The 288,358-nt window shown below is 41.1% G+C and overlaps 15 protein-coding genes, 2 long non-coding RNA genes and 2 other non-coding genes across 32 annotated transcripts in view; 6 read left to right on the plus strand and 13 right to left on the minus strand.

The window, feature by feature from the left end:
• Positions 1–53,217: 53,217 nt before the first annotated feature.
• On the minus strand, positions 53,218–63,740 carry LOC122786823 (NUAK family SNF1-like kinase 1). The gene is made up of 6 exons (XM_044053320.1): positions 63,596–63,740; positions 59,793–59,944; positions 58,618–58,683; positions 58,403–58,522; positions 56,723–56,855; positions 53,218–56,376 (listed from the first exon to the last, which is right to left on the minus strand). Exons 1-6 carry the CDS (start codon positions 63,738–63,740, stop codon positions 55,292–55,294), a joined length of 1,701 nt encoding a protein of 566 aa, XP_043909255.1. The 3' UTR covers positions 53,218–55,291.
• A 7,671-nt stretch (positions 63,741–71,411) lies between these two features.
• On the minus strand, positions 71,412–99,804 carry LOC122786054. Of its 3 annotated transcripts, XR_006362397.1 has the most exons (7): positions 99,778–99,804; positions 99,170–99,249; positions 98,631–98,789; positions 97,952–98,085; positions 96,258–96,302; positions 96,114–96,164; positions 71,412–71,454 (listed from the first exon to the last, which is right to left on the minus strand). It is a non-coding gene; the product is annotated as an uncharacterized LOC122786054 (long non-coding RNA). The 3 variants fall into 3 exon arrangements; XR_006362398.1 differs by lacking the exons at positions 71,412–71,454; positions 96,114–96,164; positions 96,258–96,302 and adding an exon at positions 97,469–97,711 and having other exon boundaries at positions 97,820–98,085; XR_006362396.1 differs by lacking the exons at positions 71,412–71,454; positions 96,114–96,164; positions 96,258–96,302 and having other exon boundaries at positions 97,469–98,085.
• Positions 99,805–110,376: 10,572 nt separating this feature from the next.
• Positions 110,377–136,100, minus strand: trim71 (tripartite motif containing 71, E3 ubiquitin protein ligase). Its single transcript, XM_044053078.1, has 7 exons — positions 134,266–136,100; positions 117,877–118,044; positions 114,832–114,966; positions 111,966–112,208; positions 111,376–111,873; positions 111,059–111,199; positions 110,377–110,950 (listed from the first exon to the last, which is right to left on the minus strand). The coding sequence occupies exons 1-7, from the start codon at positions 135,010–135,012 to the stop codon at positions 110,378–110,380; spliced, it is 2,505 nt and encodes an 834-aa protein (XP_043909013.1). The 5' UTR covers positions 135,013–136,100; the 3' UTR covers position 110,377.
• Positions 136,101–139,181: 3,081 nt separating this feature from the next.
• Positions 139,182–144,965, minus strand: LOC122786824 (protein TOPAZ1-like). Its single transcript, XM_044053321.1, has 13 exons — positions 144,898–144,965; positions 144,742–144,799; positions 144,479–144,630; positions 144,286–144,378; positions 144,089–144,204; positions 143,923–143,974; positions 143,664–143,835; positions 143,473–143,573; positions 143,120–143,285; positions 141,961–142,113; positions 141,659–141,862; positions 140,198–140,384; positions 139,182–140,115 (listed from the first exon to the last, which is right to left on the minus strand). Exons 1-13 carry the CDS (start codon positions 144,937–144,939, stop codon positions 139,917–139,919), a joined length of 1,695 nt encoding a protein of 564 aa, XP_043909256.1. The 5' UTR covers positions 144,940–144,965; the 3' UTR covers positions 139,182–139,916.
• Positions 144,966–145,255: 290 nt separating this feature from the next.
• LOC122786967 lies at positions 145,256–145,374 on the plus strand. Its single transcript, XR_006362516.1, has one exon. It is a non-coding gene; the product is annotated as a 5S ribosomal RNA (ribosomal RNA).
• Positions 145,375–145,965: 591 nt separating this feature from the next.
• LOC122786016 lies at positions 145,966–151,671 on the minus strand. The gene is made up of 2 exons (XM_044052009.1): positions 150,592–151,671; positions 145,966–146,637 (listed from the first exon to the last, which is right to left on the minus strand). The coding sequence occupies exons 1-2, from the start codon at positions 151,614–151,616 to the stop codon at positions 146,625–146,627; spliced, it is 1,038 nt and encodes a 345-aa protein (XP_043907944.1). The 5' UTR covers positions 151,617–151,671; the 3' UTR covers positions 145,966–146,624.
• Positions 151,672–153,180: 1,509 nt separating this feature from the next.
• On the plus strand, positions 153,181–153,299 carry LOC122786956. Its single transcript, XR_006362506.1, has one exon. It is a non-coding gene; the product is annotated as a 5S ribosomal RNA (ribosomal RNA).
• A 133-nt stretch (positions 153,300–153,432) lies between these two features.
• On the minus strand, positions 153,433–161,043 carry si:dkey-81h8.1 (uncharacterized protein LOC100034657 homolog). 4 transcript variants are annotated; one of them, XM_044052166.1, is made up of 9 exons: positions 160,971–161,043; positions 159,257–159,356; positions 159,036–159,149; positions 158,455–158,511; positions 157,468–157,605; positions 156,077–156,124; positions 155,792–155,905; positions 155,604–155,693; positions 153,433–154,656 (listed from the first exon to the last, which is right to left on the minus strand). In XM_044052166.1, the coding sequence occupies exons 2-9, from the start codon at positions 159,350–159,352 to the stop codon at positions 154,546–154,548; spliced, it is 768 nt and encodes a 255-aa protein (XP_043908101.1). In that variant the 5' UTR covers positions 159,353–159,356; positions 160,971–161,043; the 3' UTR covers positions 153,433–154,545. The 4 variants fall into 4 exon arrangements, with proteins under 4 accessions (XP_043908101.1, XP_043908102.1, XP_043908100.1 ...); XM_044052167.1 differs by having other exon boundaries at positions 153,433–154,653; positions 159,257–159,359; XM_044052165.1 differs by having other exon boundaries at positions 159,257–159,359.
• Positions 161,044–163,221: 2,178 nt separating this feature from the next.
• sema4ab (sema domain, immunoglobulin domain (Ig), transmembrane domain (TM) and short cytoplasmic domain, (semaphorin) 4Ab) lies at positions 163,222–176,059 on the minus strand. 3 transcript variants are annotated; one of them, XM_044053132.1, is made up of 16 exons: positions 175,772–176,059; positions 174,458–174,661; positions 172,794–173,021; positions 171,968–172,128; positions 171,508–171,567; positions 171,180–171,278; positions 170,990–171,083; positions 170,550–170,672; positions 170,305–170,432; positions 169,443–169,624; positions 169,050–169,194; positions 168,736–168,925; positions 168,138–168,253; positions 167,845–168,008; positions 167,223–167,317; positions 163,222–166,058 (listed from the first exon to the last, which is right to left on the minus strand). In XM_044053132.1, exons 3-16 carry the CDS (start codon positions 172,888–172,890, stop codon positions 165,223–165,225), a joined length of 2,490 nt encoding a protein of 829 aa, XP_043909067.1. In that variant the 5' UTR covers positions 172,891–173,021; positions 174,458–174,661; positions 175,772–176,059; the 3' UTR covers positions 163,222–165,222. The 3 variants fall into 3 exon arrangements, with proteins under 3 accessions (XP_043909067.1, XP_043909068.1, XP_043909066.1); XM_044053133.1 differs by lacking the exon at positions 175,772–176,059 and having other exon boundaries at positions 163,222–166,043; positions 174,458–175,760; XM_044053131.1 differs by lacking the exon at positions 175,772–176,059 and having other exon boundaries at positions 174,458–175,760.
• Positions 176,060–179,455: 3,396 nt separating this feature from the next.
• Positions 179,456–187,095, minus strand: s100v2 (S100 calcium binding protein V2). Its single transcript, XM_044053345.1, has 3 exons — positions 187,008–187,095; positions 182,481–182,612; positions 179,456–181,169 (listed from the first exon to the last, which is right to left on the minus strand). The coding sequence occupies exons 1-3, from the start codon at positions 187,014–187,016 to the stop codon at positions 180,999–181,001; spliced, it is 312 nt and encodes a 103-aa protein (XP_043909280.1). The 5' UTR covers positions 187,017–187,095; the 3' UTR covers positions 179,456–180,998.
• A 5,722-nt stretch (positions 187,096–192,817) lies between these two features.
• Positions 192,818–198,659, minus strand: thap7 (THAP domain containing 7). Its single transcript, XM_044052032.1, has 5 exons — positions 198,577–198,659; positions 196,272–196,351; positions 195,660–195,797; positions 195,458–195,568; positions 192,818–194,921 (listed from the first exon to the last, which is right to left on the minus strand). Exons 2-5 carry the CDS (start codon positions 196,349–196,351, stop codon positions 193,682–193,684), a joined length of 1,569 nt encoding a protein of 522 aa, XP_043907967.1. The 5' UTR covers positions 198,577–198,659; the 3' UTR covers positions 192,818–193,681.
• Positions 198,660–200,192: 1,533 nt separating this feature from the next.
• On the plus strand, positions 200,193–206,673 carry LOC122786126 (protein TMEPAI-like). Of its 2 annotated transcripts, XM_044052170.1 has the most exons (3): positions 200,193–200,522; positions 204,871–205,022; positions 205,836–206,673. In XM_044052170.1, exons 1-3 carry the CDS (start codon positions 200,513–200,515, stop codon positions 206,304–206,306), a joined length of 633 nt encoding a protein of 210 aa, XP_043908105.1. In that variant the 5' UTR covers positions 200,193–200,512; the 3' UTR covers positions 206,307–206,673. The 2 variants fall into 2 exon arrangements, with proteins under 2 accessions (XP_043908105.1, XP_043908104.1); XM_044052169.1 differs by lacking the exon at positions 200,193–200,522 and having other exon boundaries at positions 204,568–205,022.
• Positions 206,674–211,118: 4,445 nt separating this feature from the next.
• On the plus strand, positions 211,119–235,022 carry arhgef1a (Rho guanine nucleotide exchange factor (GEF) 1a). Of its 3 annotated transcripts, none has more exons than XM_044052724.1 (23): positions 211,119–211,440; positions 216,620–216,782; positions 217,766–217,833; positions 217,924–217,987; positions 218,097–218,229; positions 219,188–219,297; positions 219,394–219,537; positions 220,170–220,420; positions 221,337–221,462; positions 221,653–221,770; positions 222,070–222,146; positions 222,940–223,111; positions 223,875–223,951; positions 224,052–224,224; positions 224,991–225,058; positions 225,896–226,084; positions 227,099–227,185; positions 227,954–228,003; positions 228,557–228,616; positions 229,911–229,961; positions 230,855–231,199; positions 231,290–231,458; positions 232,352–235,022. In XM_044052724.1, the coding sequence occupies exons 1-23, from the start codon at positions 211,378–211,380 to the stop codon at positions 232,378–232,380; spliced, it is 2,787 nt and encodes a 928-aa protein (XP_043908659.1). In that variant the 5' UTR covers positions 211,119–211,377; the 3' UTR covers positions 232,381–235,022. The 3 variants fall into 3 exon arrangements, with proteins under 3 accessions (XP_043908659.1, XP_043908660.1, XP_043908661.1); XM_044052725.1 differs by having other exon boundaries at positions 228,557–228,592; XM_044052726.1 differs by having other exon boundaries at positions 217,924–217,957.
• Positions 235,023–239,300: 4,278 nt separating this feature from the next.
• Positions 239,301–248,289, plus strand: tpm3 (tropomyosin 3). The gene is made up of 10 exons (XM_044052727.1): positions 239,301–239,551; positions 240,901–241,026; positions 242,123–242,256; positions 243,049–243,166; positions 243,715–243,785; positions 244,252–244,327; positions 246,746–246,808; positions 247,176–247,245; positions 247,676–247,754; positions 248,021–248,289. Exons 1-10 carry the CDS (start codon positions 239,438–239,440, stop codon positions 248,022–248,024), a joined length of 855 nt encoding a protein of 284 aa, XP_043908662.1. The 5' UTR covers positions 239,301–239,437; the 3' UTR covers positions 248,025–248,289.
• Positions 248,290–252,047: 3,758 nt separating this feature from the next.
• Positions 252,048–266,500, minus strand: si:dkey-240h12.4 (death-associated protein kinase 2). Of its 3 annotated transcripts, none has more exons than XM_044053202.1 (12): positions 266,229–266,500; positions 259,649–259,805; positions 259,270–259,491; positions 259,005–259,143; positions 257,864–257,993; positions 257,338–257,386; positions 257,033–257,059; positions 256,339–256,491; positions 254,980–255,025; positions 254,792–254,881; positions 253,764–253,850; positions 252,048–253,675 (listed from the first exon to the last, which is right to left on the minus strand). In XM_044053202.1, exons 2-12 carry the CDS (start codon positions 259,708–259,710, stop codon positions 253,595–253,597), a joined length of 1,086 nt encoding a protein of 361 aa, XP_043909137.1. In that variant the 5' UTR covers positions 259,711–259,805; positions 266,229–266,500; the 3' UTR covers positions 252,048–253,594. The 3 variants fall into 3 exon arrangements, with proteins under 3 accessions (XP_043909137.1, XP_043909136.1, XP_043909138.1); XM_044053201.1 differs by having other exon boundaries at positions 266,219–266,500; XM_044053203.1 differs by lacking the exon at positions 266,229–266,500 and adding an exon at positions 260,560–261,159.
• Positions 266,501–270,198: 3,698 nt separating this feature from the next.
• ssr2 (signal sequence receptor, beta) lies at positions 270,199–273,796 on the minus strand. Its single transcript, XM_044052058.1, has 6 exons — positions 273,739–273,796; positions 272,485–272,645; positions 272,058–272,156; positions 271,627–271,735; positions 271,428–271,505; positions 270,199–270,709 (listed from the first exon to the last, which is right to left on the minus strand). The coding sequence occupies exons 2-6, from the start codon at positions 272,640–272,642 to the stop codon at positions 270,599–270,601; spliced, it is 555 nt and encodes a 184-aa protein (XP_043907993.1). The 5' UTR covers positions 272,643–272,645; positions 273,739–273,796; the 3' UTR covers positions 270,199–270,598.
• A 1,725-nt stretch (positions 273,797–275,521) lies between these two features.
• On the plus strand, positions 275,522–277,895 carry sostdc1b (sclerostin domain containing 1b). Its single transcript, XM_044052995.1, has 2 exons — positions 275,522–275,793; positions 277,135–277,895. Exons 1-2 carry the CDS (start codon positions 275,541–275,543, stop codon positions 277,566–277,568), a joined length of 687 nt encoding a protein of 228 aa, XP_043908930.1. The 5' UTR covers positions 275,522–275,540; the 3' UTR covers positions 277,569–277,895.
• LOC122786592 lies at positions 277,309–282,463 on the minus strand. Its single transcript, XR_006362461.1, has 3 exons — positions 282,366–282,463; positions 279,680–279,765; positions 277,309–277,588 (listed from the first exon to the last, which is right to left on the minus strand). It is a non-coding gene; the product is annotated as an uncharacterized LOC122786592 (long non-coding RNA).
• Positions 282,464–286,480: 4,017 nt separating this feature from the next.
• Positions 286,481–288,358, minus strand: part of LOC122786545 (ankyrin repeat and MYND domain-containing protein 2-like) — a 7,302-nt gene continuing 5,424 nt past the window's right edge. For both annotated transcript variants that reach the window (XM_044052926.1, XM_044052924.1), the window contains exon 10: positions 286,481–287,895. In XM_044052926.1, the coding sequence (XP_043908861.1) occupies positions 287,738–287,895 (158 nt within the window). In that variant the 3' untranslated portion in view covers positions 286,481–287,737. The remainder of the gene's footprint in view (positions 287,896–288,358) is intronic.

The following is a 288,358-nucleotide window of genomic DNA, read 5'->3' on the forward strand; positions in this document are numbered from 1 at the left end:
AGTTGTAAAAAGTGGCCAACAGCGGGAATATGAATATCTTCAGCTCTGGACTGAGTTAAATGTTAATTTTTGTGTGTTTTCTACAGTATTTGTTTTTTTTAATGGTTTATTATCTTAACGTGACATCTGTAGCAGATTTCATCAGCTCTGCAGCTCTGGCGTAAAAATACCCGACATGTGATTCTTCTAGACTTATACTGTGCAAGAACTGGACATAACTAGTACTTAGAGCACAATAAAAAAGAAGCAACAATTGGTCATTCAAGATGTAAGAAGAAATTAACTATACAGTTAGTTTTCTTAATGACCACCTATGGTGTGTTTATTGTTTTAATGACTGAGTATCTACAGGAGAATATAAACTTAAGGACACAAAGTATATTGTACATGCAAGTACCTTTGTGAGGAAAAGCCAAATAAGATATTTTACCATGTAAAAACTTTTCCCCTTAGACCGTACTCCTCTCACAAAAAGAGTAATATCTAAAGCTTTCATTCAAAAATGTAGGCATGAATTTATTCAGCTTGAAATCACAGATGATTTATTCATCAAAAGAGTATCTGATGCACGGCCTCTTCAGTGTCGTCAGGCAGAAAATTACAACTCAACTGACCATGAGATGTGATACTTTACACACATATATATATTTTATTTAAACACATTAGGTTCAACCCAGATATTATGATGATGGACTGAGCTAAGCGAGGCAGCAGACGCGCTTATCCAAAGCGACTCATACAGCACAATTTGATCTCAAGTGGGCCGGACCAGTAAAAATAGTAAAATAATAGCATAATAACCCATGAACAAGAAGAACTCCTTGCTTTTTTTCTCCTTTGTTTTACATTTAATGAAGGATATTTTTACAAAACATGAAGGTTCTTGAGAAATATAAGTGCAATTTCAACAATATCGTGCCTAAATGTGCTATTTACACATCACACTGGCTCTATAAAGGCACAAACATTTAGTCACAGGTATCTGGAAGAGATTTAGATTGTAATCGTAGTGTGAAATTTTAACAAATTCATCCTGTGGGCCGGATTGGACCCTCTGAAGGGCCGGTTCTGGCCCCCGGGCCGTATGTTTGACACCCCTGGGCTACGTAGAAGTATAGTCTTGGAAAGAACTCCACTCGATGGGAACAGTGGACTGACAGAGGCTGAGAGTAAAGTGACAGAAGACAGAAGATGATCTTGGAAGAGCTGGGTTTTTAAGAGCTCCTCAAGAGCTTCCACCAGCGTGGAACGACACATGACGAGTCCGGATTGTCTTGTGCGGGGTGTTGGCACTGCCAGACTCCAACCCTTTGATGAACGGAGTAGTCGAGGGGTAACATGAGCTTTTATGAGAACATTTAAGTGGGAGGGAGCATGTTTGGCATTGTCTCAGTTTCCACTAAAGCTTTTCAACTCAGCTCATCACTGAAACTCCAGAAACTCTGCAACACAATACAAAACATGTATCCAGAGACGGAGAGAAAAATAAGGTGAGACTTGCACAGGCGCCAACTTTTTCCTCGAATGACCCTTCCTTCCTTCCTTCCTTCCTTCCTTCCTTCCTAATTGCCAGCTCCAGCCGGAAAAGGTCAACTGACCGCAGCAGAGCGAGCAAACAAGGAAAAGGTTGTATAGACTGATAGCGTGATGTTCAGTGAAATGAAAGTTGCCTCGTTTTACAACAGTAGAATCCATTTAAACGTCGTTGTATGCCGTGTAATTGAATGCTGCAGTGCTGCTGCTGCTGCTGCTGCTGCTGGGATGGGTCGGCATAGGCATAGAATCTGATTAAAAGGGAAGTGAAGGCGTTTGTAGCGCTGTGAGCAGCACAGCAGCTTCCTGTGGGAGACAGATCAGAGAAACACTCATGTGTTAAAAATCCCACTGCTGCGTGTCGCCAACCTCCCCATCATCCCACTGTTTTAGTCAAATCACAGCAATGCAGCATCACCTCCACACTGCAGAGTAAATAATATGAGTGAGCATCACTTCTTCAGGTTTTTTCGGCTACTTTTTACAGGATTTTTTTTTTGGGAGGGGGAGAAGAAATTCTGCACAGGCTGTGAAGAATCTTCAATAATGCATAAGCAGCAGCAGCAGGTCTGGGCACCCTCTCTCTCCCTCTCATACCAAACATACTGCAGTATTTTTTTTCCCCTTCTTCTCTCACAGATTTGGCTCCCTGACACGTGTTGATATCGCCACTGTCAAAAAAAAAAAAAAAAATTCTACACCAGTGTCAGAGCAATGTTGAGCTAATAGGCTTTATGAGGAGATGAGCACTAAGTGTGCCGAGCAGCCTGTCACGCAGTGCAGCTCATCTCACCTCTCACATCCTCCCTGTGTGGCTGAGGAGGAGGAGGAGTGGAGCTGCTGAACGGCACACAGGAGCTGAGTCAGAGGAGGACACACTCACACTCACACCCATCAACTTTTTCCCCCTCACTTAGGTTTTAATACGCTCTGTGGCGACTCGGTGGGTGTGGTTGACTCCCGCTGCGGGGCGAGATCGTCGTCGCGAGAACGACCAGTCACGCTTGGCAGAGTTGCGGACTTTGGCGAAAACAAAAAAAAAACCGACTTCTGCATCGTCTTCTAGCCTCCGCTTTAAACCGCAGAGAATATCTGGGCTGTGACTTTTAGCGATGGGAAGTCCGGCTCTTTGTAAAGAGTTGGTTCTTTTGGCTCGGCTCCTTTAGAAAAGCCGATTCTTACGGCGCCCAAATGGCTCTTCACTTGGTCTCACTCAGAACCTTCTATTTTAGCCTCATTCAGCAATTATGAGGGTTTGTGTGTTTGGTAAGCAGTTTTTTTTTCCATGAACGAACATAGAAATACACTTACAATTTTAACATCTAATCAAACCAACTGTAAACAACCAACCAAGCCTGCATTTTAATCTGGATCCCCCATCTCGCTGTCACTCTGTGTGTACAGTACCTGGCCTGTACCACCACACCGGCTGTCTTCGGAGCATCTGCCCTCCTTCCTTCTGTTACATAATGGTATGATCCTAGTCTGTCATTGACCACATGGTGTGTCCATCTAAAATAAAATTTCCACCCCTGCCTGCACGGATTCTCAGCAGAGCTCGGCAGGAGCGGCAGACGATTCGGGAGTCGGCCCTTCGCGAAACGAGTCTTGCCTTGCTTGCAATTGCAGAGCTATACTCTCAGAGTGAAGAGGGTAAGCAGTCCCAATATCCCAACGATATTGGGAAGGTGAAATAAAAGAGAAGACCTTTAAAAAGTGTAGTAAAATGAGAGTGAAATTTTCCTGCTCAAAAAACCAGCGACCTTGATCTTGCCCACACCTGCCTTTGCACTGCTGCTGTATTCACACAAACGCTCCCTCAGTCAGGTCTGATAGTTTTGCTTGACAGAGCCTGTATTCAGATGAAGGAAGCAGCAGACAAGCGATGTTACAAAAACAAAAAAGAAAGTTACCCAACGTTAGGCACTCCAGGCTTTAACTTTGTGTATGAAATAGGAATGAACTCCACGCCTGTTAATCCACGATGATGAAAAAGGGATGAAAGTGGTCAGTGCTGGAATTGTTATGCTGGACATGATTACAAGTATTCATCCAGTCCGGTCTCTGAAGGATTATGTAATGCTGGAGAACAATCCAGAAAAATCCTTCTCCTCAGTGGAACGCTGGCTTTTCCACTATCAACTCGACACTTCATCTTTATAATCGTGTCCGTGACACTGCTGCAAAATTCAGATGGAGCCTAGAAGTGATGCTACAACTCTGAGTGTAAAAAAACAACAACAAACTGACAGTTCAAACAGCCTGAAGGAAAGAGAACAAATCAGTCGCAGAGTGTTAGAGCCGTGCAGATGCTCAAAGACGTGCACACCCTACACCAGCACCACAGTCAAAACTAAAATGTATGCACATGATTCTAAAACACCCACAGTGTGCATATGCATAACATGTGAAAGAAATATCTGACTCTGTAAAATATGGATTGTGACATGTAAACAGCACCAAGATTAAAACTAGTTTGGCAAAAGAGACGTTGCGGTGCCTCTATCGCCCTCTGATGATTAATGAGTTATTATCGAAAACCAGTGGCGGTTGCTGGACTTTGACCTTGTTTTCTCTCCCTGACCTCTACTCATTTTCACACACAAACAGTGTGTTTACGAGCATGTATGCAAGTCCGATAATCTGGTATGTCACATAAAACACTTGAGCTAATCTTAGTCGGACTAACATACCTAGATAATGCGATTCATAGTCCGATTACTCCAACTACATGTACAGCAGGTACGAAAACATACAGAACTACAGCATAATCCGTCTCACTGTTGGTCGTTTGTTTTTCTGTGACGTTAAAGGTCAACAGGAACCTGATTCAATACACACTAGCTTAGAGAGAGATACAGCGCCACCTATGGAGGTGGACTCTGCAAGTTGTTCGACTGCCCGTCTTAGTCAGACTATGGCCTTAGCTCAATTTAACTGTGCTGTAAATGTACCGAGTTAGAGAAGAGAAAAAAGTGTTGATGTCTTCTACAGTAATCTGGTAAATTTTGGGTTACTTGTCCTGACTTCATCCAAGAAACTTAATTGGAGCCGCGTGGTGAAGGAAACAGCAGCAGCTGTGAGTGAACGTGCAGGCATGTAGTTAGGCAGCTGTTCAGGGAAGCATGTGTTTTATATATTAAAAAACTTTTCATGGGCCATGTGTGCAGAAACAAAGAGTCGTGGAGCTGATTGCTTACTCGCCGTTATGTAAACTCTTGGTTTGAAACACATTTGTTTACATTTAACAGTTACAAACTACAGCTTTTGTTTTTTTTGACTCCCTGGAGCATCAGTGGACTTTGCTCCAAAAATGTGCTGCACTGAAACTACCAAGACTCATTTAGGCTGGTTTCCACCCATGCTGTCATTGCAGTCTTGTGTTTATAGTTGATAGGAGATTTTATTTGTCATTATTGTGGACTAATCACCCACTCTCTGGGGGCCTTTCCCCCTCTCTTTTAGCTGGGGGCCTTGGGGCCACTGCCAGCTGTGCTTGATTTGTCGAAATGGCCCAGCACAGACCTTCAGAGTTTACAAATGCAAATCATTTTTACACATCACTTGTGCTTACAAAAAAAAAGTCATAGCGATTTACAGGCCACAAGAAAGAGTGGATGCTCCTTGACCAAGAATATTATGCTAATGAGTGAGTGTTAAAGGGCCAGTTTGGGGTATTTATGGAGTTATTTATACAGTGTTTTTACATACAGACAACTCCTTGTGCAAAGTGTCAGACAAGAAAAGAAGGCTGCAACCTTAGTGAAAACATGGCTGCAACTGGGGCAACAGAAAAAAAGAAGAGGATTTTAGCCATTTAGCACAAAAACTCTGCAAATTAAATAAAAATATTTTCACAAACCCCAAATTTAATTGTGTTACTTTGGTGTTAAAATCTTTTATTCCACTTTATATAAGTGAAGCAAACTTAACGACGGAGACGTGCAGTATAGACCAGCAGTGTCTCGTGAGTGTCTCATAAATTGTTGTGTTTAACGCAGAGTCAGTTATCGTGATTACATTAAAGCACCTCATATAACCCCATTTAAACATTCCAAGCTACAGCATGAAGCACTTACACTTTAATTTCACTCGGATGCTTTTATCTGCCATTACGTTCCCACCATTGCCCTCTGACGGGAACAATGATGCTGGTATTTTGGGCTGAAATGTTCCTCGTCTTAGGTCTCGATTGGATGGTTTTTCATGTTTCATGTGCTCAGTCAAAAACACAACAAAAGAAACAGCTACTTTGATGACATTAAGGAGCAAAAGTGGGACCATGGGAATTGTTTTCTTGTATCCTTTGGTTTCCCTGTGCATTTGCTCTTTATGGGAATGAGGAGGCGTAATCTACCAGTGACAAATACATACAATAATAATGGGGCCAAATCGTAGAACTGACTATTTCCTTCCCTTAATTGTCCATTTTCTAGATTAGAAATATGTATATCTGTGGATTTTTTGTCTTTAACCTCCTTTAAAGACATTTATCCATCTTGGATTTTTACTTAGTCTTCTGACGCCACTAGATGGCAGTCTATGTGGACATCGGACCCCGTGTTATAAGCATAATCATGTATTATGGTAGAGACAACCCAAAATGTGATGTCCACGCATGTGGTTGCCAGGTCTGAGGAGGTTAAATCTAGTCGTGACATTGCGAGAGAATCATTTACAGCTGCACAGGGAAAATTAAAATGTCTTTATTAGCTTATTGTTGGAAGTCTTTATTTTTATATAAATGTATTTGTTGGTCACACGAGCGCATAGAAAAAACATATTTTGACGGATAAATCAATGCAGGTGTGCACACAACTCAATCTTCCCCTTGCAGATTTCTGTGAGTTTGATCAGAATTGCATCACAGGTTCAACAAGGCTGTGACCACCTTTTTTTCCCCACCCTCCTTCCTTTCAGCCATTTTTGTCTGAGGTCACACTCAAGGTCAAATGCTATTAAGATGATTGGACTGGAGCACAGCAAGCATACACACTCAGACCCATGTAGTGTGGAGTACACACACACACACACAGTGGTGCACTCAGACCCTCAGAGGAAATGGATGCTGAGCTTCATCCACATCCTTCTACCTTTTTATGACAAAGAAAAACATCTCTGCGCAGCTGTTTGCCCAAGAATAATAGAATTAATCCTTGTACAAGCGATAGAACACACGACACATGTGATGAACTCATTTATTCCACACGCACATCGAGGACATTAACGCTGCTCTCACTTACTCCTTCCCAAAGACCGTTGAGTGCCATTAAGTCATTTAGCTTTGGGCAGCTGAAGCAGATGTGCTATAATCTGACAGAGTGCTACATCGACAAATCCAGCGTGTGTGAGTGCAAACACACACTGAGCTGACAGGCAGTTACTCACCAACCTCTGTTAGTGACATTAACCTGACTGTGCACACTTGAGCTCACGTCACATATGTGCAGGTCGTGCAGACGTCAGGACAAAAGCTCACACTGGAGCCAAGGAGAATCGAATCGGTCATGTTTTTAATTCTTAAATTATAATTAACCCACCATGAGTTCACCCAGTGGTGTGTAAACGCTTGTTCTGTGAGCCTCAAACTTAGCATTTCGTCCAGTACCATGTTTTTATTTTAACATCCTAGAATCTAGGATATTCAAATAGCGGCGTGTGGGCCACATGCGGCACATGAGCAACTTCTTTGTGAATTTTCACTGCCAGTGAACTTCTAGTCTGGCCAGTAGAGGTCCGGTCGTGTAAAAAATGGCTAAAAGTTTATTGGGAAAAAAACAAAATCAACTGTTCATGATAATATTTCACACCATTTCAAAATAAAAGTCTTTGTTATGATATGGAACATTTTGGAGTTCACAAAAAATATCTATAAAAAAGGACTACATAATCTATAAATATACTGAAAAAAAAATTAAACTCTAGACCGCTCATCTAAAATAATGATGAATGTAACACGTTGCATATTGAATAATGTGATATGTGACCTGCCACGGCAAAAGTAGAAACAAGTCGTGTATATATCCTAATGTAATATTATAAAAACTTGCCAGTTTTCATTATGGTTAGTGGAGGGCCACATTAAATTAACTGGGGGGCCACACGTGGTAGTTAAAGGCACTTTGAGATGTTTGTGGCTCGTATATGACATAATGTTTGTTGTATTTCAAAAAGAAACAAATGCTAATGTTGTGCACCGGTACACCGGTAATACACTTTGAGGTGTATGGACAGGTACGACCAAAATAATGACATTTTTTATGCACTTTTTTAAGTTTGTCCTCACCTGCTGCTCAGTGGCTGCAGGAAATGTTTGGCCCCAGCACTAGGTGCAATAACTCAGTTTCTAATTGAATAGTCCGTTGTAGATGTAACCATATTTGAAAGAGTGGGGGGTGGAGCTTGTCTTTACCTGCAACCAGGCATTTGTTAGACAAAGCTGAAAACTACTGATGGAAACCATCCATTTCTCAGGAAAATGCTTATTATGGACATGAAAAGATCAAGTAAGAAATGAACCAATCCTTTCACAGACCTGCATACAAATAAGTGGAGTCGCCCACTGATGGCCTTTCAATATAATACAGGTTATTTCCACATTACTTTGACTAACGTCAAATAATCCAGCCACTTGCTTTTGGGTCGATTATCTCACAAAAACCATGAATCTTCCCCAGAAAACAAACAAAACTAAAGATAAGGGATTATCAGATTGTGAAACCAACAACACACTCACTGCAACAAATTGTTTTTTCCAACAAGAAAAAAGGCAGTTGAAATAAAAGCTCCCCCCACAGGCACTCACTAATTCTATCAAAATGATAGATAAATTTCACAAGTGGACTAAAACCTTTAGGTGAAACAGGAGTCATTGGACACAGGGGGGAAAACAAAATAAACAACCAAAAGAAGACAACACAGAAAGTCAACTGAAGGTGTTGACTCTCTGGAGACGAGAGGACCAAATGAGCCGTGAGTCTCCTGCCTGTATATGTAGGCTGACAGACAGACTGACTGATGAGCCTCAGCTGTGGAGGAACAAGACAGGTGCAGTCAATATCTCCTGATTAACAAAGAAAGAGTGGATCTCTGCTCCTTATTCTAATGTGTCCCTGTGCTGAATAATGTGAGGAGAAGGACGATGTTGTCAAAACAAGGTTATGTTCATGAAGTTAAGTTCAGCTGTGGATAAAGTTGATCTGTTTTTAAAAAAGAAAAAAGAAAATAACATGGATTCTTTTTTTTTTTTTCTCACAAACATTGACTGGGTGTAACCAGAGGTGGAAAGTAATGAATTACATGTACTTGCCTTACAGCAATTGAGCAGGTTTTGTGTGTACTTGTAGTTTTTATAGTAATTTTAAAAATGTGTAATTTTACATTTACTTCTTTACTTTTTCCTCATCATTCACCTGTCCTTATCTGTCATTCACCTGTCCTCACCTGTCCAGGTGAATGATGAGGACAGGTGAATTGTCTAATTAAAGTAAACCTTTGACCCATGTTGACTGATACATTATGTGTTTACATATACTTTAATTTGAAAGGATTTTGCCTTTAATTAAAACAATTCATGTGAGACTTGTGTCTCCTTGTCCTTTTTGCAAGACACAAGAAAGAACCTTGTTAAAAAACTAACCAAGTAACTTTTACGCTGAGTAAATTAAAAGTACTACTTTTTTACTTTTAGTTGAGAACATTTGTAGACCTGTACTTGTACTTGTGCTTAAGGAAAATGTGATCAAAATAGTGGTACATTTACTTGAGTAGAATATTTCAGTACTCTTTCCACCTCTGGGTGTAATAAACTTTTTATGAATGTATCTAAAAGACAGGGTTTCTCAATCCTGTTCCTGGGGACAGTCCACGGCCCTGCATGTTTTAGATGTTTCACCTGATTCAGACACTACGTGATCAGGCTTCTGCAGAGCTTGCTGATGAGCTGACCATTTGAATCAGGTGCGTTCAAACCACTTCAACTTCTTGTGCATCCAAATTCACATACATTTCAATTGTATTTCATGGTAGTTTTACTTTTTATTTTGGTTGCCAGGTGTGAACAATATAAAAGTTATTTTTCCACACTAGTTTTGTGCACTTTTGTTTAAAATATTGAGAGAGAAAGTACAATGAAAATAAGAATTTTAGACTGTTTCTGAACAAAAACCTTTTACGAAAATGTCTGTGCAGATTTATGTATATAAGAAAAAAAAACTTTTTGCCTGAAATCACATAATCATGCAGTAGTTGAGACAATATAACCAGATTTATAGAGCATATTGATGTTTTATTTACCTAATGACAGACTGCTCTTCTCAACGATAAAGAGTATAAGCTGCGTTAATAAATAAAAAACATCAGTATAATAATAGGTATCAGTGATACAGACTATTTGATTGATACCAAATTTTGCAGGACGAATGTTAAAATCAGGACAAGTTAATCTGTCTGTAATGGATTTTTGTTTTTGCTTTATTCAACATTCAATTCTGCCTAAAATGAAATTTAGCCAAACCAAAACTCAGTTTGATGTTATTAAAAATTCATGAAACAACTTTATTTGAGCAAAGATCAGTCAATCAATAAGACAGCAGAGGAATTTACTTTTCTCCAGTTTGAACAAGGCGAAAATCATGTCGAGGGAGGAAACAGGAGCAGCATACATACACACACACACACACACACACAGGCGTGCGCACACACGCTTCGGTTGACAAGTGAAGGCAAACTCAGGATGACTGCAGCTGTGCTGCTCCCAGCAGCAGAATAATCAAGACAACAGGGAGTTTTTTCACACGTTACCCTTTATCCTTTGTTTTTTGGGGGAAAACAAATACATTTATTCTTCCTACAAAAATTCTTATCGGCTGTCAATTCCGAGCTCAATATGAATTAATAAAGCACTGTATTAGATAGATTAGATAAATAGATAAGTACTTTATCAAAACCAACATGTAACAACAACTGCCCAATGATCTAACCCACATGTGTACATAAACCCACATAGATACTCAAAAAACACACAGGTAGTACTCACATAATAATGCAGGAAACCCGTGGCCCCCCAGTGGATGTCCTGTGGCCCTACACTTGTTCTAAAACTAGAACATTTGCGGGCAACATTTTGGCCGTGCCTGCTTTTTGGTGCCAATGTCATGAGGTGCAGGACTTGAGCTGGTTAATGGATCACTGGAGTAACATTTTGGGTGGATTGAACCTTTAAAACTGCAGCTGGTTGCACAAACCCCTCCCCTTTCCTGGTCCGCCCCTCCCCCTTCCAAACACCTGTTTCCAACTGTCAAAAACCAAGTGAAAAATGTTTTCAAGTTGTCACATTTCAAGAACGATCTGTGAGCTTCAGGAGGCTTTCAGGAGCTCCCACGTTTAAATTGGTGAAAAACGGGTGTGAATTAACAGAGAAATTGCAGATTTAAAATCACCCTTGTTTTCATTTTTTTCCGAAAATTAGCTGATTTTGAAGTGAAAAAAAACACGTGGTTAGACAACAACCAGAGTAAAGTTTTTGTGTAAAAATTGTCTGTGTTGGTTGGAAATTGTGTTTGAGTTTGTTTAGAGATTTTTGTGATTAATTTGATGGACCTCAGCTAGTGTGATGGACCTGTGGCGCAATACACACTCATTATAAAATCTGAAAATGTCCCCAAAAAAAGTACAAAACTTAAACTGCGATTGTGTAAAAACTCTGATTTAGGTGAAGAAAGGCTCAGGCTCGTTTAAAGTTTCAACCACGTCTCTACGTTAAAGTTTTTGACCACACGGTGAGGCTCCAAAATGGGCTGCATTTCCCATTCATGTGTATGTGGAAATTCTTTGCAGTTTTTTTAAAAAATGTAGTGAGGATGTCGCTGTGATGTATACAAAATCCACTTATTAGACATTACACCTGTGGCTACTAATTAAAGTAAAGTATTATATGGCTACCTCTCCGGGAACCATCACCTTACCGTGGTGGAGAGGTTTGAGTGTCCCTGTGATCCTGAGAGCTGTGTTGTCTGGAGCCTAGTGCTCCTGGTAGGGTCTCCCAAGGCAAATTGGTCTCAGGGGAGGGGCCTGACGAAGAATGGTTCAAAGACCTCATGAAAAAACGACAGAGGAAGAGAGTGACCCTGCCCGGAGGAAGCCCGGGGCCCCCGCCTGGAGCCAGGCCCAGACGGAGGGCCCATGAGCGAACGCCTGGTGGATGGGTCTACCACGGGGCCCGGCCGGGCACAGCCCGAACAAGTCCTGTGGCCTCTTCATCGTCCTCCTGTGGACCCACCACCCGCAGGGAGATCGACTGGGGTCCGGTGCGCTGCCATATGGGTGGCAGTGAAGGTCGGGGTTCTCGACGTACTGGACCTGGGCGGCAGAAGCTGGTTCTGGGGACGTGGAACGTCATCTCGCTGTGGGGGAGATTTGGTAGGGCTTACCTCCACGCACAGCCTTGGCCCTGGAAACACATTCCTGGATAGGGGTTGGAAGTTACTCTTCTCTGGAGTTGCCCAGGGTGTAAGGCGCCGGGCGGGTGTGGGGATGTATGGGGTGAGGGGGGGCCCTACTTAGGGGCCATCCAATCCCTATACGCCCAAAGTATGAGCTGTGTTAGGGTTCTCGGCACTAAATCAGGCCTGTTTCCTGTGGGTGTTGGCCTTCGCCAGGGCTGCGCTTTATCACCAATCCTGTTTGTGATTTTCATGGACAGGATATCGAGGCGTAGTCGTGGGGGAGAGGGGTTGTGGTTTGGCGGGCTTGAGATCACGTCGCTGCTTTTTGCAGATGATGTGGTCCTCATGGCTTCGTCGGCCTGCGACCTTCAGCGCTCACTGGATCGGTTCGTGGCCGAGTGTGAAGCGGTCGGGATGAAGATCAGCACCTCTAAGTCTGAGGCCATGGCTCTTAGCAGGAAACCGGTGGATTGCCTTCTCCGGGTAGGGAGTGACTCCTTGCCCCAGGTGAAGGAGTTCAAGTATCTCGGGGTCTTGTTCACGAGTGAGGGGACGAGGGAGCGGGAGATGGACCGGAGAATCGGAGCGGCTGGTGCGGTACTGCATTCGCTTTACCACACGGTTGTGACGAAAAGGGAGCTGAGCCGGAAGGCAAAGCTCTCGATCTACCGGTCAATCTTCATTCCTATCCTCACCTATGGTCATGAAGGTTGGGTCATGACCGAAAGAACGAGATCGCGGGTACAATCGGCCGAAATGGGATTCCTCAGGAGGGTGGCTGGCTTTTCCCTTAGAGATAGGGTGAGAAGCTCGGTCATCCGGGGGGAGCTTGGAGTAGAACCGCTGCTCCTTCACGTTGAAAGGAGCCAGTTGAGGTGGTTCGGGCATCTGGTGAGGATGCCTCCTGGGCGCCTCCCAAGGGAGGTGTATCAGGCACGTCCAGCTGGGAGGAGGCCTCAGGGTAGACCGAGGACCAGGTGGAGAGATTACATCTCCACTCTGGCCTGGGAACGCCTTGGGATCCCTCAGTCGGAGCTGGTCAATGCAGCTCAGGAAAAGGAAGTTTGGGGTCCCTTGCTGAAACTGCTGCCCCCGTGACCCGGCCCCGGATAAGCGGCGGATGATGATGATGATGATAATGATGATTATATGGCTAGTACAGCCAGTATAGCAATATACCAATTTATATCCTTTATATAGTGTTATAACAACATTATATAGCCCTTTTAAATGTTTCAAAGTGATTTACAATGGAATTTTATACGGTAACTGGTAAATACCAGAATGCCCATATACCATTAAGTCAGATTAAGACATTGAAATAAAAATACAATGACTTATTAAAGCTTCAATCTTTAATTTGGCACTTATTTGTTGAAAAGTGTGTCTTTAGCAAAACTGTAACAAACACAACCAATTATTTTGTTCAGACCGAACAGATTTCTTCACTGCCAAACAAACTTGTCAAACTGTCATATGATATTGTTTCCCCTCTGCTCGGCTTCTAGCAGCAAAAAACCCCCAAAGCAAAGGTCTTTTGGACAAAATATAAAATATTACACAAAAAACCCCGCAAATAATACCATCCTCCAAGTCTCTCAAAACAGTTCAACCCAGACTTCAAGAACACACACACACACACACACACATTGCATGGACTTACATTAATTTCCTGGAGACTAACTCTAACCTTAACCACAATTACTGCTGGCCTAACCCTAACCCTAACCTTACCCTAACCTCAACCTAACCTTAAAACATATCTTCACCTTAAAATTTAGTCATTTACATTGTGGGGACTTGATTTTTGTCCCCACAAGGAAGACAATCCCCATAATGTGACTGTGTAAACAGTTTTAGGTCCCCACAACATTAGTAATACCTGCACACATGCACCCGCACACACACACACATGCACAGATGCCCCTCTGGTGTTTTCACTCTGACTCTGACAGAGCTTTATAATTGTTGCCTCTGTGCAGGTGAAAAACACACTCGGTGGGAATAAGACTGAGCTCGACCTCCTGCCGCCGCTGACAGCAGATTCAGGCAGTTGAGCCGCCGCGTTTCCAGTGGGCTCGGTGGCTGACTGTGTGTCAGAATGTGTTAGCAGGCAGACAGGAGCGAAAACTCAAGGTCAGATGACGGCAGTCTGGCAGGAAGAATCGGGCCACAGTCAGTCACAACAGCACAGAATCACAATCAGATCAACACAGATAAAAAGCATGGGCTTTCTGCAACAGTTACATGGAAGCTGATGGATGATAAAACTGATTGCACAGAGTAACGGTGATAGAAAGATAGAAATGCGTTTATATTTGTCCCATATAAGACTTGTTTCGGAAATGCGAGTGCGTAACGTTCAAGAGCTTTAAAAACAAACAGTAATGGCTTTCTTTTAAATTATAAAAAATTATATTGTGAATATTTTTGACTTTCTGCCATTTTTCAGCTTAATAAATGTGAATATTTTCCACTTTCTGTCATTGTTCAGCATCTTAAGTAAAAGTGGATGAATCATTCACATTTTTTTACCCAATCAACAATAAAGGAATTAATGATCTTGAAATGTCAAAGTTTATTTCCACCCTGGAACTCATGTCTCACAGTATTATCTCTCAATTTCCCACTGGAAATCGCGGCGGTCATGTAGGAACATGTCTGTCTGTCCTCCACATGAGGGTCGCTGGTGCCAATCTCAGCTGACATAAAGGGAAAGTTTGCCAGTCCATCACAGGGCCTATGGTCAATTTAGAGTGACCAATTTACCTAATCCCCAAATCTAAATGTTTTTGGACTGTGGGAGGAAGCATGAGAAACAGAACGCGCGCACACGGCCAGAACATACAAACTCCATGACTACACAAACACGCAATGGGGACTGGATGCCAACCCTACATCTGTCCTACATTGGGATTTAAACCAACAACAAGCCCAATTCCTTTCCTCTTGCCCAATCCCCATTGCTCCTCCATCAAAATCATCTCAGAAATGACACGGTGATGGAGCGCCACAGTGTAAAAGCTACTGCGTGACGTGAGAATGAACGGTGCAGCTGAATGTACAGATTTTCTTTGAGTGTTTACTGTATTCTTACTCATGCACACTCAGAATGTGGGTGAGAGCCTCTGCTCTGGGGTGATAATAGCAAATGTTTGAAGCTAATCTGCTCAGCATTTGTCACAGTTGTGACACGTCGTGTGCTTTCCTGACTCATCGCTCTCGCGGGGAGCCGAGTGGGAACCGTGGCGTTAACGACTTCTGTCACTGTGTCACATTTTGTTCCTTTATCGCCGCCGTTTTGAGAGCAGCATTCCAACAGTTGTCCCCTCAATGCGTCAGATGTTGTAACGTTTTCCATCTACTTACGTGGCCTCTCTCTCGCTGTCCCTCGTCTCGCTGTCCCTCGTCTCTCTGTCCCTCGTCTCTCTCTCTGCTCCTGCAGTGAGCGAGTTGAACAGCTGCTGCACTAATGTCCCGAGCTTCATGCTGCGTCCTCCTCACACTCGAGCTGCTTGTGAACGCTCACCAAACGTCGGCTCACTGTCAGATTTGTTTTACCGAATGACTAAAGAAGACCTCGTATCCCAGTTAGCATCATATGCTAATTCATTTGAAACTTTGGGGCGTAACCTTTAAATATAAACATTGTCTAATGAGTTCACACAATGTTGATTAAAGCTTGTCATACTTTTCTCTGTGTGTTTCTCAGCGGGGTTTAGACCTCATGTCGCCCCGCAGCATTCCCACACTGCACACAGGAAGTGATTTGGTTTATGTCAAGACGGACAGAGACATTGTTGCTATAATTTGACCCCTTCATTAGCACGGGTAAGTTCATACATGATAAAAAAAGTAGGAAACGGTCCAGAGCATAAATACTGCACTTACCCGTCGTCTCACGTGTCTCTTTACAGCCAATCAATGCACAACGTACACACACACACACACACACACACACACACACACACACACAGGTAAAGGCGTCAGAATGCAAATTGGATGCGTACGATTATTTTCCTTAAAAATATGATTATTCTAAGACTGCTCTAAAATGAGTTGTATTTACATTTCAATACTAAACGCCACAGAAGATATTCGATTTTTCTGCATTACAGCTGTTACATTTGCTACAAAAACAAGACAGAACAACTGAAAACACAAAGAAGTGTCCGTGATTCATGAATCAGAGCTGGTCCAAGGCATAAATAAGCAAACTGCTGCTTGCCCCCCCCCCCAAATTAATACTAGGCTCCTTTTGTCACTGCCCTCAAAGGTCAAAGAAAAACTAGCGTGTCACTGGTTTGGTGTAAATAACACAACTGTAATTAATACAATTTATAGTGTTACATTTGTATCAATAATAGTCAAGCACTGGCTACTCGTAAATGGTGTCAAATTCAGCTTTGGGCCCCATAAAGGCTTGTGCCGGCCCTGGCGTGAATCATCCAGTACATTATGCGAGTGTTGTGTTCTCAGTGTCTTTACTTTGATCACGGCACAGACGGAGACAGCAGAATGAAATAGAAAATGAAATTGTGTTTACGCAGCTGAAGATCTTAAAATGCAATTAATTCAAAAAAGATGTTGGCGTTTCATGTCGTGACAGAGCGAAGAGTCCGTGATCTGGAGGAGGGGTCACAAAAATCCACCACGCACACTTTTCCATCTGGTCCAGAGTCCCACAGAAACCTCTGGGCTCGGACAAGCTGAGGACAGAGCGCCGAGGACATTTGTCACTCAAATCTCATTTTTTTTTTCTCTGTTTTTTTGGTTTGTCCTCCAAAATATGTCCCCCAGTACAGCCCTAACAAAAAAAAGGCCCAATTAATTACAGGCCAACAGCAACAACACACTGTATGTGCTACATAAATGCATCGATGCACTTATTCCCTGACCAAAATTTATAATGAGCACATCCCCCCGTTTGCTTTGAGCCCATTTTTGACCCGATTCCCGTATTTTAAGATTTGTTTCCTTTATAAACCATACATCCTCTTACATTTATTGATGTAAATAATGTGCCATGCCTGCGTCTCCTCATTAAAATTAACAACAGACCTTTGCGTCCATCATTGGCAGGTGTGCGCCGCTCTTTCACTGGATTACACTTTAACGTTAACGCAGCGCATACAGTTTGATTGGTTTTTGATTTCGGCTGAATCCAAAAACACTGAAAAAAAGAAACAAAACTAAATTGACAGAAAAGACTGAAACCAAGCGTTCATCCCGACCAGAGATAATACAACACTTCATCCAAGCTTATTTATATCCATTTATATTCATTCCATACAGAGGGGGGTGATGAAGAGGAAGCAGGAAAATGCAGAATCACAAAATAAAAAAAATAAATAAAAAATAATGATGATCCCAGAGAGAGAGATAGGCAACAAATAAGATAAATGAACGGGGTGGAAAAAGGTGAAGAGAGACTGGAGCAAAACAACCTTACTGGCATGAGCAGAGGAGACATTTGAAACATTCTGACAATAATTCTGAAAGACGAGTGCCTGGAGCCCAACGGGATCCCCGCCAGTCCTCCCACCCCATAAAAACCAGAGGACCATACCACAGTGACACACCATGGAGCCACAAATGTCCATTTTTACTCCCATGGAGGTGAATCATTAGATGCTTTGTTGACAGAATAGGGTCATCTGACTCGGAAATCTTTAGACTGTAGCATGACATGGAGAATAGAACGTCTCAAACATGCAGCAGGAGCTGAAGGTAGGACTACGGTGGCCTGGAAGTGAACAAAAGTCACAATATGACGGAAAGGGAATGTACATTTTCTTACAATTCATGAAACAAATGTGACCAATACTGTTCGGCTATAGAATAGAATAGAGTAGAATAAAACACAATAGAACATTATTGTCCACCAAGGTGGAAATTAGCCTAAACATAAAATCTTAAAAGGAGACGTTTTTATGACAGAAAGTCATAAAAACCGTGCTTAGTTAAAATAATATAAGATTTAGTCATAAAAGAGACTAAAGACTAAAGAGACACAAACTAGTTGACCAGCTGACCATGTGATATAGCACCACTTCCTTTCAACCCGACTTTCAAAATAAGAGCCAATGACTTGGCTTTTGACCACTTTATATCAAACCTTTGCCATAACGTTCACTGTATTAGTTGTATAAACTGTATACAATTAGAATAAATTTGAATTTTAATGTCATTCCACAAGCCTTACCATGGCAGTTTGTATGTTAAATAGTATTAAATATGACACATTATGTGTCTTACGGTCCCATTGCATTTCATGTCTTGGAATAATAGTTTTTGCACTTCCAGGCCACCATACAGAAAATAATAACTATTGTTTAAATAGCCTTGAATTCCATTTTCTTCATTTGATTTAAGTCCTTGACTCCACACAGTGTGGATATTGACGCAATGACAAAGCTACTTCAATATCTATAAATTAATTGTAATATCTAATCGTAATCAGATAATTAATTGCAATCTACATTATAATGCATCTTAAACATCATGATGATGCTGCGGACATGTACATGATGACATCTTCTCTACAACTGGTATAGAACATCTACTCCTGGTGTGAAACAGAGCCAGAGGAGGAGGACGGAACAATGCTGGCCTCTAACTCTTCAGATGTGACACGATCATGTGGGCAAACCCTGAATAGCCATTTAGGAAAGGACATAAATTACAGAGGGGATATAATATTTGTTATTAAAAATATTTAAACTTCCAAACAGCCTGGGGTCGTTCCTGTTCAGAAACATGCAGTTATTTCCAACCAGAGGGCTGCAAAGCTCTATACGTGATCGTTTTTTAAAATGTAGACGACTCAGCATTTAATTCATTTTTGTACAGCCTGCCATAGAAAGTAAAAAAGCTGGTAGTGAAGCGTCAGAGAGGAGAAATTACTGAATTGACTGCTCAGGGAATTCAGTCTCAGACCTTTCATTAACAGTCGTCAGATTTATGTATCGCAGTAAGATTAAAAACTTATAAAAAAAAATTATATTCCAGAGAGAAATTGCTCTTTAAAAAAACCCAAAAAAACCCCACATGTGATATACTGCAACGTCCACAGAAAATAATCTGTTCTGAACTGTGTTCACTTTGGTTCACTGAACAGTTAAATGTTCCATGCTGCTATTGTTATTGCTATTAAAGGTTATTACACATAATTCAGATTGACTAGATTCCTCTGAGTTTATTTCTAAAGGTGCTGTAAGGATTGTAAGGCTCGGTTGGGAGTCCTTAATGTATACAATTGTAAAAATATATATAGGGCTCTCAAGAATAAAATTGACATTCTGACCCTTTTTTTGACCCTATTTTTGAGAACCAGTGATGTGGATGTGTTATAGCAGCAGAAATACTTGAACCAATACTTGTTACCAGACCTAAAAAGCCTCACTAACCCTCTCAAAAACGCCTTGACCAGAGAATATGGAGGGTTAATAATAGAGGGTTGAGAGAGTGCGACAATGGACCAACCTGACCGTGAATGTGTCATGTTTTTGATGGTGGGAGGAAACCCACACAGACACAGGGGGGAACATGCAGAGAACTTTTTTAACTCCACACCGGGAATTGAACTCAGTACTTTCTTGCTGTGAGGTTCCAGGGCTACCTCCATAGAAGTTCACGTTGATATCACGTCAGGGTCGCTTAGCAAAGGTTAGTTTCCACCTGCGACATTTGCAGCACAGGCTATAGTGAGATTATTCTGCCAGTATGAGCGCAATAATACAAGTTCACACACTTCACTTAGCGTTAAAGACTTTTTGACAGTTTGATGCTTTCATGTGACGACACACAGAGTAAAATACTTTTCGGGTGCATCTTCCCCCCCCAAAGCTCCCAGAGGAGCTGGAACTCTGACTCATTGAGGGTTTAAAGATTTCAAAGGCTTGGTTTCTTTTTTTTTTCTTTTCAGACTAGCTGTGTAGTCCTGCCCGGCGCGCCGTTATTAAACCGAGCCGGTTCTCAGAAGAACAGATGGAAGACCGGAGTGACCCGACGCTTGTAATGAAAGGAGACAGATGGTCGAGTTGTCCTTTAGAGGGAGCAGAGCTGCACGCGGGACATGGAGGAGTCCATCCAGATGTTTGTGGCAGCGCTTCTGTCAGCTCTGCCGTCCAAACCTTCAATCACATGCACCTGTAAGCTTTAAGCTGCCATTTTTTAGCAAAAGGAAGAAGAAGACACTGCTGGGGTTTGACGACATACGTATATAACTCAACCTGACGAGACGAAAAAGATGCAAACTGTTATGAGCAGTAAGCTCTCACAGCCGGGAGCCTGAGCTCATATTAGAGATTACAATTAAGAGTATTTCAGTCCACTGAAATATGCCCTAGATTGATTAGAGCAGGAGGGAAGTCAGTGCAGCTGATGACGATTATACATTATATATTATGCCACAGCTGCCCTAAATTAACAGCATTGGTAATTATAAAAATCATGTTTTATGTTTCTGTAATGGTTAATACACCGGTATGTAGAAGCTCTTTAACCAAAAATGCTATAATATAATCATTATTGTTATCCATGAATTTAAATCAAATGCACTGTTTCACAAAAAATAGTAAAGCACATGATCATTTCTTGATTAAGATGTCAAAATATAGTTATTTCAATTTGTTTTATTGGCTGAATGTTATGCTTCATTTATTTTTTGAGAAACCCAGTGAGCCGACTCAAGTTTGGGAATAAAAATGTGAATTTAGTTTATATGTATATTATATCAAAGAAATAACAATAATAAATAAACAAGCAGAAAGTGAGACGCTGAATTTAATTTAACATGATAAAAAAAAAACAAGGTAAATGATAAATGAAATGGACTGAAATGGTGTTTTTCCACTATACTGCATGGCTAGACTAATTCTAAAGCTAAACTAGTCTAGTCTAGGGTAGTCTAGGCTTGACTCTACTCGTTTGGTTTTTTGCTTTTCCATTAGCAACAGTACCTGGTACTATTTTTAATACCTGCTCTGGTGAGGGTCAAAGCGAGCCGAGCAGATACTGCCGTCACTGGAGGAGTCATGAGTGCGACGTCCGACACAAGAATCAAACCGAACAATGCCGAAGTGTGGATCAGTTAAAAAGACTTCAAAATCCTGAAAACTTTAATTCATCTCCAACATTTAGCAAAGAAAATGTCTAAAATCTCAATATTTAACCGAAGAATCTGGTGTATTCAGCGACAGCACTGCTGAAAGCCCCAAATCACGACCTGATCAGCTGTATTTCAGTTCAGTGACGGTCATGCAGGAAGTACTGAACTCATCTTTTTGATTCACTGATTCTAACGATTCAGTTAATTCAGTTCCACCGAAAACAACTGCTTTGCTCGTCACTCGTTTGTGTGTGTGTGTGTGTCGCAGCTATGGCGACCCCGCCCACGTCGAGGAGGAGGTACAATCGTAATGGAAAACGTCGTACCACGTCGAATAGAGTCGAGTAGTGCTAGAAATGTATAATGGAAATGGAATCATGTAAAAAAAAAACCATCAAAACCAAAAAGCATTTGCAAAGACCCATTTTAATTCACCAGTCAGTTATTTATTACTTCTTGTCGAGCAGGTCTTTGCTTTGACAATTAACTTAATAACCTCTTGAAACGATTGCATCAGTGCTGCAGGGCGGCTGGTAAACAGGCAGCTGATTTATTGCATCTTTGGCTGTTTCATTTCATTTCCCCGAGGACTTTGAACACACACACACACACGCGCGCGCGGATCGCCTTTCATTTCTAAACGCCACAAGCGGAGTTCTTAATACGACTAAATACAAGCGTGTTTTGTCAGGGAAGCGTGTGACATTTGGCTCACGTGACTGTCTGTAATTTCCACATTCAACTAACTCATCACCGAAGAGCAGAGTGGGTTATGTGAATTATGACAGGATGAGGAATTAGGATTTTCATAAAACATGTCAAACGAAAGACTTGACTAAAAGCCTCACTGGCAGCTCCGGAGGCTATTTGTTGGACAGAACAAATTACCATCCGCAATACTGTTTTTGTTACAGCTTCAACAAAGGAGGAAAAAAAATATATAATATATAAACACAGAGTCATGTTTATTCAGGAACTTGGAAAATTAAATGAAAGTGACCCACAATAGTGATCGCCTCATCACTACCTCGCTGCACGGAACAGCGCATGCGTGAACTGAATTTCCACCCGTCCAGTAGGTGGCGTATTAAGCGCCGCTCAACAAGCAGAAGAAAAAACATTTAGACAAAAGACGTGTCCGAGGGAGCTGTAGCATCGTTCTCTTCTTCCTCTTTGCTCGGAATGCGTCCTATTCCCGGCGTCCAGACTTGTACCGCCACCCGATGGTGAAGTCAGATACTACAGGATCCTGGCACGCGAGTATACCAGGGACTTGAAATTGACACATCTCGTAGCTCTGGGGGATTTCAAGACAATTATAAAAGACAGAGAAATAAGCTCATTAGATTCTTGTGATTGCACTGTGTAATCATGTAATCATGTAATCATGTTATCCCACTCTTGTGTGATGGTATTTTACTTGTGTCTTGTGCGTTTGGTGTAACATTCTGCGTTTGTGCTGCCGTCTTGGTCACGCTTGAAAAAGAGGTTTTAAATCTCAGTGACTTTTTTTTTTACCTGGTAAATTTAGTGCTGACGCGGCACAGATCTGTGCCACAGGTGCACCTATGGTAATGATACACAACTCCTTATATGGACATCCTGGGGGTGAGGTAGGTCACATATTCAGGCTCTTAAAAAAACACTTTTTTTTGCCGTCTTCTTATGTGTTTGTTGACTCAAAGTTATGATCCAGTGATACAAAGTAGCAATAATTGTGCAGAAGCCACAAAATAGACTGTGACGTACTTGTGACTTAATCCCATTTCTAACACTTTGAGTACTTTTTTCTCAGGTGTGTTTACGTATTTCATCAGATTGCCTCGGTTGTGTTGAAAAAAAGGGACATAAGACATAGTTTTAACATAGTAATGGAAAAATAAACAGCATAAATGCTCTGTGTCCTGAGGCTCTTTATCGAGACGATTTTCCTTATCAGCACTTTGTTCTCATACCAGCCGTCTGTGTTATTCTCATGACCTCAATGTAGATGTCTGCCTCCTTTCTGCTGTGTTTTTGTTACCTCCGCCCGCCTGTGTAATGAACCCGTATCGTCTGTAATCATCTTGTCTCCTGTAATTTAAGTCAATTTCCTGAAACAGTTATTACTAAATATCCACCACAAAAAAAGGAAGCTTCAAGATCATATCAAGGTGAATATGCATGTAAGTAATTTTACTTGCTGACCAAAATGACCCAACATTCTTTTATTTCTTTGTAATAATAGACATGTGAGCCTGTATTCACAAATATGTATTCATATAAGTTTTACATAAGCTGAAACGACAAAATAAATACATTTCCTATACACGAAATAAAATATAAACCATAGTAAAATAATAATAATTACAGAAATGTAAAAATAAAATAAAATGCAGGGCATTCAATCATTAAACTACGTCCAGGTGGTACCTGGACTGTAGTTTGAGATTATTGTACCCTTTTAAGGATTACTGAAAGATTATTGGATTAAAAACAAACCTGTAACATTACAATCTGTGTTTGCCGCTACGAGAGAGCCTCACACATTGTGTGACAGATGCACAACATTTGGTAATGATTAAAAAAGGAATCATTCACACAGCGCACATTTACAACCCAAGCAAAGTAGAAATGTGTGTTTTTCTTCCACAAACTCTGCTCGAAGTCTCCGAATCGTTTTGTGTGCAAAGATTATTCGAACTGTATATATTTAAAATGAAACTACAGTCACGACTGCATTACGACCACTTAAATGAAAGGATCTGAATACTGTGATTAAATTTTAATGATAATGCAGCACGGTGACAGCTGTGAGAAAGGAGCGGGTACACAATTCACCAGAGAGTTGAAATGAATCTTTGGAGCTCTGAGCATCCAGGCGGAACTCAGAGAACCACAACAAGACCTAAACTCTTGCCGTGCAGTTTGTGGACACTGGCTAAGTCACTCATTATTTATGAGCACTGTTGTTCTTCTGTTTCTTTTTTTTTTTTAAAAAAACATGAACTTCCACCACGAAACGTCGTGTCAGGCTCCGCTTGCATCATGAGATCTGCAGTTGCCAGAGTGTGTCCGGCCACTGATAAAAATACATACTGCAAACGCTGCGTTATCAAAGTGGGGATGCGGCGCTGACAATCTGTTCCACTGCACTGCCAATGGGCAGAGAGGAAATAAAAGCACCGGGTGGCAGGCACGCGTACACTGCACACACACAACCGCGCCATCTCAGCTCTTCCGCCCAGCAAAGACTCAAAAAGGCATGCGATCATTTAATGAAACCAGTGAGTTGAGGATGAGTTCACACACGTTCACCATGTTGAGCGTTGCATTTTCCTTCTCTGGTGTCAGAGTCAGTTGGAGGTCCAGAGATGAGCTCAGATCTTATCTCCTCTTGTCTTCCAGCTGCAGCAAACCCAGTGAGATGACTGCATATTTCATTTTGCTGCAGGTCAGTTTGGGCTCATGTCAGCTGAGATTGGCATAGCCGACCCTCATGTGGAGGATAAAGCGTTAGAAAATGGACAGACGGATGGATTTTATCAGATAGTGGAGAAAAAATGACTTTTAAAATACACATCTTGAAAACTAAATATCAAACATGTGTGGGCAGTTCAGGATGTTCTGTTCAATTCATTTGTCTTCAGCTGATCCGGGTCCAGGTCGATTGGGCAGCAGCATTAGCAAGGAAGTCCAGACCGCCTTCTCATCAGCTACTTCTGCCGGCTCCTCCGTGAGGATCCCAAGGTGTTCCAAGGTCAGTGAGGAGATATAATCCCTTCAGTGTGTCCTGGGTCGGACCCCAACTGGAAGGACCTGCCTGAAACATCCAGGAGACATCGTAACCAGATGCCAGAACCACCTCCACTGGTTCTACTCTGTTGCGATCTCATTCTTTTGGTCATTACCCAAAGATCATGACCACAGGTGAGGGTTGGAACGTAGATTAACCTGTAAATTTGCGGCTTAGCTCCCTTTTCACCAAAGCAGTCCGCCTGTCAATCTCCCACTCATGAACAAGACACCAAGATACTTAAACTCCTCCTCTTGACCTGGAGTGGGTCATCCACCCTTTTTCCAGCTGAGAACCATGGCCTCAGACTTGGAGGTGCTGATCTTCATCCCAACCTCCCCAGCAAGAGCAACTCAGGATGCTAAAGAGTTAATCTGACAGCACTCATGCTGTACTTCAATACCAACCAAGCGTCAAGACCACATTTGTCCTGATTATGGAGTTAAATCAGTCCTTTAAACCTGAGCCCAACTTAAATCTGTCTCTTTTCTCCACTTTGGGGGAAATGTGGCATCATCTACTGAGCAAACAGGTGTAGACTGGGACTTTATATTTTTAGGCTTTACAGACTCAGACATAAAAGATGTGGAAACAAATCTAAGGTGCCAGCGTGTGTGCGCGAGCATTTAAAAGCAATGACCAGCACACAACTCGAGTCAACAATTCATGTGCCAGTAGCAGCAGAGTTTGGGCCGCGGCCAGCTGTGGGAGGAGGAACACAGGGCGATAACGTTGGAGCTCGGAGCTGCGCAATTATTTGTGGGAGACAGAGACGCTCCCGATGGCGAATTAATCGCTTTGGTTTCAGCTAAATCTCAGTGAACGAGGCCAAAAAAGCAAGAGGGAATTTGTCAAACTGATAAACTATCAGAAGCAGCCAGATTTCATCCATTCATCTAATGTACACCTGTGTATGATAACAAAGACCATATACTGTATATATATGTATATATGTAAAAAAAGATTTAACACCTGGGCAAAAACAATTCATTGATCCTCTCCCACTTCCATCAGTGAGTTCAAAAGTGTTTTTTTTTTTTTTTTACAAATTCCAAATGAGGCAGCAAAAGACCGGCAGCTCCTGTGTGTAGTGCTGATTTTCAGATTGTAAATCAGAGAAAAAGCTGCAAACTTTTCCTCTTGCATTGTGTGTGTGTGTGTGTGGGGAGTCAGAATAAGTTAGAAAAAGGAATATCAAATAAAGACATCACTTTGGTAAAGTGCTGTGAAAGTAGTAATAAAACATTGGAATATACTAGAAGAGAACAGAGAACATCTGCGTTATCAGTGTAATGAAATTAATGCCATCCAATAGTTAACAAATAAAGAAAAACAAGACAAAAAGACAAACGCACAACCTGTCAAATGTATATACCGTATGTTTAGTGGAAAAGTACAGGGTTTCTTCCCGTTTGATTGTGTTTACTGGTACTTTTACTGTATAATTACTGCATTAACAGCTGCTGTGCCACATGTGCATCATCTCACACATCACACATCCAAATAGCTCCAAGCGACAAATAACAGCAACTGAGTGGGAATGGAGGAAAAAATGCGTCCACGGTGGAAAAGAGATGCATTTTTACTGAGGAGACAACAGCGATCGCCCTGAAGCACCAGCTAGAAAATAATCTATTTTATTGATCGCAAGGTAATTACACTTTTTCTTAAGCCAATATGAGTGTCTCTTAATTTGATGCAAATCTGATTAATTACACTGATGTTGGTTTCCTGTTCATAACTACATAATTGTGTACCGCCACATACTGGATATATATACATATGTATATGTATATATATATATATATATATCTGATCTTGGACCATATACCACAGTGATATCATGTGATTGTGTCTCAGATCATTTGCTATACAGTACACTATGCTAAAAGGTTAAGCTTCACTCATCCCCGTAGGAGTATTTAGTCGACCAGTCGCTCACAAAATAGACCAAAAAGTAGATAAAACAAATAAAAAATAAAGTGCAGTGCAATCAGTAAATAAAAGTAAATAACATAGTTGTGCAGGCAACAAGATAATGATAAAACAGAAAAAGTAAAGAGTGAAAAGAGGTCACACGAGATTCAAAGAGTTTTTACATAAATATGAAATATATATGTATATATATACATACATATACATATATTTATGTGTGTGTATATATACATATATATATATATATATACATAAAATAGAGAAAGTAGACACTGTTGAAGTAGTATAGAATGATTTTGTGATTTATTTTACATCGCGGTGTACAGAAAGGGGCGGATTCATAACAGCTGTGCGAGCAAACTTTAAGTTAAAGCGTTAACCCTGGTTCTCTGAAACACGAGTCAGGAGGTAGCGAGATAGTGGAACATAAGTTGATTCAAGCAGGATTTTACTCAGACGAGGGTTTTTATGGCATTGAATCTGCGCTTTTGTGTCTGTTTTTATGTCACTTATTTTACTGTAAAGCACCTCATACCTACTGAATTACTGACTTCAAGAGACCCTTGGAATATGGACGGAGAGTCCTGAGGAGTGGGTGGACACAGTAGCAGTGATTTTGGCGCCAAAAGTTACACACTAGAGCTTTAAAAAAAAAAAAAGAAATACTGTTCCACTCTGAGATAATGAAGCCATGTTCAGAGTCTCGCTGCACTGTGGAAGGACAGCTGGTGTCTGAACAAGCTGAAACATATGATGTCACATATGGGCATCGTGTGGTGCTCTGCTGTTGCTGAAATGTTTCCTTTGCATATTCCTGATTGAATGAGTGGGTTCTCCCTCACCCACCCACCCCCGAGCTCACTGATAACTCCCACGTTGCCGTTTCCTCTGGTAAAAGCCAGACCGTGACAGCAGAGGATGACACAGCCAACGTATCTGCGGGGCGGGTTTGGTTAATGATGCACAAGAGACAAACGGGTCATGAGGACGGTGGGCTTCATTTGTTCCAGAGCGGCGCTGCTGTGACAGTCGGCGCCGGGGGCAGAGCTCCGGAGCAACACAGTGGGAGTGGCCGAGGCTCTTTCTCTGTATCATCTGTTCATGTTTTATTTGGTGCTGTGCGTCGTTTAGGATTTTGTGTTTCTGTTGCTTGTGTTTTTACAGTTGTATTTCTTTTGGTTCTGTAATTGTTGTATTCTTTGTTCTGGTATATTTGCTTGTTAATTGATTTTTTATATACATATATATATATATATACATATATCTATATATATATATATATATATAGATATATATACATATACATATATATGTAGGGTTATATGGGCTTAACACATTTATTAGACCACCTTTAGACAACAAACCTTTTTAGAACTCTTTAAAACTGAAAATTCATCTCTTTATGTCCACATTTGAGTCGACTCACTGCGCTTCTCTCTCTGAGAAGTGAGAAATGAATCAAGCATAAACCGTTCAACCACTAAAACTCATCTAATTCTGTTCAGGAATGCAAGTAATTAACTATAATTTGACATCTTAATGGAGAAGGAATCATGTGCGTGACTATTTTTTCCTGTCACAACAATAACATTCATATTTTAGCATTAAAAACATCACAAGCTTCTACATACTGGTGCATTAACCATTACGGGAACGTAGGAAATGATGTTAATTTAGGGCAGCTGTGGTCAAATAAATGTCTTAGGCGTTGTATTATTACTGCAGCTTAATGGGGGAGAATGTTCTCATGGCAGCAATCACTGAGCTTTATAGTAGTTGTCACTGCAGGACGGTGCAGCCGTGGTCTATCACAGAGACAAACCCTAAAGCTCCAAGGAATATGTCAATCCTAATCACAGCAGCAGCAGCAGCAGCAGGAGGAGGAGGAGGAGGAGGAGGAGCTGGAGAACATGTGGAAACAAGGGAGGACAAGACAAGGACACAGAGTGTTAGAGGAGGAAAATGTTGGACAACAGCAGCAGAGGTCCACACAGCCTCTGGAACCCTGACCTCTGAAAACAACAGGGGGCAGATGTGCAGAATAACAAACGTGCCGCGGTCCAGACTTTTATTTTAATGAATCACTCATAAGCGCTTCAATTTGTCATTCTTCATTTCCCCCGGAGCCATCGTTTAAGTAAAAATTACGCCTTTTTTTCCTCGTTTTATCGTCAGTTGTAAATCACTGTGTCAAGCCCGTTTCTGGGTGAGCACCAGTATTTAATAATTGGTCATCATCGTCATCATCTTTCAATTACATATTACACATCAATGTCAAAGAAGCAAATGATTCATTAATTGTGTGGCTGCTTAAAAACCCTTAGAATCATGATTATTATTGACAGTATTATTTATCTTTATGTGTCCAGTGGTAGTTTTCTGAACTGAACGATCGTCACAAAAGCAGAATGATTAATTTAACTGTTTTGATGCACGACTCACAAAGAAGTTTACTTTTACTGTTTATAGGACTCGACAAATCCAAGCTTTTAGTCAGTCATTCACCCTGACGTGGGAGAAAATAAGAGATTAATCATATTAACGACATCCACAGTGGAGAGAGCAGCTGGATGGAGAGTGAGATTATTACTCAGAGGGAATCCGTCTTCACACGGTGTCTCACGGTAAATTAGAATCAAAGTCTAGTCTCGAAATTAAAAGGTAAAACAACAATTAAATCATCGGGGTCAAGCGTTTCATCTTAACTCAGACACTCTTATGTTTCTGAAGATCTGTATCATGACATTAAACAGCCGGAATAATGCAAACAAAACACTAATTATTTTCTTTAGCATCATTTCCCTGAGCATTACTGCAGAAAAATAGCGACGTGGCAATCAAAAGTTTATGACACACGTGGGTTTTTCCTCTTTTCTTTAATGGCGAGCTAATCCCTGGAAAGAGACAAAAAAACACTTTTACGACTGCGTGAAGTCTAAATTCAGTGGGCAGGGAGTGAAAAGTGGATTTTACTGCATGACTTCATTGTCCCTCGCTCTTGGAAAGTTAGGTGTGGGGAGCAAAACAGAGCAGTCAGCAAATTGGTTTTTCATGTGCAGAAAGATACCCGTATTTTTTTTTTTTTTGCCTTAAACTTGCCATTATAAAACTTAAGGGGAAAAAAAACCCAACACAACACCAATACAGTCCATGTTTATTTCAGCCCTACTTTCACTATCTTATTCTCTGAGGGGTGAGGTTTCTGTGGAAAAAAGACCATCTGTGGAGGTATACTCTCACAGGGGGGAGTAAAAACACAACATATTTGCAAGCAATCAAAGCAAAAAAAGGAAAGGGAAGCTTCAAGCTCCAGAGAAGGGACGGTGGCAGCAGAAGCAGCAAAATGTGGCTTTGAACTGTTGCCCAGTGCACCTTTCTCACCCGACCTGGCACTCTCCAAAGTCAGTCTGTTTTCTCTACTGAATTCCACGTGTGGGTTTGCCATTTTCAGAGCGACGACGGAGTGTTGTGATCCATGCCGTTCAAAAACATCTGGCGACTCAAAGTGTGACCTTCAACCTAAACTCTAAAGCCTGTGCAAAACAAGTAAGTCCCGTTTTGAGAAGAGAAATGGAGGATCACTCTGCTTAATCTGCTCCTTGAGCACCTGTTAGGAAACAGGTGTCACACTTGGCTTTTCTTCTGTCTCGGTTTGGAAAGTTGCCTTTGAGACACAAGAACGCACTGAACCAGATTGTCAAACGGTCCGGTTGGCTGATCGGGGAGTCACAGCTCTATCCAGAGTCTATTTGTAATGATGACTTCCTTCCTTCCTTCCACCCCCTTATTGAGTGAATTTCAGCACCGTCCTTCTGTTTGGAGATTTAAAATCCAGGAAAGAGTCCAGGAACAGCTTCATCCCTGCAGCAATAATCCTTATAAATAAGACCTGAACAGATCTGTTATTGTGGCTCTCTGCTGGCTTCTTTACGGTCTTTTTTTTTAATCTTCTTTTATTCTGTTTTCAATTCTTTGTGAGTCGGATCATTTGTGAGTACTTATCTGTCCCCATATGTCTAGTGCGCTTTTGTCTTTATCTGTGTGAAATATGGACGCCCCTGTTCACGGCAAACAGAAGTCAACTGAACTGAACTGGGTTTTTTTACTACTGCTGTATATTTACAACACTGACCAAAAGCAAAACATGTCTGTTGCCTTTTTAATATTCCCAATAAAACCCTGCAATCTAATCTCAGAGGGTATAACATGAAAAAGTATTGAGCTTAAAATGTTTAAATCCCAAATCTCATTTTCTCTGTGTCTTTATCCAGAATCCAATTCAAAAAGCCCAGAGTGCTGACTCACTGAGCTGACTGAATGCTCAGGCTACTACAGTGAGCGCAGTTACCAAGAGAGCTGCAGTAAATGACAGCACTGACAGAAACAAAGCATAATAGTTGGAGACATGTTCTCACAAACCACCTCTAAATATGATTGTTGTCATCTGAGGACATTCAGAGGCCATTGGGAGCATTGAGACCTCGAATTAGTGTAATGTGCACGTGATCAGGTCACTCCAGATGTGGACAATGTGAGTGTGAATGGTTGGTTGTCTCTGGACGATGGTCCTGTGATATAGAGGCTGGTGACCTGTCCAAGGTTTATCCTGCTTCTCCACCCATGTGACCCATAAGAATCGGAACTCCAGACATTTTGAAGCCTCCAGAATCACCAAGTTCAGAGGCGTCAGTCACACTGGTGTCCACTCATATGTTCCTCTTAATGGGAACATAAACTGACGTCATATTCTATTGAAAAAAAACAGAAACAAGTCATTGAGACCATTAACTCCTCTGGAAAATGGGTAGTGGATTCAATTTCCCAAAGGCTTTCATACAAATTGAGTTATTTTTAACCCCCTCTAGTGGCTATTCAATGCATTTTAATTTCCTGCTTGGCTTCAGAACAGATCCAGATGTCTACTGAGTGGTAAAAGTGTATAATTGCACTGCACCTTTTTCTTGTGCGACTGTTGCATAAAGACGCTGAAACACACTCTGTAGCCTAAACTCTAGCCCCTGGTGTACGTACATGTTTTAGTTGCCTCATTAAAGTCAGACAGGACAGGTCTGTGGAGGTGTTGCAGGCTATTTCCATTATACCACTATTACCACCTCGATTAGCTCATGTGGGAGTCGGTGCCTCGGGCTCCGTTGGCTGCCCGTCAACATCCTGACGGATCACAAGGCGCGTTGCATCGAGGCTTTTCTGGAAATCAACAAATGCAAGGAGGGTTTGCCCAATTACTCACAAATGCCACGCGCTGTGGTACTGTAGAGGACATATTTTATTTAGTGAATGACAAGAGCTGATGAGTTGTGGTTTGTTTCAACAAAACATTTTGTCAGCGTCAGCCCCTTGTCAGCAGAGGCCCCCGATCTCCAGCCTCTGCTCACAGTTCCCAGGCCATGGTAAGTGTCAAACCGCTGTTTTCAGAGTGATATTCTGCAGGAACAAAAAAACAGGCTGAAGCTGGTGTGTGCTTGAGTCCTGGGCGGAACACTCGGGCAATGAGAGTCTGAAGAGACTTTCCATAATAGTACAGTTTAGTTTGGTTAAGTCCTGGGTCAGGCTTGTGTTTCGAATGAGAACAGTACCTTTACTGTTCTACTGTTCTGCTAACAACGGAGGACATCCAGCAGCTCGTTTGTGGCTGTCCGTCTCAACGAGACGTCAAGGTTTGCGCGAGAATAAGCTGCAGGCGTTGACAAAACACCGGTCGCCAGGGAGTGACGCTTTTCTCTCGCCCAATCGGCTGATGTCGTGGGTCTAGCCATACCATAACGTACCATTACTCTGGTACAATTAAGGGAACGGTTGGGGACATTTATTTTGGTACAATTCACGCCATATGTCGATCCTTTAGTCAGTGTACACTTAAAGAGCTCTTCCCATTAGCTCCTGTTTTACCAAACTGGTCATCAACCATTTCATTTCACTCTGTGTTTAATTATCCAGCGTCAGTTTAAGACAACATTTACAGAACCATGATTTCAGTAAAGGTGGTGACTTAATGCCATCGTCATCATCATCATCATCATCATCCCTTAATTAGAAACAGCGAAAAGCCCATTTAGTTAAATTTGCGCCATCAAATTAATCTAAAACAATAATAACAATGACTTAGATTTATAAAGCGCCTTTCATGAAACCCAAGACATTATTGAATTTTACCTAGTTCATTAGTATAATTGTTAAGCTATTATTAGGATATGACTGATTATGTGTAACTGGAACTGTTCCGGATCGAGTTACAGATTCGGCATCAGTTACCATGGTGATTAACCTCGCTAAGAAGTGAGCCTTCTTCATAGGATTGAAAACCTGGTGTTAAACAAGACCATTATTCAATAACAACTTATCCTGCTTCACAGTACAGACCATGATCTCTGCTCACCGGCAGCTACTTTATATTTACTTTATACTTTATATTCTTTAATGTGGTTTTAAAATACATAAAACTCCACACCATGTGGCTACATTTGAACGGTCCTGTCGGTCTTGATGTATTATTTTGCATCACTTTGTGGACATCATCTGTCGGCTCTAATTGGCTCTTATAAGCACACAATGGCTTTTTAAGCCACTTTGGATGAAACCACAGTGAAACCCATCCTGTCCATTAACTGTGTCCCCTCTTACACTCTCACTGTGCTCGTCTGCCCGTGTGTTTGTGTGCGCATTGTTCTGCAGCCCGTGGGAAATAAAAGGTTTATGGCTACTGACTGTGGAAATGTCGGACCGTTTGCATGTGGGGATTATTGTTCATTTTTACTACACTTGAACACAACAGTTGTTCTGAAAACCTATAATAGGTCTCTATTGTTTTTCTTCATAACACATTTTATAACTAGAGGGTAACTTATGATACAATACACAATACATGAGCCGTGACATCACTATGCATATTTTATATTGTTCCATATATGTGAAAAACACATTTAGTTTTTACATTATGATAAGAGATAGGGATTTCTTTCTTTCTGTAATGTCATCAGTGGGTGGATTCTTACCAAACTTTTATGAGAACATACTTGGGTAATCACCAGCCCATTATGAAAGATAGAGATTGATTTGGCAAAAACTGTAGACAGGAAGTAACTAACAGAGGGCCAAATTAGGGTTATGGAGATGTTAGGAGATGGCAGGTTGAAACTTGGTATCTTGGTAGAGTGTCTGATCATATAAACTCACACCAAATTTTTTTTTTTTTTACAATTTTGACCATTATAAGAGAAGAGTTTATTGACAATATGATCATTTCTTTGTGACATCATCAGGGAGTAGACTTCTTACTAAAAGTTCTAGAGAACATACTATAAGTATAACACATACACCTGATCATTGAAAAGATTCAGATTGATTTGTCAAAAACTGCAGACAGGCAGTTACCAACAGAGGACCAAATGTACATAATTAGGGTTAGGGTTATGGAGATGTTAGGAGATGGCAGATTGGAACTTAGTCTCTTGGTAGAGTGTCTCATCCTGATGGATTTTGAAAATGTGATCATTTCTTTGTGACGTCATCAGTGATTAGACTATTACTAAAATGTATTAAGAAGATAATTGGGTGATTACCTACCCATTATGAAAGATTCAGATTCAAATTCAAATTGATTTGTCAGAAACTATAGTCAGGCAGTTACTGGGGCCAAATGTACAGAATTAGGGTTAGGGTTATGGAGGTAGGAGGGAATGGCAGGGTGAAACTTGGTCTGTTGGTGGAGTGTCTGATCCTATATTGAATCACCAAATTTCATTCAAATCTGAGATTTTGTTTTTGTTTTTACAGTGTGGTCCTTTATAAGACATATGGATTTCTAGAAAATTTGATTATTTTTATGTGACGTCATCAGTCAAATACTTGGGGTGATTTCCAGCACATAACAAAAAAAGATCCATCAAAAAGTGTGGACAGGAAGTCACTAACAGAAGGCCAAACATACAGGATTAGGATTATAGATATAGTAGGGGATGACAGGGTGAAACTTGATCTTTTTTACATTTGTGGCCATTATAAGAGATAGGATTTCTTGAAAATGTGATTATTTTTGTTGTGACGTCATCAGTGGGTAGATTTTTACCAAAGTTTTATGAGAATTCATTCATCAAATGAGTAACAGGGTTAGAGTTATGGAGACGGTACAGTAGGGGAGGGCAGTCACCAAATTCCATTCAAATTCGATGCATTTTAACAGAGACGTGCAGCGATGAGCAATAACACAGAATCACATTATGGAGAACAATGTAATTACCTGTTCATTAAATCACAGACACTGAAATTCAACAATTAAATTGATTATACGGTTGGCTAAGTGATGTATAAAGTGCATGCAAATTGTTATTGCATTACGTTATTCTAAATGCCTTTGTAAAATGAGACAGCAGGGGCAAGAACGAGTGTCGTATGAGGAGTAAACGTGTGGGCGACATTCAGATTGTTTAAAAATAGAGTAACTGATAAATATGAGTGACTTGAGGATTGATATAAGAACCGTAAGGTGGTGATCTGTAATCATTAATGGGACTGTGCGGGATTTATAAGTCTGGAGGAGTTAGAGTGAGGATGGTGATAAAGGTGGGCGTTATCAGCTCAGCCTCAGCCGACACCATTATCACTCCTTTTGTTTTTGGGTATCTTTGCATTTCTCTTTTCTGTTTGTTGTTGTCCCTTCCGAATGCCTATGTCGCAAAAAACAATCATGCATCACAATATCCGTGTGAGTGAATATAAAGTGTCTCTAAAGTGTTTGGCGCACGATTTGGGATGAGTCATTTTCTTTTCACCATGCACTGTCTGCCATTATCCCTCTGACAGCGTCTTCTTCAGCCAGTTCGTGCTCCCTTTATCTGTAAAATAACTGCCATCGTGAGGAGGCAAGAGGCAGTAATGCTATAATCTGTTCTGAGTGCCTCATTTTAAAAAACGAAAACATAGATAGTTAGCCTTAGCTCTTGTATCCAGCAACTTAACAATGAAGATAAATTGCTGTTATTTTGTCCCACGGAAAAGTTTGAGTGCTGTAATAGGACTATATTTGTGCATTCAAACCAATACGTACTGTTTTGCATGCTACATATGTTCCCAGTATATCCCTGCAGTGTATGCCTGTTTTTACCATGCTAGTTTCTGTATTTTTTGTTAGAAATTGAAGGAAGTCAACAGCTGTCCAAAGTTATCTTAATTGCTGTAGCTTCCCAAAGTGACAAAACAAACATCCAAATGTAATGAGTGCAATCAGGGTGTGTTGTGAAGTTAACGAAAACTGGTCACTGTACTCTTAAGTGACATTTTTTACAGTGTAATCTTGCCCACTGAAGCCTAAAAGAGTCACTGGGGGAGCGAAACAATTGGACTCATAAGATTACCTCAAATGAGGAAATGAAATATAGTCTAGACGTGAAATTGCTGTGGGGCAGACCAGTTCTTATACACATCAATATTTCATGATCAGTCACCCGTCTCTGCTGCCTTTTGCTGTTTCCCTTTCGACGTTGGAAATGCTTAATATAATAATGTGAAATTAGAATTATGTTCCTTTATCATCTCGACTCAATGTGGTCTCATGCACAAGTGTCAGGAAAACAGTGTTTTTTGCAGGAAGACAGCAGTGTCTCAGCGACAGCTGCTTTCCCAACAAAGCTTTTAAAATTAACCAGAGTGCTAAAAAATCCATTTAGCACATGCCACAGTCGTTTCCACTAATCATGCACTTAATGTATACCCAATGTTTTTATTTCATCAAATTTAGTTTTGTTGATATTCTCATTAAAAAATAAGTATTTGTGCACTTTGAAATCTTCGGGGTGAACTTGGGTCATAAAAACTAACAAGAGCAAAAAATATAAAATTAAAAACTAATAAAATACAACCCTAAAAGCATCAAAACAAGGGGAAATGGCAGCGATTAACCTCAGAAACACAACGTTGCACAACACACAATATAGTCAGTTTAGAGACCGAAAAACTAGAACAAATGCGATGCTGCTCTTTTGACTATCAGCTGATTTGTAATGGACCCAACCAGCCAACAACAGTTGCTCAGGCCCCGCCCCTTAAATCCAGACCAGAGGGAGACCTAGAAAGAACCAGCATTAGAGTCCCCACTAATGAACACACAATGAAATAAAAAAAAAAAGCCAGGGCCGTAACCATACAAATACTATTTTTGCAACAGTTTACAATGTGTGGTAGATTTAATAAAGAATTAAAGACATAGTTCAGGGTTGTTTTTTTTGTGGGAATCACCTACAGTATATGCTGGTTGTGAAAGGAATTCAATTTAAATGGAAGTGTAAGGAGAAATGAGTCTTCTTCATTTTCCAGAAGAGTTAATATATTAGGTCTTCTTCAGTTGAACATAATGCCAATTTTATAAATGATGTTCCCATGTAGAGTTAAACTAATATCTCAGTATCATCCAGTAGGTGCCTGGTTGCAACATTGTGCCAAATCTCGGGGCTTCAAATGGAAGTTCACACTCCAGTGACAGCATGAACTGTTGCCACTTGAGTGAACTGGTGCAGTTTCTATCAACAATAACTTTAGCAGGGAGTGTGGCTGTATGAGGCATGGGCACATTGTCAGCACTGTCTTTGAGACACGGACGCTCACTCTCACTGCAAATATGGTCCACACTGGGGACACAAGGAAAAGTAACCCATGATTAAAAAGTACTGCCTGTGCAGTGGCTGTATATGTAATATGCAGGTATACAAGGTATACTCACAACAAAAGAGCCTGTATTTATGTATAACTACTTTAAAATTCCCAATGACACATACCAACACTGTTCTTTGACAGAACTTGCATGCAAAGCATTTTTTTTTACCAATAAGAAGTGAGGGGATTGGTAATTTTCATTTGAAAAGTAGTTAAATACAATACAATTCATTATGTGTGAACTGTTTTTGTAGACAGTTGTGCTGGTGGTCTGTCAACCCATGCTGCTTTTTTTGTGACGGGGTCAGAGTGGATTGAACTCGACCTGCTCAAGCACAACTGAAGTGGAAGAAAGCATCACATCTGAGTGCATTTAACAAACTGCTCCCAAATCTACAGCAAGATGACAGTATACGCACTTCACTACAGTAGACCACACTACACTACAGTACACCACACTACATTACAGTAGACTACACCACACTACATTACAGATCACACCACACTACACTACACCACAGTAGACCACACTGCATTACAGTAGACCACACCACACTACACTACAGTAGACCACACTACATTACAGTAGACCACACTACATTACAGTAGACCACACCACACTACACTAAAGTAGACCACACCACACTACACTACAGTAGACCACACCACACTACACTACAGCAGACCACACTACACTTCTGTGCCTGTGTACTTACTTTTCTTAAAGCAGATGTGTCAAATTGGCCGCCTCAATGTGTCCATGTTAGATTTAGTTTTCTGTTTCTTTGTATGAGCAGATTCATTTTGCATCACCAATATGCTAATATTGTGAAGTATACATCATTTTGTATCAAAACAAGCACTTTTACTTTGAAATATCATCATTAATGTCTTTATTGCGATATCATGATGGAATATTGTGGTATTATTTTATACAACGGCATTTCTCTAGTCCAGCCCCCTTTTGACCCGACTAGAAGCTCATTGGCCCGCAGGTCATTTGAGTGTCTGATTCAGCTAAATTGTCTAGACTGTGTTAGAGATGTGCATTGAGAAGTAAACAGGAACTTCCTCATGAGAGAGTTGACTTTGCATTACCTACAATCTGGGTACAACAGAAGTCTGTATGCCAGACCTGAAAACAATGCTTGTAAAAGAAGCGCAGATGCTTCCTGAGTTGACTGAATGGCACCGATGTCAAAACCTGAGCACTCTAAGATGTACGATCGTGAGAATGTATAGAATGAGCTGACACAACTTGTTTCCCAGGAAAAGGGGGAACCGTCAAATGTGGGGTTTAAGATAAGGATGTTAGAGAAACCCTTAAAAGTATGAACCTGCTCCTAAGCAGGCAGAATTGTTCAGAGATTTCGGCAAGAACATTCTCCCGAGATGCTGCAGAGCTCGGTCTGAGGCTTGACTTAACCAAATAAAATCCCTTTTGTTCGGTATGAGTCTTGTGTCAGAGGGGTTCTTTCTACACCATCAATGCATCACCTATCATTCGTAAGAAGAAGGAAGCCTGACAAAAACGACATGAGTTTAGTCTTAAAAAGGAGAACCAGCCAGTAAACAGCAACAAGTCTGAACTCTAGAACAAAAGGTAATTGAACCTTCTCATTTTTACAGATTCTACATTGAAGAATTGCCTTCAAATAATCATGAGTTTAAGGACATTGACCTACAGTATGTAAGATATCCCACTTGACCTTTTAATGACCCATAGATGTTTTGATTATTCTTCTTGATACCAGTCACATTAGAAGAAAACGTTCAGGCAGTTTGACTGGTATCTTTAAAAGCCTGAATAAGACATTTTGTTGTGGTTGTAGTCGACCGGGATGTTGCAGATGACTACACGAATAAAGACATTGGGGGAAAGAAAGCTTGAAAGGAGAAAAAGCTGAAATGATCATTGTGATTTCATGGATGGCTGGAGCCACATATGGTGCACCAGCTGCCTTTAAAAATAATAATCACTTCCTTTGCTGAATATGAGTTTGAAGCCATGTGCATAGCTTTACTGCAGCCCTCTGCTCTGGATGTAAACTTGAACGTGACATGAATTATTGACTTAAAGTGGCACAGCGCTGCATGTGAGTGGATTTTGCATTATTCTGCTTGTGTGTATGTGTGTTCAGTTTGGCAAGAAAGAAGCCAAAATGCACGATTAAGCACAAAAAGGGAGTCTTGAACAAGAAAACACTTTACTAATCAGGTGAGAAACAAAAGGAACGACACACACGGGACATGATGTGACAAGCTTTCACTATAAATGCAGAAACACAGGGATTTAAGACGGGAACTAAACCAAGTTGGTTGTAAAGTTTGTTTATTAGGCCCTTGAGATGAACTATCTCATGTTGTAGGACGTCCTAACACAAAATCCACATTATACAGAAAAGAACAAAAACAATGACCCGCTTATGTGTGTAATAATAATAATATAAACTTCGTATACACACACATACACACACACACGCACGCACAACACACACACACACACACACACCAAATTGTGGCCTTGTACAGTATATGGACTGTTTTTGTATTTGAAACAGTCACATTTACAAAATTGACATCATCTGCTATTGAAGAAGACCTGAACCTAGTGTCCATTAGAGACTATTAACTCTTCAGGGTAATGGTCTAATTGTGCCATAGATCTCCAGCCTCCTATAGTGGCTATTCAATATCTTCTTATTTCCAGGTTGGCTTCAGGAGCAACTGAGTGGCCAAACCTCTTTGAGGGGTTTGGATTAAGAATCTTGAATACTTCTGCACTTTACTTTATTATATCTCTCTTTTTTTGTGAGTTGTATATCTGAAATTGTCTAGTTTCTGCAACTATTTGTAGCATCTATGCTGCTGATCTTGACCAGGACTCCCTGGAAGAAGAGATCTTGTATCTCAGTGGGACACTTCCTGGCTAAGTCAAGGATAAATATCATAAATGTGTCTCTGAATATTCCAGATATTTTCCTGCTGTTGTGACTCTTCCTCACCCAAACATTCTCCCACTACGTTCTTCACACATGAAAGACAAAGAAGTCCATGATCATTGATCAGCCCTCAATGACAAAGCAGTAAAGTGACTGCCTGAGACACGCCGACTGCTTTTGGGATGCGAACGTCCACCGCGTCTGAAAGTACAGTTTGAAGATTCTGCAAAAACTTTGGCGCGCAGAAAAGCTAATTTCTCACTTCATCAATTTTAATGAGATCAGAGTGAACGGCCCTTTCAGCTGAGAAATAAACACACAGAGAGGAGAAGAAACAAAGCACTTTGTCTCTCTGCGTTCGTGTTAATGAGCTCTGTGTAACCATTTGTGTAGATAAAACTTATCGACTGTCACGTCGAGTCAACAGGTCTGATTTATCTGACGTGCTTTACTTCCCCTGCACTCAGTCAAACTGCTCTGCAGTTTAGTGGGGTTCTCACTGAGGCTCTCTACCTTGTTATTAAAGTATTGATGTGCTTATAATAAAGCATCAGAATAAGCTCTTATTTTCTTAGATTGCCATAAAAGACAATGAATATCAGAGTTTGAAGTCAATGTTTTTACAGCTTGGTTTGCTGCTCATGTCACACTGGGTGACCACACACTGAACTGCAACTATAATTTAGTTTTCTTTTCGATTTTTCTTTGAGCACACAAAGAGAACAATTGCCAGAATGTGATTCAACTTGTTTGTGTTCTTTACCACAAGCCCAAACTTGTGATATTTTACCTTCCACAGACACTTATACGTTTCACTGAATGTACTTAATGTCATCGATGAAGATACATAAAGATTTGCTAAAAGTTTTAAATCATGTAAAATTCTTTTGACATGCTGGAGGAGCCATGCACACATCTTAGTGGGGACCAAAGCAGGTGAACGTTGGTGTTTGTACAGGAAATAAACCACTTGTTCAACAAACATGTAGAGAAGTGACATTTCCACCATTTTGGCCGCAGTTTAATGACATACTGCTGCTCTCTATCGCCCCCTGTCTCTGTCGGTGAGCGTGTTTCTATTACAGGTTTTCGCAAAGGTACAATTGCTACTCTCATACAAGCGCAAAGTCTCGTCTCAGGACATCCAATTTTTCTCGTGAAATCTCGTCCCGCGAGACTTCGGTGTTGAGGGCGACGGCCGAAAACATTTTGCGTCTGAATACTTTGGTGCTTTTTTTCTTTTTTTTTTTCTTTTTTTGCATATAGTGTATTTAACGTGTGAAGAGGGAAACAGTCTGCGTTACACACACTTTAAAAATAACAGTGCATAATGGCTCCTCTGTTGCTTTTGGTTTGGTCAGATTTATTATGCAATCTTTTTTTACAGAGATGAATATCAGACTCAGTTCTTTTGGTTTTAATACCCTATTCTAAGATTTTGATCTCAGGAAAAATCCCAGGGCTGAACTAAACCTCCTAAACTCAGAATGCTCCTCCAGTCGAGGTTAATCATGAGCAGAATGTGAAAGCGAGCTGAATGAGCTGAACATCCATCTGGCCTCACTGAAGGGTTAGTGATTCTTTACTCTGCTGAATACTAATGTCACTCAGGACAGCTACAGAAAATGGACAAAAAGCTATAACCATGCAAACAACCATCCTATCTCCCTAAACCCCCAAACATCCCTCAACAATTCGATTCACATCAGAATCTTTTAAGGATTCTTTAATTGAGCTTTTGGCCGAATGTCAGTGTAGTGACAGATCGTGATAGTGACAATAATGTGCTGTAATGAGGTTACTGGAACATAAAAGCAGGAAATCGTTAAGCCATCCTGTGCGGCTGCTGCACATGAACATCTTGAAGCTCATTATTCCCTTTTCTTTTACTTTAATACTGAATATACGCGGTATCTGTTCATGCGCGCGTCCATGTGACCGACGTGTATTTATTCTGTCTCGGTCTGAACCTGGTGAAAGTGATATTTTCCTGGTTTAATTCAATTTACTCCCTTGCTCTCCACACATGAAAATACGAGGTTATCTGTCCTCCGTTTGGCCTTGGAAGACTTCCCCCAGAAATTATTAGCATCACTTTATAAGCTATTCAAGGACAGAATAACATCACGCCGCATCACAATGCAATTTCAGCGTCTGACACAGGATTCAAGACGATCCAGCTGTCTGATCACTGCGACGTACTTTAAATATTTTAATGCAACTCTCGACACAACTTTTCCAATCATGACAGACTGTGGCTATTTCCAGTTAATAGATATAATGGTTGTTTGATGGTTGATACCCACCTGAAAACACTGCAGTGAGAAAGGGTGAAACATTATGTGCTTAAAACCGTTACAATCCACATTTACATGATTTTTTTTTGAGAAACACTGAATGCATTTCGTTCTTTTTCACGGGTCGGTGACAGGTGGGGATTTAAGGTGAATGTGTTTCTCCTTTTTAGAGATTTATCACATGAGAGGAGACAACAAGGCAACAGTAACAGAACATAAAGCTATTAAATATGTTTAATATCCACCGACAGTGAAAGAAGCTTTTTAGGTTCAGCAGCTAGATAAGAAATAAATACAGCAGTTCTAAGTTAGGGTGGTATCATGTGCATGTGTTTTTGACTTTCCTCTCTTTGAGTTGCTGGCCTAGCAATTTCTGTCAGATTGCACCTTAAACTCTATAAACAGATTCTTTATATAAACGTACATCATCCGTAGGAAACAAGAAGGATGTTTAAGGCTTTGGCACCTTTGACCCCTCATGTTTGCTCACAGGTAAACATGGTAAAACATGGAGAGCAAAAGAAGTGGAACATCTTGACCACGTCGGCTTTTAGCTTTTCATCTCAACTTCTCACTAAACTCACTATTTGGGGGGGAAAAGAGAAAATCTATTCATAGATAGATCTCAGCTGCAACTCCAATTTCCTGTCTCATGTTGCTCAGACTGTTAACATTAATAGAAAACAGAGAGCTATCTGCAGTCTCCACTGGAAGCCCTAAAATAATGGCCACTGCCCCCAGAGGCTAATTGGTCACTAGATGTGTTCGGAGACTGGTTTCTCCTCAGCCGACCTGAATGATTATTACAGAAGGAAACAATGAAACCATAATTAAAAAGACAATGTCTACATTTGTTTTCTTTTCTGTGTGTGGTGCTCTTTTATTACATGTCTTCTTGTGACAGTAAAACAAGGGTTTCACATTCAACAACTGTGAAATGTTGGCTTGCATGTGTCCAACAAGAGAAGGGAGAGCCACAGTGAATACAACAGCATGGAACTCTAACATTTTTGGACGACTGTACAAAATGTCATGGTCTAAAGAAGCGTTGCATATAAGAATAATAATGGACAAAACATGTTAATTACATGTGTCATAAAAAGTGTCTGGAATGAGCAGTGTGTATCAAGCAGGAGGGTGAATCTGGACACATTTGTCATCTAAATACACCTGTGAGCTGATTCTTAGACTAAAACAGGTTAACATGATAGTTTGAAAATGATGTTACACATGTATTAAACACATAAAACATTAAAAGAAACATTTCTGTAAAGAACTACGGTTCATTAATTTGAGCAGTGCCGTGCAGTCAGGTGTTCTTAAGGTACAGGGGTTCCACAAGGTTATATCCTGGGCCCTCTAGCATTAATATGTATAAAAATAACATCACCATCTTTCACTCCACATTAAAATGTACTTTTATGCAGATAATAAGATACTATTATGCCACTGTTCTAACTAAAAAACAACATATGAATTCCCCAAAGACCAACACCACGAATTAAAAAAGCAGAGCTGAGGTTGTTTGTGTTCGTCGGTTTAACCCATGATATCCACACGGGTGTGAAATGTGAAATCTTAATTGTGTGCACATTCCTGAGGTAAGTTATCATCAAAATTGATTATTATTAATAAATCATTTTACTTATCGCAAAATACAAAAACTGTTCTGAGACCATTTATCTGGACAGGTTATTAAAATATAGGTTGAGTTTACAACTATTGCTCATGATTTTCATTGTGTGGGGTCATTCTTTGCATTCAGGAAGACCTCAGTAAACTGTTTACTTGTAAACATCAGCGAAATAGAATCAATGTAAACAGACACTTATTCCAGCATTATCAATTGGAATATTACATCCCAAATGTATCTGAACCTTGGATTTTTATCTTTTTAAAGTATTTTGTCTGATTTTTTTATAAAGCAATATAAAACAACCCCCATTTTATCATTATTGAACAGCACTGTTCAAATATACTAAACGTGGGTCAGCTGCATGAGCTTTGTTATAATACTGATGTTTTCTGACGTCATAATGTTCCCAGATCTGATCATATTACTTTAGTTGTATAGAGTCTGGCATTATTTCATTTAGATTAAGAAAGATTTCTTAATGGACTAGTATTTCCTCTGCACTTTAATGTAACCTCTGGTGTTTTGGATGCCAAACATCACAAACACAATTATAGAATCCCATTTGAAAGCATCATCAGACCCATTTTTAAACGTGGAATTCCCCTTGAAGCATGAGCAAAAAAACCTTAAGTTCACTTGATTGCACTACATTAGAAACTGGTGTCATTAATGAGCGTAATGACATGATACACATTAATTACAAGTACTGCCTCCGTCCGATTGTCATGAAATCACAATAGCCACTTGAATCCCCCTCTGGCCGATAGCACACTGCCCATGTAGTAGAAAAGTAGAAAGTCAAACTTGATGCAGAAACACTGTAGATGCTGATATCAGTGAGTATAAATGACTAAAACTGTATGTGGTGACCGGAACGCTTGGTACAAAAAGCTTGAGGCTACATACGACTGTGCTGATGAGTATTATCTAAAATGCAAAAACACACAAAAAGAAGACAGGGGATGGGAATAAATATAGAAAAGATCATTTCATTACACTGCTGTCTCCTTAGTCCTGATTAAGCCCTGTTCTAGTGACACAAGCACTACAACAATAACAACAACTAAAACAATCAAAAAGATGTCAAAATTACTCCACACATGATCAGGTCAGAGCTTTAAATATGGTGAAAGGAGTAGTTGCCCCCCCGCCCCGGTTTGGTAAAATCAATCTTCTTTTTTTTTTTATACATGAATTGAAAAAATATTTTTTTCACATTGAGAGGGAAAATAAATATTTTCTGTACAAGAAATGACACCAAACTCGTGCTCAAATTCGAGAGGGATCCTCATCAACTCGTAAATTGTGTACAATCCCAAGAAAGATCACCCACAATCCCTTTTTGCTGACGCTTTTTTTTTTCTGGAACACGGTTTATAAAACACTTCACTTCCAGGTTGTCGGAAACCAATTCTGATGGTAAGAAAAAGTGTAGAAAAATAAAGTACCAGTAATCTCAAGATTAAAAGACCAAATGCCCATGAAAATTTGCTTAAAATCTCCAGACAAAACGGAGAGGGAAAAGTCCACAAATGCTGTACTTTACTTTCTTTTTCCTCTTTAAAAAAGATTTTTTTTTGTCAGTCCAGTGGTTGAACTTTTGGCAGTGAGTGGAACAAGTTGGGGATTGTGGGGAATACTGCGATTGGTTCTTGGGAATTTTCTGTCTCCTTCAGGCCGAACTCCATACTTGTGGAGCTTAAAAGTTCTTCGTTCATCGCTGACGCTCGTTCCCTCTGATGTCGTCTGGAGCTTCACGTCGGAAAGGCAGTGCATTTGGGTGCAATGGCTTGTGTGTGGGGGGGGAGGGGTGCTGAGGTAACACGGTGTGATGGAGACACAAGGAAAGGGGGGGTGGGAGAAAGGGGGGCAGGTGAGAGGTCTGAAGGGTGGAAAGAGATTTGGACAGAGAAGGGGGAACAAAAGAGAAAGTTAAAGTTTTAACAGCCAAACTTGGACAAAACTTCAGATAAAAAAAACCACACACACATGGGAATAGAACCCACTGATCCATCCAGCTTCTACCACTACCAATTTACAGTGTTCGATATGCCTAATCCCCTAATCTGCATGTTTTTGGACTCCAAACTTCATGCAGAAAGGCCAGAAAACAACCCACACACCACAAATTAAATAAGAAACATTATTACACAGCTTTATTCTGATTGGTAAGCCGTAGCCCAACAAGGATGTGTCCTACGAGGATAAAATGCACTTTTCTTCCCAATGGACTCACTGGTGTGAGGTGATTCTAACCGTGTTTCCATCATGGCACAGTTAGGTTTGGAATGGTAAAGCCCCTCGATCAGCCAGGCAACAGTACTGGCAGGGTGTGCACTGTGTATGTAAGCAAGATTACGTAGCGTGACGTTGTACCGGTGTGACGACAATGAACAACAACATCGAACTTTGTATGAGTTGAGTAAGGGAGTGGCGCTTTTCTGTCGCCCAATCAGCTGGCTGTCCTGGATCTAGCTCCACCTGTACCATACCGCACCATTACTTTGGTACTCCAAGGGAAGGGTACCAAGATATGGAATGGTTGGCGCCGGTTATTTTGGTACTAATGGAAACTCAAAAAAAATAAACGCACTGTATCGTACCGAACCGTTCCACTCGGTGGAAACAAGCCACATGTAGAGGAATCTCACATACAACCCCACGAACGGCTGATTCAGAGCATAATTGTGTAAAAGTGTAAATTTAAATCCGGACTGATGGTAGAATTGAATGTAAGAGAAACGACAGCTTTGTCAGACATCTCAAGCTATGATCATGATTTAATATAGTTTTAATATGGTACGAACACAGACACACAACACTAACATTCCATCTGACTTCAGCTGAGCCGTAGGCATGAGCAGGGCAGAGACGTTACAGTCCAACAACAGAGTCTACTCTGTGTTTATGAAAACCGGGACAGCGTCCTGTCACAGCAGCTTCTATTTAGGTTCACCGGAATTATTAGAAATGAAGAGTACAGGCTCTGATTTCCACTCATGTACAAACATGCAACACGGCGCTCTCTGATAAAAGATGTAGTATTTACGGTTGGGGAGATGATGCTCTCAGGCGCCACTCTGATATTTAAACACACTGAAGTTGAATGAATATGTCAGTTAAGCAGATGTATACGGGGGAAGTTAAGGCCCTCGGCGAGGTCTCACAGGCTCTGCTCTGCTCTCATACACGAGAGGATCTGATCAGAAACAGGACGCCATGAACAACAAATTATATTCCAAGCTGTGTTTACTTTACTGCGGCCTGCTAATATCCACTGCTAACAAGTAATGCTTCACAATTTTGTTAATAAGCTAAAATGACGGCTTCCTCTTTACAGCGCATGCAAAGATCAACCATAATTTGAAATAAATGGACTAAATGCAGTTGAGTTGCCTGAGAAAACAAAACCTGACGGTCAGATTTTGCAATTTTGGGAGCCAACAAAATAACAGAACACAGTAAAAAGAAAAAGTGGGCTGTTGGGTTTTCTAAAATATGGCAGTGGGAATAAAACGTCCCACAGCTGCCCACTTATTCTATCAAGATGATAGATGAAAATAAAAACTGGGTCCAAAACTATAGGTGAAATAGGAGTCATCTGAGGGGGAGAAACAAAATAAATGACCCAGAGCAGGAAACACATCATCAAAAACACAACAATCTAAGTAAATCCTTCAAAAGAGGAGGTCAACAGAGGGCGTTGACCCTCTGGTGACACCAAACCAAGTGAGCACGGCATCTCCAGCCTGTATAAATAACCTCCGAGCCAGGCTGATTACCCTCAGCTGTGTTCCAACAACACAGGTGGAGCCAATCACTCCTGATTAACAGCCCCGTCTGTTCTGGATTCTCTGTCCATAACAACACATGTTGGGAACAATGGTATCTTCACCATCTCAGCCTTGCGTTAGAATACAAAGTAGTTATTGTTTTGATGGTGTCATGTGGTGAATGTGGCTCAGTCACATTTTTAAACCAATTATTATTATTAAATAAATACTGAACTGATGCTTGACCTAAAAAAAAAAAACTATCTTCAAATCAAATTGCAATTGCAATATCTGTCAGAATCACTGTCCCCCCCAAAAAAAATATTTTACCCAGATTGTTCAGCTCTAAGCCAAAAACTGTATTAACTATATTTGGTTACATAACAGTAGATTAAAAAATAAAAAGGATAACAGTTGAAGGATAAGGCTGAGATATTTGTATTAAAGCTAGGATATGTAAGTTTGGAAACAATCAGGCTACACATACCACGCCCTCCTGCCAAGTCTTTGGTCAAAGCTCCGCCTCCAACAACACAGGACGCCCCCTTCTCTACCATTTTTTTTTCTGTGATTCGCTTCCCGCTGTCTCTGTTTCAGTGATTTAAAGCACAACAACCACCGAAGAAGAGACGATACAAACACAGCTTTAAACAGCTATTAAGGCGAGTGTTTGAGAAACAAATTGCCAACACTACACGACAAAAACAAAAGCACTACTACTAGGTCCAGTGTCCAGTGCAACAAGGGAACTATGGTGTTCTTTGCATCCAATTCCCCACTCTCTCTGCTATTTCCTCCCCTTTCTTTATTGGTTCATTGCTGATTTGTCTGTTGTGGCTGCTGTGGACACATGGAGACACAAGATCTTTGCCTAAATGACATATTAAAGTCTATTCAAAGGTTATACACTTTTTCTTTTGGTAGTATCAAACCTTCAATACTCAATATGTCACCTCCCAAATCTTAGCGAGATCAAACTGGCACAACGACAATGTTGGATGTTGGACCTCGACAGGAAAGCAAAGACTTCTGCGGCCTGGCAGACATGACTGAGGGCTCGCTTCAGTTCTGCCCCCACCTCACAACTGCATGGAAAGACTGGGAGGTAGGAGAGCAGTGTTTACATACCAGGCTGTCAGTTGGCTAAACAGCACCAGATTCCCAGTCTGGACCCTGTGTATCACATAAACAAGGGCACGATGAAAGCCTCATGGGCACCATTATTTGAACATACCTCACGCTGCGGAGGCATCTGGTTTCACGTTGAAGTCATTTCAACCATACTGATACTAAACATCCCCGCTCCACTTCCAGAGTTTCATACATTTTAGCATTTGTATGGAACTTATGTGATAATATAATGTAGACTCAGAGTCTAAAAAGGTCATACACTCATTTCCAATATCACAAATAGTGAATTTGATTGGGCGTCTTGCTCAGTCTTGCTCTGATCTTGGCCCTTCCCGGGATTTGAACCAGCACCCTCCCAATTCCTTTCCTCTTTGGCCATGGGCTGCAAAGGATGTCCAGACTCCTTGGACTCAAACTTGTGAAATGGTGGTTCAGGGAGCATGACTCATCATTTTTCAGACTCAGATTGGTCATCGCAGAGCCGTGGACCTTATAGGGATAGTTCGAAGTTCGGAGTAGGGTGGATCCAACGTTGTTAAAGCAATTAACGAGCCTCCGGTTCTGGGAGAGAGCCTGGGTCACATAAATAATAACGGGTTTTAAACCACAAACATGCATTCATATTGTATGCTAACAACAATAAAACCGCTGCCCATCAGTATGTCAGATCGAGCTATAAGTTCGACACTAATTTCTGGTCTGTATCAGTAGTGATACGGACCAAAAATGAGCCCCAAATTTGAAGCGCGATACGGTAGTGATACAGCGCTATGGTTAGTTATACTAGTCTAACTAACTAACTAACTACTAGTCTAACTAAGGGGTTAGTAATGTGACCCAAGCTCTCTTTCGGAACTACTTTTCTCGGCTCCAAGCTGAAAATGATTTAACAACACTGCATCCACTCTACACGAAGAAAACCAACACACACTCATGCAAACTCCATGCAGAAAGGCCCTTGTTCCAAAACCTGGGTCTTCTTGCTGCAAAGGCAAGAGTGCTAACCGCTACGCCGACCGTGTGGCCCCAGGGTCTGTGTCATACAACTTAATGCTCAGAAATCTGAACTCTCCCCACAAAGACCCCACAAAGAATCTTTGGGATGTGCTGGAGGACGGACGCTCCAGTCATCAACACAAGGTTGTGGTGATATCAGCTGTGGACTGAAATCCACAGAATACACTCCATAAGCTTATTAAAGTGACGCCACAGCCAATGCGTGTATACGCAGTGTCTAATGATAACCATTATCATGTCACTAGCAATGGTGTAATTACAGCACTTGTGTAATTATGTCCCGTGGCTTCATTATAGATTAGGTTTTATTTATCACAGTGCATTCTTGCCTGTAGGCGTTTTCTATAGCAAAGCTGTCAGGGTCAAATTTGCTGGGGGTGGGGGTGGGGTGACGGAGCACTGAGCGACTGTGTACTGCAACTTTCTGATGACTTGGCAACTGCGATGCACGCACGTATTTAACGGTGATTTACTCCGACAGCGGCAGCAGCTCAATACGGAGCCAGGTCCTGGACTGTGGCTGACGCCGCCCTCCATCACGCAGCTCACAAGTGCAGCTCAGCAGCGAGAGTTCACTCATTCACACCACAGCGGGCTCATAAAACAGACACTGATTATGTGCCGCAGTTAAGTCGACGCCATGTTGTTCAACGGCCACCTGAGGGAGAAAATGAGGGAGCACTCACGTGTAGCATTAACACATGTGGATGGACGAACCCAGAGGCGTTTTTTTAACTAGAGCGCACGTGCGGTTACGCTTCTGTCAGGTCTGTTATTACTAAGCAACCAAAACCTGGGCGCTGCTGAGACGACTGGAGTTGCTGCAGCCTCACTAAAGCCATTAGTCGGGGTCTGGATCCTCCCAAGTGTGCAGCCATGTTTGAACACAGTTGTAGGAGTAATAATAGAAGTAGAATTTAGTGATTTTTTTGTGATGTACCAGTTTATTAGTTCTCTGTTTCCTTCAAAAACTGGCAAATGTCGGCCGCATGAGAAGGAATCCACACTTCACAGGATCCAGACCCTCAGTTGAGACACGGCTACTTACACATTCAACTTAGAGTCTAATCAAAAACCAAGACGAAGGATTAACGTCCCACTAGATTTTCATTCCTCTCAGAATCCTCTTCTTCACCAACTGATTCATCCGAGATGGACGTTCAAAGGTTGTTTCAGAGTGAACGAAGACCAGTTTGAGTGTCAAAAGATGTGAGACTTTACCATCACAAATCAAATTGCTCTCAACGATTTGATCAATAATCGATCGCCTAATGAATCATCAACTATGTTGATAGTCGGTTCATCGGTTTGAGTGTTTTTTCAAAAGAATTAAGGACGTTTTCAGCTTCTTAAGTGTGAATATTTTCCAGTTTCCCAAAGAAATCATTAGAGAACATCATCATTTCCAGGTTTGGAAAACACTACAATAACAACTAATTGAGAAAATGATCGACAGATTGATCGATGATGAAAATAATCGATTAGATAATAGTAGATTAGATAATTTTTTTTTGGCTATGACAGATCTCCATTTAAAATAATGTATTTGTGCACAAAATAGACTCTGTATGCAGAGAGTCGGGGTAACAAAGACAGAGTCTCTTCATGTTTGATGATATTCCCCCGGCAATAACATGGTATGTGGACAAACTGCAAACTGCCTGCTGCAGAAAAGCACACAGGCTAAGTGAGCTTATGTATACAGTCATGGGAAAGTGCTGTGGAGGTGAAACCTTGGAGAACTGCAGGTGACAGTGCACATCAGCTTTGCTGTGAACATTCTCTGCCTCTTTGAAGGCCTCACTGGATGCCCGTGCAGCGCTCTGCTGACGGGCTGCACCCATGTTGTGTCTGCTGTGTTTTATTTACAGTGGATTCAACGGAAAAGCTTCTTATTCACTCTGAAAGACATCAAATTACAAATTGCATCCAACATCCGCGGCAGCTCATTCACTGATCGACTCATAAAGCCACATCAAAAGTGATTGTCTACAGGTATTGATCACTGCACGGCTCATTTCAAAGATGAATGGGAAGAGAATAGAACGATATTTGGAAGATATTGAAACACTGTGATGTTCCTTGGGAATTACAATTCAAGACTGTCCTTAAAAAGTCAAACCAAACATTGCAAAAATCCATAATACTTTGCAATATTGTCTGTAGCTTTTTGCAGTTCTTCTGGCAAGTGTTGAATTTTACTTTCATGAATTAAAGCCACTTTTATACGTCGTACGTTTATATGTTCACTGACTGCATCAGTCTTTGTCTTTCATTGCCCCAGAATCAGCCTTTCAGATTTTTCAATCAGGAGTTGGCTTAGCTCTACACAGGCCTTGGTTGACATCAAATTCACAGACTTTTCAAGGACTTTCCAGGACCAATACCCTCAAATTCAAGGGCCTAATGTGCTGACACAGCTTGTAAGACCCTCTTCGCCCACGGTGGCGTCCACTTTTACTGATTTACAGCACGTATCTGTGTCTGGACAAGTCATAGTCCTTGGGATCTTGGTCAAAGTCAATCTTTGTACTTTTCTTTGGCGAGACAGGAGATCTTTGAATTTGCATTTCCCAGGCATCACATCAGGTCATTTGCTCTCTCTTGCTGAATGTCACCCAATACAACAAAATACTAACATAGTATAATTTTTTTCACTGTAAATCCAGTTGACAATAAAATGCAATACAATAGGCAATAAAATGCAATATAATGCGCAGCGGATTTTTCATTTAAATCAGTACCCAGGACCATTCCCTCACACGACCTCTGAAAACATTCAACATGTGATCTTCGTCCCTTGGGGTCATCTACTGCATGGTTTTCCATCCACGTCATTGATATTTTGGATGATGTCAGTCATCGTTTTACCACTTTTCTTTTTGCTGCTGTTGAAAAGTAACACACTTTTCTAATGCCATAAAAAAAAAACACACTTTTCTAATGCCATAAAAAAAAAAAAACATGAGTCACACACCGACCCTCAACATCAACAGCCTCCAGCGTCTCAAAGCCAATGCAGGGACGATTACATTCACCAGTGGGAGGTTCCCATGTCAAAGAAAAATCCTAAGGGCTCTCATTAGTCCATGACCTACTAATTCCCCTGAATCCAGTCAAAGTTTCAACACATCTTTGGTATAAAACAAAAAACTTTCCATCTACCCTTTCTACTCACTTACTTTACTTTCACAAATCTACAGTACACTTCCCTCCAAAAACAAGTCTGACTCCTTGACATTTCCTGTGTTTCTCAGGAAATTCATCTCCAATCTCAACACTGCTCCGTGCATCACTCTTTCACATTCTTCTCTTCACACTTTTCTTTTCCCCTCTAGCTATAAATCTCTACGCGCTGCCTCTCTAGTTACACACAAACGAAAACAATAGCAGGCTAATTGTGCTTGGTTGGAATAATGGACAAGTATACACAGCTGGAGAGCTCAGCATGGACCGACGGTCCCACCTGTGCTGAGTCGGGCTGAGGCCGATAGGGATCTCTAGCACCAACATGTCTCTAGCATTATTTGTCTGAGGAATTTGCTGTGTCATCAGCCGGCCAAAACAAACCACCTGACAAAGCTCTTTTTAAGGGTAAAATATTAACCCGTCCAACGCTGGAAAACAAAAACACACTGGTAAAAGATGTCTTCCAGCTAAGAGCCTATTTATGAAATTACAAGAAATTTAAAAGAACCAGGCACATTCCAGGACAGTGAGATGGTGTCTGCGACATCTCCCGTCACTGACTGTCCCACTTGATGAGAGTCCCTGCAGACCTGTGCTGCTGATGCCAGTGAATCTGTGTTCAACCAAGCCAAACCAAACTATGGGCTTAGATGCTGACAAAGACCACAGCGGAGGCTGTTCTGAGGCTGCCTGTGTAGACACTGAAGTGTCCGTGTGCAAGACTCCACTTGTGGAAGGAGCTGGAGAGGGGGGCACGAGACCGTTTGATCTCAACTGTTTCACATTGACCTTTGAACCCCAAAATAAGTAAAGCTAGTCAGCTGTGCAGTGAAGGCCCTGGGTGTCTCCACATTCATAAACAACAGAAGAAAAGAAAAACAAAACAAAAAACTGGTGACAGGTCAGCCTGGCTTTTTCCTCCACTTTTAAGGAAATGACATACATAATTGTTATCATGATTCAAAAAAGGCACTTCCTACATATTCCATAGAATCATACATATATATAGGACATACACTTTTATGAAGGTATAACTGTCTATGTGTTTTACATGCACCAACATAGTTATATACGCAGAGTATATATATATATATATATATATATATATATATATATATATATGTTGTTTCTCATAATTGAGCAACATAATTATATATGTCAGTTCCACTCAAAGAGTTGGAGACAAGGAGCTTTAGACTCTTCCAGTAACAGCCAGCGCCCACCAGTTTTGCAATTAAAAGTAAAAGCTACAAACAAATTAATAAAATTAATAAATAATCAGCTATATCAGTTATTTTTGGAACAAGACCCTGGTTTGTTTGTTTTTAAAGGAAGTAAAGATCACAAAAGCGTGTGCTCTGTGTGAGTTTTAAGGTGCTTTTGTAAACTCAAACTCAAACTGGGTGGAGTACAGGGAGAGCCAACCAGTTCCTGGTTTGCTGCATTTGTGATTCTAACTCGCCTTCTTGCTGAATATGTAAACATGTTGAACACAGCAATGTCTATGGGCGGGCCGAGAGAGCAGACTGGGTGGCATTCTCTCATGCCAGCTCCTTCTCTCTCCTGTTCACAAAACTGAATTTCCTCTGACCAAAGAAGTGCACCTAAGTGTTTACATCTGTGTGTGCATGTGTGTGCGTAGATATACATCTTATACCCATCAATTCAGTCTCATTTGAAGTCATAACTTCTAAAAAAAAGGGTGTTTCCCAGTAATACACTGGTCGTTGCTGCCACCCATATACATCAGCACACACAAACACACACACCGTCAGGTTTAATCTCCTCTGCTTATCTCTCTCTTGCTCCCTCTCTCTCTCTCTCTCTCTGCCACCCATCTGTTAGGTGAGGTTGTTGCTGATGTCCAGGGCTTGCTGGTACACCTGAGTCATGTCCTCAAGGTCGCCCAGCAAGGAGAAGCTGCCATTGTCCCCTGGGGAGCCTTTCATTTTGGGGCCACGGCTGAGCTTGGATCCCTGGAGTGGTGGAGCTGCCTGGAAACCCTTGAAGTTGGCAAGCTGCAGCAGGTTTTCAGCTGAGACACAAGCCCTGATGTTTGGGCGGAGGTGGGGGGTGGAGGAATGCCACTCAGCGCCGCCAAGGGAGATTGGTGACAGGGACAGAACGGAGCTGTCCTCCCCAACTATACTGGAAGGTCGACTCTGACTGCGAGACAGACCTGAGTCAGTTGATGGAGGAAGAACTCCAGCCACTGCCTCTGCTGAGGGTGGCCCGCTGTAGGTGGAGTATTTGCCGTTTCGCTTCAAGATGCCTTTTCTCCCCATCATTCTCTTGGGTGGGGAGGTGGCTAATAGAGACATACTGGCCCCCCCTAAAAGCTCGGAGGACTCACTACGCTCTGGTGAGGAGTAGTACCCTGATTCCCGCTGTTGATTGTTCTTCAAGATGCCTTTCTTGGGTAGAGATGGCACCATCTTAGCTGGTGAGCCTCCTCCCAGAGTTGGCTCCTCTTCCTCACGATCTGGACTTGAGGCCTCCTCTCCCCCATCAACTTGTTGCGGCAGTGCCATCTGACCCAACTCCACCTCCTCCAAACAGGCAGTCTGCTGCTCCTCAGTAACCCTGGTTTTCAGGATCCCCTTGGGCCTCTTCAGACCTGGCTTGTCCTCTGCTCCACAGTGGGTCTGTCCTGCCTCAACATTTTCCTTCTTGGACTTTTTGGGCCTCTGGCGCAGCAGTGGAGGCATGGCTGCGGCTTTGGCTCCAGAACCACGTGGCTCAGTGCGGTTCTGCCAGTCGATGAAGCGAGCCAGCATGGGTGAGCCTCCATGGTCGCGTTGGGTCTCACAGTCACACACACTGTTCTTCCAGCCCCAGTTCACCCACCAGTGATTGGCTATGTCCTCCACTGTGGCCCGGCGCTCAGGGTTCACCATCAGCATCCAGCGGATCAGTCCACGGGCATCTTTCAAGAAACACCACGAGAACAAACTTTATCATACTACACAATACTTGATATTAAATATATGCTTTAAAGCTAAATCGTGATATGGATCCATAATGATATGGATTTTCATTTAAAAAATACATAAATGAGGATTATCCAGTATGTAAAAAAATATGTTTTTTCATAATGCTGAGGCTTTTAGTGTTTTTTTTTTCTTAAGTCTAACTAAAACATTTATGCAACCTTGAGAAAATAACGCAACACACATTCTCACTTCTGTCTGGCAATTTAATAGCATTCAGAACTGAATAGTAAGACCAGGTGTTTCCTTATAACAAAATATAGAAAAATGTTCCTGCAGTACCTGAGGACTGAGTGGGCTCTTTGTAATCGCCATTGCTAATCTGGCGAATGAGGTTCTTGTGGTCTCCCCCATCGAATGGCATGGTCCCATAAACCAGGGTGTACAACAGCACCCCCAGAGCCCAGCTGTCCACCTAGTGTAAAAAAAAAACAAAAAAACAGTCACACGCTAGTTAATTGAGTCACATGCGAAAGTCACGCTGAGGTTTATCAGACCTGGAGTTTTGCAATAAAACCATCCCTTTTCCTGTTTTATGTGAAAATCAATTGAAGTCAAATATTTTACTGTGAAGTGACTGCATCTCTGAATTGTATGTTTACCCTTTCCTAAAATTATGCAATAACATCTTTGCGAAGGATGCTTCTCCGTCTTGCCCCTCAAAGACATAATGACAAGCTCTCTGGTGGGAAATATCTCATTTTCACACAGATATTCTAAACTTGCTCTGTCAGGCAGAAGTATGTACTTTTCCGACCACCAGTCAAATTGCACTGAGGCTTTTTAAGTAAGCAACTGCGTGGGACTTTGTGTGTAGGGCTTGGTGAGGTGCAAAAAGCCACTGAGGCAAACGGTGGAAGTGAGGAGAGGGCAATGAGTGCAGCAGAGAGGGCAGAGTCGTGAAGCCACGTAAGGACTAACTGGAGACAGGATGCCGTTCAGTCATCACCAGATGACCCATGTCAAGAGTGTGTGTGAGTCAGAGAAGGAAACGTAAAGTGTGCGTGTGTTGACTGCAGTAAATGGATGGGGTGAGACGTCCAGTGGAATGTGCCTCTGAAGGCAGTAGCTAAATCGTTCAGACAAAGTCAAGAAGAAGAAGAGGAAATCAGAAATCAGATGTGGACCACTTTAGGAGCTGGTGTACTTCCTCTGAGGCTGCATCAAGAATGTTTCACTTTCCCGCTGCCTTTGGCCAATTCCTGAGAGCAAGACAGGGCACATACTTTTGTTGTGTTCTATTTTTGTTGCCTGTGTTTGCTGTAATTTGCGGCCTCACCCCAAATAGGTTCTGTAATTTCGATTGCAATCAAACTGCTGTAGTTTTTAGCACTCTTAAGTAAATTATAGTGAATTATGCTAAATTGAACGGTTTGACTTGAATATCTAAAAATGCAACATTTTTTCCGCGCTGCTGCTTTGTTTTGGGGAACTGATGCCATTATGGAGACAACGCCCTCCAGAATGACTTTGGAATTGCCAGAAAAGTGGTTTTGAGGAGAAACATTTTCACATAAGTATTTGACTTTGACCATGAGTGCCTCTTTGGGGCCATGGAGCTCAATTCCATCCCATCAAGCTGAAAAAAATGTGAGAAACAGCTATCCTCCAATTCCTCACTTGAAAGGAGTCAGACATTGTAGGAAGGGGCGGACTAGGGAGGGATGCTGAGAGTTTCTGAGCTGACCCACTGAAGATTTGCTGCAGACACCTCCCTTTGACTGGAAACTAACTGTAATCCCATCAAAGAGGCAAAATACAAAGCATACCCACCACTCTCTGTACGGTCTATGTGATACTGATATTAAAAATTAGATAACAATGATAAAAGCTACAAAAGCTCCCTGATACAGAAGGTTCATGTCAATAATGATGATGATGGGTTCATGGAATTAAAGTTCACAGACACACACACAACAACAACAGCTACAGAGTGAATCACTGTCACTCTTTGGGTCTCACCTCTGGACCACGGTACGGTCGCCCATTGACAATCTCTGGTGAAGCGTAGAGTGGGCTGCCACAGAAGGTTTGCAGCAGCTTGTCCTTATGGTAGAGGTTTGACAGCCCAAAGTCAGCAATCTGTGAAAACAGGTACGTTTGAATTTCAGTTCATCTCTCATACTATTTTAAGGTATTTTAGTCTAATGGCAACCTATTACAGATCAGGGACGAACCTTAATATTACAGTTTTCATCCAGTAGCACATTTTCCAGTTTAAGATCCCTGTGCACCACTCCATTCTGAAAGACAAAGAGACAAAAACGAAGCCCATGACTGATGTGTCAATATATTATTCATGAGAGATACATCCAAGTTGTAGTCCTTTGTATTGAGAGATGATTTACTGTGGCAGTGTTAAGTTGTGGCTCTCGGGAGAAATCAAGGCAGCCTGTTGGTCTAGTACTCTTTAATTGGTCTTCTCCCTTCTGGGGTCTTTATGCTGACATCTGCTCTGTTTTTTTTTTTTTACATGAACTCACATGTGTTGCAAAAACCGTAGCATGTAATTATCGCCCTGTATGAATTATGCTCTTTGGATTAAATAAACGGCTAAGTTGTTAACGCATGGGTTTAAAAAAAACTTTGGCATTAACATGTGGTATGCAGACAGTCAGAACCCAACTCAAATGTGGAGGACTGACGTCACCCCCAAGGTTGCACTCTGATTGGAATCTCCCATTGGTTACTGCCGGGCTCAGAGCTCATGCACACATGACCTTGATCGGTAGATACAAAGAAGAGATGTAGCTTCTCTCTTGTTGTGTCAGTGACTCACATCACCCCACCCGACGGGAGGCTGGGCATGGTAGTGATGATTCATCCTCTGTGGCTGTCTGGGACTCTCCTATCTGAGGAGCATGACATCATCTCTATCTGCAGCTGGGAAGAGTATGACAAGAGGGGAGCCCATCCTAACAAGCACTGGGACCTTGGGGCTTTGATGGGGGGGGTTAATGAGGTGTGGAACAAGGGTTGACATAGGTGTGCTTGGAGCTATATCTCTGGGGGAAAGCTTTGGGGGTATCTTGGGGCATCCATCAACGTGTAAACAGATGAGGCCAAGATTAAGGCTTGCTTGGAGCATTATGATGTACATCAGAGGGAAAGCATGAATAAAACTCGACTGTGTGCCATCCTCACACAGAAACAGATGACTCCCTAACACCAGCATGCCAAGAAAAGCATACTGAGTAGGTCCTGCAAATTAATTGGCTGTATGACAGCGGAGGCGCATGGTTAATGTAACAATGAGCCTGGAAAACAAAGTCTGGATGTGAAAGTGAGGGAGGGATAACAGAGACTTGATGTGCGTGTTTTTGTCTGTACGGTATGGTTTGGTTTTTCTCACCTTGTGGCAGTGGTGTACGGCGGAGACTATCTGCCTGAAGAAATGTCGCGTCTCTCGCTCACTTAGGCGCCTGCGCTCACTGATGTAGTCATACAGCTCGCCCTTGCTGGCATACTCCATAACGATCACAATCTTGTCCTTGTTCTCAAACACTGAAAAATTAGAAGAATATGTGAGTCCACTATAATCTACTCTCATGAAAATAACAGTAGGAGGTGGGAGAGTCATTCCATGGTCATTCTAGCACATTAAAATCACAAGTGAATGTCCTTCTTTTATTTTGTTTTTGGAGCAGGAATCCAAACTCCATAGGAGCACATTGCACCTACGCTCTTCTCCCAGGGTTACATCACCCAAACCCCACCACATCATGTGTTTAGCTCCGACAAACCATTGCCGGGAGGAACTGTTAACTCAATCAAGCGCACTCCTCGGAGACCAGAGCAAGTGCAAACCAGTAAAAACAGAGACAGAGCAGGGAACAGGATGAGGACAGAAAGAGTTAGCGCCACATAGGATCCACCACAGCATCTAGCAATGCCTTTATTAAACACTAGTTTTGCATCTTGTTTGCCACATTTCTCTCACCTTCCAAACCACCACAATGTGTCCATTTGAACTGATTATTACTAAAATTCTACAGTGAATGAATGTATTTATTCCCATGCATGAATAATAATGGAAAACAAGGCATTATCTTGTTCTTCCATCTTAGTATCATTTGAAAAGAACATTGACTTCTTACACATCCAATGACAAGGGAAAATACTGCAACTACAGTTGTATTACTGTAGTGCATTTCAATCCAACTGCAGCTCAAACACATCATTTTGTGTCAGTATTTAGTCATCTAGTGTATAATTTCATTTTGGCAGCTTATTTTTCTCCCAGCGGCTTGGCATGAGGGGAATGAAAATAGTTAGGCAGAGAGAGAAGGAGGGGGAGAGAGAGACAGAGACAGAGGGGGGAGATGACAACTACACAGTCAGCCATGTTGCTCTGCATTGTGTGGGCTGATTTTCCCACACAGCAGGGTCACCGAGGTGAGGGCCTCTGCTTTCTGCACCCTTGAGTGAGCACCTTCACAGTTTGTCACACTACTTTCCTCACTCCCCCCCTTTTCCAGGTTCCTTTTAAAGATATAATCCTCTACAAAAACACACAGTGGCTGAGTGATAGTGATGCTCCCTGATTGTGACTGTCTGGCTGCCTGAGAAATAACAGACGGGATATTACCCAAGCGCTCGGGAGGGCAGCATGGATGCAGCCCTCTGATTGGTGGACACAGTGGTGACCTGGGGTGGCATGTGCAGCAATCCATAGTGGGATTGTGCTTGGAGAGTCAGTTCTCGGCTCGCACTCCCATTTACCCTTGACCTCTTGTGTTGAAGTAATTACCTGGCTTACATAATGTGGGTTTGTTACAGCCCGTTGGGTACAACAGTCACCACTACAGCCTTGCTGTCACTCATTAGGCTTTGTTCACAGGTCAGGCCCTCACATGTGACTAATTAGCACCTATTGTCCTCTTCTCTGCACTGATGATGGACTGGTATTGCATGTTTGCCTTGGAAGCAGGCAAGAAACCAAAAGAGAAATGTTACAGAGAATACTGAATAAGCAATGGTTTGTTGTTATTGTTGTTGTTTTTTTTACCAGTACACATTCTTTGTATCTTAATGCTGAAATAATAAAATGTCTCATTTCCTGAACGTGGCCACCATCACAAAAGATCTTCTCGGACTATCTCACCTTTAGAGAATGTAGCATAATGAGCGCAATAAAAAACTACCTCTTTATTCACAGCAGGGTGAGTGGTTTTATGTCTTTTCTAAGTTTATACGTTCTTCTCATTCTCCTTTCCTCTCGCAAAAAAGGAATAGTTTAGCTCTTGAGGAAATGCTTCTCTTCTTGCCAACGGTTAGATGAAACGATTGATACCAGTCTCATATCAGTTTGGTAAATATGCACTGTCAACTGTGTTTATGAAGGCTTACACGTCCGACGAGTTCAGCTAGGCTAACAAGCTGCACACATCATATTTACGGTAAAGATACGCGAGTGTTATCAATCTTTTCATCTATCCCTCATGGAAATGTACACCTATTCATTTCACTCGTTTTTGAATTGTGAGGCTTGGGTTCTGTTTCAAGCATCTGTCTCTAAGAACATAGACATACAAGTATTGTTTTATTTAGCTGAATTAATTTGTACGTGAACTGCATTCTTTGGGGTTGACTATTTGCTTTGTTTTTTGGGAGGGGGTATATATGTAGCTGTTACTGAGGAGCGAAGAGCAAAATCTGCCTTTAAAAGCCCCACACAGCATGCTGATGGATGCAGAATGTGAGGGAGTGGTAAAAATCTATCTTCACACACACATCTGGTTCAGCTTTGCTTCACACAAGTCAGTTAGCAGGGGCTGTTGAAGAGGGTGTTGTCAGATACACAAATCTCGGAGCCTCCTATACATCTCTAAGGCAAGGCTGGGCGGTGGCCAGGCCACAACAGTAAACGCCGGGTTTGAGAAGAAACACCAAAGTCTGAGAGCGATGAGTCTGGTTGAGTATGTTGGTGGAATGATGCCGTTTATAAAGGACAGCAGCGCACATATAACACCATACAGGCTCTTCAGAGTTTATACAGCTGAATGAGCTTTTAATCATTCTCCTAAAAAATAAATACAACCTAACTGCACTTCAGCCCTCCAGCTGATTACTGGCACATTCCCAAGACAAATAGCGATCTTTGTCGCATGTACACTTTGCTGATAATGACCAGGGGACTTTGAAACTGAACAAAGGCTGAACAGTGGGTGAGCCAGTTTGGGCAGCAGCACACAACCAGCTGGGTTTTTGTGCTGGGGGCAGCTCCCTGAAAAGGGCATTGAAAATGTTGCTCTGTTGACATGTTGGCATAAAAATAGTCACGAGCAACAAAATCATATGAAACTGACTCACACTGCTGCACCTTGTGACATTAATTGCATACACATAGGTCCAGACTCTATTATAAAACAATCAATTGCAGGCAATATTTTCAAAAGGTTTGTTAGGAATTGTTCGGCCTTTACAATCAATGTTTTCTTTTAGTACAGATAAGGTCATTCAAAAGGCCTCATACAGAAAAAAAGAACAGCTGTTTATCCCTGACTTGAAGGCTTTGACATTCAGAAAGTTGCTTCCTGAGGTAGAGATACCTTGATGTTACTCCAGGGAGAGCTTAAGGCCTACGCACAGCACTGGACCAGAGTCAGGCAGGGTGCAGGCCTGGGTGACTGGGGTCAATCCAGTATCTCCCTTGCTACACACACACACACACACACACACACACACACACACACACCTCACACACACACACACACACACACACACACACACACACACACACACACACACACTACAGGCTGCTTCCCAGCTGCAGTTGTCCCTAAGTATCAGCAGATGTCTGGCCCTGAGATCAAGACCACGGGAGACAAGGGAAGAGACCTCTCAGATGTGGGAGAGGCAATCCCTTAGAATACCATCTCGATAATACATAAAGACTTTCATCAAACACGTGCACACGTGCATGCATACACACGTATTCATAGCCATCAGAGAAGACGAAAAACATCCCAGAACTGCAGTCTAGTTCTCATTATGCCATCTGCATGTCATAACATGACAATTCTGCGGCTTAGCCACGGGTGTTTGATGAGCTGAGGGACAAGTGTGTTTTACGCATGTTCCAGTCAAACAACGGTGTGCAATTTGTCATAAGTATGCATATACTGTAAAGGCCAACACATAGCAAATCCTTACCCTCATATATAGAGATGATGTGCGGGTGACGGAGGGATGACATGATCTCAATCTCTCGGCGAATATGAACCATGTCCTGCTCATCCTTGATCTTTTCCTTCCGGATGGACTTGATAGCCACCTGGGAAAAGGTAGAAGAAGACATTTTGAACGGAGAAGCAAAACAAAATCTATATTTAAAAGTAGCAGACAGCTAACTCATATGTGACTACATTAACAGATTAACATACTGAATGCATATCACCATCTTTACTACTATGCTTAGTTGAATTTATAAGGCCTGTCTGTGGGCCAACTGAATATTGCTTGATCTAAAACTCATTTTCTCCCTTCTTTTCAGGGGTCCTATCCTGCATAGCAACTTTTGACCTCATCACAAAGCCTTGCTGATGTGACAGTCTCTTTGGTCAAGTAAGTATCATCTTCTCGCCTCCTTTCTGTATATAATAACATAAAATAAAATAAAATGGAGGCTTTCGGGCATTTAACCAGGTAGTAGTCAGTGTTTGGGCTGTGTCTATGATGTGAGCCCCCAACTCTTCTTGAACAGAAAAATCAGAGGGCAGATTCACTTCATAAACACATGGTGGTTCCCATAGTAACTGTCTACCGGTATGTTGCTGTTTTTAGGAAAACAAGGCTACAATTTTGCAGAGTGCATGATGGACCAACAGGCTGAATGTGCACTAATATTACCAGCCATGGAGCGAGAAAGGACCATGACTTAAAAGTGGTGGGAAAGGATTTCTGGAAGAAGGCAAGGGGACATATATGATTTGTTACAAAGATGTTTCCTCCACTCTTAAAAAAAAGCCTTGAGAGGAAACTAAACCACTAACTACACTCATCTGAGAGAGAAACACACCTGCCCTTACACACACACACACACAGAGAATGGTCAGCTGAGAAATGTTGGAATCCAGTGTGTGTCCTTGTCTCCAATCGTCTTCCACAGTGAGGGAACTACGGCTGAGACTGAGTGTGTCGTATCCGCTCCTTCACACCTGATCATCACTCTGCAGCGAGAGCGTGAGGGAATCAGCAGTGTGTATATTCACAGTGTCAGTGTCAGCCTCACATCCTGAGGACAACTGACTTTATTCATCAATGCAGAAAGGAAAAAAAAGAAAGAAAATGTCCTTTTTTTGTTTCTCTGGGAATAAAAATTCTGGAAATAGAATTAAAAACAGTGAAACAATCAATCGTCTTTCTTCACACATAGTTTTAAAAAGAAATATTTGCAAAATGAAAACTAAATATACACATTTCCCATGCATTGATGTGTTTAATGGGAATTTCCTTCACATTTCAAATCCAATCACATTATGAAGAAGAAAGAAAAGGTACATCATAAAATGTCTGTTACGTAACATTTATTTAGTTTTAAAAAGAAAGGAAAAAAGAAAGTGGTCGTCTTACCGTGAGAGAAGAGGTTCAGCGTGCAGGAGGAGTGTGTGAGTGAGAGTGACAAGAGTTCTTCTCCACTGAGTGGGAAGGATGCCCCTTTTATACTGCCTGCTCTGTGTGTGTGTGTGTGTGTGTGTGTGTGTGTGTGTGTCCACGAGTCCTGATATGAATGTATTGCTTCTAACCTCAACAACTTAACAACTGTGCTTCAGTTTTATGGTCTGTTTACTCGTAATAAAATTCAACACCATTGAGTTGCTTGTTTGACAGGCATTAATGGTATATATATATATATGTATATATATATGTACATATATATATATGTATGTGTGTGTGTGTGTGTGTGTGTGTAGAAATGCGTGTGTGTGTGTATTTGTACACACACACACACACACACACACACGTCAGACGTAAGCCGATGTCCACACTTAAAAATTTGTCCAGAGGCAGAAACAAGAATCTCATCTGCACAATCTTCATATTCTCACCTTTCCCTCCCAGCCTCGCTCTCTCTCTCTCTCTCACACACACACACGCACGCTCACGCACACACACACACACACACACACGTGTGTAGCATATCAAATCAGTCTGGGGTCAATATCTATTGATAAGCTGTTCTGAGCTGCAGGTGAACAGGATCAGGATTATCGGTTGTGCTTGAGTCAGAATTGGTTAACTAACCTGTTAACTAATGTTTACATGCACAGGGGAGTCGTACTGTAGCAGAGACTCACAGACGTCCACAAAACGCTCTGGTGTAAATGGGACAGGAAACACACACGCACACACACACACATGTTCTTGCATAGCCGTCTCAGTGAGGACACTTATATAGACATCATGTATTTCCTAGTCCCTTACCCTAACCTTAACCATCTCACCTACATACCTTAACTCAACCTTAACCTAAACCTAATTCTAACCAATGGTGTGTTGTCATCTCTCTCTCTGTCTCTCTTATATTTTAATTGTAAGTGTTTTTAAAGAAAACTTTTTTACTTTTAAGGGTCCTTTTATTTTATCACTATTTATTTATTATAGCAAAATAAAATCAACAGATTAACACACTCCTGTCACCTGTGTGCTAAGTCAAATAATGGAAGTATCCAAAATAAAACTAGGATGTTTGAAAAAGCTTTTGAAACTATTTAATTTAAACATTTATACAGGGGAGGCTAATCATTTCTAAATTTCAAATTAAAAGTCCCATATTTTGTAAAATTTGACATGTAACAAAAACATATATTTCCACAAGTTCTGACCAGGACTGACTAGATTGTGTTCAGGACATCTATGTCTACTAGTATACTGAAAATCAGACATTTTTACTGTACAATTTTATGGAATTTTCAAATTAAAAGTCCCGTATTTCCTCTTTTTATCAGAAAAAATTGAAGATTTAAGATGTAATAAAACAGACATTTCCATGAATTCTGACGAGGACTGACCAGGTTGTGTTCAGGACATCTATGTCTAATAGCGAACCGAAAATCAGACATTTTTACTGTACAGTAATTTTAGAAAGCATCGTACCAAAACCAAATTAAATCACTTTAGTCTTGAGAAAAAGGATTGTTGACACTCAACACAGCAGGAGAAGGATATAGAAAGTTATCACAGTGTGGAATAATTTACTTTCTGTGTGCAAAGTCAATACTATATAATGTATATGTTACATTAGATTTTACTAAGATAACACAAATATGTATAACATAAATCAAAAGTCAAGGAACAGATAACGCTAGTAAACATCATACAGGGCCATATTCTCAAAAGTGATGAGTGTGTGTGTCCTGCTGGTGAACCAGTCGTTACATATTTATTAAGTGAAGCCAAAGCCTGTTGAGTTTATTTTAAATTCTAATTGAGACACCGCCGGATGAGTCAGACTGAATTAATGCATGAAAGCAATGTGTGAGACAGAATATTTCCATTGGAACGCCTGTTAAAACTAATAAGCAAACACACACAGAAGTGTCTCATATTTGAATAATTAACTCCTCGTTCTTGTTTGGACTTTGTCCCAAATTTGAGACGTAATAAAATAAGTTGTGTTCAGGACATCTATGTATATTAGCTTACTGCAAATCAGTCTTTTACAGCATCTTAGAGAAAATTTAAATCAAAAGTATTTTTACTGTACAGTTTTAGAGAAATTTCAAATGAGCTTTTTTCTCTTTTCTTGCGAACTGTGATCATGTATTACTATGTTGTGTGTGTGTTTACTATTGTAACCATGACAACAAAGGCCTTGTTTGGTTGTCTGAGGTACTAACATATTGTTGGAAGAACTGAATTTAACCATAAGGTCTACGATATCTTAACAATGTGTTTACTGTTTTGTTATATCAGCATTAGAAAACCTTTTCCGTATGGAAACCGATGCTTATAAAGCGCTCCCTCTCCTTCTCCCCCACACCAAAGGTCAGTTTGTTTCGCTTGAGTAAATCTGAACGAAAGATATCGAACACAGAATAAATCACAAAAGAGTGCACGCTGATTTACAGACTTGTTGATGGAGGCAGCAGTGGATCAACAGCTCTTCTGTGCTTGGACGTAAAATCGTTTGTTTTCTCTTAGGACTTTGGATCTGGGGGAGTTAGCGGTTCACAAAGTGACACAAACACCATTTTTCAGTCGCAAAACAGCTATGGTGAGGTCATAGACTGTCATAGACTTAAACAGGTGTAGGTTTTGTTAGGTGAGCTTGTACTTAAGTGGCCACAATAGTTTTCTTTTTCCTTGTGTACTCGGTACTGTGTCACTTTAATGTTCATATATAAGGTTACTTGGTGTTACACATCATTTCACTATAGCCAAACCTTCAATCCTTTAATTTTGCCCTACCGACGGTGACTTCTTTAGGGCAATAAAAAAATATCTATCTGCTGTAAATCACTGCTGAGGCACTGCAGCATAAACTGTGCTGCAGCCAAAGTGTGAACTATTGTGTAAGGAAGTTCTTCTTTCCTAACAGCTGCACGAGGGCACTCATCCATCCAGACGTGACTGCTGCCCTGGAGTCTCATCTCCTGTAATGGTATCAGATATTATACCCTCGCCTCAGTGTGTACAGTCTGTTTTACGCCGTTTGCTGCCATCATTTTTTCACTTTATCCTGATCTTCAAATCTGAAAACTTTTAATTCTTGCTGCCTCTCATGGAGCTTCCTGTCCAACTCTGGGACACAAGTCCCAGCTGTCACGATCGATGTGTCCTCCTCCACCACATCCAGTCACACAGCCTATTTTTATTTTATATGTGTATACATATATATACATATATACTGTATATATATATATATATATATATATATATATATATATATATATATATATATATATATATATATATATATAGATACATATATATATTGTAAAAAATATGAAACAGAAATGTCCATGAGTTCTGACGAGAAATGACTAGGTTGTGTTCAGGAGATCTATGTCTACTAGTATACTCATTTTTCAAATAAAAAGTCTCATATTTGCATTTTTTGTTGAACAAATCTAAAATTTGAGACATAATAAAAAAACATACTGAGCAGGACTGACTAGGTTGTGTTCTATAACTACTAGCATACTGCAAATCAGTTGTTTTTACTGTACAGTTTTAGAGAAATTTCAAATGTAAAGTGCCATATTCGCTCTTTTTATTGAAAAAACAAAAATGAAGATTAGATTTGAGATGAAGCTTCCTGACTAACTCTGGGACACAAGTCCCAGCTGTCACTCAGGAGGAGCGATGTGTCCTCCTCCACCACATCCACTCACGCTGCCTATTTTTTATAATAATATATATTACATGCAAAGTATATATACTATCTATATATATACATATATACGTATGTATATATATATATATATATATATATATATTCATACGTATATATAGTGTATATACTTTGATATTCCTGAGTCTTGCTGTCTTTCACACTCACTGTCGGTGGTGCAGCGTCGTCTCCAGGCTCCATCAGAAGGCAGGAGTGTAGGAGGTGAGGCCACGGCCGTTCAAATTAGAATTAATTAACCATGTGGTGTGGGAGGCGTGTGTGTGTGTGTGTTTGAGTTTTTACACGAGGTGTAGACTTTTAGTGATTGTGTGTGTGTGTGTGTGTGCGTGCACACGTGTGAGAAGATTTGCAACCTGTTGAACATGATAATCATTATCTTCTCTCTCTCCAGTCGTCCTGGAGTAGGCGAGTAAGGAGTCGTGTCTTGAGAGTTGAGAGTCGGGCTGACTGCATCCTGTGGTGACATTCTACTTTCTGATCTGTTTTGTATTGAAGTCTGTGAAGCATATGAAGAACACATTAACACAGCTAATGTTTAGTCCTGAAATGTATTAAGTATGGACGTTAATAAGTAAACATGAGACAAGACAGCCAGACCGCACGCTTTACATATGCATCCTGTATATGACAGGAAGCTGAGGGTCTGTTCTGGACATGGTGTGTAAAGGAAGTATAGATGTCTCTTGTTTGACACAATGGTGATATTGTCCAAACTTTTTGCATCCAATTTATAGATCAACTTGTTTTTCAAGTACACGTTGCCCCATGGACACAGGAGAAAGGTGGGTGTCGGAACATGTGATGCCTATGATAATGCTAGATAATCTATGCAGGGTTAGTTTTGCTCTTCTGGGGCAGAATTGTTCAGAGATTCAGCAGGAACATAGAGCTTGGTCTGATGCCTGACTTAACCAAATAAAATCCCTTTGTTTGGTACGAGTCCTGTGTCAGAGGGGTTTACACCATCAACTCATCACCTATTGTTTGTAAGAAGAAGGAAGCCTGACTAAAACGACAGACATGAGACATGTCCTTCCATTTCTTCCAACAGTGAACTGAACGCCAAGATTTTCATTTCATTCATTTGATAAAACTGTCAAATCCTTTCCAAAAAACAATATTCTGCATGTTTTGTGATAGTTGACATCACATCCTTATTCTTCTCCTCTTCCCTTTGCCTCCATCTCCTCCTCGTCCTCCTCTTCCCTTTGCCTCCTTGTCTCCATCTCCTCCTCTTCCTCCTCTTCAAGTTCTTCTTCTCCTCTTCTTCATGTCTGTCTCTGTCAAGCTGTGACACCGATAATTTATAGCCCAGCAGGAGCCGCATGTCATCGAGAACATAACATACTGTACACTCCGGTTTGTGTGTGTGTGTGTGTGTGTGTGTGTGTGGTGTGTGCACGCTGCAAAAAATAGATTTTCAACAAAGAAAAATAAGCTAATTTCTGGGGAAGAAAAAAAAAATCTAACATCCCCAACTCCTGCTTCTCCTGCTTTTGTGTGTTAAATGCAAAAACTTTGAATTCTTTAAGTCTTGATCAATTAAAGGACTTACTTGAAGTCATTATTTGTCATATGACAGGATTTCTTTGTGCTTTCTTTAGTTTTTGGTCTGTTTCCCCTCCTTTTTAGGCACATATCACCGTTTGAAAGTGGTCCTCACATGTTTAAAGGGCTTTTTGGGGGTTAAGACCAGGTTTTAGAGTTATGGTATATATATATATGGTTCCTTGTCTGTCTGTGGTGAAACAAAATCCACATAGAGTAAACTATAAGAATATACAAGAACCCTACTTTAGAAGTTATCAAATATAGTTATTTGCCTTTTCATTGATTACTGAGTCATCCATAAACCTGTGTGGATCATCATTACAACCTCATTCTGACATGTCTCTCAACATCTACTTCTTATTCCTTCAAGGCTTTTTTTATCCACATTTCTTCATCTCTCCCCTCCCTCTCACCTACAGTACACTTTCAGATCCTTGTTCTCCATGATACTCCTCACTGCACCTCCTCTCCATGGGGTTTGCAGCTTATAGCTGTGCAACCCCATCTCTGGAACTCTCTCCCACAAAGCCATCTGTGACTCCGACTCTCTCTCCCCACCTTCAAATCCCACCCCAAAATAGAATATTTCACTCTTGTTGATTTTGAACAAGTTTCTTGACAACGATCATCCTTTCATTTACTGTAACTTCCATCCATCTTCTACTGCTTTATGCTCTACATGAGGGTCACGGGGGACATAGGGCGATAGACGCAGCACACCCTGGACAGATCCAGTCCATACAGCCAGTCCATCACAAATGATCTTTGCTCAGTAAACAGGACGTTTCAGCCAAGTAGTGTCAAGGCTTCCTGTAGCTGCTCGCATCCGCTTCAAGACTCTAGTGCTTGCGTTCCATGCTTACAAACGGATCCGGTCCAGTCGACATCCAGGACATGATCAAACCCTACACACTCCGTTCTGCAGCGGCAAACCGACTTGCTCCCCCCTCACTGAGAGGATCGCAGAGTCACTCGTCAAACTCACGACTGTTTGTTGTCCTGGCTCCCAAATGGTGGAACGAGCTCCCTGTCGACATCCGGACAGCAGAAAGCCTCCACATCTTCTGACGCCCGCCGACTAAAAACACGTCTCTTTCCACTCTACCTAAGATGTAAAAATAAAAAAATGTACATCACACTTATGAATAGCACTTTGTAGTTTGGCTTACTTGAAACACTTACTTACTTCTAGCTCTTCTTTGTTCCCAAATATTGAAATGTACTGACTGTAAGTCGCTTTGGATAAAAGCGTCTGCTAAATGACCGAAACAAATGTGCAACCAAAAACTAACGTGAGGAAAACTTTCCATATCGTTCCACATGGTGGGGGGGGGCCTTCAGGGAATGTTCCTGCAACCAAAAGGTAACATTCTGGGAACCAAAAATTGTTAGCTGTGGACTCAAAGACTACCCAACAAACTGACTCCTGACCCCACACAGACACTGGGGAGGACAGAGACTAAAAACTCTAGGGACAGACAAACACAGGTTTTTGTATATCTGAGGTTTATTTTATCACTTGGCTGAAACGTCCTGTTTACTGAGCAAATGCTATCGATTACTAGCTATCTATTCCAATTTGTCAATTTGCACAAAATGTCACACTTTTGAAAGTTACATTTCAAATGTTATATTTAAATTCCACATAAGTGCACACATAATGAGTCGTCGTATGCAGAGCAGTCGCCAGCCACACTTGACAAAGGGCGTATAGTGTCACATAGATCGTGAGCAGTCGCTGTCACTAACCCTCTCCATGTGAAGCCTTAACGCTGTATCCTCAGCTCAAGTGTTGCCGCTGCTTCAACACACACACACACTCGTGTACAGGTTCACTCTCACTGTGTTCACTGATGAATGGCAAACGTTGCTGGTGGGTGGAGGTCGTGCAGCAGCAGCAGCAGCAGCAGCAGCAGCAGCAGCAGCAGCACTTGAATCACAATTAATTCAGTTTCAAGTGTGATGTGGAAAAAGACACCTGCATTCAGAGGACGCGACCCTGTTTACACACTCTTTCGCTCTCATTCTTAAATAATCACGTCTGTAGACCTTGTTATTATTAAAGGAGATGCTTCATTCCTTTTCATCTCCACACATGGAACGTTTCCATTTTCTCGTTGTCACTGTGAATGAATCTCCTGTGTGATCTTCCACCACTAAGGACAGGACGGGAAGACCTATTGCACTGTGTGCTTCCCCCCCCATCATCCCTTCCCATCTGACACATGGGCTGATGAGACGCTGAACCCACCTCACCGCAGCGTAATGGAGATGGTCACACGTATTATTATGTGCAAATTGCTCAGATCTTCTTGTTCTCTCGGCTTTTCTGCTGTCGTAACTCCGTCTCTTCAGCGAGCGAGAGAGAGACGTGAGGATGTAACCTGATTAAATTTAGAAATGGAAATTAAATCGACCTCTGAAACAATCCTCTGTGACGCTGTGAGATTATGATACATGAGAGCGAAGGGGGAACGTGGAGAGTGTGAGTGAGTGAGTCATGTGAATGAAGGAACAACAGAGAGAGATGGATGACTCTGATAAGAGAGAAAGAGGAGAAGAGGAGAGAGTCTTTGCGGCTGCTCATTGTAATCACTTAGTAATTAACAAGCTTGTCAGAAACCTAAGCTCTGCTGGACTAAAGGCTCTCTGGACGGTCAATAGTATTGATTTGAGTTAATGAAAACATTGTTTCACCTGCTTGAGAAGATTTAGTCGACAGTCAAGAGGTCCACTCCAGTCTCGGGATCCAAAAAATTAGTTTGCACATTTTATTCATGATGTATTCTGTGTTCTTTATAATCTAATCTAACTTTTAATCATCTTTTTATTAATCTAATCTAATTTGATTTATCTTTATTTCTGTCTTTGTTTAAATTTAGATTAAAATGTGTATCTTGTTTTTAGCACAGTAGGGGCACCAGAAACTTTGGCAGTGAATAATGAGGACAGGTGAATGAGGACAGATGAATGATGAGGACAGATGAATGATAAGGACAGGTGAATGATAAGGGCAGATGAATGATGAGGACAGGTGAATGATGAGGACAAGTGAATGATGAGGACAGGTGAATGGTGAGGACAGGTGAATGAAGACGGATGAATGATAAGGACAGATGAATAAGGACAGGTGAATGGTGAGGACAGGTGAATAAGGACAGATGAATGATGAGGACAGATGAATGATAAGGACAGGTGAATGGTGAGGACAGGTGAATGATAAGGACAGATGAATGATGAGGACAGGTGAATGATGAGGACAAGTGAATGATGAGGACAGGTGAATGATGAGGACAAGTGAATGATGAGGACAGGTGAATGATGAGGACAGCTAAGGACAAAAGGTTTGCCTTTAATTAAAAACAATTATTTGAGATGTGTGTTCCCTTGTCCTTTTTGCACGACACAAGAAAGAACCTCCACCTTCTTAAAAAAGAAACTGAGTAACTTCTACTTTTTTACTTTAACTTAGACCAGTACTTTTAGTAAAATCTCATCACAAATAGTGGCACTTTTACTTGAGTAGAATTTTGAAGCAACAAAAGCTGAGAGTGTGACTGTATTTGTCTCTGGTCTGTAAAAAGGAGCATACGACTGTGATGATATAGAGATCGTGGTGAACTAAAACATACTTCATACTCTCAGCAGCGTCACAGTTAATGATCCGATTTCTGAGGAGAAAAAAAAAAGAAAGTTTTTCTTTTCTGGGAAACAAGGAAAATTATAGCTTACAGCAGCTTATAAACACCTATTAACATCAATCATGTGATAAATACCTTTTTTTATCATGCATGAGAAAAACTGACCAGATTTATCCTCCATTTCCTGTCATTTTCAGAATGTATACTGTTATATTGTTTCTATTGTGGTAACAAAGCACAGTATTCAAGAACACACACACACACACACACACGTTTGACCACATGTGTATAATAATAGCCTCTAACATATAAAGTCACTCAGTGGTGAGAGGATTAGTTTAATATCATTACTGTAGAGGTGTTTGTAATATTTGTGATCAGTTTTCTGCTTTTAAATGTGATCAAAGTAACGGTCAAATGTGACAGTGTTGAACAGGGATCAGGAAGAAGCACATTATATCTCCTGTTATGTGTCAGGCAGCATAAACTTCTATCATTTGTTTTTTGCAAGATTTTTTCGGGGTGTGTTTTTACAACATTTTTTTTTTAATAATACAGAAGCTGGTTGCAATTGGCTTCTGTAGAAATTGTCCAAAAGAAAATGTGAAATCTGCTGCAAAGTGTGTAAATATCTACAATTCCTTGGTGTAATTTGGCTCAGGATAAAATTGAGTTACAGCAGCACAGATTTTATATTTATATTTGCATACAGCAGCCCAGTTTTTTTGCCCTCGGCTACATTCTTATAAACTACATTCTTACAAACTGCCTCTGTGAGCCGTGATCTTCAGCATATTCTCTGGATGACTGGTTGTATAACAGCACCACTTTCTTATTTAGAAAATCGACTGTATCTGGGGATGGAGGAAGAAGAAGAAGAAGAAGAAAAAGAAGAAGAAGAAGAAGAAGAAGCAGCAGCAGTTTTTTGCTGCTTTTTCCTTGCGTTAGAATGCATGTGTGTGTTTGTGTACTTTATGAAGTCCAAAACCTATCTTTGTGAGGACATTTTTGACTGCGCTGCACAACTTTAAAGGGCCTTTTCAGGGTTAAGACCTGGTTTTAGAGTGAAGCACTTAGTTGTGATGGTTAAGGGTAAGGGACATTATGTCTATGATGTGTCCTCACTAAGATAAGAACATAAGAACAAGTTTTTGTGTGTTCCTTAATTATGCATCTGCTGAAAACTTTCTGACCTGTAATATGTGCAGACTTCACTGTGCTTTCATTTCAGTAACCCATGATATGAACCTTTATATTCACCACTTTCTTTTAATTTTACAATTACAGATATAATATGATTTAACCCTGTGTTCATTTTTATACGTGATATGCCACATTTTTTAATAAAGATAACAAAAGCAGCAGACGTTTAATTATTATATATTCTTCTCCTCTGGCAAAAATGAATGGAATCCAAGTCATGAAATATGGACTATAATATTTTAAAGAGTGATGTCAGCCATTGTATTTGTTTGGGGATGATTATGAGGAGAATAAGGATATATTACGATATTGTGATTGTATTATTTGAAAAGTGTGTTCAACCCAAATTATATTGTTGTTGTTGTTGTTGTTGTACTATTTTATATTGTTGGGGTTTTTTTTGTAAGAAAACTTTATAACATTTATTGTATAATTCTTCCCGACTCACTGTGTAATTTCTCTGTAAGAACGTTACATAAGAAGTACTTATAAAGTACAATAAATGAGTAAAATTGGTACTTATTTAGGGCAAAGGAGTAATACATTAGTGCATATGTATTTTTGAATTACTCAGTATCTACAGGAGAATATAAAATAAAGTAAAAAATAGTAGTATCAGTATACTGTTGTAAGTATGTGTTACCTAAAGAGTATTTTAGAGGAACGGCAAAGTCTATTGTAGTACTGTGTACCTACATAGTGTTTCTGAATAAAGAAGAAATAAATGACACTGAAAGATGTATATCATCTTATACCTTGTGGAAATTTGGAATAATAACAAATTTGGAAAATTATAATAATTAATAACCTTTTTTTCATTTATTATTCCTTCTTCATCTATAAATGACCAATTCTGCTCCTTTATAATACTTTTGTATTTTTATTATATTACATTTTTTTATATGATACATGTTGGGTATTTAGACTGTAAGTCACAGGCTTTTTTTTTATAAAATGTTACTGTTTCTGTTTGTATATTATTAATATACACTGACTATTTATACACAGTAGAGCAACCATTCCCATTCCCTGTCAAGCAAAACTATCAGACCTGACTAAAGGAGCGTTTGAGTGTATACAGTGGCAGCACAGACAAGAGTGGGAACAAGAAGTGTTTATCCCGTCAAACTCGTGAACGACCATGTTTTTGTTTTTTTGGGGGTGAAGAGTAGAATTAACCCATGGGCACCTTTTTGTGTGTTTTGACATCAAGTCATCGCTTCCTGTGTGCAGCGACGCCACCACACGAAACACAGCTACACTGAAAAACAGAGCGCGATAGACGAGTAGACGAAACACTGCAGTATATGATAGGAATACACAACAAATGATTAAAAAGAGAGATGAAAGTAACTGATCAATACTTGACAGACTGGGCTGAGGTTATCGCTGCTGTTTCATGTGAGTCCAATTATGCAGGGAGTGAGGAGCAGAAATTCTCCGCACATCCACCGCGTTGTCGTCAAAAATGATCTTCTCAGCTGCTTCGCTCACGCCTGATTCAGCGTGCAAGCAAGTGCGTTGTTCTTGCACTTTTGCCCCACGTTGTGCATTTCACCGTGCATATTTTTGCAACCAATTAAGTCGCTGAGGGTTCATTAAATCACAGCACATTCCTAATCCCAGAGCAATTAAAAAACATTTGATGAAGAGGCGGCTTGAGACAAAAAGAAGAGGAAGGCTTGAGCGAGGGAAAAAAAAAGTTCATGATTGGAGAGGGTTTGTGACTGCAGTGGTGAAACCTCATTATCAGCACAGACACAAATGTAAACAACAGCTCCATTATGTAAAATGAACAATTTATGCATTTAGGTGATGATGCACAGGTCTGCAGCAGCAGCAGCAGCAGCAGCAGCAGAATATTCTACTCACGTAAAAGTACCGCGATTTTGATCACATGTTTGTCCTCATTATTCATTCACCTGTCCTCATCATTCATTCACCTGTCCTCATCATTCACCTGTCTGTCCTCATCATTAATTCAACTGTACTCATCATTAATTCAACTGTCCTCGTCATTCACCTGTCCTCATCATTTATTCACCTGTCCTCATCATTCACCTGTCTGTCCTCATCATTAATTCAACTGTCTTCATCATTCACCTGTCCTCAATATTCATTCACCTGTCTGTCCTCGTCATTCACCTGTCATCATTCATTCACCTGTCCTCATCATTCACCTGTCTGTCCTCATCATTCAGTCACCTGGCCTCAACATTCAGTCACCTGTCCTCATTATTCATTTACTTGTCTGTCCTCATCATTAATTCAACTGTCTTCATCATTCACCTGTCCTCATTATTCATTCCTGTCTGTCCTCGTCATTCACCTGTCCTCATCATTCACCTGTCTGTCCTCATCATTCAGTCACCTGTCCTCATTATTCATTCACCTGTCTGTCCTCATCATTCACCTGTCTGTCCTCATCATTAATTCACCTGTCTTCATCATTCAACTGTCCTCATTATTCATTTACCTGTCTGTCCTCATCATTCACCTGTCCTCATTATTCACCTGTCCTCATCATCATTCACCCGAAAAACACCAAAGAAAACATACAAGTAAAAGTAAAATTACAAATTTACAAAAAATGACTTTGAAAAGTACAAGTACACAAAAGAAACTACTCAATTACAGTGAAGTGAGTAAATGTAATTCATTACTTTCCGGCTTTTATGTTGGGTGGGGAAATGTCACATTGTGGATAGAGAGTCTGGTAATTGTTGCTCCACTCCAGTGTCGTCTGCAGGGAAGTCATCCGTGTGCCTCCTCCAGCTCTGCCTGGTCTCACCACTGAATTATAAATCATCCTGTGGTGTTTCGCTCCCGACAGAGCGACAGAGGAGACTGTACATATACATATATATATATATATATGTACTGTATGTATATATATATATATATATATACATATATATATACATATACATGAATCAAATAAATCTGACTTTTAATGAGACACTGGAATGACACTGACGTTATATTTACATTTAGTGGTTTAAAACGAAGCAGAAATTGAGGATAAAATAAATTGGGCTGCATTAATAAGCAGGGATTAATCGAGTACTTTTAATCGAAAACATGTCCGCAAATGTCTTTAATGATTTTCTTTGTGATACGGAGCAAACAAACAAGAATATATTGGCATTTAAACAAGTTGAAAGTTGTTTTTAATTATTAAAAAACACTCAAACTTATTAATAATCAATTATCAAAATCATTTGAAAATTAAATTGGATAATTGTTGCAGCTCGAAAGATAATTATACTTAAGTGTACAATCAACTGATTGTATGAGTTGTTTTCCTTCACCTAAGAATGAGCCTTTTATAATTATATTTATATTAGGAGTTGGCTCAGCTAACTCAAGCTGCACACATGCGGTTGGATCAGGAATGGAGAGCAAACTGTGAATAATTTCCACATACACACGAATGGAAAAAAATGATCACAACCGAGCCCAATTTGGAGCCTCACAGTGTCGTCATACTTTAACGTAGAGACATGGTTGAAACTTTTAACGGGTCACAAGACATGAGACTTGTCTCACCTAATGCAAAGTGTTGATACCTATTACATTTTTTAAACAATCACAGTCAGTGACAGTTTAAACAATCTTTTTTTTGACGTTATCAGATTTTAATGAGTGTGTATTGTGCCCGTAGCTGAGGTCCATGAAAATAATCCCAAACTCTTCTCCTGCCCACAATTTCCAACCTGCACAGACAATGTTTACATACAAAATGTTGCTATGGTTGTCTTCTAACCCTGTGTGTTGTTTTCATTCTCAAATGACACACAATTTTTCTTCAAATCACCTAAAAGCACAGAGAGTTCTGGTCAAACTTAGCATTGACTCCCATGCTAAAACTCAGCTTACCTACTCAAGACGAGGGTGATTTTAAAACACGCTGCTCCTTCTGTTTTTCACCAGACTTTGAAAGAAACAGGTGTTTGGAAGAGGGAGGGAGGGATCAAGGAGTGGGAGCGACGTATGCAACCAGCTGTTTTAAAGGTTCTATCCACCCAAATGTTACTACACTGAGAGTCCAGCTCAAGTCCTGCACCCAGCGACATTGGCACCAAGAAGCAGGCCCGATCCTAATTTTGACGCAGAATTTTCTAGTTATTATAACTTGATATTGTTTGGAGGGCCAAGAGTTTGAAACAACTGCTTTAAATGTTGCTCTTCTACAAATATAATAGTTTTCCCTGTCTTGAGAGGTTTATCAGTCTTTTCATGCAGTTCAGTACGACCGGTTCCTGTTTGATCCCTAAAGGCTTTTCTTTACTTCGTCATATATTTTCTGGGTTTCTTTTTCCTTCTTTCTTCTCATTATTTTGTCTGTTTGTTTGTTTTCTTCACCTTGTGGCGTTCCTCTGATCCTGAGAAGAGATTAACACATTAATGCAGCTCCATAACTCATGTCGCAGGCAGTTAAGTACAAATCCATTAGACAAACCGCATCGTTAAATATTAAACTCCGGCCACGGTCGGTCGTCATTTACACTGATGAACATGTGTATGAGCTGCACTCTCATGGAAGTGTTTGTGTGCACATGTGACACAGGAAGGAACGGACTAATAAAAGAAGATTAACACCAATCATTAGCTGTCATCGGGGGAAACCATTACGCTGATACAAACCCGCCTAACAGAGACTCACATCGATCTCTGTGGCTGTAAAATATCACAACACAATCCAAGCAAAATAAAAAAAATATTGATCATCATGGGAGGAATTATTTTTGCCTGTGACGTGAGAAAGGAAATGCGTAACAGTGTCAGTGCTGGTAATGAACGCAAGCCTGTTTACGGACAAACATAAGCTGTCACTGGTCAAATTCTATTTATGTGCCTTTAAATTTCCTTTACACACAGACTATGGGGAAAAAAATATCACTTCCAGGGAAGCTCAGCTTCTCTGGGAGTCAGTGGAGCAGTGGGCACGCCACGGACGCTGGGCTTCTGCCTGATGATCGGAGGAAGTGTCTGAAAGGCGGAGCAGTTTTTGATTGACGGCGTTGCAGAAACACACACATTTTTGGACGGTGGGAGGAAACCGGAGAACCTGGAGAAAATCCACAAGCACGTGGGGAGAACATGCAAAGTCCACTACACCAACCGTGTAATACTATTACAGCACACTATAAATAACTGGGTCTGAAATGAGTTTCTCCTGTTTCATCGACCAGCAACTGTCCCTAATAATGTGGATTTTATATTGTTTCTGTCCACGAAGACATAGGTAGAATAATAAAAACAAGAAATATGGGGAAAAAAGTAATGTGTGAGTTTTCTGCTCCGTGTCAAAAAACAAAACGATAAAAGTGCACAACAAGAAAACAAGTGCAGATGTGAGTCAGACATCAGATGAAGTGTTTGTGTCTCACAGTCATGTTAGCAGAGAAATTAGTGTCAGTCATCTTCACTGCTCATGCATTATTAGCCTCTCTCTCTCTCTCTTTCTCTGGTGCTTGTTTGGCTTGTCATCCATTTCTAAACACTTGTTGAATGTTGAAGACAGCAGGGGATTTAATGATTTTCACACACACACACTACTCTCCTCTGTCTCTCCCACAGGATGCATAATTCATTAGGCATTAGTGGAGTTTGGCAGCCATTGGCTCTGTGAGAGTTCAGAGATGTAATGTGACATCAATTTGGCAATTACCAAAAGAAACATGTCCAAACGTACTCCACAGAGGGACGTGCACTGTCCTCAGATAGTGGGACAGAGAGAGAGTCTTGGTATGTGGTGGTGAGGTGGATTACGGGTGTCAGTGATGGCTTGGCCGCTTCTGAGGAACTCAACGTGACTGGAAAACGTCCACTTCCATTTCAGCACCAAATAACTCATCCAATCCAAGAGGTGTGAGTGGTTGTGTGTGTGTATGTGTGTGTGTGTGTGTGTGTATTGCTAATGTTGTGGGGACCTAAAACTGTTTACACAGTCACTTAATGGGGACTTGCAGGGACAAAAATCAAGTCCCCACAATGTAAATGACTACTAATAATATGTTTTATATGTAATATGTTTCAAGGTTAGGTTGAGGTTAGGGTTAGGGTTAGGATTAGGCTAGTAGTAACTGTGGTTAAGGTTAGAGTAAGTCTCCAGGAAATGAATGTAAGTCAATGCAATGTCCCCTCAAGTCATGAATATCCAACATATGTGTGGACACACACACAGAAGAACATTGTGGACAAACTCCAAATGCGTGAAAGGACACCTCTGTTCAGACCCGTTCTAATCTGGTTGCCAGGCCATTTTAAAAAAAACTCCATGCTTTTAAATGCATAGTATGTCATTTCTGCAACTAGGGGTCTACGTATGCAGCGCGAGGCCACTTTAAATCCATCCATCTTTGTCCTCCACATGAGGGGGCGCTGTGCCAATCTCAGCCAACAAGGGGCAATAGGTCATGTTGCCACTTAAGTTAAATGTTAAATGTACAGTAAATCCATATATGACATAAACACTAACTTCATGTCGTCCTCACAGTCAGTCAGACGTGAGCTTTCAGCGTCTATTTCTCCAAACCAACACGTCTCCTTTGCCTCCCGCCACAGAGACTCTCACTCGCTCATAAATACAGAGTGAAATTTCAGGACACAGAGACTCTACAGGGACGTGTGTGTGGATCCAGGCCAGGCTGTAGTGGGAAGATTCGTCCGTAGCAACTGTTTTTATTGACCTGGTGAGTCAGGAATTAATCTTAACAGCACACGCTATATAGTCTTGAGGGACGGCTGTGCACATCTTACGCGCTTTTAATTCTTTGTTTGGCATGAGCTCAAAAAAAAATGTGAAAGCCGTTGAAACTGCAATATTTTACCTCATAATACATGCATTTCCATTAAATCTGGGTGTGGAAGTGATCATTTTTCCTACTCTCCACCATCACAAATGTTGCTGTTCACCACTGACATATCCCAGTCTGTAATATTCAATACAGAATGTTTTTTTATAATTATTTTTAATATTTTATCTAAAATTCATATTTTTCATCTAAAAACATATGACAAAAACTTGGCATTTAAACGGTTAATTTTATTTTAAAATTGGGTCAGATGTAGGTGGAAAAAAATGAAAGTAGAATATATAATAATGTATAATTTTTTTATATAGCTTGGTTTTAAAAAGCACATTTTTTTTGCATTTAGAACGGTCCCTAAGGGTCAAGAAACCAATAGTTTCTAATGTTATAATGCAACTCATTCGTAAGGTCAACAAATGAGAGGCTCATACTATGATGCCTTTATTACACAGACATGTTCTACATGTTTACATCTTATGTGGAGAAGGAAAAAAGAATAAAATCACATTCCGAGCCACTTTAGAGGCTCCGGGCAGGAAAGAGAAGCGTTTTTCAGGGTAAACTGATTTTTACGCCGCGACACTGAACATTAATGCTCTCTGTGATGTTCTGTGGAGATGTTGCAACACTAATGAAAGTTACGCTGCTGGACTTTAAAAGCACTGAGACAATCTTACTTTTTCTTGCTTACTTTGTTGCTGCTGGATTCATTTTGTGGTTTTGTCAAACAGAACTGGCAACAGTCCACTGTGGAACTGTCCACTAAAAATACACTTATTCTCCTTTGCGTTCCCTGAACCTGAGTTCTCGTGTTTTATTGGTTTTACATCACATTAATATTGTTTTTATCATATTTCTTTTAGTTTACATTGTTTCATATTTATGCGATGTACATTAAACTCCTTTTAAAAAAAACTTACTAATTTGCTCCTTGCAGTAGAAAATGTCACCTTCTCCAAAAACTGCTGTAAAATATTATATATTAATATTTCTTCCACTTTAAATGAGTCAACATTTATCAAATATTCATAATATTTTTGAGACTTTAACCCATTAAAGGCCACTATGTTTACACAACTCCACAGTTTTTCACTAAAAAAAAACTACAATCATTTCCATAAAATACATTTGAAAGAGAATTTGTAATATAATAATTATTAGGCCTTGACATGGGTCAATGATTGGCAGAAATATTGATTTTGATGTATTGTTATTATTTTTTGCTGTCCCATTTTTTAAAAAAAGCGAACTCATTTGTTCCTTGTGGCAGAAAATGTCACCTTCCCAGAAACTGCTGTAAAAATATTATATATTAATATGATATATTAATGAGTTTGTCTCTTAAAACTACTTCAGCCTGAAATATACATATCAAATATTCATAATATAATAATATTTTTTTAAATTTTAACTCTTTAAAGCTTAAAAACTCCACAAAAAACAAACAAAACAAAAAAACTACAATCATTTCCATAAAATACATTTCAAGGAGAATTTGATCATAATTATTATTAGACACTGAGATGGGTCAATGATTGGCAGAACCATTGACTTTCTGATAGTTTTGTCATATAATATAAATGTGTAAATATAAAGTGCTCAGAAACACCACTGTAAAAAGACAGCAGCACCAAAGCGGACATAATGTGAAAGTCACGTTTTCCTCTATATTATCAGTAAAAGCAGAAACGTTTTTTTCTGCACAGATGTTTGATGTACAAGGCCGGAATTCTCTTGTTGCAAATCAAGGGCAGAATTAACTCCACGATCCTCACTTGTTCGTACTTGAATATATGAATTTATTACAGCATACGTGTGTATATGTGCAGCTCACATGCCGATGACCTGACCAAGAACTTTGTACACATTATACTACTTTTAATGAAACGCATTAAACGTACTAAAAGCCTCTGACATCGGCTCGTCTCCATCTCACTGACCTCACCGGGACCTCAGTTGTGCTGCTTTTTTCAAAAAAGACTCTAATGGAAGTAAAAATGTAAAGTTATTGTTCACTGAATGAACAATTTGTCCTCTTATTGCAAGGAGCGTGAAATTAACTGCATTAAATGCCCATCAATAACATTTCCTCCCCTCAGCCAAACACTCAACACTGTGAGTTTACAGCACAGTCAGTGGCACAGTCATTTCCTCTAATAATCGACTAATTCTCTAGAACATTTCATGGAAACGACTTAGTTGCACTATTTCCAGAAGAAACGGAGCCACAGATCTCAGACAGAGGTTGGTTGTCCAATGCATGCAGGCCTGACCCAGGACAAGATGATGGAAGAGGCTGATATTATTAAGAACATGAAATCGTATCACACGTTTGTCTCCACATAATTATTTATACAATGATGTCATCTTCATTTTATGGGTCAAATGAGTGTTTGCGTCCCCAGATTTAAAATAATAATAATGTCATATATGTGTATGTATATATACATATATATATGTATATAAACATATATATACACATATGACAATGATATACTATGACATTGTTGTAAGGCATTGTTGAGATTGTGCAGGTTCTCTGACACGGTGGTAATCAGAGCTGACATGAAGGAATTAGTCACACACTCATGTCAACAGTGGGCTCTCACTCTCTCTCTCGCTCTCGCTCTCACACACACACACACATGCACACATGCAAACCCAAACTACCATCTTATTACATATGGATGTGCACAGCCTCAGGCCCTCCTGAAATGCAGTATGCATGGTATGCTCATGTGCTTCCAGGATTCATAATGAATACTTCATATTTGGCAGATGCCTCGTCTGTATGAGCAGATGCTTCCTCTTTATGCTGTGTCTCCTGTGCACCTGCACCCTCCTCATGTCTCTCTCCCTCCCTCTCTCTCTCTCTCTCTTTCTCTCTCTCTCCCAAAACCATGAAATGTACTGTACTCTCTTTCCAGGAGATGACAATGACGCAGACGGCTGATTAGTTTTGGTCTGGCAAAAACGAGATCAGCTGTTCGACTGCTTCCATGATGCATTTTGTTTATCGTCAGTGTTAAATGGCGAATGTAATCGTTGTAAAAAAAATAAAAAATAAATAAACATGGAACCAGTATTTTAAAAGATTGTTTTCTTCACGTCCTGGTTAAAAGCAGTACGTTTTTCATCCGACAGTTTACAAAGAGGATCGAAGTTAATTAGCTGCGTTGGCGGAACTTGTTCTTGTTGTTGTTCACCTTTGGGATATATTGTATTATTCTGGTGATAAAACAAAGCTGTTGAAATGCAGGAAGCGTCCAAACCAAAACACTAGAGCTGAACAATTTATGAGTTCCAAATCAGAATTGCAATTTTAAACAAAGCAAATTGTAGAAATTAATATTTGCAAATTAAAAACAAATGTCACATTCTGTCAAACAAGAATCTTCACTGATTGGACAACAATCGCAGGTGGTTATATACGCTTGTTACCCGGCGTTTGCTGCATGATGGCGGGTGGTTATATACATCAGTGAAAAATGTTTTTTTACACTAGTAAACCATCCATCCATCCATCCATCTGCGTAGCAGCTTTGCCCTAATCGTCTTCTGTACATTTCAAGTTGAAGATCAGACTGTAAATTATTCCCAGTTTCAGGTTCTGAAAAAAGCTTTAAACTCTAGGAAGAACAAAGATGTCCAAGGGACAAATGTAGCTTCATTTGTAAAGTTTATGAAAATAAAAGTTTGGTTAATAAAAACTCAGTTACTGATATCTTTAGTTTGGGAAAAGAATGAAATCTTTTAACCCTGACCAAAAGCTCCAACAGAAGAAAGTCCGCATTAACAACAATCAACAGTTAAAACACCAGTCTTCAGAGTGCACAGTCACTTTTACCCGCTCTACGGGCATCCCATCAATCAGTCATGTGGTCCGAACGATGCCAGCGAGAGGAAAATAAGAAGAAAAAAGCAACCTGAACCTACAGAGAAACCCACAGAGATGAAGCCAAGTATGAGAGGCTGACAGACGATCTCAGAGGAGCCAAAGCCGCCCATCGCCCAGATGGCTCCATCTCCGGGCAGATCGGAGACTATTTGCTTCGAAAACCCTTGAAGAATATAATAAAGCATCTGCTGCTACAAGAAAAAAAAACCTCTTTAAAAGTGATGCTCTGAGTGTACGGCAGTTCGATTTGTTTAAACTCCTTAACGACCTAACGGTCATAAGACTCGCGTTTCTTCAGCCTGTCGTCAACGTTGTGATTACGTTTTTATGGACTTGATTTCATGTGGTACAAAGAAGTAATAATAAGCATGGCCTGTTATTCGTGGGAGCCGCACAACAGAACCACAGTCATTCAGTGTGTTATCAATGAATCTTTGTGTCGTCTCTCGCTGCAAGTGTTTGATCTCTGCGCTCTGCTTTCTTTCTTTCTGCTCACTTTCTTTGACCTTTTTATTTCATCTGCCTTGGATGTTATTGATCCGCTGCCTCTCTCTCTCTCTGTGTGGACTGAACTGCTGAGTCATCTTTCCTGTGGTTCACCACTGTTGATATTAACATGCTCATAATGGCTGATGTATAATGTTTCCCATATATGTCATAGGTTTGGTCTTGAAACCAACTGGAAGATATTACTCATACGTATGTTTCAGTGGTGGTTTTTGGCCTTTGAAACAGCGGAAGCTCATTTCAAGGAAACATGATGATTATGTAAAATTGAAAAGGCTTTAACGGTGTGAAAATGTTCTATATCGCAGAGCAAATAACACAACAAACAGTTATTTGTCTACAGATTTCTCTCGCAAAATCCACACAGACTGGACTGATGTTTCTGCAACGTTGTCAATCAAAGCCCCGCCCACTCCCAGAGAAGCTGAGCTTCCGTGGAAGTGACATTTTTGACACATTTGTCCAAAAAAATCCCATAGATCAGTGTTTCTAAATCCTGGTCTTGTGGACCACACTGACCTACAGGTTTTAGATGTTTCACCTGCTACAACACACCTGATTAAAATGGTCAGCTCATCATCAAGCTCTCTAGAAGCCTGATAACGATGGGTGTTTTGGAGCAGGTGAAACGTCTAACACATGCAAGTCAGTGGGTCCCGAGGACCAGGATTGAGAAACTCTGGAGTAGAAAATAGTTGAAGCTGAACTTCAAGAGTTTTTTTTAATGCGGAGGCTGCTACGGGAATACAAAAAATCACGTAAGCCAACGTGTCATCCACGATAAACAGCTGATTCTGAACAAACTAGTGACGTTTAGTAGTGAAATGTACCTAATACAACACACTACATATTTGACAACACTGAAAATCCCCCAATTTATTTAGCATTATTAGCTTTTACCAAAATCAAACACCTTGCACTTTAGATAAGGACCCTGCTTTACAGAGGCCGCCATCTTGCAAACGCCATGGTTCTACAGTGAAACAAACAGATAAACGAGCCAGAGTGTGTTTTTCACATTTTAAAGTGACATACTTTTTTGGTATTTGAGGCCACCGTAGTTCCCTGCCACACTTGGGAAAGGAAGCTCAAGTGGATGAGTCCTCTATTCAGCCCTCTTCACATCTGGCATTAGAAGGCATTCTCTATGATCAGGTAGCTCTTCACCACATGCGTTTACACCTGGTATTAAAATGCGTCTCTAACGTCCACAATCAAGATCCGATTGCTGTCCAATCACAAATCGGCGACTCGTTGCATTCATGCTTTCAACGTGGTCACAATGCGTCTCTGACCGACTCCTGGAGTGTTGTTGGCAAATCAGATCACAGTCCGTCCTCAGGTGGATTTACACCTGTAGGCGCTACCAGATCTGATCACAGACATCTTTTGGCATTTTAACATGCTTTCTTACACAATGGATTCATGGTCTCTGAAACTGCAAAGATCAAATAAAAACACAATTATCCACTAAGACTGCTCTGTTTCCTACACCGTCAATGAGAAGATCTGGATTTCAACTAAAATAAATTGTACTATAGACCTATAATGATGTTTTTTTACAAGATTTATTAAGGAAAATGAGAAAAACTTCCCTACCCCACAAGGTTAACAATCATGTCACCCTAAAAAAAATCGTCTTCCTCAGGCTACAACCACGGAAAATGTAATCAAATAATTGGAGTTATGCTGACAGAGAAGAAATATCCTGTTTTTTTAACACATTTTGTTCACGAAACCTGATTGAAAAATAATGTATTTGCTTAAAAAAGTAGTAGTACATTTTCAATTCAACTTGCTGCTTTTTAAATGCTGTAATAAAACTGCAGATGAATGAGTGAATGTGAGAGACAGAGACGGCAGTTTCCTCCTCTGAGCCGTTTACAGCGGCAGAGCCCGAGCTTCGTGGATGAAATGACTCACAGGAACCATGAAGTGGAGGACACACACACACACACACACACACACACACACACACACACACACACACACACACACACACACACACACTCAGAAAATGTGGCTATTAGATGAAACTCGATCCTCAATAATTCATAACGCTCATTTTCTACAAATCCTAATGGTTTGGGATCGCAGCTGAACGTCTCTGAGATTGAGGTTATTTCAGCGTAAATTGGATCATTCATTTTTCTGGAGGAAATAAAAAAATCGGACCCCAGATGTGATGCTGCAGCTCAGGAATGACCACTGTTTTGTTCACAGTTAGTTAAACACACAAAATAGTTGCAGTAATTGCGTTAATGTATTAGTTGCCAATTCAAAAGTGCAATAAATTCATAATTAATCAACTGTGACACTGAGTTAGTTGGAACGTGACAAGGAAAAACAAGTAAGTACAAGTCTGTACTTCAGTGAGAGGAAATGACTTTCTGTACAAACTGTCCCGCACTAATGGACTTTCAGTAAATGAGATTTCCATGGATTTGGGATCTCACTGAATCTCTACAGAACATAAACACACATGTCGGCAGCGGCAGGTAATAATAGTCGTTGTGTGTGTGATGCTTTGTGGATGAAGTCGCGGCTGAGACGACTTTGCGAAGAGAGTTACAGCAACATTATGACAGAAAAGGCGACGACAACAGGTGTCGGTCGTAAGCGAAACACAGGTTTTTGGGAAAAGTTATTGCCATGAAAAAGGCTGATGCAGAGCGATCCAAGAGCAGAGTGAACATCTGTGCTGCTGCGTTTGAGCGGCGGCGACAACTGAAAGCCCAGAAAGGGCCGCAAAGTGACGACATGCTGGTTCTGTTTCTACTGGGAAGGGGGTTCACTTTATATCTTTGTGATGTTTTGAGAGTATTTGTTGTTATTCAGCATCACGTATCCATAAAAAACCTCACTAAAAGGCACCGAAAGTTACCAAGCTCGTGTTCGTTGTGCGTTCCTGTGCTCTGGAGGCGGAGTTTCGGAGGGGGCGTGGACTTTTGATTTCAAAACGTAGCCTGTTCTAACTGTTTTGTCCAGGCTCTGCAACCCTACCTTTAAAAGCTGTCAAGTCGGGAAGAGATGAAAGCTGCAGACAAAGGCACTGACAGTAATGAAAACAGCACAGTTGGAGAGAATGAGACTCCGGTTTCGGAATTGCCCACGCAATTGCCCTTTAATTTGTATTCTGAACAAGATCAAGAAGCACAGAAAAAATAAATGTGGCCGGTAAAAAGTCACAGTGGCTAAACAAAGTTAACTTCAGGCCGTGTGCTTCTCTTCTCATGATCGGCTGCAGCCAAACAGCCGATCACAGTGACGTCTCTCATCAATGAGCGGCGACACTAATTGAACACGTGGAATCGACTGTCGAGTCACACACACACACACACACACACACCTCCTCAACCAGAGCGAGGGACAGCCATCAACCGCCCGATGTGTGCAGCGTGCTCTGACAGGCGGGCGGACGCGGCGCCACAGCTCAGCGCAGATTACTTGTCGTCTGGTTGCAGTTATGTTCAGCAGGAGATTATCAAGACTGGACTCACAGGACAAAGGCAGAAGAAATTGACACTGGAGCAGTGAAGACCAAAGTCAGAAGGGCTGTTAATTATCGAGAGGACGTGATAACATCTGCCCGTCAGGAAGCCAATTCCTCCACCCTGTTTGTTTGTTCTCGTCTCCGTCTTTACTGTCTGTCACTGACAAATGTCTTCTTTCGACACAGCGACACATTTCGAAAGAGTGACTTTTCGTTGGCTTCGCGCCGTCGACGAGCAACATATGAATCACAACAACAACAACAACAACAACACAACACCACGCACTCATATTTAAGTGCCTTGTGGAAATAATTCTCTCTCCGCTGTCAAGAGGAATTCACATAAACAACGCCAGTTATCGTAAAAGTGAGGAAATTCAGACTTGGTTAAAGGTGCTCTGAGGGGCCGTAGAAGCTGCTCAGATGTTCTGTGAGCCGAGCGCAGACGCACAGCGGTCGTAGGTTTTTCTGGAGTTGGAACTAATAAATGTTGAACAATAGTTACTTTTACTGAAATGAAAAGAAGGAGGAGGTTATTTAGAAGTGCAACGTACAACATGTTGCATCAGGAAACAAAGTTACAGACGTCTTGAGCGTAGGAGAGTATGTGAGGGTGTTACGTGATATATCTGCTGCATTTCTATCAATATTTCTCACATTTTTCAGCCAAAAACTGCCTATGTCAACAGTTCAGTTTGGTATAGTATGGTACGGCCCTCAGACAGGCTTGAGTTTCAGCTGAGATCAGTTCCTTTACTTGGTAGGCGGGATGTGCGCTGTGCCCGATGACCACGACAACGAACGACAACATCAAACGCAACACAACAGAGCAGCTCGTTGTTTCTGCTCAGCTGACTGTCGTGGGTCGAGCTCCACTCGTAACGCACCATACTATTAAACTCTGAGGCCCTAAGGTACTGACAAATGGAACAGTTGGGGCCGGTTATTTTAAGTAAGTCATGTGTCGAGTTTGCAGCGAGTCAAGTGACCTGCTGGACAGTTGATGCGATTAACAAAGAGACAGACGTGTCCTTAAGTCATAGAAAGACGAAGTGTGTCCTACTCTACTGACCATTCTGGGGCCATTCTGTCTTTTTTTACCACACATGAACATAATATCATCTTTAATTTGACAGAGCATAAGTCTCCTTCTGTGCACCTGATTATTCTTATTTTTATGTCCAAGCCTGTGGGTGGTAACTGTGAAACACGCCGCCGCCATTTTGGATCCAGAAAGAACACAGTTTGACTCCCAGTCGCTGTGTCTGCGTGTGTTTGTCCAACTTTAGTCAGAATAACTCACATGTTTACATGTATTTTTAAAATTGGGTTTCTCTTTGGACAAACCACAATAATTCTATTTTTTTGTAATGTCACACACACTCCCTCTGTGTGTGTGTGCGTGTGTGTGTGTGTGTTGCTAAGGAGCAGCTGTTTTGGTCGCCGGGCTGGTTTTTATTTGAGTATGTCAGGAAATAAATGTGCTCATTTCAAACACGGTTGTTTACCGTGTTCATTAGACCAGCATACGTGACGATGACGACGCAACCTCTTAAAGACACAGACGGCATCAATGATTCCATAGAAATGGTTCACATTTAGCCCCACAGGGATTAAAATTATGGGCTGCCGTCCTTTACAAACTAGCAGACGATTTGACTTTTGACTTAAAAGCCGATCTTTGCTTCTATTTTCTGTGTTAAATTTTTAAACTTCACCCTGGAGCATTTCTCTGATGCTGATGCTGATGATGATGATGATGTTGTCACAGAGTCACTGATCATTTGTGTTTTTTTACCAAGCAGACGCCATCAGTGTGTGTGTGTGTGTGTGTGTGAATTACACATCCACCCATCCATAAGAGGCTTTTTAAAAATGTACCAGCGTTCCCCTGCAGCGTCACATCACTTGTCGTCAGCACTGACAGCGTGGACAGCACTAAAGCCTCTAATTTCCCAATCCCTGTACTGTTCAGCTTGATGGATGCATCCTCCGTCGCCACCCATCAAAAATACAGCTGCATTACTGTTGTGATGCCAGTCATGTTTGTGATGGAGGGTGATGGAGAGAGGTTCACGATTACAGGGAAAGGTTAGAGAGGAGAGGAAGTCCTGACATCTGCAGCTCTGACAACAGGTTTCTTAACTGTGGTCTGAGTTTGAATTTGAAACACTGATTTTTCAGAATTTTAATTTTAAAAGCCATCAAATTTCAAGCACGGATTTTCTTTCAGTGTTAAAAACAATTTGACGTCTCAAAAAAATCTATCAAAAATTGACACAAATTCTTTGAGATTTTTTTGTTTGCATTTTTTGAGACGTTGAATTTTTTTACACATAATTTTTGGAGGGTGAATTTTTTTTGACCAACTCTTTGAGTTGGAATTTTTTGAGACTTCGATTTTTTTTTTACACAAAAAACAAAAAATGGAGACACCAAATTTTTTTACACTGAATTTTTTGAGAAGTAGATTTTTTTTACATTCAAGTAAACATACATGTAAACATTCATTTATTTTAACATTGAAAAAAGCAAAGGCAAAACAAATTCAGTGCTTGAAATTTGATGGCACAGATTTACTTCCATACTTATAACAGAGAGCATTTGCGTTTTTTCCCACTTTTTCCTGCAACAGCGCGAGTAAAATGACCGTATTAACACACATGGACTTTGACGTGCAACTTCTCAGCTCTCAGAAACAGTTGGAATCTTTCCAGTAGAACAAACCGTCGCATAATTACGGTAATGCAGAGTGCACTTGAGTCAAATAATTATTTTGACAATATGACAATTACTCTTGACTGAACGTCTCTCTCTGTCATCGGCACTTTACCTTCATGGCGATGAAGTCTCTCTGGTCTTCATTAGAGTTTTTGAAGACCAGAGAACGACAGAAAGAGAAAGGGGAATAAAGGAAGAAGAGGAAATGGACTCTGGAGAGGAAAAGTTTGGGGGAGAAGATTTGCATTTCAAATGTCCTCGGCTGTTTTAATAAAACATGAGTGGACTGTAATAAAGTGTGGGCACATTTCACGTAACTTCACCAGAATTGCCTTTACTGATAAACTCAATTGTTCTGCTGTTTTTCCTTAATAAGAAAAACAAGTAAAAGTGGATGAAATTGTATATGAAACTGTTTGGACGTATATGTCCTGCATCTGAGTCGCTTAAAGATGATCGGTGTGTGAGGGATCAGGGGAAAACAACACAGCATTGTTAACCTCGTGCATTTTTAATGGCCATCGCTTCAATATTTGATGATGAGAGGCTTCGCAGATATCGTGCGTCAGCTGACGGATACCGGCTTCACAAGTCTGAGACGGGGGGGGGAAATGGCAGAGCTTCAAAAGTTTACATGTCTGAGCGAAAGTGTCATGTTCGCCACATTCCTTTTTCACTGGCAGGGAAACAAACTGAACCAGAGAGAATTCATTCATGTACCATTCATGTTTCTTTAAACATAGATGAAGTGATTTATTTGTTTTTTTGGTCACCTTGGGCAACGTGGCAACACTGACGTATGTTTAAATAATAAAATATGCAAATAGCCTTCTCCCTTTGGGGGTCGCCACAGCAACTTCATATAATGTGTATAATTCTAACATCGATATTCACTCTGCTTTAGCTCGGATTTATTCTCCATCACCTCCTGAAGAAAACAAATATTAAATATTAAATATTCCACCATGTGAACTAAAGTGAGACACAAACACTGTTTATTTTGGTTTTTAGCAACAGTCAATCATAAATAATCACTATAAAGTAAACCTTGTGGAATACATGCCAATATATATATATATATATATATCTACATATGCAATACAATAACTTTCGTTTCCCTTTTAATCAGTTTTAGATCTAACTAAAATACCTTAGTTTCACCTTCCAGTCAAATTCTTCTCTCCTTCCACCTGGACTCTTTGTAATCCTAAGAGATTTTCCTCCCACTCTTCATCTGTTATTATCACACTGGCCTCCAGCTCGCATCTTTATATGAATAATAAACAATAAACATCTCCATGATTTTCCATCTGATATCAACATTATATATAAAACTATACATATATAGTTTTCTTCCCCTCAGATTATTCTCTTTAGCTTTCATAAAGTATTGTTCGACATCTGCTGTAGGTCTTTTCATTGCTTCACGTTCACTCTGAGTTATTATATAAAGACTTATTTGACAGTCCATAAAGACTGGTGAAAATCAGCATTGTCTGCTACAGATAAAGAATTTTCCCAAAATCCTCTTTATTTACTTGTATTATTGTAATTTGAGAGGTCCTATGTCAGTGAGGAGGAGAATACAGGGCAGTTGTAAGGCCTGATAATCCAAGGGCCGTTTAATTTCAGAGGAATAACTGTCGCTGTCACTTAATCAATGTCTCCCGTGTGTTACACTGAGTTGATATTGATTAAATAATTATCCCGCGCTGAGTCGACGCCGCCGTCCCCTGACCCTTATCGTGCTATCAGATGACTTTTAAATGTTGTGCACACATCATTAAAGTTCACTCAGCGCGGTGTTTTCTCCTCTGCACGATGGACGTGAGAGTTCAAACATGTCCTCACCGTCACCGGTCACTGCTACTCACTGATGCTGCTGCTGCTGCTGCTGCTGCTTCAGCTGCACGCTCTCCTCTCTCTCTCTCTCTCCTCACTCTCCCCCTCTCTCTCTCTCAGTCTCTCTCTGAGAGAAGAAAAACAAATTACAGCAACAACTATCTCATTCCACACTGGAGGAAAAGTAAACCCTAATTAAGTTGTAACTTAGTCAAGTCTCTCTCAGCAATTAAGTGTCTTCTCGTTCCGTTCGCTCGACTAAAGCACGCGACCTTTGACCCTGAGGAAAAACCTAGAATCACGGTAACTAAAAATAAAGCCACGTTTCCAACTTCTAAAGAGTTGGCTTGGCACTTCCTAATGAGCGTTCATGTTTATGGCTCTAAATGTAAATGAGGCGTGAAAAAAGGGGGGGAGGGAGGGGTTTATTACAACAAACTGTTTCTTTTATTCTTTTATTTTATTAAGATTTAGTGAGTGGTGCTAAAAAATGTTGTAAAAAAAACAAAAAAAACACTCTTATATCAACATTCTTGACATCACTGCATCTGTCTGTTTACGTGAACTTTGCAAAGGATTTGGATACGAGAGGAAGAGAAGAGATAAGCGAGGTAACAAAATAATGCATCAGCAGTGAGTGTAAAGACACAGTGTGTGACATTTAGGAACGTTTATACACAGGAACTGAATAAACTACCAATCAGTATGTATGTAGGAGTGTGTAATCACTGAGAATAAGTATTTCATCTGTGCTTGGCGAGGGCCTTACTGTACGCAGCCTGAGCAGACTTGCATTAGTGACGTGTCATTTGTGAACGAGCCAGCTCTGCGAGATGACTCCCCACTGGGGAAGAGCCAAATAAAACACTGATGTAAAACATTGCTTACCAAACACATAAACCATTCATAATTGCTAATTTAGGCTAAGGAAGTTCTACGTGAGACTATAAGTGAAGAGCCGTTTGGGAGTCTAAAGGAGCCGAGCCAAAAGAACCGAATCTTTGAAAAGAGCCGGACTTCCCATCACTAATTTTGCATTTTGAAGAAGAAACTTTCGACACACCTGAGGGGAAAAAAGGCTCCACCCACATAAACCTGATGTATAAACCGACAAAAGGAAACTAAGGCAAAGGCAGAGAGAGCGTGGGAAAATCTGACTTGATTTTAAAAACGTGGGAGAACCCCAGACACACAACAATCTCAGGGAGGACATTCCTGGGATTTGGGATGTCACAGAGAATCTCGCGTGATTTAACGTGACTTCAGAATGTAAACATGCAGGTGGACTGTCAGTTAGGGGCTGTTTTGTGTGTGAAGTCAAGGTCCAGATCTGGCCAGTTATCCTCTAGTGTGGGACAGACTTTAAAGACGTAAAAGACATTTAAAAACAAACTGTATTGCACTGATAGGTCTCAATGTTCTCAACAGTTAACAAGAGACAAAAATGAGGGCGAGTCTGAGTAAAGCTTTTCTGCTGTCGTCACAGCGGAGACAGAGACACTTTCGTTCAAACAGAAAACTCTATGAACGAGGGACAAGGACAAGGAGGACGTCAAGAACACTGCTCGTTCAACTGTGTGTGTGTGTGTGTGTGTGTGTGTGTGTGTGTGTGTGTGTGTGTGTGTGTGTGTGTGCACTGACCCTCTCATCCTGTGTCACCGTGGGGAAATCTGCAAACTTCATTTGTGACAGCTGCAAGAAAGAGAAAGAACAGGAGACACAATCAGACAAGAGGACTGAATAAATAATATTATTGTGTTATGTTTGCGTTTCTGCTTGACTAACCTCTTAGAAGGGGGAGTTTGGAAATGGCAAATTGCTGGTTATACACTGTAAAAAAACAAACAAATCAGACACAAGGTGGTGGTGTGGGATTAAAATCCCTCTCTGGAGATCCTGGCAGCTTTTCCTGAAGAAAGACGAACTGACGGCAACAACAAATCAATAAAATGGATGTAAATATTCAGAATGAAAGGACATGAAAGACGGGTTTCCTCATGTTCTCACTCACACACACACACACACGCATGAGAGAACTGACATCTGTGGACAGCAGCAGGTCACACCTGTGCTGGTGATGCAGACATTCTCATCTTACTGTGAGCATGAAGGAGACAGAAATATTCTACTCAAGTAAACGTTACCACTGTTCTAATCACATGTAACTCAGGTACAAGATAAGGAACTGGTGTAGAAATGTACTCTAGTTAAGGTAAAAGAAAGGTAGCTTGTTCAAAATGTACTCAGAGTAAAAGTTACTTAGTTACTTTTTTAACAAGGTTGGGGTTCTGGCTTGTGTTGTGCGAAAAGGACAAGGGAACACAAATCTCACATGAATTGTTTTTAGTTAAAGGCAAAACTTTACAAATTAAATTGCTGACAAAATAAAATGATGTAAACACAATGTATCAGTCAACATGTCATCATTCATCTGTCCTTATCATCATTCACCTGTCTTCATCATGTCCTCATCGTTCATTCACCTGTCCTCATCATTTAGTCACCTGTCCTCATCATTCAGTCACCTGTCCACATCATTCATTCACCTGTCCTTATCATTCATTCACCTGTCCTTATAATTCAGTCACCTGTCCTCACATTCATTCACCTGTCCTTATCATTCATTCACCTGTCATAATTCAGTCACCTGTCCTCATCATTCATTCACCTGTCCTTATCATTCATTCCTCATCATTCATTCACATGTCCTTATCATCATCATTCACTTGTCCTCATCATCATTCACATGTCCTTATCATCATTCACTTGTCCTCATCATTCATTCACCTGTCCTCATTCATTCACCTGGCAACATTATGTTACTCAGTAATGTGATTTTGAACGTAGTAAAGTATTTCCAAAAAAACATACTTAAGTAAAAGTAAAATTACAATTTAAAAGGAAATGCTTTAAAAAGTACAAGTACACAAAAAAACCTACTGAATGACAGTAACGTGAGTAAATGTAATTCATTAGTTTCCACCTCTGGTAGGAGACGCGTGGACGGGTAGTTTTGCGTGAGTGAACGCGGCACAGAGCAGAGGTCAGAGGTCACTGCGCTCTCACATGGCTCCATCCTGTATGTGTCACATTGAATGGAATCAGTCCAACCTGAGGTTACAAGGCCTGAGTGAGCGTGGTCTATATGTTCCACGATGAGTCACATTCGACCTGACACTGCTGCTGCTGAAGTCAGGTTACTATGACTCTCTCTCATTTGATCTCATGATCCAAATCGTCTGTGAAAGACATTAAATCAGGGGACATTAGGCAACGCGATGAGGGCCAGGACAAACCACATGCACCAGCTGCTCCCGTCAAAACAACATAGAATCATCCTGATTCACCTGCGTCCTCCTTCCTTCTATCACGCACAGCTCAGCTCGCGTGGGGAAAATGAGCCAAAGCATGACTCAGCGTGTCACCTCGATCTGCCTCAGAGGAAAAGTAGGTATCATCCGTGGTGTTTAGCCAATTACCTTCAGTGTCATTGTTGCCGGTGTAGAAAAGTGTGCTGGACGTCTAAAGACGCTGAAGTCTCTGTCTGCATGTGAGGGACACCGGTGGAGTAAAAGGAGAGTCCAGGTTTTTGAGACACTGATGTCCACTCTCACTGAAAAACAGGGAAAACAGATATTAGCCACTCAACAAAAAGGTTCATTTCTGTGATTTTTGTTGGTCACCGTGAATAGAAACCACATGTGAACGCCTAGAAATGACCCATGTATGTTTACAATAAAAATGTATGCAGTAGAGTTTTAGGTCCACACATTTACGCAGGCTTCCCTAACAGCTTTCTCCCCACACACCAAACCCCATAGAGAAAATCAGCGTTTTTCTTTTACCTCACAACACACAGACGTTGTGAATACAGAAAACACTGCTGCCTCCGTCAGTCACTTCAAACAGCTTGTCTTTTTAAATTCTGTGCTTGAAATAGTTCATTCGGATTTATCCGAGTGGCGTAAAACTTGCCAAACGAGGCAGGCGCTGACCGCTCGCTCCTGTGTCCCTGTGGGCTAAAAACACAGATTTTCTCTGTGGACTTTGGTGTGGGAGAGCAAGGCTGGAAAACTGTAATGTGGAGCAGCAAACACATGCTTTAGATGTCATAGACGTAAGCAGACATAAGATTTCATATTTGAAGTCAGACCTGACCTCGTACGGCCACACTGAAAGAAGAGTTTTGGCTCATTTGTTGGTTTGCAGTAAGTCAGAGCAGCAGCGTCAGAACATAAACAACAGTCGCCGTCAGACATAAGGACGAGTTTCACACGTCGTCTGTGGCTCCCTGCAGAGCTGAATCTGTCCACGGCTCTGAAAAACACAACACACACACAAAGAAGACATTTTTACACCAACGTGATCCTGATTGAGTGTTGTTTTCCCTCAAATTCACAACATTTAGCATTATTCTTATTCTTATTCTGGGCCCTGCTCATTATCTGTGTGTGCAGAGTTGTTTTCTGGTTTGAGGCCGAGTATAAACATGTTGTAGCTGCAAGCTGGAGTTTTAATATGCCTGAGAATTCTTTGAAGGGTGTGAAAGATAAGACTAAATCTCTCTTTCTGTTTCCCCTCCTCCTCCTCCTCCTCCTCCTCCTGCTGCTGTATCTGTGCCTCCACTTCCTCACATCTCCTCCTCCACTCTGGGTACAAATGGAAGTGAATGCTCATCAGGGAGATGTTGATCGTACCCGTGTTGGAGTTTGGACGACGTCACGTCCTCCGTCACCTCCCCGTCAAGACTGCGTCAGCTGCATCAACTCTGCTCCACCTGCACTTAATCCAGATTATTGTTGACAGTGACAGAGAAAACAGTGTTGGGTTAGTTAAGTTTGAATGAAGAATGCAGGGCGACCTGTGAACAGTTAAAGTAGTTCAACTGTTGACATTAACCCTTTAACACCTAAGCCTCAAAATGTTTGTCTGGACTCTTTGTTTTGCTTAACTTAACTTAACTTATCTTACCTTATTTCCTTATATTATCTTACCTCCCCTTATCTTACCTTACCTTATCTCCCTATCTCATATTACCTTATCTTATCTACTTATCTCATATTACCTTATCTTATCTCCTTATCTCATATTATCTTAGCTTATCTCCTTATCTTACATTACGTTCCCTTGCCTTAACCATGTATTCAAACTAAATATAATGACGGTGTTAAACAGGTTGTGTGAGAAAGTTTCACATTTATCTCTTTGTTTTTCCTCTTGATGACAAATTCCTGATCCTAATGAAATGTCTGTGGTGCTCTGATGACGACAGGACAGAATGAACCAGTGGTTCTCAAACAATCACCTGAGAAAATACTGAGCTCTTGAAGTAACAACGTGTTCACCGGCGTTACCACAGTTTGAGAACCATGGGGAAGAGAAGTTCAAATGGCTTTAGTTTGCGTCTGAAGCCTGGAATAAAAAAAAAGTTTTATTTGATTAATATCACATGACTTCTCTGCTCTGGCTTTCTGGTCTGAATCTTTAAATCATGATATCTGTCGTCGGTCACATTTCATACTCATGACATCGTCATTAATAATTTGGCGGATGAGGAGAATCAGATTTCCCCACGGAGCTAAAAAGAGGGAAAGAATATTAAACTTAATGCTTAATGTTCAATAACTGTGATAAAGCAGAGATTCTCCTTCCATTATGAACCCAGAAGTGTCTGAATAATCACGTCTGTGTTCAGAGCAGAAGAAGAGGAGCAGATTAGTTGAGCCTCTGGATGTTCATCTGGACTTTCTCTCTGATTATTTTAACCATAAAAGGGCCAGGAAGTGTCCTGTGTGTAAGTTTTCCAAGAACAACTTATCTGGCAGGTATTTACAATTTACCGCATATTAAAATAGTGTATTAACAATCTCACTGTGCAAAAACAAGTGTGCAGGTTTTTCCAACTCTTTCCTCTCCATTGGTGTCAGTGAAATGACTGTAATAACCACATGTTGCTGTGTGTGTGTGTGTGTGTGTGTGTCACTAAAATATCATCAGAGCTTCCATGTTTTATGAAGAACTGAACATAAAAGGAAATGTAGTGATTTTAGAGAATGAAATGCAAATATTTCTATGACTATTATCCAAAATGATGATAGTGATAATAATAATAATGACTTGAGAAACGTTGTCTGTTGAATATACTGCAGGTAAACAAAGCTGATCCTGCTCCAACACACAGTGAAACAATGGTGGAGGTGATGTTCTCCGTGGAGCCTCCTCACTCTGCTGCAGTTAATTGGCTCCTGTGAGAGTCAGCAGCCCGTTCACATGCAGCAGAAGCAGCAGAAGCAGCAGAAGCAGCAGAAGCAGCAGAGAACCTCCCAACCATCTGCCCCGGGGCGTCGCTATCACAGCTTTCTCCTCTGCTCCTGCGTCCTTTCACTAAATGTGACGCCCCAACAATCTGCTGCTGTGTTTGATCATGTCTCAGCTTGTCGTGTCGTGTCGGGGTCATTTTTTTGCAAACCTGCAGGTCACTCACGACTCATCTCTGTCCAAAAACAGCAGCCCTAAGCCTCACCCCCTCACCCCCTCACCCTGTCTCACCCTCCACAGTTTATATCCCCTCCTCTTTAATCTGATTAAGATGCTTTCACAGTGTATGTCGCCCAGTTCTGACCGACTTTCACATGACAACCTCACAGTGTTTGTTCTCAGGATGAACGTGAAGCACTGCTGACATCAAGTTGTGGAAACTGGGAAGTGCAAGTGAGTCTGAGACACTGCAGTGACCTCAGAGCTGTGACGGGGGAATTAAAGCTGCAGTGCAGAACTTTTTTACCCATCATCCAACACTTTATCCTTTACATGAGGGTCGCGGGTGACTAGAGCCAAATCTCAGCTGACACAGGGTGAAAGGCGGAGTCAACACACGGATTCACTCTCACACCCACAAGCCTTTTAGAGTGGGTCTTTTCTCCTGCTATCACCACTACGGCACCATGTGGCCCTTTGTTGTTACTGCTGTTATTCTCGTGCAGGGGTCTGCAACCTTTAGTATGAAAAGAGTCGTTTGTGTCCCCTCTCCACCCAAATAAAATTAATCTGGAGCCGCAAAAAACAAACAAACATTTGACCCATAAAATTAAGATAATATCACAAGTTTTTTATACAGATATATACTAGGTACAAAATAATGATGGCTGCAATTGTTGCATTAAGAAAAAGAAAACTGTTGACTTTTCATTGCTATTTATAGAAAACTTTTATAAAGTGGAGAAAAACAAAACTACAAAATAAAACAGAATTATGTAGACCGAGTCCTTCTATTGTTTGTGGAAATGAATGAAATGAAAAGTAAGCCACTTTAAATAAATGAAGCAGTATTTGGATTTTACAGTATGTAGCTCATGTTTGAGAAAACCTGCCTGACATTAACAGTAAATATGTGGATCCACTCGACTTGTTGCCTGGCATGTTCAACGTCCCAAATGTCACAAAATGATCCGATCAACAGAGGTCAATTCCTCAGGTTAACCACTAACTTGGATGGTGTTGTTTGGGTACATTCGCTTCTTGTTTTTCTTTGGTCACATTTGCTTCCACTGCCGTCTCCACACGGTGTCCACAGATTCCTTCATGTCGAGGTCGTCTAATCTCTCTGTCCTTCACTGGGGTGAGAAACATAGTGCTGGGGTTTCTGTCTCTGTCCTTATCAAAGTGGTTCCCAGTGAAGGAGTGAGTCCGGAATGTTCTTCGCCAGATTCGGCCGCACATTGACAAAGAATTCATTGAATCTTTCTGCTCTGATTTCCTTGTTATCTTCCTTCGTGTTGTTGTCCTTGAAGTAGGGAGGATAGCTAGGTTTTGTGTTTTTGTTTCTGATCACATCATTTAGAAGAGCTCATGTTTTCTGCTAGCAGATTACTGTAGTATTCTTTTTTGCGATCATTTAGGATGTTATTTAGTTTGTTCCTGTATCGTTTGTATCTGGTTTCTGACTGTTCCGTCTTTAATCTCATGTATTGTCTATACAGGGTGTTTTTTTTTTCTTGCAGGCATTTATCAATGTTTTTGTTAGCCACGGTTTCCCCTCCTTATTCTGATTTGCATGTCTTTTCTTTACAGGACAGCGTCTATCATACAGCATTTTAAATATATGGAATCGTAAGCACCATTTACATCAGTTTCTTTGTAGACCTCGTTCCAGTCTTACCTTTCAACACCTTGTTTGTTTGTTTGCTGAGTGGTCGAGGGCTGCGCTTCACATCCAGTGTTCTCCTCGTGCCAAAACAAATGTGCACATCATCCACTGGGACGACCCTCCAGACTGAAGAAGAAAAACCTGCAATAAAACATTAAAAGCAGTTGCAGTTCTCAGGTAAATCAAGTGTAGTAGTGGCTGTTTATACCACAGTCCAAGTCCCTACGGCCACTTCATTTGCAGAGGTTTTGTTTCTGACTCGTGTCCAATTATTTCTTTACTCCTGAGAAACCCATGTTACTCAGTATTCCACAGGACGCGGGTAAAAGATCAGGTCCAGTACCAGAATATTGCAGTCCACATTACAAACACTTGCTTCCTTATGCAGTTTTATACACACACACACACACGCACAGTCAAAAACTTATATACATACATCCACGCGTGCAAATACCTCCATTATCCTAACACTACTGCCCATGTGACCAAACTGCCTAGAAGCTCACTTGACTGTGGTAAAGCTCAAATATAACATGCTTTTATCCAACACAAATCAGTTTCAAACGAACCATACACTTGAATATATTAACAATGTATTACATATACTGCACTAAACTACATATACTAATATTTAACACTACAAAATTACTCTCACAATAATATTTACTCGTCTTCTTCAGTGACATTTAAAGGATTTTAACCACACTACACTTATTAAATCTGCCATTTTTAACTTGAAATAACTTCACAAAATTGAAAAAAAGTAAACTTGACAAGTCGATATGAAGTGACCTTAATTTAAGCCCATTAGTTTTATTTACTAACCTTTTCCGTTTTCTGGATTATTTGGAGGAAGCTCGATTAAAACAGAGAACAGTGTGTGTAATTTGTCCTGTTGCTCCTTTAATCACACACACACACAGTTGAAGGGGGAAATGATACCTTTTGATTTACACATTACTTTATTGTTGGTGTCCTGCAGCTGTGATGATGTACACATAATCTAAGGTTAGGGGTTGAAAAACAAATGTCTCCTCACAAACACTCATAGCGTGCAGCTACTACAGAATGATCTTTTTCTATCAAACATAATTCACATCTGGACTACAACAACGAGGGTTCATGGCATGAGCTCAAACAAATTTCAACAGAAATGCAGGTCAAGAAGATTCACAATATTCCATCATCATCATTCAGTGGAGAAATTTAATCTGGCTCTACTTACCCCTGTTGTAGTAACACGTCCTCACCACTGGAGGTCCTGGTAGAGTCAGTGGAATATTCAGCAAAAAAAAGAGCAGAGAACAGATTATGTTGTTCATAGGAGCAGGTGATTTCTAACTTGCTGAAAAGAACAAACACTTCATGATCCTTTATCTACATTTATATAATTGTCCATGGTACAAATTACAGACGATCTCACTCACTCTCTCTAATAATCTTAACATTCTACTTTAATCTGCGAGAACATCGCGTCCCACACTTGAGTCACGTCAGTTATCGTTTGCACTGATGAAAAACGTTGTTTTAATAGATTTATCAGACCTTTCACTCAAACTGTTCATGACCATGAAAAGATATAGTGACATATTCAGAAGTCACAATTTAACCTCAGACTTTAATCTCAGAATTTACAGAATTTTTTTCACTTTTTTCTCAGACAGAATTCTGACAAAAAAAAGACAGATTACAGAGATTAAAGCCTCAGCATTCTGACCTGCTTTTTCTCAGAATTCTGTCTCTTTTATTTTGACATTTTTCACAGCCAGAATTCAGAGAAAAAAAAACAACAAAAAACATCAGAACAACAGATTAAAACTTTTCTCCCCTCAGAATTCTGCCTGTTTTCTCAGACAGAAACAAGAGAAAAAAAGACCCAAAAAAAAGCCAGATTAAAGTCAGAATTCTGTCTTTTTTGTTTGTTTTCAGAACCATTGTCCTCTTCCTCACACTGTAACTATAAACTAAGCGTATATATAAATGTATTTCACACACGTGCCAGAAAAAAAAGGAGACAAATTGTTGAAGTCAAAGAAATACAACTTTATTTAGGTGTAAACAAAAAAACTGCATAGGAAATGTTTAAAGTCCACAGAGTACAGAGAGAACAGCAGGCGGCCAATATATTATTGTCTCCTGTGCCTTATTTAGACCGAAGACCTGACATCCGCACTTCCACTCACAGCACAATGTGGGAGTGTGTGTGTGTTGCACGTGCACACGCACACACACGCACACACACAGTGCTGCTGTGGATGAGGAAGCGCCAGCAGCATCCATCTAAAGTCAGCTGGCTCTCACTGCCTCGTGGACTGTGGAGGATACATTCAGTGGATCTCTGCTCAGACGACACAGCGCACAAACACCACACACACACTCCACACGCACGCGCACACACACACACACATCCGGCTGCTGGGAGAACAGGACACAGCGGTGTGGACGAGACCGTTCGTTGACGTCATCATCGTCTGGGCTGGCTTTACACGTACAAACGAACAAAAGGTGCTGCACTGTAACCACGGGATTCTCGTTTAAATATTGCTGGTGTGGGACTTTTTAGCGACAAATCTTCAAAGAGGTACTGAGTTGTTGTTTTGTTGTTTTGTTTATGTTTTTTTGTGACGTGGTCTCTGTTCAGTCGTATAAGGCTTCCAGCAGCTGGGGGAGTGAGCACAAGAGCAACACTGAACCCTTTTCTTCACAAAATACATTCTAAAAGGGCCAGTGAGCATCGAGTGGTGTGAAGTATTTGTACTTATTTGTAAGATGGCAAAAAAAAGAAGAGATTAATCAGGGGGGAAATCTACTTAAAATAATTTTTTTTTCAGATTGAGAAACAATTTGTTTTTTTTTTATAATATGTAAAATGGACACAAAAAGAATCAGACTGGTACTGAGAGGTCATAACAAGGGGGTGGGGGGATAAAGTCATTACATCATCACTACGAGACACGTTTCAATGAGACACCTGCAGGGCAGGGCAGGGCCGCGGAGAACTACCTGAGTTTTATTTTTTTTTTCCTTTCTAAATGTTCAAACCTTTTTTTTTTTCCTGTCTTTCAAATATACAATCATTAAAATGAGGGCTACGACCTTGCACGCGTCACCTTGTGCAGCTTTGGTCTTTCTTTCGCTCTCTCAAAGCCGTGAGGGGGGCCAGAAATAAAATGGTGGACAAAAAACAAAACCACAGGGGCCCCAATGAAAAAGAAAATCAACCAAAGAAAAATCCACCCGGCAAGAGCGCAGTCAACCACTCACGTGTTCAGCAGCCATCGCCACACTTCCTGGGTGTTCTTTGTTTTTGCCAATGAGAACTCCCAGATCAACGCACAAAATGGCCGCCTTTTCAATTTAGTCAAAGTAGAGGCAGAGGTTTCGGGGCCCAAAGTCAGCCCGGGATCAACGTCCTCCCTCCGTGATCACAGCACAAAGTATGACGGTGCACACCTGGTATTAAAATGTGCCCTGAATGCATCTCCTATGACCACATACGATCAGACCCTCTAGATACGGACGTCTGTGCCTCGATGCGAGTGCGTCTTACGCAAAGAGACGTGGAGAAGACGACAAAGAGACGGAAGCCAGTACGCTCTCCTCGTGCTGCTGAATCACGAAAATAATAATAATAATTCAAAACCATTAGAAAACATAAATCACAGAGATCAGTGTTAACATTGACGTTGGCTGAGGGAGAACGTTTCTATTGTCAGATTACAGAGATTAAATTCTGAGGGGGGTTTTTTCCTCAGAATTCTGGCTAATATAAACTGTAAATAAACCAGATTACAGAGATTAAAGCCATAATCCTGAGTTTCTTTTTTCATAATTCTGGCTTTTTTATTTTGACTTTCTTTATCAGCCAGAATTCTAAGAATAAACCGCAGAATTCTGACCTTTTTTTCTGAGAATTCAGAGATTAAAGCCTTTTAAAGCCTAAAGGTTTTTTTTTGTCTCCCCTCAGAATTCTGACTTTTGTATTTTGACTTTTTTCTCAGGCAAAAGTCAGACAAAAAAGACAGATTATAGGGATTAAAAACTTAATTCTGACTCGTTTTTTCTCAGAATTTTGATTTGCTCTTTCTCTCTCCACCACCTTCAAATGTGGTTTCTGTAATCCGAGGATGCATTCAGGGACCGATCGAGAGCATTCAAACCTGCACTTAGTGCAATCTGACCACGACTCAGAACGGATGTTAATACCAGGTCTGAACAGGATCTCAGAGCCTCCATAAGATCCAGGGCTTGAGTGTCATCTCACAACTCTGCCTGTGTTGTTCCTCGGGAGGCGGGGCCACGGCTGACTGAACAGGTCGCGTTGCTCTGCAGAGCCTCTAGAGAACAGGAAATACAATCGCCAAGGTCAAAGAAAGGTCAATTTCATCCAACGCAATATTGAGACAGACACACACACACACACACACACACACGGACATACATACATACACATCTTTGGGTATATAATTTGGTAAAAAATCATCCCAAAAAGTCAGTTCAGTTACCCACCCCATCTGAGTTTTCAACACCTATCTGAAAAACGTTGGTATAAGACAAGAACTTTTTTTAAAGCATGCAACAAAATGAAAAAAAAACAAAATAAAGGTTTAAAATACAATTTTTTTTCCTCTTTAAGAGTGAAGACATAAGGATCTTAAAGATAGAATTCTGCAATCTTAATTAAAAAAACAAAAAAAACCCGGATGCAACATGAATGAACATTTCACTGAGTTAATACTGAAAAACAAACAAAACCAATCTTATTGGTGAAACGAGGTGTTGTCGGGTTCAAAGCAGCAGCAGCGTGTGTGGACTTTAAAACAGCTGTCACTGATGCGTTTGTTTGAACCACAGTCAGAACCAACGAGCATCGCCGAGCGCTCGCCGGGAAAAATCTACGCTGAAATATCGGCAAATTGTGCTGAAAGAAGACGCTCGGAACTCTTTAAAAGAGATGATTCCCTCTCCTGCCCCCCACCACCCACCGCTTGCACACAGTAACAAAAAGTATGCATGGAATCTGCACGTTCATCATCATCATGAGGTAAAGACCAGTTGGGCACAGCCCTCTTAAGCACATCCAGTCAAGGAGAGCGAGGATTCATCCTCCGACGCTCTGATTTAACATTTGTATCAATGATATATAATGATCCAGTGATGTTTGTCGTCTACAAACAAACAAACAAACAAACAAACAGTGCTGTTTGGCACTGACGTCTCACACAGACCATTTTGGCACAATGATTTCATCGGCAATATTTGGTTTCTTGGTGATAAAAAAAGGCAATGTACAGTAGATTGAACAAAGCGGAGGGCTCGTGAGGTGGAGTGAGTACCGCGCGATCTTTGGTCCTAGAGCTATGAGACGTGTACTGCGCTGTAAATAACAAGACAGAAACAAAACAAGCAGATTTAAAAAAGAATGAGGTATATTTTTGTGATGCATAAATATCTGGCGAGGTATGCTTAAATAAAAAATAAAGAGTAAAAATTAGGTATTCAGAGTAAGAGTAACAAGTTGAGGTATTTAAATGTTTAAATGCACAGTAGCTACGAGTGACATGTTTTTCTTTCTTTGAGGTATTTAGGAGTTGAGGTATACAAGAAAACATGAAGCATTCAAAGTACAGGATCTCTGCGATATGAGGATGTGCACGCAGGTGCGAGAGCGACTCTTCTCTTGTGTCCCAAAGGTTCTTTCACCACGTTAAGAAAAGTGGCAAAGAGGAGCCTTCATTGTCTTAGTGCTTCTGGCTGGACACGGATACGACTGGGGGGCGGGGTTTCAGAACCCCCACAATTCTTCAACATCTATGAGTAAGAATCTACGACTTCCTAGAAAGTTTAAGATGGGGTGAAACAGAGGCTAATGCGAGATGCTACTTTGAGCCAACAGGCAAATAAGAAGTGGGACATCGTTTCATGGCTGATGCGATAAATGCAAAAAAAGGGGGGAGCGAGATAAAGGGAAGGGGGGTTTTCTTTGGTGCGAGTATCATCTGTTCTCGACTCGAACATCACTGCGGACAGACAGACAGAATCTCATCCAACTGCTCTCGGCAGGATGTGGAAGTACACACTTGATTCTTCAAAGCCCAACGAGGACAGTGCTATGAACTCAACTCGGTGAGTTTTGTCAACTTCCCAGCAACAGTGATTAAGAAAGTCTATTTAAAGGAGGGTTTTTTTTTTAAGTTTCTTTAATTCGCCAAATCAGTTGGCCATTGTGCAGAAATTCTAACTTTGGTTGACTTACGACAGGCGGGTCTATAGACCTCCATCTTTTAAAGGAATCCATCTACTAGCGCTCAGTCTGGAGGCGTCTTCACAGCTCCAGACATCAATAAATAGAGAGAGGGCTTAGTGATGACGCCCACCTCAGTGGACTGGACTACGAGGCCCCAGGAGCCGAAGGGGGAGTGGCTTTCAACCACGATATCTAAAGACCAGAGGACCGGGATTTCAGGTCTGTGATGTGATGTCATTAATGTCCTCTGGACGACAAAAAATGTTGGTGTCTTCACGCAAGGCGTTTGTTACACAGCATGCCTCGTGAAAAAGGTGTCATTTAATTACATGATTAAATCTCTACATTTAGATCACTACTAGGTCCAGATCTTGGGAGATTCTTCGAGATGCCGCTCTCCTTGCATACATCGTCTGGAGAGCAACAACGCAGGTTGTCTTATCTCATCGAAAATAACTTTTATTCAACTAGTCTTATAAGACACAGTTGGGGCGGGGGGGTGTGTACGGTGGGTCTAACATTTGGGATTAATTTATATTTGGGGGATTATTTCAGGGACCATTCTGGGGGAAAATTCCCCGAATTTTTCATATTTTTGTTCATCAATAAATTCATCAAATCAGCTATTATATTAGCCAGTAAAAATAAAGGGAGAGTCTGATCGTTTTAGATCAGTCCTAACATGACCTGAGCTAATTTTGATTCTATCAAGTTTGGCATCGCTTTGCACTCTTCTTCCTCTTCAACAACCATAACAGTGAAACTACGAAGAGCCACAAGAGAGATAGAGAGAAAATACCTAATCTAACACATGACAAGGACACTACTGTACCCAAGTTTCCCCTCCAAGCGAAGCCGTGTAATGAGAGTAAATCATGCAGCCTCTACAGTGGTCTGAGTATTGCCTCAGCAACAACATTCAGGAGGTTCACTTAAAAAAAAAATGCACAGCAAGAATTCCATTAATCCTGTGCAAATATCAACCAAAGAGTCCATTTTTTTTGTCTCTCTTAAATAACAAACCCTCGAGTTAGACTTTTCTTCTTCGTAAAACTTCACGGACTAAAACCTCTGCTCGGCGACTATGAGTACATTCATAAAGAGCTAAATGAGGTAGGTGTGGAGCAGAGGGTGTAAGATTTCAAGAAGATTGAGGAATTCCCTGAGATGGATACTCAAGGAGAACTGACAGAGGATTCAGAGCAGCCAAGACTGACGGAGGGAAATATGGCTCTTTTTCTACTGATTATCAATTTGTAGACGGGTCCCCTTTGTCACGCATACCACAGATATCTGATTTGGACAATATCGACGTTAAAGTTTTATTTTCCCTTCATTTCCTCGTGCTCTCAATCCTCTCTGAGTTCTCCTCCTGTTGTGACGGTTGATTCATTCTCTCTCCTCCATTTCCTTCATCAAAAACAAAATGCAAAAAAAGGACAAACGGAGGGAGAGAATGCAAAAATAAACTTCTCTTTTCTTTTTTTTTTTCTTTCTTTCTTATTTCTTCCTTTAGAATTTGAGAATGCGATTATTTCCAAAGTCAACGACAACGATGACGCCGTCGGGCGTCACAGCCACACCGGAGGGGCGATCCATCTGTCCGAAGCCACTCCCCTGTGTGCCAAATTTGCATAAGAAGTTTCCGTTGGGCTCAAACACTTGTACTCGGTGGTTGCGGGAGTCGGCCACGATGATGCGGTTCTCCTGGTCCACGGCGACGCCCTGGGGCCGCAGGAACTGTCCGTTCCCGGTGCCCTCGGAGCCCAGGAAGCGAGCCGACTGGCAGTCGGGCCGGATGACCAGGAGCCGGTGGTTGTTGAAGTCGGTCACCACCAGGTGGTCCTCGTGGTTAAAGGCCACTCCTCTGGGAGAGTCAAAGTGTTTCCATAGCGCGCCCTCAAAGCCGTACTTATTGAGGAAAGAGCCGTCGGGGGCAAACAGCTGCACACGGTGGTTCCTGGTGTCTGAGACCAGGATCTTACCCTCAGAGTTGACAGCCACGTCCCACGGATAGTTGAACTGCCCGTTCTTGGTGCCCTTTTCCCCAAACTTGAGCAGGAACTGGCCCTCAAAAGTAAACACCTGTCGAGGACAAAGCAGATGTCTTACAGTCGGAGTACAGAGGGCATTCACACTGTATACAAATTTGCACTTTGTGTGTCGATCGCTTTCATTGTGAGTTTTTCGTACCTGCACTCGGTGATTGTCCTTATCAGCCACAATGATTCGTCTCTGACTGTCACATGCGACCCCGGCTGGCCGGTCAAACTGTCCGGGCCGAGAACCCAGAGAGCCAAACTTGTGGTGGAAGGCACCACAGGGCTTGAATATCTGCAGAGGGAAGGATGCATTGTATTAGCACTGAGGAGCTCTCCCTCACCTTTCAATACAGAAAACTAACGAGGTGGATACACATTTGGATCATCTGCACAAAATATCTGATTTCTTTTTTTGAAAGTCAGGAACAATTTACTGAATTGTGGAGAAACAATAAGATGAAGCTGTACCTGTATGCGGTTGTTGCTGCGATCAGCCACCACCACGTAACCCTCCTTGTCCACACTGATGCCCCAAGGACGACAGAGCTGACCGTCTCCCTCCCCCTCGCACCCAAACGAGGACACTTGGGAACCCAAAGAGCCGTAGCTCCGCCCGGACTTCACGAGGACACTGAAGGGGCTTCCCTGGATGTGCTGGTTACACACCAGCACCGAGACGAGGTGCTCCCCCTCACATTTGGGGATATAGCTGATGGTGTAAGAGCCGTTCTGGTGGTCGGCCACCTCTGCCGCAGACAGTGTGCCGTCACCTACAGACATGATGATAGCAGACAGCGTGTCGCCGCCGGACAGACGTGGTTCGCCGTCGTGGTCATAGCCAATCACGGTAAAGGAGGCGGGCTTGCCACGCAGCGCACTCTTCAGACCCTCGCCGTGGGCTTTGGTGACGGGGGCAAAGGCTCCACTGCTGATGAGGCCCATGGACTGGATGGCTATGTGCAGCGCCTGTGGGAACCATCACAGAAGATAGTTTATGGGTTTCTCTGTCTTAAGAACTGTGGTATAACAGATTTCAGTTGTGCAACATGAGATCTCACCTGGTCTGGAGGAGTAAACATGAAGCGATCGTCCTCCTGCGGCTGAAGCAGCCCCCTGAGAACCTTGAGTTCATGGATCTGTGTGAGCATTCGCTCCCTGGCCAGCAGCACGTCCAGGTGGTGGCCCTCGTCCAGCACCTGGCTGACGGCGGCGATGGTGCTGTCTAACTTGGTCAGACTCTGGTGCAGCTTCTCCACTTGCAGGTACAGAGACTTGGCCTTCACCTGACGAATCTTCTCCACCTGAGAAGCACATGACAAAGAGACTTTAATGATCTACTTATTTAAACAACATTAAATGTAGGGTCATAAACACAGAGTCTCCAGAGTCTGTTACTGCAAACTGGTCACAGTGAGTCTGACCACTAGATGGCAGCAGTGCAGTGACCACACAAGGTCTGCCTGCACAATAGTGATACTGTCAGAACGCACCAGAGCAGTAGAAGGAGATCTTGATGAGAAGTGACATTAGAGCTCGGCAGTATAGTGAATTTTTAAATGAAGCATAGAATTACACAACATCATTTACACGGTCACTGTAAAACTGTGACTGTGTAAATGATGCAAGTGGAAGTGGTGTCTGGTATATAAAAGGTATGTTGATTATATTTGATGTCTATCCATCTATCGACCTACCACTGTGTCTCTACTATTAATCGATGAATCACCTATTAATCAATTACTAAATCCACTGTCAATCATTGTGATAACCAGTTTATCAGTTTGAGGGGTTTTTTTTATCATTAAAACAAGTTCCATCTTTTTATAGCTTCTTGAAAATGTGAATATTTTCTGGTTTCTTTGCTCCATATAACAAAATAAATTATTAAAATGTACATCTTATCATCCACTTCCAGGTTTGGGCAAAACAACAGGACCAAACACACTGATTAATCGAGAAAACATTTATCAAAATAATCATTATTTCCAGCCCCAAAAGCCCCAAATCTGTGATGTTCTTCAAACCCTAAACACAATTGCACTAATGATAAATACATCTTTCATGTCTTTCTAAACTTACTTTAGTTTAATTTAAAATAAACAGTTTTTTTTTAAAAGCCAATCGTCACTGTAGTCATGTATAAAGTTGATATACATTCAGTATGTGTGCTGTATGAGTCATTTAAGACGTGTAAAAGCTAAAAAAAAGAAATGTAACAGATGGTAAGAGAACAAAGCACATCTGTGTCAGACAAACTGAAAAACAACAAAGCACCAAACTGACTAATATTTTATTATTGCGGTGACTTATTCCCCTAAATTGTAAAGACAAAAAAAACACATTTGTGTTAGCATAAGAAGGCGGATAGAGTTACAGTAGAGTCAGTGAGAATAAAGCGTTACAGCCACAGCCTGAGCTCTCACTTCTCCTCACAGAACAAAAAAAGCTCAACACAATGGGCTCACTGGCTCTTTGGTTATAGCGACTGTGAAAGAAACAAAGAGCCTAAAAGAGAGTCTGCCTTTGTTATTCCCCGGGCAATAGTGGAACTGCAATTTGCATCTGTGAAACGACAGTTACACTTTATAGTCAGTGAAGACAAAGACTCCAGTTAGGCTTTTTGATGGACGGACGACTAGTTCTTTAGCTCTTATGTTCAAAACAACCTTTGATAGAAGTGGTTTGTATTTCAGCGCAAGAACTAGAACTACTCACAAGTTCCATGTCACATGTCGGCACAACTCATATCAGCTAGTTTACACAAACACACCCACTTTTACACTTAACGTGCGCTCGTGTTCTAACGCTGAGTCACATTTTACCGACATATCAGAGTCATGAATCCCTCAAGCATATGATGACACGGCGCTGACTCACTGCTGAGGATTCTTCCAGGATTCAGGTTCGAGTTTTCCTGTCAGCATTTTAAATCTTATTATTAATAAATAATTTTGAAAGTGATTATTTGATTTTCTGATTTTTCAGCTTCTTAAATGTGAATATTTTCTGGTTTCTTTGCTCCATAGAACAAAGAAATCATTAAACTGATGAGTGTGCGTGTCGCCTGTAATAACTTCATCAGGTCAGGGATAAAGAGCGTGTCCTGCAGGCGAGTAAAAGGGATTAAAAAGGGAACATGGGTAAGCGAAAACCTTCTTTGTGATACTTTGACCTGCACAGACACACACAGACACACACAGACACACACACACACAGCTAAGATCTGACACACAGGTCAGCTTTTACAACGTCACTAAACCTGCTCTGAGGGAAAGGGGAGAAGTGAGACCGCGGTGAGCTGGTGGGTGTTCGGTGTTCGGTTAACTTAACGAAAGCAAAGCAAAGCAGGACATACATAAGTACGTAAATGCACCATCGCACATATTCCAGTATCCGCTTGCAGCTATAGATCCTACAATTGTGTGTGTTTCTATTAGACCCTTGACTGATTCGTCGATATTCGTGTCATTTTATATCCGTTTTATGACGTGTTTTTGGGTTAGAGATTTGAAAGCATGTTGAGCCAGAGCCTCGGGGCCAGCAGCTGTTTTTCTTTGAACCTTAAAAACCCTCTCTCATTCACACAGGTTTGTCTGAAATACAACTGTGGGTCAAAGAGTCAAGAACACTACGAGCTTACATGCGACTTGTTTACCATCACATGTAAAATAGAAAAAGCCGGTACTCAGAAGAATAAGACAACAGCAGCAAAATTCAGGACGGTACATTTCTTTTTATCAATTTTATGCTCCGTTACATTTAAGAACTGGATGTTTTTAAGCGAATGCTAAACAGGAAACTGTATTAACCTAATAAGCTGAAACAAGATGTTTCACCCCCTAGTGGAGCGGAGGTGGACGTGCTTTATTTAATAAATCAATTCGCCCCAACTAGGTTCTCATGGACATGAAGGTAGCCGCTCACCTTCCACAGTAGTTCACACTCCCTCTCATCCAGCGCTTTCTTGTGTCTCAGGACGAGGGCCTTCACCTCAGTCTGCACCACCTTAGCCTTGATCTCCACTTGCTCTGCCATGGCCTGGACCTTCTCCATGCTCAGCTGGAAACACAAAAGAATGATATGATCTTAAGGATGTGGCACAGAAACGAACGAAAGAAGGGCTGTAAATGTGAGGATGAGTAAAAGAAAAAAACACACACAATGAACTCTCTCTCAGCCACTCTGCAGGAGGGACAGAGACTTGGACGTGAATATGTAGATAGTTAAACGCAGCAGTGTGTGGTCTGTTTTATTACTCAGGTGGGACACAGATGACGCGCAGAGAACAGACAGGATGCACATGGATGAGGAAACATTAAAAGAGAGGACAGTGACACTATATGGGACATCTTCCTGAGGAGCAAACACCTGCTCAGGTTTTTGTCATTCTAAGCGCACGCTTTAACAGCTGCTTCACACGGGACAGGAAACACGGGTCAGGAATAGGAAGTTACTTCACACGGCACAGAATCACGCTGCTTCCTTCAAGGATGAAGCCCAACTCGCTCAGTATTAGATTTGATAGCCACTTCAAATTCAAAAATAACAACTATGATTGGTCCTGAATTACACAGATTTTATGAGCAGTGTGAACACATTTTCACTTGTTTACATTAAAATCGTTGGCTAAATGCACACATTTTTTCTTTGTCTTCCTCCCTTTTCTGCCCGTGTGTTTTATCTGGCTTTTCCTCTGGCGTTTTCTGGGAGGTCACAGGGTGAACTGGACCTCACAGGCACGAAGGGGAGGGCTGGATAAGGCTTCCTTTGTGATATCGGCCGCAGGGATCAAAGGTCACTTAAACCTCTACAGGTCATGATCCGCATCCCATGTCTTAAGACGTATACTGCCCACCCCCACTGCAGCCCCGGCAAGAACAAAGCCAGGCAGCAGGGGTCTTTTCTGTTTTGCCTGGCCTTTTCAGGCTGGCAGCTAAAGGGTCAACTAAATCAGGCCCCCTGAGAGGCAGCAGCAGGGAGGGAATCCTCAAGGAACTAAAGGGGAAATGTATCAGAAGAGAGAGTGAAATGTAAAACAGAATTTTATTGTTTGTGCTTCGATTTCTTCCTCTTCTATGTTTCCTTCTCTTCTGTTCTCCTCGCACTCCTCGTCCCGCGTCCTGTGCTTCTTGGCCCCCGCGACTTCTCTCCGCCTCGGTATTGCCGAAACGCCGTCTTTTCTGCTTCCGCCTTCCTCTCGATATTCCCAGAAGAGCACAGATTGGAACACAATGAGGGTCAAACTGACCAATGGCACCGCGGCGCGAGAGAAAGCACCGGCCAACCAGGAGGTCACAAGTCCGGGGTCGGAGGTCAGGGAAGATAATGGGTGTGGAGTGGGCAGATATTTCCTACCTCGGGGGACATGAGAGTGTCTGTGTGTGTGTGTGTGGGTGCACGCGTGTGTGTGTGTGTTTACATATTATCTGGCGTCAGCACTTAACAACGGTGGTGACCTGGGACAGAAATGGACAAACACACAAACACCACGAGGTGTTGCCAGATGGTCGGCAGCGTTTCTTCTGCCTCTGCTGCAGAAAAACATGGCACTGATATGATTTGTACTGGTTAACAAGATTGAGTATGTGTTATCAAAACTGTCATTTAAGCCACAGCAAGACTGGAACTGGATTTTTGGAAAATGCTGGTACTGGTTTTATGGAATCAAAAATGAATATAGTAGCTGTTTCACTGTTTTATAAATCCATTTAAACCGAGTCTAATGTTGTATGAGTTCATAACAAACATCTGCTTCTGCATTTTCTGCAAAAACAAAATCATATCCACACATAATGAACATTATATCCACAGTTGTAGGTGTTATACTCGGGCTGCTTCACTCAGCCACTGTGTTAATAATCAGTCGGGTTCTCTGTTGTGATATCTTTTGAGTGTGAAGGACTACTAGTGACATAAGTGCCCGTCCATTAAGGTACAAAGTGTGGCCCGGTCACCGTGACACCAGAGAACAGGGATAGGTGAAGCACGAGCCCCGTGGAGGAAGATAGCGCATGCCAGCGTGTCACGTGACCTCAGTGGAACAACTAGTGTTTCATGTTTCAGTCAAGGTCATGACACTGCCATTTTCTTCCAGGCAAAGCAGGAGGCGACCCTTCATGAATGTGACCGAGCAATCACTGTTTAGAATGCAAGTCCACAGCATTAGCTTAGCTTAGCCGCAGAGTTTGCTGCTGCTGCTGGTTACATTTTTCCATCAGTTTGACGCTCATTAACTTTCTTTTCTTTAACTGATTGGTTGAATAGCCTTTAGGTCAACGTAGATGTAAATGTAAATGTAGCAGCTTTTAATGTTAAAGGGAAGAAACAAAAGCTGCCGGCCCATCTATAATTATGCAAATCAAGAGCAGAAGTGTGTGTGTGTGTGTGTGAGAGGGTGAGTGAGTGAATGACACCCATGGTAGGGCAGTGTGTGTTCCACATATTTTAAAGAGGAGTGGAATTTTCCTTTCTCTGAAATCCTTTAAATGCCTTATCTACCCTCCCCCATCCTCCCTCTCTCCACTCCTCCTCCCCTTTGACCTTCAGCCCTGCCCCTGCCAGACCTCACCCCATCTGACCCGCCCCCTTTAAGGGCCAGCTGGACACCTCTGACCCCCAGGCTTCCCAGCAGCGCAGGACTGGTCACTCTCAAACATATTCAAGCTGATCACCTCTACTGAGAGAGAGAGAGAGAGGGAGAGAGACAGCTGAGCTGCTCAGCTTCTCCTCAGTCTGTTGCATGAATGTGGATTTATGTGGTTTGACCTTCAGGGGATTGTCTTTATACCAGACCTCAGAACTCCTTTGTTGAGCAGACTTCAATCAGTTTGAACTACAATGTCCTACAATGTTAAACTGAAGAATATCTGCTTATATATCCAAACTTATTTAACAAAACAAATAATTCAAGGCATAAGTGATTCAAAGCACTTCACTCTGAAAGTGTCTGTGCCTGAGTTCCCGTCTCACCTGCACAGCCTGTCTTCCCTGCTGCGCGTCTGCCAGCAGCTGAATGGTGATGGCTCTGCAGTCCTGCACGGCATCCTGCAGGTAAACAAAGGTGTGTCCCATGTGACGGCCCACGCTGCACTCCCTGCAGATAGGCACCGAGCAGGTTTCACAGAAGAACAGGAACACCTGGAGAAACGAGAGTCACAAAGGGAGAAATGAGTTCTGGAGTCAATGATTGTTCAAACAGAGAATGCTCTGGTTGTTATTATTGCAGACTGAGGAAAATCATGATAACATGATTTCTTTGCCGTTCAAGGCCTTGAATTAATGTACGATACTTTTTAGATAATTGGACTAAACTATATTCCTTCACCTGGTTATTTCATAACTGACCTAAAATATACCAAACTGACTCCAAAACAACAAAATATTGACCTGTTAATTAGCATATTCTTGGACAAACAATAATTACTACATTACAGAAACACATCTGTCATCACCATAAATTAACGAGAGGTTGTCATTAAGCTCTGGGAGAGCTACTGTGTCGTGAATCAACAATGACACATTTAATTTGCAGTGTATAAATGAATTACAAAGTTAAATGTCACCATCTCCCCCACACACACACACGTATACGCAGGCACACAAAGCTAATTAATGAGACTCTACTGTGAAAGATTAACAGGGCATCCATATGCAGATGTGACCAGGGAAGCTCATACAGGCCTCAACACCCCAGAGAGCCTTTATCAATCAACACACAGGAGCAAAAAAGGAAGCACAGGAGGGACGTAAGGCCACCAAAACTGGATCAATACCCATCCTTGACCATCTTTGGACATCTGAGCATGAGAGCTATAAAAGGGAATTTACATTTTTTTTTAATTACAATCAAGTTAACGTCTCAGTGACCAAATCACATTTGTTTTTTTCAGCTTTACCTGAAATTGTATGATTTGCTTTTGCATCTTTAGATTTACTGTAAGTGCACTTCTTAGGACACTTCCATTCATTTAGACAGCCTCATCAAAGCCAAAACCGAACCACAATTCAAACCTTAGCCCTAAACCTAACCAGTTCCTCAGAAATGGTTCTGCCTCATTAGGACCAGGTTTTGGTCTCCAGGAGGATGACTGGTACTCATGACAACATCAGTGTTTATCCCACAAAGGTAAAGAGGCAACAAATAAAAGTACATACACACAGCATATGAATGGGTATGAAAGATGAGTGACATGAGTGTGTGAATGGTGGTCATCAAGACTAGAAAAGTGCTCCATAAATGCATTTACATGGAACACTATGAACATAAAAGGCTATATAACAGACTACATAACTAAATAAGAAGAAATCACTCACACACACACGAAAAATATTTAACATTTAAATTCCTGTCGCAGTCTTTTCTGATCTCCGCCGCGGCTCACTGCTGACTGACCTGTTGCTGCTTCCGTCTGTTGATAATCTGCTGATAATCTACAACACGTCTGATGTGGTGTCAAGTTCTGTATCCCTGAGGTCGGTCATAACTGTGCCATAAACCCGCAGGCAGGCAGGTGTGATAACGACTGACAGGTACACAAGCTAATCCACGCTGATCTGAGACAACCAATCACATGTGAGGGAGGGAAAAGATGACGGGTCGTGTCATTGCGTCAGTGCAAAGTTTACAGACATCTGATCAAGGTGTAAAGTAGGATTTAAACGAAGGAGGTAAAAAGGATGTTTAAAAGTGGTAGATGTATGATATGACAGATGGAGAGTAAAAAGCAGCACTGCTGCACGACACAAAAGGGCATCTGTCCCTGGGGATGAGCAGAGTAAATGTCATTTAACCTTTGCTGGAAAAAACCTAAGCTTTGCTTTAAAGCCCCTTGTATGAATGCTGATTGGCTGTAATGGACGGCTAATTAAATATGCACTGGCCATCATATCCCAAAGAGACACCGGGTCAATGCTCGCCAATCGCAGGAGACCTGCGTGGATGGGGAGGAGCCTGCAATCAATCCATCAATAAGAGCCGTTACCCGAGGGACCTGCAAAATCTAATGACACACACACACACCTCCCCCTTTATCTGATTTCCTTTCCCTTAAGCTCCCCTTGGATCCTTTTCATCTTCCTGTTGCCATCTCTCTTTCTGCTGTTCTCCTCCTTCTGTTGTCTGCTACAGTCTCCGTCACTCAATGCCCTGCTCTCCTGCTCCTCTCTTCTTCTTCTTCTCTTCTCCCGTCCTTTCCCACCCCCCACTGACACCCCCCAAATTCCAAGTACACAAAAGCGAGGAATGCTGCCAGGCCAGCGCAGAGGTTATCGGTTCAATACTGACTCAACAATATAACCAGATCATGTACGCGTGTTTACTAAAGTTTACTAAGTTATATTATCAGCAGGTCGACATTTGACTTGTGTTTATTTGGATTCATTTGAATTTTACTCAATTACTTGTTCATAGTACTTGCCTGAAATGTGAAGTTGGTTTCAACAAATTAATGACTAATTTATAAGTAACCATTATTTTCTCGAGTAATCATTTGGTCCATAGAATAAAATGTCTGAAAACTTCATCAGTGTTTGTCAAGCCTGGAAACAATGATGTTCTCGAATGTCTTGTTTTTGTCCACAAACCAAAATGATTCAGTTTTTAATGATTTCTTTGTTTATATGGAACCAAAGAAAATATTCACATTTAAGAAGCTGAAACGATCAGAAATCTTGTTTTAATCATGAAAAAAGCTTCAAATGCTAAATTGTTTCAGCTCTACACTTAATACTAGGATCTTATCTCTGAACATTGTATCATTTAAATGCATAATCTATTGCATTTAAGATGACAATTCAATTCAGTTTGAGACTTATTTTTGCATTAAACATACAGTAGTGAGTATTAGTAGTAGTATCTGCATCAGGAACGACTAGTGATGACCCTAGTGGAGACTGGATTAATTAATCCAATTTAATAATTTATTTGTGATGATATAGAGCAAAAAGAACTAGTAAACATTCACATATTAGAGGCTGAAAAAAATCAAAGAGCTTGTTTTATAACCACTTAATCGATTACCAAATATTATTCACAATTAATTTAGTTAGTTGTTAATAATCTAAATATCTGATGGATTAAAGTGAGGACTGACCTGAGATTATATAGACAAAAAACGCTGACTTGCTTTGCCCTTATGTTTGTGGACGGAGCGAACGATGAGCTTCAGCTAATGCTAATCACTTTCATTACACACAACCTGCCACACGTAGATTAGTGCGACTGGATAGCTCCAATAAAATTTGCTAATCTACTCAAGAGCTCGGTAGTAACAGCTGCCCCGAGCGACCAATCAAACAGCCAGCCATTCAGTGCAGTTTGATTGCCCCTATACATTTAGCAGTGTTTACATCCCATAGTGCAGAGGCTTCCACTGAAGCAAGTGATTCCCAGTTTCCATTTTGGATTAAAATGTACCGGTTTGAACCACTTCCTGCTTAGATAGCAGGTTTTCAAGAATGGAGAAAGTTGATTTTGATGACCTCTTTCATGCATTTAAATTATTTAGATTTAAAGTCTATAATATCTCTCTCTCTATATATATATTTAAATTATACACAGTATATTTTAAAACAATGAATTGCATTGAATTTAGACACAAAATGTAGATTGGAAAAGCCACTCTTCAGTCAATGCGATGATCTGTAACATGACCGAAAGCATGCTGAATTAATTTTTCTCAAAACTAAACCTACACAACATTAGGATCCACGCTAAACACGATGACACTGATTATAATCACATGCAGCACGCAAAATACTATATCCACGATGTTGATGTGTAAATATGGAAAAAATGGAAAACAGAAAGGTCACAGGTCTATAACTCAAAAAACACTGGAATCGCGTTACACTGAACAAGATCCTATGACAAAATAGCTGACGACAGAAGACTTCAAATATCTTTAATGCAATCTGCAGCTCACGTGTCAAAAAGCGCTATAGTCCTCGAGGTAAAACACACACAGAAGGCTGTAAATCACATGACACAACAGAGCCTCTTGGAACCGCTAGTCAATATTATCGGCCCCTTTCAAACGGAAACACACTGGTCACGCTGCCTGTCGTTTCCAGAGAATCAAATGAGCTGAATTACACTGTTGGCATCCACAAATGAGAGGCATGATACACAACAACAACAACAACAACAACAACAACAACACCTGGGCATGTGAGGAGAATATGCTTCTCCATTTCACGCAGACATCGATCCTGCCTTTTAACCTCTTACTGTTAGCGGGGAGGAATTTAGGTGCAATTTCTTTCCACTTAGAAAAGGCCGTGTAAGGCGAGATTTTCAGTCTCAAAATAACCTTTACAAATTGCAGGCAATCCCCTCAATCGACAAGAGGTCGGCAGACGGCAGTTGCTACGGTTACCTCCCTACTACTGCCTGCGATCATTGTGTTTTCAAACACGAAAAACTTTCCGTTACTAACACACCTGAACCATTCAGGTACACTGGACTCTCTTCTGTGCACTGGTGATAAAAGTCCGAGCAGGGATTTCTGTTATTAGACGAGGTGATGCTGAGACTACAAGTAAGTGTTAACAGAGCTTTTCATTCACAGCCGACAGAGCAGTGGCCGCCGATAAGAACCAGCGTCAGTCTTCAAAAACAGGGTCTCCATTTCTGACCGTTCTGACACTCACGTTTGGATGGCAGGTGATTTTAATGAAGAACAGGAGTTGAATTGATGTAGTGCAAGTGTGAAATAGATGTGATTAAAGACACCGGTCACAGGCCACAACCTAATTTCTAACATTTTATCCAAGTCTGCGACAACTCCAGCCACCACTGCCAAACAGAGACCAGGAGGACTTGGAGGCAGTGGAGACCCAAACAGGAAGTAGGGGAAAAAAAGAACACATGACAGAGATGACAGACAGCAGTGCTACAATGTCAGCTTCAGAGCTACAGTAACCGTGTGACTCCTTGTCAGCAGTCACTGATGTAATGAGAACTTAGAGCGACTGTCGAGACTCACAATCACAAGACTGCAAGTCAGCAATACAGTGATCCACCAACTTAAACCCTTAGTGCTCACGCGGCACAGATCAGTGCCACAGGTGCACAAAGTGGGAGTAGTGATAATTGTAAAAAAGTCACAAAACAGACAATTTTTCTTCTATTTTTGTTCCTTAAAATGAGCTAAGCCAACTTTGAAATGTGGTGTGTTTCCAAATTTCACAAGATGTGTTTATATAGTCGGTGAAAATGGAAACAAAAATCCTGTCATGAGATTGCTTATAGGTTGTGCTGGATATAAGGCACATTCTAATAGCATCTGTAGATATGTATTGATATAGTAATGGAACAAAAAAGCCTAAACACTCTGTGTTCTAAGGGTTAACAGTGAAAGGACTACATGGAAAGATCCTGTTTCCCCTGTGTTTCTGGCTTCCTCTCCTTCAATCCCACCATCACATTCATCATCCCATTCATCACCAATGTTTAGTCAAGTCTAATAAAAACACAAAAAAACACATTCTCCGTGAGCCAGGAATACAGCTGCTCTGTTAGACACATGTGCTACCAGAAAGCAGGTATTTCACAGCCAGGAAACGCACACGCAGGACCACACTGGACACGTCCGAGAGCGCATGTGACGCAAAAGGAACTGTGGAAAAACAACCCGAAAAGAAGTCAATTAGGCGCGGCGTCACGGTAACAAAGTAGTAAATTCCACAGCGAGAAAAAAACCCTGCAGGGAGACTTTCACACAAGAGTCGACTCACCTACACAATTGATTTATTACACATTTACATATAAACACCAACAAACCCACACAAGTGCAAGTGGTGCGTGCTGATGTGCAGAATACACAACAGAGTAAAATGATGCAAGCGCAATGTGAGGCGGACGGACGCCGTCTCAGCAGCAGCAGCAGCAGAAGCAGCAGCAGCAGCAGAAGAAGCAGCATAACTCTGAGCGGCAGAGCTCAAATACATCTGGGGGGCGACGATGTTATTGTATTTCATTAGTGCACCGGATGTTTCTCGTTCTATTTCCTCTGCCCATTACACTGCTCCGTGACAGATTTACACTAGGCCCCACCCACCCATGCTGGGTGTTGGTGTGTTTAAAAATATTGTGTCGTAAAGCAAAAGCATACCACTGGAAGGAAACTACAAGCTTAGTTTTGCTGCTGCCAGATTTGAATAAAAATAGATTAATCCGGGGAGTTAATGTTATATTTTCCTTGGTTTTGTAACATATTGATTAAAGTGTGCATCCTTAAAATGAACAGTACAAGTATTCATACATGCAAAGAGCCAGTGATAATTCCGGTCGACTCGGAAGCCAAGTATTGATCGTGATCAGTCATATGAGTAATTAGACTGAACAGTAAAATGGTTAATAAATAATGGAAAGTGCCCTTGACAACAATCACTTCATATGTTAACGTGCAGCACACGAGCCTAAAAAGGTCAGGAGATTACACAAAAAATGAGATTATTAAAACTTGAACTGGCTTTGCTTTATTGAAAGCAAAACACGCTGAAAAACCTGAGATATACTTTAATAATGCTAAAGTAAATGCATGATGGCTTTGTGCTCACACAGCAGCACACTGCATACTGCAGTAGGTTCCGCCCACCCCTCGTAGGTAGTGGGGAACTGGGGGAGAGGGCACGAGCTCAACTAGCCAGTAAAAATCACTCTGTGCGGCATTTGCTGGCTGCGTGCAGAGCAGAGTGGGGGAGGGGACACGCCGGCGTGTAATGTCACATTGTGGTGCCAGAAAGAAAAAAAATCAGGGGGCTGCTCTGGGAGGCGAGTAAACACTTTTCCCCTAACGGTGACAGGCGTGGACGTTTGCAGTGCTCGCGTCCATGTGCCGTTTGTTTCCGTTCTTACTCGACTGAAAATGAGAGGTTTGCATGAACTGAAACTCGATCCATGTCCATGCAAATGAATGGAATGGAATTTGAAATAATGCAAGAGCAAAAACCCCAAAGTACTGCTTTTATTTCACAAGATCATATGTTAAATGATCTGTAATGGACTAATGCATTAAGTAAAAAAAAAGTGTGTAATCGTTCTTTATACGATTAATAAAATTCGCTGTTTTCTGTGGGATTTCATTTCTCCAGTAGCACTGTGAAGAACATGAATCCTAAAAATGAAGTTTGTTCTCAACCGTTTTCATTATATTGTCTAACGCATCAGGTCTATTTGCTCGCTGTCAACAGGGAGAAACAGGAAAACAGGAAGGGTTAGAACGAGACGGAGAAAGATAAACTCGTACTCCAGGACGATGTCGGACGATGGTGATTTCAGGAGGGCAGTTCCTGTTGGGGCATCTTCACTTTTGCCATTTACTTTTCAGATATCTGTTTTCTTTTTAAACCCGTCTGTCCAGACTTCCACTGGCCGTTAAACTCGCAAGACGCGTTTATTTGACCAACTTCATCGCTGGTTTCAAGCACTCATCTCCCAAATAAGAGTAAAATAAGTCATCATGTCAAGAGTGCGTTTGATATGTTGTTTTATTTGTGGTCAATTAACAATCCAAAAATGTTTTCTGCATCAGTCCAGGTCAAATAATAGCTCATTATTAATGAGTGTATAGTACTTTGATAATTTTGAATAATGTGCTGTAGGTGTTACAGCGTTATGGAAAAGAGTGAAATAAAAAAAGGGGAGCAAGAAAAACAATTGTCAAAGTGTTGAGTTGCACAACTCTGCCACGCCTCATTTCAACACATCAGGCAGAAGCAGGTGTCAATAGACTCTGCGGAGACACTCTCAAAATATTTCCTTCCAGAAAATTCTGTGCAGATTAAGAAACTGTGTTCTCCGTTGTCTAAAAATCTGCACCCGTAATAATAATAATAACAACAATAATAATAGTTATGGTTTGGAAACTAGAGGCAGAGTGGAAGATTAGCAAATGGTCACAATTTATGTAAAACAAATAAATAAGACAGCCAAACCTAAACCAGTCTGGTATGTTAAGGCTGGATAATCTGTCCAACACCCAATCCCAACATTCCCAGCAATCCCATTCCCAGGAGTACCATCTGCCACACAGAGCTCCTTTTATGGAACTTAGTGAAATCATCATTTCCAAACACGCTCCATTCTTGTACACATAGCTTTCCCCTTCCCTCTCTGTTCCCTCTATCTCTCGCTCTCGTTTGCTTCTCACTGCTATTTTCCTTCCTTCCTCCTCCTCCTCCTCCTCCTCCTCCGACGGCGCCCCGCCCTTTCGTGGCAACCCCTGTTGGCTTCCTGCCATGGACGCAACACGCACGCGGACATGCCTGCCGATGTTTTGAAACTCTGCCAGATACAACAAGGGGAGGCGGTGGCCGCAAGCCGGCTCTCTGATTGGTCAACCCCCGCACAGCGGAGAAGGAAAACAAACCACAGTCAGCTGGCCTCCTTACCCAGAGAGCATGTGACTGACTGTAGTGTAATGAACACTCCAGCAGGAGAGAGGTAACAGATAAGGAGAGCACAACAGTTTAAAGCGGCAGAAGGAGAGAAAAGGGAAAAAATATGAAAAGAGTAAACGAGGCATGAAAGTGAGAATGAGAAGCCGTGGGAATGGAAATGTGGAGCAGCTGCGATGTGAAAAAACAAACACCTCTCTCCACTGAAGTCAAAACCAGTTATTGTACGTTACAGTTCCCATTAGAGAGAAAAACAAACAACCCACACACACTTAAAGAGCCTCGATACGTAACGATCACAGAAAACAGTTTAATGCCAATCACAGAGCTACGACACAGACCACAATCACACAGCGTCACGCACACTGCTCACAGCCTGGGTGTGACACTGACACACACTCACACACATATATACACTGTATATGGGCCTGCATGCCAAATTGGCAGCCTAAGGAGTGTGACCCTTAGGGGAAATGTTTGTGTGGTGACACAAGCAAGTCCAGCACAACACAAATAGCACATGTAGCACAGCCCATAATATTACCAACAGCAAGTCACAAAAGTAGATTAACTCCTTAAAACAACCATCTGTGCGTCAGAAAACAATGATGCAACAGTCAATATTTACTTAAAATGTTCATTTTTTTAGTCAGGAGTATGAATATTTACAGAAGCCAAAATAGAAATATTAATAACTATGTAGATGGATGGATATACAAAGAGAGTCTGGGAATTTGAGTTATTGTTTATGTGCAGAAGCTGTTTGTTACACAGAAAGTTCAAGGTTGGACCTTTGTAGAAAAGGACAAAACCAACAAGAACAGGCATTGTTGTGTTTGTATACATGCAACGTAGGTCGTCACAGAGCTACATCGACAACTGTGGAAAAGGCAGTGCTGGTATGACACACAGCTGTATGGATGTGTGTGTGTGTGTGTGTGTGTATACACATACATATATACATATACATATCTATATACATACATATACACACACACACACACATATATATATATATATATATATATATATATATATATATACATATATATATATATATATATATACACATATATATATATATATATATATACACATATATATATATATACATATATACATATATATATATATATATATATATATACATATATACATATACATATATATATATATATATATATATATATATATATATATATATATATATATATATATATATATATATATATATATATATATATATATATATATATATATATATATATATACATATACACACAAGCTCCCGGCATCATTTCAACGACCATTTATATTTTCTTCACTTTACAATTATTCTATGCTACTCACAAACTTGAGTCACATAAATTTTATTTATTGATGGCCTGCAAGATGTGAAGATGATTTCAACAAAAACAAATTCAGAAATTACAGGTTTAAAACTTGCTTGAGAGGAAAAATCAACTCTTCCCACAATATTTATGAACACAGTGCTGGGCCTGATATTACAAATCGTGCCAAGAAAGCTGCACAGTGTCGCCAAACCAGGGTCGGGAGTTTTAACGATACACGTGTTAACAGCACAATCTCACCGAGCGGGGTCAAATAATAGCCAATTAAAAGCCCATTTGTGCCCCCGCCACTGAGTAGGAAGCAGCAAGGTCCCGGCTTCTCAATGGGTTTTAAATCCCGTTGTCAAAGAGAATGTGATAAATGCCTTCCTTTCTCTCCATTAAATTTATATGGGCCAAAGTCCGCAAATGGACATCAAAGCTGGAAGACACACACACACACTGCCCCTTTGCCTACATGAAACACATTCACGACACACAGGAAACAGAGAATGCTCTTTAATTACTGGCACATGCTGCACATTAGAAACTCTGGAAGTCCAACTTCATATAATCCAACTCTGCTGGCTGTGTGGAAACGCACACACACACACACTAAAATCCTCTTCAGAGGATAACTACCTACAGATGGGAGATACTTTTGGAAAGGAAAAGGCTGGAGCCGCACACTCACAGGGATACTTCCAGGAGTGATGAAATGTAATCACTTGCCCCTCAACAGCAACAGCTGCTAAATCATGTTGAGGAGACTCTCTGCATGTATAATGCCCATTGTCTCTGACACAGAGCAGCCAGAGGGAGCACTGATGAGAAAGGCAGGAGTCGACAGAGGAAATACCCAGGGAGTGAGAGTGAGTGTGAGTGTGTGTGTGTGTGTGTGTGTGTGTGTGTGTGTGTGTGTGTGTGTGTGTGTGTGTGAGAGAGAACAGAGAACCCAGGAGGTACAAACTCAAGTTACAGGAATTCCTCTGGCCTTGTATCAGCATCAGTGTTGGGTTAGGTTTCCTTACAAACATTCTCTGCTGGGTAGCTCCAAAGAAAAGGGGGGAGGAGTAAACTGATGATTAGAGAAGCCAAACCAGCGTGGGTCTGAAGTGATAGTGTTTACCTCTACACAACAACACAGCGGCAGAACTTACAAAGAAAACCAACTGAATAACATGTGGACTCTCGCCGTTTATTTTACTTTCAAACAGAAATGCACCACGAGGAGACGCAACTGTGCTAATATCAAGATTTTAAAACACTTCTTAAGCAGCAAACAACACCAAAGTGAACCATCAAATCAAAATACACAAGTTGCAAATAGAATATCGATTTAATCATTCAAAGATATTGTATTTTATTCGTTTGAAAATACACTTTTTGTTTGCAATGATAGGAATTCTTTTGTGCTCCCTGATTTGTTCTTTACAACAAAATAATTCTAAGTATCTTATGTTTATAATCTGATAAACGTTAGATTTTACAATTTACAATTATTTTATCAGGGGCGTTGTGGGGACTTGGGAACGACTTCCAGAAGGACAGCGACTCAAAGCCTGTGACTACTTCCATTAAGGAAGTCCATTAAGCGCTCGCTCCAAAACTCAAAAGCCAATCAGCAGGCAGCTTCCTAAGCCCCGCTGATGGACAGAATCGCTAATAAATAAAAAAAAAACACAGAGCAAAGAGCACAAAAAGAGTCGGGGCAAACACAATCCACATCATTGCAAAGAAAAAGTGTATTTTTGTACAAACAAATAAAATATAACATTTGTGTATTTTGACCCAAATCTAATTCCATACAGTTCAGTGTGGTCATCAAAGTGCTTAGTTCCACTTCACCTCCTTCTTATAGCACTGTGCTCATTGCCCAGCAACCATGTGTCTGTCTGCTCTTCTCTGCTAACTCTCCACCTACCAATGCTTTCTATAGAGAGACTAGACCTGTCAGAGTAAAGCCATGCTCATGCTACCTCAGGCATGACGTCGCTGTATTAACAACAATTTAATCTAAACTACAGAGGCACACACTCTGAGGGATTATTAGCAGCCTCTTGAATGGAGCAACATGAGTACTTGTATGTCGGACGCCACTTTTAAGTAATCCAATTTTCCATCGCGACTTCAGACACAGCGTGGCTTCTCTGACTGCCACAGTCACAGTTTCTCTAATGGACATCTGACATATACACTCGTGCACACACAACATATATACTCTTATCAGCGCGGAACCGGCTCCCTTTACTGCACTCGGACTCTTATCTCTCCAACTGAAACGCTTTCTCTCACCGGCGATCTGAATAGTCACATCACCAGGGAGCAAATGACCAGTGATAAAAAAAAAAAATACTTACAGACAAGAAGAAGAAACGTAAAAATTCAATTCAAAAACACAGTACCAAATGCTTGTCTTCAAATTAACCCGCACTTAATTTCTCTGTGTTTTATTCTTCTAACTGTAGGTGAGTTTTTCCCTCTGCACACGGAAGATCTTTTAATTGTACACCCATCTTAAAAGAGGAAGACCAATCTCTACATTCCCCTTCTTGTAGTTTTTCTTCAAAATAAAAACACACTAATAAGTGTAATAAACACTTGCCACATGGCTTTAAATACCAAGCCAAATGAACAGCAGATATTATGGTGTGTGTGTCCTCTACCTGGTTTGGTGTATTTTATGAGTGGACTGCGGACACAAGCTGTGCACCTTAAGTGTAATCAAAACTATTACTTAAGGGCCTTATAATCCCTTTATTACACCCACTCTCGACAAGCAATAAGAAAACAGGCAAAGTGACGATTCTAAAATGAACCACCGTGGGGGGGGGGCTGAGTGTGCAGCTTTTCAACAGCTTTTAATAATGATGAATCAACATGCACAGCAGAGGGAGAACAAATGGGGACTGATGTCACCTTCACTCTGTGTTTTCTCGTCAAAAGTATGACTTCATTTATTAACAACTTCTATTAGTTTCCAGAGATCACCGTTGCTGCTCGACAAACTAAATTCTATTATTTTCAAAATATAATAACCAAAAAAAAACATCAACGGCGGCACCATCAACACGAGCCCTCCACAACATTCTAAGTGCTTTCACACTCTGCTACTGTAACACGTGACTACACCTAATGGATTCATGGGACATATGCATTTACATAGTTTGGTCTAAACACACATGAAGCCGCAAAACTGAAATGTAAGCTCGAGACAAAAGTTAGTGTTTCAGCTCTGACACAAGTCATCTGGCCTGAAAACATGACTCACAAGACCACGTACGCACCTAAGACACACGCATGACTCTTTAAATATAAAGACTGTCCACTCTGCAGGTGGGTGGAGTTTGCCAGGTCGTTATAAAATGCGACAGAAAGCGATATGCTTTAAACCAAATCTTTTTAGTGTGGCTGTAACCTGAGTGAGCTTGCACAATAGTCCAGTAGGACATATGGACATCATATTAAACTACATTACCACACACACCAACACCTTCTCTCCAGTCTTGCCATGTCCCTGCAGGAGTATTCACACGTTCACATTCAGAAAATTCTGTTGGGCGAGTCCCAGCTGTTTTATATTAACAATGTGCCTTCAAAATATTCAAATACTGAAATGTATCGGTTACTGTTGGCCAAGAGTGACAGTTGGCAAGACACAACTTTAACAAAAGGCCAACTATAACGCTGTATTTATTTAAGCCGTCGTAGCAGCAGCAGCTCAGAAATGGAGCTGGTTGTTCACAATAATAGAGCTACTGTCATTACTGTTCAGTAAAAAGAAAGTCGACTGTTAAAAATGAATATTTTCACAATGTTACACAATCTTCTCAACACACACACACAGTGTGTGCAGACGTTTTCCATTTTTCTTGTGGTCTTACATTTATTATTGGTGCCTGTAACCATCACCCGCAGCTCAGTGTGTTAAAATGTGTTTTTCTTCTGGTTGCCATAATTGAACTGAAACAACCACTCTCTCTGTATGCAATAAACATTTCTTGCATCAACGGCCTCTGAATTTCTCTCTATCAAGAAGTTTCCACAACATTCCAGACTACAGAAATAACTCCTTCACCTTCACTGGACAACAACATTCAAAACAATAGCATCTCTTAACACTCACACGAAGGGTGTTACATAATGTGGGAAATACACATCGTCTAATGCAAATGAGAGTCTTTTGTAAATTTGCACTGGATAAACAACCTGCGCAAATTGAAACTTAAGCAAACACTTTAAACGGATTTCCTGACATCAAATTAGCATATATGACAAGTATAAACTGGTTGTTCCAACAGACTGATGATGGTGACAGTGAGGAATTCAAACATCTGATGGACGTGGAGCAGGATAATGGACAATGACTCTGTGAGCTCAGTGTTCGTGAGCCAAGAAAGAAAGAGTAGCCTTCTCTTGTGTCATTCACCCCCCCAGGGCTGAAGCACAGTGCACGAGGCATTACTGGGAAATGAAGCCGTTACTGGGAAACAGAACCCACCTATTTACTGGCACTGGGTGGGAGCTGTGACTGGGAGGAGGGGAGGCAGCCAGGTTCTTAATTATACTGAGGACAAGTGAGTCATTTATTGACACATTGGCTTTCTTGTGCACACCGATTAGAACTCAGGTTGTCTTTTTTAACTAAGACATTTATACCATCTTAAAACACAGCTCTTTGTATCTTATATCTTATACCCTGTATCTCTCCCCCCGCCCCCGCGTCTCATGCACAGAATTTGCTTTCAAGTTGCCTCGACCAATGCCTCGTCCACTCACACAGACTCAAAGCAGCATTGTCTCTCAGGTCTCAAGCTTGTGGTCTTCTTTAGTGTCGGGGAAACCCTTTGGAGTCAGTATTCCAACAGAATTAGATTCTAGTCCATCAGTGGCAAAGGTTGCGGGGAGGGTGGGGGCGGGGGGGCACTTGGGTCAGGTCAATTAGAGGTGATTATTGTGATTGCCCAGTGAACACACACATACGCAACGCGTTCTCACGCACACCCGAATGACAGGTACACAATGATTGTCATGCTGAGGTCCGTCTTCCACGATGACAGCTGCATGTCTGTCGAGGTGGGAATGTGCACTGCTAAGTCACAAACTACCCGTGTTATGGCTGCTTCTGACAGCCTTTTTTTTAGATGATCAACTAAAAAAGATCAACCTGTGGCTCTAGAGCTCCATGTGGCTCTTCAGCCCTTCTACAGTGTCTCTGTGTAGCTTTGAATAAAAGCTGAACGCCTCTGATTTGGAGATCAAGGTGATAAATGAGAAAATGCTGATTTTAACCTTTGAACAAAAGCACAAACTATCGCCATCATGTGCTTGCAAAAAGCCAACAGAAGCTCTGCACACAGCTCTTGAATTACACAACAGAGGAAAACACTATGTGAAATAATTCTGTTATTCTGAGACGTGTACAGTAAATAAAAATCTCAGTATTCAGTATCTATTATTTCGAAGAGATGGCGGCTAATTAACTTGTCCAGGTTGCTGCTCTGGTCGCAGAGCTGCTTTTAAAAAGGTAAACAATTAATGGCAACATTGCATCACAAGTGTTTGGCTGTACATGTGTGGAGTCTTTTAATTGGTAATATGAGATAGTAAACAGTCCAATTAAAACTCAATTATGATAGTGCGTGTAAATAAACTGTGTAATTGTCTCTGCACTTAAGACACTTCTATCACTCACTTATGAGGATGGACAAACACTTTTTTCCCTCATGCCTGCCCTTGGACAATAGGAGTATTCGCCAGCAGCAGGACAAACTGGCTTCTGCTCAACAGAAACCAGAAGTGGTTCAAAAAATGACATTTCAGTATCCCCCCTCCTCCTCCTCCCCAGTAGGATATTTGTTTTTCTTCCTGACCATAACACTAAAGCAAAAAAAAAGGGGTTGGTTTCCTGTGTAACCGGCCTTTGTAGTTCACTCCCCCAATCACATGGTCCAAAACAGAACACTGGGCCTCAGCTCCAACTCGTCTTTCCCCATTATCAGAGGAAAAACTGGATCTCCATAATACGTCCTTGGATAGGACTTCTAACGGTCAGAGAAACATGTGTGCAGTTACTACATGGGCCTCTCCCCTGCCCTGAATGGATGGTGTGGTACAGATTAACAGACTGCATGCCTGCAAGTGTGTATATGTGTGTGTGTGTGTGTGTCCACATATGGACACACACACATATACACATATATGCACACTTGCGTGTGTGTGTGTGTGTGTGTGTGTGTGTAAATCCAGCTCAACACACGTGCCCGTTTGTCTCCAGAGAACTGGGTGAAGAGCCACTCAGCTCCCTTTGAACCTAAGGCCATATGGCCCCTAGTATGCTTCCACACACATAATGCTATTACGCTATAGAGGTGTTTATCTTATCCTTCTACTCCTGCTGAGGATAAGTGCTATAAATATGAAGTTAGGTCAATGAAATGTGTGAACGTGTGCACACTACGTAGTGGACGAGCAGCTGTGTGAACGTGATGCCACAAAAATGTTGGGATAAAGCATTTAACTTACATGTGTAATGTGCATATATGTGTCCTTTGATGGACTGATACAGCCCGGCTTCTGTCTTTCTTTTTATGGCAAGGCACCAACTGCTATTTCATGCTCTACTCACCTCATTGTCATGGTGCTGGCAGAAGCTCATGTGGTCCTGGAAGAGTGACAGCAGGGCAAAGTTGTTCTGCAGGGACTGGGCGAGGGACACCGACACCCCGGACTGGCCCTGGTTGCTGTTGGAGTTGACCCGGCCCAGGTGAAGGCTCTCGCCCAGGCGCTCAATGAAGTGGTCCTTGGTCAGCCGCACCCGCTGGTGAGCCCGCACACAGTTGTCACACAGATACTCCTGGCAGTCAAGGCAATGGGAGGTGGCCGGGTTCTCCTCATCACAGGAGCTGCACTGAGGCTCTCCCAGGTGGTGGGGATGCAGGAGGCCTGCATGAGGATGATGGAAGCCCGTGGAGCCTCCACCTAAGCCTCCCCGGTGGTGGTGGTGGCCGTTCTTGTTCTGGATCTGGTCATCAGAGCTCACCACCACATCCAGCAGGTTGCTGAAGAGGAAGTTGGAGGAAGGCAGGGAGTCCACCCCGGCCTCGGAGATGGACACCTTCTGGTCGCAGGTGGGGCATCGCAGCTTCAGTGGGTCCCCAGGACTGCGCTGGCCCTCCAGGCATTGCCTGCAGAAGGCGTGGAGGCAGGGCAGGACGTGGAGTCTCCTGGTGGTCTGGCTGGAGGACGATGAGGTATGTGAGGATGAAGATGAGGTAGAGGAGCTCGAGGAGATGGGAGCTGAGGATCCGCACAGTTCCTTGCAGAGCGGGCATGTCTGCAGGTCCGAGTCTGGGAATGACGCCATGTCCAGCATTCACGAAATACAGGCTCAATAATTTACAAGATGAGCAGCAACGACGAGCGTGAAGTAATCATCTGTTACGTGTAGAAAAGAGTGTGCTAATTGAGGTAGATTCATGAGGTATTTTAAGTCAGCTCAAAAAGTGAAAACGGTGCTCGACAACATACAGATTCCTCTCTGTACGAGACAAAACAGGGAGGTAGCAGTTCTTCAAAACATCAAGTCAAACAGAGTTTCTGAGGTAACAAAAAAAAGAGAGATACATGCAGAGAAGTAAGGCGTCTGAAGAGGAATCACAGCAACGGGGCAACACTGGACAGTCCGTGGAGAGAAAAGGTCCGATTGTGCTTCTTTGAGGATCATAAAATAAACCCGAAACTGGAGCGACACTGGATCGGCGTTGAAGTACACGGAGCTCCGTCTTTCCTCCCCCATCGACTCGGCAACATGACTGCGGAGCTCTGCGCTACTAATGAGCAACCGGGCGAGTTCAGAGATGTGTTTTATCTTTGGGAAATTCTAATCTGCACTTAAATGTTAAGCCCGTGTCTTCGCTGCGCTTGTATTCGTCTCTCTAGTCCACCATTAGGGCTCGTTCAGGCGGCGTCGGGCGCAGCCAACTGTCGGTTAGTAGTAGCAGCACGAGCCTCGGACCGAGAGACCGTAAATTATTCATCAAAGCAAGGATCTCATAGCACGGTGCGAGACGTCAGGGCACCGAAAACAGACGCGGGTAAAGCCCGAACATCTAACAGGACCTCTGTGACGAGCCTTCGTGGGTGAATTCAGGGGTGCACCTCGTGAAGAGGCCGCTTCCAGCTCTCCTTGCCTCCGTCCAGTGCGTCGGCTGCTCTCGCTCTCGCTCTCGGGCTCTCTCTGCGTGGAGGAATGCGCAGGGTTTTCCTCCGGCGACGGTGCCCAACAACTGGGAGAAACTCGGCCCAGCGACCGTGCGGACCTCAACTACGTTCCTTCACTGGTTGTTGTTGTTTACTGTAGTGGGAATGAACATAAATACAACTAGAAGGTGTGTGACTAAGTGTGAGTGTGGTCGCGTGCTGCTCAGGGTGCAGCTCCTCGAGCCGCTGTAGTCCAACTGAGCAAAAAATGGACCCACTTCCGCCCTGGGAGAAGTGCGCGCCGAACGCTCGTGCCCGACAACAAAGGGGGCGTGATCACGACCGCAGTCAGCTAAAGAGTGACAGACAAGCTGTGTGTGTGTGTGTGTGGAGTTTGGCCTCCAGCTGAAAATATCGTAATTCTTTCAAAATTAAACCGGGGAATGTGGAAGGAAATGAAATGAAATAAAACCCGGAGTCATTTGTTATATTAAATGTATAGTTCTTCCACAGGATATACAGCACATGGAGTTAATTAGGGCTGGTGTTTGTACAGTGTTCGGGTGAAGCCCAGCATTTTCAGCTGCAGGAGCTCAGCTAAGAGCTACTGAAGCTCCTGAGCCACTTTTCTGAGCTTTATCCCCACGTTTACCCCCACTAATGTTGACTTTAAAGCTCCCGTGTGTAACACGTGGGAGGGTTTGTTGGTAGAAAGTGTAGAAGTGCTTCAAACTAAAAATCATTTGGTTTCTTTAGAATCAGCCCTTTTTCTGTACACCAGAGAGTATTTTGAAATTAAATCCAATCCTCTGCGCAAAAGCCTCTTTGACTTTCCCAATCTCATCAGGGAACTATGGTGGCCTGGACATTCACTTTCTCCTCTACTTGCTCTGCTGTTTTCCTTCTTTGTTGGCCCCATGCATGTACCCTTAAAAAATGCTAAAATTATCTTTATTTTATGGCAGTTTTATACAAATACTACTTAAAACATCATTTTTTGGAGATAAATAGCTGCATCACACTTGGAAAGATCACTAATAATCGAAGAAATGAAATGAAAACAACACTTTTATTATATTATATTGAGATACTATGTAATACTGTCTCTGTGTCAGTACCTTTTCGCATACAAAAGGTACTGGATTGACACACCCGATTGCATTGCCTTGAATTGTATTTATTTTATCATTTTATTTAACTGTACTGATTTAGAATTACCTGCTCTTTTTGAGTAGGTCTCTCTCTGTTTTGGGGGTGGGGTTAGGGTAAGGGAGGGAATTTGGAGCTATGGGTTAGGGTTCATGTATGTTTTGAAAATAAAATATTCCAAAAGAAAAGCATCAAGTAAATGTTTTAGGTGTTCTGAAATCACAGTTCGAATTTCACTCTGTCTCGTGCTTTGTTGCACTTTGTGTGTCGTCGTGTTTCCTGCTGAGACGAGGATAAAGCACTCGGGGACACAATGTAACAAAAACTGCGTAACGCCACGTCACGTGAAGCTACGTTACTCATCACAGGTCACACGTGTGACACCGTTTGTCTCACAGTCGAAGGAAAAAAAAAACAACAGTGACTGATGGTGAGTTTGATTTACAGCAACTCTTGCGAAAGTGATTAAAGAAAGGAAGGAAAGAAGGAAGGAAGGGCCAGGGCAAGGGATGAATGTGTGGAAAGGGTGCCAGAGGTTATGATGACACATCAGAGTGGGAAAACATTCCCCCAATGATGGAATAGTCTATGAAGCCTGATAGTTCACACACTGCTACTGTCCCAGATGAAGCGTCTCATACACGATGTGAGGTCTGAGAGTTACGGATCCTCACACAAACACGTCTTTGTGAGCGTTATCGCCATGTCTGGTCGACATACACACTGATGTCTGCCCATTATTTACATCATCTGACGTGTGTGTGTGTGTGTGGGGGGGGGGCTCTCGAACAACATGAACATGACATAACATATACAACGTCTATAACAATAGACATTTCTGTGTCTGTTCCTCGTGAAAGTCTTCAGGGGGCTTTCTTTTTTTACTCTGACGTCGTCCCTGAGGAAAAGACAGACAGTCATTATTAAGGAGGACTTAACCACAGCACACAGACCCAGGGGCGAGACCCGGTCAGAACAAGGACCTTTCTGCATGGAGTTTGCATGTTCTGCCAGTGTGTGTGTGTGGGTTTCCTCCAGGTTCTCCAGTTTCCTCCCACAGTCCAAAAACGAGAATTATCTAGTGACCCCTGAAGAGGGAGAAGCCAAAAGCAAGTGACATGGACACAGAGGGGCAGAAAAATAATGTTAAAATGTCATAACTGAACAAATTAAATCATAATTTCTTTCTTTCTTTGAGCTTCTGGTGGTTAAAGTCTAAATAAAGCAGTCACATCAGCTTCCTTTAACTTTGTCACATGTTCCTACGGCGTCTCCCAACAGCCTGTAATGACACAGCAAAACATCTTATCGTTAATATTACCGTGTATGAGCATGTAATAAGAAATATTCAACACTTCAGGGTTCTTAATTTGAATATACTGTACCCTATAAGACAGGCCGAACATTTGCTTGAAATATTTTTAGTGGAACGGATCCATGATTTATTACATTTCCACGTGCTTTAACAACTGAAAGACAAACATTGAACTTTTTCAGAATAATGTTTTATTTTCTGTTCAAGGAAAATAGTAGTGGAGAGTGTAGAGAGAAAGCAGATTAATATTACAGTTGTCTTGCCTCTGAAACCAAAAACAACAGGGGAGGACAAATGTTTGTCCACTTCTCTATATTTGCCAGCAAACTCTACTTCTGTTTAGTTTGTTGTTGAGGAAGAGTTGTGTGAATGTGTACGGTGGCCTCTTTGCAGCCCAGCACTGTCCCCTGGTGGTGAAACAGCTCTGTAGCATCTTTGTATTTATTTAATTACAAAAATATTTTGTTCCACATTGTATGTGCATCGAGTTGGTTTTAAACGTTGGTACTTCAAATAAGGGCTGCCACAATTAATAATTAATAATGATAATTAACTGTTCTGATTAGTTTGAGGGTTTTTGTCGACCTTTCAGCTTCTTAAATGTAAATATTTTCAATTCTTTGGACCATATAACAAAAAAAATAATCATCATTTTGGGGTTTGGGGGAAACACCACTCAAGATTTTTCAACATTTATGGTGCAAACAACTAATTGATTTATGAAGAAAAGAATCAACAGTAAATGTTAATTGTGGCCCTAACTTCAAACATTTGCTCATTGCTTCAAGACACAAAATGAGCCACATGTGTGTAGAAAACATTACAGACTAGATAACAATATTCTCAAAACTGTGCATCATTTTATTTCTGCCGAAAAAAGCTGCCATCATTTGGATTAAAGACGCCAAAATAAAGTTTGAACTCGACTTAAATAACTGCCAATGCAACGCAACGAAGACTGAAGACGGCACCACTGGATCCGACATAAATGTAACGTGGAAACACGCTCCACGACAACAGGAATAGTCTGCTGATGACTCCAGGTGAGTAACTGTGGCAACCACCAAATATAGAGACGAGATGATCGCCACAGAAAGAAAGATGAACACTGCGAAGACAGTACTGTAGACCAACGATGACAGCAGCCGTTTCGCTCTAAAATAAAAAATCTTCTGTCAAGAAAAACAAGAGTCAAATCTGTTTGGACCAGAACAACTTCTTATAAAAACGATGTCGTACAAAAGAAAATCACAGGTGTGAACTGACAACAATGGCGTTTATGACAAATCGGTAATATATATGACATAATAGCAACATATTTACAATCAAGGTCCAGTCCTCACGACGACAGCCATGCAAACAATGAGCGACCCATCAGCTAAAAGAACTCAACGAGGAAAGAACAACAACAAAGACATATTTTAACACAAATCGGAACATAAAAAAAGGTTCTGGCATCAGTCTTTGTGGATTAATTGTGGATTATGAACATGAGTGTGAACACACAGCAGCCGACAGAAACGCTGTTCGTTTACCAGATTTCATTGGTTTGTAGAGTCAGACGTCTACGGAGCAGAAGCAGGTAGAGTTCCAGGGAAAGAAGTGTTTGCGGGTCAATGAGTCCACACTTCACTGGCCCATAAATGGTTGTGACGGAGCCACCGTCGAGCGGAGGAAATGTCCAGTGTGAAAACCTGCTCCTGCGAGGAGTTAACTGCCGTGTAGTGAACGGTAAGTTTGGGCTGAGGGATACAAGCTGCCGAGAGGAGGCGGCTGCCGGCGGACAGGTACTCGCTCTCGCCACTTTGAGTCCTGGAAGAGTAGGAAGAGCAGGAGTGTGACACACACGCAGACGAGGCGTCGCCGTCACACCCACGCAAACAATGAACGTTACCTCTTGAGAATGATGCTGAGGCAGGAGGTGGTGTTCTCCGGGAGCTGGAGGACGGCCGTCGCGTTGACGGCGATGAACATCTCAAAGGTGAGAGCCAGCTCCACCTCCCCCAAGCGACACGGCACAATCAGCGTCATGAAACCAGACGGAGCCGACACGCCATTGTAGTAACCTACACTCAGAGAGTCTGACCAACACACACACACACACCAGTGAATTTTAATTTACAACTGTCTAATGCTGCTTTTCCACTACATGGTCCCAGCACGCCTCGCCTCGACTCGACTCTACATGGTTCGGCTGGTTTTTCATTACATCCTCAACGTGGGCGGGGTCAAAGTAGTGACTAGTGACTTGTAAAGCAGTTGTTTTCGATGTACTGAATCATTAGAATCAGTTAATTACAAAGATTAGTTCAGTACTTCCTGCATGATCGGAGCACAGACTCCATCCACCACAGTCACTGAAGTGAAATACGGTGGCAGGGGTTGTGATGCGGCTCGTCGCTATGGATTTCCTTTGCTGAATGTTGGAGATTAACGCCAAGTTTTCAGGGTTTTAAAGTCTTTTGTTCATTGTTCACTTTGATTATTGTGTCGCACATCGCGCTCATGACTCTTCCTGTGACGACACTCTGACCAATCAGTGGACGGCAGTCTGACAAAGTCACCCATAGAATGGGCTCAGCTGTATCGCTAATGGTAAAGCAACAAAACTGTGCCGTGCCGAGAACCGTCGGGACCATGTAGTGGAAAAGCAGCATTCGTCCATGGTTCTCAAACTGTGGTACGAGTTTCCTCTGGTGGTACTTGGAGGAAAATCTGAAATACTGTTCTACTGTATAAACCAGGGCGTGTGATCGGAGTGGAGCTGAGGAACCGAGGGCGGCCTACATAAAACAAGTCCCTTGCCTAAAGTACATATAAAACACTTATTTTTAAATGCACATTAGTGGTGTTTTTTTGTTGTTTTTTTATAACATGGATTTTGTTGAGCAACATTGCTGCTTTTATTTTGTCAGACTGAGGTTTGGTACACATCTAACCAATCAAAATGTGCATAACTGATGGCATGAACCTGCAAATACTCATAAATACAAATGTACACAGCTGCTGACAAACAGGTTTCTTCTTTAAATCGTCAAACTGCACTGAAGCAGTGAAGCGGTAAAGTTTAAGCTCTTCACTGCCTGGCCACAACCCAGGCAGTAATATGACTGAGCTTGTTATTACTAACACTGATTGCACCAGTTTCTTCCTATAAAAGGATTGTTTTTACTGGTCCTTATGACTTAGTTGCTTAACTCCATCACACTTGGTGTGAATAGAGAGGTACATTCAATTTCTGCCAATAAACGTTACACACTGGGCCTTTCATATGAAATGTTGACATTTTTTCACGTAATTACACGGGCGAGGCGATTCTTCTACGCTTCATATTAATAAAATAGGTGATACTTACGTCTAAAGACTTCCCGCGCGCGCAGCCACAGGTTTTGTTTGCCCAGCTTGTGCAACAGTATGTGGAGTACAGACTGGTCCACGGCCAAGTTCTTAGAGAACATGAAGTCCACAGTGTCTGAGGCCACGGGGAGGATCTGTCTGTCCACACACACTTGGAGGTGAGAGTTGAACACAGGACTGTGTCTGGAGACGTTGATCATGTCTGGAGGAAAATAACTAGATGGCTAAGAATTGTAGGACGGAGAGAAGAAGGCATTATCATAACACTTTATACATCTCCAGGTTGTTGTGTTCGCTCACCGCTCGGCTCTTTGATTCCAGGGAGATTAGAGAGAACCTCCAGCGTGTCCCTGTGAGAGGTTTTCTCAGCCAGACGCATCAACACGTGACTCCTGTTGTCCAGATCTGCGGGCTCACACGGCCACGAGTGAGAACTCAGGAACCACTGGTTTTCTGCATTCACAAATGCAAACAGGCTTTTTTTGTTGTTGACAGAAGTACAGGAGATATCGAATGATAATATACTGCATTTCTGGAGCACATTAAATAACAGTTTAATGTATCAGAGTTCTGTTTGGAGCAACCATACGTTTGTGTTTCGGTTCAGTTAGGTACAGTACAGTAAATTTTGGATTGGTAAAGTCCTGGGTCAGGCTTGCATCTCGGCTGAGAACAGTACCTTTAGTTTTCTTGGTACCATTTTGCTCTGGTAAGGTGTCCCAAAAAACAGAATGGTAACATGTTGATTTGTGTTTCCTAAACCTTGAAATGATGACATACTATTCATGTCTTATTTTGTCCACAATGCAAAATTATTCAGTTTTAATGATTTCTTTGTCAAATGGAGCAAAGAAACCAGACAATATTCTCACATTGGAGAAGCTGAAAAATTAGAAAGCTTGTTTTCGTTACATACACACACACACACACACGTATATATACACACACATATATATTTAGTACCATTTCAAATAGAAACGCAGAGGGAAAAAAGTACCGTACCGTGCCAAACTGTTTCACTCAATGGAAACATATAAGGCTATATTGGTCTTCAACACCTCCATTTCCTTCTCACGCGCTAATTTTAATCATTATCATGACATCACTACACTTACAGGGATAGGTAAACACTTTTCAAATGTGACTGGATTTTTTAAAAATATGTTTATCGCATCAGCACGACTGTAAACAGGAGTTTGTGAACTGCTTAACACCTGTGTGCTGTGATGTAAAATCGCAGATTTTCTTTCTGGACTCAAAGAGTGAGCAGTTTGCAATGCAACACACAGACTTCAGTTTGCAGTCAATAGCAAAATAAAGCAATAAAATCTGTTTTTGTGGCACAACTCAAGTTTCCAAGGACATTTTGTACAGCACCAAATCAAAATCAAATATGTGGAGCCTCTTTATCTATAAACGTTGTTCCCGTCACTGCTGCGGTTCCATCGTCCTCCATTACCTCGGAGTGTGTTCAGAGCTCCCTCCACACTACCGCTGAGCAGGAAGAGTTCAGTAGCCACGGTGACCAGGGAGCAGCGTGACGCTCCATCCTCATTCCCAAACAGGCCCTTCAGAGTGGAGAAGCTGATTTTTGAAAGGCACAGCACCTCCACTACCCTCTGTCCCTACATTTGTAGACAAAACACACAAACACACAAACACACGTGATATCACAACAGCTGCTTGCTGTATTTCTGTGCAGCTGTTACTAAAAAGGTTCCACCTGTCATAGCATGTGTATAAAGAAGGCAATTTCTAATTAAGTAACTGGAATGCAAATGCACAAGTTATTTGAGAGGGGGGTTATCTTACCTTGGCCCACTGATGTGTTTTGTGGTATCTCAACATGAGCGAGACACCAATTCTGCCTAAAAAGCTCTTGATCATCGGTTCTTTGCCTTCACTCTGACACACTGAGATACGACAATAACAAAGAAGCAGGGTTTATTCTCCACTCATGTTTTTAAACGTGTATTTTTTTTAAATGTTTCTTTTTTTTTTACCCGTCTCAGCAAAGGCAGCAAAGGGCAGAGACAGTTTGCCCTTGCTCTCGGACAGAAGCGCGATAGCGATGCGACCGCAGATCTGTTCCACATTATTGGGATGAGTGCTGGACTGACAGATGTAAGTGAAAACCTTTCCCATCCACCTCCAGTCCTCTTGCTTGGTACAAAGCTGACGAGACAGGAAATATTAAAGCCAGGTTGAAGTATAATGAAAAATATCGTGAATAAAAAGGTGAGAAAAATTGAATCTACTCACCTCTATTTCCACAATAGAGTGAGCCAACTTCAGGCACTCTGGAAAGGGAGCACTGGTGGATAGCAATTATTATTACTACACATCATTGTCATTCAGCTGCTTCTACTCAAATATTTGAAATCACACTATTTCAGGACAAAAAAGAGCTGCATGAAGTTCCACTTACTCATGGTTAGCAGACACTGAAGTAGGAGAGTTTGGACGGAGCAGATGCTGGAGCTCAGGGGAGTTTTTTACACATTCAAGCCAATCCAAACTCAACACAAGACCCTCATTGGCCATCTGTCAACACAAAATAACCCCATTACATATGTACAAACAGAGATCAGTAAAGTGTAAAGTGTGTATGAGCTGCTGAGATACCTTGAGTGTGAGCTGCATGAGTTCATGTATGAAACCCATGAGGCCCTTCTCTCTCACAACCTTGAAGAGGGCCAACAGGAACTCATGGTCGGGCTAGTGGGAGAGAGTTTTACTTTTATAACTGGATTACAGATTGTACTGCAGCGTGGCATTCATGACTGAAACTGAGATGGGATTAAAAAGCCAGACCGACCACGATCTTGTAGGCCAAGCTGACACCGAGGACTGAGAGGACATCGGACAGCATGTTGGCTTTGAGCAGAGCCCAGAGGAGCGACGTGAACACCGGCACAGAGAAATACAGTCCAGGTGGGTTGTTCTGGTAGTAGCCTATAAACACAGCTCCTGAAGACGGGAAGGAGACACGGAAAATAGAAGAGGAATTAAAAGAGGAGGATCAAGTAAACAGCACTGGAGATGAATAAATATATATGATTTAAAAAAAAAACAACTCACCTGCTTTTTGGAGACACATTGGATTTTTGATGAATTGTGACACTCTTTCAATGCAGAACTGAAAAAGAGAGGGAAAAACAACACAGGGATTATGTGTGGAATTCTAGAGATGGTGTTGATGAAATGAGAAAGAACACTATAACAGCACTTTAGTACCTTCTCATCCCCCTCCACAGGCACATGCTGGAATCGACACATTTTGAATCCACAGGACAGCGACTCACTGAAATACTTTCTGCAGTACTGAGGGTTGAGAGGAGAATAAGTTGCCGTGTTATTTTTGAATGGCTACATCCACACTGCTCTATTTTCATTTAAAAATGCACAAATCCTGCTCCAGATGTATACAGATTACTCCTGTATCCATATTTTGCAGCTGAAACACATAGTTTTCATGTGAAAACACAGTTTTTGTTGTAGTCATGCAGTGTGTCCGAAAGGCTGACTTTTGAGCCCCGCCACGCGCAGGGGCCTTGCCCAGTCCATAAAAGCAGTCTGTGTCCCCAACCCCCCGGCTTACGGCCATACCACCCTGAGCACGCCCGATCTCGTCTGATCTCGGAAGCCAAGCAGGGTCGGGCCTGGTTAGTTCTTGGATGGGAGACCGCCTGGGAATACCAGGTGCTGTAAGCTTTTACACCGCTGCACGCTTTTACACTGCTGCTTCCTTACAAGAAACATGCCCCTCCACGAGCAGGGGCCTTGCCTAGTCCATAAAGGCACTCTCTGTTGTTGTGGGAACTTTTGTGAGTGAGATGAAGCACGAGAACTGAGTCGGATGAATACAAGCAAGTTGATTTAATCTGAGTTGCAACCAGAGGAGCACAGTTTACAGAGTCGAAGAGTCTGCAAAGTGAACAACACTGAGCAGAGAGAAACAAGGCGTATATATATAAACATGTCTTCAGCAGTATGTGTACGTGATACAGAAGAACAGAAGGTTCATTGGATAGAGTAGTTGTCTGATATGATGCCAATAAACTGTTGTGAGAAACTAGCAGATATCAGTAGAGAGCAGGGAGTTTCTTGGGAGGACAGGGACCTTGAGATGAAATGGGAAACTTATAATTGCCCTCTACACCTCGTGTGACCCAAGAAACAACTAACCACTGAACCTTGTGTGACATAAAGAAACTGTGTGTCTGTGTGCATGCAATATGCCATTACATTTCCCCCCTTTTTATCCTTAAGGATAAACGAGGAAGAGAAAAACAACCAATAAAACACAATCAACAATAGAAGCAACAAAATATGCACACACAATATAACACAACAAATCCCAGATGACAATCAAATATGAGAAAAGAACAGTATTCAAAACTTCAGACTGAGCATTCCAACTGGTTTACGATCAGTCGTCACACAGAATACAATTCAATGGAAAACCTTAAGGTAAAAGTTGCAAGCTGTTTTTGTGGATGAAAGCATCCTGAGTAAGGATCAGTTTTTGTGTATGTGTCATAGCGTTTGTAGCAGTCTACACGTGTAGGGTGTGGTGTGGTGTAGGTCTTCTTGCGCCCACGAAGGTGACACAGAAACTACGTCTGCACGCCACTTGTTGTCTTCTTTCTTCAGACCCTTGGTCGCCTGCGTGCCTGTTGCAAACGCAAAGTCTTACTTAGCAGCCTCTGGAGTTTGTAGTTTTCCAGGAGAACCAGCAGGGGGTGCTGGAACCTTTCTGCAGTGGCTGGCGTGGATCCAGGTAGCCCGCTCAGCGACCTTCACAGCAGTGTGGGTTGTCAGCAGGATCTGGAACGGACCTTGCCACCTCCTGTTCCTCCACGACTTCCTCCTGAAGTCTTTTATGACCACAAAGTCACCTGGTTCGAGCTGGTGCAGGGGACCACTGGCTGGAACAGGGAGGGCTGCGATCACCTGTTTCTTTACATCAGAGAGCTGTTTGGATAAATTGGTACAGTAGGTTAGTGTGTTGTGATCAAAAAGAGCTGTTGATGGGGGTGGAGATCGGGGAGCTTCCACACCTACAGAAGGAGGAGTTGCAAAAAGAATCTCAAAGGGGCTTAAGTTAGTTCTGTTTCGTTTTCGCATTCTCATATACATAAGCACTAGAGGAAGTGCTTTTGTCCATGGAAGACCTGTGTCTTCACAACACTTGGCCAGCTTGTTCTTTAGTGTTCCATTCTCCCTCTCTACTGCACCTCCACTAGCTGGGTGGTAGGCACAGTGTGTTCTCAGGTTAATGCCTAAGTATAGGCTCAGTTCAGTGATAGCTGAATTAACAAAATGGCTGCCATTATCACTGGAGATTTTAGCTGGAATTCCCCATCTGGGAATGATTTCAGTAAGAAGGGCTTTAGCTACTACTGAGGCAGATTGTTTTGAGGCTGGGAACACTTCAACCCATTTGCTCCACATGTCTACCATCACTAAACAATGAGACTTTCCTTCTGATGGAGTTAGTTCTACAAAATCCATCATGACATGCTCAAAAGGTCGAGTTGGTTGAGGATGAGCAGCTTGTTGGGAAGGTTGGATTGCCCTGCCTACATTGTGAGTAGCACAGATAACACAGGCTTGGCAGTGTTTTTGAGCATAGGCAGAAAACCCTTTTGTGAACCAAAATGTGTTAATCATTTGCTGCATCCCTCCTTTTGATGCATGGTCAGACCCATGCGTCAATTTAGCATAGTGAGGGAAGAAATGGGAAGGCAAACACGGGTTGTTGTCGGGGCCTATCCAGATGCCATCATGACATGAAGCACCTGCGTTTCTCCAAAGTTGCTTATCTTTTGGAGATGCAAAAGATTGAACAGCACAGAGGGAAGATGGCACGTCAGAAGAAACTGAAACCAAAGTATGTGATACAGAAGAGTTAGACAAAGGGAGAAGAGAAGCTGCCTTTGCAGCTGCATCCGCTCGAGCGTTACCTGTAGAAATTGGGTCAGAGGCATTAGTGTGAGCAGCACATTTACACACAGAAATGGCAGAAGGAAGAAGGATGGCATCTAAGAGATCTGCAATGAGTGTGTGATGCAAAACAGGCTTGCCATCAGATTTCAGAAAACCTCTATGTTTCCAAAGTGCACCAAAGTCATGAACAACACCAAAAGCATATCTGGAATCAGTGTAGATATTTACAGATCTACCCTTAGCTTATTGGCAGGCAGTCGTTAAGGCCACAAGTTCTGCAGCTTGAGCTGAGGTGGAGAGATGATGACATCATCACGTCATAGTCAGAACAAACAGCAAAACCAACACGGCAGAGACCTGTAACTGGGTCTCTTGAAGCAGAGCCATCTACATAGAGGACAAGGTCAGGATTTGTCAAGGGCGTTTCTGTCAGATCAGGTCTTGGAGAACAAGATGCTGAAAGTTCAGCCATGCAATCATGAGTCTCACCATCCTGTGGAAGAGGGAGCAGAGTAGCAGGGTTAAGAACAGTACACCTCTTAAGAGTGACATTAGGCATGTCAAGAAGACACGTGTGATACCTAAGGTGTCTAGCAGCCGAAAGGTGTGAAGTTTTCTGCTCAGAAAGGATCAAAGAGACCGCATGTGGCACAAGAAGAGTCAAAGGAGCGTAGCCAACTATATCTCTTGAGGCCAAAAGGGCTTTTTCAGCAGCTGCTACAGCTCTGAGACATTTTGGCATGCCTGCTGCAACAGGATCGAGTTTACCCGAGAAATATGCCACAGGACGGAGCCTATCACCATGAGGTTGTAGGAGGACAGAAGTCATGCAACCCGAACGTTCATCCACAGTCTGAGTGAATGGTTTGGTTGGGTCAGGAAGTCCAATTGTGGGAGGAGACTGAAGTTGAAGTTTCAAGTTCAGGAATGCAGTGTCTGCTTCCGGTGTCCACTCAAGTTGTGAGCGAGAGGTCATGCCTGATTGGTGACACAAGGTCCTGAGGGGTCTTTCAACCTCAGAAAAATTAGGGACAAAAGCGCGACAGTAGGAACACATCCCCAGGAAAGATAGCATTTGTTTTTGGGTAATTGGTTTTGGAATCTTTTGGATAGCTTCAATATGTTTTGGAGACATAGTTTTGCCTTCACCAGAAATTATGTGACCCAGGAAGGTCACAGCTTGTCTGACAAATTGTAGCTTGTTTAAGCTGGCTTTGTGTCCTTCTTCTGCCAGATGTTTGAGCAGTTTGATAGTGTCAGTTATGCATTGTTTTTCAGTTGGAGCGCAGATCAGAAGATCGTCTACATATTGTAGTAAGGCAGTGCCATCAGAGAGCGCTAGAGGCAACAATGATTCGCATAAAGCCTGATTGTAAATTGTTGGTGATTCAGTGAAACCCTGACATAAACGGGTGAAAGTATAACCTTTCCCGTTGAACTGGAATGCAAACCAGTACTGAGAATCCTTGTGAACAGGAACACTGAAAAATGCATTTGATAGATCAACAACTGAAAACCACTTAGCAGAGGATGGAACTTGTGAAAGCAAAGTGTAGGGGTTAGGAACACTTGGTGTTCTGGCATGAATAGCTGCATTAACTGCTTTTAAGTCTTGAACAAATCGCCACTCGGGTAGAGATGGTGGTTCTCTAGCTTTTTGAACTGGAAAAATAGGAGTGCAGACAGGTGAGTCATTGCATGGGATAATAACACCAGCTTCCAATAAGGATTTAAAAACAGGTTTAATGCCGTCGACGGCTTCCGGACGCAGAGGGTACTGAACTCGTTTTGGTCTGTAGTCAGACTTAGGAGTGACTATTACAGGTTCACAATTTTTATGAGACCTACATCATATTTGCCTTGTGCCCACAATTTGGGTGGGACTTGTGCAAGGGCTGGATGGATCTGTTCTGCGGAGAGCATTTGGTGTATGTGTTCGGTTTTATCAAGATTGTGGTCTAGCAAGTAGACAGATTTCAGAGTAGCCACAGTTAATTTGCATGCAGTTTTGAAAACACCCCCCTTTGGCGAGTACGACACATGTGGGTCAGGTGTAGATTGCCAATCTTTGAGCTCAATGCATGATTTTGTCCATGGACCTAAATCTCTCCATTGATCAGTTTGTCCTTTGGAAAGCGAAATATGTGGATGTGAATTGTTAATCAGAAAAAATCATTGTTGTTCAGCTGTTAAGCTGACAGAAAGTGCACATCGCAGGTCTGTCCAGTAGAGAGAGTCAGTCAGTAGAGTATCTTTGATGTCAGTCCACCATTTAGTTTCATAGTCTCTGTCAAGGTCAGTTGTCACGTGTGACGTGCAATGGAGTGCCTCAGGCTGCATGAAAGCTGCAGTTGGGCTAACCAGTGCATGTGCACGTTCAGTTAGAGATGGAGCCAAAACACTCTCAACTTTCCATTGGTATATGTAGAGCAGCGAGGAGATTAAATCAGGTTGATACTTAGCCATTATATAGGCTTCAGGATTGGGTGGAGTTGTTCGTCTCACAGCTTTAACTCCTTCTGGTGTCGAAATCAGGTCGATGCCAAAAGCCATCATCAAGTCTCGTCCTAACAAGTTGAATGGACAGACTTGGGAAAGCAAAAATGAGTGCTTTACTTTAGTAAATGGTTCAGGATGAGAACACGTAATTGGAGATGTATAGTTCTCTTTCACTGTTGTTCCACATGCACCAATGGAATACATGAAATTGCCACTGAGTTTGGCCTCAGGTATTTCAGAGTATTTTAACACTGTGCGTGTTGCACCCGAGTCAACCATAAATGTAACATCTTTTCCTGCAACATTCAAAATCATAGTGGGCAGTTTCTGCACCATTGAGTCATCATACATGGTGTATGTTCCTATAGGTTTAAACTCAGTTTTTCTCTGTAAAACTTCAATAGTATCTGTGAGTAGTTGGTGTTGTTGCTGCGGTGTAAGCGTGTGAGTGGTGTGTGTGTGTGTGTCATTCTCACTCCCCTTTTCTGAAGGTTCAGGGTAGGCTGTCTGGGTGACGCACGCATCTGGTCCTCCCCTCCCTCGTCTCTCAGATCAGTCAGATGATTGTTGCCAACGGTCATTTCTGCCTCTAGGTGGAGCACCTCTTCCTCTGCCTCGGCCTCGGAATTGTGTGCAATCCTTTGCCCAATGTCCTTTAGTGCCACACAGGAATCACACATCGTAACCTGGTGGTGGTCCCATTCTTGGACCTGATCTCTCTCCTTGCCATGGCCTGCGTCCCCTCTGCATGCCTCTTCCTTCTGACAGCAGGCATTCACTTTAACAAGGTCACAGTGAGCAGGGGAAACCTCAACCAATTTCAGTCCTAATTGTGTGACAAAGTCCTGATACTGTCGGTCTGCTAGATCAGCATTGTCATTAGTGTCCCAATTCACCGTTTGTGGTCTGAAGTCACCATCTCTTGGGAAAATGTCTTTCACCTTGGAGAAATCAGATGGTTTCATGTATTTCATCATGACTCTCTGGATTTCGCCTGAGGTTGGTGTGAAATCTTTGATGAACTGAACATAGGCTCGTGCCATGGCAGCGCCACCTTGTGCAGGCTTTGGGAGGTGTGATGCTGCATCAATCAGGTCCTGAGTTGTCCATGGGCGGTAGACAAAACCTGGATTTCCATCCGGACCCATAACTTGCACCATTGGCATCGTAAGAGCTGAATCTGATTGTTGTCTGGGGCGTGCTGCAATTGGAGGGGAGAGGGAGGAGGAGGTGAGGACACTGGAGCCTGGTGAGGGAGTGTTCATGAAAGAGGATGTGGATGACATCGGTGATGACGTGGCAGATGAGGCGTTGTATGGAGGAGGAACCGAAGGCGGAGCCATTGCATCTGGAGGGGGGCGTCTTCGAGGGAGGGACCAGGAAGCGTCATCAACCAGAGAGCTCTGACCGCACCCTGTCAGTTTAGGATAGAGAGAATTCTTTTTACTCTTAGGTTCAAAATCACTTCCTTTGTCTTTCTTATCAACTTTCATACATGTTATCATTTTGCACACTTGTCTCCTTTCTCTCGTTTCACATTCATCTTCCCACTTTTTCAGACATCCTTCATTATTTTCAATCTCTCTCATTTTATCACTTTTCACTCTCTTTTTGCTCATAATTGTCTGTCTTTCTTTCTCAAGACTTTCACGTAATTTTTTCAGTTGAGTTTTGCTCAACGATCCCGCTTCTGGGAATCCATGATTTTTTTTACCCAGTAATTTAAACATTCAACACTTTGATCCCCATATTTTTGTTTCATGGCCAGAATAATTGGACTGTCTGGATCATTTTTCGCTCGTTTACTTCCTTGGGTACCCATGTTTCCTTTTTACCAAGAGTCCCTGACTCTTTTGATTATTTACCTCGTATAGACCCTGTCTACCGGTAAGTCCCTGACTTCTAGTAAATAATCCTAGGTGTAGGTCTTTGACGCCTATAACCCACACCTAACTTCAGTGAGAATGGAACGTTCTCACCTACCTCAGTGAGAGTGGAAAGTTCTCACCTACTTCAGTATCAGACCATAAAGATCTGTACCTACAACTCAGTATCAGATTATAAAAATCTGTACCTACAAACTCAGTATCAGGTTATAAAAACCTATACCTACAAACTCAGTATCAGGTTATAAAAACCTATACCTACAAACTCAGTATCAGGTTATGAAAACCTATACCTACAAACTCAGTTTCAATTTCAAGGAAGTAAACCCCTTCAATCAAAACCTACAACATGACAGTTCCGTGTCAATGTTCCAAAACAAAAAGGAACTAAACGATGGAAAATGATGACCAGCAGTAATGCAAGTATCCACAGACTCAGAAAATACATAAAAAAAACTAAAAACTTTTCTCTATTGATTACAGAATCATTGTCATTATTCATGAATCATTGGTAAATTTGGAATTTGGAAAGTCAACATCTCACCGTCTCAAGCGGACGTTATCTTTATCTTGGATCGTCGTGGAGCCAGTCAGTCAATCAATTGGATCGCCGGTCCCCTCTCTCTGAATACTTGGTTGGAGGTAGAGGAAGATCTCCTGGATTCCAGGTGCGCGCTGCCGACGTCCTTTTGATCCCGACGGACTCTCAGACCCACTTCTGACCCCAAATTGTTGTGGGAACTTTTGTGAGTGAGATGAAGCACGAGAACTGAGTCGGATGAATACAAGCAAGTTGATTTAATCTGAGTTGCAACCAGAGGAGCACAGTTTACAGAGTCGAAGAGTCTGCAAAGTGAACAACACTGAGCAGAGAGAAACAAGGCGTATATAAACATGTCTTCAGCAGTATGTGTACGTGATACAGAAGAACAGAAGGTTCATTGGATAGAGTAGTTGTCTGATATGATGCCAATAAACTGTTGTGAGAAACTAGCAGATATCAGTAGAGAACAGGGAGTGTTTCTTGGGAGGACAGGGACCTTGAGATGAAATGGAAAACTTATAATTGCCCTCTACACCTCGTGTGACCCAAGAAACAACTAACCACTGAACCTTGTGTGACATAAAGAAACTGTGTGTCTGTGTGCATGCAATATGCCATTACACTGTCGCCAGCCCCTCGGCTTACGGCCACACCACCCTGAGCACGCCCGATCTCGTCTGATCTCGGAAGCTAAGCAGGGTCGGGCCGGGTTAGTACTTGGATGGGAGACCGCCTGGGAATACCAGGTGCTGTAAGCTTTTACGCTGCATATATCACAGCATTTTAATTGGGGGAAGCGTCTGTTTTAATCTGCTATGAGATCAGCAGTGAAGGGACAGTTAACTGTGGAGTGGTATTGATGGTTTTCGAATAATAATGAATTAACATAAATTCAACCAAAAGTTTGTATTACCTTTATAATTGGTATTACGGTCAAATACGTTGAAGCAAAAGAGGTTTAAGTGCTTGGCGAAACAGTATAGTGTCAGGTTACAAGGAGCATCCCTTTTTCTCTACAAATGTTTACACATTATTATATTACTGAAGTAAAAATATGCTGTTAGTTTGATTTCTCTGACTATACTTGTGTGAGTTGGTGTTAGCATCTGCAGAATAAATCAACACTGCTAATAACACAGATTCATATTATAAGCACAAAGTCTGTACTGTACTATAGACGCAGCAGTGCTAACACTGATGCTGTGTTCATGTCATGCCACAAGTAACCGTGATAGTTCATGTTTTTTTTTTAAGTGTGGTGGGAGTCATGGATGCAAAAAGAGCACGTGCACTACTTTATCTCACCATCAGAGAGCATTTTCTGCCTGGAAACTGAAGTTTCTGCACAATTTTCACAATGGACTTTGGTGTAGGTGAAGAAACAGTCTTCACCTACACCAAAGTCCATTGTGAAAATCACTGTTTTTAGCTCACAGGAAACACCAGAGCAGCTGGTCTTCTGACTCCTCATTTGGCCAAGTTTCTATTACTTTGCGAAACCCTGAAGAAGGTTTTTCTAACACTAAACTCACAAAATAACACGGTTTAACTCACTGAGTAAAAATATGAGGCAGCGGTGCAACAACGCGCTCTGTGTGCTGTGATGTAAAATCGATGTCTTTCTAGATGGACTTTGGAGAGAGAAGGTGAGCAGTTTACCGGGCCATCATATTCCAGTCAGAAATGCATGTCTAACAGCAGGATAGCCATGTTTTCAGTGTGAGTGTCCGTGTCTCTGGCTGTCACTACAAACAAACAACCACACTTAAAAAACCCCGAACTATCCATTTAAAATAGAGGATATTCACATGTGATCTCACGATGTCGGCTCTTCCTGTCACTGTGACTGTAGATTTATTCCCGTCGCTGTGTCACCTGAGTTTTAATCTGTGAGTCTTTGTGAGATTAAAGAGAATCTAATGACCACCAGGGGGAGCCTGACAGGATTAGCTGACATCCGTGACGTGACATGACGCGACAGCACAGGGAGCAGAGTGAGTCAGTTCACGGTTCTGACTCCAGAAAGTCGATGGGCTCCACCTGCGGCTCAGTGGGCGGGGTGGACAGGTAATCCACCTGATCCGAATCTGGTTCAGTTACCACTACTGCCACCTGCTGACACACAGAGGACACACAGGGGGAAACGTCAACATGGAAGTTCAGACTATATTTGATCTTATTTGAGATGAGATCTGAGGATACATTTAAAACAGAGGTGTCAAACTCACGGCCTGCGGACCACATGCGGCCCTCCAAACCATTTCATGTTTTATTTATTGTGCATCATAAATATGTTTTTTTATTGTGAACTATACATTGATATTGATATTGAAAACAAACTTTTATTTTGAAATTCTGTGAACTATTGTCACAAACATTGCTATTGCAATATCATGATTGGATATTGTTATATAATTTTAAGCTTATATCGCCCATAGTTGCTTTTTAACTTGACCACCAAACTAGATACTCAGTGGCCCCCAGGTCATTTGAGTTTGAGACCCTTGATACAGACCAGAGGTCTCAAACTTGTGGCCCCTCTGATCCATTTCATGTGGCCCTGTATGTATTTTCTTTTTAGTTAAGAGATTAATTTTTCATCACAATCACATTTTTTATAATCGTGAAATAAATATTGTTCCATTTCAACACAGTCAACACATTTATTTTGAAATTCCGGCTCCCTACTGGTCAGATGCTCAATGGCCCCCAGGTTACTTGAGTTTAAGAGCCCTGATTTAGACAATTAATTATTAATTACATGTGGACTTAGTCTTCTGATTCGCTTTTTAAAGAACAACCCGGAAGTAAGAATATACTGACTAGCCACCAGGGGGTGACTCTTGTCAATTTTGTAAATATGTTGCCATGTTTAGAAGGGTTGCCAAACCTCAACACAGCACAGATTTAATCAAATTTAAAGGTTCAGATTCTTACGTGTGACATCATGTGACGACTTATTCCGTGCAGACCACGTGATCGGATCACTTGGAAAGGACGTTAGCACGAGGTAAACGGCCGGCTCTTAGACATTTAGTCTGTTATTCATATATAAAAGTTACCCGAGATGGTTCAGCTGCAGCTGGAGACGCCTGCACAGCTGGAACAGGTGGAGGGCGAGTCTGTGGATAGACGGGTCTCTGGCTGGGAGCCTGCAGGACACCATGTCGTGGAAAAGTCAGCATTAGTTGTGGAGTTTTACTGCCCCCTAGAGGTCTTTAAATGAAACTTTAAAGGCAGCGGAGCTCACCTGAGCTCCACCAGCGGCGAGGACGCTGAGTCCAAACAGCATGGCTGTGATGCAGATCAACAGCTCCAGCACCAGGAAGATCACCAGCGTCCCCAGGATGCCGTCAATCAGCAGCTAGACAAGAGGAGTCCAGGGGAGGAAAAAGTGTCAGGAAATGGGAACAGTGACTCGTGTGTACAGTAAGTGTGAGTGCCATGTGCTTCTGTGACACAACAACACAAAACAACACAATAACAACCTATTCTGACTATAGTATGAGTTGTAACAGTGTAGTCAGTCACTTACTTTACACTTTTGCTCGATCAGCCCGGTGCATTTCCTGAAACAATGTTGCTGCAGTAGACAGTAGAGACAAAGAAACATGGAGTCTGCTCGTTCACAACATGGCTTCTGTGAATTCATGTGATTCTTAAAGTCATAGTTCAGGTTTTTTTTGTTTTTTTTTTGTTTAAAGTTTGAAGGTTGAATGAGGTACTGAACTGTGTGTGCGCCCCCTACTGGCCCCCACTGTGCGGAGATTCAGTCAGACAGGCATGGTTACACTCAGAGAGAATATGTAGGGACACATTTGCCACTTTATCTCGTTGCTCGACCACCATGAGCCATTTACTCTCCCGCACCAAAGTCCATAGAGAAAATCATAATTTTTAGCTTGTGGTGACAGGAGTTGCTCGTCTACAGTCGTTTGGTAAGTTTGTGTCACTCGGGTAAATCCGAACACAGGATTTCAAATGCCAAAGTTAACACATCTGAACATAGTGATGGAAGCAGCGGTGGATTGATGACTCCCGTGTGTTGTCGTTTAAAATCGCTGAGATTTTGGTGAAGGAGAGTGAGTGGTTTACACATTTCTGTTCTTTTGTGGAAAACATGTTCCTTAGCTATCACACTTAGATTTGATGTGTCCCTGCTGGCGTCCATGTTCTCAGTGAGTGTCCAGGTGCTGGGGGGCACACAGAGCAAAGTCCACACTGACTCAGTGTCAGTGCCCCAATGCAACTACACTTAAAAACAGGGGATTAAAAAACAAAAAACAAAAAAACAACCCTTTAATGTGCATTCAGTGATGGCTCTGCGTATGTGCTGCAATGCCTGAAAAAGTTCAGTTTTTCCAATATCTTCAACATAATATCATGAAAATACTGTGTAAAAATGTCAAATGACAACATGAGAGGTTTACACTTATTTACTCCACATGTCCTTCACATTTGGATAGTTGGTGGAAATATTTGTTCTGTTTTGCACATTTACAACAAAAAAAAAGTGTGGGTTTAACAACACAACGCGTACTATGTCACTTCAGAAAAGCAGAAAAAAAATCAAATCATTCATTCAATTTAATGTGTGAGTCTATTCTGTCTTTTATTCGGGGACACATTCCTGTCCTGCAAACATTGTTTCAGCCTCGCACCAGGCAAGACAAACACTGTCATGGAAAGATCCAGACACTGTGATGAGTTTTTAAGCCCAATCTGATTTGTTGATTGTGAAGTTATTAATGTCAGTCAATCACAGGGTAACGCTGATCTTGGAATTGAATGTGCTTTAACTGTGAAGTCTGATCAGGCTGTAACACGAGCTGCCACAGAGCCAGAGTCACCTACACGACATCTACTGACATGTCTGTGTGTGTGTGTGTGTGTGTGTGTGTGTGTGCGCTGCAGAGACTTTATTACCACAGCGTGCAGCTCCAGTTTGCGGCAGTGTTCACAGTGGTACGAGTCCTGTCTGTACGGCAGGTGTTTGGACATCAGACCCAGCGCAGCGGTGGCAAACGCGGCACTGATGAGATGCAGCACGAGCATGCACTTCACCTGTGAACAACAACGGTACAATAATTGTCATTATTGTATATCAATTACTAAATTACTTGTCAACTGATTTTATAATCGATTAACCCTTCTGTGCCACAGGTGCACCCTTGGTAAAATACTGTGGGAATAATACACAACTCCTTATATGTACATCCTGTTTACAGGTTACATAGTATTCAGGCTTTACAAAATGTGTTTTTTCGTCATCTTATTTGTTGTTGAGTCAAAATTATGAATCACTTGCTTTAAAAAAACAAGAGGAGTAGCAATAATTGTGCAAAAGTCACAAGATAGACGGTTTTTATTTCATTTTTGTTCAATCCAAGTGATCTTCGTGTGTTTATCTAGTTGGTGAGAATGAAAAAAAAAATATGATTTCATCAGATTGTCTATTGGTGGTGCTGGAAAAAAAGGATATAAGACACTCTGTATTGCACATATATTCTTATAGCCTCTGTATATACACCTTTTAACCCAGTAATGGAAAAAAGCAGCCTAAATTCTCTATGCTCTAAGGGTAAATTAGTTTGACCTTTTTTTAGTTTAAAAACACGTTTTCTGATTTCTTTCCTTCATATTAACAAATAAATCATTAACACGGAATCATTGTTGGTCTGTGGACGTCGAGAACATTATCATTTTGAGGTTTCTCCTGGTATACTTGCTACGTTTAGTGTGAAAGAGGCATTGACATTCCTGCTATTGATGTGTCTCGATGACACTGGCGAGCAGAGTCGAGAATTGAACCCACAACCTTCCGGTTGGAAGACAACTCTCTCTCTACCACTGAGCCCTGGTGTCTAAGTCATGCACAGCTCCGAGTTCTGTGGTTTGATGGAGAAGTCTCACCCAGAAGAGGTTAGGTCGCCTTCCGCTGTGCACCAACACCGACCCAGACAGCGTCACCTGGTGGTTTGTAGTGGAATTTCAACACAGTGTTTTGAAGAATTAAGAAATGACATGACATTCATGAGGGGTGGCTGAGTGAAAAATAATGACAAGTATACACAAGTACAATACTTGTGTATCTGCAATTTACCTTGTTATTTACATTTCTAGCAATGTTTACTTTACTAAACTTTACTTACTTTACTATGTTTACTAAAATACAAACAAATGATGTACTTTTATTGCACTATGGCATTTGAAATCCATTTATAATGAGCTTTTCTAGTCTTGATGAGCTTAGCAGAGCCAGGAATTGAACCCACAACCATCCATTTGAAAGACAACTCACCCTACCACTGAGACACCATGGATCAATCATTACTTTTGATACTTAAATACAGTAAATGTCATATACTTTAAGTACTTTTACTAAGTCATATTATAAAAAAAAGTGACTTCAACTTCTGCCAAAGTCATTTTCTGGTAAAGATACTTGTACTTTTACTGTTTTATACACAAGACTGTCCATGTTTAACGCTGACCTGTATGACAACGATCAGGAAGAGGGCGACGTCTCCAGTGAAGTGGACCTCGTGGATCTGGAGCACGGACGCGCTCAGACACAGAATCAAAGCCGCGATGACAATCTGGATCGCCTGAGTTTGAAGGTGAAGAGAGAGAGAAAAGTCACACTTGCATCACTTGCATTTAAAGTGCTATTAAAATCAGATGTTCCTCTCTGTGGATCACAGACTCCGCTCACCCCCAGAGTCTTGGGCTCCATCTTGAGGTGGGACTGCAGTTGCCCCGGGGAGAGCGTCCCCCTGACAGGAAGTGGGTCTTTATCATTGCTGTCCATCTTGCTGCTGAAGGAAAAACAGCTGTTAGAAAATGGCTGAGTCATAGAGAAAAAGAGCGAAACCTGATTGTCTCCTTTCACCACAACCTGCCGAGGCAGATGTGGCCCCACCCACTCTAAGGCCCCGTCCCAATTCTCTTTTTTTTTGCCCCCCTGAAACATAGGTTTCAAAGAGTGAAAGTTAAAATCTAGTTTTGCAAAAATGGGAAAGCCCTTTAAGAACATGATTCAACATCACATTGCACATCTGCACGCATGTTTTGATACATTTAAGAGGTTACATTTTCACCTGGCTTGTAAAGTCAGGATTTATGCTGCGTTCAATAGCATTTGCTTATCATCAGGAAAAAAGGATGTTATGAAGAGATAAACTCACGTGAAAACGATAGAAAATCAATGTAAACATCTGGGTTCATAAAGTACGGAGCTCCACGAAAGCCATACAACAATGCCCAAACATGCTAAATGAGATAACATTGTTAAAAATATAATTTTGCGATGTACCAGTCCAACTAAAACTAGACTTTTATTTATTTACATGACTGAAATGGCACCAAACTAAAAGTTGTTTTGGTCTGGTACATAAGCGCAGGTGAAAAACAGAAAAATGCCCCATACTGACAAGCTGAAAGGGGATGTACTGCCACCTAGTGCAGTGGAGGTGAATAAAGGAATAAAAGCAGTGAGTGAGTATCCTCCTGTTTTCTCTGCTCTCTGCAAGGCCATTATTAAATTAGATAAAAGGAAAAACTATCATGTACTTTTATATAACTTCAAACAAAACTAGCACAGGAAACAGTCCAACAGTCAACACAGTCTTTGCAATATGTATATGTATAATATGTGATATGTTAATTGCGATGAGCGTACAGTTATGATGAAAATCCAAATATGGAGGAAAATAACAAAGGGAAGCACAAAATGGAGTCTGTGTAACATCCTGGTGAACCGTGTCTGTTAAAGGTGCAAAATATGCAACATTCTGGGAAACAGCAGCACAGAGTTTGTGTCTCAAGGACAACCTGTCCTCGTCTCCCATGAAGACACGTGGAGACATTTAAACACAAATAAAACAACAGTAAATAAAAAAAATACTTAATTTTAACATTTTAATTGACTTTAATTCTGGGGTGTTTTCATGTATGACTTCACAGATTTTCACCAGACACTGATCTAAGAATAAACATCATCACATATGTGTGTGTGTGTGTGTCCTTGCAGGTTGACTCCCCACTAACAGCCTTGAGTCAGCAAAACCTTCAGAGACACAGACATGACAGTGCACACTGTGTCATGTATGAGCAGTGACACAGTGGATTGAATGAATGAGTGAATGAATGAATGAATGAATGAAGTCTGCAGCAGCAGATTCGTGACTCTGGTCTCGCGCAGTCCACTTGGCTCAGCTCCAGAAACACACATGAAGATGAAAACGTCCCGCGCGACAAAATGGGACTGTCTGAGAGTGAAGACATGTCCTCTGTAAACTCATGTCTCCACACACACACACACACACACACATACTGTGACATCAACAGTAACAGTTCCTGTTTCCAAGGACAACCCTGTCTCTGTCCTGCACCGGGACGCAATGCGGTGAACATGCAGCGGCTCTTACCTGGACTGAGTTCCTACAGCCCTGTCTCTCTTGTCTTGTCTCTTGTCTTGTCTCGGTTAGGATGAGCAGGAGTGTGTCCTCTCACTGCTGCTGCTGTCAGTGTGTGTGTGTGTGTGAGGCAGTTCTGCACGGTGCTGCAGCAGCAGCAGGGTGTGTTCAGGAGCTGGATCTCACTGCGCCAAAAGTGATGCTGCGACTTTCTTTCTTTTATTTATTTATTTATTTGCAGACTTGCTGTCCGGCGCAGCTTACACACACACACACACACACACGACTGCAGCCACCTCACCTCGTTATATTATATATAAACTCATAATCTGTGATTGATATGGCACTTTATTATTAATAATGTACACGTTTATAAGGGTGAGCTGGATGTGACGGGACACAGCCTTACCAGGGGCGTTTAAACGGGAAAGCAAGTGCCTGGGGGCCTCCCAAGCTGGGGGTGGGGGGAGTCTTTTCTATTCAAACTGTTGTCAAATGAGTTCACACATTGTTGATGAAGCCTAAAGCCCGTGGTAGCGGACCCTGGTATACTCACGCATTAGGGTCCTGTAACATCCCACTTCACCATTGGTTATTGGTACAAGTCAGGACGCAGTCCTACCAAAGAAGAAGAAGAGGATAAGCGTATGCATGGGTCCAGAGCTTCATTGTGCAACCATGGCAACGAGAATGTCACATAAACATGCAAGCCTGACTAAAATCAAGACTATCAGTTATCTGATCAGACTAACATACCTGCTTAATGCAATTCATAGTCTGATTACTCCTGCATGTATGAGCTTAGTCGGACTGGAGTCAGACTTTTCGTTCTGCACAATCACGCATGCGTGTATTGCCGACCCTGGTATACTCACCCGTCAGGGTCCTGTAGTATCCCACTTCACCATCGGGTGGCGACACAAGTCTGACTAATGAATCTTATCCACTGAGGGTTTAAAGTGTAAATTCCATATGAAACAAAGGCCATTTTCTTCTTCTTCATGTTGTGACAGCTGCTGCTCAGTGTTGTGTTGACACACACACACACATCCCAGCTACAGTGTTAAGTGGCTACAGCTGGTTGGAGTGTGTCCTATTCAGTGATGTCTAGTGGAAGAAAATCAAACAGGATCATCTGGTACTTGGGAAAAGCCACGGTCAAGATGTTGTACTGGTGTAAATAAAAACAAATTTACTATAAACAGTAATTTTAATATAAAAAAAAGTCTAATCTATATAAAAAATACTTTCATTTATTGTACTTTAGATTTGGCTGAATTTGTTATGGGTAAATTTTCACTGAAAATCTACCCACATGTATTATATAATAATTTGCAAAACAAATGTAATAATCATAGATACTTTAGAAGCTCAGTTACAAAATTAAAAACCTCTATATTACTAATTTGTATGACCACTCACAGTCATACTGTAGTATCCTCAAAGTCCAGCAGGTGGCTGTGGCCAACACAAATGCAATCTGTACATTATGTACTGTGTACATACATGTACACATATATATATATATATATATATATATATATATATATATATATATATATATATATATATATATATATATATATACATATATATATACATATATATACATATATATACATATATATACATATATATATACATATATATATATATATATATATATACATATATATATATATATATACATATATATATACATATATATATACATATATATATACACATATATATACACATATATATACATATATGTATACATATATGTATACATATACACATACATATATACACACATATATGTACACATAACTATTTTGATAATCAATAAAGACATTTTTCATAATTCTTTTTAATAATTAAACAAGCGTTCTGATTTTTCAGTTTCTTAAAATTCTTAAGATTTTCAGGTTTCATTGCTCCACATAACAAATAAATAATAATTATTAGTCATTTTGGTTTGTGGACCAAGTTTTATCAATCATTTCGAGGTTTGGGAAACAATGATCAACATTGTTCAACATTTTCTGGGCCAAACAAGTAATCGATTAATTGAGAATATAATTGACAGATGAATCAGTTATGAAAATAATCATTAATCGGCAGCCATAATTATATTAAGTGATGCAGAGAACACTTTATCAGTCAGTCGCATAAAAAGAAAAGCTGTCAAACAGACACTGCAGCAATGCTGCGTGTCCTTCAAACCTGTGACCAAAGTCTCCGCTCGTTTCCACCTTAAATAAACTGTGAGACAAGCAGCTACACGATCAGTAAAAGCCTGGACTTTCTTTTTATTCATTTATTCGCGGGTGTCCAAAGATTGTCAGACCACAGTTTCATTAAGTTACTCCTGAAACAACAGAAACACAGACAAACGCTTCAGTTGCTCACATTTCTTCTAATTGTAACACAAACATCAGAACGTACCTGTAACACGAGGCCGTAACATGCTGAAAGACATCACATTGTACCTTTGTGACATTTATGGTGACTTGTAACAAAAATAATTATAATTTTTATACCTCACCTGTATTAAAATGTAGCGTCGTAGGATTTGGATTAGGTTTTTGAAGAGGATCACATTAAAAAAATATACAGAAAAGGAACAAGAGCCATCAATTTCTGACTACTCTACAAGAGAAATATTCAAAAATCACTTTGTACCTTCTATTGGCGACGAAACGTCCAGAACATCACAGTATGTATGCATGTCTGCATGAAGTGATAGTTGTTTTTGTTTTTTTGGAAGTGTGGTTGTTGGAGGTAATGACACGTGTGTGTTTCTGTAAGGCGCTCACTCTCTGCACCAAAGTCCATGAAGAAAACAGCGATTTCTACATCAACGTGTTGATAATCGACTGCTGCCTTCATCAGTAACTTGCCACGTGTTCTTTTGTGACTTTTGGTGTTTGGATTTACCAAAAACCAGTGTAACGATGATATAAAAGCTGCAAACACATTCTTAGGAAGTCATAAACCAAAGTAGTTGAATATTATTATTATGTTATTAGGCGAGTCTTACGATAAGTATCTTAAATTTGTTTTTCCCTTGTGTCCGCATTGTTAGCTATGTTTTCAGAGGTGGGTACAAGCACAACTCCATCAGTGCCAACTGTGATTTACTGTGCTTTCCCTCATCTCTACGTTTTGCATCTTTAAAGTGTAGCTGTTGGGCCCAAAAACAAACTTCAGAAAACAATTCACTCTCCTGAGACTAGAGCGATTAAACGATTTTATTTAAATATCATATTGCAATTATTTTGATTGCAATATGAGTTGTAACATTTGTGCAGAGCTGTGCAAAACAAAGATGTTTTCTTCAGTGTGTAGAATATGATGTGTAAGGATCAGAAGGTCAAAATTTAATCTAAAATCCTGCGATTTCACAAAATTGCAGTTGGTCGTACTGCAATTTTCATAAAATTGAAATCAATTGTTCCGCCCTACCAGAAACACTGAGAAAAACAAGAAACACATTTCACTGTCCCTCAAAGATTCAGCAGCGCTCTGTGTAGCTCGAGAGCTTTGAGAATTATTTTGTATTCTGTTAAATGCACTTTGAGACATCCGTGGGTCGCGTGTTCTGTTCACGTATAGTATTTTTTATGCACTTTTCACTGTGTGCTACACACATTTGTGCTGGTTTTAAAATGTGTCATCACCTGCTGCATAAAATGACTGACCCCAGCTAAATTTCTGGGTTTAAACAAATGCAGTTTGTCCTGGAATAGCCCTGGCGTGGGGTGTCCTGGTCCTTGTTGAGTTAGCAGAATTCCGTAAAACGTTAGCGCTAACTAACTAGCCCTTCAGAGAGTTTCCAGAGGCACACTTAAATGGAGGGTTATTTTCCAGATTAACCCAAACCAAAGAATCCAACGTAACCGCAATAAAGCGAACACCGGCGAGCATGTGATGCAGCTACACCAACTACAAATGAACTCGCTTACGGTTTTGTACAAACCACTAACTAGTCAGGACATTTTTAAGACTCGTCTCCACCTTGGCTGCAGACAAGTGCTTAATTATGCCTTCGTAGCCCACATGAGCACAACAACAGTGTCATACCTGCTTTTATGATGATGTATCGCATTCTTTATAGTGGGAACTCATCTCAAAAGGCCCATGTTTCACTACTCCATACAACCACACTTAAACAAACAAACAAACCCTGAACTATCACTTTAAAAGTACCACAGGTAGTAACCACCATCTCCGACTGACCTCCCGTCTCATTTGCAACAGTTCAAATGTCCAAGACTGGTCAGATGGGAGTGTTGGGCAAATGTCCGTTAGAGCCCGTGAGTGCTCCGTTACAGCCCGAGCCGCCGGCCTGTCCACTGTGTGGACTCAGTCCAGTGCGTTTATTTAGACACTGGTTTCTCCTGAGGGCCTCCTGCTCCAGCGGGGTCCTTCTGTCCGACTCTCTGCTCGGAGTCACCGCGTGTGGAGCAGTCCTCCTGCGGCAGCGCTGCCTGATGACGTACATCAGCACGGTGATGAGCAAACTGAGGCAGAGCACCAGCAGGACCGATACAACCACCAGCTCCTTCAGGTAACAGGGGTATCGAGCCGACGGCAGAGGCTCTCCTTCCACAAAGCCCGACTCATTCTGTCCAGATCCTAGAGTCCACAGGGTCACGTTCTTTCCCCGCTGCCTGGGAACACCCTGTGTATCCCGAGTGGACTGTGTTGGCTCAGTGTCTTGCCGTCTTGTCTCTTTTGGTTCAGGCCAAAACCCAGTCGTGTGCTGTCCAGATCCAGACCTGGACACAGCCTGTGTGGCGAGTGTGGGGCGCGTCCGCGGCCTGGTGTAGCTGCTGGTAGTCTGAACGACGGGGCTGCTCTTCTGTCTGACGTGATAGATGGCCATAGTTTGCTGGTAGCCGTTCTCTGTGGACAGGCAGAGGTAGTGACCCAGTGTGGCGGGGGTGGCCACAAAGCTCAGACTCCCGTCTCCCAGGTGCAGGTACAGGTCCGAGGACAGGCGGCTGTTGGGACGCTCCCACAGCTGCCGGGACAGCTTCGATGCCGCGGGACACTGGAGCCGCACGACCTCATTCAGAGCCACAGGCACCAGCTCACCTGTGGGACATGAAGCTGACATACAGATTACAAGTCACCAAAACCCGGAATAAACAGGAGCCTCCATGCTGCTCGTCAGTCTCATCGGATATGAAGAAAAGGGACCTGGCAGTTTACAAATGAGCTTAACCACAGCTCCATGCGAAATGTTGCTCTCCAGTGACTTCTTCTGTCTACGGTGAGTTTAGATTCTCTCACAGAAATAATGATACACCATATGGGGACATATGACTTATTCAAATGCATATAAATGACTTTAATATGGAGTTGCTTCCCCCATTTTGCAGCTATAACAGTTTCCACACTTTTTTGGAAAGCTTTCTTCAAGAAGTTTTTCTATGTGAATTTGTGCTCATTCATTCTGTAGAGTAAGAACCTGGCTCGCAATCTCTGTTCCAGTTCATCACAAAAGGTGCTCAATGGGGGGGTTGAGGTCAGGGCAATGTGTGGGGCCAGTCAAGTTTTTCCACACCAAACTCATGTCTTTATAGTCCTTGTTTTGTGCACTGAGGCACAGTCATGTTGGAATAGAAAATGACCTTTTCTCAAACTGTTGCCACAAAGTTGGAAGCATAACATTGTCCAAAATGTCTTGAAGACTGAAACACCTGAATTCAATACTTAACAGGTGTGGACGCATACTTTTGTCCATGTAGTGTTCATCATGTATCGTATCTATAATACTCTGTCTGTCATGTGGACTGGTGGCATGTTGCAAAAATTCATCTGCGAGTGAATTAAAACAAAAGATGGGCATGGGTATTTGATGATTCGCTTGATTATAAAAAAAGTCGACCACTTGCTGTGACGATACAAAGATACAAACAAATCTTTCTACTCCAAAAACTACCTGATTTGTAGGTGCATTTATTATCACAAGGTGGCAGCAGAAGCAGTTAGTGGACTGCATGCATGTTCTATAAGTGATGAAATTTAAGAGGTTCCTTGAATGCGTCTCGTTCGCAGCTGGACACACACACACACACAGTGAACCCTGCATTAGATCTCATGCGCTGGAGTTAAGAGTATTTGAATATTCAACTAATTACACCACTGAATATTCAAATAGTATTGTTTTGCTACAAATGCCTCTCCCTAATTAAAAGGCTGGAAATCTCCTAGTGTGAACACAGCTTTCTACAAAAGCAAAGCAGCCGAGCAGAAACCAGCGACACTTACCTGCAGACATCTTGTTTGGACCAAATCTGGCTATGTGTGTTAACGTCACAGTGTTGCATGTCTCTTCTACATTTCCTCTCTCTATGTCCTGGGCTCTGTGGAGAGAAAAAAGACAAGTCAGCAGAGATTATGCACAAGTTGAAAAAGTTACTATTACATATAAATATTAAGTCTTCAAAATCTGCATTAAACCTTTGTCCTGGTCTTTCGCGTCTAGTGTGATTGGACAGCCATCTGCTACATTACATGTCATTTAGCAGACGCTTTTATCAGCCAGGGGTGGAGTTGAACTTGGGACCATTGCAAACATGATGTCTTTCGCACACAGGGTTCTTAACCACTTAGCCACTCCACCCCCCTATTGATTAATCTATTATTGTCTTATTTTAATAAATAAACACAAGGTATCTTGATTTTTTCGCTCCTTAAATTTTAACATTTTACAATTTATTTGATTAACTTAAAAAAGAAATCATGTAAAACTGAAAAATGTTGGTTTGTGGACAAACAAAGACATTTGAGAACATCCTCACTTTTCTGGACCAATCAACTCATTGATTAATCAACAATTTGATAGATTGATAGGCGTTAGAATGGTATTACAGCAGGTGGTCGTACTCACACACTGGTCTGAGTGTTGGACGCCTCCACACAGGCCCTGCTGGCAGTGTCCCACCCACAGAAGGGGTCTCGGGCCAGGACACACTGAGCACAGGTCCAGTAAAAAGAGCAGTTTGCTGTTGGAAGCCTCACCACACCCTCTGATGTGCCGACATAGATCACACCCTGCAGTGGCACAAAGGAAATACAACAAGTCAAAACATTTCTAACAAATCTAAGGTCCACCACCACCACTTGAACACATACACACACTGAAATATAAAAACCATATAGTTGCACTAAATCATAGTTTACCTTGGGTACAGAGAGCTTCAGGCTCTTAACAGGCTGAGGCCGCTCAAAAACCTGGACCTCCTCGATGATATGGGCCCCACTCTGCAGCAACACTGATTTGTGCAGGTAACCAGTCTCTGAAACAACGTCACACTTCATGTCAACACAAGAGACAGACTTACTGTAGTACAGCAACAACAAAACACAGAGTTTAAAGGAACCTGAGTGTGTTGTTGGCAGCTTTGTCTGAGGTGCCAGTGATACCACAAACTTAGAGACGTGTGTTAAGAAGAACTTACAGAAACAGGCTTTCATCTTACTGACAGCATCATCCTTTCATATGTAGCTTGTGCAAAAAAAAAAAAAGCCAGTGGATGCAACGATTAGAAGGAAGAAAGTCAGTATATGAGAAGAATCTTATTAGCCTGAACCTTTAAGGAGAGGATCCAGGTCCGAATCAGACCAGTGTGTTTTTCCTCAGAAAGGCAACAAGATGCTCTCACAATTGTGGACAACTGGGCAGCTTTTGTCCCCCAGAGCAATAAAAGTGAGTAGTGTTGTTACTTTGACATTTCAATAAAGTTAGTTGCGTTGTCCAAAAAGGAGGTGCTTGACCTACCTGTGAGCAGAAAGAGGACGGTGTATTCTCTGTTGTTGGCAGCCTGGACTCTCTGGACAGTCAGGTGACTGTACTTGTGCTCAGCAGACGCCATGGTCAGACTTCTCCCGACGGGCCGCACGCTGTCGTCCGCCAGAAAGTTCTCCTTGACGAAACGCAGGGCGTTGTCAGACGCGTTGTGCAGTCCACACTGGCAAACAAGGCAGTTAGACATTAGCACAAATGACATAGACCTGTGTAGTCTGTGTATTTTCTGTGTGTAGAATTACATCAGTTAAATTCTATAGCAGGGCCTTTAGATTTAGAACATTTACCTCTCCTGGATTTGCGACCTTCTCCTGAACGCGGGTGCTCCACTGCAACGTGTCTCGGTTCAGGACTTTGTAGTTGCCAGAGAAAACTGATTTAATGTCACTCAGGCGAAAGGAACACACCGCAGACCGCCCTGAGTTGACAGACCTGTTGAGAGAATAAGAATAAAGCCACGTGATTATACAGCACAGCACACAACAATTGATCTCTGTGATTCACCTGTAAAGAAATGACAGTGAGAGAATATACAACAATGCTAATACTCGAGTGCTACTAGTCGTCATGGTTTAGCACGTGTGTCAAACCTACGCAAAAGCAATCATGACAGCTAAAAGAATGAGCCGTCTTTGGAAGTAAATCCTAAGAGACACTTTTGTTTTTTTTAGCTTACTCACCACTGCGAGGTGAAGATTCCGTAAAATAGTGTCTCGTCTGTAGATGCTCCCTCTGCAGGTGGGAGGGTGTCGATGTCCTGGATCACATTATACGGGAGCTCGTTGTCCGCCTGGCACAAGAGCTGAGCTTTGGCGAATGTGGTCCAGCGTCGCTGCAGTGTCCGCTGACCGCCGACGTCACTCTGACACAAGAGAGGGAAGAGAGAAGTTTTAATAACCGCGTAACAGCCCAATAAGCAAAGCCCAGCTTGCACTGTTAAAATTGACATTGGAACGTTTGAACTTTACACATATTTACTTCTGGGATTTTGCAGAAAAAAGTGTTTGTGTAGTGAAGTCGTGCTTTGACTTTCTGATAAAAAAATGAAAACACTCTTACTCCAAACTGAGCCAAGATCCTCTGCAATCATTTCCAGAGATGTGTAATATAGCTTGGTAAATGGCAGAGGCCTCAATAAATGTGAAACGGGAGAAGTTTGAAACCAGCAAGTCTCTCCCTTCTTCCTACAGACATCATCCAGTCAAACAACCAGATAATAAGGCATGGATGGATCTGGAGTCTTCAAAATGTCTTTAAGCCTCATTAAATGCGTCTTACAGGAGTTCACACAAAGTAACTGTGTGGTATGAGTGTTTTCAGGTTTAGTATCTGAATGTCCTTGAGAGTGACTTAAACTCTAGAGAGAATAAACTGCTCAAAACCAGGTGTGCTGAGACTGGACACTGTTATGACTAATGTATCCAAACATTTCACCAAAATGTCTAAAAACATGTGTTCATTGCTTTGCGTCTTCCATTATCCATGTGAGGAAAGTCAGCCTATCTGTAAATATCAGGGGAAAAAACTTGATATCATTCTTACCATGCAGATCTGAGAAACACGAGAGACGATAAATTTGTCGATGAAGTCGTACTCTCTGCCTACTTCACTGAAGAAGAAGTAGACCTTCTCCTCGTCGGGAATGAAACTGGAGCTAATGAAGGTTGGATCTGAAGAAAAAGTGGTATAAAAATATGTGGAAAAATTAAACACAGAACTATGACGGCAAATGATCTGTGTTTACTCAGCTCTCTCTATCTTTGTATCATGATTTATGACACACTCACCTTCCAGCCATCCTAACGTGTCGTCCAGCTTCAGGTCCACACGCCTGCCCTCACTGAGGTGTCGTGAGATGACCGGCCGGTTTCCCCTGTAGTCTGCTACTGTCCCAGTGTAAAGCTCCCCGTCTGATACACAGAGAGAAAACACACAGGGTTTAAATCTATCTGCAAAACTGAAATGAGTTAGTAAAGGGGAATTTTAACCATGGCCACCTGGATATGTAAAATTAATTTTCAGCTATTTGACCCCAAATTTTGGAACGTGCACTTAGAAATAGCCACGTGCACTAGTTGAGACCAAGTACCACCCGAGGAAACTCGTGTACCATTGGTGCTAGACGTACCACAGTTTGAGAACCATGGACTTGGACCATAGCTGCCATTATAACAGCAGAAGTAAATGGCAAATGGTCTGTATTTACCTAGCGCTTTGACTTCCTTACCTACGATGATAGCCGTGTTGCGCTGGTAGGGGTCGTAAGGGCAGCGACCCCTGCCTTCATCGGGCCTGATGCTCATTGTTAACGTCTCCGAGTTCTGGGGAGAAAAGAGGGGCAAAGGTCAAGCTGACATATCCGACACCAAAGTTAAACAAACCACTGTGTTCAAAAATGTGTGCACAACGACACGTACCACATAGGTGCAGCGTGGACTGAAGGCAAACGTCCCACAGGCATAGATATGGGAGGCATTCAGGAACTGCAGCACGCGGATGAAGTTTGGGCAGTCGGCCTAGAACAAGCAAATAAAGGACACGTTCGATGTCGCACTCAGTGGCAGGAAAAAAAAGGGCAAACAGTGTGTTCCACAGCAGGACCTTTGGATTCAACCCTAATATTTACAGAAGATAGACCGGGATCTTATGCTTCAATCGATATAGACTCACATTAACGGTTTCCACACCTTACTCATTTGCACGACCGACTGGATGGAGTTAGGAGTGTGTGCATTGTTTACTTACCATTTCCTTGCCTTTCATAGAACATTGTTCCAGGTCTTTGTCTGAAGGCCTCCAGTCCAGCTGAGAAAAAAAGAGAAGAGAGGCACACTCGTCATGAGGGGAGCCGAGATTCACAGCTGAACAAAGAAAAACAGTACACGGCTGTCAATCACAGGGAATACTCTGTTCAATAGGTCTACAGCATGAGCTTTAGCATAGTATAGTAATTAAAGATGTCAAAAAGCAGAATAGTGTAGACAATGAGTATGTTTTTACTTTAGCTATGTGGATTTATAATGTAGGAAGGAGCGCGGGTTTCACATGTACCAACATGAACGTGTTCCCACACTGGTAACCAAAACAAAAACACAAGAGAAGCTCGGAAGCACACACACACACACACACACACACACACACACACACACACACACACACACACACACACACAGGGAGAGTGACGTCAAAGTGATTGTTCCCTCACCTTATTCCTCAGAGTGATTACATCCTTGTGGCCGACGTCCAGTGCCAGCACAGCATCCCGGGCTCCAACATAGAGCACGTCTCCGTCCTCACTGAGCAGCAGTGTGGTGGTGTTGCTGACATCATAGCTACTGAAGCGGGTGAGATGTCTCCCGGGGCTACCTGATGGTTCACAGCAATTAACACTAGGGTTAGATGTTCCATTCACTTCCCACAGAATAAGCAAAAACATATAGAATTTAACATACCTTCTTACATTTAACTATGATTTTATATTATTTTATTGGTTTTCTTTTAAATCCATCCATCTATCTTTACCCTCCACATTGAGGGAGAGTTGCAGGGGGCGCTGGTGCCAATCCCAGCTGACATAGAGCAAAATATTTTAGGCTGCAACGATTACTGATCAATGGACAACTATTTTGATCATCGATTAATCAGTTTAAGGTGTTTTTTAAATAATTAAATCAAGCTCTCTGATTTTTCAGTTTCTTGAATGGGAATATTACCTGGTTTATTTGCTCCATATAACAAATAAATCATTAAAACTGAATAACTTAACAAACAAAGAATTCGAGAACATCATCATTTCCAGGTTTGGTAAACACTATTCAACATTTTTCAAGATTTCACAGACCAAGTGGAAAAAAGTTGCAAAAAATGTTTTTTTATTGGTTGTAATGATCAAGGCAGTGGAGATTAATACAATAATCTGGGAATTTTACTGTCATGGAATGTGTTTTGAAGCAAGCCAAACCAAAGTGGTTTGCAGCTACATCGCTGCTTTGCTGCAGGGCAGAGGAAACACAAATCAAGTCTTCACTCACCGAAGGGGAAGGAGACTCTGGGAGTCAGTCGTGTCAGACACGGAGACAGAAATCCCAGCAAGGCCACGGTGAAGGACAGTACGCTGTGAGTCTCCATTAAAACAGGACGAGGTTCGAGGGCGAGCACTGGCTCCGAGCTTCACCCAGACTGTCAAAGACTTGGTGGGAGTGGTGGAGGTCCGAGCTGAAGCCACATAGTCCGATTTGTAGAGCAAACCATCACTGGACCTGAGACGCATACACACACACACACACACAGTGTCAGGACTAACACAGTGTCAGAACTAATTCAGACTCAAACCATTGCATTGAGGACATTTTTGCTGGTTATTACAACTTCAAACAAGTTTGGGTATCTGGTAAGTCCAACTTGGAGGAGAGCTAGGGATAGACCAAGGACCCGGTAGAGAGATTATACCTTCTTGTTGGCCTGGGAGAACCTGGACTTAGTTAGAGGGTTCGGATTAAGTTAATGCAGAGTCATATGTATGTTCAAAAACCATTGTTGTTTGGACATGTTGCCGTTGTGAGGATATTTTAGCAGGTCCACTCAACGCCAAAGAGCTTTCTGAGGGCCAAGACTTTGTTTTAATGTTAGAATTAGGTTAATTGACAAGACAACTTGTGTGTACAAGTCTTTCTTAGTTTGAGAGAAAAAATGTAGTTTCAAAAGGACACGCTGACATTTTAGGAGGACCTCTCAACTTCAAAAGAGCTTTCTGTGGGTCAAGACTGAAGTAGATCATTGCAGAGTCCTAACAAGTATCACTGCACAAAACCATGAGTGTACTACTTCTTTCTTTGTTTGGGAGGACAAATTTCTGTTGAACACAATCGTTATGAGGACATTCAAGGAGGTCCTCTCAACTACAAAGAGATTTCTGAGGTTAGAGGGTTCGAATTAAGTCAAAGCAGAGAGTCCTAACAAACTTGCACAAACATGTGTTTTGAGTGTGAGTGTCCATGTTATGAGGACAAATTCATGTTCAAAAACCATTGTTGTTTGGATGTGTGGTCATTGTGAGGACATTTGAGCAGGTCCTCTCCACTTCAAAGAGTTTTCTGTGGGTCAAGACTTGGTTTTAATGTTAGAATTAGGTCTCCCTTAGATTGTGTTCGAAACAATCACTGTGAGAACGCTGAAAGTTTAGAAAGTCAATGGAGAGTCCCGTCAAGCTGCACAAACATGTGTTTGAGTGCGAGTGTACACGTTGTGAGGATGAATTTATGTTCAAAGACCATTGTTGTTTGGACATGTTGTCATTGTGAGGACATTTTAGAAGCTCCTCTCCACTTTTTCAACGCAAACGTGAGTGTGTACATGTACACATTATATTATTAGCACAAATGAAGGTACAAAAACATTGCTGTGAGGATATATTGTCATCATGAGGACATCGAAGCAGAACCTCTGAACTTCTCAGACCTTTCTGGGGGTCAAGACTTTTAGGGACAGGTAGTTCAGAGGTTGGTCTGTGAGGGTCCTAGCATGTGTGTGCGTGGGGGACAGATTTGTAAAGTGCGTCACGCTGACGAAACACGTGGTGGTCAAAGTTTGGCTATACACACGCAGCTCCTGTGTGTCCATGTTCATGTTAATTCTGTGTGTCGATATACGTGTTGTGTACTCGTGTAAATGTCCATGTCGTGTCCCGCTGCTTCACCTTGATGCTCGGATGGAGTCGCTCCTCTTGTTCGTGGACGAGTAAAAACGCTCCGCTGCTGTCGGTTAAATTCCTCCAGCTGATGCTCAAAATGTGACGTTACATGTGCGGCTCCGAGTGTCCTCCGTCACCGCAGTCAGTGTCCTCCTGTCTCTCCGTCACTGCTCCAACACACGGCTGGCTCTACGCCCGGCTCTGACCGTGCTCCAGTGTAAAAGTGGACACGAGTAACGTTAGCCGGCGAGCAGAAAGTGCTGACCACAGTTGAGCCTCTACTATAACAACAAAGGCTGCGAGAAAGAGAGTCTCCTCCCGTTTCATGGTCCTACTGTCGCCAAGCGCCACCTACCGGCGAACGCCACACACTCCACCATAGGCCGCCCTCCTTTACAAAGGCTTTTACGGTACAAAAAAAGAAGCCTGTGAACCAACGAATCAGGCTGATTTGTAAGGATATCGACATCCGGTTTTCAAAATAAAACACAGAGAGTTCTCTGTAGTATAAAAAAGAAGTCTCTATAAGTTCTCAACAAGACTGATAAAGTTGTGTTCAGCACATAGATATCTACTAGCATACTGGAAATCAGACGTTTTTACTGTTCAGTTTTAGAGAAATTTCAAATTAAATGTCTCACATTAACTCATTTTAATCAAAAAATATAAATTTGAGCTGAATATAAACTATCATTTTTGACCAGGACTGACTAGGTTGTGTTCAGGACATCTATGACTACTAGCATACTTGGAATCAGAAATGTTTACTGTATAGTATAGAAATTGGCACTTTTTAATTTACAAAAACTCATATTTGAGACAATAAAAACTAAATTTTCCATAGATTCTGGACATGACATGCTAGGTTGTGTTCAGGACATCTATGACTACTAACATACTTGAAATCAGACATTTTCACTGTTCAGTTTTAGAGATATTTCAAATTAAAAGTCTCACACTAGCACTTTTTAAGTGAAAAAACATTCTCAACTTTGGGACGCAATAAAATGTTTTCATAAATTCTGGCCAGGACTGATTAGGTTGTGTTCAGTAACATATATGACTTCTAGCATACTCGGAATCAGACATTTTTACACTATAGTTTTAAAGAAATTTAAAATCAAATCTTTAATAAAGATATGCTGCAGGTATGGAGTTTCTTGTGGGACTAATGACACTGAAAGTAAGAATACTGTTCCCTATTCTGCACTGATTTTTCAGTCTGAGTACAGGAATGACCTAAGCCTGCTCTGGTGTTGTTGTGTGATACATCTGCATGATTAATACATTTGGTCCATCATGTGTAATCTGTGCAGGTACCTGGATGTTTTTCCTTGTTCTCTGTCCTTATATGAAAAATCTTCTTACGTTGGTTCCCACCAAGTTATCTCAGCTCGTCTGATTTGTCCACATACAGACTAACTGTTGCTGCAGAACTGGTCAAAGTACAACAACATCTGAACGCACACAGAGGATTTAGTTCTTTTCGAGAATCCATTCTTCTGTTCATTCTCAATCCACCTTTATCCTAGAACTCAAAATATCTTCCAGAACTGAGCCCTAAGCACCAAACTGTGGCGTGTAAAATGACCTATAGACAGGGTCGGTGGTGAGTGCAGCAGGGAAAGGAGAAGGTAAGATGGCTAATGAGGAGAAAAGAAGATTGGAGAGGATTAGCAGTGACCTGAAAACAGCCATGTGGTAACAGGCTGCGCGCCCTCCCAGCGTCAAATGTGAAGCTGCAGGCAAACAGGAATATATCACGAGACAAGGTATACTGTATATAATGTCTGTCATCTGCTTCATGAAAACACATGACAGTCGCATGAGCAAAATTATGGCATTGAGTCAAATATTTTTTGACTTAAAACCATAATATTTTAAATTAAATACTGATTAAAAATACATGGAATCAACATGAAATTGAGGAAATCATAAAACTGGTATCAACACTTGTTATGTGACTGCACTTTTTTTTAACTTTTTTACACATGTAAATATCTATTATTGAACACTGAAGTATGTAATAAAAGTTACTGTATTTATTTGAGATGTTTTCTTTTATTTTACAGTTTATTATAGTGTTCACAATGCCCTGTGAGAAGCACAAACCTCTGAAAAGAAAACCTTTCATGAGCTCAGAGAAAAAATATGTATCAGGACACATTTTCAAGCCCTACTGTGCACATACAGCACATTTATGTGTTTATGTATTTATACTGTTGTTAATTTAATTTAGCTGAAAACATAAAGAAAAGATCTTTCCGTAGCCGACACTTAAAGTGACGAGACAAACCCTCGTAATGTGTAGATGATGAGGTGTGCACTCATAAAACACGTCCATCATTTCCATAGTAATCTAACCAAATGTGGATGGAGACGTGACGCTCCTCCAGTTCACTTCCACTTCACTTCAGCTGTTTTTCAGGAGACACTCACAGCGATGCTGGAACCCTGTGAATTTCTTGTCATTGTTCAGCTGTCTTTGGCAGCGCGAATCACCGCCGGTAAGTTCATCGAACCTTTTAATGATGGAGATCTGAATTTGAGCCATATCTGTGTTTTTTTTTTTTTATAAAAAGACTTGAAGTCATGAAACATCTGCTTTCATGGAGGCATGTCTGTGACAGTGACATTTTTAAATGGAGCCAACAAAAGACATATTCATTTTTAGTGCATCTAAAGATTAATCTGATCATCAGATGAGAAAACATTTCACATGAATGGTTAAGAATGTGCAGAGTGTTTCCTGTATTTACAGATTGGAGTGCTCCAAGGAATCCTGATGGAAACAGGTGAGACTCTGCACCTCTGACTTGCATTATCTGAACTGATAAAATGTCAAAATGGCTGCTGTTCAAATATTAGAAGTGACGTGACTAACCTGAAGATCCCTGATCCCCTGAAATAATGAGATTGATGTATTTCCTAACTACTTGAAGAATAAAGAAAATAAAGTTACCATCCAAGATATGGCGCCTCTTTTAAAAGCCATATCAGGCACATGTCACACATTTCAATGTAGCACAGTGTTTCCGTCAGTGCAAGTATTCGATCACTGAGTCATTATTGACCCAACATGTATCTACTTCCAGGACATATCATGAGATGGTTCCACCAAGGTTTGACCGACCACTCTCTCCAGATACTCCAGATTCTGGAAAGTGGCTGACAGATCCTGACAGAAACTCCATGTTTAAACGAGGTAGTCGTATCTCCCAGGATGCCCTTCCATTTTATTTGACTCACTCTGAGAGTTTAAGCCACAACGACACACTCAAGACAGAAATGACGTCTAACCAGCGACCTGTGACCTTCAGAGAACACGATAATGAACACAGACACGAGATTATAGTTATTATGGAAGAAGATCCTGCAGTGATGGAGTCGGCCGTTTACCTGTACGAGAGGCAACCCGGTGTATCTGCTCTGCTGAGGTACAAGAAGGGGGCGCTGCATGTTCTCAGAGGAAGACATTTCCTCCCCACTGGAAATCCTAATGTCATTCTGGTTGGCCATGGCGGCACAGAAGGAGGCTCAGCCCAGCTGGGTGGTCACAGCTCAGAGGAACTTGCCATTTTTGTGTCCGTCTTAAAAACCCACAGCATCTTAGGTCATCTCAGCACCATCAGCCTCATCAGTTGCAACCTTGGAAATGAGCTAGACTTTGTGCTGCAGCTTCTACAAGTTCTCCGGTCTCTGGGTGTAGAAACAAAGCTGCACCTGTATAACTCCTTCCTGTCGGTTAGCCCTGATGGAGAGATGATGACAACAGCTGACGGAGTCTGGAGGTCTCATGACCTCAGCAGGAGAGTCACAGCTGAACTGGACCACAGAGGTGATCTGCTGACCAGGGTGGAGCTTGGCTGTGCAGGCCCCGTGTTCCCTGACTATGAAGGCCATGTGTTGTATCTTCACACGTTTGAGTGGCCGAGACACCCTCAAATGTTTGTTCCAATGGAGCTGCGGAAAAAATATCCATCCATAGAGTGCCTGGAGGGTCTTACCTGGAGCTTGTTCTTTGAGGAGAGTGAAAGGCGACGTGCTCCCGACTATGTCCCGGACCACGGTCAAAGACACATGGAGGCAATATGGCTCATAGAACCAGGACTCAAAGAACAAGAAAGCATTGTCTTTAAGCATATTGTTACCATCCAGGACCTTCTAGTGGAGATAAGATACCATGCCCGAGAAGAAGTTGTGTCAGGCCTTTTTTATGTCCTCAATGATTGCATTTACAAAGTACACAGAAAGAGTCTCAGAGTAACTGTCGTAGGCAAGTTCATAAGCACTGAAAGTGTGGCAGAGATCGATTATTTCCTTTGGAATTTCAACAGGCAGCAGAACGAGTCCACGCTGCAGGAGCTCAGAGAGGGGCTTAAAGCGTCCAAATTCAACGACTTCTGTCGACAGACGTTCCAGTACCAACAGTGCAGCTATAACTGCGAGCGATGGGGCCGCTACTTCATGGCGGCAGTGTTTTCGGCATCCGTGCGCAACTTCAGAACCTTCTCGCTGTTTCTCATGAGCGTCATAGGCTGCGAGGTGGGCCGCTTGCGGGGGACCGACAGCCGCCTATGCACGGCGTTCGTCGAGGACGACCACCCCATGGTTACAGAGCAACCGTGGCCCAATCACATGCGGCGAGGATTCTACGGCTGCGCGGTTGACAACTACGGCACGGCGCCGCAAAACATTCAGATTTGGTTGGATCAAGTGGTCTCGAAGGAAAACGCGCTGTACATCAAGTCCAAGCAGCTCATGAACACGGTCGACCACGACGAGCAAACAGAACTGGCCATATTCGGGAAGGTCAAAGTCATGAATAAATACGTGTTCTCTTCTTATCTGGAATTCTTTCGCGGTACACCAGAAGGGAGGAAGCTCAAGAGAGGATGCACTCCCACTTTCCAATGACAACCTAAATCCACAGAAATGATATGATCATGAAAATATGAGCATGAAAAAATCACAGTAAATAATTTAACAATTAAAAAAATCACGTCTGGTTATTATTGGTGGTTTATTACATAATTTGTTTCTTATAGTGTCACAAAGGTCGGATTACAGAGAATTGCGAAATATAAATACATAGCGAATGCAGAATCACAGAGGACGAAGCGTTGCTAGTAGAGACTTAATAAAGCACACACTCGGGAGATGTTTTTGTATGAGATGATTAGCATCGTATAAATGTAAAGATACTAAGACGCAAGAAATGCCGCAATCATGTCTGTGCAAAAGGAAGAAAGAAAGAGATCTCGTTTAAATGTTTGTGTCTGGAAAAAATACACAGCAGTTCCTCTACATTTCAAATCTTCAAATCTGTTGCATGACGCGCCTGCGTATTACTTATGACAGCATTCTTCTGCAACATGCAAAGTTGGTTATACTATATGACTGCGTTAAAAAAAACAACTATATACTCTGCATTGACACGGTTAAACTAGTGACATGACCATTGCAAAGCGAAGAATTGACACTGTAAGACCATGTTCTTGTTCCCTTCCTTTCTCAAAATTTGCATTCATTCGATGGAGTCCACCTTTTTTTTAAAAAAAAAACAAAAAAACAAAACAAACGAAAAACAAAAAGCAAAAAGGCAAAACTGTTTGTTTGCACTGAGCTTTGAGCTGCGTCGGGTGATTCAGTGGTGTAGGTGTGAAACAGTGGGCCATTCATCCAACTGATCTTATGGGTGGAGGAGGATCTGAGGGCATTATGAATCACCAGGTAATGAAAAAAAAAGAAAAAAAAAAGAAAAGAAATAAAAGTAAAAGATAAAAATTATCACAAATAATATGATGAGAGTGACAGTGATGATGCCCAGCAGCCTTTTGCAGCAGTTGATTCAGAGTTGGATACAAAGAAAAGTGTCGGATCAGCAAATCGTAGTCTGGCTCAATGTGCGTCAAACCGGTCCGACGACATCTACAGACAGACGTGTTCCAGCCCATTCAGACCGTTAGTGAGTGTGGCGGGTGTTCTGGCTCTGACATGCAGATGTTTTAAATATCACTTACAGTTACTATAGAGCGCGCTGAAAGACTTTAGGGGGCCGTTCAGATGAAGTGTCTCAGCTGTGTGTGTGTGTGTGTGTCGACGTCACAGTCGCCTCAGCAGCTCCCAGGTTTTGGTCGCTTAGGAACAACAGAAGTGACACAACTGTAAGCTGTGGTTTTAAAAACACTTCCTCCGTGTGTGTCTGTGTGTGTGTGTCTCTAGACGCTTTATGTGAACGGACCCTTTGTGTGTGTGGTAGACACTCGCTGTTCGATTGAGTGTGAGACGCGTGAAAGAAGAGTGAATTTAGCAGATGCAAAGGACGCTGGGCGGCACACTGTCAGAAACATAATGTGTCAAATGTGTTCAATTTCAATTCCTATTTATTTGATGGGAACAATTTGCTGTGTGCAGACAAGACTTTGCAACCTCACATTCTGTCCTCGACGCCTGACGAGGAGAGTGACGTGTGTGAGTTGTTTACTGGGTTCGGATTCCAGGACAGAAACATGCTTGCTGACGTGTTGGGCTGAGAGCCGGTTCTTCACAGGACGACGCACTTGCATAGGGTGCCTCTCCCCGGAGAGGTAAGGCAGTGCTGTTTCTTGGCTAGGTCCTGGATTAAGTTCCAGAAGTTCTGGAAAGAGATGCCCTCTCCGTCACCTACGCCCATCAATTGCATAGCTTTACTCAGTCCCTGTTCTGAGCCAAAACCCTGTGGGGTAAACAAGAGGATAACATATTTATTTTTTTTAGACTGAACCCAATTTCAGCTGACAAATGAGAACCTGGTGACCTCATAAAAAAGAAGTGAATCATCTCCTGAAAAACACCACACAGGTGCAAACATGTTGCTGGCATTACATTTACGATGTAAGCCAAATGTATAAATGACAAAAAAAAAAAACAATTGTCACGTGAAGTAAAGTATGCTTGATGTTTGCTGCATGTTTCCTCTTTCAAATGTGCAACAAAAGACTGGGAATGTTTTGCAACATTCACAGAGAATGAAATGAAATGAATGGAATGTTACACAGGTGAAGCGGTTGATTCACAACAGGTGGCGATGATAACAGTTTCAGCATGAAAGGGGCATCCTTGAAAGATTCAGTCATTCACAAGATATGGTGGAAGAAAAGAGGTTTCACCACTTGGTGCAAAACCTTGAGGGCGACAGTTAAAGAATGTTTCTCAACATGCAAGTGCAATTCATTTAGGCAAAGGTAAGTGATGAAGGTGTTCTATGTCACTGTGAACAAGACTTGGAACCAAGAATTACCTTTATTGGTTTGATAGAGTGAATTTGTTTTATAAATTATAAGAAAAAGTCATGTTTGAAAGTCACAAAATACTATTTCTAAAAAGTGGTCGATGAGACAGAATACTAGATGAAGAAAAGCTGTGACTCATTAAGTGGGCGAGGTTTACTCTTTCATCATTTAAAAAGTCCAAAAACAATATAAATGACATGGTCTTTAACATTAAAACCAACAATTGTGACAGGACAGTGTATTTTTTATTACCTAGGACCACATAAGTTGTGGCGATATGACTTATAGAGTCCTAACTAATCTGAATTTAGAACAAAGTCAAACAAATTGGGTTTTTTTGTTGTGGCGATAGAGTGACTTTGTGGACAAGTCCTAACTAATCACAGACCAGGACCATGGCGGCTGAAAACCAAACAGGAATGTAATGGTTCATCAGATGCTCTACTTCTGAAAGTCGTACAGTGTGAACTTGGTTTTTTTGATGGTTTGGAGTGACCTTGTTAGAGCAGGACACATAGATTCACCAGTTACTTCTATATTACTTAAGTTAATAAGGGCCAATCTGGCAGATTTCATACAGTAAGTGTGTGTATGGGGCTTGTGGTACCTAAAAAAGTACCAGGTGCTCTCACTAATGGAAAAGCATAAACATACAGTATGTGTGTGAGGTGAGCTTAGCTGCCACGCCCAGCTGCTGAAGGCAGTGGCAGACTTGGCTGAGGCTGAAGCACATGGGAGACTGACGGCAGGTTTACCTTGGCCAAGTTTGGCAGCTGGGAGGACAGCATCCCTTTAAATTCATCAACCTTCAGGGTTGGACTGTTGTCTTTTGAGGAGCCATAGAACTGGGAGACCAGTGTTTGGATGGCGTTCTCTAGCTCGGAGTACTGGATTATAAAAAACAGAAGGAAGAAGTGATTAGCAACAACAGTATAGTATTACCAATCAAACAAACGTTGCTATTGGCTATCTGCCCCAAAGCAAACAAATGCAGCTTATTGACCAATGAGAACAGAGAACGGAGAAACCAGGACTTTCAAAAACAACCAACTGGATCAGGTTTGGCTACCAAGTGACTCCACCCACCCGTCCCCCTAAGCATACATTTCAGTTGGGGTTTTATTTATTTACTACTGCAGTTCTGTGCCGTTTATTCAGCCACTGTCTGCGACTACCAGTTCAACAGCAAACAGACACAATGGTGAACACAATGGTGCATCCTTCAACAGCCAATGAGCCAAGTCTAAATGTGGTTGTCAATTTTTCCAAAAATAATGTTACATGACGAGATATTCCTTGGATACTCCCCACCCAAGAAAGGTCGAAAAAAGGATGTCCAACTTTTGCCCTTTTCCTGAGTTTATGTCGTGAACTAAATAACAGCTTGTAAAAATTGTTGTTGTTGTAGTTATATAACCTATTTGACAAAGAAATCTAACTGGCTTTTGACTGTTTCTCAACATGAACTACAATGTCAACAAAGTGCAAAATTCTGTCGACTGAATAAAGCAAGATTCATTTTGACCACCTGGGCTCAAAACGCATAAACTAGGGCTTGACACATCATAGTATTCAAAACAAACTCAACCATTTAAAATAAAGCAATTTGCCAATAATAAATGTTACAACTGAACATATACATTACGGCCTACACTTTTTGTGGTTATATTAGGAGGCTCGGATTTGGTAAAACTGGGGGACACTAGGATTTACAGAAGTTTCACCTAAAGAAAACTATACCATCTTAATAATATGTCTGCTGTAGCCTTTTCCAACTGCAATCGTTTATTCTCCCACACCAAAGTCCATTGAGAAAATCTGCATTTTCAGCTCGCTGGGACAGGGCAATTGTTGATCTACTGCTGTAATAATTGGGAAGTTTCTGCCTCTGAGGTAAATCTGAACAAAATTTCTAAACAAACGACACAATTTTTGACCACTGGACGGACGTCTTGACGTTCCAACAGTGAGATAAAGTTGTAGACATATTCTTAAAATGGCAAACACCTGAATCACTTTGTTTTGTATGTCAGTACCTGGTACAACCACATCCATCCACTGTCTACCACTTTATCCTCCACATGAGGGTCAACAGGTGCTGCTGGTGAGAATCCCAGCTGACATAGGGTGAAAGGCGGGTACACCCTGGGCATGTCAACCACTCACTCACACCTACGGTCAATTTGGAGTGTCCTATTAACCTCTACATGTTTTTGGACATGTGGGAGGAAAACAGAGAACCCCCGGAGAAACATGCCACACAGAAAAGCCCCAGACCAGGACGCCAACCAGCAACAGTACTACTTTAAAAAAAACAAAACCCTAAACTATCCGTTACCGAGATGATGTTTGACTCTGAAATTTCTCAAAAGAAACCTCAAATGTTTGTCAGAAAATTCAAAAAATAACCCTTCATAAAGTTATCTTTATGGTCTTGTTCATGGCAGAACCACTTGACACTTGATAAGTCACACGGACTATTTTTGTGAATTCACTTGAAGTGTTCTCTCTCCTGTGGGTCCGTGTTTAGTCTCTCCAGAAGGCCACACCAGCCTTTTACAGTGGCGGTAATTGCTGTAAGTGTGTTCACCAGCTGTTCTCTGGACTGTGCCAGTCTGCTGTAGTGGACCTCGGCAACGTTTCACAGCTGTTGCCCTGGAAAATGATGCTACTGAAGTGGAAAGTGGTACTGATGAAGAGGGACGACGCGGAGAAACACAAGATTTAAACAAGCCGTGTGACCAACATTATGGATTAAGATGGCGGCCTTCCTGTTGGGTTCGGATCATGGTCGTAATGTAATTTTTTCTTCATCCCGACTTTCTTCACATGTGTACCAATTTTTGTGCATGTATGAAAAACCTGCTATTCGGGGTGAATTTGAACAGTGGGCGCCGCACTTATTTGCCCCTCCCACATCCAATTTTCACACATTCACCGAACCACTTTCGGACAGAGTTTGGGGCGTGGGGGAAGCCCTCAAAAACGTGATTAATTTGTCAGGAAAATAAGAATAACTCCTTTAATTTCAATAGAGTCTGAGCGCACAACCCTAAAAACAAGAGCTTCTCCTCACACTGCTGCACACTCATACTCCTGAATGAGAACTGGTTTTCTCGTAGCCATCAGTGGAACACACTTCAAGTCTTGCTACAGTTATTCAATACATGTGGGCCAACAGCTTTGTCAGAAACCACACCCTTTTCTGACTGATACACCACAAGCTGCTGCAAGCCCTCCTCACCTAAAAGTAAAGACTCTCCCAGACAGCACCACAACCCTGAATACACACACACACACACACACACACCAGTGCAGTTACGTTGGAATATGTACACACACCTCTTTATATGAAGCTGAATGATGAATTTGGTCTCTGAAATCTATCAAAAAGACTTTAGACAGTTACTTTGTATAGCAAAGAGCATTCGAGGATTGAGTTCTTGTGATTTGTTTGAGTTACAACAAATAAAACGAGGACGACTCCCGCGTTTTTATTGGCTTTTCACCACACCTTAGTCTCATTTGCCTCCAGCTCTGAGATCCTTCACAGTCACTTCAGAGGCTTAAGGGCTTTATCATTTATTATGTGTAAAACTGAGTGGACTTATTCTTCAACCCCACTCTGCTGTACAGGGACAGCATATGACAGCAATGAAAACTACTCACAAAAGGTTGATTGAGGTGAACTTTCACTTTCACACATCGGAATAATCGTGAATGGGGAAAATTGTTGATATTTCACACACCAGTGACAATGCTGCAACAAACAGAACCTGATAATTTCTTAGGATTTTATGCTCTTGTTATTTTGCTCATATTTACAATTATTACAATATTATTATTGACAACACTTTATTTGGTCAGGAAAAATGCAACTGATAACATCCTGTAGCACTGCAGTGAAAGCTCCGCCCACAAAACACCTTAGTAGTATATTTTTGTTCAACATTACAATATTTAATAAACATTTTTGGTAGAATCAGTTCATCCTTTTCATCCATACGGATTGAAAGTTAAACTGCTTAAAGCAGATATTGTACACGGGAGGCAGCTGTAGTGCAGTGGTAGAGTGGGTCATTTTCCAACCATGGGGGTCAGGAGTTTGATTCCTGGTTCCTCTAGGCTAAATGCAGGCGTGTCCCAGGCCCTGGGCAAGACAATTAACCCCCAAACTGCCAAACATATCCAGCCACCGGTGGTTGTACACAAGTGTACTTCTGCTGCTAATCCCAGTGCAGATTATCCGTTTAATCATCATTTATCGTTTTACTACCATCTAGTGTTAAAAAACCCCAAAGGTTTGTGGTCAATAACACAACGTTAATATCATTTAAACTATTGTTACATTTGTGTCAAAGGGAAACTCCTAGGTGGTGGGAGGGGGGCACTCCTCAAATCAAATTCACTTTAGGGCCCCATAAAGGCACGTAGGCCCCTTTAAGTCATTTCCGTAGTTTTTTCTATAGTATGATGCATTTTGCAACTATTTTTCGGTACCAAATATTAACAAACACTTTTATTTTGAAATAATGTGAAATATCATCATAAATACACTTTCTTTTCCACTTGACCGGCCCCCTAACCAGCCCCCCCAGTTCATTTGAGTTTAAGGCCCCTGTGTTAAAAGGATTGTGTGTGTTCTTTTAATCTAAATTGGAGTGCTTCGGCACAGAGGGCAGGAAAGAAGGAGAAAGTGTCTCTGTGAGGCTGACAGGCCTGACATGAGGCCCTGAACATGAAGTCACCAGACCAGACTGAGGGAAGGCAAATAATGAGGAAGGTCTGAATTTAAAGAGGATGTCAGTGAGTGAGTGAACAATCCTGGGGCCCCACACCCACACTGAGTGGAGTTTCAGTATCAGAGACACTGAAAACTGTGCTGATCTGGGTTCAGTTTCCTGAGACAGGGATTCAGAGGAATGACAGCAGTCTCAGGGAGGGGCCGCTGGCAGCTCGTCTCCACGAAATGACTGTTTTTTAAAAAGTAGCTGAGCTGATGCGAACTCAGAGTGCTGACACAGCACAACTTGCATATATACACGTATATATGTCATTATTTAACCCGGGAGAGTGAAAAAAATGTACGTTAACGTCCCGCTCTCACTCTCTCACTCACTCCCTTCACTGCGTGTCACTTCCCAAAGTTCGTCCATTTGGAGAACAAAAGTGCGCGTATTCTCGCGAGAGAAGGAAACACACCCAAAAGTTATGTTTTTCTGGAGTTAGCGAGCGCGGGTTTTGAAGTTGTCAGTGGTAAAAGAAGAGTTTAAAGTTCGTACCTGAGGCATGTTGACTGGAAGTGAAGGTTTTTTTTTCTTTCTTCTTTTATTTTCTCCGTGTGGCTCGTTCTGCTGCTGCTGTTGCTGCTGCTGCGTGTGTGTGTGTGTGTGTGTGTGAGAGAGCTGCCTCTGTCACAGCTGGCCTGAGTCCTGGATCCTCCCACAGCAGGAGAGAGAGAGGGGAGAGAGACACAGATACACACAGAGAGAGAGAGAGAGAGAGAGGGAGAGAGAGAGAGAGGACAGGAAGAAGGAGCTGAGAACAACATACCTAACTTCAAACACCACCACAGCCTGGACACTCACATGCCAACGCCTATACAAGAGTCAAACTTAAAGGTCCAGTGTGTAACATTAAATATGGGCGGTATATCTTTTCAGCTAGAACCTTTGCTTTACAGAAGTCACCATCTTGTGCAAATGTCAGAGAGAGTTTAAATCTCTGGTTGGTTCGGTACATATTTACCAAAATAACCAGCCTCAACTGGGCAGGTACCATTTTTTTGGGTACCTTTTTCTTGGAGTACCAGAGTAAAAAGCCTGTGGGATACTTCCGCATACATGGTGTGCGATTTGTATATCGTGGACCGTGGTATACTTGCGCGTCAGGGTCCTGTAGTATCCCATTTCACCAGTGGGTGGTATAAGTCTGGAAGCAGGGAATAGGACACATTCTTTTTAAAGAAGAAGGGGGGTGGAGTGGCTCAGTGGTTAAGACCTAAGTGCGAAAAACATCATGGTCGCAATGGTCGCAAGTTCGATTCCACCCCTCGCTGACTGTACTCTATTCCATTGTAAGTCGCTTTGGATAAAAGCGTCTGCTAAATGACATGTAATGTAATGTAAAAGAAGAAGAGTACGAACACGTCTGGTTTGAGCAGCTAGCGGCTGAAAGGCCCGTCGGGCAGGGTCTTCAGGTCGAAGCTCGGATGACTATCCTTAGCGTCTACTACCTCTGTTGTCAAAATGTTTTTTCTGCTTGGTGAGTGTGGCTGAATACTACACCTATCCCGGGCCCTTAATGCTGATTTTTCCACTACATCAGGGTTTTAACGAGGGCCAGATTTGATAATGTGAAGATTTCAATGGTCACTTAAGACCAGTCATCATTTTTAAATGGCAATGTTACCACATCTAAGCGATGCAGGAGTTAAAAAAAAAAAAAGTGTGCCTTTCTATCACACTTGGAGTCAGATATCATATAAAAGGATCGGTGGCTGTTTTTGTCTGTGACGGTTTCAGGCACTGGACTCTGGTTTCAAAGTGTAACTCCTTACCAGATAAAGTAATGTGGATGATGCGATTTGGGCCGATTTTCTGGTTGACTCTGTCCCGGGCTATAAATAAAACATTATAAAACCAAAGCTGCGGGCCGTACAAAATCTGACCGAGGGCCGTGATTGGCCCATGGCCCGGACTTTGGACATGTCTGCACGACATGGTCCCGGCATGACTTTGACCCGCCTCAGTGCGGCTTTTTTGCTTTTCCATTACTTTTTTTACTACATGCTCTGGCGAGGTTCCAAGCGAGCTGACCCGACACTAAGAGTGACGTCGTCAGACTGCCGTCCACTGATTGGTCAGAGAGTGTCGCCACTGGAAGAGTCATGACCACGACGTCCGACACAAGAATCAAAGCGAACAATGCCGGACTTTGGATCAGTTAAAAAATACTTAAAAAATCCTGAAAACATGCGCTAACCTCCAACAACATTTAGCACGGAATGTCTAAAATCTCAATATTTAACAGGAGGAGTCTGGTGTATTTAGCAATAAGATAGCGATAGAGAACAGATTGGTGTTTCTGATAAAAATTGAGCCAGGCCTGGAAGGGTCTAAAGCAGGATTGTTAAGTTTCATCTGCAGTTTATTAAAAAACGTAATGTTTCGGGATCGCAGATGTCGGTCCTTAACTCGTCTCCTCAGATGAGTGCGGACAGACATGCTCATTTGATATGCAACACATTTGCTGAGACAATCTTTTCCATCTCTGAAACGTTTTGGCAATTAATGTTGACATATGTTTTATGACTTTTATTATCCAACTCCCTTTTATATTGTTGCTTTACTTCGTGTGTAATTTAGGGCTGTAATAACTATCTATTATTAATCATCTACCGAAGTAATCATGGACTCTTTTGATAATTGTTTAATCAGTTTGAGTGCTACGTTATGTTTGCTTTTGAATATGAACATGCTGTGGTTTGGTTGTATATAATGGTGGTTTGTGGAAAAAAACAACAACGCGTTTGAGGACGCCAGAGGCAAATTGACTGTTTCATTTTATCACAGTGTTTTATGCGTTCAAACCGACAAATATATAGAATCAAATAATGCATTGGGGTAATAAAAGTTTGGGGATACAGCATTGTCCACCATGTCTGGAGCGGGGCTTACTGATCAGATGACTCATTCAGTTTCATGCACATGTCTTGTAATGGTTTGCGCTCACAGCTAAGAAAACTGTCCGTGTCCATGTTCCAGGAAAACGTTCCCCTCTTTAATCACCATCACGTGTCACGTTAAAATACGTTGCAGAGGCCACGGGGTGCTGTGTTTGGATGCTCTGCCGAGGCTCAGCCGCCCCGCTTGCATTCGACAGACAAAACTCATCCCACATCTGGAAACCTTTAGTAAGAGTTGGACTCTGTCGTTTTTTTTTTGGTTTTTTTTACGCAATCACTGCCTGCCTGCAAGTTTAGGCTGGTATTCTACTTTCCTTCCACACTGTCGTTGCTGTTAACCTCTTCACCACCGCCCGCCCGCCCGCCGACCTACTCATGCTCATGTGACACCGGATCCTTGTGATACTTTATATGCAAATCTGTCCACGGCCCACGTGAGACATGCTGACTGTGGGAAATGCCCTTTAGGAAAAGTAGATTTTGAATTTGAAAAAAAGGAGGAAGAGAGAGAGAGAGAGAGAGAGAAGGAAACTGGCATGACCACATTTTTTTTCTGTCTGTGCAGTTAACAACTTCAAACAGTCAGAGTTGGTGCAGAAGTTTGCTTTAACGTAACTGCAAGAAACAAGCGTGCACAGGACCCAGCAGAGGTCCAGTGGGCAGCAGCGAATCGTCAGCACGGACTGAAAGGAGAGTTTCTTCCTGACTGGTCAGATACTGTCGAGTACAGCTGATGTCCTCGAGGTGAAGGGTGTGTCCAAAGAGAAAAAAAAAAAGAAAGAAAAGGAAAAAAAAGATTTCAACACCAGAGATCCACCCCCCCCTGCCTGAGCCCCTCCTTCTCCTCCAGGAACTTGAATATCTGAGTGGGAGGAGTTGACGCCACACCCAGTGGAAGAAGCCACAGTGAATTGTTTCAGTATGAGACCATCATCATTTCCCACTGTTTCATCCTCTGAGTTACTGCGCTGAGCTCCTCGCACATGCTTCGCATTAACACACACACACACACACACACATGCACACACATAAACACAGACACACACATTAAACTTTCAGTCAACATTCTTAACATATTACACACGTTGATATAAAACACAGTGAACTGATTATATAGTCTGTTTAAATTTTTTTTTTGGTAATCTTTTAAATAAAAACTTGCCAGGTGTCCGTGTATATGTGTGTGTGTGGGTATGGGCAGTTTCTGGTTAAATGTGCAGGGGTGTTTCAAGTGACTTTCGGGACCCAGGCAAAAGGGACCTAGGAGGCTCAATACTGAAACCCGGCATGACTAATTTATCAAACATGTCACTGTTCTTTGGCTACATCCATACGACAATGTTTACATTTGAAAATGGATTATACCAAGATAATTTAGTTCCACTAGAGTGCGTTCATATTAGTTTTTTAACCCGTAGAACCCAATATAGAGTGCCTTATATATGTTTTTAAGCACAACATATAGGCAGTCAAATGAAATTATATATATTTTTTAATTTTCACCAACTGTATAAACACACAGATCTGTGCCGCGTGAGCACTGAGGTTTGATAACACGTAAACACCTTAGTCCGACTAAAGACCAACATACCTGAGCCAGAACCAACAGTGTTTTCAATCGTCTGTTTTTGGTTAGTGTGAACGGCAGGTGGAAAACATTTGTGTTTTCAAACAAAAACGGATGTGTATTATGGGTTGGGACTGTTGTGCCTGTAGCCTTTGTCGAATCCCCTGAAGTTTTACTGCTGCACTGAAATGACAGCAGTTAAAAAAGCATTTGTAAGCCAGTACATAATCAGCTGTTCTTCAGCTCAGGGTCCTGGCATTTGCCTGTGTTATTTACCCTGTCGCAATGCGTGAGCTCCAAGTTTGAATTTGGGATTACACTTGGTGGTGATAGAAACTGTTTACGTAGCACTTTTCTAGTTTCAATACGCTCTCTTAGCTTACATTCACCCACTCACTCGTGTATATATATCTTTATATCAACACCTAGGTCTAATCTAAGTTTGTTGGTCGGCCGTTAAATCGCATGAACAGTTTTGGAAATACTTTTGTGACACAAGGTTTGTGATATAAGACGACAAAGTGCAGGACAATTCATACGCTTAATGTAGAAAACAAAACAAAGTCAGACTAAAGCAAAGCAAAAGGGGACAGAGGTAAAATAGGACACGAGGAGCAAGTGAACAGGTGAAAGTAACACGGACGGCGTAACAGGGAGCAAAACAAACAATCGGACAGAGAACAAAGAGAAAAGGTGAGAGAAAGACAACAAGCCACAGGTGAAACTAATTAGGGTGGGGCAGGTAATCAAAAAGGCGGGAAAAGCAGACAAAAGACCAGGGAGTGATAAAGTGACACGACAAGACAAAACGAAACAGCACGTGTCAAAATAAGACAGGAAAATCCACAAGGATGAAAACACAAGACAAAAAAATAAAACTGAATGAAAGTGAACGTCTAAATGAAGTCCAGATAAATCAAACACACTGGAAATAAAACAAAAGCCCGGGTTAGTATTGTGAAACACTTTACTTTAACTCAGCGGAGTGTTCCAGGTAAATGAGGAAAAATTACATTACAAAACATTACAATTTACATGTTCTCCTGCACATGTAAATTGTGTAGACATTAACATGGAGGGCGATTTATTCATCGGCCTAATCTGACAAATGCAACTGTGATTCAGTCATCATGATGAAATGTCAGTAAGGTGTGTCCTTGTGTTTGTTTTAAATTGAGTTCATTCCAGAGCGTGAAATGATTCACAACCGAAGGGCCGAGCCAAATCCACATGCAACTTCCACGGCTGTATAAACTGTTGTTCTTTCAAGATTTGAAAAAGGCACCTTGGGTTTGGTGAGTCCACGGGGTTTTCCCCCAACTCTACGTCACAAAAAACACATGAACACTTGCACTTCAGTTTCTTATCAAAGTATTGTATTAGGAGCATGGTGTATGAAGACATACACAGAGTTCACATTATGCCTGTGGGTTTAGGTCGACATCACGCTTGTTTTCATTTGTTTGTGCAAAAGGATCAACATAAAATATCACCATAGTAAAGAAATAACAAGCAATAAACAAACACAACCCTGTTCTCTTCACCCTATGAGCCCAGCTACACTTAGAGGATACAAATAATGTCAAAGTATTCAAACACGCCTTGGCTGACATCAAATTCATGGACTCTTTTAAGGACATTCCAGGACCAATTCCCTCAAATTCAAGGGCCAAATGTGCTGACACAGCTTCGCCCATGATGGCGTCCACTTTTATGGATTTGCAGCACGTCTCTGCATCTGGACAAGTGATTGTCCTTGGCATCTCGGGCAAAGACAGTCTTTGTCATTTTCTTTGCCGAGCCAGAGATCTTGGAATTTGGATTTCCCAGGCATCACGTTGTCATTTGCTCTCTCTTGTTACTCGCTCATTGTTTCTGCATGGAATCTCATGTTAACAGCGGAGAGAGACACTGCTAGTAATTATGATTCAACGTTTGTCCTGCATAGGCCTTGTCTACGTACATCAAGCAACGCAGGGCTTGAAACAGTAGGTGGCGTCGTTTACTGACGCCACCTACTATTTACCTAAATATAAAATTTAAAATGAAATTCAAGCACTTTCAATGAGCCATGTATATTTAGGACAATTGTTTTGATGAAAGACTGAAGATGCTGAGCAGGTATCAAAGGGAGAGGGCATCATTCACTAATGAGCATCCGTCACATGTAGGGGGAATTTTCAGGGGTATATTCCGTGCAGCCGCTCCCTGGAATGCTGCACTTAGTTTCTCAGCAGAACATGCAATATCTAACTTGCATTGAAGGGATTTTTGAAATGAACGCCTCACATGGCTCTCGTTTATAAATCGTCTTTGAACTTGAGTCCCAGTCTATTAAGGAGTCAAGAGTACATTTCTGTAGCGTCGTTCAAAGGCCCAGATGTGAACACATTGTCATTTTAGTAATTGCAGTTTCTGTTTTTACTTGATTCTTAAGTTTAAAGAAAGTAAAACTTTGTTTTCCCTGAAACATTGTTTCCACTGATCATGTCTTGAATAAACCTGATATAATAGACTTTTTTCACTGATTGTTTTAAAAATAACATTAACTAGTAGGTCACTCACTTTAGATACTTTAAAAGATATTTTTCTGTAAAATAAGTTATTTTTAATCTGCATACATGTTTCCAATAAAGAGAAATGTATGATCATACACTGATTGACTCTAGTGAATCTTTAGTGAGTGAGTGCTGTGTCCATTGTCAGTTTATGAACTCACTGCTCAGCTGAAGGTGAAATCCCTCCAGATGTTCTTTAAGTTTCTCTCTCATGTCTTCTCTCCTCGTCTCCACTGCTGCATTGCTGATGACACAGTGCTGCTCCTCTTCATAGGCCGCTTCAGTCCTGAGCACACCTCCACCACTCGTGTCACATTTATGATCCACCTCTGACACCATTATGGTCTGTGCTTCGTTGGTGAGAAAGCTCTGCAGTCCATCCTCGGCAGGAACAGGAACCAGAAGGACGCGTCCTTCAGCAATGTCCTGTATCCAGAGCAGCTGCTGTTGCTGCTGCTGCTGCAGATGTGGGTGATACTCCTGACCCTCAGCGTCACACTCTTCTTCACACACATCTGAGAGGAGAAGCTTCTGCTGAGAGCCTAAACACTGAACACTCTTCTGGGGAGTGGCAGGTAAACACACTGCAGCAGGGACTACCAGGACAGAGTCACTGGTGTCTTTCTCTTCCAGAGGCCTCTCCTGCCTGAACGTTACAGTGTCTTCAGCTGTTCTTTGAATTATCTCTGAGACATTATGCTCTGGTAAGGGTCCGTGTGCTTGAACTTGCCCTCTTCCACAGCAGAGGCAGTGGCTCTTCTCCTTATCAGTCCACCTGTTAGTGTCTGGAAGAAAGCGACTCCCCAACGCCATGCGATCCACACACCTGTCCTCAAACACGCCTACGTCCTCAGTTTTAGACTCATTCTCACTCTCCTCCTGGTTAGGACCTCCTTTCCCCCGTCTCCTCTCACCCCCCAGCGTCCAGCTGCCCCTGTGGCTGTTTTTACAGCCATCTTGGGACACAAGCAGAGTGTGTTTCAGTTGTTTGTCCCGGAGCCTCAGCACCGTGTTCCGCAGGCGGCTCTCTCTCCGCCTGGCTGCATGCAGCTGACGCAAGGCCTTCTCCAGACAGTCGATGGCCTGGTCATAACGCCTCCTCCACAGCAGGGGGCAGAGCTGTGCGTAGCTATGCTCCTTTGACAGGTAGAAGCCTGGGGGAGGAGGCAGGCGCCGCATGAACCGCGTTGGAGAAAGGGGACGAGACTCTGGTGGTGGAGAGGGAGCATGCTCTTCCGCACCTGATGGCTCTCGGGGAGATGTGGGCAGGTCTTCATGAGTCTCCGTCTGAGATGGTGTCACTGACCTTTGAACTGTGGGCTCTTCTGAAGACGGACCCTGGTCTGACTCATGCTCCTGGTTTCCCGAGCGGAGTCTCCGGACTCTACAGAAAGAACAACACACTCTTCTCAGTAGGGCTACTACTTTACTCTCTCTGGTATGCTACTGGGTAAAATAATACAGAAATACAACTGTTTATAACAATCTGCAGTCTCACCATTAGATGTCACTAATTCTTACACAACTGACCTTTCACGGTGACCTTAAAGTGGTGTAGTGCTTATTATTCACGTGTTCTTAGATAATAACGGTGCTTTTCTTGAGGCTAAAACAAACAAATAGCATGAAAAAAACAAAGCAAAGTGGATCAGTGTTCACTTTTCATGGAAACTGAAAAGACAACCTCATGTCACACAGTGACACTGAGTGTGTAGAGCACAGATTTCTTTTACAGAAGTTATTTACAAGACACAGTTGTCAAATGACATCATTTGGCCACTTCCCCTGTGTGTGGCTGCTTTACCATGACAATGAAAACAAATAATGTGAATCATGTGCCAGTGTCATGTTACAAGCTACACTATCTTTCATATTTTCAGGGTGAGAGTGGTCCTTCCACACTCCACCAGTTGTGTTCACCTGACGGGCTTGGCCTCTTGTTTCTGCGCCGTTCCCGCACGTCGGTGTTTTTTTGTCGCGGAGGAATCAAACACGGTCGGAAATGCGTCTTCCTTCAATCTCCTGACCCCACTGTGAGTTTAGGAAGACAAACACAAACACATTTAAAGCTGAGCTGCAGAGAAGATTAGACTCCCTTCATGTCCTGAGTCGGGTTACAGACCTGCAGCTGGTCAGCTCAAAGCTCTCTGGGGTGAAGTGTTTGGAACAAAAGTAGACAAATTTGGTCTGAGGGTCCCAGGAGTCGGCGCGGTGAGAGTTAGTAATCCAAAGGTTCCTCCGTGTGGCTCCTTTTGGTAATCTGACCATCACAGTGACTCATATTACATGGTGTGATTACAATAAGTGTCACATTATAAATACATGGAAGAAGGAAGAAGGGATGATCATAAAAATAAAAAAAACACAACATGCACACAGTGTGTGTGTGTGTGTGCTTGCATGAGAGTGACAATGTGGTTCATTGTTCACTTCCCAGGTTCAAATTGTCATTAAATACCCGCACAACCAGAGGAATGTTAGCATGCCAAGATTCCAGTGTGAAGCAGCAGAGACACTATTAAAACACCAGGGCCATGTGACTAACAGGCCAAAGGACAGTTTCCCATAAAAAAGTATTTACAATTGAACAAAAATAACTTCAGACATTAAACACTTTAAATACTGAATTTTTTAAACAATTTGCTGCTCTAAACACAGCAAATTTGGGGTCCATGTTGGGACTAATCAAGGATTATCTTCTCTTATCTTTTAGATGCAATGAGAAAATGTTAACCTGTGAAAGGTGATTCCAGCATTTCGAGTGTCACGGTTGTCCCGGGATTTGCAGCCACCTGCTGAACAATGTCTTGGCATCTGAAAGTGACAGAAACGGAATGAGTTTCATAGTGGTTCAAGTGGTTCATAATATAACCATGAAAATAAGTCAAAACTGAATATCAGAGAAGTACATGCTGGCGGATGAAGTACACAGTGCGAGTAAAGTAAGACACCTTCATATCAGCTGAAAACACAAAGAAGCACACAAAGACAAAAACTTTGGATACTACAGCTAAAAATATACCTGAAAGTTCAGCAGAACTTCTCGACTAAAGTTTTATAACGATCATCATTTTAGCTTTGAACATTCACTGCTAACAGCGCCTTCCTTTAAGCTGAGGACAGTCAGCACTAGTTGGCATTAGTGCGGAATGATCTTCGATAAAATTTTAATTAATTGTTCAGCCCTAGTTAGCACAGAAATCTGTTAGTGTGTGAAGGCGACAGACCCGAGTCCCCTGACCTCAGTCACAGTCAATCAAACATGTGTGAATTTTTCAAGCGGGCTCAGTCTAGACACAATTGGGTAGTGTTTACTGATTACTGACCCAACTGTAAACATGTGTTGCCAACAGCCAACTAAAAAGAGTAGGTGGGACACAGGACATAGCGCCAGAAGACAAAGAGGACAGGACAGGAAGTAGCAGGAATATCAAAACGCACGTGTCGTTCTTGCGAGAGTTTGATTTGTTCATTTGTCTGCAGTTGGTTGGATAAGATTCAAGATTTTTATTGTCATTCCAACACACATTACAACATGAGGCTCGAACGAAATTCCAAATTCCAACGAATTTCGAACAAAATTTCATAAATCATGTTGTCTGCTGAAATCGGTCTGTTAGTGTGAACTCCAAGTTTTTTCAGAATCGCTAATGACTGTGAAAGTTGTGTAGTTTGTCCCATTTTATTCAACTGCCTGACTCCTGGACTTCTGTCTGCCTGTGTCTACCCCTGTACACGTCAAAGCTCATTTCACAGTTTCTTGGACAAAGTCTGGATAAGTTACATTATGAAGATGGATAAATGACACAAAGAAGTGTAGAAAGCACTTCATACATCAATCTCCCTCCCCCTCTCTCTCTGTGTGTGTATGAGACTGGGGAAAGCTGGGGAGAAAAACAAGGTCAAATCAGGACAACAGTGTTGAGGTGATTACTCAGACGTGCACAGGGCGCGATAGAGGTTTCACACTGGAACTTTTAACAGTTTAACCTTCTCTAGTTAGGTCATTTTCACATTTTCTGATTGATGTTCATTAAGTCAATGAAATATATTTGAAATGTTTCCTGCTGAAGTGCTAGTGCAACAAAACAAGTGCTGTGAGGACACTGTGAGGACACTGTGAGGACACTGTGATATTCATTTTTCACTAGATTTTCACAGTTTTCTTCAAAATCTAGATTTTCCATTCCCAATGTAGCCCACACACACAAGACTATGGAATCAAGAAGGGCTGCAACTAACGATTACTTTCACCATCGATTAATCTGTGGATTAATCAATCAATTCATCGATAAGTTGTTTGGTCCATACATAAAATGTCAGAAAAATGTCGAGAAAATGTTTTCAAACCTGGAAATTTACATCTAAATGTTTAGTTTTAAGGATTTCTTTGTTATATGGAGCAAAGAAACCAGAGCATATTCACATTCAAGTTTTAATTCTTTAAAAAACACAACAGCACTTAGACTGATTAATCGAAATTGTTGACAATTAATGATTTATGTCATTAATAATAATCCATCTTTTCTGTGTAATTTCATAGGGGAAAATAAAACATCTGAAATTTGAATAATAATTTGCATATCTGCAATTGAAACTCTATTTTGAAAGTAAAACTCACATTAAATAATGTTTAGTTGATGAAAAGTCAACTGATTTTATCATGTGAATATATATGTATATATAAAACTTTCTCCCTCACAAATGTATAGGTTTTAACATTACCTTTAAGCGCATATTTAGCTGGTTTGGTGTGTCGCTTCTGTGTAACTCTTTGTACAGCTAACGAGCTTCATTTATATGAAGAAAAGTTCATTTGATATTTGACGTAAAAAAACCTACGTATTGTTATGTGGCGTATTACGTCAGATTTTCAGACGTAAGCAGCTGGCCCTGACACGCAGCGGACTCTGACGGGAAAACATGAAATACTGAACTGTATGTGTGTCACGTCGTGTTCCCTCCACTTCTCTGCTTCACGGCGTCACACTGCGAACATTCTAAAGTGTCTGAAATGACATAAAGAGTGCAAACATTACCCCTGCGCAGTAGAGTTCGACCTCACGAAGATGGCTGTTCCTCTTCGCTCACCTTCTTCCTCCTTCTCGTCCTCCTTCACGGAATTTTAATCGCGGCTGGTAAATCCACTCGTAGGCGCAGTACTGCCACCTGCTGGACTGGAGTAGTTTAGCTCACTCTGGTGAGCTGTGTTATAGTACTGCAGGTCATAAAAAGTGTGTTTTACAGCTTCGTGATCAATTTAATTTAATTTAGAAAAGTTTCTATGTTTATATAGATGGACTGTTTTCTTTTATACTTAAATATCATGATTCACATTTCAAATGTCTGTTTTTCTGCCCATTTATGAAATTAATTTTAATTAACAGATTTAAAGGTCCAGTGTGTAATATTTATTGGCAAAAAGATTATACTACTTTGAATACACTACCTTGTATGTGTATGTGTGACATGTGCTTTGCTTTGCAGAGGGCCCCATGTTTCTACAGCAGCTGGAGCATGTGTGTGTTTTGCCTTTTGAAATAAAAGTTTACTTTGCAAATGAAGAAAAACATAAATGGAAATGGCCCCGTCAGATGTTGTTTACATCCTACATTATGTACAGTAATGGCCACAATGACAGTAGTTTTAAATTAAAGCTATAATATGTAACATCTCTGCATTAAAATATCCAACAATGATGAAACAAGTCATTTATTTTGTTCATTTGTGTACTGGCATTAGCCAAAATGTTAAATTCTCATTTCTATTCATAATAATTGACCGTTTTCAAATTTGACTCAGATTTTAATTCCGTTTTTATTTTTGCTTTATTCTGTTGTAAAAATCATAATAAGGAACATATTCAGTACTACTAGTTACCCAGCAAATTGTTGTACTTTATTGTGTGTATTTTTTTCATTAATGGATCACAAACTAATCATTGCCAGTTCATCAGTTCATGGGAACAACAATCTGCTCCACAGCATCATCAGAGCCTGAGCTTTTGTTATTGTTTTGACTGAGAGACCCCTGCTGGCAAAAATCACATACTGTGCCTTTAGACAGCCCAGTGAGCATTGTAGATAATATATACCTTTTTGTGTTTTGATAGATAGATAGATAGATAGATAGATAGATAGACAGACAGAATATTACACATTCAACACTCTCAAGTTGTTGTTTTTTGCAATTTATTGCACATTGATATTAACAATTTTTTGGGATATTTTTGAAATATATATGATTCACTCTAGTAAGTACACATACTAACATTTTGTTTCCATCTTTAATTAGTCAGCAATGTCATTCATTGTCTTTATTTGAAACAGTTCTATATACTAATTATTTGTATATATATATTAGTGTTATATTGCACTGGATGATGATGGCACTGTTCCAGACCTTTGCTGGAGTAGATGTTGTCTGTCTGTGTGAGAATTTGAATTAAAATGAATGTCCTCTACTGTGTGTGTGTGTGTGTATGTGTGTGTGTGTGTGTGTGAGCGGCCACGGTCACAGCAGGGTAATCTGATCAGTCTGATGACTGTCTGGCTCTGGACCCTCCCCTGTCTGACTGACCGGCGTCTGCCATTGTTACCAGCTCCCTCCCCCCCAGGATCACTGACACACACACACACACACACACAGACACAGAGACAGAGGCAGTAACAACAGAAGAGGAGACACCACAAACACAAACAGTGTTGGGATGCGGACAGTCCATGTTGCGTACGGAGCTCCGGGCTCGTCATGTAGGCTGTGTGGCCGCAGTGGTGGTCGCTGACTGGCGGCTACTAACCGCAGGAGCAGAGAGGCTAAGCTTGGCTCGGCTCGGCTCGGCTCAGCTCGGCTCGGCTCAGCTCAGCTCCCTGTCATCTCTCGGTGTGTTTCCCCCTGCTGCTCCCTGGAAGCTCCAGCAACTCAAGGTCAAATGGTTTTTACTGCAGCGGCTACACTAGAGCGCAGGACCAGGGCATGGATATATGTGAGTTACTACACTGTCACTGTGTGTGTGTGTGTGTGTGTGTTTAAATGCTGCTGAGACAGAGGTGTCTGATAAAGTGTAACATTATGTTTAAATAAAGTTGTTCATTGTGTCAGTATATTGTTACAGTGAGTGTGTAGAATAATTCTGTAATTTTGTGGCTGGGTGAGATGGACAACATCCTGCATGCAGGAGACACAGCATCGTGGTCCTGGTGTTAGTGTGTGTGTGTGTGTGTGTGTGAGGGTGTTCTTATATAGGTGTCTTTGTGAGGACCACATTTAAAACATAAACACATAACATTTTGGGAAGGTGAGGACATTTTGGCTGGTTCTCGCATTCTGTCAACTGTTAAAATGGCCTTCTCAGGGTTAAGACCTGGTTTTAGGGTTAGGCATTTATTTGTGATGGTTAAAGTTAAGGTAAGGGGCTAGGAAATACATTATGTCTATAACTGATCACACTACAAATGCTGTGCAAACACGTGTGTGTACTTGTATGGGTGTCTTTGTAAGGTATTGAGGACATTTTGGGATGGTGAGGACATTTTGGTTGGTCGTAGAATTCTGTTAACCCTTAAAATGGCCTTTTTAGAATTAAGACCTGGTTTTAGGTTTAGTCTTAGTATTTGGTAAGGGTTAGTCATTTAGTTGTGATGGTCAAGATAAGGGGCTAGGGAATGCATTATGTCCATGAGTGTCGTCATTACGAATGCTGTGCACACACGCATGTACATGTAATTGTACCCAGACCACTTAGCTTGAGACCAAAACCTGGTCCTACTGAGGCAGAACCTCATTTCTGAGGAACTGGTTATAGTGAGGGATCAGATTTGAATTGTAGTTAAGGTTAAGGTTAGGCATTAACTGGTTATGGTTAAGTTTAGGGAACACTGAGTTAACGTTGTCCAAATGAATGGAAGTCAGTGCAGTGTCCCAGCGAGAATAGCTGTACAAACCTGTGTGTGCATGTGGAGGAGTGGGGGTGTGTGGGGACAGTCATACAGCTACAAGGAATGGGATGATATATGATTTTATTGTGCATTGAACCAAAAACACCCAACCCACTCACAATAAGTTGATCTTGGTAATTTTCTGTTATTGCGAATGGGAAGCATCGTTCAAAATTTCACATTAAACACTCAACAATGCTGTTTAGATTGCCAGCACAGTATTCTAGTCATTTGTTTTGAGTGTGTTCAAAGGGGAAGACCAGTTCACTTTATATTATGTATCCAATCTGTGATACAGAAAACCAAATCAGAAACAAAATTCATGTTGTGACTCGCTCACCAACATACAATCCTAGTGATTTATTTTAAAGCTATGGAGCTCTAGACATGACATGGGGAAACATATGAGTGGTGATGAGTTGTGGTAACTCAAACATTGTGCATTTCCATTATTGGGACAATTATCAATGGAGAGAATTGATTAAAATGACTTAACAATGCTGTCTCGCCCGTCAACAAACAGTCCTAGTGATTTGTTTTGAAGTTCCACAAGGGGGAGCTTTTTAAAATGTTGGGAAAATTACATATCCAATCTGAAAAAAAGGGTTATTTCCAAAATGGAAAGTTAAGTGATTTCAATGGCCTGGACAAACAGACAAGGCAATAAAAAATCAGGGTGAATTTATTGCGATAATTGTGAAGGGAGAAAATTGTTTGTGACTTAAAATTGCTGTCTAGCCCATCGACATACAGTCCTAGTGATTCATTTTGAAGTTTCACAAAAAGATAATTTGTTTTTTAGTATAAGGTAAAGTGGTCCAGAGTGGATTGTGGTTATACATAAGGAAAGTCGTTACTATGTATCATACGTGACTTGTTGTCTAGCCTATCAACATACAGTCCTAGTGATTTTTTTTCAGGTTTCACAAGGGGAAGCCCTTTAAATGATGTATCAATCAGTGATGTAATCAGAAACTAAGGTGAAGTGATCTCTACTATACCTCATATATGTATAGATATATACACATATATATCTATACATATACATATATACACACACATATGTATATATATATATACATATATAAAATATAATAATCACTCTAATCAGTTATCATGTGGCCATAATTAGGTCGCATGACGCTGAATTTGGGTCATTTAATTTATCTTTCCATGTATGTAAGGTTTATTTTTCTGTATCATCTAAGTTCTATCTATATGACTCTATTCTTTTTATTCTATTTTATTTTATTTTATTTTATGTTATGAAAATAGGGTCAGCAGACATTAATGGACATTCATATGTAAATGTCCAGGTTGTAGCCATTGGCTCATTTCCATACGTGGTCCCTAGACAGGTTGATTTAACATGAGGGACACGCACACACAAAAGGACATCAAATTACAAGTATAGCCACAAAAGACATCAAATTTGGCCAGTACTACTACTACTAATAATAATGATAATAATAATAGTTACAATTGAGGATTTGCACATTACCATGTGAAGTGCAATGTTGATCGCATTGTATTTCAGTGGTTGCAACATTATCTGTTTATATGTCTGTTGTTGTGTTTAAGAAAACAGCAGAATGTGTTTATTCTAAACTGTCAGAGCTGCAGTAAACAAGAGACGAGAAGTGTTTCTGACACTCGTCCATGTTGAACGTGTCTGGATTGATCCTGATCCACCCGATGTTCGCCCTGACTCGCGTCTTTGTCCCGACATCAGGCTCATAACAGGGGAGCAGCGTTTTACGTGTGCGTCAGTGACAGGGTTGTAGAGAAGCCTGATGGGACGACTAAATGACACCCACACCCACACCCACACATGCACACAGACACCAGGTTTATTAGCAATGCACCAGACTCCTCATTTACAGCCAACTGCTGTCTCAGCTCGCTCTCCTCCCCCTCCCACCCCAGGGTCAAGGGTGAAAGGTCAAGGCCCGTCAGTCACTGGCAGCGTCTGAGCCCTTTGTCTCATCTCCTCTGCTCCGTCTTTGTTTGGCATCAAACATGCACACACATTATCCAGTCTGCAGTGTGTCTGCCCAGACATGAAATGAAAACAGCTGAACCAACTAACATTAGCAATAAATAAATAAAATCATATCAAATCATAAATGTATATAAAATGTCAACAAATGAGAGGTTAGTCAATTTTTCCACAGTGTGCTGATCAACGTCCACACATCGTAGGTCCATGTGAGGTTTTAAACAAATAACAGAGGCTTTTGTAAAATAAATTGTTTATGGTGCAGATATTCTATAATTTTGGTGGTGCCCTCATTTTTGTTTAAGTAATTATATCATTAGTGTTTAAAAATATACATACGTAACATACAGACTGACTGCTTGCACTGCCATCAATTTTGCTTTCTACCTATATTAGCTCTTTAAATGGTCCATATGGAACCTCTATCGCCCCCTGTGGATCACTGAGTAATTACCACAACACAGACACAGAATGGGACAGAATGGGGCATAAACATGGAATCAACAAAAAACGTCTTGACTAAGAAACACAGAAAGAGGCGTTCAGGGTTGATAGGCTTGATCAGTTTTGTGTGAAATGTAATAAATGTAATAGACGATTATCTATATTTAAAATGAACAAACTGCAGTTTTAAATCCTCCATCAAAAATTAAGATTTTTCAATAAAATCATATCATTTAAATTTTGTTTTTCACTGTTTGGTTCTGTGTGAGCAGCAAACCCAAAGCAGACACTGAACTGACAACAACCTTTTATGTATTATGTTGTTTTATTTTGTATTTTTCTGGATTATACTTAAAAATATATACAGTACATATTTTCACTCAAATGTTGAGTGTCTGGATGATTACATTCTTATATTCTTTCTTATTACATTAATGCTTCTTTTACTGTATGCATCCCAAACAGGCGGCTGACTGAAATAAATATGGCTTGGTATTTGGGAAAAAACTGAATTCACTTTCTCTTTTTTAATCATTCAGCCACTAAAACTAATTTTTCTGTTTAGAAAATAATTATAATAATCTGACATCTTAATCTTAATGTGCTTTACTATTTTGTTTTCTGTTGTTTGTAAAACAGTAAAGATTAAAATTCATGGATAACAATAAATATTATATTTCAGCATTACAAATATCACTTTAGTTAAAGAGCGTTTGCATAGTGGTGTTTTAACCATTACAGAAACATAAAAACATGATTTGGATAATTATCAAAGCTGTTAATTTAGGGCAGCTGTGGCTTTGGGTGGTGGTCTAATGCACTTTATGTAATGTATGCAGATGTATGGATATTTAAAACCCTGTGGCATCACTCACAGACTCAGTGTTGATTGGGACAATGTGCAAATGCCTTATTTCCTCTAATGTTCTGCTTGTTTCTCTCTGTGTGTGTAGCTGAACTGGAGTTGGTTCAGATAATAATAATCCTCCTGGTGATGACCCTCGTCGTAGTCATGATCATCTGTCTTCTCAGCCATTATTGGCTGCCGGCCTTGGCCTTGATCAGCAGGTTCAGCCACAGTCAGAGAGACCAGGCTACACAGACGGTAGGTGACACCGCTGACGATACAATGTATATATGTCTTTATTTTAACAACACAACACATCTACTACATTCCCGATAACTCGACATTCTAACAAAAAGAAATTCGAAGTTTGGAAACGCAGCTGAGCGATTTAGGAAAAATTCTTACATACATTTCAGACTGAATGACTAGTAAGATTTAATGGAATCCAGGGGTGAAGTTGAATGAAATGAATGAAAGCACAATTTTAAATGTTGTATTAAATATTTGTTTGTAACATTGAACACGCTGGATTTTCCTGTAAGTGGAGAAAACTATTTACAAAATTGACCTCATATTCTATTGGAAAAGAGTGTTGATTACGGTAGTTTATTTCTTACATTTGACACTTTATTATAATTTTTTTATACTTTATTTTAATATTTTTAACAAAAGCTGTCTATTTTCTCTTAATAGTTTAGATTTTATTTCCCTCTAGAGCGGCAACTAACAATCATTTTTCTTGATTAATCGAGTGTAAAATGTCAAAAAAGTGTTTCTCCAAACCCAAACAAATAATTTCTTTGTTATGTGGAGCAAAGAAACGAGAAAATATTCACATTTAAGGAACTGAAAAATGAGAAAAGCTTGTTTTAATTCTTTAAAAAACACTCTTATATATCTAGATTTTAAATCAAGTGTTATTTTCCCATAGATTTCCATTCAAATGGAGTTAATTTTGCATCCAGCAGCAGAGACGCCCCCTGGTGGCTAGACAATTATATATATATATATATATATATATATATATATATACAAAAGCATGCTTAAAATGAGTGTTATCTCTGTGTTCAGGTGCTGCACAGCCGTCTCCACAGCGACCTGCCGCCCTTCATGCAGCAGCAGCAGCGGCGCGAGCGGCAGCAGCAGCAGCTGTATCGCCTGCAGCCCACCTTTCCGTACCTGCGACAGGAAATCATCGACCTCCCTCCCGTCATCTGCCTGTCAGACGGCGAGGAGCTGCTCCCGTACAAAGGCCCCTGCAGTCTGCAGCTGCGTGACCCCGAGCAGCAGCTGGAGCTGCGGCGAGCGACGGTGTGCGCTCCGCCAAACCGGACTGTGTTTGACATCGACCTCGTGGATATTTACGCGCACAGAAAGAGCGCGCCGGAACCCGGAGGTGACGACACCGGTGTGAAAATGGAGGATCCGCCGCCGTCCTACAGTGAGGTGATGTTGGACCGCTCCACACGTGCAGACGGCAGGTCAGAACATGACGGCTCACTGACGGACGTTCACACTGACAGCACTGACTCGTACAGCTGAGGAGGACGAGGAACTGAACTGACGGTCCCTGCTCTCGCCTGAAGGGGGAGCAGTCGACCGAATACACATGACGAACAGAGCGTTTGAATCGGCTGCTAAAGTGTTTGCTTGGTTGTCTATTTTTGTATGTTTTGCTGACACTGTGAATATCCTGAATGTTTTTAAACAAATCCCTCACCGATCCAGGACTTGAGATACAGACTATGTTCACATCACCAGACTGAAGTGAATTATGCTTCATTTTGGACGATACCACTTTTTTTGCGTCCGATACCAATGTCACAACTCGGGTATCGAGCGATACCGATGATAGTCCGATACATTTCCTTTTTAGAGCGTTTATAAGTCATTTGTGCCGAGTCATTTCAAAGACATAGTTCTCCAACTGTGTAACAAATATTGTTCTCCCCCAAAAAGAGGAAATAAACAGCCGCCAACATGACTCAGCAAAAATGCTTTTGCTGGTTTTTGACATAGGATTTTTAGATTGGATGGGATTCTACATTTGTATCTGTCCGATATCTGAGTGGTTTTGACCATATTTTTCTGATGTCATTTTTTCACAGCTGTGTGGACACAGAAATCCTTGTCCACAACGCGGCTGGTGATGTGAACGTAGTCGAAACATTCTAGAAAAGTCTAGTCTGGGGACTAAACATTTCCTGGACTTGGGTGTGTTTACAACAGCAGGGGGAACTTTATTCTGGGAACATTCAGGTGAGGAGGAACGGACGGTGCCTGGCTTGTGCATGTCATGCAGGATAAGGAACGTGCTTGGCTGGGAATTTCCCCGAGCTTCTCATCTTGGTGGCGTCGGCGGGACGTAACTGTAGTGTAGTGATGTCATGCAAGCAAATCCAAAGTTGCACTAACTTGGTTAAAAACACATAAGGCTTTTTTTTATCATTATTTGGACGTGAAGGATTTTTTGACTCTCAGCCTGTTTTCTACGTGAAAGTGAATCGTTTTTTTGCTCAGTGCCAAAACTCTGAGTTCATGCTTAAAGCCTTTGCACACCAGCCATGATTTTCCTGCTACTTATTCGCACATTTATTTTGTATTTTTATGTATGTATATGCAGTTAATACATACAGAGACTGACTCTGGACTCTCATTTTCCTCAGTCTGTTATGATCATGACATGATTGCAAAGTAGGGGCTGAACAAACAAAAATTCATCGATTCATCATTTGTATCAAAATGGCGATACGGAGGCGCGATATTTCTTTAAATGACCATTTTAGATCAAGTGTTGTCCTGACCTGTACACGTCATATTCTACAGACTGAAGAAAACATCTTTGTTTCGCACAGATCTGCACAAAGAAATATTAAATATCGCATAATCACAATTACATATTTATATAAAATCGTTCAGCCCGAATCTCAAGAAGTCTAGAACTATAAGCAGGTTTCTTTTGAATTTCCTTGAGATTTTTTGGGATTTGTCGGGCATTTCCCTATAAAATATTTGTCTTTATCTAAATATTTGTTTGGCGACACACGCCAAGTTTATTTCTAAGTCTGTCCTGGTCCAAACCCAAGGAAATTTCAGTTGACACGTGTTTAAAGGACATCTCTTACTGCACTTATCTGTTCTCGATGCTAAATTTGGGGTGTTCAGCATGTTTTGCCCAAACACAAACACAGAACATAAGCGGTGTCTTTGTCATCTGATCAGTAAATGTAACGCTCTACCTCCTGATCCACAGTTGCCCCATTCACTTTTTTCCTTGAAAAAAGTACATCATATATTGTTGTACAAACGAGGATTTCCAGTTCCACACTGTTTTCAAAAATATGATGTTTTCAGCAGTTTCATTTCGTTACACGAGAGTCTCACAAAATTTGACACGAGTTCCAAAGAAGCTATGAAGGAACGTGGGTGGAAATGTGTTTTAGTCTTTAATATTGTGTTTCCTTGGTCGCTTGTGGGATTTGCTACAAACCCGATGCAAAAAGAGTATCTATTATTTATTTATTTGCTACAGCTATGAGTATTTTTTACATTTAAATGTATTCTAACCTAATTTCTGTGTTTTTTCTCTTGCTACTATTGCTGCTTTTTCTACTCTGCTTTCATGTGTCACACAAAAATACAAAAATATCTTTGTTCTGACTTTATTTTCCCCGTAAAGCAACTTAGATTTGTCTTGTGATTTCCAGTTAATGTTTATATTTTCTGACTTGCATAAGGAGAACTTGCATGTTACATGTTTATGAGTGAATGTCGTGCCTGATGGTGATTGTGCACTGGCCACAGGAAAACTACTACTTGAATTTAAAAAGAAGAAGCTGCCACCTGTTTAGTGCCTCACTTCCAATTATGGTGCTACTTCATCACTCTGAGTCTTCAGACTTGATCTGTAAAGTACTGTATTATGCACATTATGCTACAACGTGGGAAGAAAACACCCACGGAGAACAGTGGTAATATTTTAATAATAAGAACATTAAAGAGAAAAAGAGGTGAATCCCTATAAATCTGTGTTTCGTGTGGGTTTTATTTATGAGGAAATCTACATCATGTGGACAAATCTGTGAGTCTTGTTTTTGGATGATACATCTCGTCAGCCAGTGCCCATCCTGAACGTGGAGACCTACAAACATCTCAGTGTCCACTTAGACCACCACCTCGACTGGTCCTGGATTACTGAGGCACTGGAGGTTTTGGTCCTTCAAATGTCTGCTAGTTATTTACCCTTTACTGGGCAAAGAACTATATTGGGCAACTTCTGGAGTTACCGTGCGTTACCTCCTACAAAAGATCCCACAAAACATGGGGATTTCACCATCCAATGGATGGATGACTGCTTTATCCTCTACAGGAAGGTCTCGGGAGGTGCTGTGCCAATCTCAGCTGATGTAGGGCGATAGGCGGGGTCACACCCCGGTCAGTTCGCCAGTCCATCACAGGGCCACCACAAACACTAGCGGCATCAGTGGAGAGAGAAAAAAACTCTGACACAACCAGAGTCAAAGATGTCGGTCATCTGCCTAGACAGGTTGGGGTGAAAGGAAAATCGTCAGAGATCCACAGAAAGTGTCATCGTGGAATTTTGACCAATCAGTGGACGCTAATCAGGGAAGTCCTGGAAGGCAAAAAGGTATGGTCATTATGGTTCGGTCTTCTCCTGAATCTACGGCAATATCTCAAAAAACTAATGATGATAAGTTGGTTGTGTTGGTGCAGGGAAGGTCAGGAGTCCTCGAGGACCACCACTGGGAAATCCTGTCCTCTAAAATACTGTTCCTTTTGCTTTATTTGAGTACATGAGAATAACACCCTTTGAACAATATAACAAAGGGGGGGAAAGTCTTGTTATATCCGCCAATAACAATATTTTTTATTGTAAATTGAATGTCTCCTCCTGTAAAGGATAGGCGGAGGCTGAAAAAACCAAAGAACAATAAATATCACCCTGTCCACAAGATCCTGGCTGCACAGAAAAGCAGCCGCAGTGAGTGGACTATTCTGATAGTTATTTGCAGCTTAGGATGGGTTTTTGTTCTCGACTGGGACGACAAAAGGACAGTGAGGACAAGTGAAGTTTGACAGAGCTTATGCAAGCTGTTATGGAATCATGCCACGCACAAGCAGAAGTGTCTGTGTGTGTGTATGTGTGTGTGTGCATCTGTTATTTCTGGTGTGTGTGTGTCAAAAGCAGAGTTGCATGGAACTGTGTTGAAACATTTCCTCTCCTTCCTCACGGCGGGGGGAAGACGCTCAAACAAGCACCTGCTCGAACACACACACACACACACACACACACACACTGGTTTCCATCACTTCAGAGGACATCACATTGACATTTCCCAGAGACGTTAACCATAATTACTTCTGGACTAATCCTAATCCAGATCCTAACCCACTCCTAACCTCAGCCTAACTTTAAAACACATCTTCATAATGGGGAACTTGATTTGTGTCCCCATAAGGAAAACACGTCCCCATAATGTGAGATTTAGGTCCTCATAACCTAAGGAATACCAGGTAGACACACACACACACACACACACACACACACACACACACACATTTGTGCTTCATTCAGAGTGAGGACACTCATAGACCTAATCCGTTCCTTAGCCCTTACCCTAACCTTAACCATCACAATTCCAACCCTAAAACCAGGTATTAACTCCTCCAAAAAGCCCTTTAAAGATGTGAGGACCAACCAAAATGGCCTCACTCTGCATGGTTAGTACTGTTTTAGGTCCTCACAAAGCCACAAATACAAGAACTCACACACACACAAATGTGTTGTTATATCTTAGTGAGGACACATCATCGATATAATGCATTCACTAGCCCTTTACCTTAACCTTATCCATCACATCTAAGTGCTTTACCTCAATCCTTAACTTAACTCTAATCTAAAGCCAGGCCTTAACCCCCCAAACACCCTTTCAAAACGTGAGGACCACCCAAAATGTCCTCAAAGGGTCCTCTGGTCCTCACAGAGCTGTAAATACAAGAACACACACACACAGAGTTTTATATCTTAGTGAGAACACATCATAGATATAATGCCTTACCATAGCCCTTTACTTTAAGTAAGTGCCTTACTGTAACCCTTACCTTAAACCTAAACTAAAAACAGGTATTAACCCTGAATAACCCCTTATCTATCTATCTATCTATCTATCTATCTATCTATCTATCTATCTATCTATCTATCTATCAATCAGAGAGAATAATAGTGTATGCCAGGTTTTTCACAGACAGCTGAACACTCTGTGTGTGTGTGTGTGTGTGTGTGCGTGTGAGGGGGCGGTGATGATTCAGAAGTCAGTTTTCTCGCAGGAACAGCCTCTTCACCAGCAGCAGAGGCACACTGCAGTTGGCCAGTGAGGGAAAGGAGATTTGAGATTTTTTTTTTTCTTTCCCGACAAGAAGAAGAAGCAGAAAAAAAGAAAAGAGAGAGAAGCGTTCAGACGTGAATATTGGGACGTTGTGTTTTCCTGACGTGTCGACTGAATCTGAGTCTTGAGTCCTGAGTCTGTCACTCTGAGGGGAGATAAAAAAAAAAACCAAACCCCCCCCCAAAAAAAGGAGAAGAGCTGTCACTATGTCAAGAGTTGCCAGTCTGTCCAAACTGCGGCAGGAGAGGATGAGGGAGATCAACATGCGGGTGAGTGAGAACCGTCCGTGTGTATGTGTATGTGTGTGTGATGGTGTGTTTTAATAAGAGAAGGTAACTCACTCAGTCACTGAGCAGCTTAGTATGTTGTTTATTTTATTCTCTTTTCCTGTTTCTGTCACTTCCTCCTCGCTTCTCTGTGTATCACTGCTGTTGAACGCTGCCACTCAACACTTCCTCCAGCCCATGTGACCCAGGCAGGCCCTGCTCCTCATGACAGGAGCATGGGGGCCCCTCACTCTCACAGGGGGGGCCCCCCCCGCCCTCACATGGCCGCACTGCTCTGCATCATTTGCCATTAGTGTGGCATGTACCGTCAATGTAGGTGGTGGTGTGTGTGTGTGTTTGTGCACACGGAGCTCTTTTCTCACTCGATATTTGAGTATAGCAACTGTTGCCATAGAAATGGCAGAGTGAGTGTGTGTGTGTGTGCATGTGTGTGTGTGTGTGTGTGTGTGGGGAATGTTTCTGCTTTCTTAGAGAATACTGTGGGCCTCAGAAATGCCTCAATATAAGAAAAAAAGAGAAGAACTCACGTCGATTACATAATCTGCCGGCTTTACGTGAACCACCAGCTCCTCCTGCTTCACTCCTGAGCTCCCACTGAACACGACCCCTATATTTATCCATTTAGATAAAAGATACTGCTCCAAATACACTGCACAGGAAAAGGCCACAGTCCAGTCATTTTCATAGAGCACAAACGTGTGTCAAACCCGATGGCGCACCATATACCATGTATTTCGGCCCACGAGATAATTATGTTACGATAAAACATCAAGTTAACCTCGTCCTGTAATAGAAAAACAAAATAAATGTGGACTTTGTAAACACAGAGCCTGAACCAGAGGGGGGTTATAAGGGGGCCTAATTTATATCTTGCTCCCTCTCTTTAAAGGCCATATAGACTGGAAGCTCCAATTAATGCTGCGTTTGTGTGTGTATCTGCGTCATTACCTCGTTTATGAAACCCTAAAGTTTCAGAACAAACAGTTCAGCCACTGCTGAGAAAATAGTGTTGTATTGTTTTCCTGGGCTCTGCGAAGCGGATCGGCACTTCCTTAATTTGATGTCGTCATCAGAAATCCTCACCACTCCTCTCACCACCGTAGCGCCTCCTGGTGCGGGCACTAGTCCGGGCACATCCGGTTGCGTACATTCAACCGCAGAAGAAGAAGAACTACTCTCGTTGTAGCTGCTGAGATGCAGAGCATCCACCGTGCCAGAGGGGGGGCTGTGTATCTAAGAGCTGGCCTATCTATTACGTCACTTCCAGGTACCTGGCCAATCACAGGATAGTGGGAAAGCTCTCGTTGGCTGGCCAATCACAACACAGTCCACGTTCTGGGGGTGTGGTTTTGGTCTGAAACAGCGCGGCTGACGAGAGCGTCAGTGAGGAGATATTTTGATCGGCTCGTTTGCAGCGACTAGGAGGTTTTTAATCATGAAAACAAGTTAATATATGTAAGTAGACCTCCATAACTAACATATATGTGTGATACAAGCATTCTATGTCGCCTTTAAGCTTTAGTTTAAAGTAGTTTAAAATGATTGATTAAAGGTGCTTTAATACCAAACTTTTTGTTCCAACACTGGTTTCTCCCCGAGACCGGTTCTAAAGGGCCTGTGTGAACACAGCGATCGCACACCCTTCCGGGCACAGGTTGGGTCTCAGCTCGGTCGCAGTGTGTACTCTCAACAGTAAAGAGACACCAAACCATTCAGGATGGAGCTAAGCCTAGCTCGTCTTCAATGGCTTTGCCGAGCTCGAGGCGACTTTAAACGCTGAACTCAGTGTGTCACTGAAGCCCAGGCGTAGTCAACTCTCTCAAGCGTGCCAGAGAGGTGAGGCAAAATACGGCATGGTTGTGACACCAGCCCTGAAGCCTCAAAATATATCTACAGCAAATAAAATGCCACTAAACTTACAAAAAAACAGACTTAGTTCACCTCATGGACGTTCAGATCTCTCACCAGGACCTCTCAAATCAGATCTTGGACAATTGTTATGACCAGGCCTAGAAGAAATCCTGATCCCAACATGAATAAGGAGACTCTGCAGATCCACTGCTATGGGTTTGTGCTTCAACACAACCTGAACGCACCACACAGGATTTGTTTGAAAATAGGTGAGGAGGAGCCACTCACAGTGTGACACCTGAGAGACGTCGTACCGGTGCAACGATGGAGGACATGCAGCAGCTTTTTTTCTTTTTCTGCTCTGTTTGTCTCAACAAGACGTCAAACTTTGCATGAGAATAGACAAAGAAACACTGGTCGCAGCTCAACCCTGGCATTATCGTACCGTTTTACTCTGGAACCCCATGGAAGGGGTGCCATAAAAATTGTACGGTATTGGCTGGTCATTTTGGTAGACTACTATTCCCAATGGAAATACACACAAAAAAGCACGTACTGTACCAAAGTGAACCAGAAACGTGGCTACAGGCTCTCATTTGAACTGTTACAGATACCTTGAATTCAGTGCTGGTACCAAACTATTTTACTCATTTAGTTGGAGTGCCTAAGTGTCCGTTAGATTCAAACCTGAGTCAAATGAGTTTACACAATCTCTACCAGCTCCACCCAACTCTTTCTATGCTATGTGTGTGTCTTGTGTGTGTGTGTGTGTGTGTGCCAGCATAGCAAGGTTTTGATCTCTTTGCCTGGTGACATCCCTGCGCGTCACACAGGAAGTGATGCATTCTTTGTGAAGACAGTCGTAGGCGACTATCTGCTACTGCTGTTGAGCCGTTTGATGGGAAATAAATGATTTGTGTAAACACACAATCAGTCAGGTCTGACACTTGATGACAAAGCCCGTTTTCAGATGAACGACACAACCCACTGATAATGGTAAACAGTTTCTGTTCACAAAGACTAAAGAAGCAGAGTAAATGTACCTAAAATGGTGTAAAATGGTGTCAAGTAATAAGTCAAAGTGTCAACATGGCGTGGTTTGGAATGATATATCCTTATGTGGCTTTAGTGACGTCTGCATTTATGCTCCTTTAAACTCAGAATGTAATAGGTTTTCATGTGACTTCACAGTGTAATAAGGTCACAGATGTCTGTACAAAAACAGGCTGCAGTTATTACATGTACTAATAATATAGACAGTATTCATTCATCAGCTGTTAAGCCACAAACTTGTGGGTGTGGTTTCCTTTTCATGTCTCAGTTCTTTGTGTGTGTGGCGTCGTCGTCAGTGATATGTCGGTCAGAAAGGCTAAACTTAAATTACCCAGGGTGCAGTGCTGCCACTGATGAATTGATCTGGGTTAATGATCCACTTCCATCCTCACACAGCGGAACACGACTGCTCTCAAAGTGGACCACATCACACACACACACACACACACACGTCTGATACACAACTGTGATTACAATAATAGTTGTTTTTTATATATATGTAAATAGACAATATACAGATATTTGATGGCATATTATGGTCATAGTGAGTGGCTTCATGTAAAATCTGACAGGACAGCTTTAGTTTTGAGCTGCACTGAGATGTTTTCAACATTATAGCAACTTTAGTCTCCTTATTTCTCCTTGTATGTTTCAGTAAGTTTACTAAGTATGTTTAGTCCTGTTTAGTATGTTTAATGGCCTCTTTCCACACTCCTGCCAACTAATATAAATGTTATACATTTATTTTATTTCTTTGGAATAGATGAATTGTACATTTTTAACGTGAACTTGAATGATAAATTGCTTCATATCAACACTGACACTTTTATTTTGAAATTCTGCAAAATATCTGCCATTGTGGTATCATGATGGAATGTTGTGATGGAATTGTAAACTCTTATGAATAGTTTTTAAAGTTTTTCACTTTGACCATACTGATGCTTGGTGGCCCAGAGGTCATTTAAGTTTGAAACCCCTGATGTTTGAGAACCGGTAATGGAAATCAAAACTAATCAAAACAGTGACCTTTAAGATCAGATTTTGTTTGCTTCCATCTGAGAGCCTTTCTGATTTTCCTTGACTTTATTGCTGCATTTAAAAAAATAAAAATTCTAAAGGGTTTATTTATTTATTCGTTTCGCACACATGCATGTCACACAAGTACTCGTGGCACTTTCGGTATGAAATGAAATAATGAAGGTGGTGTCAACCATTTCCTGGTAAATGTCAAGTATGTATTCAGTATTTATTTAGTGTGACCTACCCTTACACTCGAATAACAGCTATAGCTCCATAATCTTAACATTACTATGATTTCACTACTCAGTTCTTGATGAAATGTGCATTTAAACGTTTAATAAAGAAGTTCATATCAAACTTTTTTGCTTTGGATAAAAGCGTCTGCTAAATGACATGTCATGTATTGTAATGTAACATTATGTTTATATGTCATCATAAAGTAGAGCTTATAAATAGTCAGGGTGTTGCAAACTGCCTTTCTCTCACTTCTGCTTTACTGGGTGTGTTCATGTGATCACAACGACAAGGAACCTAAAGCTGATACTTCAAATAATCAAATAAAAGCACAGACAGATGCACAGTATGTGTGTAGTCTTGACTTTATTGTAAGGAGCTTGAGTTTAGGGTTAAATCTACAGTGTAAACATTTATTCTGAAAATTTATTTTAACCTTTATTTAACTCTCTCGCCAAAAAAGACAGGTTACGTCTATGCAAACAACATACACAGCAAAATAAACAGAATACTACAGAAGAGTATTAGGGCCACATGTAAAAATGAATTCTGAGATTAGTCAGAAATCGGAATTCTGAGATTGAAGAACAAGTCAGAGAAAGAGTCAGAATTCTGAGATTAAAGTCTAAAGAGAAAGTCAGAATTCTGAGATTAGTCAGAAGTCAGAATTAAAGAAAAAGTCTGACTTTTTCTTTAATTCTCAGAATTCATTCTTTTCTTTTTCCTTTCTTTCAAATTTTCTTTTACCTGTGGCCCTAATACTGTTCCATAGAAACACCATGTATAATCTATATAAAATCCAAACACACAAAATGTTCTATAGCCAGATGTTTCTGCCACAAAAACTGTTGAATCAATCATTCAAGTTCATTCATTTCTTTATTCATTTTGTTGATTGTATTTTCCCCCCAGCTCATTAACCCGACCTTTACCAACAAGGCCAATGTCAATGGAAGCAAAAAGACGCCAGCACATTCACATTTTGTGTCTATTTCTTTTCCAGAATAAAGAGAGAGAACAAATGAGGGAACGGGAGAAGGCAGCCAGAGAAAGGGAAGCGTGTTACGGCAACGGTCACTTGTTCACAACGCTGACGGTGTCAGGAACTACACTCTGCACGGCCTGCAACAAGAGCATCACTGCCAAGGAAGCGCTCAACTGCCCGAGTAAGTAACAAGTCGACGACACACGTACTGTTCAGGTTTAACAAAAACATGAGTAACAAGAATGCAAATTTTAAAAAAAGTGGACAAAGACAGGAAGCGACTCACTAACAACACTTGGACATGGTCTTTTGCACACACAAACAGAAAAGCCAACATGTGAATCACTGACTTTATGTGAAACAAATAAGACAGAAGTGAAATAAAGAGAAAAATTCAATTCTGCTGTGAAATTTTGATCGTGCCAATGTCGTCAGGTGCACAGGTTAGCTGGTATCAGTGGAGTAACATTTGGGTGGATTGAACCTTTAAAACTTGAAGTACTTCAGACAAATTCATATTTTTATGGAATCAACTTTTAAACAAGCCCCTCCCCCTTCCAAACACCTGTTTCTGTCAAAAACAGATGAAAAACGGAGAAAGCTAAGTCAGGAGGCTTTCAGGAGCTCCCACATTTAAATTTGTGAAAAACGGCTGTGAATTTACAGAGAAATCACAGTTTTAAAATCACCCTCAGTTTTTTTTTTAAACTCCAAAGCTGAGTTTTAACAACACACATGGTTAGACAACAACCATACCAACATTTGTATGTAAAAACTGTCTGTGAAGGTTGGAAATTGTGGGCAGGAGAAGAGTTTTTTGTGATTATTACACACAGCTAGAGTGTGCCAAACTTAAACTGTGAGTGTTTAAAAACTATAATAGGTATCAAAACTTTGGTTTAGGCGAGGAAAGTCTACCACGTCTCTACGTTAAAGTGCAGCGACGCTGTGAGGCTCCAAAGTCAGCTGGGTTGAGATCATTTTTGATTTTTCCCCATTCATTTCCTATGAGAACATTTTTCCAGTCCAGGCACAAAACTCATCACGCTGCAAATGTTTCTGTGGCCTTTTTCATCATAATCCCACTTTTCAAAATCCTACATTACTGTAATGATAAAACATTTTAAACGTTGATTGTTCTCATGACTTTTTTTTTTTCCCCAGCATGCAACGTCACCATCCACAACCGCTGCAGAGATACTTTGCCAAACTGTGCCAAAATGAGACAGAGGGTAAGATGAATATGTTACATGACATGTTATTCTATCATGTTTGTGTTTTTTGACCAGTTCAAAACGATGTTTTGTCCTTTGTTATCGCAGCAGCAGAAGACAGTCCTGTTGAGGAATAACTCAGGTTTGCACAACGTCACACTGCGCGCAAAAAGTAAGACTTTGACACTTCAGCATCCTTTTCCATAAATAAATACGCTGCTCTTGCTGTCTCCTGTCTCCTGTCTCCTTGCCCCCTCCTTCACATCTTTTTCCTCCTGAAGCTCCAGGCATGCGTGAACGTCCAACCTCGGCGATCTACCCCTCCGAGAGCTTCCGACAGACCCTGCTGGGGTCACGGCGAGGTCGCTCCAGCCTTTCACTCTCCAAGAGCGTCTCCACCAACAACATCTCAGGGTGAGCGACGCTTTTATTGACGCAAAAACGATGAAAACCAGCCGTTCCTGACTGACTAAACACCTGAAATGGCTTGTTTTAAGAATATTAACCATTTTGGTTCGACTGATTGTCCAAGACCCACAAAACAGTGTGTTCTATGACTATGTAAACACCGAAATTACCTAAAGAAAGAGTAGACTCTCTTCTTTGATCTGACGTCGTTGGCAGTGAACAGTTGTATTTCAATTCACGTCTATAGACGTCATTGGCAGCCAATGAGTTTAATCTCATTTAATCTCTCAATTTTCACGCACATTAAGCTAAACTGCATCTGTCAAACTGTTTTTAGAACAGAACATGTTTAAAAAAGACTCCTAAGTTGATCTTTTTCAACTGATTGATGAGTTGGTCCATAAAATGTCACAAAATGTTGAAATATTGGAAATTATGTTTTCAAGTGTCTTATTTTGTCCACTTAAATGAATAAATAAACTAATAGCATCCTCCTCCCTTAGTTCCTGTTCTTTTTCGTTTAGTTTTGTTTTATCCATATTTATCCTCCTCAGTAAAATAATATTCTATATCTAAATCTGCTTATTTGTGTTGCTTCCCGCTCCCTAACGAGCCAGGGATCGTAACAACCTGCCTGTCTGTTGTAGTTTTCCTGCTTTTGGTCTAAATACTTCTCAGGAGGTCACTTTACGAACCCTTTTGTATTAACTAAAATAAAAGAGACTCTTCTTGTCTCTGTGTGAACGTGTCCTGAAGAAAGACACCTGGTGGGTTGAATGAATGGGTGAATGGCAAAACTGTGGTGTTGAGTGATTTTTTTTTGCACCAGAAATGCACTTTAACTGAGAATCTACTGCACTGTTGGACCGGAAGTCAATCAGTCAGTTTCAGCGTCCTGTAATAATTTGACGGTGTGTTTCGTGTCCAGACGATACTTTGACTTGTGTGTGTGTTTATTTCACAGCGCTCTGAACGACGACTCTCCTCTGGGCCTCCGCAGGATCCTGTCCCAGTCCACAGACTCGCTCAGCTTCAGGGCCAGAGCCATGTCTGTGGAGTCGCTCAATGATGACGGTGACGAGAACTTTTAAACACTCTGACACAAACAAAGTCTTTTCTATTCACATGGTAATAACGTTTCTGAGTGATGGGTTTTTCCCTCTCGTCCAGGAGACATTTACTATACGTCAGTGCTGGAGGAGTTGGAGATGGAGATCCAGGACTTTAAGGCAGACTCGTGGAGCACGGCTGTGGACACCAACTATCTGCAGGCACATCGCAAAAACGTCATCAAGAGGCAGGACGTCATCTACGGTAACAAGAACATCAAGCAGTTTTTGAGATAGACAATGTTGTCAAGACATAGGTAGCCACACACGCCTTCATTAGTTCTACACTGGACTATTGTGATGTCCTTCATGTTGGTGTCACTCAGTCTTCTCTGAGCCAAACTCAACTAGACGGGAGCACATCACTCCAGTACTTTCTCTTCACTGGCTAACTGTGCGTTGGAGAATTGATTTGAAACTTTGAATGTTTGTTTTTAAAGACCGCAATGGCCTTGTCGCAGCCTATTTAACAGAAATTTGAAACACGCCCAGGTCTAGATATGAGCTGTGGAGGTGACTGGGCCTTTTCTGACTCTGGAATAAGCTCCTCCCCCCTGACATTAGCGTTATCACTGACCGGGGCCATATTTCTTTTTTTACAATGACTTTTAATATCACCTAGTATTTTGGTGACAGTTTTTATTCTTGTGTATTTTTAATGCTTTGATTTATGTTTCATGAATTTTGTTTTTAGTGCAGTGTCTGTAATGCTGTCATGTTGTAAAGCACTTATAAAGGGCTATTACATTACCTTTCCACAGATAATATCTACATTGAATGATCACATTATTGAACACTGCAGTAAGTGATTGTGTTGTTGTGTTCTTTTCCTCTCAGAGCTGATCCAGACGGAGCTGCACCACATGCGCACGCTCTACATCATGGAGAGGGTGTTTCAGCAGGGCATGCTGGACGAGCTTCAGCTGGAACTGAGCACCGTGCACTCAATCTTCCCCTGCTTAGACCAGCTCATCAGAATACACTCTCACTTCCTGGCACAGCTGCTGCTGCGGCGCAACAACAGCCTGCAGCCTGGATCCAGCCACAACTTCACCATCCACGAGCTGGGAGACATTCTGTTACAGCAGGTGACCGCGAAACGCCCGCGTACACGAGGTTCTTCTGACAGACTCTCGACACTTATTGCTTAAATAATTACAATTTAATTTTATGCATGTATTTAAAATGACAGACTTTTCACCGAAGGCAGATTTATTCCCATTAAGATCCTTTGCTCTCGCATCATCCTCCTCTTCCTCACATAATATACTTCACACACTGGTATAGTGAAATTAGATTAAGTTCTAATTATTATTATTTCATTTATTATTATTTTTTTGCTTCATTTTCTTCACACTTTGGTCAAAATTCTAAGTATATTTAAATTAACTGAAGACAAAACCACACAAAACCATTTCAGTGCAACTGCGAGTAAATATTACTCATGATTTTCATTAGTGAAGTCAAGTCAACTTTATTTCTAGAGCACATTTAAAAAAACAAGTTAGTTTTAGGAACAGCAACAAAAAAGGTATAAAACATAAAATCATTTCACAAAACAGAAGTAAAATGGTGACATCGTAAAATAGTAAAATGGTAAAAAAAATACAAAGAAGTGTCTGAGTTGACTATTTTCATCCTGAAGTGATCAGCACTTAATTAAAACTGTCAATTATCTTTTATCAGATGATTCATCTGCTGCCATATTTTCAAGTATCTTAGATTAGATTAGTTTTAGCTTTATTGTCACTGTACAAGAACCAGAAGATGTCACTTGGAACAATCACCATCAGCAGTTAAATACAATATAACTAAAGTAAATACTATAACTACAACAATAAACAACAAAATATAACAATAAGAAATGGATGAAGAAATAAGAGACTGTAGAGACATTTCACAATTTCAGAAAATAAGACATATGGAGGTTATACAGGAGGATAAGGATGTTTTGAATGGTTGAATCTAACAATGAAGAATAATGTGTTTGTGTTTTGCTGCCAGTTCTCAGGCCAGAGTGGCGACGACATGAGGAAGACTTACGCCGAGTTCTGCAGCCGCCACTTAAAGGCTCTTAAAGTCTACAAGGAGCTGCTGGCTCGAGACAAGAGGTTCCAGTACTTTATACGAGTGAGTTTACACTAAATCACATTCAGGTCCTTTCAATATTTGTGGTGTAATGAACCGTCTTTCACACGCCACCGTTCACGCTGTGTTAAAGTAAATCTGACGGTGTTTGCTTTTTATTATCAGAAGATTATTTTATTAGCTGCAGAGTTTGCTTCCACATGAACGTGTGTCTCTCTGTGTGTCTTGGCAGCGGGTGAGTCGAGGACCGTTGCTACGTTGCCACGGGGTTCAGGAGTGCATCTTGTTGGTGACTCAGCGAATCTCCAAGTATCCTGTCCTCATTCAGCGCATTCTGGAAAACAGCACCGGTAAATCTATGCTGAGCCAATCTGTGAATACAGAGTAAAATCAAGCACAGTCTGATTTGTCCACGCAATTTAACGACAACAGAGGTGACGTTTAGTGTCATCCAGACAGGAAAAAAAAGCAATATTTTTAATGAAATCTCAAGTCTTAAGACTGAGATTGTTATGTATAAAAAACCCAACATCTAGTAACCAGTGACCGTGCTAAAATCAGTGATAACGGTGTTTCTATAAGCAGCGCAATGATATAAACTGATTGTTACCGGGACTAAAGCATGTTCTCCACTCTGTTTCTCCTCCAGAGGACGAGGAAGAAGCTGCTGCTGTGGCCCAGGCGCTCAGCAGAATCAGAGAACTCCTTACTTCAATAGACCAGCAGGTGAAGCACATATTATCATGGAGATGATTATACGACATATGATCAGATAATATTTAACCCCAAACGCTCACATATCTACACGGCTGTGTGTGACATATTAAAGTGGAAAGAGGAATGCTGTGATGCATCCATTGTGGATCTAAGAGGTTCCTCTGATATCGTGGAGAGCTTTTTTTTTTTTTTTACTCCAAATGCCAAATAGGACTTTAAATGAAGGTTAACTTGAATGCAAAAACATTGTCCAGTCATCAGTTCTTGATTAATTCCCAAATGTATCTCAATGTTCAAAGTACTGTTTCCAGGCAAATTGAAGCACGTCATCAAGAACTGACCTGGTCTTCTTTAAAACCCCCGGGCTTGCACTCACGTAAACCGGTCCTGTTCCTTCTGATTCAAGAGGAACATACCGACAGATAAAAGTCAAGGTTAAAACCGATTCAATGAAACATTTACACAAAAGTTCTGCCAACACCAAAGTTTGTGCGAAGCTTGTGAAGAAAGTAGAAGCACTTGGCGGGATTTCTTCCAAATGCCATCAGCCAATTACTGTTTTTTGGCAAATAGACTCTTCTTTCATTAGCAGCAGTAAAACATGCATCTTTCTTATTCTATTTTTGACCACTTGTCATAACGGGAACATGACTTCTGCCACCCTGCAGAAATCAATACAAAAATAAGACACATTTAATCCCACAGTCACAGGAAAGTGATTGAAAGGACAGTCGTTTAAGCAGAATCCATTCATTTAAGTTAATTCATGTTAAATGAACAACGACTGTCGTCCTGGTTGCAGGTGGAGGAGATGGAGAAAACACAGCGGCTGCAGGAGATCCAGGCCAGACTTGACCCCAGATCTGAGGCCAGAGTGAGAGACGGCAGAATTTTCAAGACCGTGGAGTTACTGCGACGCAGACTTGTCCACGAGGGAACCCTGTTCTGGAAAACACCAGGATCCAGACTCAAAGGTACGACACACACACGCTGTGATCATGCGAGTGCAGTCTGCTGCTACTACACATTTAGCTTCATTGAAATTGGGTGTGTTACATTTGCTCCTTCAGAATTAGAGAAACAGCCCAGGAAGAAAACGAGCGTTAAGATTAAGAAAAACGCCTAAAAAGACATACCCCACAAGTACATGAAGAATTACTCCACAACATTAAGGTTCATATGCATGTTCTTGGCGACCTCAGAGAATCTATAACCAGTGAGTAAATTGGAGTAAACCAAAGGAGTTTTTTTTGACAGAGGATAACACCATGCTAACAGTGATTCCATGCACACAGACACCATTTATTCTCTTCAGCATCTCCTTGACTACAAATATACCAAATGTGATAGAATTTGAGCAAAGGGCAAAGCCTCCACAAAAGGTTTTTAGTAAGCATATCATCACCAGGCAGACACTCAATTTGGCACAAAAGTGTGCCAAAAGACCAAATGGATCAATTCTTTTTTCAAATGGAGTGGTTTCATTATACTAAAACATGTTCTTAGTGATACAAATACAGAAAATACTGTGAACAAAATACAGATAAGTAATAAACAAGTCACAAATATGTAATAAAAACTTTGTTGCATAACTACGGTAATGCAAAGTGCGCTTGTGCCAACGTGTCGTCAGCGATTCACTCGGCGTTAAAGGTTAAACATGAACCTTCAAATACAACACTGATGTTTCTGTTGCTACATGAACTAATAATATCTGGTGTGTGTGTGTGTGTGTAGATATACAGGTCTTATTGATGACGGACATCCTGGTGTTCCTGCAGGAGAAGGACCAGAGGTACATCTTCCCAAGTCTGGTAAGAATAATCCCAGATTTCATTCACAGATGGCCTCATTTATTGCACAGACTGTTCTCTCTCACGCGCTCCCTCACGTCTCTGTCGCCGCGTCGTCCAGGACAAACCCCCGGTGCTGTCCCTGCAGAACCTCATCGTGAGGGACATCGCCAATCAGGAGCGAGGCATGTTCCTCATCAGCGACTCCTGTCCGCCCGAGATGTACGAGCTCCACGCCGCCACCAAGGAAAACAGGAACGTGTGGATACGACACATCCAACGCACAGTCAGCAAGTGAGTGAACGCACCAACTCGTACGATTGTGACAATCAATACAGTACATCATCCATCCATCTACCACCACTTTATCCTCCACATGAGGGTCGCAGGAGCACCGAGCCATGAAACCCCACACATGACATAGGGAAAAAAATAGAAATACTCATTTGTGGCCATGAAATACGCAATTTTTGATTTTCTACATAGATCTCTACGTGCAGTTGCTGGGAGCGTCAGTGTTTTATCATGTACAGTTCCACTGTGACATTTACAAAAGGGAAAATAAGTTCTAGCTTGTTGCTTCTCATATTTTGTGGCCACAAATTAGTATTTTGTGCACAATTTATACCTATTTCATGGACACAAATGAGAGTTTTTGCCCCCCCATGACACGTCTGGGCTCCGTAATTTCTTTCAAAAAACATCTTGTGCTATTTGAAATGCCACTATCTCCTCAAGAAAAGGTGTCCTGACTTCAATCTCACTTTATTCTTCCCTCTGTGTCGGCATCAGCCAGAAAACCCGACTACTTTTTATATATACGTGGTTTATGCCTCAGACAGAGCAAAGCAGCACATTCACTTCCTGCTTTTGAGCAGCTAAAAAAGGAATAATGTGCATCACACACGTATACGCTGATATTATAAATGTCACCGTTTCATTGATTAATAGAAAAGCTAGCGTTTCTTTGGCTTCAGTGTGTTGTTATCGACTGTTTCGAAGTATAAGACACTGGACTGACGATGGCATCTGTGCATCTCAATCGCTGTTGTGTGTTCAGGTGTCCGTCAAGAGAGGAGTTCCCTCTCATCGAGACGGAACACAAGGCCCATCTGAGGAGACTCAAAGGTCAGGAGACGAGAAACACAGTCACAGCAACTAAATCAATCACACTTTCATTTCCTCAAAGTCAGCTGTTTCAGGTCACTCTGGAGTCTTACCCAACTCGAGCCAGAAAGAGTGCTAATTAACTTGAACTTGACAGGCTTCCTCTTTCCTTGTTCCCCCTTTAAAAATAGTAAAAGGTAGAATATTTATATGTATTATCATGTAAGTAAGTTGTTCCAGAGCTACTGTAGCTACTGTATGCTGTGTTTTGCTTGTAATAAGCAGACAATTGTCTTTTTCTTGCTTCATGTATCTTGTAAGTACTGTTATTGGTGGCTCTGTGTGTCCGTCTGTTTGTTTGTTTGTGTTTACACACTTGCACTTGTCAATATGACCAACAGAGGCCGCCAGAGGCTTGTTGCGTGAATGGGGTGAAGTCTGCCATCTCTGATTGCCTGGTTTAGTTTGCATTCAACAGCGAATAAAATCCCAAATACATAATTTAGGGCATCTCGTGGTATTGGGATGAAAGTTATTCAGCAGTATTGGTGTAATACAAGTTCTTGTCTTCACACCATGCCAACCTTTATATCTTCTGCCTGACATCTTCAATGTAAGCTGCAGTACTTCACACAGTCATTTAAAACACAGCGTCAACACAAAGTTTGGAATCATGCAGACGACAGTGAGTGAGTAGAGAGAGAAACATCTGACAACTTAGCTTCACTTTATCTAGAATTATTAATTTAAAAGCAGAAATGTCATCACATTTGTAGAAGACTTCCACACCGTGTGCCGTGTTGAAAATGATTTGTGTAAAATGAAGAGTACAGTAAAGTTCTCCCTGATGTTCTACAGCCGATCTCCATCAGAAGGACCGGGAGGTGCTGGAGCTCCTGCAGGAGAGGGTGATGGTGTTCTGTGAGCTGGCAGAGCTGACCAGTGGTCAGGAGGGACTTCATCCTCCCATCACTCGCTACCTGTTCCGTGCGGACACACCACAAGCTCCCCGAGCGGAGAAACTGCTACTGGATGCAACAGCTGAAGGTACAGTACGTGCACATGTTTGTTTGCATAGAAGGTGGATCATGTTTCCACCCATACTGGAGAGGACAGAAGAAATAAGCACAGACTAGCATGAACGCTTCAAGAGGACCTAAAACCCCCAAACCACCATTTTGTGCAGCCTAAAAAAGTTATGTATTTAGTTATTTAGTACTGTTGTTGATTCATTTTCTTCTAATTAGACACAGACAGACAGACAGATGACTTTATTAATCTCTTTAGGAGGTTCCCTCGGGGAAATTAAAAGCTCCAACATTAAAATTAGAGTCACACTTTACAGGAGACAGGAAAGAAAAAAACACCCCAGGTACCAGGCACCATAAAATATAGAATAAAAGAAAGTAAAATATAAAATAAAATATCAAATATAAGATAAAGATAAAAATGAACTATGCATATAATATATATGTATACATATATGTACACACATACATACACACATATGCATATACACACATACAGTTACCCCATATTGCCCAAGGTATTATTGCACATGTTTTTATGAGTTTTTGTTGTGGTTATTGCACACTTTAATGACATTTTATGTCTGAATTAGGACACAGAGGCAGTAAATAAATTGTAAATAAAGTAAATAAATCTATATTAAAGAGAGAGAGAGAGAGAGAGAGAGAGAGAAACAAACACACAAATGCAAAGTGAAATGATCTGTTTTCAACTCAAAAGGCCAATATTTATATTTATGACCAATATTTGCTTCATGTGATGTATTGAGAGCAAATCAGTGTCTTTTTTATTGAAAGAATAAAGTGTTGCTACTGTATGCGTGGACTGGCTGGGTCTGAAAGTGAGCAAGTTCTGAAAATATGGATCTGCTTCCTGACTCAAGCTGCCACCACCCTCTTTTTACTGTCTTGGCTATGAGAGGTTCCATCATCACATTGATGCGGTCTAAGTACTTTTGCAGAGCTGCTACTGAACAGAAACATGATGATCTCTGCAGAGAAGACGCTGTAATACGTGTGTGTGTTTCCACAGTGGACAGACTGAGTGAACTCCTCCTGGGCTCCAGTGTGGACATACCTATTCTATGTCATCACAACCACAAGGAGGTGGCAGACACCGGTGAGTCCATGTGATTTTATCTGACTCATCGTCGGTGCTGTCCTGCAACTCAAAATGAAGTGTGTCTGTATGTGGTACTGACACAAGGAGCCTACAGTATATCACGTACTGTATGATGAGGAATGTAATCAGGAAAGTTTTAACCCTTTAAGCCCTGCTTGATACCCGCAACAAGGTCTATTTCAGGGGTGTCAAACTCATTATCGTTCAGGGGCCAAATCGTTTACAAAACATGATATTTCTTGAGAAAAATAAGTGCAATTTCAGAAATATTATGCCTAAATTTACCATTTAAACATTTAGTCACATCTATCTGGAACTGAAACTTTTACAAATCCATCCTGCGGGCCGTATTGGACCCTCTGGTGGGCCGGATGTTGGACACCCCTGGTCTATTTGAATACTTTCAGTGTCATATAGTAAAGGGAACACTTTATTAAGCGACATATCAACATGTGTAAATATCAGTATGTACTGGTGAGGAGTAAACGAAGATGGCGCACAGCAAAAATTAAACGATTTCAGGTTTGTGTGTTTCTGAATAAAGTGCCGTTAGCGGTTTGATATTTAGTCATTTAGTGGTTGTTGTTGAGTTGTGTCTGGTAAAAAATAAGTAAGTGAAGAGCCTCTCTTCGTCCCCTTGAAAAATAATGTTGCTAAAACATTCATTCTTGCTGTAAATGAGCACTTGACTGACTCAAAAACAAAAATCTAATCCTTTTTTTCCAATGCAATCATAAAATAAAGTCCCATGTTGTCTCTGCTCAGGTCCTCAGGATCTCCTGCTCAACGGAGCCCATGAGTTTTGTGCCTCAAAGGTGAGCTGGAGCAACTAAGACATGTGGAAAATATCAGATGCCGTCTGTTTCAGAGACTGAAATGGATGTGGAAGTGGATGTTTTATCATGTTTTTCTTAAATCACAAACCCTGAACAACATTTTCTGACATTTCATGGACCAAACGATTACTCGATTAATCGAGAAAATCAAATTAATCGTTAGCTGCAGCTCTAGAGGAGTTGCCTGCAAACAGGCTGCTATTGGATGACACCAACTGTCAATCAGAGTGGTGACATCATTGACTAACTCGACATCATGTGCTTATCAAAAAGGAACTGAAACTAGCATGAATGTTGTGGGCTCATTTTCCCTCTGGTGGTTATTCAGTATTTTCCTACTTCACGGTTGACATTTTGTACAGGTTCTATGATTATGAGGAAATGAAGAGGATTTTTAATAAATAATAAAAACATGTTTTGGCTTTAATTACATCCACCCATTTTTTTTCTAGTGCATAAGTTTCACATCCATTAAAGTGTCATTTTAACTTAAGTACTAATATACTGTATATCATATTTCTACCCTCGACAGGACAGCATGAGGAGTCAAGACAAGACACCTTCCTCTGTAAGTAAGAGGCTTCAAGGAAACGTAAGTTTGTGTGTGAGCGTGTGTTCATTTCTGAGTGAATCCCATGATTTCCAGATGCACACGTGACTTAAACTGCATAGTTTCAACAAAAACTCCTCCCCAACTATGATTCAAGGAAAACAGCTGTTAATCTAAACATAGACAAATATCACACAAGTCTCCCATGAACACATTCAGAACAACAGAGCAGAGAGCGAAAGGAGGAGGAGGAGTTTATATACTGGCCTGATTGTTAATGAGCTGCAGCTGAGAGAACAGGTGAGGGAGGTAGAGCTGATGAGGTGGGCGTGGCCAGCAGGTAGAGTGGAGTGGAAAACTACTGATCCAGACTGAAAGATATCACCAATAAACTCATTATTTCTTTCTTTCCTTAAGCTTCATTTAGCGGAGTGAGGACATTTTGAGAAAGTGAGGACATTTTAGCTGGTCCTCATATCTTTAAAGGGCTTTTTTGTTAAGACCTGGCTTTAGGGGAAGGGTTAGAATTGATATTAGGTTAGGTTAAGACAGTGGTTCAGGAAATGTTTTCACCCCTGAATTGAAATACTATTGAGAACCTGATAATATTTATTTATTTATTTATTTATCTGTATAAACCATTATATGAGTTGTCCCGCCCTGCCTCTCACGCTAGCCCCACTATTTGAGTACTGGGTTAAGGTAAGGGGTAAGGAATGCATTATGTCTATGAGGGTCCTCACTTTGAATGCTACACAAACGTTTGTGTGCGTGTGTGTGTGTGTGTGTGTATCTGGTATTCGTTAGAAAGTGGGGACCTAAATCTGTTTACACAGTCACATTATGGGGACGTGTGTTCTTTATGGGACAAAAATCAAGTCCCCATAAAAATAATGTAAATGACTAAATTTTAAGGTAAAGTTAGGCTGAGGTTAGGACATGGATTAAGTTTAGAGTCAGGGTTAGGCCAGTAGTAATTATGGCTAAGTTTAGAGTCTCAGGTCAATGTGTCCTCTGCAGTAGGACATAAACATGTTCATCTAGATTTTATGACTAAATTGTACTGACCTCACACAGAAACACTTCAGAGGAACTGGATCATTTTAGGGCTAAGATTGGAATTGATTTGTTTGTTTAAGGCAGTGTTTCTCAATCCTGGTCCCTGAGGAACTCACTGCCCTGCAGGTTTTAGATGTTTCACCTGCTCTGACACACCTGATTCACACAATCAGCTCATCAACAAGCTCTGCAGACGCCTGATCACGACCCTTTCACATGAATCAGGTGTGTTGGAGCAGCATTTGTCAGTAATAAGTGTGTCGTCTGTGTTTAACAGGAGATCTGTCAGAGACTGGTGAATCTCAGTGTTTATCTTCACGCACTTCAGGTGAGTACATTTTAACAAACCACCATGAATTGATACATATGTCTCCAAAAGATTAGATCCAGTTAATAAAACAGCCACATGGGGCGCCATAGTGTTATAAAGAGCTGCGGTAAAATTCACCTCCTCCCACCACAGTACACCGTTATTTAAAATAAATCAGTGCTGCTGAAGGCACCACGGCAAAAGAAAATCTCTCTGTGTGTTCAACACAGATTATCGAGATACCAGCACGCAGTGTCAAACTGCCAAAATTCAGTATGAGCATGAGCTAATTTTAAACACAGCCACTGTTGACGCTCCAGAGAGAGAAGGAGAGAAACATGGAGGACAAGCTTCTTCTTTTCCCTCCCTTACTTTTCTATTTGCAAGACAAATACAATATTCTCAGGAGACAAAGCCAAGGTCCTTAGTTTGTTATTTACCTCAAAAACAACATTCTATTCCAGAAGGACAGACCAGACAATTGTAGCTAATTATTACACAGTAATTGAGTGAACAACAGGTCATCGGGTGTTTGTATGTCCTGTTTTTCCAACAACAACAACAGCATGACTCAGTTTTAATGCTGGTAAAGTTTAAGTGGCTTACATTGGATGATCCTTCTTCTACCTTTACATAGAAAATCTCTGATTTCTGAGGAGGTGAATCAAGAAAGTAATACTTTTTTACTACAGAGATGGAAGAAATTAAAGTCCACATTAAGTACTGTACATAATGTGGACAAATTCCAGACGTGATGACACACACGGGTTCGGGTTTGATCTGTCATCATTTAACCATATTGTCTTATTTTGTCTTGTTTTGCAAGTTTCTCTAAATGTTTGTCGAGTAAAATCTTTATTGATGTCAATATCATTGGCTCTGTGAAAACTGAATTCCCTCTTGTCCTGCAGGGTGCGATCATCAAGCAGGACTCGATCCTGGAAATGCTGCTACAATCTCAGGACACCACAGTGCCGGCTGGAGGAGGAGGAGGAGGAGGAGGAGCAACGCGCCCTCTGTGGCGAGACGGCGGAAACCGTGAGGCCAACGTGGGGTCGTCCATCGGGGAACTGGCTCTTCTGCAGAGACAACACAGCCTGCTGCAGGACGAGCTGCTGAGACTGCGCGACGCAGAGAACCGCTTCAAGGACAGCGAGAAGGCCCGGGCCAAGCTGGAGAAGCAGGTCCGACACATGAAGGTCTGCAGTGGAGGACCTGCACCTGACGCTCAGCAGATGGAGGAGCAGACTTCTCAAGTAAGGACAACATATAGGACAGTGAAACAGAGTTAGAAGACCAAGACGGTTTTCACAGAGTCTTCCTCTTTCTGTTTCTTGCTGTTGCAGCCTGTGTCTCTGCGGCCTGGACGGGACGACTTCCGTGCAGCTGACACGGTGCAGGCCAGACCGGAGTCTGACTGCGCAGCAGATGGTCTACAGGACGGCAGTGATTTGGAGGTTGACATGACATCGGATGATGATGACGATGACGACGAGACATCGGAAAACTCCAAAGGTGGGATCACTGACATGTAATTGTTTCATTTGAGTCTACTCAAATGGCCAGTGGACAGCCATAGACCGTGTGTGCAAGAAATGGACAATAGTCTTCAGATTTCAAAAGTGAAGCCTGGGACGTAGGACTGAAGTAGCGATTGGGAAAATGAAGCTAATTCTCATTTGATTAATGTCCTCAGTAAACATTTTCCCAAGAAATGGTATCAATCCGCAGTTTAAGGTCTTCAACAGAACAAGATGTTCCTTGCTGTGGTGAGGAGAGAACTGAGCCTGAAAGAAAGGCTCTCAACTTGCTGGTTGATCTTTGTTCCAGCTCTCACCTATGGTCATGAGTTGTGGGTAATGACTGAAAGAACGAGATGGCAAATACAAGCGGCCATTTTTTTTAGAGATCTTCAGTGTTAGCGATAGGGCGTCTGAGGAGCTCAGACGTCTGGGAGAGGCTCAAATAAAGACAAGCTAGCTGACATGGTGTGATCGTCTGGTGAGGATGCCACTGATGCGTTTCAGGGGAGGCATTCCCCATTCAGGGGGGAGACCCAGGACATGTTGGAGAGACCAGAAAAGGTGTTGGTGGAAGTTGAGGAGAGGAGTGTCTGGGCTTCTTGACCTGGACCTAGATAAGCTTGTCCAGATTTTCCTATTTAGTGGGCAACAGTCGATAAAGCATGGAGGCGGACTGTCAGCATCGTCAGTTAATAGCTGTTGTGTCTGCGATGTTTTGTGCTTAGAAATTCAAATAAAACGCAGGCCCAGGACTTTTTCTGGTGTAACAGACTGTAGTTTTTTGACTCGAGTTGAACTCGACTAGGACTTATGATTGATAACTCAAGATAGAAAACTTTCTGTCATTTCAGAGGAACGAGACTAAAGTCTAATTTTCTTTTCCAGGTCTTCATGATATTCCAGAGGACCTGTGACTGTCGGCAGGTCACACACGGCTTATAATCAGCTCATAGCGATAATTTAATGTTACGCCGTTTGACTGCAACAGTTTCTCTTCTTTCTGCAAGTCTTAATATTTATTTAGCTGCTTTTGACTCGATGGTTTTGTGACAGTGACTTGTTTTATTTTCCTTTTTTTCAATGCTTTGGATTGTTTGTTTCCTTGGTTTGATACAATGACTTGACTAAAGGGCTGTGGGGAATGGATCTTGCTCATATGTACAGGTTTGTATTTGTACTATTGTATCTTGATATTTAAGGATCATATTGTTTGCAACTCGTACATTTCTAAGCTTTAGCGACTTTTAATTGTGCAAATCAAAATGCACTTTGTCAAATTTGCACAAAACATGCAGGGCTCGTTACTTTTTATCCTCAGTATGTGGGAATTTATTAGATTTATTAGTATTTGGAACAGATTCCTTTCAGCGACTCCAGTCGCCTAAATATTTACTCTATGCTGTAACTGTATATTTAAAATAGTAAATACTTGATTTTAAAAATGGAATATACATGTTTGTAGTTTAAAAATGGCTGGAAATCTATTTTATATTATAGTGAAGTGATCAGTTGAATTGACTGAGGGGATTGAAAGACATTTTAAGAGAGCAGAATTATTTGTAAGATATAATCTGAACAGATTTAGCATGGAAAAGCTTCAGAGATGCTAAATAATATAAAGGAAACACAGACATATATATAAAATAATATATCATATAAGCTCAGAGCCTTCACTGACTCCAGTCTTCTTTGGCTTTGATGCAGTTAAAGGTACAGTGTGTAAAAATGAAGGTGTAATAATAATTGAATGATACTTTTTAAATTCAATTTAAGTTCAATAATAAATGAACAAATATCTTAATTTTGGTTATATTCATATGAAAAGTAAACATCAATCAAGATCTTTTAACACAAAAGTGCCAATAACCGAAAAAGTAATAGGCTAAAGCACAAGGGTAAACCCCCAGGAAATCAGTGAAAATACATCAAACATTACACTTTAGAGTTATCAATTCACACTGTAAGCTGTCATTTTTATTTATTTTTTAATTTTACATTTCATTTTTTTTTAAACCAAAAAGAGTTTTAAACAATTGAAATTTGTCACTGCTAGTGTCAAACATAAATAATCCTCTTAAATTTTATAATATCCTGTGTCTGAACGCAAACAGGACACAGTTTTATTCACCACACGGAAAATGATCTCTCTTTTGAATATACAATGTCTATAGACATTTTAACATGAAAGATCCTATGAAAAACTGATGAGTTGATTCCAGATATCATTTATTATTCAATCATTGCTCTTGCCTGAAGTTTAATATAGGATCCATCACCTGATTGTTGTTTTTCATTAACCCAGATTGAGACAAACATCTTTTGAGTTTTGACACTAACTGAAGGCTACGTAACGTGAGAATTAATTCATTAATGCTAAATTTTACACACTGTACCTTTTTAAATTGCATGTGAACGACATTCCGAGAAAACAGGGTTGAACTGAATGTATGTCCAGGTGACACTGAACAGAACTATCCAGATAATGATGAGATGTCAACCATTGCCCAAAGTGTCTTTATGTCATACAGAGATAACAACATTCTAAAGTCCAAATACACTTTCCATATTATTTATAACGTGCAGTTATTACCTAAACAAAACATCACGGTGTCATCCTTGCCTCCTTTGGTCTTCTTATCCTCTGTAAGTGCTTCTACACCCAACTTAAAGGTCAGTGCCTTTTAAAAAAAACAAAAACCTTTAGAAATGACTGTTACACGAGGAAATGAGGGTTTAAAATGAACATGTATATCCACCTTTGTGCTGGAGACACTTCACTTTATCAATGTGAATGTAAAACACTTTAGAGGAGTGACTCACATGCACCGAACATTAGAGCCAGAGGTGGCAAGGAATGATGTAAAAATACTTTGTTACTGTATTTAAGTAGATTTTTCAGGTATCTGTGCTTGAGTATTTATTTCTCTGATGACTATCTACTTTTACTCACGTTATTTGAAGACATATTTCTGCTCTTTCTACTTCTCACGTTGTCAAAATGTACCGGCTCGTTCATTTTTCAACCTCTTCGGATGGCGACGTGACGTAAAAGACACAAACTAGAGAGGGAAAGGAGCAGAGTGAGTATGTGCCCATGGCCTTATTGTAGAGAGCTACTCAAATTTATCTGCGCCAAGAATGATGTCTTGTGCTCACCTAAAACCCACTAGCTCATGTAGAACCTCTGCTCACTTCTTTTTATACTAGCAGCGGTGCAGGTTGCTAAAAAAAGAAGACCCTATTTCGTGTGCCGTTGTTAAAAAGGTATTGTACATCACTGAGAGTAAAAAGTTATTTTTACTTTTGTATTTAAATACATCCCAGAGCCTGTACTTTGAATTTTAAGTTGAATCAGTACTTTTACTTAAACCAGAGTCGTTGTTTTACACAAGTATCTGTACTTGTACTTAAATACAGAATGTAAGTACTTGCCACCTCTACTAAGAGCCATAACACAACTATATCTTGAATGTTTTTTCTTGCAATGTTTCCTTTCTTCCTTAAACCAAAAGTTAATGATACATTTCTTGAAACAATAAATTGAAAGGGACAGTGACATAACATGTTTTTTGTTTAACTGATACACTTAGCAGCCCTTGCTATTGCTTTATTGAATTATTAGCAGACTGCTAATAATAAAATAAAGACCAAGTAAAAAAAAAGAATGTGTTTTTTATTTTAGCTTTGTACTGCTCGTGCTAAAAGGAAGAGCGCCTTCTCAAAACATGACCGCACAAATACTTCAAATGACACTGAAACGGATTCCAAATAACATGGATAAACTATATATAAAGATAAGAGTAATTAATTCTCTTCACTCATTGACGGAATGTTTCATTGTTTCATTGTTGAAGCGGCTAACCTGTAGTTTGGATGATTCTGTTTTGCAGAGCACGTAAAATCATACTGTCTATAATAATTACATCGACATAATCTGGAAGCATGTACATCTACTAAAGTAGTTAAGGAAGTATTATTTTTTGAATGTTTCTGTCTGATTTCAGGTAATGCATTGATAATAATATAATCTATGAAAAAATATAGTGAAAATTCATCCAACAATCACTATGGTACGCTTGTTGGTTTGATGATTTATGGGATTTATGCCACATTTTCACACGTTATATAGCCATCTTTCCGCGAGCTTTAGCTGCTTAACGCGTGTGTGCATAACAACACAGGGCACATAAGGCACTTGCTTTTGCATGTTTTTTCTTCCACAATTGTTGTATTTTTTGCAACAGAGCTCTATCTATCTCTATCTATCTATCTATCTATCTATCTATCTATCTATCTATCTATCTATCATAGTTAGCTAGAAATCTAGCAAGATAGCTAAATAGCTTGCTTGTTGTTAGCTAGCTAGATGCTACAGTATCTAGAGGAGATTAACCCATCTATCTATCTATCTATCTATCTATCTATCTATCTATCTATCTATCTATCTATCTATCCATCCATCCATCCATCTATCTATCTATCTATCTCTCTCTCTCTCTCTCTCTCTCTCATCAGTCGGCATATATCTTCAGGTTATACCAATTTTCCTTTGTGATTGATTCAAACTGTCCACAGTTCTCTCTCCGTCTCAGAATGCACTCGATTCTACTGTACACGACTGTACATGTCTAATAATATGAATGTATTGTAGGCTGCATCTCTCTGGATCTCAAGCTGAAAAATGTAGATTTTGTAAACTTTAAAAAGAATGTAATAATAATAAAGTGAATGACGTTCAAAGGCAGAGTGAGACCTAACCCTAAAACAGGGACTATTGTACTTCCTTTTGCACACCCGTGTGTTACTCATGTGAATTGTATTACCAAAATAATGAAAATAAAAACAAATGTGATACGGAATGCATTTTGTGTTGTGTCGTGTTGATTTTAACATCTACCACTGAGATGATGCTGCTTTATTAAACTGTATAAAGAAAATTCCCTGTAACTGTGAACCACAGTTGTTTATATTTGTCTTTTTTTACAGACAGCCAGACTACTTTTTGAGAGACTTTTGTGGAATGGCATAAAAATCTGCCTGGAAAATGTAACCAGTTATGTATGTTTTCTGTGTTTTTTAGACTCATAAGATCATTAGAGATTAAGTGTGATTTGCATTGAAAAGACAAGACTAAAGCTGCAGAAAACAACAATTTGTTTTCAGGCCTGATTTAAATGCTCCGACAGTCTGAGCAGACCTACACAATGCAGCAGATTGCATTGCACCAAAAGGTGCAACGCTGCCCTCCACTGTTTGAAGCTCCCCATCACATTTTAACCCTTAAAAAGAAACGCAGATTATTTAGGTTTTTTTTTTTTCCCCATTACTATGTTAAAACGTATTTACAGAGGCGACAAGAATGAAGAGTTTTTTATATCCTTTTCTTCAGTACAATCTATAAGCAATCTCATTTACACACGTTAGCGAAAAGCACTAAAAAGTCTTTAAAATCGGATTGAATTTGACTCATTTTTTTGAACATAATCAAAATAAAAAACTATTTATTTATGCTATTTGTTACTATCTATTTTGTGACTTTTCACAATTTCCGCAACTCCTGTTCTTTGTTTTTAAAACTACGCGATACAAAATGAATTACAAACTTTGACTCAACAACACATAACACAAAAAAAATGCATTTTGTAGAAGATGTGACCTATAAACACACACACACACACACCCAGGATGTCCATATACGGAGTTGTGTATTATTCCCACGGCAGTTTACCGAAGAGTGCACCTGCAGCACAGATCAGAGTTGCCCTTCATCCTTCTTCCCTCCATGTTTCTTAATCGAGATCTTGGTGGTTCTTCTTCTAAAAAGTAATGTTTCGGTCACTTCCTATTCTTACATACAGACGCAGGAAGAAATGGCAGTAAATCTGTTCTTTCCTTTCTCTCTCTGTAATCATCACGTCTGCCCGTATATTTGTGTCCATAGCTGCAGACTCTCTCGTTATAATCCCCTTGGACAATGTCAGCCAAAAGATGTTTATTAATAACTCAACAGCAGCACAGAGAGAGGGAAATAACTGTCAGCGTCATCCCTCTGGCTTTATATCCTATTCATCCCCCAGGAGGAACCCACTTATAGGCACTAGAGGCCAGGTGATGGACTAGAGTTACAACACACACATTCCCTCCCAGTGTCAGCGTGTATTGTATTTGTCCGTCTGTCTGTCGACCCATCACTGTTCATTAATGAGCACTGCAACAGATTTATTAAAGGAAAGTGTCTTTGCTTTCAATTAAAGCATATTTCCCTAGACAGACAACCACTACAACTAATGTTTCTGTAGTAAATAACTATTTGACATTGTAATCAAGACATATTAATGTGCTTTACTATGTTTTCTGTTGTTTTAACAATAATAATTACATTTTAGCATTAAAAATGTAATTTTATTTAAAGATTGTCTATATACTGGTGCATTAACCATTACAGAAACATAAAAAAATGCTGTTAATTTAGGGCAGCTGTGACTTTGGATGGTGGTCTAATAAATGTTTTTAATCATTGTATGTACTGTCTAATATACGTTAAATCAGTCTGTAGCTCTTACCTGACAAATCAGTCGCGTGAATGTCACAGAACAAACACATTCATCCTCACACAGGTGACTGTGATCTGAATGATTGACAGTCAAGAGTTTCAGAATCAAGATGGACCAATCAGGATCAGAGCTGAACGACACTGACACGCCCACAGGACAGAGGGAGCCACTGCTTACAATCCTTTGTAATGGCAATACAACGTATTCCATGTGTGATGTACATTAGTCAGTGTGTGTTGTATATTCTGTGGTTGTCTTCATAGCTTGGTTTTAATTATTCTTATTTGTCCTCAAAATGAATCGTGTTTTTTGAGGGCTTACCCTTGCCCTAAAACTCCATGCCATGGGTCAAGAAGTGAGAGGGGCTATTAAATATGAAAAACAGCTTTCATTAAGAGAACTGATGCTCACTGTCTGCACATTCTCTAGTTTTCAGGCCGTCGTGTTTGAACATTTCAAGAAAATGAAGTCATTTCAGACATACTCTGAGCAGCATCTCTGGCAACAAACAACAACAACCATGAAAGTCACTAAAAGAGAATCTCCTTTCTCTAAAATCGATTGAGGATGCTTAGGGTTGCTTAGGGATGTTCATGGCTCCCAAAATGTGGTGTACCACCCAGTGGTACACAGGCTTCCTCTGGTGGTACTTGGAGGGAAATGTGTTCTACTGTATATTCTAGGGTGTGGGATCAGAGTGGAGCTGAGGAATCTATCTACCTATCTATCTATCTATCTATCTATCTATCTATCTATCTATCTATCTATCTATCTATCTATCTATCTATCTATCTATCTATCTATCTATCTATCTATCTTTCCCCTTAAGAGTATCTACTTGGGTGGACTTAAGGCCAGCAGTTAACTCCCTTAACTGTTCACATATTACACTGTGACATGTAATCCCGCATTAATCATTAAAACTAAATTAAGTCAATATTCAATACTGGCTCCTACTCCATCATTGACCATAAACTCACCTGGAAATCTGTCCAATGTGTTTCACTGTAAACCTGAATGTCATATCATTGTGATTTGTTCCAGCATGCATTACTTATCTATCAGATGTGTTGGTATACTGTGAAGTGTCAGATAAACTGTTGTGACTCATCACATCACACGACAGGACTGACAGTGAATCTGAGGTCTCGTCTAAGAATACGTCCATACATATGTTGTTAGCGTCGAGGTGCATTTGTCAGTGTGTGGGGGGTCAGAGGAGGGCTTTAAGGGGATTAGAGATGGAGGAGTGTCTCCTCCTCAGTCTCATATAAATGCCCTCCCCGTGTCTTTGTTAGAGTTTGGTGTCTCTGCCAGTTTACCAGGCTCTCAGGCCATTTGTCTCGCACCCATTTGTCTTTCCGCCCTCTTTCTTGTAACTTTCTGCAAAAACAACACAAAACAAAACACAGCCAAAATGGAGGCCATCAAGAAGAAGATGCTCATGCTGAAGCTGGACAAGGAGAACGCGCTGGACCAGGCTGAACAGGCCGAGGCCGACAAGAAAGCAGCAGAAGACAGAAGCAAACAGGTGAGTTAAGAGCCGGAACACCAGAAAAGTGCTTGATTATGGGTTAGCAGAGGCAGAGGAGGAGTTTTTAACCTTTGAATCCTTCAAGTGAGGCGTCCTCTGTGTCTTCTTCCGTCTAATAATGAAACACCTGTATACAGAGTGAAGATATAGGATCATTTATGTTATTTAAGGCATTATTCTATCACAGATGTCTCCACTAAGACCTGAATCTGCTCTGTCTCTGTGTTGTGAAAGACCTAAAGTAATGAATCACTGAAGCCGGGACAGATGCCAGCCACAAACCTGGAGCTCTATTTTTGTTCCCCGTTGTCTCTTTTTTCCAGTGGGCATTGTTTGAGCATCTATTTGCATCAGATGACACCGTCAGAGACAGACACACTATAAAAACATTATTTTTACTTTAAAAAATATCCAAAACCTGATATGAACTTGACTCAACAGTCTTTAACGCTAAATTAAATTATGGCTATAGAAACAAAACTGTAGTTTCTGTCATTTCATCTTCATGACATGAATCCTTCTCTATCCAGATCGAATATCCAGCCACAGATGACGAGTTAATGCCCAGTATAAACAGGCTCCGACTTGACATTTGACACACCGACACAGACCTGATACCTTCTGTATCAACAACAGAACTTGACCTGATCCATTCAGAGTAACAATTCAAACCTGGGGGCCCGAAAGGTCAAGTCCTCAGCTTCTTCATTAAGATCTATTTATAGATAAAGATTTATTTATAGATATAGGTTTACAGTTATAGGCTGTGTGTTAGTATGTTCGTAGTTGGTGCAATCATGTTTATGATAATTCACTTAAAGCAACACTGAGATTCACACATATAACATATAACATAAGACATTAATATAAACTGCTTCATATGCTTCGAAATAATCTTTTAAAATCAATTTCTGCCAATAGATAGACAGACACAGAAAGGTCCAGTGTGTAGAAAGCAGTGTCCAAGACAAAGAACTACAGTGTCCTTTCTTCTTTGATCTTCTTCTTTTGTCTGTTTTTAAACACATTCTCTCACTTTGTTTGTCCATTTAGGCTGCCATAGAAACATGGCGGTGCCGCAAAGCAAGGCCCTTGCCTCAGGCTCATTAAAAACCAAAGTATCGTCAATTTCTGCCAATAAAATGATCCACACTGCACTTTCCAATAATACACAGAGGACCAAATATGAAATGCTGTCTTCATACACGAGGACAAGAGTTAAAGAGGACACGCTCTTTAACTTTAACTGCAACATATGAGATGAGAAGATATTATGTTCCAGGAACGTGACAATCCCCACATTAATGAAATGATGTGAACAAATTTGATCTCTCCCGCTTCGTCAGCATGAGGACGAGCTCCTGCAGATGCAGAAGAAGCTGAAGGGGACGGAGGACGAGCTGGACAAATACTCTGAGGCCCTGAAGGACGCCCAGGAGAAGCTGGAGGTGGCCGACAAGAAGGCCGCTGACGTAAGTGAACGTAGAAAAGTCGTAGACGACATGGTATCGTAGGCTGAGAGAGAGTCTGTTTGAGTGTATACGACATTATCTGATATTATCAACCTGTGCACATCCCTCACTCACTACATTGTCATGAACTGGCACCGAGCGCGAGGCTCTGATAAAAGCCGCGATAATGCCAGTGTAAACCAATCCAGGCCGATTCACCGCGTCTCCCCTCGCATTCCATTCCCATCATGCTTTGCATGGAGCCCCCTCAGCTGTTGCGGGGATTCAGAGCCCTATTTTGGCCACGGTGCCTGCCGTCCAACCTTGACTGGTGAGCTTAACAATGGTCCGAGTCCATTTTTGGTCCCGATTCCATTCCTCCTCGGTCAGCTGAGTGATAAATGAATTATTTTCTATAAATATCACGAGATAATGCTGTAAAAATGTACATTTCAGAGAAGCAATCATCTTTTATGTCCGACCCCCTGAAGATCAACGCGTAGACTGATTTAAAATCATAAGGATAGTAGACTGAGACACATTCCAGCCTCTTTTTGAACACAGCTGAGTTAATCCTGACTCATCTGACTCATTACAGAAGAATTGATTTGAAGCATGTAGAGAGAGTACAGCTGTCAGCGCGGGACACTGTTCTGTCCTCAGAGGACGCCTTGATAAGAACACAGAGAGAAGACAGAAAGACGAGCTTCAGACGTCCAACATTCACCCTCACGTTCACACAATCCTATCATCATCATGTATTTATTAATAAGAATAAGACAAATAATGGTAAAATATAGTGGTTATAAGTCTTTGAGTATTTTAAGAAAGTGATCAGTAAACAGCGTCAACTTTTATTTTATAAATGCTTCTATATTTCCATATAATCCACATATAACCAATATATCTTAAATATTGACCTGTATACCACTTCTGTTCGATACAGTAACTTGAACAGCCAACATAGATTTGGTCCTGTCGTACTGACACATCACCATCATCGTCATCATCATCGTTATCGTCATCATTGTTGTTGTTTTTGTGGAGGTGTCAGCAGGACACTGGTGTGTCTGACTCACTCACTCACTTAGCGGTGCTTGTGTTCCTCTGTGCTCAGGCTGAAGCAGAGGTGGCTTCTCTGAACAGACGCATCCAGCTGGTGGAGGAGGAGCTGGACCGAGCTCAGGAGAGACTGGCCACCGCGCTGCAGAAGCTGGAGGAGGCCGAGAAGGCTGCGGACGAGAGCGAGAGGTGCTCGCCACAACCGTTTAGGCCTCCGTGTCACAACAAGAGGGACATTGACCTCAGTATATTAAGTTCACAGTGGTTGATCTTCTGCTCAGGGCCAGTTTAAAGTCAGAACCCTGCTGTCTCGGTGGTTTTTTTTAGCTTCTCCTCTCAAGCTGAAGCGCTGTAGGACTCTGAAGCATCATGAGATAACATCTCCAAAGATAGAAAACACAATAAAGCATTGTGTCCTGCAGTTCAGGTGTCTGCCACCAGGGCACGCGTCACCTGTCAGAGTCAGTTTTCAGAGTCTTTCTCAGAGAGATGAGTCACTACTCGCTAATTAAAGAACAGTAGCTTTTATTCTTTATATCTTTTATATTTAAGTTAACCTCTATAGTGTACACAGAGCAGGAGTAACACAGAACAGCCAATAGGAGCTCACGCTCACCTGTGACCTGCTCTGTGATAGGTCAACGTCTCCTGAGATGCAACAGATTTGAAGCTGTAAACAGAGCAAAAATATTCAAATTATTTTGAAAGGTTATCGTGAAATATAGATCAATAACACCAAAAGAAAAGTCCTATATACTGTAGCTTTAAATGACTTCAAAACGTATTTGATTAGCAGATAAAAAGACCTTTATAGCATCAATATGACTTAAAGACAGGAGAATCTCCCAGTGTCTCAAACCAAAAGCAAAGTCAAACTGGATTAAACTGACATCTTTGATTTCAATGCTTCCGTACGTTTCTGTTTCGAGGCTAAATGGAATACATTGTTGTTTTCAACATGATGTTTTTGTGTGCCTGAAGGGGTATGAAGGTGATTGAGAACAGAGCTCTCAAGGATGAGGAGAAGATGGAGCTGCAGGAGATTCAGCTGAAGGAGGCCAAACACATCGCAGAGGAGGCCGATCGCAAGTATGAGGAGGTGAGTGTTCCTGCGTTTCACCTCGGGGAGTCTGTTCTCCAGGAGCTCGGAGGTCTCAAACTACATCAGGAGGCTTTCAGAAGCTCCCTCATTTTGTGAAAAACGGGTGTGAATTGACAGAGAAATGACAGTTTTTAACATGAGAGTTAATGTGAGGTCTGTGCTTTTAGGTGATTTTAAGAAAAAACGTCATATAAAAATCAAAACAACACGCACTGTTAGACCACAGCAATGTTTTTATGTAAAAATGTCAGTAGGTTGTAAATTGTGGGAGTTTTTTTTATAGATTATAGAACGGGCGCAATACACACTCATTATAAAATCTGAAAAGGTCCAAAAAAAGTACGAAACTTAAATTGCGATTGTTTAAAAACCGTAAAAGGTATCAAAACTTTGATTCAGGTGAGAAAACCCATTTAAAGTTTCAACCACGGTGAGGCTGGGTTGACATCATTTCATTTTTACCGTTTCCCATTCATGTGTATGTGGAAATACTTGAATGTTTAAATTTGAAATGAAATAACATTTATCATTTATCATTTTTCCAGGTGGCTCGTAAGCTGGTGATCGTAGAAGGAGAGTTGGAACGTACGGAGGAGAGGGCGGAGCTTGCTGAGGCGTGAGTATTTACATTAAGGCCTTTTGCTTTAGGTGGTGGGTTAATAATCTGCTTCCTCTGGATTACTGTCTATTTGTCACGTAGATGTGTAATACATGTTTTCTTTAAACGTGCAGCAAATACAGTAGTAATATCACCTGATAACTTAATTTTCTAAGAATTAAACACTTAACTTAAAAAATTAACATGACCCTTGCAAGTGCATATTAAAGGCGCATTTTAAGTGTTTTTCTCTATTTTAAAGAAATCCCACTCTGCTCTTTTAAGTAGGTTTCTACTAGTACTATTGGTCAATATCAATGTCCAGGAACATTAAAAATAAAGTTTGCCAGTACCTGAATTCTACATCCACCTATGTACTGTATGTTGTTATTATTATTATTATTGTTATTATGATTTGCTGATTTCAGTTTAGTTCAAGCCACTTCTGTGTTTTTCTCTCCCTTGACACCGACATGAAAACAAGTAAATGTGCTGAGCTGGAGGACGAACTGAAGAACGTCACCAACAACCTGAAGTCTCTGGAGGCGCAGGCTGAGAAGGTACGAGCAGAGAAACACTTCACTTTTGTTATGTGTGTGCGTGCGTGTAGTGGTGAGAGGGACAAATGATAAGGAGAAGAAATGTGTGGAGAAACACATCACAAATGTATCCTTACTCATAGATACTCTCATAGATCAGGACCCACAGATGAGTCATGGAAGAGTTTTTTTTCCAGCCTTTCCCTTAAAAAATGACTAAATAACACATGTATAAATGGAATTGTGATTCATTTATCAACCATATCTCTTGGAAATGGCTGGTTTACCTGATCGAAAACAATAAAACAGTCAGAGAGGAGATATTCTGCACATATGTTCTCATTATGATGATGTTATAATAATCCATACAAACAAAATATGTTAATAGAAATGTTGATTTTCTATGGGAACTGCATATTGGTCACACTGTTGGAGTATTATATTTTTTAAATTTTCAATCATTATTTTATTTTTTGTATTTCTTTTTACTGTTCTCATTTGTTATTTTTGGCAAACGTCTTTGAGTTTCCTGAAAAGCACTACAGCTATTTGATGTATGATTTTCACCATTGTTATAATATCAAATTCATTATTGGTAGATACTCAAACTTGTGGCATGGTGCCTGTTAATGTGACTTTGTCACAAACGAAAGAAGCCGACACGCGCGTCATCAAAAACTCACATCGGGATTTGTCGTTTCAAACGTTCACTAAAGCAAAACTTAATATCGTCAGATGTAGATTTCAAAATAAAGTCAAAACTACAGGAACACTCAGTTTCAGTAAGTGTAATCATTCAAAAGTATTTCACAACAGTACTGAACACAAACAGAGTGGTATTGAGTTGACTCCAGTTCAGGAAACACTTCTTTATAGACAGTATTTTTAGTCTCAGGGATTATTAAGTGACACATACGTCATGATAACTTGAATAGCTGCGGTTTAAGTGACACTGTGAAGGATGACATATGTCTCCACACATGACCGAGCCTTTGAATTTTACACAGAACAGGTGTTGTATAGTCATTCCACTGTAACCAGTAACTCTTTCAGTAAACAGAAAAGTATTGTTCTCTAAATGTGCCGCACTCATAAAAGCAGAATATATCTGTGACGATGGCCGGGTGGAGGATTGGAATTATTCCAGTCTCCTCCTCCTCCTCCTCCTCCTCCTCCTCCTCGTGTTGGTGATGATTAGATTTAAATCACAGAAGGCTGCAGATGGTGGAGTCACAATCTGGCATCAATGAAAACTGCTTCCTGTCCTTTTGTCAGTGTTGTAAAAGTGTGGGGAAGATTTTCTCGACACACTTTAAAAAGCAGACGATGGTTTAATGACACCTTCATCTCTTCATGGCCACTGTGGACTATCTTCTAATGCAGTGTTTCTCAATCCTGGTCCTGGATTGACAGGATAGACGCATGATGCAACACGGGGGGTTAAGTGTCTTTCCTCAAGGACACTAGCAGGGCCAGGAATTGAACCCACAGCCTTTTCAGTTGGAAGACAACTCGTCCTACCACTGAACCACTATGGCTCAATCCTCACTCCAAGTACATTTTAAATCAGAAAATGGCTTTTGATACTTAAGTACAGAACTGTCATAGACTTTAAGACTTTTACTTAAAAAATTGACTTCAGCTTCTACCAAAGTCAATTTCTGGTAAAGATACTTGTACTTTTACTCAAGTATCACCTTTAAGTGAGTACTTTATCGCAGGACTGTTCTGTTCTAATGCAGACGATAGAGCAGGGAAACATCAGGGAAACGCTGCTCTAGGATAAGTTGCTCATTTGTGAATGTGAATGATTCAAAGTCTGTAAAGCGATGCTAGTGAAGGTCGTGATTAAATGAATGAAAGAAGGTAAATATACCGTCTCCTCATTCCTTATGTCTGTGTGAGAACGGGACTTATATAATATAATAAAATATAATATTGTGATATCAGCAGCTGTGTAATGTCTGACTAGAACCACTAGGTGGCAGGTGACCACCAGCAGGGGCATAGAGAGGGAGCGTGGGAGTGGGTATGACGCAAGAATAATGCAGTAAATACAATTAACCGCAAATAAACTATGACTATTTACAGAACAATACATAGATACTAACATTTAGAGTAGAAAATATGAATGAATGAACATTTAAAATCATTTAAAAAGTCACATTTGTGAGTTGCCAAAAATGTAACTCAAATAAGTTGCTCATGTTAGTATTTTTGTTACCAATGTGGCAGCAAAATGAAGAATGAATGAATGAATGAACACGGACGGACGTGTGTTAGTTTTTTTTTAGTTCATTCATCCTATGAAACCATATCCCTGGTCCCTCACTAAACTTAACCTCAGATCCTCTCTGAGATTAAGGTCATCTCAGAGTTGACGTGTGGAATTTCATTCACGCAGATGTGAAATGTAAACAACGTTGTGTCTCACCACAGTATTCTCAGAAGGAGGACAAGTATGAGGAAGAGATCAAGATCCTGACTGACAAGCTGAAAGAGGTGAGACACTCAAAGACGATCAAACCCGTTTATTTTCCCCCACTTCCAACAAAAACAGCAAATCTTATCAAGTTTATTTAGTGTTTGTCACAGTGACGTAAACAACTTCCTGTTCCTGTGAGTGAGGTTACACAGTTCATTCAGTGGATTCATGTATTTAAACTCAACATAAGTGACCATTAGTGACCAAGAGTCAGCCACGAAACTTAGAAATGACTTAAGTTATATTGTTTTCTTTCTTCAAATTCATCTTCTAGTCTCTAAATATGGATATATGGGACATTTACATGCATACTGTTGTTTTACTGTTTATATATATATATATATATATATATAGTGATTTGTTGACATGTGATTTGTGTGTCAGGCTGAAACCAGAGCTGAGTTTGCTGAGAGATCTGTGGCCAAGCTGGAGAAGACTATTGATGATCTTGAAGGTTCAGTATTGATTTTATTTGTAATTTTTGTGTGTTCTGGAACATACAAAATTACTAATACTATTATTATGAACACTACTAATATTAAGTATATTATATATGATTATGCATAACATTTCATATTTAATGATAAGTCCTTGGTTGTTTGTTGTTGTTCTTTGCATAATTTGTCATAGTTATTTTGATGATAATTTCATTTCTATTGTGAATAAAAATGGCTAATTTAGAATTAGAATATGATAATCCGTGGTTTACGACTGCCCTTTGACCTCGCAGTTTGATAACATTCTCCTGTGACGACATGTTGTTGTTGTGAGTAATAGAGACTCCAACTTTTATGAACGAGTATTTATAGATTTAATTTAAGATACTGTATATATATATATATATATATAATTTTCACTTCCTGTCGTCCTCCTCTGCTGCACAGATGAGCTTTACGCACAGAAACTCAAGTACAAAGCCATCAGTGAGGAACTGGACCACGCCCTCAATGACATGACCTCAATGTAAGTCGCGTTTTAATTATTATAATTAGAGACACATTAGTGTCAGTGCCACTTTTAAATGATTATATTACAATGTTTGTACTCTGTTTGTTTTGGTCGATTATTTCCAATAGTTTACAGTCAAAATCTTAAATTGTTCCACTTCACTTTTATTGGCAAAAAAACCCCAAAAAACAATTTTTAATGCCAGGATTAATACCAAAATGTTAAAAAAATAAGAATTGAAAGTGCAAAATGTTGAGTCATTTTCCCGCTTGTGTTTTCAGTTAAACGTCATGAAGCTCCATCGTCCGTCAGGCTGTGGTTTCAAAACTCAGCCTTTTTCTGCTGATCATCACCGACGTCCCCCCTCCTTCTTTCTGTGTCTCGTTTATGTTTCCTCATTCCTTCAACTGTTTAGGTGTTGAAATCTCTCTCTGTTTGTGCGACTGTTATTTAACGTTGTCCTCTCTCCTTTACATCTGAAAGTTATCGTTCGTGTATGTTTCTGTATCGGTCTTTAACGACTGAGAAAGAAAGAAAGTGTTTCACCAAATGCATCCGTGTCTGTTTTTGTTTGTTCAAAGTTGTCACTTACTCAGTGTTTGTGGTATTTTGTGATAAAATAATTACACCCAGAGGTTGAACGAGTACTGAAATATTCTACTCAAGTAAAAGTTCCACTATGTTCACAACATTTTACTTCATTAGTAAAAGTAGACCAGTAAAAGTACTCGTCTACTCAAGATTAAGTAAAAGTTATTTAGTTACTTTTTTTAAAACAAGGTTGGGGTTCTTTCTTGTGTCATGCAAAAAAGACAAGGGAACACAAATGCTTGAACTTAATTAGTGCCAATTAACCTGTCCTCATCATCATTCACCTGTCCCCATCATCATTCACCAGTTCTCATCATTCACCGATGCTCCTCATCATTCACCTGTCCTCAACATACAAGTTATGATTCACTTGTCCTCATCATACACCTGGTCTCCTCATTATTCACCTGTCCTCATCATACTCCTGTCCTTAACATACAAGTTAATGATTCACTTGTCCTCATCATACACCTGGTCTCCTCATCATTCACCTGTCCCCATCATCATTCACCTGTCCTCATCATCATTCACTTGTCCTCATTATACAAGTGAATGATTCACTTGTCCTCATCATCATACACCTGTCCTCATCATTTACCTGTCCTCATCATACACCTGTCCTCATCATACAAGTGAATTATTCACTTCTCCTCATCATCATTCACCTGTCCTCGTCATACAAGTGAATGATTCACTTGTCCTCATCATTCACCTGTCCTCATCACCATTCACCTGTCCTCATCATCATTCACATGCCCTCATCATACAAGTGAATGATTCACTTGTCCTCGCATCATTCACCTGTCCTCATCACCATTCACCTGTCCTCATCATCATTCACATGCCCTCATCATACAAGTGAATGATTCACTTGTCCTCGTCATCATTCACCTGTCCTCATCATCATTCACCTGTCCTCATCACTCACTACCAAAGTTGCCATTGTGTGAATTATTATTATTTTAAATGTTTTTAATTCAGGCCAACCTTGTTTTACTGAGTAACGGATGTGATTTAAAACGTAGTGAAGTTCAGTCCTTCCATAAAAACATACTTGAAAAAAATTACAAATATACTTTAAAAAGTACAAGCACACACAAAAACCTACTCAATTACAGTAACGGTAAATAATGTGATTCATTACTTTCCACCTCTGCTTACACCACACTACATCTCATCAGTATCATCATCATATTCTCCTTATCTTTATGGCTTAAGTGACTCATCTGATAAAAAGGAAGAGAAAGGAAATACCTGTAATGATTGCAGAGTGGATCAAAGTGCAGGACACAACATCAGGGCAGGTTTTCAGGGTGTGATTAAATGATGAAAGATGACAGACACAGGTGTGTGACTCGTGTGACACAGGTGATGATAATAGACCAACACAAGAAAACACCAGGATTCAGGAAGTTACCCTGAAGTGAAACACAGACACAAAATAAAACAGGAAGTAAAAAGACACAGAAAAGAAAATGAATGACAACACTTTATGTCACTCATTCATCTGCCGTACTTCCTCTGCTCTGAACGTTTACGCTGGACACAGAAGTGCAGCAGCAATAGCACGACATCAAACAACTCAGTTACCTATTTACCTATCATTCACTTTGGGAAGTGAAAGAAAACATACATATATGTATATATATATATATATATATATATATATATATATATATATATATATATATATATATATATATAATTTATTTTATTTATTTTGTAAAACAGTACATTTAAAAAGGAATGGACAACAACAATAGTGCTAATTATATTTTAGCATTTAAAAATATAATTTCAGTTATTTTGGTACATGCAACAGTAAAACCTCATGTCATATTCAAAGATATAGCTTCCAACATAAGGTACAGACAGTATATTAGTTATATATATATATACTGTATATACATAAATAAAACACTGTGGGTGTAGTATTTCTGTCTGACAACAACTGCGACTGCGGTGGTTTGCAGAGGATATTCTCAGTGATACTGTGGTAACATTTACATGTGAGTTTTCCTCGGGTTTCAAAGACAAAGGTGCTGAAGCTGAAGTCCTGGCAAACTTAAAGCCACGTTAGTGTGCGGTCACACAGAAAACAACGGTGCAACCATCTACACTCACTTATCAGTTCTGACTTCACTACTTCTGCGACTGTTTCCACCTCATACTTTTAACCCTCTGTGCTTCTCTCTCTCTCGTTGAGATTCATTACAGATCCCTCACACAAACATCGCACCTTGTCCTCAGTGGTCAGCTGCTCTTCATCACATCTGTCCTCACAGAGGAAGAACCTAGTTAAGAACTGTGATTCTGGTCAAAGTCAGGGTTAGACACTGAGACAGAGACAGAGAGACCACGTCACAGGAGTGAAACATAACTGTATTTCTGTCAATAAAACAAATCTGATTACATAGTTAGACTGATGTGATTATAGATCACCCACTGCAGGTGGTTCATGACACAAAAATATAATGATTTCCCAATGATTTCAAGGATTTTTCTTGCTTCTATAACGCGTTACAGGACAGCACACAGAACATGTACATTTACCGTAACAACTAGGTTAATAATAACAATAACGTCTATCGCTGGTCACTGCAGTCGCATTAGAAAAGACAGATTCATGCCATCAGAACGAACCACGGGAAAAAGTGATAGCTTTGACACTATTTCATATAAATACAACAAAAGTATGTTTAAAAATAAAATAGCTGCATATTTATATCACAAATGTGGGTTAAATAAACATCATCTCTCCCATCTCTTACCCATATAAATAAAAATGTAAATACAACTATAACAATAGTATTTATAGTTCTTTTTTGAATATATAATGTAAAAGCACACAAATGTCACAGTGTCAGTGTGAATCAAGCTCTGGTTTTAGACCAAAACACGGACAATTGCAGCAGAATTATAAGCGGTAATGTCGTCTTGTATCAGTTCCAACAAATTCTAAAGTCGAATAACTTTTTTTAATTTTCTTTGAACTAATTTTAACTTATGCTGCTCACAAACATCTGCAGAAACATCACCGTCATGATTTTTCTGAGAATGAACATAACATTTAGTAGTTTAAACGATACACACACACACACACACATTAAACATAATTTGTGCATTATAATAAGAGTTATAGCAGAAAAAGAGTTCATATCACAACAACCACAAGAGAGACATTTTAAAAACACACACCTGAGGAGGAAATTCTTATTTTTTAAAAGAATTTCCCAAATCATTCCACAAAAACAAACTCACACCAGATCTTGACACTTGGAAACGCTGTGATAACTTTTATATAATCCTTTTTCTCCAAGTCTGAAGGGATTTATTTTGTTTTCGTTCATGACGCGTTCTCGAAACTCAAACCATGAGCGTGTAACGTGGGAGATGAATCCTCAGGTTTTGAGTGGGTTTGTGCTACGGCTCAATAAAAACGTCAGTTCTACAATCATTTTGACCCTGGTAGTTTTTGGTTTTTGTGGAATTATTTAATTTCTCTCGATTAATCGATTACTAAATGAACTTCCGACTATTTTGACAATCGATTCATCGATTCGAGAGTTTTTAAGGATTTTTCAGCTTCTTAAATGTGAATATTTTCTTGTTTCTTTGCGCCATAGAACAAAGAAATCATTAAAACAGAATAGATGTTTGGATATTTTTGAGAACATCATCCTTTGTAGGTTTGACAAACACTGCATCAGCATTTTCTGACATTTTATTACTCGAGAAAATAATCGACGGATTAACGAGACAAGCGCTCAAACCCTGACTGAAGATGTTACACTGTGTGTAACGTGGGAGATAAATCCTCAGTTTGAACTTGATTTTAAAGGCGGGGCTAATCATTTTCACCTTAGTAGTTGTTTTTTGTGGAATGATTACATTTCTGTGTGCCAAAGTCAAATAATGGAAGTATCCAAAATAAAACTAGGATGTTTGAAAAACACGTGGGAGAAAGACTTTTAAAACAATGACAAAGGCAGAATAACTAACTTTGTCCTCAAGTGTAGATCATGAGAGAAGTGACACAAACACAAACACAGAGAAATGTCCTCGTCTTCACTTGGTGATTTAAAAAACAAAACGAAAAAACCTTCTGTAAACTAAATTATTATGATCAATGTTGACTTAACAACTGGGACTAATACTAAGAAGAAGAAGCCAGAGGAGCTCAAACAAAATCATATTACACCACTGGGTTTCCACAGCAACTGAGCAAACGTGTCACGAGGAGTCGTGCGAGAGTTAAAAAGCAGCTACTGCATTAACCTTGAGATTGAAATGGGATTTTTTTTTTCTTTCCATTTCACACTCATTTGAGCTTTTGCGAGAAAGAGACTTTTCACTCAAAACCCTTTTAAGAGAAAATGATGGCGTCAGTCGTCCCTTAAATCACTAACTAAAGAACATTGCGTTATTGTGATTGTTATGAAGTAATCCATGCGATCTGGGAACACAGTGACACCGCGGTGACTCATAACGCGTCCGTTGTTCTGTAAGAGACGTGAAGTGTGTGTACACACTCCTAATCTCTAGTAGCAGATTATTTTCTGGGGTTGTTCAGTTGCTGACGGGTTAATTATTAATGTATAGATCTCCATAGAGACAACATTGTTATAAGACTGTAAAAAAGTCCAAATAGAAGTTTTTCCAGATCTCCGTTCACATATAAATGATCACAACTGACGAGAATCAATCCATAAATAATCCATAGACTTTACGGTTTTAGCCAAAAACACTTCATCTGCATGCGTTTTTGTGTTGAACACGTAACAGACACCGACAATGATGTAAGTACTGTACACTCCTCAATATCAAAGTCATGGAAGACTTAATAAAACCACGTCTGGTACAATCTTTTTTTTTTTTTCTGTGCATATCGTGTAATCTCAGAGTCGCAGGTTAACAAACACAGTTTATTCTCTGAGAAGAGTTGGTCAGACGAGGTGAAAGCAGGAACCTTCGTCTAAGGCCGCTCAGTTTTCCCACAGTGTCGATAAACTCCCCGCTGTCTTGGCTTTAAAAAAATCCTGAACATGGATCACCGACAAAATCACGTCGTCTTTGGACCAAGAACGTACAAATGTCATCAGAAATCTGTCCTTTACTTTTAGACTGAAACTGCTCACAGACACACAGACAGACAGACAGACAGACAGACAGACAGAGTGGAGGTCAACATGTGTTTGTCCACTTCACTTCACCAGGATCAGGGGGACACACGTGTGTCCCTGCAGTGTTGGACCCGTGCTTCTCTATGAGCTGCTGCTGAGTCGTCGCCGCAGCAGAGACGCAGGTTTGCTCTCAGTGTCCTCCACGTCGCTTTCACATTGTCTCTGCAGACAGAGTTCAGGACACTTGGATTTAGATGTGTTCGCCCACGTGTTGTGGTGACATTGAGACTGAGTCTATAAGTGGTCTCACCTGTAGTGGATCTGCATCAGCGTTGCCCTTACACAGCAGCCTCAACTGCACCAGCCTGTTACACATTCGCACCATGTTATAGGACATCTGTGGAGGGACAGAGACGGGGGTGTGATACAACCAAACAGAGACAACTCATTATCATTTAACCCTTCATGCACATGCGGCACAGATAATACACAACTCCTTATATGGACATCCACAGGGGGTGTGTTTATACGTCACATATTCAGGCTTTAAAACACATCTTTAGTAGTGATATAAAGTAGCAATAATTGTGCAGAAGTCACAAAATAGACCGTTTTTTTACTTTCATTCATAAAAACGAGCCATTTAAACCGAACTTGGTTCACAAATGTCACAAATTCCAAACGACTTTTTGCTCAGGTGTGTTTATAGAGTGAAAAAAAAGAAGAACAATAATTTTAAAAAAAAGGACAGAAGAAGACACTGTACTGCACTTTCTTATAACCTCTGTATATATGTGTGTATATACATGTATATATATATATACACACATGTATATATGTACATATGTTTCTACTTTTTATTTTATAACAGTACATCTTCAAAAGAAATGTTATTACCAAACTTGTCTGTGCTGTATCTGCATTTGATATATTTTACATTTTTGTCATTTGTTGTTGTTCTTTTTAATATTGTATTACCATTCTTTTTTTAAATGAAATCTCAGGGCGTTGCTGACAAAGAGCTTGACGCTCAGTCCATGAATAACCAATAATTATAAAGTATCGGCATCCGTCGAGATCCCTCATGTCTAGTTATTTTATTTAAGGATAATCCACTATTTCTGTTGAACAATCACATGACTGGAATATATTTGAAGACTTTTGGTGGCAGCTGTGTGTAACAACATGTCAGACTGTGAACACGTGAGGTCTGCTGCTGCAGAATCTCACTTTCAGAGAAGACGACACAACGTCTTGCAGTTTTGTAACTGCTTGTGTGTCAGTATCACGCGTCATCTCCTTCCTCCTCTCTCTCTCTCTCTCTCTATCCTCACTCACCTTCCATTTCCTCCTGGCGTTGAAGCGCTTAAAGCTCTTCATATTGATCGAGGATCGATTGCGCTTGGCCGCCTGTTTGCGCGTGATGGGCTGAGATGGACAACAACACATTTGGACGCATTAAAAACAAAACAACGTTTGCGGTACGTGACGTCACCGAGAACTGAAGAGGGAAAAAGAAGAACAACCTTAATCCAGGGATGAAGCAGACTCTCCTCAGCTGTCATCCTGTCACTGTAACAACACAGGAGGATAGTGATAAGTAACAAAAATACTCCTCTTTCATTATGTATATACATATACATGTGTGTGTGTGTGTGTTTTGTATATCATATAAAATAAAGACATTTATTGCCTTAAAATTAAGCTTATTGCTGTCGAGTCGTGGGCGGTTTTTGACTCAGATGTTTATCTGCTATTGATTGAAATCAATAATCCACAGGAATTTGAATGTTTAAGCTCATTTGTATCATGTGACCACATGAGAAAGGTTCATTTAGTTCATTTAGTTCATTGGGACGATTCAAAAACATCAATTGAAGTTCATTTATATCCCTGAACCCCAGAGTGGCAGATTTAAAACAGAATAAAAGGTTGTCAAACAAGTCGGACTTGTCTCTGGACGACTGCTGCTGCTGCTGCTGCTGCTGCTGCTGCTGCTGCTGCTGCTTTGTGTTGTTTTGCATCTCTTTTACAAATAAAATCATCCTGATCCAGTGTCTGTGATAAAGACGTGTTTTAGGGAAACTTATGCAAACAGGGAAATAAAAACCATGTGTGAAAGGTGGACAAAATAAGGTTAAGTGTACAATCATCTGATTGTATGAATTATTGTTTTTCATTAACCCAGTAACAGCCTTTTATATTTGAATATGAGTATCTGGGTCGGCTCAGTGGATTTTACAGTGTACCTTTAATATGAACATTAAATACAATACAAACAAACGCTGGCTGACTTTTATATTCGCTGATGTTCTAACGTATTATAATTTTGCACATTAACTTTCTACTTCAGTTTGCACACTTTGCACTTATTTTATTACTTGGATGGATGGATGCATTTCTAGTTACACTGCTCTTATTGTGTGTTCTTTTATTACCTTTAACTATTTATCTACTTCTTTTGACCTTTAACTCTGCATTTGTGTGGACGACAAAGAAAGAAACGTGTCCTCTTACTCTACACGTGACAATAAAGTCTTTGAATCTTAACACAAAGACTCTCTGTTAGACTGTTTGACCACCACTGGAACGACTGTGTGACTATGCCGCACTGATATGATCGCTTTACTCTACTCTTCCTAAGTTTTCTTGTAAAGTCCGGCGTGTCCTTTACAAGACTTTCAAAAGACATTTACGAGTTCAGGAGTTCCACTCTCTCGGGACAGAACTGAAACTCAGTTAAATAATCTAGATTTGATTTGTTTATCTGTGGGTGAAAGTGTACGTTGAGTTGCCTCTTAAACACAACAGTTTAAATCACGTTCAACGACGTGCAGAAGAGAAAACGGCTTATAACAGACAGATACTGTACCTATACAACATACTTGGGGTTTTCCACCAAGAGTTTCTGGATAAAGTCTTTGGCCATGGAGCTGGTGGTGCTGAAAAACTGTGCATAAAACTCATATTTCATGGCAAGGACATTGGTCAGCGTCTCCTCATTTGTCTCACCTTGGAACGGTGACAAACCGCTCAACCTGTGGGACAGAGAGCGTCAGTGTGAGACACGTCCACTAAACAGTGCTTGAGACATTAAAGAACTTTTTGGTTCTAGAAAAATAACCACACTTCCTCCCTGCAGCAAGGTCTATGGAGAAAATCCACCAGTTGAAATCACAGCACACAGGAGTTGTTGATCAGAAATACTGGTGACTTAAGCAGGTGTAGATTGTAGTTAGTGAATATTAATATTAATATATAAGAGGCTAAAACCTGAGCAAATGCTATAATATCTTGATTTCTGAGGTTATATTATGCAGTGTTTGCTCAGTTTAGATTATTCACAAGTGAAGAAATGCCACAACATCCAAGGAAATTGTGCATATATGTCGTTACCACTGCTTAAATTCTTCCAAATCTGATAAAAGCTTATCACACACAGTCAGTTCCTCCACATAAACGATATTACAGTTTCACTTTAGAGCTTTAGAGCCTGCTGGTATTCACTATATCATTACTCATACAAGTTTTGACACGTCAGCCAACAACACACACACAAACGTGTACAACTTAACTTACAATATGTAGGTAATAACTCCGATGCTCCTGCAGGAAAAGGACACACAACACACAAACGGTCACGTTAAGGCGTTTAAACCTTTAAAGAGATGATAAACGTGCTGTAGTGTTGAACTGTAGAGTGACAAACGAGTGATTGTGTGTGAGTGTGTGTGCGCAGCGCAACAGCGTGCCCCAGCAGGTCACTGAGAGAAGAATGTATGCTGAGGAGGAGACACTGAAATGTCTGGAAATGCCAAGTGTACGTTACAATATAAATAAGGATTTATGGCAGGGTGTGTTGCAGAGGTGCATATGTCGCTCACCACATATCTGCTGTTGTGCTCAGAGGTTCTTTTTTGATCACCTCAGGGGCTGAAAGAGAGAGAGAGAAGAGTTGTTTTAGGTCACCTGTGGTCGCCTCTGGTCTTTTCCCATGACTGCAGCCCTGGGTCTGATCGATGGAGGAGATGATGATGATGATGGGCTACAAAGGAAACAAACCTATTCCTCAACACCTCCAAAACTAAGGAGATAAATGTCGGATTCTTGGCGGATCAAGGACAAACCACCAGAAAGTGGAGTTTCTGGGAGTTACGCTCATGGAAAAGTAACTCGTCACAGCTAAAACAAACAGACTAAGGAACAGGTTCTACCCCAGAGCTGGTGCCTCCTGGTCCACACCCACCACCACAGTGCACAGACACTTCATTATCTCATTAAGCTGCTACCAAAGATTGTTGTTTTTAATACTGTTGTGCAGAATCAGCCGACCACACTTTCTTTGTACACGTGTACAACGACAATAAAGATTCATTCATTTCCAGCGTATTCAAAAACACACTTTCTCACCGATGTACTGCGGCGTGCCACTGGAGCTCCTGTACTCCTCGTCCTGTTGGAAGTGGTGAGCCAGGCCAAAGTCGATGAGTTTGATGTTGGGGTTCTGAGACACGTTGTCTGACAGCATGATGTTTTCTGGCTGAAGGGACAGACGAGGGTTTTGTTATGGTGAACAAATGTCATTGACGTTTACAGATTAAGTCCAGCACTGATTTTCTGACGTGTTGTGAAGTCGTTTTCACATCGTGAAAGCATTCATTAATACAGTTGTTTGGAAACACGTGTTATTAGAATAGAATAGAATAGAATAGAATAGAATAGAATACTTTATTCATCCCCAAGGGGAAATTGTTTTAACAAAGCAGCAATACAATACAAAAAAAATATTATAAACATAAAATGTAACGTAAACATAAAATGTAAAATGTGCAACAGTGGGAAAAAAATAGTGCAATAATAAAGGAATGGCATAAAGGAGTGCAGTGGCATGTTAGTTGTTTTCTTGCAGGTTACGCTGTCCTCACTACACTCTCTCCCAAAGTCCTACTCCAGGTGTTCTTCCGCTTTTTCCCCAGATAAATGTATTTATTAAAGCTATCTGGAAATGAAGAGGATTTCCAAGCCACCATTCAACCCAAACCTCCTGTTGGCGTTCGTACATGGTCCCTCATTTACTTTTTTGACTCTCCCAACCTGATAAACGCGTGTGCCAACTCAAAAACCTGGCACCAGACGACCTAATAGAAGCCCTTTGGGTCTGTTTTTAGCCCCTCCCATTTCCAGTTTACCACGCCCATTCACCAAACCCCCTTCAGAGATCAGTTTTCTCTGGAATGCACTCTCACTCCTACTCAAAACTTACTTACTCAGATGAGTTTACCCCACATGGCCACATCTTTTTCAATTTGTTGTCTTAACTTCCGTGTGTTTGATTTATCTTCTTATTTAAAAGGTAAATAAGAAGTGAGTTGAGTAAGTGAGTTTTCGGGCCCTCAAAAATACGATTTATTTCAAAGAATAAGAATAAGAACTCCTCCAGTTTCAATGGTGCTTAGTGCTCTTACATTAAGAAGAGTTTCAGGAACAAAATGACACTTTCGGAGTTCACACTCGTGTTTCAAAAACAGGAGAAACATTCTCAGGCTGTTACCTTGAGGTCAAAGTGGCCGATGTTCTTGCTGTGCATGAATCCCAGTCCCTCCAGGATCTGCTTCATGAACTCGATGGCCTCGCTCTCCAGCAGCATCTCCTTGTCGGCGATGAAGTCAAACAGTTCCCCTCCGTTCACGCTGCAACGTCACAGTTCACCGCTTAGTTTTTGTCCGTTCGTGGTTACGGACGAGCGAAAAAAAAAACAACTAAAAGGATTCAATGATGAAAGGAAAACATACTAGGAAAAAATCTCTTCAACTCACAACTCCAGGATGAGCACCACCTCGGCTCGACTCTCAAAGACGTCTTTGAGGGCCACGATGTTCGGGTGTTGCAGCGTGTGCAGGATCTCCACCTCCTGCTCCACGCAGCTCCTCTCCACGCCCAGGTGAGTGCACGCGCTCTTACGGATCTTCATGAACTTGCCGGCCCAACTCGTACCAGAGGCCCGCTCGCGAACACGTCGCACCTCCCCAAAGTGCCCACTAGAGGGAGCGAGGACAGTGGACAGTGAGCAGCTTCCATGGCTCGTCTGTGAGCTCTTTAATAGTGAAAGTAAATCATCTATCGCACCATAAGACACACAGGAAACCATCAACACCGGTTTAAAATAAAAGATAAGCCAGTCAGTCCTATCTCTACCTTCCCAGAACCTCTCCGATCTCATACAAGTCTTCCACATTGTCAGGTTTGAAGACGGCCATGTTGATTTGCCTCGATGCCTCTGGTCCTGTGGTGGAGCGCTGCTGGCTATTTCACAGCCAACATGAAGTGGTTCATGATCCTCCGAGCTCTGCACCTGTGAGTGTGTGAGAAGCAGAAGTTAGTAATTAAAATACATTTTTATTATTTTAAAACATCAGACGATCGTTTTTTTTTTTACCCGCGTCAGAACAAACAAAGCAGCAACAGTTGACGCCTCGTTTGACTGGCAAATAGGTCACGACAGATGTGGAAATTTCCATTTCTACGCAACCTGGACCTTTAAACACATCACAGGGACACCAGCTGCTCAGCAGCTTCACAGACATGAGGATCAGCCAAAATGTCCCCACTCCACATGGTTTATACCACTTTTTGGTCCTCACAAAACTACAAATGCAAGGACAAACACACATGGAGAGAGAGAGAGAGAGAGCTATCCCTTAAACATCTCTCCCTGGCCTTGGTATAAAAAATTATCCCTAAACTTAACCAGTTCCAGTTCCTGCCTCTTTCGGACCAGGTTTTGGTCCTGTGAGGACAACTGGAGGTCCTGACAAGGTCAGTGCCAGAAAAGGTCATAAAGAGGCAACAAATACAAGAACGCACACTCACACACATTTGTTTTACACAACCATGTCCGCTTCTCAAATTAAAAGTAAACAAACCAAGGTTCAAATCTTAAATTCACACCAAATCAAATAAGTGTTGTTTTAAGTAGTGTTAAACACTAAACTACACTAAAACATCTGTTACTCTTCTCATAAGAGTTATTTTTGCCCTTTACGCCTTTTAAAGAGAGAAATGAATGTATTTTCAGATTTCAGAAAAAGTAAATAGCCTTTACATACTTATCTACAACTGGAAATGAACGACATCCAAATTCCATGACTCCAAATGTTACACACAACACTCACATAACTACGCACTCAGTGAAAAATCAACAAGCCGATCTCACTCTCATGACCTATGGTTCCAAACCTGATCGTCCTCTTTCCTGAAAGCTAGAAAAACACAGGTGATGATGTGCATGTGTGAGTAACACACCCTGAACTGCACTCGTCCTCATGCTACCGTATCTGCTACCTGCTACTCTATGTTCACTGCAGGTGCTTGTTTTTGATAGACTCTGAAAAAGGCGAGAACAAAGATAGTCAGAGGAGGTCAGAGCAGGCTCTGCAATTGACCACATTTACCTCACCTTCAACAACAATGACAGGACAATAAAGACACGTCAACCTCCCTTCACAAACAAACAGAAAAACCTGCAAGTGTTTAAAGTGTGTTTACTCAGTATTTTGAGCATAAAAACATTTGCCAAAAGATCGCGTTGACCTCGTAAAAGTGACGGAGCGGCTTTAGAGGTTTGTCAACGGAATGGGGGGAAAACATTCAGATTCCTGGGTAATGTTTTTCCAGGAATAAGGAGGAATTCCAATGGTCCTTTTTTTCCTTTTTTTAACAGTAACATTCACATCCAATTGCACTGTTTTATAAAAATGTAATTTGCATTGTCACAATTATCATTTTTAAGTGGAAATGTAACCACAACTAAGCCGCGCAGGAGTGAAGAAATGAAAAGAAAGATTGCCTTTCTTTCCGCATCTGGATTCAAATAACATACTATGAGATTAGAGCATAAAGCCAGAGACTCCGGTGTCAAAGTGCAACTCCTTACCAGCTGAGCCAATGGGGGTGACATGTGACCAAGGGCCATTTTTTGTCCAAGTCTGTCCCTGGCCATAAATAATTCATAATAAAACCGAAGCTGTGGGCCGCACAACGTCTCACCGAGGGCCGTGATTAGCCCGCGGGCTGTAGTTTGGACAACCTTGGGCTCATCCCTACTTTTAATTATTAAAATGAACATTCAAATTAATCCATTACCAAAAATACCTGACAATTAATTTAGTTGGACCAGATGTGACACCAGCACGACACAGTGTAGCTCACTCATAAACCCTTAAAACATACACAACACAATCTGTTGGACATGTTGTATATAATTTAGAATAATCCTTTAACCCTTCTGTGACCATCCTGTCGTCCTTCTCATTACCATAAGTCCTACACTCAGGACTTCCACGGAAACAACCGTCTAATCACAGACGTTTGTGACGACGTCAACTTCTCGGTCCCGTAATTCCCGTCATTGAATAATAATAATGCCAGATATGGAAAGTGAAACTTATCTTGGGGAAAAAGGGGCAATTTTTGGACAATTCTACAGCCATAAAATCTAAATAAATCCAAGATTATCGAGAGTTAAATCAAATATCCGCGCTCTTTCGATGATGGAAAGGCAAATAACTGCAGAACATACCAAACTGATTTTTGTCTACTTTCTACAGCTGATAAACGCCATCAGACGACAGCGGTTGCAGAGCAGCTATAGATCTACAGAGACAAGACCAGACAAGACATTACCTGCAGTCACAGCTGTGCTCGTGTGTATTGTAGCAATAACCTTGACAGAGTTTTATCTGCGCAGTAACACTCTCTCTTTTCAGCTCGGCATCTCCACTGCACCACATTTTTACCATCTTCAGTCTCACTTCAGTCATGAAACACGTCTGAACATTTCCTCTCGTGTTGTTGCGTCCGATGATGCCTAATTCATAATTTATCTACATGGAACTCAAAGTTCCATGTATGGACGTCCAGGAGTCACCTGACACCACGGCTGTACTTTTAAAAAGGAGCTCTCTGCACTGCAGTTCTCACAGAATTTACATTCAGAGGAACATGCACCATATAAAGGGAAGTGGTTCTATTGTATTTTAGAAACAAGGTGTTTATGGTTCGCTTTGGGTCGACTCTCTTTCTCTGTAAGACAGAGTAAGAAGTGACTGAGGGTAAAAAAAAGGGGCAGAGTGACAGTCTCGGTCAGTTCCATGACCGTGATTCCAGAGTTGAGAGATCATTTTTGGTCTTTAGCCAGAACTCACAAACACACAGACTCCACTCAGGCTCTGGACTAAAACAGGAAGTGCTTCATTGATGGACCGGTAAAATGATTTCTGAAACAATCAGGTGACCACAGGGGAGAGGGAACATGGGGGCTGATGTAATCTTTCTAACTTGCAGTGATGGGACTCGAGAGAGTTTACAGTACAGAGCAGATTATGCCACCAACACAGAAATACAGCTCATTATTCAGATCCACATGCTACCGTACTTGTTCATAAACATAAAAAACTCTAAATGACTCCTTATCTCAAAGTGATTGCTGCATTAACATGTTGAAAACTCCTGCATTGATAAAACGATAGTACAGTATAGACTGAAATAAACATGGACTACTTATTTAGTTTGCACTGAATGGATGTTTACTGCCTGGCCGTGCAGCTCATTATGATAATGTTAAATTATTCAGACCAAAATAATCCAGTTTGCATGAAGTATATTGAAAATAATCAATTTATTAGAACATAAATGAAGGTCCATCATTACAAAAACTTTTAATTAAAGCAATGTGAGGGTCAAAATGTTAAAAATGCATTAATATTTGATATATATGGAAAATACTCACACTAAACACACCTACGGACAAAATCTGTCAAAAACTTGGCAATTTAAGGGTTAAAATCTTTAAAAATGAATTAATATTTGACATGTATGGAAAGGACTGAACACATTTTGGTGCCCTAGGCGCCCTTTTTTGAAGGCGCATTTAAGGGTTAAGCTTTCATAAAAGAGCAGGATGTTACAGGATGAAGTGGTTGCATCAGTTGCTGCACGACCTGTTATTTGAATCCTCTTCACAATTCTTAATGCACCGGATTGTTTACATGTCATTCTAGTTATTGAAAAAAGTGAAGAGGATCAGAAATAGATTAAGCACTCAAGTTTGAAATAAAGTGAAAATGTATTAATATATCCACTCCCTTGAATCGGATCTGCTCCAGAAGTTAAAGTGTTCTTCTCTGGATCAGACTGGATCAGACTTGACCAAGAGTAAAGAAGATTGGTACAGGAGTTTTTGAATAATTTGACAGATGCTACTGAAAACAAATCAAACAGGTGCAGTTACCACTAATTACCTTGGCACAACTCTTGGAAAAACATGACATGATTATACTACTAACTACATGCTGTATGTGAAGTAATCAAGTGTGTTATGAGCTTTTCTGGCATAAACACTGACCTTGTCAGGACCAGCAGTCCTAACAAAGACCAAACCTGGGTCCTTATCTGAAAAAACTTGTTAGGAATAGGGCTAAGAAGAAGCTTGAATTGTATTAAGTTAAAAGTTAGGGTTGGGCATTAAGTGGTTATAGTTAAAGGATAACTCTTTGTTTAGTCTGTCCAAGAAGAATAGTTGCACACGTGTCTGTAGTTAGGCTATGAGGACACATTTTAACTCAAAACTATCCACAGTATGTGGAGACATTTTGACCTTCTGAGGACATTTTTGCTGGACCTGTAACGTTTAGGGCTTTTTCAGGGTAAGGACTTGGCTTTAGGGTCGGGTTAGAATAAGATGGAGTTTAGGGTTTGGTTAAGGGTTAAAGTTAGGTCTCATTTGGATGGTTAAGGGAACACTTTATGTCTATGTTTATGTGTCCTCACGATGAAGGTTGTACAAGAAAATGCGTGTATGTGTGTGTGCCCATGTCTTATCGGCCGTGTGGGCCGACTGTCAAGGACATTTTGACCTTGTGCGGACAACTTTAACAGATTTTTTGGGGATTAAGACCTGGTTTTAGAGTTAAGGTTAGGGTAAGGGGCAAGGGAGTGCATTATGTCTACGAGTGTCCTCACAAAGAATTCAAAACCAGCATGTGTGTGTGTGTGTGGTGACATGCTGTTCATGTTGCATTGAAGTGAGTGATTTCCTGGTATGATGTCACATCTGCCACACCCCAAGATGCCCTATAAGTAAATATCTTGGGGGTGTGGCTTAAAAGTGAAATATGCAAAACCCTACATCCCAAGATATCAGGGAGGGAACAATGCTTTTTACTGTATGTGTGTGTTGTTATTGGAGCCTTCGTTGCTGCTGCAGGTTGTTGACAGAGTTCACAAACTGAGCAAATTTGAATATTCACAGCCCGTTAACTGTAAAGCTTAAGAGTTTATGACAAAAATGTTCCACTTAAATGTAAAAACAAACACAGTGAGTCAGGAATGCTCTCCAGGGGCAGAAAGTAGGTCAAATGTGAAGGGGGTCTCTCTGGATTTACTTATTTGGCTAAAAAGACTCCAGACAAAGAGAGACGTCCTTTCTCCTCCTACACTCATGAGCAACTTGATGCAAACATTATGATACACGTCTGTTTTCACGTGGAACCAGCTGTCACGATCACTTTTATGTTTGTCGTGGCCGAATCAAAACTATTTGGGCTTGTAGATGGAGGGTCACCGGTTCAAATCCCTGGATTGGGTCAAGGGCTGTGTTGCCCCTGAGCAAGGCACCCAATCCCCATTACTCTGCTCTGTGCTGCCGACAGCTCATGTGCCCGGCTTGTGTGTGTGCGTTCACTTCTTGTGTGTGTGTGAAAAAGGACGGGTTAAATGCAGAGGTCAAATTGTTGGTGCAAAAAACACAACTAATTCTAATTCTAACTAATCCAGATATTGTTGTTTTGTGTGGCTTTATTGTTCAAATGCTCTCTAACTCTTATGTATATACACACACACACACACACATATATATATATATATATATATATATAAATAAATAAATACATATATATATACATATATATATATATACATATACATATATATGTACACATATAGAGCTGCAGTTGTTAACTTCTAGTGAATTTTGTGGTTATTATTCTCCCTTTCTTTTTCAATAGATGCAAAAACCTAACATTTAAACATAACATTTTAATTCACTTATGAAACTCATCCTGGGCACTTGTTTGTGTTCTTGTCGTATTAGAGCAATAATTCAATAGTTCAATGACCTTAAAACAATCTTTGTGAAAGCAGAAAAGTGACATTTTCAGCAGCATTGTGTGTGTGTGTGTGAACCCCTTCACTTTCTCATTTCAGCTTATTTTTAAAAGAAATGAGAAATGAGCAGTAAACGCATCATGTATCTGTTTCCCTAAAGTGTGTAAGTGTGTGACACAATAACTGCTCATGTGGACGAGAAGCAGAAAAACAAAACTTACTGAATTCTCTTCTCTCTCTTTCTCCGTCTTTCTTTTCTCTGGGGAGCAGAAGAATTTCACAAAAACACCCCACAGCACAGAAACGCTCCTTCCGGGACACCGTACCCTTTCTAATGTGGATTATTAAATAATTAAAGTAAAGTGTACATGTTCTTTACTCTCTCATCATAATCCGTCCCCTGTTTTATTGACACTACAAATAATCCTGACTGAGACAAACACCCGCGCTCACATTCCTCAGGACTAATGAGGGACAGTGAACGCCTCACACAGGACATACATTACATACATTCATATGTATATATACACACACATATATATATATATATATATATACATACATACGTACTGTTAAAGACAGACATGTTGTTGTCACACTGACCATGTATTACCGTGACGCTGCATCCACCTGTGGTGGCCTGTGAAGCACAAACGGAGCGTCTTCTTCACCGGCTCAGATGTTCCCATGAAGAGCGGCGTCTCTCGCTGCTTCTGCTGCGGTGTTTCGCTGCTCCTCTGGCGGGGGAGGATGACCCGGGATGAGTGCACCGCTGCTGCTGCTGCTGCTGCCGCCGGAGCTTGTGGAGCTGGAGTTGGCCGCTCAGCTCGACCCTGAATGCGGAAAACACCTACATGCACAGTTTGATGTCATGTCCGATTTACCGTAATTGCAAGTTCTACTCTGCGACCTGGAGGGGCGTTTACGGCACCTCCTACCGGTACAACACACTCAAGAACCACACAAGTTTTTATTATTATTATTTGTCAAATGATTTCTTTGTTATGTGGAGCAAAAAAACACAGAAAATATTCACATTTCAAAGCTAAAAAAAATATTAATTCTCCTCCTATCCTCTAGACCAGAGGTCTCAAACCCAGACCACATGTGGCCCACCACTGAAACTCAAGTTATAATGTATGTTATATTTAGTGATACATACATTTTGCATTATACATACGTTGTTATTGTGAGCTATATACGGTTCCACGTCAACACAGACACTTTCTTTTAATTATGTGAAATATTGCCCAATAGTTGCTTTTTGGTGATGATTATTAATGATTTCTTTGTTATGTGGAGCACAGTAAACCAGAAACATATTCACATGGATACTTTTATTTTGGGGCCACACGGTGGTGTAGTGGTTAGCACTCTCGCCTTGCAGCGAGAAGACCCGGGTTCGAGCCCCGGTTGGAACAAGGGCCTTTCTGCATGGAGTTTGCATGTTCTCCCCGTGTGTGTGGGTTCTCTCCGGGTTCTCCGGCTTCCTCCCACAGTCCAAAAACATGCAATGTGGGGATTAGGTCAATTGGACACTCTAAATTGACCATAGGAGTGAGTGTGAGAGTGAATGGTTGTTTGTCTCTAGTTGTGTGTGGCCCTGCGATGGACTGGCGAACTGTCCAGGGTGTACCCCGCCTATCGCCCGATGTAGCTGAGATTGGCACAGCACCACCCGCGACCCTCTGGTGGAGGATAAAGCGGTTAGATGATGACTGATTGACTAACTTTTATTTTGGTATATTCAGTAGAACTGTATTGCTGTTTTCCCTTCAAGTACCACTGGAGGAAGCTCACATACCACAGTTTGAGAACCATGGCTCAAGCTCTATTGCTAACAAGTCTCTCCCAGCAGCAACTTCACATTAACACAGATTCTTTTGCCATTGTCAGATACTGCCTTGACACTGCCCTCACACACACACACACACACACACACACACACACACACACACACACGTGAGATTAAATTCCTCCATGTAATTTGGCAACATAAAGTTTCCTGGAGCACGTCGGGGCAGATCCCTGATTCTCCACATAACCTAAATATACCTCAGGGGGAGTTGACGAGCTCTGGGTCTGTGTTTTTAGATTAACCTGTAACAATCTGTCAACGCTCTTTTTGAAATGTATTTGTAAACATGACAATAAGGATATAAAGAATATTATTTTACACATCATACGGATAAATAATTGAACCATGAAGGCCCAATGTGTAACACTTAGGAACGGTTTACTGGCAGAAACTGAATATACTCCTCAAGTGCTTGGAGATGGTTGGGGTGAGCAGATGAATGCACTTTAAAATCACCACTAGATGTCACTAGATCTCACATACTGGACCCTTTGAAACTTGAAACTGCTGAAACTGACTCATGTCTCATCTCCCTCGTCATGTCACATTATAAACACATAACCTTACTTCTAAAACACCTCTTTGTGGGGTTCTGGCTCCTGATTGTGTTTCATGATTCTGGTTAAGTTTCTTTACAGTGATCGCTGTCAGAATTTAGAGCTATTTAAGAGAGATTTTAACTAAATAAGTAAAGGGAACTTGACTTCTCCTCACTTATAAATCACAATGACCCTACAAAAGGCCTTGCTGTAAACCTTTATTTATTTTACCCCTTATCTTATCAATGAAGCACCATTTATTTATTTATTTATTTTTTCCCTACACGAGACGTCCATGACTCCACCAGAGCATTCGTCCTTCAGCTGACCCAGATAGGGCCTGAGAATAGACCAGACCCAACCACAACACCCTTACCCTTATGTATAACTTATCATGGTTTGATTAGCAAGTACAGTTGAAACCAGAAGTTTACATACACTATATAAAAAAGACACATATGCTTTATTTTCTCACTGTCTGACATAAAATCAATCACTTTTCCTGTTTTAGGTCCGTTAAATTACCCAAAAAATTTTCTATTTGCTAAATGCCAAAATAATGAGAGAAGGATTTTTTTAGACAATTGTTTTTATTACTTTCTTCAAAGTCAGAAGTTTGCATACATTTCATTAGTATTTGGTACCACTGCCTTTAAACTCTATGACTTAAATGACTATATCCTTCCACAAGCTTCTCACAATAGTTGGCAGGAATTTTGGCCCATTCCTCCTGACAGAACTGGTGTAACTGAGCCAAGTTTGTGGGTCGCCTTGCTCGCACACTTTTCAGCTCTGCCCATAAATGTTCAGTAGGATTGAGATCAGGGCTTTGTGATGGCCAATGCAAAACATTGACTTTGTTATCCTTAAGCCACTTTGTAACCAGTTTGGCAGTATGCTTCGGGTCATTGTCCATTTGGAAGACCCATTTGCGCCCAAGCTTTAACTTCCTGGCTGATGTCTTGAGATGTTGCTTCAGTATTTCCACATAATTTTCTTTCCTCATGATGCCATCTATTTTGTGAAGTGCACCAATCCCTCCTGTAGCAAAACAACCCCACAACATGATGCTGCCACCCCCATATTTCAGTTGGGATGGTGTTCTCAGGCTTGCAAGCTTCCAAATGTAACGATGGTCATTATGGCAAAACAGTTTGATTTTAGTTTTGTCAGACCACGGGACATGTCTCCAAAAATGAAGGTCTTTGACCCTGTGTGCATTTGCAAACTGTAATCTGACTTTTTTATGTTTCCTTTGGAGTAATGGCTTCTTCCTGGCAGCGTGGCCTTTCAGCCTATGTCGGTACAGTACTTGTTTCACTGTGGATAATGACACACTCTTACCAGCTTCAGCCAGCATCTTCACAATGTCTTTTGCTTTTGTTCTTGGGTTGAGATGCACATTTCAGACCAAAGGACCCAGAACTCGTCTCCTTCCTGAGGGGTATGATGGCTGGAAATTGCCATGGTGTTTATACTTGCGTATAATTGTTTGGTCAGATGAACGTGGCACCTTCCGGCATCTGGAAATTGCACCCAAGGATGAACCAGACTTGTCCACAATTCTCTTCCTGATATCTTGGCTGATTTCTTTTGACTTTCCCATGATGTTACACAAAGAAGCAGTGCGTTTCGGGTGTGCCTTAAAATACATCCACAGGTGTGTCTCGAATTAACTCAAATTTTGTCAATAAACCTATCAGAAGCTTCCAAAGACGTGACATCATCATCTGGGCTTTCCCAAATTGTTTAAAGGCATAGTGATCTTAGTGTAATGTAATGTAAGTAATGAAAAAGTTGTCTAAAAAAGATCCTTCTCATTATTTTGGCATTTAGCAAATAGAAATAGTTTTGGTAATCCTAACGGACCTAAAACAGGAAAAGTGATTGTCTGATTTTATGTCAGACTGTGAGAAAAAAAAGCATGTGTGTCTTTTTTATATAGTGTATGTGAACTTCTGGTTTCAACTGTATAAGCAACGTCTCTCTCAGTCACATCATCTTCTCACTTGCAGTGATTTTTATCATACATCTTTTGACATAAAATCTGTACTTCACGCCTAATGTGGTGTTGAACTACTTCACACTAACACTCGTTGCTCTTACGGAGTAATCCTATACCTGTTAGATGTTAGTCCCATTGAAAGAAACATCCCAGAAATCTGAGCTTTTAGAAAAACTCCCACTTTGTTTTTATTGATTTATTTAGCACAATGACAAAACTGCAAAAACCTGTTAACATCATTACCTGGTAGTTAAACTGTTCTGTCACATGAAGCCCATCTTACTAACATGAAGGAATGAGCAGCAGCTGGTGAAGCTCATGTCATGAGTGAAGCCTTTCACCTCAACTGCAACTGTTGTTGTTCTTCTTCTTCCTGATCTGAAGCTCTCTCTTCGTCTTCTCACATCACGTCACAGTCGTGTTTCTTGGTCACTGTACTGTTTTGTTCACCTTTCACCCCAATATGGGTTATTAAGTTATTCTGAGACTTCTGTGATTCCTGTGCCCAAAACTTGGATTTCCATCCCCTAACCACCCCACCCCACCCCACCCTTCAATACCCAACCCATCCCAGCATCTTCTCAGTTCTTCTTGGCCTTTGGTGAATCATATTTCCTTTTGCTGGAGTACCAGAGGAGCAGAGGAATGCCGATGGAGGGAAGAGTCATCACACCAAAAGCAGCCCAGTCCAGCTGTGGAAGGGGAAACAAGGTGACATGAGTTTACAAGAAAAAATACAAAATAAAAGACAAATTCTTTTGTCTTTTGACAAATTCAATTGTGCTGCCACTTCAATATAAATGTACGTCTATCGTGAAGTTTCAAGTCCTTCATAAGCAAATACAAAAATCACCAGATGCAAGAGGAGCTGGACACCAGGACTACACTAAACCTTGAAAAATCATTTTGCTGCATAATTCAGGTCACAGCTACTGCACATTAAAGAATAAAGGAGGAAATAATAATGGTGCATTCACACCAAATGTGTGAAATGGTGAGAATAAAAGTCACACCAGGCAGTGCAAATGGCATGAATAGCACAACATCCTGCTTTGTTGAAATACTTGAACTTGAGCCAATCAATGTATAAGAAACAGAGGACAGCTTCCATATGTCTGAACCCGAGTGAGCGAGACCAGGGAAAGAGGAAGAGGTCTTAGCAAGTGAGCAAGAACGTTGTTCTGCTGTACTAAGGTGTGAAAATATGTGTTCCACTTGATTGGAAGATCCAGCATTCGCCCCAGGCAATCAATCACAAGTGGTGTTTACGCAAAGCACTTGTATGATTAACATAAGTAAACACGACTGATCCAGCGTCCACAGTTGCACGAGCAATGCGTTGCGAAATATCACTTTACATTCTGTGTGAACGATTCATAAAAAGTAGAAGGGGGCACATGCAACACTTACATAATGGGGAGAGAAGCGGCGGTCAAACTCCCTCTGAGCCAGGATGCCTCCCTGTCCTGGGGCACTGGTGAAGCCAACCTGAATGATGGACAAAAAAATAAATAAATAAATAAATATATATATATATATATATATATATTCACATTCCATATTCACACGTGAACTTCTGTGATTCATGAAGACAATGAACTGCTTTTACCACGACTTGTCCTCCCTCCTGGGCCAGGTAGCTGACAGATGCAGAGGTGAAATTGAAGTATCCAGCTTTGAGTGGGCGCAGCACCACTGTGTGAGAGACATTGCTGGCTCTGAAGGTTCCACAGTTAAAGTTAATACCATGGAAATGATCAGTCAGTTCAAAACAAAAAGGTATAATCATGCTGCCACTTTTATGCGTTTCAGCTGTATTGGTCAGAAATTTAACAGCCCAAATTGTGGTGGTGTAATAAATGCAACTGTATGTCTTAAAGGGTATGTTGAAAGTGGATTCATTCAGTCCTAGATTGAGGTCAGTGTGAGTAACCTGAGGTGCACGTGTGTTGGTGGATGAGCTGGGAAATAAGACATGCTGCACAAATACCACTGAATGACTGGGAAGACCAATAGAAAGACATTTAAATTAAAGGATACGGTGCGATCCTGTCCCATTTGACGTTCAACATTCCTGAAACAATTCCAAAGTCTTCTGGGGGGAAGGAATCGTCTGAAAGCTCCACCTCCAGAGCAGCACTGTAGAGACAGAAACAAATGGCGAAACGGTAAATGGAAAGACAACAAATAAGACTCACAAATCATACTCTCACCCCCCATCAGAGCTGTCAGTGGAAAAGACATCCACCCTGAGCCACAGCCAAGGACAATAAGACACTCCAATACCCGTCTAGTTTATGATATACTGAGCATTTTGATTTCGACTAACTTTTCTGTTAGTCTGTGAGCAGCGTAATTCACAGACAAACACGTGTTTTTGCTTAAATGTTTTAGTGATGTAAGTCATAGAAAATTGACAACTTTATTATAGATACAAGACAGAATTTCAGTCCAGTGCAGTTCTTACCTGGAGCCCACATTGTAGATGTTGTACTGCAGGGTGAGATCACGGCCCTCCACGGCGTAGCGGTTCAGCAGAGATTTGGAGGCCAGCAGACGGGCCCCTTCCTCTCCTGAACCCAGGGTGAACAGAGCCACAACCGCAAGCAACAGCAGCATCTTCATCTTCTGGAAAGAGAACAGGCTCCAGTGATTACACACAAGGTTATAATCACTGGAGCCTAACTCAGAGGTTTCTAACTCAGAGACCTGACCCAGAAGTATCTTTGTGCCCGCCATAATAAGAGACCCCAACTGCAATACATGAAGAATGAGATCCACATGTTTTGCCCTTTTTATGAGGACTTATGAGGATAATTATTATTATTATTATTGTTATTTTTTTTAATTTCACCCACAGTGATTGTGTTGTTTGGAACATGTTTGTATAGATTCACGGAACAAAGTGTATATTATGCTCTTTCTGTAGTCAATCGTATTATTTTGCCATCATATGATAACTTTGTCTCTTATTGTAAAAGTATTCAGACTTTCTGGCTCATGCTTATGAATTCTCCTTCTCATATTTTCTTTACCGTATCACATTTTTGTCAAAGTCACTAATACGGAAACATGGACGGGAAAGAACTTAAGAAGATGTTTGTTTCTTTTTCTTAAAGATTCCTCATTCAGCCACAGTGAAGTGGATGAATGGATGGATGATGAAGTCAAAGATAGATGAGGTCAAAGATCAAACAGGACGTGGACACCTCAGTCAATGCAATCATAATATACTTAGATACGTTTTTATTACAGAACAGAATAGAAGAAACTATGTGTGAAACTAAGTACGTGTCCAAATAACTTTGATAATTAAGTGATGAATCGGCTAACAGTAGTGGAACATGTCAAAGCTACATGCTCAGGCTAACAGCCGGCTATAAACGGGCTTAGATTAAAACCATTTAATCTGAGCTCCGTCTATAAACATCAGCACTTAATTCCAATGAGGTACAAAAACATTAATGAAAGAATGAATCGTAAACATTTACATTGTTAGCTCCGTGGGAAAAAATAATTACCGTTAACGTTACTGACGCTTACGTGGACCAGACGAGCTACATAGAAGTTACCATTCAACCACACAAGGACAATAAATGAGACTTTTTGTGTGTGTTTGTGAAGCTACAGTCAGTTAAGCTGAGATGCCTGGTCATATAATGTCAAATAAACACGTCAGAGCAGAGTTTATAGTTAAAATAAGTAAGAGATAGCTTCTTACCGTGTACTACACCTCCAAACACAGCGACTGAAAGAGCTTGGATGACGCATGCGTAGAGTCTTCAGGCTACTTGCATGACGTGTACCAGAGGGGCCTGACGGAAGACTCAGGGCAGCACAGCGCCCCCCAGTGTCCGGGAGGTGCCGTAGTCCTGAACTTTATGTGACGTGATCTTCAAGTTTTTGTTTTTTTCTGCTCCTACAATAATTACTCTATCCACTAGAGGTCGCAGTAAATCACAGGAAAAGTGTTGGTCCTTATCAGGCTTTATTTATTTATTTATTTTTTTTTTACAGCTTTAAATGTCCTACTATGAACCGATTTTATATTTCCCCCATCAAACAAAGTAAACGCTGTTGTCATTTTTAAGATATTTTTATTTGAAGGATAATATGCAGAATTATTGTTTTACACACACCCGCACACACTGTATAAGTGAGGTCACGAGTTTGTCTGCAGTGGTCAGAATTGGCCACTAGGTGAAGACAAAGTGACAAATATTAAATCACACACGCACTTGTGTATGAACTCCTTGAATTGGTGAATACTTTACATAAATTACAGTTTAATATGATGGTTACTGTGATGCTGGTGAGGAAGGCAAGTAAATAATGAGCTTACGAGGAATTTGCTTTCATAAAGACAACACAATATAAAAAGAGTGAATTTCCTGATGATCAGGAGGATCCTCAATCAGGAATAACAGTCAGTCAGTCATCATCTAACCGCTTTATCCTCCACCAGAGGGATCGTGGGGGGTGCTGTGCCAATCTCGGGCAATAGGCAGGGTACACCCTGGACAGTTCAGTCCATCGCAGGGCCTCACACAGCTAGAGACAAACAACCATTCACTCTCACACTCACTCCTATGGTCAATTTAGAGTGTCCAATTCACCTAAGCCCCACATGGCATGTTTTTGGACTGTGGGAGGAAGCCGGAGAACCTGGAGAGAACCCACACACACAGGGGGAGAACATGCAAACTCCATGCAGAAAGTTCCAACCGGGGATTGAACCCGGGTCTTCTCGCTGCAAGGCGAGAGTGCTAACCACTACATCACCGTGTGACCCCTCATGATTAACAGTCAATTAAAAAATAAAAAACAAGAAGATACTAGAGCTACAAGTGGTTCTTCAGCCCCTCAGAAGTGGCTTCCTGTAGCTTTGAAAGAAAAATATGTCTTTCAAATAAACACCTCTTATCGAGAGATCAAGGCGATAAATGAAAGTGTTTAATACTTTGTCAACTAAAAATGTGTCATATTCTATGTCTGTGTCAAATGTGATATTTAAAATACAACCGACCTGTTGCCATAAATAAATAAATGCATTTGTGATGCAAAATCTGTAAGAGACTGTAGATAAAAACAAAAAACAAAAAAAAGACAGAAATAATGTATATAATAATGTATAAAGTATAGCTTTATTATAAGTGGAGGACCTCTGGTTTAAGCAACATACTGTAATTCTTCAACTGTGTCACAAATATACAGCCTAAAAACATGACTCAGCTGATTTTCACAGTCTGTACATAGTGACACATGTGATTTATCTGTGATATCCCATCCAGTGATTTTGACCAGTGTCAACTCATATCTATACAGGGGAGCCCCCTTTTTCACTTAGGCCCCTGTCGCCTGAGGTGTCTGTGAACACCACTGCTGTGGTCCAGCAGCAGCAGCAGAGGTGGTGGAGGTGTTGGGCGTCACTGCAGGTGGAGGTGGAGGTGGATATATAAAGGTGTGCAGGAACAGGCCGGTGCTTCATCAGCTGTTCTCCTGCCACAGTCAGGTGCTGCAGTCATGCTCCGTGCTGCCAGTGGACTCCAGCTCGTCACCTCCCCGCTCCCGCGGCTCCTGCGCCTCCAGCTGCTGCTGCTGCTGCTGCTGCTGATGATGATGATGGTGAGCAGGAGCAGCTCAGCTGTTCACAACGACGCCACAGAGTCCGTGAACCCGGAGCAGCTGCGGATCAGCGCGGAGGAGACCGACACTGAAGACACGAACCAGGCGAGGAGCGGAGGGAGGAGGAACAGTGATGCTCATGTGCGCCCTGGTGAGTCCTAACATCCAACATCAGGCATGGACACAGTTCAACGAGTTTGTCTAAATGTCTCTCTTTGATATTTTCATCCAGAATAATATCAAAGTGACATTTGTATTCTGGGAACCTTTATAGAACGTTCTGGGGGCCTATATAGAACGTTCTCTAAAGGTTGTATGAAGATTGTGACAAAATAACCTTCTGAAAGAGGCTGGGAACCTTCCCAAATGTGGGAAACAATTGTGTAACCAAAAATTAACATTAGAGGAACATTAGGAAAACTTTCCATATCAACCACAGGAGAACATTACAAGGCACTTTTCCGCAACCAAAAGGTTACGTTCCCAGTACGTTCTGGGAACCAAAAATTGTTAGCTGGGATCTATGTTTACAGGTTTAGTACAGAGCTGAACAATTAAAGCTACATATCAAAGGTCAAAGATCAAAAAGGACGTGGACTCCTCAGTCACTGCAGTCATAGTAACAATCATCCATGTGTTATTCATCAATATTGCTCACATGATAAATATCATATAGGCCAACAAGATATGAACATGTTTGCATAAGTAATGACGGCATAATAATAGTTCTTATACTTAAAGGGAAAAGTGTCATAAAGGATGATATTCACTGTGAAACATTTAGTGTCCAATAGAACAAGTCAAATGATATCAAATAAACGCAGGGGCATTTTTCCATAGTTTCATGACAACAGAGAACAACATCCATAAAAGCATAAAAACTAAAACACAACACTGAAAATAAACCCAATATGACAAGTGATGAAAAGTGAGAATAGAAGAATAAAAGAGAGCTTCAGACGATTGTTTTTTTCTCTAATGATGGATCATTTACTTTTATTGTATATTTTGTTATTTTTGTTATTTTATACAAGTAGAGAACAAGGAACACTCATAGATAAATAGAACTCCAGGGCACATACAGAGAAAAAAAGACATCCATACATCTCTATAGTATACATACAGGACATAACTGATGTTACAGCAGTCAATGTACAACAGCTTATCAAGGAACAACAACTCATTTCAGCTTGTCATCATTCCAGCCATCTACTTCAATATTGTTATTTTCCAGAAAGTTACAGAAAATACTCCAAATGTTCCAATTATTATTTATTGCAATTATTGCTCCAAATATTACATTTTTAGAGGTAGCAAACCTTTCTGGATAAATACAGTAAGCATATTAGCAGTAGTTTTGGGTTAAAGGGCCACATCTTCACCAATTATTTGACTAATTATATCCAACACTTTCTCCCTTTTTGCAGTGTCAGTGATGTTTGGGTTAAAATAACTATTGAAGTTGAACACTCCTTCCCTTCCCATGTCCCAGGTGCAGACCAGAGCCAGGTGGGCTGCAGGGAGCTGAGGTCCACCAAGTACATCTCTGACGGTCAGTGCACCAGCGTGAACCCCATCAAAGAGCTGGTGTGTGCCGGGGAGTGTCTGCCCGCTCACCTGCTGCCCAACTGGATCGGGAGCGGCGGCTACACGGGCAGGTACTGGAGCCGCCGCGACACGCAGGAGTGGCGCTGCATCATCGACAGAACCAGGACCCAGCGGATCCAGCTGCAGTGCCAGGACGGAAGCTCCCGGACGTACAAGATCACGGTGGTGACCTCCTGCAAGTGCAAGCGCTACTCCAGGCAGCAGAACGACTCGGGGCACAAGGACACTTCTGTCCTCGGCGGTAAACAGAGGAAACACCTGAGGAAGGCTGGACACCACGAAGACAAAGCAGGGAAACAACAGACGTCTGACGTCTGACGTCTGCTGCTGGTGAATTACTGCAAAAACAAATTAAACAAACCACAGCGTTACAGAGCCAGACATTAAAGTGAATAGTGTAGATTTAGATCTGTATCTGTAGCTTAAAGAGCAGCTAAGTTAGACGAAATGTAAAGATAGATATTAATGTCATGTCCGACCTGGACTGAGGACGTTTCTTAAAAAGAGTGAAGGCAGAAATTAAAAGCTTTATTTGCATTTTTCACATCACATTTTATACATTACACATTTCTTATTACTTATGGTTACATGTATCACATATATACAGCTATATACAGTTTGTTTGTTTAGTTGTATTTAAACATTATTAAAATAATAACAATTCAAAGCTTCAGAGAAACATTCAAAACACCAGAAGATAAACTACAATACATTTAACATCACTATCTGTAGAACAGTGTAATGTTCTTATAGTTCGAGTGGAGCGGGCCGCATGTGGGCCACGGTGCGCGAGTCTGAGACCTCCGCCGTAAACCAAAATATCTTTGGTTTGGGAACTGACTCAGCGTCACCTGCAGCTGTCGGTCGTTGCATGTAATTACTGTTAATCCCTCATATAATCTTCATTTACGTGTGGATTTTTACATTTTTGCACTTCCTGTGTCTACACAAAGCCAGACGAGCCACATCCTGACTGAACATGTCGATTTAACTTTTAATTAGTCACGAGGGACATTTTGTCAAAGGGACACAAAGTGGGCTCTGATCTGATCTGTTAGTGGCCAACTCTCCCAAAACGGACTGTAGTTAATCAACGCTGTTCGTCACATCACTGTGAGCTGACATATTTGACATATTTAGCATAAATTCCTCCTGAACATAATTTGCTCTTACGACACGACTTGTATAAAATCATTTCTATTCGTTGACTGTTGTTGTATATACTGTAATGCTCTCGTTTTTATGCTCTACCTCATTTAAACCATTCACTTTTGTATGCGCTTAGTCTGAAACTGCTTTAGCATCAACAGTGGAACCAAACACACACAAACACATGCACAAAAGTATTGGGACACCAACAAAGACTGGAATGACATGTATTCAAATACATGTACAGTACTTTAATATGGAGTGTGTGCCCCTCTTTGCAGACTTGTGTTTCTATGGGAATTTGTGTCCATTCATTCTGTCGAGCATTGATGAGGTGAGACACTGATGTTGGACGAGAAGGACTAGCCCCCTTTCCACCAACATTTCCAGGAAGTCATTTACCCGGGGAAAAGAATTCCCAGTAATCTGTGCAGTTTACGTTTCCACTGCACCTCAAAGTTCCAGAAAAGGTTTCTCCTTCTTTTAAAAGGAGGTTTTTAAGCACACAGCCCCGCCCCCTCCAGAGTTCCCAGTTATCTGAAATGTCCTTAGTCACAAGTAGGTACTTCTTTTTTTCCTCTTGATTATTTCGATAATCCTGGGTTTGGTTAATCCCTGTCCCAGTTAAGTCTCAAAGGTGCGCGATGGTCAGTTTGAGGTCAGGGCTCTGTGTGCACCAGTCAAGTTCTTCCACACCAAACTCAAAGTCAAACCATGTCTTTATAGTTGTTGCTTTGTGCACGTGGATGTCACAGTCGTGTAGGAATAGACAAGGAGCTTCCTTCAAAATGTTCGGTAAAGATTAATTGGAGATACGGGACCTAAAAAGCCAGCGAAACATCCGGTGTGTCCAAATACCTTTGTCCATATTGTGTAAAGAAAGGCCAGGACGGCTGTAAAGTTTGGTTTACATACTGTAGCAGTTAGTTTTGTGGAACATATTTGTCATATAAGCAACATAATGTTAGCAGGATGTTTTTTATAAATGTGAAGTTAGATGAACAGCGTATGTTGTCGTGCTTAGATCACCTACTGTATCGTCTAGGTGGGTAAGGTTTTTATGGGTATTTTTGTATTTTTCTTTTGTAATTTATTTTTGTACCAGAACAGTTAAAAAGTGTGTTTGTATATTTTTTGGTATGAAATAAAAATAGTTGATGAAAACACGGGTTTACGGGTGTTGTTTTTTTTTCACTGCTTCACTGACAACAGACGTCAGTGATGAAACTCTTTTTCAACCGACGCCAGACTTTGTTTTATTGTGAAGGCGACACCTTTACCTCCAGGCTCCAGGGGGCTCCTTCCTCTTCTTCTTCCAGTTGCGGCAACATGAAGACGTTATATTGTTTCGTGTGTGCGTTCATGTCTGTGGGCCAAGAAGAAGAAGAAGAATGATGATCCACAGTGGTTGGAAACAGGATGTTTCAAGTGATTCACGGGCAAGAAAAGACAGTGAATCTGTTTAACTAATAAGCAGTTTTTCAGAATGTTATTGCGTGCATACAAATTAAATGCCATGAGTAGGTTACATTAATAAGTCATCTTTACAATAGAGAAACAAGGAAAAGCTCTGTGTGAAAGGCTTGTAGGAAACTGACGACCCACCGTGGTGAGGAGGAGATAATAATGGAGTCAATCACTGAAACTGATGGAACACAGGTGACGGCAATTAAACAGGAAACACCATCATGTAGGACCATAGCCATATACGTATATACAGTGTTAAACAAATGTATTAGACATAAAACTAACAATTGTATTGTTATTTATTTGGCAAATAACAAAACTTAATTCACATTTGTATATCCAAATTTGAGCCGGGTCACTGGGCTTCTTCTCCGAGAAGTCAGAAATGAATAAAGCATGACGTTCAACCACTAAAACAAATGTTTATGTTCAGGAATGCAAGTGAATAACTATAATTTGACACCTTAATCAAGAAATAATAATAATAACGTGCTTTACTATTTTTTCTGTTTGTTTTGTGCTGTGTAAATCAAGATTAGAAAAGTGCTATATAAAGACAAACCATTCACCATGTAATACATTTTGTTAAGCACTGTTTATGACTGACACACTACATTAGTATGAATAAATACAAACCCTCGTTTTTACAAGCCTAATGTGTTTAAAACTGCCTCATGTGGGCAGCTTGTGGCCAAGTGGAAAGGGAACTTGTTTGCTTGCTTGTAACCAGAAGGTCACCGGTTCAAGTCCCCACCAGGTTGAAAGAGCTGGGGTACCCCTGAGCAAGGTAACCAACCCCCATTGCTCCCTGGACGCTACTCCTAATTCTAGGATGGGTCAAAATGCAGAGAATAATTTCCCTAAGGGGATTAATAAAGTATCTAAAAATGTTCACATGCATTACATAAACACATTTATGTATTTAGTAACGTAATTATGGATCAGAATCATTCTCAATTATCCAGTTTAAATCTGAACGTCACACTCGTCTCTGTCATCTTATACTTAAGACTTTACAATCTCTGTTCCTGAATGTTGACCATCATTTCATTTATTTCCATTTTCTCCTCTAATTTCTTCCTCCTCATTTATAGTCTGCTTCCCTCTTGTCAACATTATTGGTTTTTTTTGGTACCAGAGGTGAGACAGAGGTGAATTCTGCCTCCACAATCCCTGAGTTTGTTAAACTCCAAGCGACTCTTTGCTTATTTTTTGGGGGAAAACGAAGCATCTGCTTTAGTCTACAATTACACGGCTGTCTCTTAAGCGCAGGCTGACAATACTTTCAGACACCACATCCTGCCGAACCCCTTGTATCTGTATGAATAGGAGCGTTAATGCACTTGATGCGCTGATGTTGCTTGGTGTAACAGCTCAGGTCGAAATCCAGACCGAGATCAAACAGCAAGTGATCATGAGATAAAGTTGTGCTACTGCTGGGTTTTTTTTTTTACATCCACATGATAAAGAGTCTCCACCTCAAGTGTTAATCCTCCTCTTCCCTATATTATGAATAGCAGTCGGAGCTTCTTTTTTTTTTTTTACCGTTCTTTACATCAAAGACGGCGTGGAAGCCACATCAAAAGCACTCGAGATTCATCTTCTGCAAACATGCAAAGTAAAAGCAGCAAAGAAAAAAAAAGGGGAACCATACAAAGGTGTATTTTGTCAAGTGTCCCGAGGCCTGAGGTTGTGAAAGGTGCTGCAGCAGGATGTCTGTGTGCATGTGTGTTCTGCACTCAATAGCCCTCCAATCAGTCAAAGAGAGTTTAATCTCCAGTGCTGCAGACACACCTGTTCCTCATTCAGGCAGGATGTTAGTGAACGACGACACAAAGACTTCATACCCGCTCCAAATATAATGCTGCTACAATAGCTCAAGCAGCACAGAGAGATGAAAACACAACACGAGAACAAACGGCAGCGATTCAAGCCGCCGTGTTGACAGTGTACTGTTTTTGTACTTCAAACACACACTTTTGTATGAACTTTACGTGAATGTTTAAGGTTTGGTGACATATAGGCAATATGGGCTTTTATTGTTCAGTGATTCCAGTGTGAGGGGTGACATGTTGCCGGAGTGCCACAGTTAAAGTGGCAAGAGTGCTAGATTAAAGGTCCAGTGTGAATTATTTCAAAGACTTTATTGGCACATATTGAATAGAAGTATGTTTGTTTATGTATAATCACAGTTTGGTTTTAGTATCCTGAGAAAAAGCCTTGTATAAGTACTGTAGTCAAGGGTCTTGCTCTACAGCGGATACCCATGGACATTTTCTGCCATTAGGAACAAATTTGAAAGTTTTTTTAAAAGGAACTCTTAAGGGTTAATGGACAAACCAGCCAGAGTTCATGCTTTGCTTATTATTACACAAGTGACGAAGAATGACTCCACCCACATGATGCCAATGCATAAACAATGAAAAAAGTGATTGTTCTCAGATACACTTGAAACCTGCAGTCTCACAATGAGACGTCACTAATTCTACTACTACTTACCTTTAATATCGTAGGTTGCTGGGATCCAGGGCATGACTTTTTGGGTACATTCACATCTAAATCTTCAATTAACTCAGTGTTTCTCAATCCTGCTCCTCAGGGACTCACTGCCCTGCTTTGTTTTAGATGTTTCACCTGCTCCAACACACCTGATTCAAATCGATGCTTCATCAGCATGGTTCTGCAGAGCTTGTTGGTGATGAGCTGACCATTTGAATCAGGTGTGTTGGAGCAGGTGAAAGGACCAGGATTGAGAAACGCTGAATTAACCCAACCCCTAACCTAATATTTCTGAGTAGACACTGACATTTGTAAACCAGTCCCTCGCCAACACCAAAGTCTAGAGACTAAAATCATCTTGTAGGTACACGGGAATGTTTCCTGTCTAACTGGGAGATAAAAGCAGTGAACATATGCTACACCTGATAACATCTGAACTATCCCTTTAGTTGCTCATTGAAAACTGAATTTGCAAATAGAGAATTGATAAATTGACTTTGAGTTAAGATCATTTTTGTCTAGTGCTGACAAATTCAACAAAAGCCACATTTAAGAACTTTATTTTGAAAGATTACAGTAGAATTTTTCCCTTTTTTTTTATTCATAAGAGCAAATAAAGGTGAAGAAACTCAGCAGTGACTGTAACCCTGAGATGATCCATTACGGTAGACATTAAGGATACAGGGTTTCCTATCCACGAGGCCATGTTATTGTAACCCACACACACACACACACACACACACACACACACACAGGCCCTGCAGACAGGAGAACACAAAAGCTGTGCTGTTTATTCCTCATCAGGTGTTGGGTGTCAATACAGCATGCTCAAGGAGCATTTGATAGCCTTGTTGCTTTCTTGGTGATCTCATCCTTCAGGAAACCTGCATTAGCGCTCGTGTGTTCTAAAATTTCATTTCGGAGAAATGACACACACGGGTTTACATAGAGGCACCGCCGTACTACATTTCATTTTACAGTTTGATTGTGAAGAGACAAAGGGATAAAAAAACACAGTTAAAATCAGGCAGCATCGTCGTTCCATCTTCAACACAAGTACCAAAGAATCTTTAATTCAGAACTTGTACTTGTTTCTCTCACATTTGTTGTTTCTGCTCCAGGTTTTTAAGATATCACTGTGACTGGACGTGAATACGACACAAGGAGAAGTTTTTCTCAAAACCATGAGAGACAGACTCAGTCTATTACTGCTGCCCTCTCTCTGTTCAGTTAGATTAAAGCTGCAGTAAGCAGAACTTCTACTACAGTGTAATGCTGCGTTTCCACTATATGGTCCCGGCGCGGCTCGCCTCGTCATGGCACGGCACAGTTGTTTTGCTTTTCCATTAGTGATAGTACCTGGTACGTGCCACTTATTTTAGTACCGGCTCTGGCAAGGTTCCAAGCGAGCTGAGCCGACACTAAAATGTGACGTGGTCAGACTGCCGTGCAATGACTGGTCGGAGAGAGTCGTCACAGGAAGAGTCATGAGTGCAACGTCCGACACAAGAATCAAACCAAACAATGCCGAACTGGAGATCAGTTTAAAAAAAGACATAAAAATCCCGAAAACGTGTGTTAATCTCCAACTTTTAGCAAAGGAAATGTCTAAAAATTTGTTGTGGAAAAGTGGCATAAGATGGCACTAGTGAAGATGACACCCTTTAATTGATGTCCTCCTTCAGAGGTCCCAAACTCACGGCTTGGGGGCCACATGCAGACCCCCAATTAATATCATGTGGCCCCACTTCATATTATATAGTTGTTTCTATTTGCTTTCTTTTTTAAATACATAGGTTTATATTGTGAACGATGTATTGTTTCATATCAAAACACACACTTTTTTATGTGAAATTATGTGATCATCATAAATATTAGGTTTTTTTATGTCTTTTGCTCAAAAAGTTCAACTTTTTTCACTTACTGACCAAACTAGACACTCATGGTGGTAATATGAGTTTGAGACCCCTGTCTTAAATACACAAATATTTTGTCTGTGTAATAATAATAATGAAAATGTACTAATGATGCATTTTAATGACCAAGCATTAAGAGATTCGACCATAGATGAGATGCTGACACACGACAGTGAGTAAATGTGGCAGAACTAAATCATTGTAAGATTCTGCAACAAGGGTTTGTTTTGAAAATAAAGTCCCTTCACCGAGTCCCACGAGCCAAGGATGAAGTAGATGAGCTCACCACCATGATGTATGTGTGTGTCCATCATCCAAATCATACAGTAGCCTGACAAAGCCTCCTCTCCACCTTCATCCTGCCGAAACTTTGCCCCTAAGACCTGAGGTGTCCTTTTACACGCAGTTCCCAGGACTCTGTGACAATGACTTTACTCCAGCTGTCCTTGTCTCTCCTTTGATACCGCTGAAAATAAATCCACTCCAGAACTGTCCAATAAAGGCTCATGTCGTTATTGTTGCGCCGAGGTGTGGAGTGTTTCTTCTCTGTTGGCTCTCAAAATGATCTCCAGTTACCCCAAAAAGCTAGTGTTTGTGACATCCCATCATCGAGGTGGAGGTATGGATCAGGGGGCCAAAAAAAACAGAAAACCTGGGGGGCTTGTAGGAACACAATCAAAGTTACTTGATCCCACAGAGCATTTGCTAATTTTTACATCTCAAGAACCGGAAATTTGAGATCGATCTTTTATGCTCCGCTGCCGTCCAGAGCGAGTGAGACACACAGATGAGGAGTGACGAGATAATGGGCTGGAAACAGGAGGACGGGGGCTTGAGTTGTGAGTCAGCGTGACAGCAGCCATGCTTGCTTGCCGCTTGTGCCTCTCAGCGCACGGTGACAGGGGTCAACGCCGTGGCCCCCATGGGAACAGAGCTGTGGAAATGGAGAACAATGCAGTCAGGAAGACGGAGCTCTATAGAAACTGGATGCGTCGCCGAAGGACGTTCACCGTGTGTGAGAAAGTGAGGCTGAGGAGAAGCATCTCAACATCTGTCTTCCAGGTGTCACACTGCTACTCCTGCTAATCCTGGTCCTGGGTACTGTTTTAGATGTTTCACCTGCAGAAGCCTGGTAACGAGCCTTTTATTTGAATCAGGTGTGTTGGCGCAGGGACCAGGATTGAGAAACCCTGCTCTACATGACCTCTTATGTTTCAACGAGATAAAGTCAAATTGTAATCAAGGAAAAGTAGAATGAAAGTTTCAGTTTCATTATTAAAGCATAAACTGGAAGTTTAAATAAGAGTTGATAAAATATGATTTATACAGAAATCAAACAGTTGGTGTGAAAGGGTTTTTGGCAGAAAAAATATTGATCCAATATTAAACATCAGACATCAGTCTCAAAGTGAGATTTACTCGAGAGCTTTATTATCAGCCCTTCTGCAGTGGCTCCTTGTAGCTTTGACTAAAAAATAAAAGTTTTTAATGTTTTGTGCATCACATCCAACGTCTTGGTCAAATGTGATATTGAAAACCGACCGAGACCCGACAAAACAAAACTTGTCCATCTTTAGATCCACATATTAACTGTTGATGCTGGCAGGTTTTCTCATGCATGAACTATGTAAAATCCAAATATTGCCTTATTTATTTCAAAGTGAGTTTATTAAAAGTTTATGAAAGGTTGGCAATGAAATGTCAACAGTTTTCTTTTTGCAGTTCTTAATGTAACAAACTCTCATTATTTTTGTATATAGTACATCTCTATAAATGTGGGAACATAAGTGGCTCCTTTCATACTAAAGGTTAGAGACCCCTGCCCTAAACATAAGGAGGAGAAAGGGAGGACACAGGAAATGCTGCCACCTACTGTTGTAACTGGAGTCATTTTAGAAAAGTAAATAAGCTCTAGAAGACAATAACTGATCAGACATTTTAAAGTTAATAGTTAAAGAGTAAAGGTGAACTGATGGTTGACCAGCTCCACAACTACATGAAGAACCCATGGATCAACCTATTATTCTTTTAATTTATTTTATAAAACCACACCGAATGGTCATTTGATGGCACAATGTGGTACAATACAAATGTGGTTTTATTTAATTTTGGTTGTACATTTGTATGTATAAACACACAGAAAAATTTATTTTCATCACCAGAAGAAGTCTTAAAAAAATGAAAAATATCCCAGTTTAGTAAGTCAAGTCAACTTTATTTCTATAGTACATTTAAAAAACAACCACGTTTGACCACAGTGCTTTACAAGGTAAAAGGTACAACAAGAAACACAGTAAGTCAAGACAGAAAGTAAAATAGTAAAGTGGTAAAATCTCTCACGTGGAAGGGAAAGTCAGAGAGAAGGGACAGGTCTTTAAAAGCAATGTAAAAGGTTTTTTTGGCACTTACTTCCAAGAGCAACTTCAAATTTGTTTGACCTCAGTGCCCCTAAACGCAGCAGCATTCTGGTCTAATACAAAGAATGACAATAATCCAGCTGAGATGATACAAATGTGAGGATCTATGTCTCTAAATAGTAAGGAGGGCAAAAGGCTTTCATTTTAATAAGGAAACTGAGGACTTGACGGCCAAAAGAGTCCACATCCAAACAACCAGGGTGTCCAAACACTATGACCTCTATTTTTATTATAATTAACGTCAAGAAAGTTTAAAATCATCCTTGTTTTTATGTATATAATAAATGATATGTATGTAGTATCACTAACCTGAGTCGTCCGAGGAGATGCACACAGTTTCACAAACCTGAAATTCACATTTGCTTTCTTTGTCAACAGTGATTTAAAATCTTAAATGTATCAGTATCTATTTGTCTATTTGTCCTAGAACACAGATATGTTGAAAGTGAGAAAAATTAAATGTTAGGAAATGTTTAATGCACTATAATTTAGCATTTTGCAGAATTCTTCTGGCTTCTTACTTCTTCTTCTTTTTTAAAATTGACTTCACAATAGCACCACACATTCCGCTCTACACAACTGTCACTACACCAACAACGGAATATTTTCTCTTCTTCTTCGTCTTCTGTTTCTTAATTAAACTATGACCTGAACATCCTTTTTTCTCAAGCCAATATGAAAATCCATTTACAATGTTTTGAGGTATGTTTTTTTAAAGGAAAAGAATATGGGGAAAAAAAACACAATCTCAAAATCAAACATTTGACACACAGGAAAGAGAATGTCGAGATGCCTCAGTTTAGAGACAACACAGTCTCTTCCCAGAAAGGTTAATAGCCTCTTTGTATCCACGTATCACTAACCAGGCTTATTACTCATACTGTTGTTTTTGCAAGTTACCAAGAACAGCTTTAGCTTTCCTGCTGACGCACTGGTTTCTCCTCAGCCAGGATTTAAACCTTATATTATTATTATTTTTGTGAAGATTCACAGACTCAGAATTGTTCACACACACTGATACTTGTGCAGTCGTCTCGGCTCAGTCTCGGGTGAAGGACTGACCCTCAGTGGAGGTGGAGGGACAGGCGAGCAGCTCTGCAGGACAACCTCCAGCAGCCGCGGCCACCTTCTCCTCCGCCCGCAGGACCAGCTCCTGCAGAAAGTTGGCCGTCTCCATCACCAGGTCGCTTTCGTCATCTGCCGGGGAGTAAAGGGACGCGGTGATTATGCAACGCGACAAAACAAACAAAAGTTATTGTAAAATATTCAGCAAAATTCTCTGCACTGAGGAACCAAACACACACTCACACATAAAAGATAGTGTACACACTTAAGTGGGGACCAAAGCAAGTGAACATCACTGTACATAATATGAATGTAATAAGGCTCTAAATAATGGTGAAAATGGACGGAAATAGGTGGATTAAATTTACAAAATAAGGGTAATACATGAAAAAGTGGTGCAATATGGCTCAGTGAGGCACACTCAAAGGTGAAACCCAGTAGGGCAAAGCCGAAACTAAGTTGCAGCATATTTCACAAAACTCGGTGGAAACATGGCACAGCCCAAGACGAACGATAAAGTCCATTGGGGCTCAACTCAACAGGAAGTCGAATTTGACGTCCATCTTTGGCGATTTGCACGGAACACACTAAAACC

This window comes from Solea senegalensis, linkage group LG20, assembly GCF_019176455.1.
Source record: "Solea senegalensis isolate Sse05_10M linkage group LG20, IFAPA_SoseM_1, whole genome shotgun sequence".
NCBI classification, from domain to species: domain Eukaryota; kingdom Metazoa; phylum Chordata; class Actinopteri; order Pleuronectiformes; family Soleidae; genus Solea; species Solea senegalensis.

Excerpts from the sequence above, each read along its gene's own strand:
- LOC122786823 (XM_044053320.1), bottom strand. The coding sequence starts at position 63,740 with ATGTCTTCTTCTACCTTTTCCCAGGTGGCTATCAAGTCCATCCGGAAG. Across the intron at positions 58,684-59,792 it reads CCGTACACCACTGCCACAAG|AATGGAGTGGTGCACAGGGA; the intron begins GTGAGAAAAACC and ends TTTGTCTTTCAG. Across the intron at positions 56,377-56,722 it reads AGAGCCCACTCAGTCCTCAG|ATGCCCGTGGACTGATCCGC; the intron begins GTACTGCAGGAA and ends GTTTCTTGAAAG.
- trim71 (XM_044053078.1), bottom strand. The coding sequence starts at position 135,012 with ATGCTGGACATGGCGTCATTCCCAGACTCGGACCTGCAGACATGCCCG. Across the intron at positions 118,045-134,265 it reads GCCAGCACCATGACAATGAG|GTGTTCCTGTTCTTCTGTGA; the intron begins GTGAGTAGAGCA and ends TCGTTTCTCCAG. Across the intron at positions 114,967-117,876 it reads AGGGAAGACAGGCTGTGCAG|CTGAGCATGGAGAAGGTCCA; the intron begins GTGAGACGGGAA and ends TTGTGTTTCCAG.
- LOC122786824 (XM_044053321.1), bottom strand. The coding sequence starts at position 144,939 with ATGTGTCGATTCCAGCATGTGCCTGTGGAGGGGGATGAGAAG. Across the intron at positions 144,379-144,478 it reads GCTTGGCCTACAAGATCGTG|CCCGACCATGAGTTCCTGTT; the intron begins GTCGGTCTGGCT and ends CTCTCCCACTAG. Across the intron at positions 140,385-141,658 it reads CGCGCGGGAAGTCTTTAGAC|ACTCTCTGAGTGTAGGTTAC; the intron begins GTAAGTATCACC and ends TGTGTTGGTCAG.
- LOC122786016 (XM_044052009.1), bottom strand. The coding sequence starts at position 151,616 with ATGATAACATGTATGAAAGTTGATAAGAAAGACAAAGGAAGTGATTTT.
- si:dkey-81h8.1 (XM_044052166.1), bottom strand. The coding sequence starts at position 159,352 with ATGGACAGCAATGATAAAGACCCACTTCCTGTCAGGGGGACGCTCTCC. Across the intron at positions 157,606-158,454 it reads GGCGACCTAACCTCTTCTGG|GTGAAGTGCATGCTCGTGCT; the intron begins GTGAGACTTCTC and ends TGTTGTTCACAG. Across the intron at positions 154,657-155,603 it reads CTGCAGCTGAACCATCTCGG|CAGGTGGCAGTAGTGGTAAC; the intron begins GTAACTTTTATA and ends TCTGTGTGTCAG.
- sema4ab (XM_044053132.1), bottom strand. The coding sequence starts at position 172,890 with ATGGAGACTCACAGCGTACTGTCCTTCACCGTGGCCTTGCTGGGATTT. Across the intron at positions 171,568-171,967 it reads TAATCACTCTGAGGAATAAG|CTGGACTGGAGGCCTTCAGA; the intron begins GTGAGGGAACAA and ends TTTTTTTCTCAG. Across the intron at positions 168,009-168,137 it reads TGAAGCTCTCTGTACCCAAG|GGTGTGATCTATGTCGGCAC; the intron begins GTAAACTATGAT and ends GTGCCACTGCAG.
- s100v2 (XM_044053345.1), bottom strand. Across the intron at positions 181,170-182,480 it reads AGCTGCCAAACTTGGCCAAG|GGTTTTGGCTCAGAACAGGG; the intron begins GTAAACCTGCCG and ends TTTACCCCACAG.
- thap7 (XM_044052032.1), bottom strand. The coding sequence starts at position 196,351 with ATGCCAAGACATTGTTCAGCAGGTGGCTGCAAATCCCGGGACAACCGT. Across the intron at positions 195,569-195,659 it reads TTTGAGCTGACCAGCTGCAG|TGGGGTCAGGAGATTGAAGG; the intron begins GTCTGTAACCCG and ends CTAAACTCACAG. Across the intron at positions 194,922-195,457 it reads CAAGAGGCCAAGCCCGTCAG|AGTCCGGAGACTCCGCTCGG; the intron begins GTGAACACAACT and ends TTCTTTCTGTAG.
- LOC122786126 (XM_044052169.1), top strand. The coding sequence starts at position 204,840 with ATGTTCTGCTTGTTTCTCTCTGTGTGTGTAGCTGAACTGGAGTTGGTT. Across the intron at positions 205,023-205,835 it reads GAGACCAGGCTACACAGACG|GTGCTGCACAGCCGTCTCCA; the intron begins GTAGGTGACACC and ends CTCTGTGTTCAG.
- arhgef1a (XM_044052724.1), top strand. The coding sequence starts at position 211,378 with ATGTCAAGAGTTGCCAGTCTGTCCAAACTGCGGCAGGAGAGGATGAGG. Across the intron at positions 217,988-218,096 it reads CGTCACACTGCGCGCAAAAA|CTCCAGGCATGCGTGAACGT; the intron begins GTAAGACTTTGA and ends TTCCTCCTGAAG. Across the intron at positions 225,059-225,895 it reads CCATCTGAGGAGACTCAAAG|CCGATCTCCATCAGAAGGAC; the intron begins GTCAGGAGACGA and ends GATGTTCTACAG.
- tpm3 (XM_044052727.1), top strand. The coding sequence starts at position 239,438 with ATGGAGGCCATCAAGAAGAAGATGCTCATGCTGAAGCTGGACAAGGAG. Across the intron at positions 246,809-247,175 it reads TGACTGACAAGCTGAAAGAG|GCTGAAACCAGAGCTGAGTT; the intron begins GTGAGACACTCA and ends TTTGTGTGTCAG. Across the intron at positions 247,246-247,675 it reads GACTATTGATGATCTTGAAG|ATGAGCTTTACGCACAGAAA; the intron begins GTTCAGTATTGA and ends TCTGCTGCACAG.
- si:dkey-240h12.4 (XM_044053202.1), bottom strand. The coding sequence starts at position 259,710 with ATGGCCGTCTTCAAACCTGACAATGTGGAAGACTTGTATGAGATCGGA. Across the intron at positions 257,387-257,863 it reads TGGCACGCCGCAGTACATCG|CCCCTGAGGTGATCAAAAAA; the intron begins GTGAGAAAGTGT and ends TCTCTCTTTCAG. Across the intron at positions 257,060-257,337 it reads AGCACAACAGCAGATATGTG|GAGCATCGGAGTTATTACCT; the intron begins GTGAGCGACATA and ends CTTTTCCTGCAG.
- ssr2 (XM_044052058.1), bottom strand. The coding sequence starts at position 272,642 with ATGAAGATGCTGCTGTTGCTTGCGGTTGTGGCTCTGTTCACCCTGGGT. Across the intron at positions 271,506-271,626 it reads AGGAGGGAGGACAAGTCGTG|GTTGGCTTCACCAGTGCCCC; the intron begins GTAAAAGCAGTT and ends TCCATCATTCAG. Across the intron at positions 270,710-271,427 it reads GCCGCTTCTCTCCCCATTAT|CTGGACTGGGCTGCTTTTGG; the intron begins GTAAGTGTTGCA and ends CCCCTTCCACAG.
- sostdc1b (XM_044052995.1), top strand. The coding sequence starts at position 275,541 with ATGCTCCGTGCTGCCAGTGGACTCCAGCTCGTCACCTCCCCGCTCCCG. Across the intron at positions 275,794-277,134 it reads TGATGCTCATGTGCGCCCTG|GTGCAGACCAGAGCCAGGTG; the intron begins GTGAGTCCTAAC and ends CCCATGTCCCAG.